The 244,167-nt window shown below is 40.1% G+C and overlaps 12 protein-coding genes across 23 annotated transcripts; 6 read left to right on the forward strand and 6 right to left on the reverse strand.

Annotated features, from left to right (window-relative positions):
• The first annotated feature begins 88,621 nt into the window (after positions 1 to 88,621).
• Positions 88,622 to 101,305, forward strand: paxbp1 (PAX3 and PAX7 binding protein 1). The gene is made up of 18 exons (XM_031320110.2): positions 88,622 to 89,100; positions 89,369 to 89,488; positions 90,149 to 90,361; positions 91,863 to 92,084; positions 92,186 to 92,286; positions 92,480 to 92,703; positions 93,065 to 93,254; positions 94,424 to 94,547; positions 96,004 to 96,106; positions 96,454 to 96,569; positions 96,719 to 96,918; positions 97,008 to 97,155; positions 97,267 to 97,388; positions 97,482 to 97,558; positions 97,665 to 97,731; positions 98,044 to 98,190; positions 99,600 to 99,754; positions 100,501 to 101,305. The coding sequence occupies exons 1-18, from the start codon at positions 88,776 to 88,778 to the stop codon at positions 100,619 to 100,621; spliced, it is 2,775 nt and encodes a 924-aa protein (XP_031175970.1). The 5' UTR covers positions 88,622 to 88,775; the 3' UTR covers positions 100,622 to 101,305.
• Positions 101,306 to 101,587: 282 nt separating this feature from the next.
• slc7a1a (solute carrier family 7 member 1a) lies at positions 101,588 to 119,094 on the forward strand. 2 transcript variants are annotated; one of them, XM_031320302.2, is made up of 13 exons: positions 101,588 to 101,862; positions 109,744 to 110,020; positions 110,113 to 110,295; positions 110,454 to 110,612; positions 110,845 to 111,022; positions 111,347 to 111,480; positions 112,852 to 113,074; positions 114,621 to 114,757; positions 115,635 to 115,737; positions 116,508 to 116,713; positions 116,837 to 116,988; positions 117,096 to 117,204; positions 117,524 to 119,094. In XM_031320302.2, the coding sequence occupies exons 2-13, from the start codon at positions 109,834 to 109,836 to the stop codon at positions 117,703 to 117,705; spliced, it is 1,953 nt and encodes a 650-aa protein (XP_031176162.1). In that variant the 5' UTR covers positions 101,588 to 101,862; positions 109,744 to 109,833; the 3' UTR covers positions 117,706 to 119,094. The 2 variants fall into 2 exon arrangements, with proteins under 2 accessions (XP_031176162.1, XP_031176163.1); XM_031320303.2 differs by lacking the exon at positions 101,588 to 101,862 and adding an exon at positions 105,414 to 105,575 and having other exon boundaries at positions 117,524 to 117,781.
• Positions 119,095 to 122,015: 2,921 nt separating this feature from the next.
• Positions 122,016 to 168,715, forward strand: mtus2a (microtubule associated tumor suppressor candidate 2a). 4 transcript variants are annotated; one of them, XM_031320246.2, is made up of 16 exons: positions 122,016 to 122,216; positions 136,097 to 138,401; positions 139,663 to 139,921; positions 143,382 to 143,636; positions 153,805 to 153,969; positions 157,108 to 157,206; positions 159,504 to 159,691; positions 159,765 to 159,890; positions 162,372 to 162,438; positions 163,551 to 163,765; positions 163,893 to 163,998; positions 164,104 to 164,177; positions 164,346 to 164,444; positions 164,582 to 164,701; positions 164,794 to 164,894; positions 164,982 to 168,715. In XM_031320246.2, exons 2-16 carry the CDS (start codon positions 136,353 to 136,355, stop codon positions 165,412 to 165,414), a joined length of 4,356 nt encoding a protein of 1,451 aa, XP_031176106.1. In that variant the 5' UTR covers positions 122,016 to 122,216; positions 136,097 to 136,352; the 3' UTR covers positions 165,415 to 168,715. The 4 variants fall into 4 exon arrangements, with proteins under 4 accessions (XP_031176106.1, XP_031176107.1, XP_031176108.1 ...); XM_031320247.2 differs by having other exon boundaries at positions 164,797 to 164,894; XM_031320248.2 differs by having other exon boundaries at positions 143,424 to 143,636.
• Positions 168,716 to 172,369: 3,654 nt separating this feature from the next.
• On the reverse strand, positions 172,370 to 176,332 carry stoml3b (stomatin (EPB72)-like 3b). The gene is made up of 7 exons (XM_031320001.2): positions 176,145 to 176,332; positions 174,241 to 174,344; positions 174,052 to 174,124; positions 173,808 to 173,890; positions 173,513 to 173,716; positions 173,107 to 173,241; positions 172,370 to 172,948 (listed from the first exon to the last, which is right to left on the reverse strand). Exons 1-7 carry the CDS (start codon positions 176,206 to 176,208, stop codon positions 172,760 to 172,762), a joined length of 852 nt encoding a protein of 283 aa, XP_031175861.1. The 5' UTR covers positions 176,209 to 176,332; the 3' UTR covers positions 172,370 to 172,759.
• A 1,525-nt stretch (positions 176,333 to 177,857) lies between these two features.
• Positions 177,858 to 186,415, reverse strand: proser1 (proline and serine rich 1). Of its 2 annotated transcripts, XM_031319998.2 has the most exons (12): positions 185,766 to 186,415; positions 185,607 to 185,672; positions 185,037 to 185,105; positions 184,744 to 184,838; positions 184,525 to 184,618; positions 184,076 to 184,186; positions 183,701 to 183,802; positions 182,968 to 183,046; positions 182,587 to 182,679; positions 179,991 to 181,335; positions 179,153 to 179,297; positions 177,858 to 179,018 (listed from the first exon to the last, which is right to left on the reverse strand). In XM_031319998.2, exons 1-12 carry the CDS (start codon positions 185,808 to 185,810, stop codon positions 178,893 to 178,895), a joined length of 2,370 nt encoding a protein of 789 aa, XP_031175858.1. In that variant the 5' UTR covers positions 185,811 to 186,415; the 3' UTR covers positions 177,858 to 178,892. The 2 variants fall into 2 exon arrangements, with proteins under 2 accessions (XP_031175858.1, XP_031175859.1); XM_031319999.2 differs by lacking the exon at positions 182,587 to 182,679.
• A 194-nt stretch (positions 186,416 to 186,609) lies between these two features.
• On the forward strand, positions 186,610 to 191,878 carry vps36 (vacuolar protein sorting 36 homolog). The gene is made up of 14 exons (XM_031320000.2): positions 186,610 to 186,820; positions 187,016 to 187,084; positions 187,174 to 187,244; positions 188,020 to 188,134; positions 188,260 to 188,349; positions 188,877 to 188,963; positions 189,149 to 189,181; positions 189,382 to 189,459; positions 189,683 to 189,817; positions 189,966 to 190,031; positions 190,173 to 190,237; positions 190,620 to 190,704; positions 190,887 to 190,963; positions 191,130 to 191,878. The coding sequence occupies exons 1-14, from the start codon at positions 186,725 to 186,727 to the stop codon at positions 191,209 to 191,211; spliced, it is 1,149 nt and encodes a 382-aa protein (XP_031175860.1). The 5' UTR covers positions 186,610 to 186,724; the 3' UTR covers positions 191,212 to 191,878.
• A 1,764-nt stretch (positions 191,879 to 193,642) lies between these two features.
• On the forward strand, positions 193,643 to 200,484 carry LOC116064979 (thrombospondin type-1 domain-containing protein 1). Of its 2 annotated transcripts, none has more exons than XM_035990941.1 (8): positions 193,643 to 193,863; positions 194,711 to 194,834; positions 195,867 to 196,261; positions 196,360 to 197,020; positions 198,006 to 198,167; positions 198,340 to 198,754; positions 198,858 to 199,386; positions 199,476 to 200,484. In XM_035990941.1, the coding sequence occupies exons 2-8, from the start codon at positions 194,783 to 194,785 to the stop codon at positions 200,112 to 200,114; spliced, it is 2,853 nt and encodes a 950-aa protein (XP_035846834.1). In that variant the 5' UTR covers positions 193,643 to 193,863; positions 194,711 to 194,782; the 3' UTR covers positions 200,115 to 200,484. The 2 variants fall into 2 exon arrangements, with proteins under 2 accessions (XP_035846834.1, XP_031176267.1); XM_031320407.2 differs by having other exon boundaries at positions 193,644 to 193,863; positions 194,718 to 194,834.
• A 95-nt stretch (positions 200,485 to 200,579) lies between these two features.
• tpte (transmembrane phosphatase with tensin homology) lies at positions 200,580 to 212,766 on the forward strand. Of its 3 annotated transcripts, none has more exons than XM_036008932.1 (19): positions 200,580 to 200,596; positions 207,026 to 207,118; positions 207,267 to 207,347; positions 207,447 to 207,494; positions 207,583 to 207,744; positions 208,272 to 208,391; positions 209,218 to 209,317; positions 209,475 to 209,538; positions 209,654 to 209,718; positions 209,865 to 209,925; positions 210,015 to 210,096; positions 210,468 to 210,556; positions 210,695 to 210,756; positions 210,846 to 210,926; positions 211,404 to 211,509; positions 211,775 to 211,872; positions 211,972 to 212,067; positions 212,180 to 212,250; positions 212,363 to 212,766. In XM_036008932.1, the coding sequence occupies exons 2-19, from the start codon at positions 207,072 to 207,074 to the stop codon at positions 212,463 to 212,465; spliced, it is 1,536 nt and encodes a 511-aa protein (XP_035864825.1). In that variant the 5' UTR covers positions 200,580 to 200,596; positions 207,026 to 207,071; the 3' UTR covers positions 212,466 to 212,766. The 3 variants fall into 3 exon arrangements, with proteins under 3 accessions (XP_035864825.1, XP_035864824.1, XP_031175954.1); XM_036008931.1 differs by lacking the exon at positions 200,580 to 200,596 and adding an exon at positions 206,194 to 206,653 and having other exon boundaries at positions 207,028 to 207,118; XM_031320094.2 differs by lacking the exon at positions 200,580 to 200,596 and adding an exon at positions 206,195 to 206,524 and having other exon boundaries at positions 207,028 to 207,118.
• On the reverse strand, positions 201,286 to 205,224 carry fgl1b (fibrinogen like 1B). Its single transcript, XM_031320095.2, has 9 exons — positions 205,075 to 205,224; positions 204,882 to 204,980; positions 204,361 to 204,622; positions 202,813 to 202,972; positions 202,572 to 202,669; positions 202,359 to 202,447; positions 202,146 to 202,271; positions 201,969 to 202,033; positions 201,286 to 201,687 (listed from the first exon to the last, which is right to left on the reverse strand). Exons 1-9 carry the CDS (start codon positions 205,177 to 205,179, stop codon positions 201,507 to 201,509), a joined length of 1,185 nt encoding a protein of 394 aa, XP_031175955.1. The 5' UTR covers positions 205,180 to 205,224; the 3' UTR covers positions 201,286 to 201,506.
• A 2,881-nt stretch (positions 212,767 to 215,647) lies between the features above and the next one.
• smpd1 (sphingomyelin phosphodiesterase 1) lies at positions 215,648 to 223,261 on the reverse strand. Its single transcript, XM_031320093.2, has 9 exons — positions 223,014 to 223,261; positions 222,554 to 222,818; positions 220,137 to 220,457; positions 219,590 to 219,870; positions 218,125 to 218,298; positions 217,618 to 217,789; positions 217,399 to 217,475; positions 216,720 to 216,865; positions 215,648 to 216,631 (listed from the first exon to the last, which is right to left on the reverse strand). Exons 2-9 carry the CDS (start codon positions 222,770 to 222,772, stop codon positions 216,213 to 216,215), a joined length of 1,809 nt encoding a protein of 602 aa, XP_031175953.1. The 5' UTR covers positions 222,773 to 222,818; positions 223,014 to 223,261; the 3' UTR covers positions 215,648 to 216,212.
• A 1,922-nt stretch (positions 223,262 to 225,183) lies between these two features.
• On the reverse strand, positions 225,184 to 232,840 carry ilk (integrin-linked kinase). Of its 4 annotated transcripts, none has more exons than XM_031320444.2 (13): positions 232,693 to 232,840; positions 231,899 to 232,057; positions 229,520 to 229,685; positions 229,310 to 229,405; positions 229,047 to 229,143; positions 228,837 to 228,920; positions 228,605 to 228,690; positions 228,403 to 228,512; positions 226,816 to 226,943; positions 226,507 to 226,628; positions 226,243 to 226,342; positions 225,884 to 226,014; positions 225,184 to 225,722 (listed from the first exon to the last, which is right to left on the reverse strand). In XM_031320444.2, exons 2-13 carry the CDS (start codon positions 231,985 to 231,987, stop codon positions 225,573 to 225,575), a joined length of 1,359 nt encoding a protein of 452 aa, XP_031176304.1. In that variant the 5' UTR covers positions 231,988 to 232,057; positions 232,693 to 232,840; the 3' UTR covers positions 225,184 to 225,572. The 4 variants fall into 4 exon arrangements, with proteins under 4 accessions (XP_031176304.1, XP_031176305.1, XP_031176302.1 ...); XM_031320445.2 differs by having other exon boundaries at positions 231,899 to 232,033; positions 232,693 to 232,839; XM_031320442.2 differs by having other exon boundaries at positions 231,899 to 232,068; positions 232,693 to 232,839.
• A 902-nt stretch (positions 232,841 to 233,742) lies between these two features.
• Positions 233,743 to 236,215, reverse strand: timm10b (translocase of inner mitochondrial membrane 10 homolog B (yeast)). The gene is made up of 3 exons (XM_031320432.2): positions 235,923 to 236,215; positions 235,737 to 235,832; positions 233,743 to 235,194 (listed from the first exon to the last, which is right to left on the reverse strand). Exons 1-3 carry the CDS (start codon positions 235,947 to 235,949, stop codon positions 234,514 to 234,516), a joined length of 804 nt encoding a protein of 267 aa, XP_031176292.1. The 5' UTR covers positions 235,950 to 236,215; the 3' UTR covers positions 233,743 to 234,513.
• Between the last annotated feature and the right edge of the window lie 7,952 nt (positions 236,216 to 244,167).

Genomic DNA, 244,167 nt, shown 5'->3' on the forward strand with positions numbered 1-244,167 from the left:
TTTGGTCGCAAAATGCGACCATTTGTTCGCAGTCTGGAGCCCTGTAAATGTAGTTACTTTTCCCATGTCCCAAAATATGAATCAATTTTTGGAATTCTATGAATTGAACCATTTTTGGAATTCTATGAATCGATTTTTAATCAGTAGAGCTTGAATCGCGATTCGAATGTGAATCGATTTTTTTGCACACCCCTATATATAAGGTTAGCTCTTATTCATTTATAAATCTTATGAACATTTATAGATTTTATTACTTAACGTTTAATTATATTTTTAGCTTTTTTATTTTTATAGTATAATGTTATGTTGTTATCTTATAGTATGTTATTCTAGATAGACTTACAGATTTATTTATATTTATTTAATTGTTCCAGTACTACCGAACATGCATTTTATCACTTATTAGTGACAGTCCAATTAGTGATTGGACTGTCACAAGGTAATCTTGTTGTGCTAATGACAATAAAGTGCTTGATTGATTGATTCTCACGTTGAATGCAACACACAGGGAAAAGGAGACAGGGGGATTAATGTTGCGAGCTAGGCTAGCCTTTAGTAGCTGTGTTCCTTTGTGTTACGAGCCCAGGTTAGCTTCCCTTTGTAACAATATGATTTAAATCTGATCACCTCAACCAACACTAGCTTCATTATGAAGTGCTTTCAAAAATGTTTGAAGTCTATGCTATGTTCCAACACATGCATAACTTTCAAAGCAGATGCACTGTACAAATAAATTGCCATTGTATTTGATTCTACTAAGGATAGAGAAGAAATATAATTTTCAGTCTATCCTCATGTGAAAAGTTCACTTGCAGTAGCTTAGTGTAGTTTTTTTTGTCTTTTGCCTTAGGCTTTTATCAAAGTTTGCTCAACTTTCTTTCTGCTGCCTCTCTCTTTGTATCAGAAACGAAAGCAAGCGCGGACTTGGGTTTTCTCAAAGTATCATGGGAATGTCTGTGCAAGTCTTTCAAGCATCCCTCGTCATCTCCATCTCTCTCTCCTCTAAAAACCCCCTGTGACTTGTGTTCCGACTGTTGTACAGTAGATGTATGTGTGTGTGTGTGTGTGTGTGTGTGTGTGTGTGTGTGTGTGTGTGTGAGTAGGCGACATGGAATTTTCAGCGAGTGCACACTATGTGTCACTGAAATGTGACACAGCAAGAGCACAAGGTCTCATAAACGTCTCATGAAGTTTTCTATCTGGGGTTTCCTCCACACCTTTTCCCCTATCTACTATCACACACTTAAATTCCAATCTAAATGGGCCAAATTAAAAAATACAGATATTAATTACGCTCAAATGAGAAATTACTGTCAATCACTGTCGAATAAATTAGTCATTAAACTTCATCTTTAGCGTAACATTTATTTCTCAATCTCAGCTGAAATGATTGATATAGATATACCACATTCTACTCTGAATGTGGCATGCAATTTCTTTCTCAAAATGCATACAGTATGAAAATATGTTTCTGCTGTATGTTCAGAACCTGCAGAGCCCCACAGGAGTGCAGGATTTTTAGGCTAGCTGGTCTGTCTGTTCTTGAGGCCAGGATGCACTTTAAGGGTATAGTTTTCCTTAGGACCAGATATGTTTTCCCATTTACTTTGGAATTTCATTATTTCACTGGTATTCTCTTTTTTAGGTGGTTTGGTCTGATCAGCCAAGAATTGTCATATGGCTTAATGGAGCTCATTCAATTAAACTGCAGAATGGGCCGGCAGATGGAGTCCTACTTATTGCTCATTTTGAACTGAAGGATTTTGACGATGATAGGAATGGTAGTCTCTCCAATTAATGAGATGAATTCATTTTAATGGCTCATTTTTTGGGTAGTTTGTGGAATAGAAGAAATTATCAATTTCTGTCTCTCTCTGTAAGTCTGTACTGTATGATGATTCAGTAAGAGTTGGTACTGTGGAGGCGGAAGGCAGCTTTGAGCAGGTGTAGAGCTATGTCCAGAGATACCCACACATCACACATGCAAATGCACACACTTGGTGCTGTGAATCCACACACTCACAGCCAACACATGAATATTGGCATCCTGCAGATCACCCACATCATTTAAACTTTATATTTCCTCAAGTATCAGCATCGTGTCGGCATTGTTTCCATAGGAACACATTTACCTTTTGAGCATATTTCCTGGAAAATGGAGGTACCTCACAATGAACTTGAACTTGAACTTACTTCGCAGTAATGACTATCATGTGCATGTCTGTGTGAACTTGTGTGTGTATATGCCAGAATGCTGAGCTAAATAGCTTATAATTAATTGCAGTAAAATGAATCTTAAAGCTACAGTTGGTAACTTTTAGAAAGAAAAAAAAAAACTTTTGTCATATTTGCTCAAACTGTAATTATATACTGACAGTACTACATGAATCAGATAATCTGGTGCTCCTAATGGCATAAAGAAAACAACCAATCAGAACCTAGGAGTCTCTATTGTGTTGTCAATGAATGCAAATATGACAAAAGGTAGGCTATTTTTTTATAAAACTTACATATTGAACCTTTAATAAATGATTCCTGTTGGCACAGGAAATCTGTAAAATGAACAATCAATCACAAATACTTATTTGCTCTGTCCATTGAAATGATCAGACATGAAACACTTTGATTTTGGGGGACAAATAATTCAATTCAATTTCAATTCAATTTTATTTATAGTATCAAATCATAACAAGAGTTATCTCGAGACACTTTACAGATAGAGTAGGTCTAGACCAAACTCTGTACTTTACGAAGCCCCAACTATTACAGTGGTTGCCTCAAGAGCAAGCATTAGCAGTAGCTATTGCGACAGTGGCAAGGAAAAACTCCCTTTTTTTTTGTTAGGAAGAAACCTCGGACAGACCCAGACTCTTGGTAGGCGGTGTCTGACGGCACCAGTTGGGGGAGTGGTGAATGGTGGCAATAATAGTCATAATAAAGATAGTGAAGCAGTGATCACAATGGTAGTCATAGTAGTTCATGTCATAGTAGGGCACAGCAGGGCGTTACGGGGTGTAGTGTGGCACAGCAGCCTGGGTGGACGCGGTTGGACGCGGCAGGACGCAGTCGGACACTGCGGGGAAACGCAGAGCGTAGCAGGGTGTAGTAAGTCCATAGCGTCAGCTGCACCCAGGACCCCGGTGTAGGTGCCACCCAATTCCAAGGCGATGTTCTGGGTGAAGAAGAAGCAAAGGGACTCCGGGGAGAAAACTCCCCAGAGATAGGTTAGTAACAGGCATTTCTGGGACTAAGATGCACACAAAAGGAGACAAGTGAAAAGAGAGAAGAGGGAGCGGCTCATTGTGTCCTTGGAATACAGTACAATAAGCTGAACAAACAATAATATAAATATTTTGTCTGTTAGAAAGAAGACCTATGCTGAGCTCTATATAAAACCAATCAGGATAATTTGAAGCAGGTTGTACGATTGATAAGGATTAATACTAGAGAAGTGGAGAGAAATCTGATTCAAATTCAGTATGACCAGAAAGACTCCAAAAAGATGTCAAAAGGGCAACCTGAAAAGTCAAGATGTATGGAATTGCTTAATGTTTCTCATCAAGAGAGCAAAGAGACAAGGATACAAAAATACAGAAGTGACTAAAGTCAGGGGGATACACAGTGAGTTGGGTTACAGAACAGTTGCTATAGAAGAGAGAAAAGAGAGGAAGTGGGCCTGAGGAGAAAGTTGACTTTTAACAATAGACGGAGAGACACTGGACGTTGGATGATGAAGTGGTGCGCCAGCAGGTCAACAATGTATGAAGTTGTGCTTTGGAGACCATCAGAGTCCCAGAAAATAAATGAGTTTCAAGCTGTTCTTGCAGTTGAAGGTGCTAACCTGCAGTCTAGAAAGTCATAATCTAGTAAGCACTCGTATGTGTAAGTCTTAAAACTTGATGGACATACAGTATCATGACCTGTGACGTTGCACATTCCTGTTTAGTTGCTAACATGACTGCCGTAAAACTAACCAACACCCATGAATTAAAGAATCAGGGCCATTGGTTATTTTTTTATTCTAACAAAATATTCTATAAATGTTTTTCTCTGTTTTACAGGTTTATTATATGCTGTCATGCACAAAACTATATTAACCTATTGAGCGTTTTCTGGCTTTTCCTTTAATTTTCTCTTTATTCAATCAGCTCAAAGTATATACAGTAGTTTCGAAAATAACAGAGCAGCCTCCAAAGGCTCATTTTGCAAAATAATCTGATATTATTTCTAGGGCTGCACGATTAATCTACTCACAATCGCGATGTCAATCTGTGCGATTACATAACCGCAGAAACTGTGCGCTTTAAGTAAACAAAAAGGTGTGCTATGTGTGTGACACTAGTCTCTGTGTGCACTGCAGTCTCCACCCCTCACTTTACTGACAGTATTAACAATAGAAGAAAAAGGAAGAAACTTGGTGTTTTTATTGTTCACTGTTAACTCACTTTACATCGTCTTTGCTGTATCTTTTTCCTCTCCATTTTCCCTCACACAGCCGTGCCGACACCGCTCGCTCTCCTCGCTTGCTTCACCACTCAAACACTGACGTCACTAACTCAACGGACCTGCCATTCTCGCTCTCACTAATGCCAGATTTATGGTTATGTGTTCAATCTACGTTGAAACTGCCCTCTGAATTACGCTACACCATGGATGTATTAAGCGCTACCCACATAACAACGTCCACAAAAGATATGACCTGATTCAGAGTTTCAGAGCATGCAGACTTTAAGAGGTTGTACAAATGTTATTTTGTGGTTGAGCAGAAAAGGCGAAGAGTTGGGGGCCAGATAACACTTAAGGCATCTGCAGGGTGTGGCAGGGAGAAATCCCTGCCATCGCTCTGCCACCAGGAGACGTACTGGGGTTAAAGGAGCGAAACGTCCATGAATGGTGGTCCCTAGCTGACGACCCGTTAAGGTCTGGCAGGTGTTGGATCTGTCTCCCCCAGAAGGCCTCACTTGAGCAGGTCTGTTCTCCAAGGCAGGCAGTAATGCCCTGCAGGTAGACCAACAACCTGTATCTCAAACTTGTAACTTAATCAATAGTTACTATATCACACCCATCTTAAATGTCATTGTTTACAAGGGAAAACAAAATGTATTGTTAATAAGCATTTGTATTTTTCTTATTTATTGTTCTATTTCTTTCATTTGTACTGTTGAGCAAAGCAAAAATTCTCTTTATTCTCTTTAGTCTATTTTGAAAAGATTGTTTTTTGTTATTTTATTTTGTAAAATATTATTTTTAGGGCTGTCAATCGATTAAAAAAATTAATCTAATTAATTACAGACTGTGATTAATTAATCAAAATTAATCGCATACATAATTAACGGTGCCTGAACCGATACTTTTTAAGAAAGTAAAAAAAGAAAAGAAAACAAAGGGTACTAAACAACAGTTGGTGACATTAAAGAACGGCTTGTTTATTGCTAAGGCCATATGGTCAAAATTAAATTATTTAATAATAATGTATAACAATAACAATAACTTATTTCACTAGTAAATTGCTGTTGAACGACAAAAACAACCACCAAGGACATTTACAATAACTTCAAATGCACCACGAAGCTGTAGTTTACCAGTTTCATTGACGCACCGTCTGTGTTGTTTTTCCGACGGCAGCTCGGCAGCTGCAGATTGTTACATCCCGCTGTTGAGTCACAGTCCTCTACAGTAAAACACAGTCAAACTTTACACCGTTCAGCGTTAGCTGTCAGCATTGTAACCGTGTTTAATCCAGCTACTAGCTAGCGGTAGGCTAACGTTAGCTGCTGTCGAGTATAGTGTTAACTAGGTAGCAGTAGGCTAACGTTAGCTGCTGTCGAGTATAGTGTTAACTAGCGTCACATGCAGCGGTGTTTGTGTTGCCTGTATCGTCTTCAGAGCACCAGAGAGAAGAGCAGACATATCAGTGGCACCAGATTTCGGTAGCCAGGGTTGGCAGGAAGAAGATTTTTACAAGTAAATGTTCCAGTTAATGATCCAGGCAGCACATTCTTGTCTCCCTCCTTCATTTTACAGTCGAATGGTGGCTAGAACGGCTCCGGGTCAAACGTCAATATGGAATAGATTAATCTGCGTTAATCTGCGTTATTTTTTCTCAGATTAATTAATCGAAATTAACGCGTTATTTTGACAGCCCTAATTATTTTGTTAAGTATTGCAGATTTCTTGTTCATGTATTTCATCTTATGCTCATTTAACTTTGTAAAAGCACAGCTTGAATGTGCAACATTGTCTATTTCTGACCTGAAGGCCGTACATTTCTCATCAGCGTCCTGGTTTGGCAAGCAGCCAAGACACTAATGACAAAGATATCATAAATAACTAAAATGCCTTACAACAGACTATTACAAAATAACCCCAAAACAAGTTTGGTAATTCTAAATCTGGGATTACTTCTTTCAGGTACATGTTAAGCTTAATTTTCTTTCAAAATAGTAAATGGACACTCCAGAAAATTAACGACAACCAGATGTATTGTTCTTTTGTCACATGCTCCAAAATCAAGTAGTAGACAAATTAGTTTGATGCTCCAAATTTGTGCACTGAAAAAATTGACATGTTGCGAATGTGAGAAAAATACATGTTTATTGGCCTAAGAGTTATTGTGCTAGTTGTTTAAGACAATTGTCATGTACACATCTCAACCAATGGGACCATGAGCCCTGAAATAACAGGAATTCTGTTTCAAGGTGGATTTCTTGTTAAATATTTAATTATTTTGATCAAAGCCAAAGCTTGTCCTTGTTAGAACATTTCTTAGCTCCTCCCTCGAGAACAAAGAAAAATCTTACTTGAGATGAGAGCGAGATACATAAAGAGACTGACAGCCAGACACACACACAGACAGCTTGCAAATCTGTGTATCTGTGTTTGTGTGTATCCACATCTGTGTGTTTATTAAGTGTTGCCAGGTCGATGCCCGGGGCAAGTTATTAAGCAGGAATCCTGGTGCCTCAGGCCACTGTAAGACCTTTACTGTCTCTTAAGGCAGCCAGGGACTGTGTTAGTGTGTGTTTAGATTTTTGTACTGTACATGCGAGCAGTGGCAACTGTGTGTCATTTAATTTGTGTATGGCTGGTATACAGAGGAATGGTCACACAATACGACACTATATGCAGGGGGGAAAAAGAGGAAGGGAGGAAGTTGCGGATAAAGAATAAAAACGAAGGATTCTCTGGAGATGGCCATGTCTTTCCTCTCAGCGTGTTTGTCCTTATCAGGTGGAGAATACTTTCCCCCCCCACTTCACTTTTGCTGAGATTTGTGCATCATTTTTAGGCAAGTTGTGATAAGTCTCCTCTATCAGAATATTTCCGCAATGTGTCAATTGTGTGCCAGACTGCTGCTGGTACATCAAACCTATTCTGGGGGCCTAAAGCTATGTGAACAAGTTTGTAGCAGAACTACAAGTGAATAGGCTTGACGATGGATGTGTGCCTGCATAGAAGAAGATGCACATCCATATGTGTGTGTGTGTGTGTGTGTGTGTGTGTGTGTGTGTGTGTGTGTGCGTGCGTGCGTGCGTGCGTGCGTGCGTGCGTGCGTGCGTGCGATCCACTGGCCTGCAGTTACAGCTGTGAAATTGTTCAGGTCAGAACTATGTACTAGACTACTGTAAATGTGTGTGTGCCCACCACACATCGTTCCATAGCTAAATGTTATTGCTGGAGAGATTACACTCCTCATATCCATATTACAAGCTGCTCTCTAACTTTCTCTGCCTCTCCATCTACCTCATATTCATTTTCGTCTCTCCATCCACCGTCTGCTTTCATATGTCTTCCTCTTTCACCACATATTGCTCTCCCTTTTTAATACTCTGCTTCTCTTGGGAAGCTGAGAGTCAGGGAAGGGCTTAAACATCAGGGTAAATGGGGTGATACTGCATTTTGACACACCACATATTATTTCCCCTTCAATTTCACTGCTTGCTGCGGAATGTGGGACTTTGTACCTCCCTGCATCTCCTCTGCTCACCCTTTTTCTTTATCTTCCTGTCATAATGTGTTGCAGGTGGGAAGGCATAGTGGCTGAACAGATTGCACTACCTTACAATTCCCTCATATTTTTGTATTCTTCAAAATCTAATTGTAAAAATATTTTGTGAAAGCGACCCTACAATATCACCGCAATATCGATACTGAGGTATTGGGTCAACAATATTGTGATATTCGATTTTCTCCGTATTGCCCAGCCCTAGCCTCACAGTTATCTCCTAGGTAGTCTGGCTCAATGGATGTACATTGGGATGAAGCCTAAGATCAGGCACGTGAGAGATGTGTCCGATCGCTCTCCCCTTTTGCTATGTCCGCTGTCAGTGCTTGGCGCCGAAACAGGGCGTTGTGACTGGTTTAAAGAAATAAAAAACAAGCCAAAGCATTTTTTCCTTTCCCAGAATAGATAGGCGGTGTTGCCAGACCCTACTCCATCGCTGACACAATGCTGTGGAGATATGTCTGGCAAGATCTCCTCGGTAATCATAAATACATTGATTTTTGAGAAAATGTTCTAAATAAACTGTTAAACATACCCTCCAATTTATGAGACTGCATTTTGATCTGATAAAAACACCTCATTTTGCATGATCTACCAATGGGATGTAAGCAACAAACCAACATTTAACATAACTACATGCATTAAAAAAATGTTTTGCCCCCGAAGCACCTGCGCCATTTTGGAAGTTAACTGTAAAATTATGATTTGATTACATTTCAGATATTTGATAGCAAACAACTCAGATGACAACCATTTAAAAATGATGGTAAGCAGGTGATTTTGATCACTTTTTGACCACTCTGGCTTGCCTGCCTTCCTCTCGCCGCTGTTCTATCTACCTGCCTCCCTTGACTGTCTGACAGGCAGATGTTTGGGCTGTGAGGTGAGGAGGTGACTCCACTGGGAGTCCTCTCCCCAGTAATTGTCTGTCACACACAGCTTCCCAAAGTTGGCAAACAGATTTTTTGGCATTGGTGAGCATAGGGGGTTAAGGCCAGGGATAATATGGCAAGGTGAAGGCTTTAACTGCAGGTGTAAGTGTGTGTGCTTAACCTCTTACTAGCACTCTCTGTCTCTCTCTTACTTATCTTCCTCTTCGCCTGTCTTTATTTCACTCTCTCACTCTCTAACCTTCTACTGAGCTTGTACTCTGTCTGGCTGTGTACACACGCTCTGTTTTTCTTCCAGTGGTCACGTCATAGTCATCTACTACCTTCATCTTACAATCCTCCTCACCTTTTTTTTAATATTTCCCTGGCACTCGCTTAATCGCACAACAAATTGCTGATCTCAATAAAAATGTTATTGTTGTTTTTTTTATACTTACCTATCAGTGGAGACGCATTGGCAACACGTTGTGTGTTACAAGTATTTCCTCTGCCAAATGACTTCAATACACTGGAGGGAGAGGGCAAAGCAGGGCCAGACAATGCCACCTTCATTTTCAGTCTCACAAAGACTAACTTTCAAACCCCTTTAATTAGTACACAACAGCTTGACCACACAAATAAGTTTGTAATAAGGCAGAGATGTGGCTTTGAGTCCAATTGTATAGGATTTATTTAGAGATCAGCAATTTAAACAAACAAAATTACCAGGTTAAAAGGTTTGTGGAAGGAAATATGTCTACAGTTTATTGTAATTATAAACAAATAAAAATAAAATAACAGCAATTGTCACGCTTTAAAATGTTATGCTGTTTCTGGGTAATAATTATAAAATCAAATAAAAATGATTTCTACATAATCAAAAATATTAGGCTGACAGTAGCAATACTATCCTCTACTATAACCACCCATACACCTAACTATGGCACAGTTTGGTTTCCACCTTAGTGAACATCTCTACTGGTAGGATTTACTCTGTCTCCCTAGTTGCACAGTCATCTATCACTATCCAGCTATCACCTCTTCGGCAAGTTGTACCTCAAATAGGAATATGATTTGCATTCCTATCAACCAGCAACAATGATCAAAAAGGTGACCCATACCCCAAATGACCCCAAAGGTTTCCCGTAGTGTACACTGATTTATTTGTGGTGGCCCGCCATAATATTAACATTGACCTCCACATATTAATTTCCTAATTTTTTTTAATATGTAAAATGGGAAAATCTTATTTCACTGTAGAGCTGGGTACAGAGTAGAGCCCTGCGCTGCGTGTTTTCTTCATCCCGCTCCTGCCGAATTTCTGACCATTACCGCCCGCACCGTGTGTGTTACACTCCCGCCCGCTCCCGCATTGACTCCATCCTGTTGCTAGGCTACATCCCAAGCCCGCAGTGTTTTTTTTAGTCGCCCGTTCCCGTCCGCAGCAAAATTCAAACCACCTGCGAGATTTGCGTTAGGGCCTAATTTTCAGTGAAAAAAGAATTCTTAGAAATGTGGGAACATAGGGCTGTGGGACAATTGGGGTGTGGGAACCCAGGTCTGTGGGAACATAGGGCTGACCCCCTTCGGAGCAGCGGGCTGCGGGCCCAGAAGACTCACATTTTCTCCAGATTACATGTAAATCATGCTTTCCTTGCAAACTCCCCTTAAACCCCCCATCAACAGTGACAGAAATGAAATTTGAAACTGAAAAAAAACTGACACTAAAAAATAGTGAGGTGAAGAAAAAAAACGTGAAGATTGTCATTGAAAAACACATCAGAATGCTAAAATGTGATTATAAAATTATAATATACAAGTAGGCCTAATACTCTACAGACATGAACATCCAACCCTGCAGCTAACCTTACCCTGGGTTAAACTGCAAATGTACCGTATAACACTGTAGTACACTAAGTAGCTAAATTCCTAACCCCCACTCACTTTCCCAATTTATTTTAATCTCCTCTGAAAGTGTCTTCTCCGAACCTCCTTACTGAGGGGTAAATATCTATGATTTCACACAAACTGTACAACACTAATCCGCCACAAGCTCAACCAGTCTTTAACAGTAACTGGATAGTTCACAGCTGCTACCTAAATCCTATTTGTTAGAAGAAACTGAAAAGATTCACCTGAGCAGACAACAATAACGCTGTCCATTCAGGTTGATCTCTAATTAATGTGTGAAATGTCCTGTGACAGCTGCTCATGTTGGTTTTGTATGTTAAATTTAAATTGGAAAATGAACAAGTAAAAGTGGTTGTCAATGTTGGACAGTTACATGTTGCATCCACACATAATGAGAAAAAGCAAGAACCAACCCATAATTAAGAAAGAGAGAGAAAAGCACTGTGGGCGTCTAACCGAAATGTGTGCACTTTGCTTAAAGCATTAACTTGTGACACAGTCTCTTACACAAAATGGGATTTTTCAGTAATAAAGGCTGCTGAGGCTGAGACATGACTCTGAAAAGCATCAAGAATCACATTCAAGTTCCTGTCCCGTGTGGTGCTCTTCAGAGCCCAAGAGACTTATTAAGTACATTGGTTGCTTTAGGCTAAGCTCCACAAACAAGAATCCGTGTTATCATTATTGGGATGCAGAAAATTACAGTTAATTAGTGATCAACCAGGGCTCAAACTATAATATTTAAAGCCATCATCAGCTATCAGCTTGTAGTTTGGGGTGGTAGGTTGACATTTTCATCTTCTAACTAACAAGTGCAGTGTTGTATCTGTGTTACACAAATTTAAAAGCGTAACTACTAGTGGCAGATGAGACAGTCACTATATGGACACTTTTCTACTTCTGCGGAACAGCGTGCGGAACAGTTTGTGCAGAGCTTCCAAGGAGCTGCAGAGATGGTTTTGGGCTTGCAGAGAGCCCCAGAGACAAGGCCCACACCAGCCCACACAGAAAGCATAGGTGCACAGCCAGGGCAATTGTCTTTATCATTAAAAGAAACTAACACTTTCCTTTCAATGGCGCTTTATGAGGCCATCCACCATGACCCCTTCGCTGAGACTTTTTGCGTTCATAGAACAATACATCCTACTTCCTACTTCGCAACAGAACATGTAATTTCATCAAATGTACAGCTTTTAGTTGTTTGAATATATGACCAATGCTGCTGGGAAAGAACAGCCTTTGATATCATATCTTATCCATGAGGAAATTAAAAAACGTTGGAGCTTCCTGGATTTTCAAAGTTTCAAAACAAACTTTTGCACTGATGATAAACATGAATGTTTACTCCTATCAAACTGGAAGCTACAGAGTCTTTCAACTGCATTCCTACTGGTGGCATCACCATGGCGTAGAGATCCCTAGTAGATCCACAAGAGTTTCGGGACTTTCGTAGGCAACAAGAAGCCAGCTGCCGTTAGTTGTGATTGGATTTCATGCAGCTCTGCTCATTCTATTGTGTTGAATTTCTCAGAAAAGGCTCCCCTTTTCCTCACACCTTGGTGTCCAGACAGGAGCAAAATCTCTTTTGATTTTTTACACAGCTCCTGTGTCCAGACTGGCAGGCTGTCTACTGCTTCAGGGCTGTTAAAATAAGGTTTCATGGATAAAGACTAAAGATGATTAGAGGTTGTGTCAATGGGACGGTGTGACAAAAATCTGAAATGGTGTGAAATATGTCTCAGTACCTTTCAGAAACACATCATACACTCATCTCTTCACAAAGATAAGTACAAAAGGACTTTACTGGACTATGTCAAGGGAGACATGGGCCAATAGCAGCAACACAGAACATGTGAGACACTTACCATGAATTACAAAATAATTCATGGTAAGAGGTTAATACTTAATGAGTCCTCTTTTAAGACCTCTTTTATTATTCATTATGGGTACATCCATCAGTGTTTGTGAAAATGAAAAACTCTCTCCTAAAGCCAGAACAAACAGCACTAAAGCTTGAGCCAGTAAATAAATCAAGCTGTTCTAAAGAGAATCAACTGGCAGCTTTACATCTTGAGAACAATACAGGTTCAGGTATTAGTTTTTCAGTAAAGGTGACTGAAAGCACCCAGGACGACTGTCTAGGGTTATGGTTATATTTTCTTGTTCAGAGCAGATAGTACTAAAAATCACTTTGTCTGCAGTAGCCACATATTTTAAGTAATAGTGTTTCGGATTTCAAGATATTTTTTTTCCAAAACTGTTGATTGAAAAGCCCTATAAGGGGTGAAATGAATCACTAATCTTAGTGTGGGAGTGTTACTCCACTTAGTGAAACCAGCCCACTATTAAAGTGTCTATTTTCGTCAAATCTGGCAACACTAATTCCCAGCCGAGCTCTAATTACAATTGTGGCCAAGCTTCCGTTTCCTACTTTGCTTTTTCTACATTTTATGCAGCGTCCTTTTATTTGTCTCCGACGTCGAGCTGCATTCTGTTAAGCACCACAGCAAGAACACATTTTTTTCTGTGATCAAGCAAAGGTTATTTACATGGCTAGATGAAAGGAAGAAATTTGAACTGGTTTGAAAGCAGCAAAGGAGCCAGCAGTAGACTGTATCAATATGAGAATCCTTTAGCCTGAGGGTGTTCTGGAAACATGAATGCACCCAAATGGTAGCGCAGTGTTCAAGTGTGAGATAACCTGATGCAACTTAGCCCACTACGCTCTGCGCTCCGTCTCAATTGCCCATGTATTTTCACAACCTCAGGTTTTACATTTCCCAGAAATGAATGTGGTGTAAGTGAATGCGCAAATCATGTTTACCAGTGTTAAGTAAAGAAATGTTTGGAGGAGAGCACCAAGCACAGGTGTGACTGGAGAATGAGGGGGGGAAAGGGAATATAGAAAAATAACAGGGAGGACGAATTGCGGGAAAATGAGATTGAAGGAGGAAAAATGAGAATGTTTAAAATGAGAATGTAAAAGTGTGATTGTCTTTGATCCCAATATGTATTCTTGGTATAATTGGATGTGAATTCACTTATCTTGGAGAATCACACACACACACACACACACACACACACACACACACACACTGCGTGGCACTATCTTTGTGGGGACCCGTCATTGACATAATGCATTCCCTAGCCCCTTACCCAAACCTTAACCATCATAACTAAATGCCTAACCTTAACCCTTACCCTAACCATAACCTAATGGGGTCCAGTATTTTGGCCCCACAAGTATACTGTATTCCTGGTTTTTGGTCCCCACGAATATAGTTAAACAAGAACACACACACACACACACACACACTAAATGACTTACAGTATTGCCTGTACACACTTTTCCACAGACCGTGCACAATGGAGATTTAACTTTACATCCCTGTAACTTGCATAAACCTTAACATTCAAAAGGTTATAAGTTAATAATGAATACAAGGTATGTGGTAAGTACCCTACCACATGTGGTAATGTGGTAGGGTTTGTGGATCATACTGTAGGTGAGTGTGAGGAGTGCCAGGAGACCCCGACTACACGCAGCTGATAACTCACAAGCACCAAGGCTCCGAGGAATTGTGCCTCTGCCAGAGATATAAACTCTTTTTCTACAGTCTCTCCGCAAAAGAACATCATCCTTAGAAGTTGTTCTGGGTGTGCATGCACAGTGTTGGGAGAGCCGGTCTCATCCCCGAGAGAAAATTAAATGAGTATGCTTTTCATTGTTGCAAAGGAAAGCAAAGTTAAGGAGTGTACATCATCTTTGATAACAATTGTGATTCTTTTCACTCTCTTTCCACCTTCTCCCCAACAAGGACAAGGAAAAGGAAAAAAGAAAGACAGAAAAAATAAGTTTGATTATTTAACTCAAAAAGATGGAGATTCACAGACATTTTGCTTCTTAAAAAGGAAGTGTGTGTAAGTTTACTGACTCCCAAGAAATGGCAAGGACAAGAAATGTAAACAGTGATGAACTAGCAAGAATAAAACATCCAGTATGTGTCAGCTACAAACTCTACATGTGGGAAAGAGACTACAGTGGAGAAGACATCACTGCTTCACCAGATTCTGAATATCCATCCGTATAGTACACGATGATCCCCTGAGTGCCTGCATGGAGTGTCCACAGATCATCCAAGTGGCTGCAGCCAGGTGTGCCCTGAATTGCATAATTCATTTCATGAATTATCAAACTGTGATGTGCTTGTTTTATTCATGTTTGTGAACATTTTATGCATTTTTGTTATGTGTTCATGTTATGTTTCATGTTAAAAACAATTGTGTTATAGTACATATATATAGTACAATAGGTGTTATACAGTTGAGAAAAAGGCTCTAGGAAATAAACATCTAAAATTATATTTACCCCAAAATAACCATTTTGATAAAAAAGGGGTGCTATGATGGTAGATTGAAGCAAATACCAGGAAAATCTATCATATTGATACACTCTGTGTTTTATTGAATTTCTGTCCTCCCAAAACAACAGCATCAGTCATTTCTGCAAAATACCCAATTATGACAAGTGTTCAAGTGCCAAACCCCTATAGCTGCCTATAGAATTATGACTGCCTGCCAGGAGCAAAGGAGGAAATAGTGTGACTTTAAAGAGCCATAAAGTCCACAGAGAGAAGAGGCTGAGGTGGATGGATGAGTCAAGAACATTTGAACACCAGAGATTGCTGTTCGCTTCCTGCTTCCTGTAAACATTGATTGTGTAAACCATGGCCGCAGTCATTTCCTAACCTTAACCAAGAAGTTATTATTTCAACTATTAAGATAAAAGTGTTGTCACTTGGGATGGTGTCACTGATCCTACTTTTTCAGTCCTGATACACCTGGGCTTTGGGTATTGGCCGATACCGACTACTGATCCGATACTTTAACGTTTAATTAATAAGCTGTATGCCTCACTGTTTGGAAGTGATCATACTTTTAAGTGTAAGGCAACATCAGGCTTGACTTAACATTGCTTTCCTAGCTTTGTTAAACAAAAGGAAACAAATAAATGTACATATAAGTCCTGCATCACATATAAAATTGGTCAAAACTTAAGCAGAAATTATAATTACAGTATAAAACAATACAACTGCATACAATGAGAACAGCATGTAAACATTAAATCACTATTAAGTCACAAAGTAGTGCACACAGGGGTCAAAATTATTTGTAAATGTTAAGTGCAAATAGGAATTTAAATTTCAATATAAAATATAGCAGCCGAAACTGAGAAATATAGAAGTTAAATCACAATTCACAAGTTGTATAAACAAGTAGCCTAACTAAAAACAAAACATTCAAAATAAATACTGTGTAAACTTGGTGTGACACTACATTCCAAATAACAAAAAACATTTCTAAGAAGAAAGAATTTCTTCTTAGAAAACATCATTTCTAAGAATTTGAATTCCAATAAAAACGATATAGCAGCAAAAACTGAAAATTAATTAATTAAGACACAAGTCAAACAAACAAGAGAAAGCCACACAGCCCTTTTGTCTTCTACCCAGTAGCAGGTGACACAGTTGACCACTCAGTGACCTATTGTTGCTCAGAATGCACACTGAAGCAGCAATGGGAGGTTCTTTTTCATAAAAACAAGCATTTCTGCTCTCTGCTGTTAGTCTGTTCCTCTTTTCATCAACAATATCTTGCTTTCTACACTAGTGTGGGGGACACAGACGAATTTTGAAGCAGTGGCTGCAAGGCCAGGAAACCAAAGTCTGTTCTGGAATGGGTTGTCTGAGCGAGGAATTGTTTGCTCTATCAAATATGCTTACACTTGGACAAGAGTGCTTGAGCTGCTTGCTGCACCAGGATCCAAATGCTTTTATAAAGCTGCTCTTGCTTTTTGTGCTTCCGCTTGGTGCTAAGCTGCTACCACACAAGGGGCCTTTTCTGCTGGCTCTGATGCTCCAACTGTGGCCCTCCTCAATTATTCCTGGGTCAGTGCATCTTTTGCACGCTTGACAGCATCTACGCTTGTAAAGCAGAGTCACAGTCAAATTTGTCCCGGCACAGTTTCATAAGAAACCAAAAATGTTTTTACACTTCTTATAAAAGCATAAAAGATCTCTGACATGTTTTGGATTGTTCAGTCCTTCCAGGAATTCGTGATGTTGCGATCACAACAATGTACGCAAATTCAACCAACCGATCACCGTGGATTCAGTGCAACTCACAATTTTGACCGATAACCAGATTTTCCCACGACTTCAACCAATCACAGCAGTCCCATGTGCCAGACTTTGCGTCAGTATGGGACGCTGAGAGCCACTGACCAAGCGGGAGTGAGAACAGGTTGACGTAACACACGTATGTCGCCGAATTCATTTCCTTGTTTCTGATATGAAGACGAGACGTGTGTGACTCAAACATCTCACATTTACCAACAAAACGTACTGCAAAAGACTGTGCAAAACATTTCAGACCGTCCTTCCAACTTGTATACATTTTAACATCAAAGTCCACTGTAATGATTTTTCACTGAAAGCTGCTGCTGTTTCAATCCTGTAGGCTCTCTGCAGCGGGCGGGGCTGCTGCTCAGTTCCCCCCGTGACTGACGTGCGCACACACAGAAACCCACACGGTTGATGCAGGAAAAACTGGAGATGAGACGTACACAATGACCTAAATCAGGGGAGACCACACTTTTTCAGCTTGCAAGCTACTTTTGAAATGACCAAGTCAAAATGATCTACCTACTATAAAAATGCTAAATATATATATTTTTAATATATATTTATTTATAAATACTGAAAATTCTTTATATGTACAATATAAGTTGGTGTACCTTGCATAACTGCATGAACCCATATTGCACAATACAACTCTGTAAATTGTTTGGTCATCACCTCATATCACTCTGATGACTTGCACCAGATGGAATCAGCCAGGGATGCATAGTCCGGACAGTAGCTGCTGATAGTCAGCCTCAAGCACATTTCCAAATGATCATCAGTCATGGTGGAACGGTATTTGGACTTAATAATCTTCATGTGGGAAAAGGCTGACTCACATATATAAGTGGAGCCGAATAATGCAGTCAAGTCCTTCCCTTGCATCTCCAGTTCTGATACAAGGTTCTGGAAGTTTGCCAAATCATGGCGCTGCAGCTTTGAGTACAGATGTTGCATTTTTCTTTTGAACACATTAACTGAGCTGATCATATTGACCACAGTTTTGTCTTTTCCTTGCAGCTCAACATTAAGGTCATTCAACATGTTGGTCAGATTGGTTAAAAATACTAAGTCTAGTAGCCACTGATCGTCATTTAGTTGGTTGTATTCTGTGTGTTTAGATACGAGGAAAAACTCTTTTATCTCCGGACAGAGCTCTCGAAATCTTAGCAGGAATTTCCCTCGACTAAGCCATCTTATGTCAGTGTGTAGCAACAATGCAGTGTGGTCGCAGTCCATCTTCTCCAGATGCACACGAAACAGCAGTCTTTGAAGAGATCTGGCGCGAATAGAACAGGCGATCTTCGTTGCCACATCCATTATCTCTTTCATGTTGAGCATTTTTGCTCATAACGCTTGTTGGTGTATTATGCAGTGGCAATTGAGGAAGTCGGGGAAGGCATCATCCTCCCTGCACTTGGCAATAAATCCATTCGACCAATCGCAGGTGCACCGTCCGTGGTGATGGACACCAATTTGCACACTGGGAGCTGAGTTTTCTCAATAAAGTTTTTGAAAGACTGAAAAATGTCCTCTCCCCGTGTGTGTTCTTTCATGGGCAGTACTGTTAACAGCTCCTCTTTTGCAGTCATATCGGTAAACACCTACGAATAAAAATGTACAACTGGGCTGTGTCACTCAAGTCTGTAGACTCGTCCAATTGCAGTGAGAAACACTCGCTGTCCACGATATCCCTCCTACGTTTCTCGGTCACATCCTCAGCCATTTATGAACAGTCCAAAAATGCCGCTCCATATTTCCCTTCTTCAGAATAGCAGTGGTAGATTTGCAGATGAGGCAAACGCACTTCGAATAGGACACTGTGAAAAAAAAGTCCTCCTCCCATTCTATATGGAAGTGGTAGGTTTTTGGCTTCTTACTTGGTCCAGCTCCCCCACTAATTTTTATACCCTTTCTTAAGTTTAGTAGAAATAACTTAGGCTAACTGGGCAACTCGCTAGCTTGCTGGAATTTTGCCGCTGTTGTATGCACATGCGTGCTGACCCGTGTGTCAGAAAAGATCAGACGTTAGACTGGTTGTCCTGTATGTCAATCAAGTGACAAATGTCATAGTGAGGATGGATGATAGGCTGACGTCTATTTCTTTTAATGCCATGCGATCTACCCACACTACCTTTGCAATCGACCGGTAGATCGCGATCGACGTAATGGGCACCCCTGACCTAAACTGAGCTACGCTCGTTATTGTAAGTGCAATGATAAGTTAAAGTCCAATAAGTACTTTATCAAACCGTATGAGTGTGTGTCCCAGCCCAGGGGCGTCATTCATAAACGTGGCGTACGTACAAAAGAAGACGTACGTCGCTCTCTACGCAAGAATTGGGATTTATAAAAAGCAAACTTGATGGGAAAATGTGCGGTCCTCCACGGACACTCTGACCTAGGCGTACGCACAGAAACGGGTGAAATGAGAAACGGCAACACTGACGGCAGATGGATGAAACACGTGAAACTGTGTGAATCTGAGACCATTGTGTAAAACAAATTGAAATATTCCCTTTATTGATGATATGAAGATTTCACAAAGCCATTCTTACAATTAATATCCTGTACAAACACCTCTTTGATCCATCTGCGGTGAAAAACAGACAAAATAAAACAAGATACTGTCGTAAATTCAAACAAAGATATATTTGCAAAGAAAAATCAAATGTTCTGTAATTATATTAGCATGTTATGGAATTTATTCTCATGAATAATACGATAAACAGGACAAACAGACTGATGCTGTTGCTGTTTCCCATGCCTCCGTCTGGCGGAGCACATCGTTTTAATATGGTCATCATATAGCCTACAGTAGCCTATCATAGTGTTTTATACCGTGTTTATTTTTATGGCTTTAGATCATTTTATTTTTGTTTAAAATGTTTGTTTTTATTGTAGGTCTAAAGCCTGTTTTAACCATTGTGAAAGGTACAATAGAACATTTTACTAATTACATGCTCCTTGCGCAGAACTATTTGTCATTTACAATTAGATTAATTCCGACACCTTTAGCTTTTTAGATACAATCCAATGAATTGGTAAAGGCATGTCATGCGTAATGACGCACAATGGCTGGCTTTGCAATGTTGGAAGATGTGGCAAACGGAGACCGACAGCAAGAACAGTTGCTGGCAAACATGAAGAGTGGCCTCAGAGCCAGTTCCGACTTCATCGAGCTGTCCTGTTGGATCTCTGTGCTGTTTTGGGGCCAGCATTACAGAGGAGCACTCGGAGAAACCACGCTGTGCCAGTCCCACTTCAAGAGGGGTCAGCTCCGGCGTCCCATGGCATAAATACTTTTTCGGTGTAGCGCTAAGCGCTAAGCCTAAGGTTTTTTGCATCAACTTTAACATCTGACCATTTCTTTTTAATTTGGGCCATGGTCCGACCACTGAGGCTGTGGAATTAACTGTGTCTACACAGTCAATGCGACAACATATTGTCACTCTACAGCTTTGGCATTAGTAATGCCCACACTGTGCACTCCAAACATATTTTCCTCTTTTCCACCTCTCTAACAAGAACTACAACTTCACATTAAGTAAAATGATTTTGCTTTGTTTTCCTCTGTGCGCATGATGTCGGTATGGATGAATAATAATTTGGGGCGTTTCACTGATATTCTATTTAAACCGCCAAAGCTGCGCCACATTTAGAGTCGATTGTGATTTATAAAGGGAATCCGGCGCACAGTTTAATAAATCCAAATATTTCTGTGCATACTCACATCCTATGTTTTGTCCGTACACGAACTAACAATGAAAAGATCAAGCCATTGACAGAAATGTTCAAATATGATTCATTCAAAAAAAATTTTTTTGTCTTAAATCCACCAGCCTTTTTCATATTATACCAACATTTGCAGCATCTTGAGCCTTTTTGGTAAGGTTACTACTAGGAAAACTCAGCCCAGAGTAGTTTTATTCTCCCTGAAACAAGTATAGCAACAACAAAATAATCACAACTTTTGTAGCTATTTTCACAGTTTCTCGCAATTTCATTGCAACAAAAATACAAAGGACAACTTTTAATCGCAATTTTTTACAAAAGCTGCTGCAAATTCAGGCATTTTGTTGAAATCCTGTTGTTGCATCTCTAGTTGTCACATCATAAAACTGATTTATTTTTCAACAGTGATTTATAATGGATTTTAAAGGCAGGAAGGCATGTTACTCCCACTGGACTTTCAGCATTGCACCAGAGGGCAAAATCACCCTGTTACATCATCGAAAGTAGCAGCAACAACTTACTTTTGCCTGTATGCCCGGAATTGGGCATGCATGTGGGAAAAAAGTAATAATAAAAATGTTTTGTCCATTTTAGCATCAGTAAATCTGTTATCGACCTCGCGGTCTGTTAAGGAAAGCCGTGAACGCACATCTATCCAAATTACTTCAGCCTGGCTTGACCTAGTCGCTCCTCCTCAGCCTGGCTTGGCCTTCGTGAAACGCACCAAGCCAGGCTGCACAGATTAGACTAGGTCAAGCCTCGCTTTATTGGTTATCCTGGATTTATAAATTCTGCTTTTGTGAAACAGCCCCCTGGGATACTGTAGAAACATGGCGATGCAACATGGCGGGCTCCAGGAAAATGACCCACTCTCGATGTAGATTTAAAGTGCTCATTCTAAGCTCACAAAAACACAACAATTCTTGGTTTCATGTGATTATATCCTAATGAAAACATAATTGTGAATATTATATTCCATTTCTGACAATAATCGTACACACTGGTAATGAAATGTTTAAAGAAATTCTGAATGGCTTGGAAAATCATGCCAGTAGACGTTTGGCATTATTCCAAAAACATTGGTGAATTTAAGTTATTGTACTTTTCTGCTTTTTGGGATTGTACAGCAGTAACATTCCTGATTTTGCGTGAGGAACAAAGAAGTAAACTCATGGTGTTGGGAGGCTGATGGACTGAACGATACATGAAGGGGCACCTAGGCTGATGAGTAGATGTATAGAGAGGTTGATAGATGAAGTGTTGACCTTTGTGAATGTCAGTAACAATAGGTCTGTAATCCCAGCTCCCATCTCAGCCCTTCATGATGGAGGCATCGCCTTTAAAAAATGCCTGGAAAGTGTTTACAATGATCAAGATAAATAAGAACCGGAGATATTGCCGTTTCCATTAGAGACCATCTCATGGTTAAGCAAAGTTGCCCTTCCTTGAATCCTTGACTGAAAGTGCTTAGTGCTTTCATTGGGATTTTAGAACACAGGGTTCAATGCATTGACCTTTACACAGCCCAATTTCAAAGCCACAACAACCTATTTGTCAATATAAATGCTCTATATTGGATAATGCACCATCTTGCACACTGTATTTTAGCTAACAGTATTACTTTTGACAGAAGGTAGACATGAAGGCTCAACCTAGTCATAATCAATGATCAATTTTGTACTAAACTTCTATCCGTTTGCTAAAAAATGTATGTGGCTCAGTGTCTACAGGAACAAGCTTTAAACAGGACACATACTAAATAAAGACAATCCTGAGTGTTATTTTGGCTGAAGTACTTGCATAAATTACATAAAAAAGTACAGTTTGTTAATTATTCTGTTCATGTGAGCAGTTTTTTTAGGACTGTGTGTTTGTGTGCTTTTCCTCTTCCACTAATGGCCCTACTGTAACAGTCCTGCACACAGAGATATGGACTCGGAGGCAGAGCAATTGAAAGCAATCAATCGTTTACTAGGTAAGAGTTTGGCAACAGGTAATCAGTCAGCGAGGGCAAACTGATCAGGAAAGGGGCAGGCAGGAGAAACCGGGAACAGGTGGTGGTCAGAAAAAGGCAGGCAAGAATCAGGAACAAAGGCTGGAACGCTAAGAGTAAATTAGACAATCGGGCAAATGACTGGGGAAGGAGGGCTGGTACTGTATATAGTATTTGCAGGGGAGATAATGAGGGAATGGGAAACGGACTGGGATTGGCCGAACACAGGAACAGGAATGGCAGTTATCTGAGGCTATGTTTAGACGGAAACGATCTGAAGAGAAAACGGAAACGTTCTCCCTTTTTATTCTGCGTTTAGACGAGCGTTCTGGGGGGAGGAATCTGTGTGCATATGGTGACGCAAAAGTGTATGCAATTCGATGTAGTATGAACACCATCTCTCCCTCTCCTCTCCCTAGTAGCGCGAAGCAAACAACAAAAGCTGACAATTTTGTCTAGACAGAAGAGGAGGTGGAGTTATTGCCACACACACACACACACACACACACACGACGGTGGAGCGTTTTTAAGATTTCCACTCTGGAGGATGGTTTAAATTTTTTGAGCCCCAAAAACGCCATTACCGTCTAAACAAAAGGCACATCTGATCAAATATTTTACGTTTTCACCTGCGAGCGTATTTGTGTAAACCGGGCCTGAAGTGAGAGGCGATTTTAATGACTGAAAAAAAACAGGAAAAAGAGCAAAAATGACAAAACGGAAGTAGCAGATGTGACACCTACAGCATTGGTCTGCATTGGGAATAGAAAAGAGTCATGTTGACAGTCTATTTCCATGAAAACTGTGAGACATGGTTATCTGTTGTGTACAGAAAAACACCTGAAACTCCCTAACCTATAATAACTGCCAAATTTAGTGAGGGATTTCATGATGTATTTTAAAGCATGGACAAATTTCTACAACTATTATAAATGTCTTTTATTTATGTAGCCTTTTCGCAACATTTAAAATCAAGAATTACCTGCTTGAATACAAGTCACAGTGACTATAATGTTAAGGACGCAATTTCAGTAAATACGCTGCCAATTTGCCCAGTGCCTGAAAAAAAGTCTCCTGGTCTCACGGTTTCTCACCTGGTGATAAACCTGTTATCTGTGCCTCCCTGCTCTGCCTCTGGCCCACTCTCCTTGATACATTGCCTGGCCAATCACACAGGCAGCCACCTCAGAGTTAGCCAGGGACTCCGAGAGCCATGCTGAGGGGACATGGTGACTGTCACTTCAAATCATGAAGTAAAAAGAAACATGCCATTTCTTTTGTAGTGGAAACCTTGGGTAAGAAATGATGAATCATTCCCATGCTGCTTGCAAAATTCTTAAACAATTTCCAACTGGGGCAAATACAGCGAGCTCTTAAAAGCACTAGACGTGACCACAAACTTTTAGCGCCCACTCAGTGCCCACATTAGCAGCGACCATTTAAAATGTGCGAGTAAAGCAAGCAGATGACAGACCCTAATAAGGTTCAATTAATCCATTAGTAAGACAGACTAATGGAGACTAATGGGACTTTACCAACCTAATGAAATTCCCTTCAGTTATTTATTTATATATTTCACTTTTTCATGACATTGTTCATTACATAAACAGAAAAGCCTCTGTCCAGTAGTTACAAGTGCTTTTCTATGTAAATACATTTTTTTTTTTTTTTTACATACATACGATTTACGGGAAAATGGCAAATCTTAACTGAAATTCAAAATAAATAAATGAGTAACTTTGCATATATGTTAACTCTATATAGCCGCTTTGTCTGTTTTGACATTAGGAATACTCAAAGGGCAAAGTACTTCTTTGACTGGAGGCCTGTACTATGAATCAAGATCAACATGCCCTGGATTTATTTCAGTTACCCGGCTTCACCTAACCTAACAACCGCGGTCCTGCATAAGCTGTGTCACGACGGCAGTTAACAACTAGTTCAATCAACCCAGGGTTTCCCAATCCAGATTTCTAATCTCCAACATAACCTACTCCCGAGCAGGTTATGTGTTCAGCCTAAGTTACCACAGCGATTGAACTCGGTAACAAGTGATCCACCGTCTTGATACACAAAACCCTGGGTTGAACCTGAAGTTACCTCGTTAACGCCAAATCTTGCATCGTAGTATAGGCCTCTGCTGTCCTGACCATGCAAGTAGATAACAGTGATGGTACTGACCAGAGTGGGTGAGTCTACGTGTTGTAAATGTTCTCAGTGTAATTGAGTACACAAACAGCAGATTAGACCATTGATGCCTTACTAACACAAAAATACAACTCCCATACTATGACAGATCCCTTTGACTGAACGATCTGATGTTTTTTCTAAGATCTTCTGTGAAAGACTGAATCACTGAGTCTCTGAGTCTCTCTCCATGTTGAACACACAGAGCTGCTCTGTGTCTCTACTAAGGCCAAATATGTTAACAAGGGAGCAGACTCCAACACTCTGGGACCTTCTCCAAACCGTGTTTGGCTGCATATGTACTGTATATGATTGCCTGGGCGTGCAGGTAGCAGAGAGGAGACAGATGTTGGACCTTTGTTTTCCCCTTGTTAAATGTGTCTCGGAGAGCTTATTTTTTTTTCAAAATTCTCTCTCTCTCTCGCTCTCTCTGACATACAGCATATGCACTACTGGTTCTCTTGGTGGCAAATGTGTGGGCACAGACAGGCATGAGTCACCTAATCAGATCAAACAGTGACAAAGATAAAAAACATGATGACATAAGCAGCTTCTTTTGGTTTGTGTTCTTCCTCTGGATGATGTAAAATGCGAAGTTTATTGTGGTGATAATTATGCTTATTTTTAAAAAAGGGAACAGCCACATTTTTCCATTCCAACATTTTTGTTTCTGTAAGGTGTATATACAGTTTTTCTTTATGTAGTATTGATTTCAATGACTCATTTTATTCAAACTTTAACATGCAGTTTGTTAAGAAGAAAGTCCAAGATTTGAAGATACGGAGCGTTATGCAAGAAAGGCCAAGGAGCGTAATCTAGTTCCAAGCACTAGTGCCCTGTTATGGCTAAATACACACATACCTTATAGCTAACCGTATAAGCTAACCACTCATGCTTTCTTCCATCTCTCCCTCTCAGTTTCTCATGGGTCTCCTCTCTTTCGTTCTATCCTTAACTTTTTCCTCCTCAAGCTCTTCTTTGTTAATCCTCAGGCAAACCTCGCTCAGTCCCTTGCACCTAATTTTCTACACACTCTTGCCTAACTTCACCCCTGCTTTACATTGCTTCTCCTCCAGCTAGATAATATTTCCTTGTCTTGCCATTTTCTCTCGAGTCTGACTGATGATGCTGTTCGAATGATGTAAGATTGCTGCAGGTGTGTAACACATTCTCTTGCTGACAAAACAAACAAACAAAAGACATTGGTTCTCTGTACAAATATATCGCAAGGTTGTTCTGCTTAATAGGCCTATGATGGTTTACTGAGGGTAACCTTTTCCATCTCTGCCCTCGTGTTCATGCCTGACTCTCGGCAAACTCTGACTCATGGGTTCTGAAAATTTGAAGGCCTTTCCCACTCTCTCCCCAAAGAATCTTCAATTTTTTCTTCTCTTCCCCCCACCTCCAACTTTCTTAAAAATCATGAGCACACTCATCCAAAGAACCTTCTCTCCTTAGAAGCTCTCTATGAGGCTCACATTGGCATAGCCTCTCCTGAGGCAAAGATTGCCACCTCCAAGAAATTCACCATCAATGTCGTTAAGCATGTGGGTGAGCAGTTGTCTGTGTGTATATGGACCTGAAAGCGGGGGGGCTTTACTGAATATCATTATGTGAAGAGTGATAGGAAAGACACAAACTCCTTATGTGATAAGTAAAGTAGCACACAGTGGTACAGTAGGGTCCATGAATTTCTGTGGTTGTACAAAAGTAATTAGTAAAAGTCTGGAAATGATTAAATTTGGGGTATTTTTTTATTTTACTTTGTTCCAACAACTCACATTTTGGCTACAACTAATTACATATTGTATGGTCTCTGCTGGTAAAACCATATAAGAGAATTATTTATTACACTGGTGAAATATAGTTTATTCTTCTTTAGCCATGCTAGTCTTTATATTGTACACTTTCAATCTGTACCAGAATTATATCAATAAAAAGGAATTATATTATCATGTACCACAGACAAACAGTTATTCTGTCATTGTAACATTTCGGGTGCACTGGCAGCACATCTTACACTGTGCTTTATTTGATTTTTCTTGCAAACTGATACCCCACGAAAAACCGAATCTTGCAAAAACAAGCCTAGTGAGAGCTGTGCAAGCAACTGCAGTGCTACAATTGCCGACACTATATCTTGCAATTTACGCAAGGCGTGAGATTCAAAGGGATTGGAGGAAAGACACTGTATATAGCATTTTCTGCCTAAAGGATTCTACTAGTAGGGACTCTGTGGTTCCAAATAGAACCAAGTGATTTCTAAACTGGATAAATTTGTTTAAAACTGTACGTGCTACGAAAGGAATAAGTGTCTTGTTCAATCAGTCAGCGCTGATAACTGAGAGAATGGAGCCCTTATAGTGTACTGACTTGGACAACAGTTGCAAAGTAATGATGGCAGTTCCACAGCCACCAAATATAATAAAAGAAATACATGAAAAAGAAATAAAGATTATTAAGTACACACTTAAAAGTAGGGCTGCCACCTCTTAGTCGATTAGTCGACTAATCGGTCGTTTTGGTCTTAGTCGACTAAGATTTCTTTAGTTGATGACGCATTTTTTATGCTTATTCATGCTTAATTACTCATTTCCAAGAAACTTATGAGCACATTTCTGGTAAACGCCAGATGTAAAGTGGTGCTTTTGCAGGATTAATTGTGGAGAAAGTCAGTTTTACAGATGGTTCATTAACTACATTTATATTGTGCTTTTCTAGTCTTAACCACCTATAATCGAGAAGCCTCTATGGTGCGTGTGTGTGCAGTGTCCAACATAACTTTTTTCCCACTGGTCCCCCGGGCCAGTAGATCAGGGTTTTACTGGCCCCTTGTATATTTTTACTGGTCCAGAGAAAAGAAAAAAAATTGTTAATTTATTAATTGAATATACATTGCACTGGTTCATACAAACAAAACAACTATTATGCATCTAGAAATATGAGTTCAGTCAATTTAGTCTTAAAATCATAGTTATTATACAGTAATGCTTGTTTTAGTTTAGGTTGAAATGCCAGAGAGAGGCTAGTTTCACTATGTCGAGGTGTGAAACACTGCTGCCTTCACTCGCTCTCTGAAAACTTCCAATGTTGATGATTGTCATCATGAATCAATTTTGTGTATTTTGGTTAAAAAAGAGAAACATTGACAACTTTTGTGATATGGTTTTGTATATAGGTTATTGTTCTTAAATTATGCAACATAGCTAATTTGCCACAATGTTATAAACAAATAACTTAAAACTGAATTGTGACTTTGAGTGGCACAAACAAACAATATCCCTGGCCTGAACGGGCATACTGTTTTACTGGCCCCGGGCCATCGGACCATTGCTTATGTCGAACCCTGGTGTGTTAAATATCTCGGGAACCGTTTATCCAATCTACTTCACACTTGGCATCCTGGGTACTCAATGAACTTGGGGTTTGGAATTTGGAGCAGTTTGGACAACATTAGATATTGGATATTTCCAGTGTTGGGCAAGTTACTTCCACAATGTAATACATTAAAGATTACTAGTTACTGTCATTTAAGAGTAATTATTTTACAATATTGCCGTCTCTTAATTGTAATGCATTACACTACGTTTGCGTTACTTTTGAGTTATTTTCCCCAAAATAACCGCGGTAGTATGACTTGACTTCTGAATTTAGACTTTTGCTTCCTCTAAATCGAAGATAGAAAAGAAGAACGAGCTGCTGCAAGTGAACAAATCAGCACCACAGTGGGACTGGACAGCTCCAGCTCAAGCAAACCTAGGTTCACCATTAGCCCAAGATAAATACAGTCCAACAGCACGTAAAGATAACCCAGAACTAAAAAGTATAGGGTTGTACTTGTGATGATTAAGAACCACAGCTGCACAAAGATAAAATCTGTCTTATCATATTTAAAATGATATGAGACTGCAAAAATGTGGGCTTTATACATTTTTAGACCAGTCAAAAACATTAGCGTTCAGAAAAGCATTATGTATACACCACCAGAGCTCCAAAAAGATAGTTATACAAGAGAATACCAAAAAAGGGTACGTTTCATGAAGAAAAGTTCCCACTTTAGTATTTTGGAGTCTCTTAAACTAAAGCTGACATGCGCATGCACAGAGTGAAGAGTGTAAAACTGAAATGCTGCCTAAACTTGCGAGTCTGTATTACGTTGCTTTTAAGCCTTGTAGGACACAGAGGATGTGGGCCAATAAAATAGCATAGAGACTGATCTTCCCTAAATCCCAGTTTTTCATTTGTCCTTTACAAAGACATGAAATCCCCTCAAACTTTGTGCTCTGTGTCCTGCTGCGCTCTGACCTCTTTGCGTTCCCTGCAAAAATCAATGAAGTATCACCTTGTTTTCACATTGTATTGAATGAGGACAGTGGTCAGGTTACAGCAGGTAGGAGCTGAGGATGGAAGCTACTGCGAAATTCTTGATCAGATAACAAGATCAGAAGAGAGAATTGGAGGAGCCGAAGCAACCATGGATTTGAACTAGGAGCTGTGTAAAGTGCAATCAAGTCTCTGTTGAGGTTACCTGGAGGACACCAGTTTCAAAACCTCGCCTGGAGAGACCAGAGTGAGAGGAGTATAATCAGTGAGGTTACAAAAGTTTGTGGGAGAGTGAAAAAGGGTCGACGAGTGCTTGGGATGTCATCAACCCTCTCCTCAAACTAGCTGACAAAATAAAAGAGGGAGTAAAGGTAGAGAATAGTTTCCTGAAGGTAGAAGCAGAGGATTGGGCATCTTGACTACCCAATTATTGACCACTTCAAAAAGGGTCTTAAACTTTCTGGTTGGTTTTTCCACATTTCCAAATGTGTACATGTACAAATGGTCTGAATGTAAGAAGAAAGAAGAATAAACTATTATTCGTCACATACAAATGTACAGTATTAGTACTTTGTACAAAAGAACCAGGCAACCATATTAAAATTAATATTCAAACAAGACTGTAAAAGTGTGTTTTACACTGCATTTATGTGATGCTGGTGATTCTTTTATTTTGTATGCTTAAGGTTCTCTGTGCCAGTTGGTCTTTGGACTCAGGTGCTTGCAGCTCTACTCTGACCTAAAACATATCGGACTCAGACAAAGCTGAAATATCCATTGAAGATCTTTTTTTTTTTTTTTTTTTTACGTAGTACAATATAAGTCTCCATTTTGTGTTTTCAGAATGAACAATTCTTCAAAACAATTTGTGATTTTGTGGTTTCATCCCATATCTCCCCCCCCCCGCCCAATCAGAGTGATGTAAAACCTGTGGTGGGTTAACTTACTGCTGCAATTTTTTTACGTTCCATCAAGTAAGCAAACACCAGGAAAACACAGAGCAGAGCCAGCCCCTGAACTCAGGACAGCTGCAACGGGGAATTCAAACCAAGTTGTTAAGCTTGCTAGCGAGTTCATTGTTTGGTAATGTTGATGTTAAGTGTTTGTTAGCTTGTTAATGTTACCAGTTAGCTAACGTTACAGTTAACAGCCAACGAGTCAGAAGCCGACGTTTGCATTTACAGTGAGCGAGCTGACCATAGCGTTAAGTTAAGAGGCAAAACTCTGCAACAGCTCAATAGTGTCACTGACTTTACCACTTAACGTCCCCTCCATCCCCTATGGGACATAAGGCTGCAAAGAGATCTCTCCATCGCATTAATTCCTTGGAAACATGCTGCGAATCTCCCTGTGACAGGTGCATCTTGTCCAGCAGCTCCTCCAACTTTTAAACACACCAGCTAGCAGGGCCGTTTCTAGACCAAAAAGGGCCAGCTTCTTCTTCAGAAGGACAGCACTGTCTTTGTTTGTGGTGTGACTGATTCATCTCTAGTCTCTAATTTTTTCAGATGAATTTAAATAAAAAGGTTGATGACCGTGATTATTCTTCAGACTAATTGTACCAACAAAATCTATAATCTTTGCATGCCTAGATCTAATCCATGACTAGGGCTGGGTATCGTTAAAAAATGTTTGATACCAGTATTGATACTGTGACTTGGATACCAGTTCCTAAACAATACTTTTCTTGATAACAATTTTATAAAACAAAAAGAAATTGCAACATTACAGCACAAATCTTTTCATTTTCCAGCTCCTACTTCGTGAGCCCCGTCTCTGTGTATCGTAGAGTTTTTCCTGCGCATCTCTACGACGTGTAACCCTAAACAGCCAATTACAGACATTATTAGATCTTGGTAGAAGCATGCTTCATGCTTATTGGCTCACTGACGCCGATGAGATTTACTCCTTAGGTATTGAAATTGGGTACTGAATGACGTGGCATTTTTCGATTCTCGATACTAAGGAGGCAATTTGATCGGTGCCTAAAAAGTATTGAATTCAGTACCCAGCCCTATCCATGACTGCAAAATTTTGACAGCAAAAAACTTGTGATGATTAATGGTGATTCATTACCATCCATTTTTCACTGTATTAAAGGGGCATTTCAAGGATATTACACGAGACACTATCTCCGCCAGTGTTCACATGGGTCAAAACAGTTTAACAAAGCAGGAATTCTTTTTTTCTTTTTTTTTTTAGGATGAAAATACACTGAAAAATCCTTTCATTTATTAGGGGAGTTTTCAGTGGTAACCGGGGATAGCTGCAATTATATTTACCAGACCTCAGAATTATGAAACTTCTGTGAAATAGCACTCTTTGAAATAAGATACGCTTAGAAATAGCATGACAGTTGAACATTAAGCCTCTCATAATGTCTCACATCTGTAGTAAGTCTACGTTAAGGCGCTGAATATAAAATGCTGCCTTTCTAGTGGGGCTGAAGAGAGCGACTACCTGTTCAGTACATTATTGTGATATCGGTCCAGCATTTACAGTGGCAGCTGCCATAAAGGCCTCTAAAAGGAGAGCTGAGGCATTAAATGTTAAAATAAACAGCAACATTATCATCTCACCCAGATGCCAAAACATGCAGTGGAGCTGATATAGTTACTGTACATTACTGTGCCTGGAAAAGTGTGTGTGTGTCTTTGGTGATAGAAAAGCAGAGATGGACAAAGTAGGCTTCACAGCTACAATGTCCACACTATATAATTTTTATCTCTGACTGGACTAGTGAATTCAGGCTTTAAATTTGGACGTGCCAGCTGTGCTTTTATTGGTGACACAATGTCCATTTTTGGCACAGGCTAAGCTGCAGCTTTTAGCTCGGTTCTCTAAAACATGGTGTTGAGACTGTCCTGAGGGGTCCTCTGACAGTTTGTGGGGAGTAGGGGGAGTGAGGGGAGGGGTTGATAGGAGACTAGACTGACACCAGGAGCTGATAGCAGGACTAAAACCACTGACTCTATACGAGACATACACACAGAAATACACAAATGCACACACAATAGGGGCTGAAAGGAGCACAAAGCCAGAGGCTCTCAGTAGGGAATCCATCCTTGGATAGATGGATTGAAAAGTGGAGGCACCTCGCTCTCTCTACCCTTCCCTCCCTTATCTCCTCCTCTTAGCACTGCAAGGTGGGAAAATGACCTGCTGCAATCAGGAAAAAAATGACACACACACACACACACACACACACACACACACTTTTTTGCTAACCTCTCTAGGGCACAACAGTACTTCGGCAATCACATCATCCAGGTAAAACATGATTTTTTTTTGCAGTTGCTTATATATTTATTCCATTTGTATTTTCCACAGTAATTATTATTCTTCAACCGTTATTACTTTTTAATGTTAGCCTTATGCACAATCTGCATTTGTTCATAATTTTATCTTCAATTAATATTTTATATTAACCATAGTAATCATTCTTGCGCAATTTTTACTTCTGAATTACTTTTTAAATCACCTTATATTAGCAATACGTACAATTTGCACTCCCTCCAGTAGTACATACTCTGTTATAGGGACAGCTCCATGTAGTAGTACTGGTGGCTAGACCACACCTTCACAGCTGTGTTTTCATTCATATGTTTCTATTTTTTAATCCTGTGTGTATTTGTGTTTTATGTGTGTCATATAGGCTACTGGATGTCTAAATTTCCCTTTGATCGATAAAGTATCTATCCATCTATCTAGCTATCGAAGCACAATAAGAAAATAAATGCAGTGTACCTAAATGTGTTCGCTGTTGCCATGACAAAAAAAGATGCACAGATGACAGAAAAAAAAGGATAATTTAAGAAACTAACAGGCCTTCTATATATGAGCATGTCATTGACACAGATCTGGCACAAGCTCAAACATTTGTGTGAGAGAATCCTATTTATAGCCTTTAACAATAATGCTGTCAGCTCTCTAATTGCCAATTAACTCAGGGTCACTGCTGTTATCTCTCAATCACGCCAGCCCCTGTGCTTTGCCCCTTACTCCTCCTCCAGGAAAAGGAGTTTTACTCCATCCCTTGCTCAGTCACCTTATGCGTGCAGACCCAACCGTAAGCAGTGTTTTAATTTTCTTGTAGTTCTTTTGAAAGGCTGTGCAATCGCAAGGGACATGACAATAACTAAATGTTTATCGTTTTGTGTCACCGCTACAGAATTGGCTGAGCTCCTGCTTGCCCTGGCTGGTCTGCATTCTGCTCGACTGCCACTAAATCACCTAAACCCTCTCCCAAGAACAAACACACACACACACACACACACACACACACACACACACACACACACACACACACACACAACAGCCAATTACACACACACACACACACACACACACACACACACACTAAATCACAGAGAGCAAATGTGACAGGATAGCTAATCTAACAGTAAACACATTTGCGGTTAATCCTAAAACAGAAAAGGCCCTTAGAAAATACATAACAGTAATGGGAAGAAAAAATAAAATTCATCTCTGGAGAAACAGAGAGCTTGAGGTAAGAGAATGGATGTTCAGTTTAATTCAAAATAACCCAGACTCACATTTACGCTCGCAAAACACACACATTCACAAACACTCAAAAGTCTGCGCCTTTATCACCACCCTATTTATAGAGTTGTTAGTAAAAGTACGCACGCACACACACACACACACACACACACACACACACACACGCACACACGCACACACGCTACAGTAGGTGCAAGGCTGTTAAAAAAACAAGGCCAACAGTTACAGCAACACAGCAAAACCAAACCACATTTTTTATTTAACCATCAGCAAAGTTTCAATCTAGAATCAATCTTCCTCAGGTAAGCATGGAGCAAAACATTGTCAGAAAATGGTTAAATTAAAAGTGTGTGTGTGTGTGTGTGTGTGTGTGTGTGTGTGTGTGTGTGTGTGTGTGTGTGTGTGTGTGTGTGTGTGTTCCTTTCTTTAAGGAGTAAGAAAGGAAGTATAATGAGTCCGGTCCAAGCCATCATGCAAGAGCCGAAAACATCTTAAGGACTAGGCCTAATAAGGAACATAATGGTAAACGTAGCAAGTATTTCTCTTTTAAGTAGACTGCTTAGTATTTCAGAGGAGTTCTTTAAACGTCTCCCTGAGAAAAGACTGAATAGAGGGCAGGTAGCGGGATGGATGGGGAGACGTGCGACTGAGCAAGTAAACCAGGGAAGGTGGAGGATTGGAGTGGACAGGAAAAAAAAGAGGTATTATGGGAAGTTATATCATGAAATGGCTTCCAGGGTCTTAGCCCTGCAGGGTAATGAGTAAATAGATCTGTCTAAATTAATTTTACTCAACCTGTTTCTTGCAAATGCATAAGCACATGATCTTTTCCTTTGATCAATGTCATTTGCCAGAGATAGGAAAGGTTAAAAGGATCAGTGGTTTTACAGCTAACCTCTCTTTTCCATTCCATAGACTGCATTTACCATCATCTGGACCAGACAAATCATAGCGAATATCAAAGCTGTAATGACAAGGTTTATAAACCGTGATTCACACAGCGTCAAAGTAATATTTACGGATCATTGAAATGGCTTCAGTTAGTCTCTGTGATTAGCCTCCCTGACCTTCACATCAGGTCAACTAAACTAAACAAAGGTCACATGTTTTGTTTAAGTATTTGTTTAACTGTGCACACAGACGAAAAACTCTCTCAGGAAAGAGTGAAATGCTTTGTCAGTAAATATTATGTTTGTCCTTCAAAGCAGAAGGAGACAACTAGACTGTTTTCTCAGTCCTCAATCATCCCAGACTACAAGACCTTTAATGAAATTTGGTTTGACAGCAAGTCCAAAAAAAAATCATAACTATAAAGTGAGATTTTGTTTTATTTCTATCAAACTTGTTAGAACTTGAAGATTGGATTTACAGTGTGGCTCGTTTGTACCATTATATTGTGTAATAGCAAGAAAACAATTTCAGAAGGTTAGAGTATGTTTTCTCATTTTTAAATGCATGCGAGGAGTTAGTGCGAGTATAGAGAGAGCTGGATCAAGTAGCGGTTCAGCATCGTGTCAAAAAAGCCTCAGGAGGAATGAACACAAACCCTTTTTGGGGAATCCAGCCAGTGATATTACAACGAAGGGACACCTCCTCTAATCGCAAACCCCTAACATTTAAATGTATTTACATTAATTTCCCTCTTATTAAAGTGATGTTAGCTTATCATGTAGCCGTGTGGTATTTGGCTCTAGAAAGAAAGACAGACTGAGCCTATTAACTTACTCTTTGTTCCCTCCATTATTTATTCATTTACCTATTTTTTATGTCTGCCTAAAAAACATATTTCTGACTCTGTCATTTATACATTCATTGTATTCAAGTGTTGCACCCTGTTATTGTTGCAGCGCCAGTGGTGGAGGAAGTACTGAATCTCAGTACTTAAGTAAAAGTACAAATAACCAGAGACATATTTACTTTAGTAAAAGTAGAAGTACCACAATGACAACCCTACTTAAGTAAAAAGTACCTGATTTTAAATGTACTTTAAGTATTAAAAGTAAAAGTACTTGCATAACGATTTATTTATTCTCTTAATCTTATTTGCATATTACCATTTTAAATGGTAATATGCAAATAAGAAAAAAAAGTTGGTTAGTTTGTTAGTTTGCACCTTGGTCAGTGAGGGCACTGTGTCTAGCGACATGTGATTTACAAAGGGGTGGTTCAGTTATTTTGATGCTGAGCTTCGACAGTATCCATACTGTCCACTACCACAAACAAGGCCAGCTGGCTTTTTAAAAAAAGTTCCTATCCTAACCAGCATAAAACGGAAATATGTTGTTAGAATCGGAATGCGGTTGGTTTTATTCATGGGTGTATTTTAAGACGGTTTTATTTCTTTTAACCATGTAAGCAAATAAAGTGCGTGAAGCAGCGAACATGGGGAGGAGATGTGAAGAGGTCCACCCAAATAAATAAGATATGAACGCGTCTTACGCAGCCTGGCGGAGAAGTAAATGACGCTGTGGAGAGGCAACTATGATTTAAAAACGGGAATAAAACAAACATTTTCATTTTCACTTTTACCGGAGGCTGTATTACCGAGGGTCAGCGGCGCTGCACCCCCGCTCTGGAGCACTGGAGCCGGCTTGGAAGACGATGAAGGTTTGGCAGTGCCCCATACAGTATCTATGGCAACCAAACTTCACTGGTGAGACAAACGTGTGACGGTCAGGAAGACGTTTTTGCAGGGGGAAAAACTGATCAGAAAATGTAACGAAAATGTAACGGAACGTTGTAGAAATGTAGCGGAGTAGAAAGTATAGATAATTGCTGCAAAATGTAAAGAAGTAAAAGTCAAAAGTATGCACTATTGATTCTACTTAAGTAAAGTACAGCTATGTGAAAAATGTACTTAAGTACAGTAACGAAGTATTTGTACTTTGTTACATTCCACCACTGTGCAGCGCTGCTCTCCATTAACACAGTTGGGGTTTACAGTGAGGACATTCTGCTGCATACGCTAGTGAAAATTTGTGTGTGAATGTAAAAAAGTATTTGAGCACACCTTGAGTGACAGAAGTTGGCAAAATGCATGGATTCGCTGAACTACAATGCCAATTATCATTAGCAAATTTACAGTGGACAAAACATTCAGGTATTAGCTTCTTATTTGATAACAACCAAATTAAACTCGTCTTTTCTCTGGTTAAAGGTTCCTTAATTTTAGACCTCTATTAGTGCTGTGGAGGTGATTTTTTTATGAGTGGGTCCCTGTTTTGTTTGTTTGACTTGTGCACTGCACAAGGACGCACATGTGCATGTGAGTCACGTGATACACAGTCCTACCAATGGTGTCACACTGTTCCACTTATAAGTGGTGGCAATGCACCAACAAAGACAGAAGAATCACGATATTTTTGACCAAATACCTCGATATCAATACCACAACGATATTGTAATGTTGATTATAATATGGTGCTTTCACAAAATATTTACACAATGAGATTTTTGATAAATAATCATCAGTAATGTGGATATAATGACTAAGCGGGTAAAGGCAAATAATAGAACAGTTACAGTTACAGTCTGGTAAGTTCAGAAAATGACATAACTCATTATTCATCTGTACTAATGTCTCATTGACTTCTGTCTGTATATATTAACCTGCTCTAATATCTTGCTGCTTCCTGCTGCTCTGGTCTAAAATCATCTGGCCAAAGGACTACAGTTGAAAATTAGCCAGCTGGCTAACACTGGCACATTTACAGAAATGTTGATTAATGTGTGTTGTCCTTTATAAATAAAGAATCAAACTTTACTGTAATGCAGCCTTTAAAACCAGGAAAAGACAACATTTATGCCATATGACGATATCCAAAATCTAAGACGATATCTAGTCTCATATCACGATATCGATATAATATTGATATATTGCCCAGCTCTAATGTAAACTATGCTCAAGTACTTTTTATGGGGGGGGAAAATCAGCTTTGTAAACGTCTTATGAGAAAGGAAATGCACTCAACTCATTTGTTAGAACTCACATGCTGAGTAACACTTAATGAAAACACAACTTTAGTTTGTGCAAACAAATCCAACACCGCAATATATCTTCTTGTCTTGCTGATCACGTCACGTCAAAGGAGACGCATTCTCCCAGTTGAACTTTCATTCATATCAAATAAATAATGACTTATTTACCTAGAAATTCAATATTCAACTAGTGGCCCAAACTCTCACGAGCACAAACTCACTCTGCAACTCAAGTGTCCATTAAAATAAAATAAAACGATGCAGTAGCTTGGCAACGATGTGGCCAAAAAAACTAATCACTGCTTTGCAATCACGTGTAATGACACTTTGTACTCACAAGTCCATGGAAATGGCCCTGAAGTATGGTGAAGGCACAGGTGGAGAATGTACAAGGGCTGGCTCACAGGATAGGAGTGCTCCTGGTAGTATCTGTCCAATGAGTACTTTGTCCATCTCCTCAGTCACTTTAAACAACCAAAAGCTCAAATATTATCTCATACCGACTTAGTTTTAGTTTCAACAACAGCAGCTAACAACACTAACACATATGTGTTGCATGACTTTTGTATGAAAAGTGCTATACAAATAAAGATTGATAACACACTAACAATATACAGTAACACAGACTGCTACCACAGTAAGAGATGTTGCTAGCATGCTGACGCGCTAATCGCGATTAGCATCACAACTTTTAAATAAACTGCATCGAATGTGGTACACACACATGTATTTACCTTCTGCAGATTGCAATAATCCTCAAACAGATGTTAACCGAAGTTATAGACATGTTCTCACTCTGCAGACACCCACAGTGTTTAAATAGCCTAGATGTTTTAACTCTGACTCGCCTGAGGCTTCCCCTGCAGCGTTACATCTGCAACAAGCCCATCTACCTAGGACAGGTGTCATTTCAATTAACTTTATTAAAAACAATAGCCTACTAAACATACATACTAAACAACATACTGCTTATTTTAACAGTGTCTTGTTTTAAATTCACAATGAACTGCTAAAATGACTGAATTGAACTAGTTTTGATTTTACTATATACTATATGAATATTTTAATACTAAAGATTCATTATTTATCTTTCTCTGCTTATTTATGTCTGTCAACAAATGACTGATACTTAAAGCAACTTTATTCCTCAGCACTTCCCACCAGTTTCACCAGTTATCTACTTTTCCTCCCAGTGTCATTGTTCCAACACATTGCATTAAAGTTCCATAAAGACTTCCATAATATTTGCACAATGTGGACTAGAATATTTGGGTTATAATTTATGCCCACAGTAGTTTCATGTTTATTTATGGATGTATGCTTTTGTGAGTCCTATACACAGATAAGACATCGCTCTCATAGGAAACAAGATCACGAAAGTACAAAACCTCTTCTTTTTTTTCTTTTTTCTTTTTTTTTTTTTTGCTGTTCATTGTTTCTTTATTCTCAAGCGTTGTCAATTCAAATATAGCCTTGGCAAGATAAATGAAAATATCTCATCTATAGATCCTGCATGCATGGATTTACATACAGTAACTGTTTATTTGCTTTAATGATGCTCTAGCACTTATAGCCTAGGACTTCTTCTTGACATAAGTGACATGGAATACACATACAGTACTTGACTTGATACCAGTTTGCCCTTCTGGCTTTTCTAATTTAATTAATACACAGTGGGGTATGGTGATACATAAGAAGACTGACGACGGTTAACATTCTAGAGGACATTAACCAACTGAGAAAGAACTCTGCATCACACATTTAATAAATAAGTAGCATATTATACAAGTAGTTTAGGGAGGCAAACTGTGTATAATGTCTCCAGTCATTATCAGACTACAATATCACAGTCAGGACTTTGTCCAATTTTCAGTCATGAAGTCTGTTTATCTAGTTGAGAAATGTTACCACAAGGTCCATTTGGTAGCTGGAGCGTTCGATCATATCACCCACATGTCACAGTCCATGTCCAAAGTTCTGTTTTTTCTGAGCACCTGCAACTGGTCCTAATCACAATCACTCATTGATCACATTAATGAAGACACTTAAGTGGACTTTTTAATCTGACAAGAGCTCACTGTCACTCATAATTACACTGCTGCCAGTTAATACATTGTTCCTACCTGGAACATGTCACCGTATGGGCTGTGTCAATTTATTTCTCCCTCTGCGCCTTCTTGCCCTATTTTGTACTGCTATACTTGTCAATGGCATCTCTTGCATTGTGCATTTTGTGTACCCCATATCTCAATGAAATGTAATTTTGTTGTGCTGAATCTAGCACTGCTGCTTATCTCTAAATCAGTACAGATAAATACACAATGCTCCTAATTGAAGAATTTCAAGATAAACACGTTATAGGTAACTCCAATTATTCTGTTGAAATGTGGTTCCAAGAATGAGCAAGGTGAATCAGTATGAGTGACCAACTCTTTGGGAGAATTAGTTATGTCACTGTCAGTATTCAAATACCTCAGGGGTTCATTCTGAGTCATTCCCTCAATTCAAGTCAATCCAGCAAGACTATCTGTGAATGTGAGCAGCTCTCTCACTGAGAGGGGGCCAAAAACAGAAGAGTCTAATCTGCAATGTCATATCAAAGCACAGCCTTGAGCGGCTCCATTGAAAATGAATGATTCACTGACTTTGTAGACACGCAATATGCTGGTCTAAACTTCGCTCTATGTCTTCCTGTTTGTTCTTTTATTGCTTCTGTAGTTTATACTTATCTTTTCTATTTTTATTTCTATTTCTATTTCTCTTTCTCTTTCTCTTTCACCACTTCACTGTTCCAAATTGTAACTGGATCTTAGCAATATAGGAAGATTCCTGCATGCTAAAACCTTTCTTTAAAGAAAGTTCTACAAAAATGAAATCTCTGCAGTTTGAAAATTCAAAATATAAAGAGTAGCAATTAATACTGTCGGTTTTGTCTCACTGTTTTAGTTGGAAAAACCGAAAAAGTACAGCCTTGAATCTCATACACAAACACGACTTGACACATACCACAACGTTTTCCCCAATTCTTTGTTCAGTCGTTTTGGCTCTCAGATCTAGATAGATTTATTGAGCTACACTACTTTAAGGGATCACTGTGCTTTTGGACGTGGTCCTCAGTCACGCCTCCAGTAACACTTCTGATGGACTAAATCAATTAGATGCACCAGATACTTGTTATTTCCACCCTGGAATCAGAGGGGCAAAGGGGGGCTTCCATCTCTTCTACTAATCCCATGTTTAAGTATTCTGAGTCCCACAGTTTTTCATTCGATCACCACCCTCCAGCCTGATATGAAAGCTGGAATTGTTTATCGACCAACCTCTAATGAGCTACAAACCGGCAAAAGCAAATCAACACCAAATACCAAAACCTAGCATGGCATACATGCAGATGAGATGGTCACTCATTTACACATGCAAATGTTGGTGAAACACGCTGAACCGGCAGACCACAACAACAGGCCATGGATAAAGGAGACGTGTTCAAAGCCCTGTCGATATTTGTTCATAGATTTAATTTGCTATTCCTGTTCTGATTTATTAATTGCTGCATTCGTTGTGTGCAGAGGCTTTGTTATTGTTGTTGTCCTTTGGCTGTTTGTCTGGACCAATTATGGTTGATCCTCCCGGGAGTAGACTGGACTCTTCAGATGTCTGCTTATAATCTATTGATTCCTTTCATCTCTGGTTGCTGTTGCGTGTGTGCGTTTGTGTGTGTGTCTGTGCTTGTGTGTGTATGAGGGCCTGTTTGTCAAAAACAGATGGGGGTGGGTGGTTGTGTCCATGTGTTGGAAATGAGTCGATCTCATTTACACTGGTCTCTTTGCCCGGCAGGGGGAGGGAGGGCGCCTCACGCTTTTGTTGCCTATCTGTTTTCTTCCTCTTGCTTTTTCTGTTTCCTCACATATGCTCATAGGATTCTGCCGTTATCGTTCTCTGTCTCGTTTGTCGCGTTTGTCTCTCCCTATATCTTCCTTTGCCTCCTATCTTTGCATTATAACCCTCTATCTTAGTCTGTCGATCTTTGGCTGTCTGCCTATTCACTCTCAATTTCTATCTTTGGCTGTTTTCTATTATTCCGTCGTTTTCTATTTCACTAGCATTCACTCAGAATCCATTTTAATCTCTTACTCACTCACTCTTTCTCCATGTACTTACTCTTAGGCTCCATCTCCATTTATTCTTGTTTCTCTCACCGTCTATCACATAGTGTTAATTCCAAATCACACTTGCCAAAATAACGGGATATAGAAGGCAAAGGGTTTCATTTAAGACTTTGTGCAACAGGGACATTTTTGCATATTAATTTATAAAAACACAAGTCGGTTATACTCTCTGACTACCACGGCCTAATAATTAGCTGTTTGAATCTTTCAAACAACACAGCAGCTCCAATGAAAATGAATCCACTGAAAATTAGCTTCAAAGCTTGTACAACCCTCATCGCCGGGTCTTTGTTCATTTGTCACGACGAAGGTCGGCCATAAAACAAGGAGAAATATGTGCATTTGTATCAGCTTATGTGAGGTTTGGATGAATTCTCAATGTCACAAATCTATATTGTACCCAATGTATTGTATAGATTGTAATCATCCTGCCATAGACTGAGATCAAATTTGAACATTGGTCATCGCTGATGTACAGTAATAATACCACCACAAGCATACACATTCTTGTTTCAAACACAGAGATATCACTAGATAATCACAATGTGTGTCCTGGCGTTAAACAAGTGACATGCAGTGTGATATTACTATGCCTAACCATTAGGAAGGATATTAATTAGCCATCACATATGTACACATACACATATATGCAGATGTACTGCCTCTCTCTCTCTCTCTCTCTTTGTCTCTGCCTGTCTGTCTCTCTCTCTCCCTTTCATGTGTCTTTCAGGCTGAGCAGTTCTGATGTGTGTGGATGGATTTTGCTCCTACAGTAGACGATATGACTTGAAGTGATAAGCTCCCAGAGTGGAAAATCAAGCCCTGTCTGGTCTCTTTACCATGATCATGATCCCATCACCTCACACTCATTATACAATTTAGAGCAGCCATTTCGATCAATCAACACCCATTGTAACATCACTGTTGCAACCTTGAAGCTTTCACAGCATTGAGGCTTTCTAAATAGCTGCGTTAGAGAGAGAGAGAGAGAGAGAGAGAGAGAGAGAGAGAGAGAGAGAGAGAGAGAAAGAGAGAGAGAGAGAGAGAGAGAGACAATTAGTCCCTTTCCAACCAGAGGGATTTTTGCACTTCCTAGAACATAACGTTCCTAGAACCCTTTTTTTCTCGTGTTCTGACTGGACCAATTTGGGGATTATTAAGTTCCTGTAACTCTTTCAGCTCCTACTTCAGGGCAGGGTCTTTTCCTTTCCCCTTTTCCGCATAGGAACCCTTAGTGACCTAGCAACTTCTGAAACACAAACAGTACATATTCTTCACTGTCTGTTGCAATTCACCTACGTATACTAACTCATAAGACAAACATCACGCATTCAACCAGCTAATTGTTAATGCTAGTTAAACTTACCTGTTGTTTCGTTTGCCTGTTGCGCTCTGCTCTTCTATCTTCTTCCATCATATTAATTAGGATCATATTACGCTGGAGCCTTTGTCTTCTGTGTTTCTCTGTTAAGTACTCAAGTCTAGTCTTGAAACGCCGCCGTTCAAACTCCGTTATGAGGATCCCGGCAACGCACAACAGGAACATTCCGATGGCCTCCTCCATGCTGGTTTGTTTTTGTATGTGGCGCTAAAGTGCTTGCATCTCTCCCTTACCCCTCTTACCAGATCCTGTGGCCACTTGGCCAGTGCAAATGCAAATGGAAAAACCGGTTTTGGGGGAGAGTAGTTAGTTGAACTGTTTAGAAGTGGACTGTTCCTATAACTACGTTCCTGTAACTACTTGGTCGGAAAGAGGCTTATGACTGTCAAACATTTTCCCTCTACTCCCTTGTATGTCTCTGTGTGATTTGTTGCTTGAATAAAGATGGTTTGACCCCTAATAATTTGTATCTGTATGCATGTATGCATATGTCTATGTGTAATAATTCTGATACTTGGTTGCATCTGTGTCTAAGTACATTGTTTTTGTGCAAAGTCTTGCCATCTTTGTGTGCAGCTAACACAGGTTAGCCTTTCTTAATTCCCTACTTTGTGACAACCACAGAAAATAATAAACCATAATTAGTACATGTTTGCTGTTGCATCTACTTTATTGGCACTTTTCCTTTTGTTTTGACTTCAACTTTCTAACTTTCTACTTCACTTAGAATTTGTCCTTGTTTTGTCAAGAAGTTTTAAATTGCAAGGGAGCTGTCAGCTTAGATTTGGTCTTCTAAAGTTTCATGTTGAGATAAGGTGTTGTTGGAAACAAAACTGCATTAGCAGTAATTGCATTGTTTCACTGAGCTGCCTAAAACAACAGCTTTGTACAACTGTTTTGTTTCATTGTGTGTTAAAGGCAAGCATAAAGAGAGGGGAAATCAAACACCTTGGGGCAGAACTTGCTTCTTCAGCAATAACAGTAAAATGTCTTTGTGGCAAAGGAAAGCACAATTTTTAGAGTGCAATTAGGGAGAATTTAATCACTTCTGACTGCTCACACTGTGTATATATGTGTGCATGTGTGTGCTTTTCTCCACCCTATGAAAAGCAGCAGACAGCATGTTTTTTACCCTTTCACTGCTTCCTCTTATATCTGTGTGTACATGCATGCATGCTATGTATGCTACCTACCTACACATTGTGTGTCCATATGGCCTTATATTTTGCTGAGCTTTAGGATGAATGGTACAAGGATGTTAGGATTTTAATTGGAGCTCTTTACTGAAATGGTTGTAATTTACAAAATATACAAGAGAGGGACTGACACAAAATCAGGCAAGATGAAGAGCCATTGTATGTGGTGACAGTATTGCTCTCATTAAATGGAGTTTGGACTTAATTTCAAGCAAACATAGCATTACAATAAATGTAAGCAACAATGACAAAAAAAGAGTCTCCATGAATCAGGCAATACGATGCCTTATTTGTGACTTACTGAGCTCCTTTCTCTCTGGAGCGTTTCTCCAGCTTCTCTGGTGCTTCATCTAATGACAACCAAAACTTTACCCATGAGGCGTAGGAGGTGGGAGAGAAGCAGAAGTGAGCAGTAGACGAGTGGAAAAGAAGTTTTCTCACACAACTAAAGTTTTTGCATTGTCATGCTATTGTAGACTTTGGGGCACAGATGCCCCCAGCGAGTCCCTCGACTGCCCTACTCGATGAGGTCAGGTTTGCTACTGATTACATTTTCCACATGCCCTGCTGTGGTGGCACAGCACTGGATAGGGACAAAGTCATTTACCTGGATGAGTCAGTCTCTCCTGAGGGTCTGGGCAGTCACTGGAAGCCACTCAGGCTAAATTTGATTGGAAGAAAAAGCATCAGTCCCTACATAGCATCATTCTGAGACAAAATGTGAAGCCCAAGCAGCCCATGAGCGCACATAAGTGTCACCCCACTAACTCCTCCTAAGAGGTCGGTCCCATCTGTGAGTTTCCTGAGGTTCCCTGCCTGTTAGCCAGTACCCCAACCAGTCAATCAACACGCCAGCTGCCCACCACCACAAGGTCCCTGCTGCCAAGAGGAACAAACGTCATTACTCCTAGCTCCAGGAGCGAGCGGAGAGGATCATCTGTTGTCGTCAAAGATACAACTATCAGGTTCAGTTTAGGTGGTCCCATCCCATAGGGTGTTGTTGTCTCCCAAGCACACTCGCAGCTTTCTACTCACAAATACACTTTTGCTTCTCCAGCACAATCTGCGTGCACAGTGGAACGTGGTCATAGCTCCCAGTTTGAGTGTGTTAAAAACATGCATTCTAGGTAACTCCTGCCATTGCCCTTGATGTAGGTTATGGCATTACAATTGGAGTCCCTGGGCGGATATGTCTTGTATGTGTAAAATGTACTTGGCAAATAAAGAAAATACTAATATATTAATTAAATATTTCTCAGATAGCTGTACCGAGTGTTTGTTCTATTTCTTTTCATTTTATCCAATGAGGAAGGCTTTAGTTTACTGTATCCTGTTGTGCTTCGATTAGGACAACACTGCCTTCGCAATGAACAAACACCACATACTGTCCAAGGATCTGATGGAGGGGATGGCTATCTTAATTACAATTTCCTGCCAAATGAACAGGGTCTGTTGACATCGGGGCTGTTATTTTCATGATGCCATATGGCACTTGACAGAGGCTTTGCTGTAGCACGGTATAATCCTCAGCGACATCCATTTGCTGACCATTAAATTGAGCTACACAAAGTCTGAAGAGTGGCACAGTAGGTGTAATCGTGAGTAAAATTATTAAATGTGCCCCTGGGTATCTCTACTAAACGTTTCCAGAATATCATGTTAAAGATCACTGAATTCTTTCATTCAAAAATGACACGACATGTTAAGTGACTGCAGTATGGAGGACATGTTAATGAGTTTGAAGTACCTGTCTCTTTTTTTTTTTACTGATGGTAGTCTTCACATCCTTTACTACTATATGAGTATATCTGTTTTATAGTGACTGACAGACTTCATGATTACCTCTATAACTGCTGAAACATGGTGATCTAACAAAATGTGCAGGTCCTCCATGCTTTTGTGATTGGCTTGGATTGAGTGCAGAATTAATGACACTGCCATTAACTGTCACACATGCTGCTCACGTCATCTATCCGCAGGTAATAAAATTAACACCATGCGGTTGTAGATAAAGCTAGGTTCCTCAACTGATTCACCCTTATTCCTTTCTGTTATGGTAAATTGACATTATGGCCAATATCACCGTTTGGTCTCAGCCTAGCCTTCCTTAGCATTAACAATGTTCCTTTCATTGTCTTTTGTGACCAAGATTGATAAATGTGTATTTTCCTTTTGTTTAGTGTACCCAGTGGTATTTCTTAAATGCTTTAACTGTAAAGTGCCAACTCAAGAGAAAAATGTTAATATCAACATGTAGGTCCTTTTTTAGCTAGAGCAGGCCATCTTCGTCCAATAAATTACCCTCCAACACACAGATACAATCATTTTATTATTATTACATACTTGTCCATCACACTCATCACATTTTGTTTGCAATATCTGTGTTTACAGGGTATGTGTAATAAAAATGCATATCCCCTGTAGAGGAAATTACGTGATCACATCTCTGAGCACTATGTTGCATACATTTCCATATTATGTATTGTGAAAAAAAGTTCATATTAATGCCAATAATTGTGTGAATATTTGTATTTTTACACAGGTGTCTTTGCTAGGTTTGCACAGATTAGCATTAGTTTCTAATTAACCTTAAATAATAATAAGCTTAATGAAGGGAATAAAGGGACTTGTTTAATATCAGGGATTACAGGCAGTATGTCTTACATTCTTGCACGTTGTCACATCTCAACTTCTGTCACTGCCTCCTCCCTTATTCCCTATTCCCTTCACTTCTTCCCAGGCTTTTTTCCTCGTTGTTGTCTTTGATACTTCTTCCTCTCTGTGATTCTTTTGCTCCCTCCATCCCTCCTCTTTCTTAAGACAGCTTCAGCTGAGAAAAACTCTGCTGTATAACTTCATTACAAAGCAACCAGGGGATTCGAGGGAGGTTGAAAGAGAGGAAGAGGGGTGGCGGAGAGATGGGAGAGATAAGCAGCAGTGTTGTTATAAAGCTGTCTTCCTTTTATGCCTTCATTTCATCCCTCTGCTCTTGTCCTTTACTAATAGAGAGATAGTGTGGCATTAAATGAGGAGACACTCACCTTCTCCAGGGTACCACAATAACAGAAATCTCAGTTCACTGCTTTAGATCATGATGTACCAAAGTGATTAATGTTTTTATTGAATCCTTGTTGATTCGGTTTCTTCTTGACTTCCAGCTAGGAAGGAATGCTAATGCTGTGGAGGGTGCAAAGGATTTTTCTGTTCCTAACAATGTGACTGATATGCATTCTTTATAGTTTATTACTCAGAACTATTTTGTTATGGTGTGTATTCACAGTATGTGTGTATAAGAGAGAAAGAAAGAGAGAGAGACACAGAAAGTGACAAGAGAAAGGTGTGAATGTGTATGTACACGTTTTACCTTTTTTCTGCAACAATGACATTCTCAGTTGCCTCAAGGAGTTGCTCATGATACATCCAACAAGCAAGCACTTACTTCAAAGGTTTTTGTTTATGAGCTAGTTAATCATCCTCTCCAATATTCTTTTCCAGCACGTTTCTCCTCTCCTCCACTTTCTGTTTCCATCTACCCTTTGAGCCCCCCCCCACCCCTTAAGGCAATGTGTTGATACTGTAATGAAATATAATAGGGAAGAAGAGGAGATGTGTAAAGCTCAGCCCATTAGGCTATGAAGCCGTTATCCCAGGATCATTTAACTTTTTTTAATTGAATCCCAAAAGGCAGAAGCAAGTCTATGAAGTCAGCCTTTGGTCTCTCTCTCTCTCTCTCTCTCTCTCTCTCTCTCTCTCTCTCTCTCTCTCTCTCTGTATGCATGTGTGTGTGTGTGTGTGTGTTGAGTGGGTCTGTGGGCATGCATGTCAGTGTTGTCTTGCTGCTGCAGTGTAATATTCTTCTCTGGTTGAAAGATATTTCTGTCCCAAAAAAGGTTTAGTAAACAAGAGAAACTTAAAGACACTCTGCCCCAAAGCAGCAAGACTATCATCTCTCTCACTTACACATACACTCATCTTTTGGGGTTTGCAGCGATTCACAACTTCAAGAGTGACAGAGATGGAACGGTAGAATGTGTGATCAGCCCTACATACTGTATACAGAGGATGCAATTGATAAGAATTAATATTCTTGTTAAATTGCCTTCTCACTGTGTCACATTAAGATGACTACTACTGATTTTATCTACACGTGCTGTAAAACTGTTAATTGTGATTAGACCATGCATGAATTAAAAGAAAGATGGAGCAATGACTAACGCTCCACAACTCATAGATTTCTAGAGTTGATTTGGACTGTGATTCTTAATTTAGAGAATGGCTGGAATTGATTTAACATGCTTGGAAATGATTACAACTGGAAAATATATTATACACTGCTGTGTGCAACAACAATAAGGCAAAGTCATGTCGTTCAACTTCTGAGGGAGCTTAGAGCAAGCAAATGCAAACAATTAGCAGTCAATCTGATAGAAACATGGGTGAATTACTTAATGGGCGTACCTGGCACAGACATCATGATACATTTTAAGTTAGTGTTTTGAGTTTAGAGGGGCTAAATATGAGCCCTTCAACTTTGTGGGGAGAAATCCAAAAAGCAAGTGCAAAACCACAGCATCAGAGGCTCTGTTTAAGGGGCCTGGTCATAGACAAGGACCCCCAATCTACAACTGCATGGCCATGCAGTAAATATTTTTGCAGGGCAGGGCAGGATATTTGAGGTTCTGAGAGTGCTACCTGTGAAAAAATGGTCTTCGAAATATTATGCATGCCAGACAACCTACATTGATTAATTAGATTTTTCTCTTTATTTTGTGTGCTGGTGGCTTTAATTGAGTCTACCTGCGGGCCCATTGTCTTAGAGCCCGCCTATGGGTATGTACACATTGTACTTTGTGTCTGTGCTTCCCATCTCAAAGTATCAATCCTGCTACTTTTTAGCTCTATCAAAACAAACTAATCAGTTTGTTGTGTGTATTTGAGGCTCACAGCTAATAAGATGGCGCAATTAAAAAATGAAAATGCTCATCTTTCTAAAATGGACTTTTCACTAAGGAAAGATGGCAAAGCAGGTAAGTTACTACATCATTGTTTTTTAATTATAATACTTGCATAGTTTATTAGTTCATTCTTCTGCCCTTCTGCAGGGCCAACTGCCATTATGGATCGTCAATAAAGCATCCCCTTGGGGGCGGTGGGGATGTAGTGTTTAGCCCAAGGACACTTCAGCAAAGTGAATTCTCCCTGACAAAGTGTAAAGGTAATGCGTGTTCCTTCTGTGTCCTCTTGTCTTTTTTCTTTTCTTTTTTTCGCTGGGAGTTGTGTTTCTTCTTCACCCAGAACATCGCCTCGGATTAGGGTGACACCAAGATCTGGGTCTTGGGTGCAGCTGTGGCTATGGACCTGCTACACCCTGCTACGCTCTACGATTCCCTGCAATGCCCGGCTACGTCCTGCTGTGTCCACAGCGTCCACCCATGCTCTGCTGTGCCATGCTACATCCTGTACCGTCATAACCCCAACCGTCAGACACCGCCCACCAAGAGTCTGGGTCTGCCGAGGTTTCTTCCTAAAAGGGAGTTTTTCCTCGCCACTGTCGCAATAGCCACTGCTAATGCTTGCTCTTGGGGGAACTATTGGAATTGTTGGGGCTTTATAGAGTGTGGTCTAGACCTACTCTATCTGTAAAGTGTCTCGAGATAACTCTTGTTATGATTTGATACTATAAATAAAATTGAATTGAATTGAATTGAATTGTGCTTCCTCCTGTCAAACCTGAACTGGTGTGTGAAAGCATATAGATTTGATAGCCTCAGATTTGAAAGAGTCACCTCTATGCTATATACCCGTTATGGCATGGGTAGGGAACAATAGTACAGAGGAGTATTTCGCTGTAATTCTTTATGGGTGTGCACACGTGTGCTGCTGAACTACGACACACATAGAGTCAGAGGAAGGAAAGCAAACAAGAGAGAATAGTGATGGCATTGTGTACGAGACCTTGAGAGAAGTAATGAAACACAGAAAATGTGAATTGGGATTACAAACATTTCATTAAAGCAAGTGTACTTTTCCAGGTTCTCCCATTACTTGTGTCCTTGTCTCAATCTCCCTGCTGTCACTCTAGAGCTGTAAATGCATTCACCAAATCGCTCATGGCTGCTTAATAAGTGAAAATCAGAATCACATTTTCAATAGTCTTTGTCTCCTTCAGACTTTTCATAGTGCAAAAATGTATATGAGGTTATTTCACGGGAAACAATGAATCTATCATTTACAGTAGATTTTTTTTTTTTTTACCTTTATACTTTTTTTTTACCTCAGCTTCTCCCTATACCTTGCTCTAAGCTCCCTGAGAGCTTAGACAAAACTGAGAGGAGGAAAAAAGCAGGATGAGAGAGGTGGTAATCAAATGCAGGTAATACTTGATAATTGAGGTCTTGTAGCCGAGGCAGATGTCCACAAAGTCCCTGTGCTTTTCTCATTTATCCTCAAAAGTTCTCACATTCAACCTAACACTCTCACCTCTAAAAGAACGACTCCTTTTTCTGTCAAGCTTTCAGGAGGAAAGCCTAATCTCATCCATTACAGCTATTTTTTTTCCTTTTTATGGCAAGGTCCAGCATCATTTCTTTCACTTCTGAACCTCTCTTTAACACTTTCCACAATTTTTTCATTGCCTCTTTCACCTTTCATATAGAGTTCACTCAGTCCTTGGTGGAGGACTCTGGAAAGATAAAGCAATACAGAAAGGATTTATCTGTTTTTTGTCTCTGTCTTTGTTTTGATTGAGATTCTTTTTTTTCTCTCCCAGTTTTTTGTTTGTTATTCCAGGACTGTGTAAGCTCATCAGGAGGAGAGGACTGGTTTTTGACTACCAATGCTTGTATGAAAGAACAAGCTAAATCAGAAGGTAAAGCAGCAAAACACAGTTGTGATTACCAATATTCACACCATACCTTTAGAAATGTTGAACATCAGAAAATGACTTCTTTTTTATTAAACCTATATATGTGTGTCCATTTTCCACATTTCATACGCTTTGCATATACAAAAAGGTAGAGGAAGTAGAGACTTAAGGTTTCTTTGTTTTGTCTTAAAATCTCTACGCAGCATGCCTATCTCGGAACATTTAAGTGCTTCTTCTTCTGTTGCCATGTATAGGCTGCTAAAAGGCACTGGCACTTTTAAACAGACAGGGCCTTAAAGGTGCGTTCATCGTCTCCACAATCATTTTTTGCCTGATGCATATTCAGCTACAGAATAGCAATGACTGGGCTAATTCACTTAAGATAATTAAGTGAAGTGGGTTTGTTTGTTTGTTGTGTCTTCTCCATCCCGCGCTTTTTCTTTTTTTTCTTTTTGGCCTAACCCTCCAGAGGAACAATTAGGCTGGTGATCCATTGAACAAAACAGACAGCATCTGCCCCCTCCTCTCCCCTCCCTACATTAGGAGAAATGTATGTTTTAGTTGCTTTTTGAATACAAGAGGTTACTATGGAGATAAAAGCTGCACAAGCTGCATCTATAGAATCCATATGACCTGTAATCATGAATAGATCGCTTACCATATCACATTCCTGCCTTGCTTAAGAACACCTTGTTATGTAGCCAGGTAAAAAAAAATCCACCCATCCCTTTCTCATTTTTCATCAATGTTTTCTGGACTAATTCTGCCCCCTACTGGGCATAGTCGTTTTTTTATTCATTTGATGTTATTCTAATTTTTCACTTTACAGCACAATGAGCAGCTGTTGAGTATAGCTTTCAATGTGCAACCTTGTCTTTAACAAGATTTCATGCCCTTATTCAGGGAAGCGCATAGCTGCAGAAAGTGATTCTCACGTATATAGTGTCTTTCCTGTGTCATTTTCAGAGAGGAGGACGTAGCAGTAGGAGCCATCTGTTGTGACTTTACATGCAATGTGATTTTACAGGCTGCTTTTACAGCCTGAAACTATCCTGGCCTTCTCAGCCTGTCTTTATGAGACACATCAAGGACAACTAGCTAGTAAAGTGTGTTTGTGAATATGTGTGTGTGCTTGTGTTTGTGAGGGGAGAGATTGTGTGAGAGAGGGAGAGAGAGAGGGCACTATCTATTGCCCTGTTGCAAAAGCTGCTCCTGTTAAATCACCCAGCTGAATACGCATAAACATTGAAATGCATCATTTGCAGAGGTAGGCAGAGGCATGCCATCATTACTCCGTTCCAGCTACTTGACTAGATTTTTCAAATATTTGTCCTCCAAATGCTTTACGGGACTATTGGTTCTGCTTATTCAAGTATGCATTAAAATCGGCAATGAGACACTTCAACTTTGCAATGCATATTGTTTTGCCATTGTAGCATCAATTATGATCATGTCTCATGCATGAGAATGCCACTATTTATTATGTGCTCAATTTAACTAATTTAAGGTAATGATTATATGTTATGGCCTTTTTAAGCACAAACCAAACCAAACCAAAACACTGTCAGTCACTTGTAAATAATTACAAACGATTGTCAGTAGACCCATATCACATAATGTATACTGTATTATGCATACACCATCTAAAAAATATATACTATTTTTACTTTGCATATTATGATGCAAGGAGGAAGTTTTTTTAAAACCCCAGGAGCAGAGGAGCAGACTAAAATGACATCCTTAATTGACATGAGGTATGTCAGTGCTCAAGAATTCTGAAGCAGATTACAGCCTAAAAATCCCATTAAGAACTGAATTGAACAGCACTGAAGGGACCTGGCATACATCTGGCCACTCTTACCATACCACTCTAGCCACATTTACCATAAATATAAGAATCCAACTGGAAAAAAATGGGCATGTAAGTGTCCTAGTGCTAATTAAGCAGGATGTGTAGGAATTTTTGTTTGTCTCCCACTTGGCATTACAAATTACAAAAAGCTTTGACACAGCAACTAACCCACTGATGGTGAGAAATGAACTTTCGATTCCTCTGCATGTCTAGTATATGTGAAGAAAATAACAATAAAGCTGACTTGACAATTTGACTTGATGTCAGTAGTTCAAGGTAATACAAATTAGAATTATCAGTTATAATCACACTAAGAAATGTAATGTAAGTTTGTGCTGGACTTAAATTCAGACATACACTGTGTTAAATGTAGTCAGTCCAAATAGGTCCTTTCAATATGACATGAGCAAGTAGAATGGCCAATGGAAAAACAACAACCTAATTGTCTGCCAGAATTAAAGAAATGGGGCAGTTGTACCTTGGGCATTAGCTATTGATTTGGGTTGAGTTTGCTGCTTGGGGAAATATTGCTCTTTAATTGTTCCCATTACAGAAATGCTCCCTGCTTGCTGATCATATTAATCTACTACACACCAACTTTGCATTAACACAATTGAAGGAAATGAGAAGTTGTCAGTTGTCACCCAATCACACACTCACACCTGACACCACAAACCTCTCAGACACCCTGACACACCTACTTTACACTCTCTATGAAACCGAGTTCCTGGTAATTACTGGGATAACCTTTGAGGCACCGCTAGTGATTTTCACTATTTACACATGCACTACATTCAGGAACAATTCTGCCTTGCGCCTTTTTACACATGCCATGGCATTGCCAGAATAGATGGGGCAAGGGAAAGTCCAGCATATGGCAGTGATGCAACACCTACAGTATGGATGCCAGTCGCCATAAAACTATTCAAGTTTGCAAAAGCGTAAATGCTTATGGCTCCTGCACACTGCCTGCGTGGCGTGAGCGTGGCGTTTCTGTTGCATTTCTGTTGCGTGTCAGTTGCGTGGCGGCTGCGTGGCGTTTTCTATGTCTTTGCACACAGAGACGTGTCTGACGCGGCGCTGCTGCCTTGTTCGACATATGGGGAGAGAGTTGTGGAAATTTACTGCACTCAAGCAGTAGTGTACTTCATGTTAAACATAAATATACACTGATTTGATTACAGCAAAGACAACGTAGGCAGTATTGATGGCAAAATAGGCTACAGCTAGTAGTAGCAGTAGGTTGTTGTTGTTTTTATTTTATTTCATAATGATCATTATGTGAGAAAATAATTGTTATTAATGTGTTTGAATTTCTGTCATTAATAAATATTTCATTTTCTTTTTTGTAATCATAAAAAGAGCAAGAGAGACAGAGAAATCCCCAGACTCCCTGCAGTGATGTTAACTGGCATGTCATTGAACACAATGTTGCTCACCTTCTTCACTGGGACAAGGAGGGGCACAGTTAGGGGGAGACTGGGGTGCTGCTGACTCAGCAGTTGTTAAGTTTGCTAACAGGGGCAGGGTCAATGATTTAATATGAATATCTTTCTAAACGTTTCCCTGCACTGATTAAATGGTGATTAAATGTAGGCTAACACTAGTCTGTAGCTAGCTAGCTTATTTCACTATGGACATTAAGCCAACAGGTTGATACCCCTCACAGACTATAGGCTACCCACCTTTCTTGGTGAAAAACTGGGTTACAGTTTGACACCCTTTCCTTTGTCTTTCCTCTCTCTCTTTTCTCTCTTTCCTTTTTTGAAAACCAGATTTTGATTTAATGTTACTTGGTAACATTGTGGTCACTGTAGTTCTGGCGCATGTACTGACTGCAACTAAACACTGAGTGCGCTAAGGCAGGACCAAACCATTTCATGCAGATACAGGGGTGTGGTCGGTCAATATGGATGTTTACTTTTTGGTCAATGGGGATATTTAACTTTTACTGCCAAAAACAAGTAAAAACAAAGAGATCATTAATTGTATTATTATGTTTGAAATATATATACTGAATGATGATGGTTTAATAATTTTATATTAGTTTTTACCTATTTTTTGGGGCCCCTATCAGCAATTTTGGGTGTAACATGTTACAAAGTAATGTGTTACAGTAACGTAACTACTTTTTCGGGTAAAAAGTAGTGTAACGCGCTACTGCTGAAAATTTGGTAACGAAGCGTAGTTCCTTTTTCAATTCAGCGCAACGTCACTTTTCCCAGGGACAGATTTGACAGCGACACTGCCTTCTCAGCTGCGCGCTCACAAGCTCTACACGGGACGTGGCAGAGGCTTGTAGCAGAGCAATCATGCAAGCGAGAAGCAGCCAAAGCTAACTTTTGAGAGTGTTTTAAGCTTTGTGGCTTTTTGCTGGACAGCGCTCTGAGCCAGGCAGGCACAAAGCTGACCTCACAGATGGATGTGGTGGTGATGGCCTCATACATACACGCAGCGGACTGCTGTGGACTTGTGTCGGTTGCACGGACATGCAAGGATTTCCAGAAAAGAGGCTGCATGTGTCTACGACAATGCACGGACCATCGTGGCTGCGCGATCGGTACAAGTCGATACAGACATTAGTATACACTAACACCGTGTAACACCGACGACCTGCTGATGTGCATTCAACCCACGCTGGACTCGTTCATAATGAATCAGCCGTCACTCTGTGAGTAGAGAATCCAGCCTGCAGTGTAGTTCAGACACTGATAAACCAGAGATTGGCTTTATGGTCAAAGATAGTTTTTGTATAATTAACTTCAGTCTCTGCCAGAGATGCCTGCTTTTAAAAGTAACATAAAAGTAAAAAGTTACTTACCATGGGGGGTAACTAAGTAAAGTAATGGATTACTTTTTTAAGAAGGCAAACATTACTTTTTAAAAGTAATTTCCCCAACACTGCTTGTCAGTCATGGGCCCTTGGAATTGTCCTAACTAACTTTTCCCCCCTATACGGCGCCGCTGCACGCAGGCAGTGTGTAAGCTCTAACCTGTTAACATGGGAGCCGAAATAAAAACGGACACGCCACGCAGCTGACACGCTCACGCCACACACGCAGTGTGCAGGAGCCCTTAACCGTACACAATTTGCGGAATAAAATATGTCATCAGCAGAGTCTTGCAACTGGTTCACTCGCTCCATTTGAAAGCGTCTTTCGTCAGGCAGTTGTAACCCTTTATGTGCTTGTTCCTGCAGTGTTCCTGCTTTTTTTCACAGCACAGCCGTACCAGCATTTTCCCTGAAATAATACTAGGTCTTGAGGTGGGAAATTGGTGGTTCCTGAAAATCGATCCCTGCTGCCATTTACACATGACCCCATGCTCAGGGATAGATGCATGATCACTCTACCTGTCTTTTTAAACAAAACAAAACAAAAATTATTTTCTTCCCGGTCCAATTAAAACAAACACCCAACTACAATTACAAAGTCAAACTTAACTGCACCCTCCAGATCACACTGCCTCGTGGCTCTCAAATGGTTTCAGTGTCCACTGGACGCATTTACCATGCTGCATCTCTTGCAGTACCTCACCCAAGACTAGTCTCGCATTGCCAGACCTTCCTCCACAGTGCTGCAAAGGAGGGTCTGGCTAGTCCACACAGCATTGGGAGAAAAACGTGCTCTGGTTTATTGGCATTTCTTTAAACCAATTAAAATTGTCATGGGCGGCGCTAAGCGCTGGACAGAGCCACGATGCCTCTGCAAAATAGCCTCGGGAAGGATCTTGTTTTGGTGGAAAATGTGTACGTGTGTAAGTTGTTTTAGTCGTGCAACACAAAACTCGGATTGGACGGAGTCTAGCTAGCTGTCTGGATTTACTCTGCAGAGTTCTGAGGAGCAGTTAACCATAGTCCTCATAAATCCACCGGAGTTTAAAATGGCAACACAAAGAAAGCGGAAGGTGATGGACATTCAGGCGAAAAGAGCGTGATCAGGCGGAAAAAACTGGAGATATTTTAACACTTTTCCCTTCATTGTTGTGATATGATGAATCCTCTTCATGAAGGGTGTGTGTTTTCCAGAGGAAATACCAGATGCAGATTAAACATCTTTCTTGTTATTACAATACAAAATTTAATGAAACATCTTGCCATGAAAAATACAGTGAGATCTTGAGGAGATAGTTTACTTTATTTCATCAGGATAATCCACTCTGTATTAATACTATTTTCCAGGGAGTCATGGGTACATATTGAACACAAATCATAATACAATAGGACAATTAAAACAGTCAGTCCTTAAAATCATCTGTTAATTAACTGTACATGTGTCCAGATTTGAGTTTACATTTGAATGCCTGTTCCCTTGTAGACCCGTCAAATCAATTCCAGATAGTTGCATTATAATACTGTAGATTCCACTACTCCATAGCTTTTGCTACTAACCTTGTACTACCATCAAGGGCCATAAGTAAAGCTCTGTTGACCACTTGTTGCATTCCGTTCTGTTACACTGCAGCAGTTTTGGGAGCAAGCCACGGACATTGTCCATAGTAATGGAGGTTCCTGTTGCCTTTTGCTCTGCAGCCCAAAGAGCATAAATTTAGGTTTTAGAGAGGTTAGTGACAGTTTATGAATTCAAACAAAACAACAACCTTTGAGCTAGCAAGCTACATGCTGAAATTGGCAAGTTTTGGCTACAAATTGGCTGATGACATTTTGGATCATGCGTCAAGGCAGGCCTGCTTGGTTCTTTCTGGGAAAGATTTACAATGATTTACAAAGAGTAATGTTAATACATACAGCGTTTATACACATGGTGATACACTGGTAAGAGCAAATTACATTTAACCATGTATCGAGCTAATTTTAATAGCTCACGTTATTATATTGTGTGAACAGTTAACTTCATTTAATATTATATGTGGCGTTTTATTTTGCGGGGTGCAAATGTTCCACCAAAACAAGTTCCTTCCCGAGACTATTTTGCAGAGCCAGCGCCGCCCGAGATGATTGTGAAGGTTTAAAGAAATGCAAACAACCGAGAACGTTTTATCCTCCCAACCTAACCTGGAATGTATGTGTGGTAGAGCCAGACCTTACTCTGCAGTGCTGTAGAGATTTTGGCAATGCAAGACCACAAGACAGCTCTTTCAATCCTCAGTTAGGACTTGCTGGCATTCCGGCTACCATGGAAAGTCTTATCAGGAGCAAATAAATATTCACACGCACACAATTAGGGGTTGCCCAAGGACACTTCAACATGTAGGAACCAGAGATTGAACCACCGACAACTGAACCACCAACCTTCTGATCAGTGGACGGCCGCTCTACCTCCTGAGCCACAGCCCGCAAGCAGGTAATTTATATAAATGCTGAAAAGTAAAGGTCCATGTACACTTCCATGTGGCACACTGAAACGGCATGGGGCAAGGCTAAATGGGGAATTTGAATAAAAAAAAGATGGACTCCTTCCTTGTAGATAGGATCTTAACAGTTTTTTTGTAACAGTCAAAGCTGAGCTGAAAGGAGGAGAGATAGAAGTGGGGGATGACATGCAACAAAGGTACCCAGCTGGACGCGAACCAGGGATGCTGCAATTTATGGCTTTAACTCCTAGCCATTGAGGCACCCACTTTTTATCCCCAGCATAAACAGGTCATTAAATGTCATATAGAGTTTTCAACCAATAGTAGCAATATAAAGCCATGGTAACCCTATGAAATGTTGCAGGAGTGGGCAAAGTGACCAGTTTTTTAACCAAAGGCAACTCACTGTCATACATACATCTTCCTTTAAAACACTGTGTGCTATCTATAATTGTTAAGGATTGCAGTAGAATTAGGTATTTCACTCAAATCCTCAAATCCATCCATTTCCCACCATTGACAATCCCCATCCCTAGCCTGTGCTTAGGTTGTAAAAGGATGCTGTAGTGCTAGGTGGCATAGGTAATGTTGTCTATTTGTTGTATATGTTGTATTTGACCAACAGGAGAAAGGGAAGAGGGAAGCTCACCATTTGCCAGAGCCACACACACACACACACACACACACACACACACACACACACACACACACACACACACACACACACACACACACACACACACACACACTCTCTAAGATTATCTTTACATATGCCTGGATTGATGTACAGTTGTGGCATCAAAAGGTGTTTTCAATAAAGTATTTTTTTAATCAAGTACAATTCTTTGTCAACAGTTGGAGTAAGTTCTGAGTTCATGATTGACGTGCTTGACTGCTGATAGATGTAACCATCACTGAAGGAAATAATAACCCTGATAATGAAATCCCTCATTACATGAATTGTGGTCAATTACAGGAAGAATATAAGCATTTTAGAAGCATAATCATTATAATTAACTCAAAAAATGATCAAATATCATCAAGATAAACATCAGAAATGTTCACTTGTGTAATAAGATTTTAGCCTTTAATTACTGTAACTATATAATTGCCTCATATGAATCCCAGACCTTACTGTAATTCCTATTCATAAAAGATAGTCAACATAGTTTGCAAAAACAAACCAAAGGAAATTTCAATCATCTAGTAAAAGAAGAAGCATTAAGTGTATTTAAACAAAGGAGCATTTTGAGGTCAAAAAATTGTTGCTTTACCTGGAAATCTTGGAACCAATTATTGTGGAGACCCCAGGCTTTTGGTTGACGAATAAGAAATGTACACAAACCGGAGCTGTCTGATCTTACTCGCCTTCTGCCGTTGACTGGAGCCTTCAGCTTCACAAGATGATTCAGCTCAGCACACACACTTCAGGAGGGGGAGGCTACCTCAACACCCATATCAAATGTGTGTGTGTGTGTGTGTGTGTGTGTGTGTGTGTGTGTGTGTGTGTGTGTGTGTGTGTGTGTGCGTGTGTGTGTGTGTGCGTGTGTTTATGTCTGAGGCCTGGTGGGTAAGTATTATTTGTGCTTTTCTTTGTGTGACTACTTTCACCCTTCATCGCTTACAAAAGCACAGACTTAGTGTGTCTGTTTGGATGGCTCTGCTTTGTATTTGTGTGTCTGATCTGTCTGGCTCGCAGGAGTGAAAAGTTTTTTTTGGAAGGTTGTCTTTACTGACGTCTGTTTAAACACACAATACAGGAAACGTCTCTTTGGTTCAAGCTCTCTCTTTCTCTCTATTCCCTTTCCCCCTTTCACTCACACCCCTTTTGTTGGTCTCTGAAAATATCTGTTCAGTCTGACTGTACTTCATGACCTTGTTGGTGAACTCTCCAGCACTGGCTGAGAATCAGAGGTGATTGTGGAAAAAGCAGCTGAATACTGAGTGGCACACATTTAACCAGGGCAAGTGAAGAATTCTTTTTCCAGGCGCTCTTTCTGCAATAATCCAAGCAGCACTTCATACAGCACACAAAGCACAAATAAAACATAAAAAAAGATTTCCTTGGAGGCATTGACAGACAGCTGTGATCTAAAAAAAAAAAAAACTAGGTCTGCTTACTGCCACTGAAAGATAAACCTGGTAAATGACACGAAGGACAAAAACAAATGATTATCAACATGATACCAAGCGTTAATGCTACATTGTGTCAGCTTTGGCCGAGACTCTGAAATACTTGGAGTTAAGCTTTTCTTTGAGAAAAGAACAAAGAACGGCACTGAAGTCATTCTTAAAAAAGGAAGATGTGTTCGGAGTTTTGCCGACCGGATACGGCAAAAGTTTAATCTATCAACTAGCTCTGCTACCTTCTTCATTGCTCTGCCTGGTTGTAGCGCTATCCTATTGCGTGTCGAGAGAATTTGAAAGACAACCGTTTATCCCGCCCCTCGGATTGAGCCCTGTCAATGGTGAGTTCCCAGACCCAACATCTTGATGTGGGTCTGGCTTGTCAGCCTTCTAAAAAGTAGGATGATTAACAAATATAAAAGCGAGGCATGAATGGCAATGTGTATATGAATGGGAATGTATTTTTAGGGCCCGAGCACGAAAGTGCAAGGCCCCAACGGTGCCTTGCACTGAAAATGCTAAGGAACCTATTGTTTTTGGTCACATTATTTTTCCGATACCTTCGTCGCATTTTTGAGGGGGATAGAATGCACGAAAACTCATCAAAATTTGCACACGTCACAACTGGTGAAAATTGCAAAGATTCCAAAAAAATACTCATATGCATCACTAGGTGGCGCTATTGCAGAAAAATACGCGTTTGGCCCTATAATTCCCAAACCGTACATCGCACATTCAAAAACAATATATCTTTGCGTTCCTTGGATCCAGCTGAATCTCCTGATATAGGCCACACCCATTTCCGCCTAGAATTTTATGTGTGAAAAATCGCGATTTATTGAAAACCTACTTTGCCGAACTCCTCCTAAACCGTGCGACCGATGTGCACGAAACTTGGCAGGTAGCATCTCCAGATGGACCTGACAAAAAGTTATCCAAAGAATTTTTATAGGATAAGAATTGCATATATTACGCACAAACAAATTTGTATAGCTAAGTATGAAAACATCAACTTTGCCATATCTCGACCAAAATAATTGCTATCAACGCAAAACGTAAGATTCTTGTTTGCCATGACCCTCTGGAGGTGCGCCACACATTTTACGAAAATTGGCCACTAGGGGGCGCTACAAGTACATAAAGTTTATAGCTCATGAACGGCCCATCGAATTTTTTACAAAATTTGATGGGTACCATCTAGGGCCACTCCTGAGGCCACCCCTACAGTAAGGTACTGATTGGTCAAAGTGGGCGTGGCCTATGGGACCCTAATTGGTTTTAGCCCTTGGGCACATTTTTGACGGCCTCAGTATATACGAAAACTCACAAAAATTGGCGCCCACATAAACACCTGGGAGCTTTGTGAGACTGTACAGCAAATACCTGTAAGCGGGCTCCATAGCGCCCCCTTATGTGTGGAAGGCCTTAACCTGGAGATAATTGCTCCGATCTTCACCAGATTTACACATTTATTTACACATATTGCTCTAATCATTGCGGACATATTTGCCAATAACCTTCATTAGCTCCGCCCAACCGGAAGGCGGCTATTTTTAGGGGCACAAGCCCGAGTCTGCAACAGCAGGGCTGTGGAACCCTATTGTTTTTCTACTGATTATTCTTCACTATTTTTATTATTCTTCTCCGCCTAAAACTCCGACTACAGCCTAAACCGTACATGGTGGGGGGTTGCTGTTTTCAGGACTGGTCTGAAACTCCGCAAGGACCTCAGGCGCAACAATTGACCCACTTCCACCACTAGGTGGCGCTATAGCAGAAAAAACCGTGTTTGGCCCTATAACTCCCACACCGTACACTGCACATTCAAAACCCATATATCCACACGTTCCCTGGATCCAACTGAATCACGTGATATAGGCCATGCCCATTTCTGCCTAAACTTTTATGCGTGATTTATCAAAAATCTACTTTTTCAAACTCCTCCTAGACTGTGTGACCGATCGGCACGAAATTTGGCAGGTAGCATCTCCAGATGGGCCTGACAAAAAGTTATTTTGATAGGATAAAAATTGCGCATATTACGCACAAACAAATTTGTGTAGCTAACTATGAAAACACCAACTTTGCCATATCTCAGCCAAAATAAATGCTATCAATGCAAAACTTTAGATTCTTGTTTGCCGTGACCCTCTGGAGGTCCCTCACGCGTTTTACGAAAATAGGTCACTAGGGGGCGCTACAAGTACAAAAAGTTTATATCTCAAGAACCGCTCATCCGATTTTTACAAAATTTGTTGGGTACCATCTAGGGCCACTCCTGAGGCCAACCCTAGAGTGGGGTACTGAGGGGTCCAAGTGGGTGTGGCCTATGGGATCCACGTCTAAATTTACTACTTACACTAACGTGAACAACTTTAATTTTACAGGGTAGAGAGACAATGGGTCATGGACCACACCTACTAAAAATGATGTTTTTTTGCCTTTAACACTAGAATGGCCATGATGGTCATTTTGACCGTTTTGAAATTTATGTGTAATAACTTTGCTGAATAAAAAAATACAATCCTGCTGCTGCCTGACTTTAAAAAATAGTCTGTATTTTAATTTAAAATTCTTTTTATATACATTACACAAAAGGCAAAGAAAATACAATCACTTTTACCTATTTCGGCCGGATTTTCGCAGTATTGTTTTTAATTTTTCGCACGGTTGAAGATGCATCTTGGTTGCTTAGTAACTACAATAGTTTCTGTCAGAGAAACGTAACTTGCTGTCTCAAGTAACAAGTGTGGGCATCACCGATGGGCCGAAGGCAAAGCCAGAGTCGGTAACGTAGGCTACTACGGCGTGGATGGACTCAGTTCTGAATCAGAAGGCAAACACCGGGCGCTCGCTCTGTGAAAGGCGCGGAACACGTAGATGGCCGGTGGCTGTTTACATTTTCATATAACTTTATACATCCTCGAACTGGCTGGAATCATTGCACACATCCTCTCCAAGGAGTGCACCAGCAGTAAAATTGTCCGGGGGAAGTTCATGCAGCAACTGGAGGAGCTGAGATCGGAGTTTATGGAGGAAAAAAAAACAGCGGCGCACGGTCCGAGCAGCACTGCGCACCGCAGCAGACGCCAAAACGGAGGCAGTGCCAGGTTAGGTTATAGCTAAAAATAAGATACTTTTAATTATTATTTGCCTGTTATGAGTTAAGTTGAATGAATTTCCACACCATATTTTTCGGGATATGAATGATTTACGGTTTACTATGCCATGATATGAATTATTGAAACACATTACTACTCAAATGTATAATTAAATTTGTTAAAATGTACATTTCAGTGTTATTACGTTTTTCTAAAGATATCCTAACACAATACATAATACAATATCGCAATTAGGTATGTATCATGAGAGATTATAGAGTTTAGATTCTGGCGGTCAAAATGACCGCTCACGGCAGTTCTAGTAGTTATGGAATTCCGGCACTTCTAGCTTCACTCCCACATTACACATCGCATCGTTAGAAATCCTTACATCCACGTGTTCCTTGAATCTAGCTGAATCACATAATATAGGCCACGCCCATTTCCGCTTAATTTTTTTTCCGCAATATCGCGCAATACGCAAAACCAACTTTTTCTAACTCGTCCTAGGCCGTGCAACGGATCAGCACGAAACCTGGTAAGTAGCATCTGCAGATGGATATGACCAAAAGTTACTCAAGGAATTTTGCTATGTTAAAGTATGCGCATTTGACGACCAAACAAATTTTCCTAGCTACCACACACGTATCATATCATATCTCGACCAAATTAAATGTTATCAGCAAATAACTTGGGATCGTTGTTCAACATCCCACTACGATGCTCTGTACCAAATTTGGTGAAGATTGGCCTTTAGGGGGCGCTATAAGCAAAGTTTATTTGTTTTGGCCAATAACACAATGCATTTAAATGGGAAATTTGCAATTGCAATATCTCTGCCACAGTAAATGCAATCAACACGAAACTTGCGTTGCTCGTGCAGCATGCCGCTCTGAGGCTCTGTACCAAATTTGACGAAAATCGGCCATTAGGGGGCGCTATAATCAACGTAGACAGGTTTTGGCCCTTTCACTCAATCTATGTTAATGGCATATTTGCAATGGAAATGTACCACAGACCTTGCAGCTCACACTTCTCAATATTTACTGATGTTTCCCTCCTACCGTTTTGCTTTTGCGTGCTCCCCTGGTTCTTTTACAATAAACAAACTTCTTAACCCACTTGACAAAGTTTCTACAACCTTCAGTGGACAAATGCAACTCTTTTCTCTCACTTTTTCAATCCAAAATCAACACCATTCATAGGCGCCGATACCGTGCAATTAAACATTGCAGTTGGTGCTAAGTGGAGCGTCTGTCATAGTGTAATTGGTTATGTTGGTGTCATTGATTCTTAATTTCCCATGAAGCACCCACGGAGGAAAACATAAATCGGCGCCTATGACGCCACTTGCAACAACTTGACCACCTCCCCTGCTCCTTCAACCACCACACCTGCCGCTACGTTTGCAACGGCGACGTACCGCAGACCTCGAGGCTCGTGCCTCTCGATATTTATCAACGTTTGCCTCCCCGCCGCCCGGCTTCGGGTTCTGCTTTCGCGCGCTCCCCGGGGTGTCGGGGGCGACTGGCGTGTGTGGCTTGGGCCCCGTCATAACTGCTTGCAGTTCTAGTTAATTATGCATTTGTCATGTGTTTTACATTCTTTCGAACTCGTCCTAGGCCGTGATTCCAATCTTCTTGAATCTTTGCAGGTAGTATCTGTTGACCCTCATGACGAAAAGTTATCCAAAGAATTTTGATAGTTGAAAAAATGCGCAAGTTATCTGCAAGTTATCTGCGCGTTATCTTGGCAACAATTATTCGGATTGCCCCAAAACTTGACAAGGTTGTTCCTCATGGCCGGTTTAGCATCAGTGGCAAACCTGGCGTCAATCCGCCATTAGATGGCGCTGTTTTAATTTTTTTTAATTAATCAGCAAAATATTGATATATGGGAAACCTACTTTGTCTAACTACTCCTGGGGCGTGAGTCTGATTAGCACGAAAACTTGCGTATAGACTCGGAGGACCCTTGTGACAAAAATGTATCAAAAGAATTTTGATAGCTAAAACAATGCGCAAGTTATGGAGGACCAACTTCCTGTAGGTGGGTGTGGAAACTGGAACGGTTGTATCTTGCCAACGGCTATTCCGATGGACACAAAACTAAAGACAGTTGTTTCTCATGTGCCAATGAGGCAGTGTGCCAAATATGGCGTGAATCAGCTTTATATGGCACTGTTTTCATTTTTTTTATTAATTAGCAAATTCGCTCTGAGCAAAACCTACTTTTTTTAACTCCTCCTAGAGCGTGAGTCCCATCTGCACAAAATGTGTAGGTAGACTCGGTGGACTGTCATGACAAAAAGTTATCAAAAGAATTTTGATAGCTAACACAATGCGCAAGTTACAGAGGACCAACTTCCTGTAGGGGGCTGTCGAAACAGGAAGTTGCTTATCTTACCAAGATTTATTCCGATTGACACCAAACATGACACAGTTGTTCCACATAGGGGCTTGAGCATCCTTGCCAAATTTAGAGTGAATCGGCCATTAGATGGCGCTGTTAGAATTATTTATATTAATTAGCCACATCGCAATATATGGGAAACATACTTTGTCTAACTTCTCCTGGGCCGTGAGTCCAATCTGCACGAAAACTTATATAGACTCGGTGGACCCTCGTGACTAAAAGTTATCAAAAGAATTTTGATAGCTAAAACAATGCGCAAGTTATGGAGGAACAACTTCCTTTAGGTGGCTGTTAAAACATGAACGGTTGTATCTTGGCAAAAGTTATTCCGATTTACATGAAACTTACAATGTGTGGCCTACATGTGATGTTGCGTCTGTCAGTACCCCCGACTGCAAGAAGGCGAGGGCCCGTTCATCGCTGCTTGCAGCTTTAATGTTTTGTTTATTTTTTTATTTTTGCACATATGTGTGATAATATCTATATAAATACAGAAATTAATGATAATACATTTTATATAAATTGATAATATCCTGAGGGACCTAAAAACAAAAAAAGAATAAAATAGAATGTAAAAGGGGTAGGTGTAATAAGCAAATGTTTCAACCTACACCTTTTCGATCAGTATTGATTATAAACGAGTTAAGATGACACTGCATGAACTAAGGTGACACTTTTTTGTGTGTTTTTTTTACCATTTATGTTATGTAAGTGATGTTATGTATGTATGTGATTGATTGATTGAAATAAACTAAACTAAACTAAACTAAACTAAACACTAATTCAACAGTACATGTCTCCTCTCCCAAAACTGTTCCTGACAGTGCTGCAGAAAGTGAATAGTAAAGAAAACACACACACACACACACACACACACACACACACACACACACACACACACACACACACACACACACACACACACACACACACACACACACACACACACACACACACACACACACACACACACACACACAGCTGTCTATGAATCCCTGGGGACCAATTTGCTCCTGCAGCTGGCATACTGTTGGTGGTACAGGCCATGGGGCATTTACCCATTTACCAAAGTAATGAGACTTACTACTATTCATGGTTCTCTTTCTCCTCCACTTAAAAAAAAAGAACCTGAATGCTCCTCCACATTTTCCCACACTCAGTAAAGAAACGTTTTTGGGTGAATTAACATAGCACAAAATCAAACTGGCCTTATATGAAATGAAATAAAAACAGGGCTGTTGCAAGTCAAGAGTAACTATACCATGGCAGTCTTGGTCGCCACACAACCATATCTGTGTGTAACAAAACAGCCCCCATAGAGAAAAATACATTACGTGAAGGAAGCATCAAGGTGTGCCAAAGAAGATTCACAAGCTGTGCAGGCCCAATAAATGAGCATGAAAAGAACAGAGAGGAAGACAATTAGTATTACCTAAAATATTGCAGTCATTTTAGCTCCATTATAGGACTATGGTTTAAAACTTGACAAAACAGCCAATTGCTAAGATACCTGTACTCATCACTTCTCTGACATATCCTGCCAGGATGCTCTTTTTCCATGGCAGCACAGCAACTGACAGTAAACAGAAATCTTTTACTGTTGGGACTGAAAACAATCAACAACAATTGTTTGCATCCATTCTGGAGAGGCCTCCTTCTGTGGAACTGTTGATGAGTCCTTGACAGAAGTGGAGGTGGTGAAGTAGAGGGTCATGGCACCGTGACAGCAAAGAGACAGAAAAGCTTGTGCACATAACCCACGAGTCGACTGGATAGTAATTAAGAGGTGGAGACCAGGCGTGATGAGGAAATTAGAATGATAATTGTCTTCCTGCTTGAACTTCAGCTTCTTCTTTTTTATCTTAGAAAACAATATAAACAAGTTCTTGCAATTTAATTTTTTCCTAAGAGGGTGATTTGAGGTGCAAAAAGGTAGCACATAAAAACATAGAAAATAAAAAAGATTAAAAAAACAACCGATAAAAAACACTGGAACTTGGCACATTAAAAACGTCATGAAGACAATGCCCCAATAACAACAACGAGCAACAGTGGGCACCCACCCATCACAACTGTAGGTCATATTGTGGAAAACACTAACCCACATCCAGCTCCTCATGTTCAGGAGACCAATGGGCATCAGCACAAATTAGTTTCTCTAACTTTTAGTCATAACAGTGGACAGTACATAGCAGCAACCAGTGGGAGTAGTTGAAACTAATGTTGAAGTCAGGAAAAATGTATTATTGTTATATATATATTATATTAGGTGTATGTTAAGACAGCTAAGGGAGAAAGGGAACTAGAGGATTCAAGCAACTTGCAGTCCCTCCAGAGATTGTCAGTAGCAGTCTGAGGCCCGAATCGGAATTACAGTCCAACACTCAGCCCGTCTGTTTACTTGGTAGAGTTGACACTGGTACGAAAGGAATGGTAGATGAGAGCAGAGTACCCTTTACAGATTTGTATGCCACATGTATATGCATTTTGAGATTTGTACACAGGGCCAGAAAGGGCAACCAGTGACTCAGGCTGAAAATGAAAAATGCAAGTTGAAGTCAAAAATATGGAAATTCATTTTACCACTAGAACACTGTTATCAGCTTCTATGTTATAAAGTTAAGCTTAAGGTTTGCTGATACAGAAGATAGATCTTCTTGTCCTATCCGGATTCTTTGACTTTATCTCATTGGTATTTCTTTTTTTTTTTTACTATAATAGGGCTTTTCCCCTTATTTCTAAATATAATAGGACATACCAGGTAAAAGTGATAATAACAAGGCTTTATTGGGACTCTGTTACCTGTTCTGATCATGCTGTAATTCATGACAATTGGCCAATGTACTACAGTTTTTATGAATTCATGTTATGCAAATGCTTACGTATTCTAACTGTGTGCTGAAATAGCTGATAGAACTAAATTTGACATATGATTACATGCAAATCTTCTCACTCCCCAGACTCAAACTAAGCCTTGTTTCGTCCAAGTCCCGGCCACACAACGCAGCGACGCTCCTGTCCCACGGCGATCCGTGTGTCCTGCAGGATTCTGATTTAATGTCAGCCTCTATTGTAGATGATTACAAGTCTGATTGGCATTGATGGTGGAAGTGAAAAACTGGGGCTCTGTTTATCAAAGTGTCTAGGAATTTGTGTGGGCATATGCTTAAAAAACAAAAACAAAAATAGAGAGGATGAAAGTATCTTAAGGGGGAGGTGCCCACTTGACAACACCAATGGTAACAGAAAGCCCCAGCTCTCAATTATCAACCCTCATCCCATCTCCCAACATGAAAGGACCTTTCCTCCTCGTCCTGATAGTTACATCAGATCCATGTGCACTGGCACAAATCATCATCTGTATTCTTCTTCTCTACCCTCTGTCCATGTTGCAAAAATGTCTGGGTGTGAAATGTAAGCAGCATAAATGTCTCCCAACAAAGCAAAGTTCAAGTGAGAGCTGTGGGAGTTAAAGTTCTTCTTCTTTGAGAATTACATTCTAGAGAGTTGTTGGACCATTTTTGTCTTGTGATTCAAGGAGAGAATCCCCCTGAAAGTTACATCTTTTCATGTGGAATTACTAAGTACTAATTTCAAGAAGAAAGTCAGTCTTTACGTTTGAGCCCCAGGAGTAAAGGAGTAAAAGTAGGCTGAGAATGAAGCCATATGTCACATCCATGATATATGTAAACATGTATTAATTATAGAATAATTCATGTTCTCATTTCTACATCTCAACTTACAGCAAATGCTATAGTGGTGGGCTTTAGATAACAACTTGTCGACAGCATTTTTGTTCTCACTAAGGTACAGTAGTTAACTGACAGAAGCTTGACATTTGTTATTACAAGGCACATATCTCTGTTACACTGTCATAATTGTTCAGTAAGAATGTGTGTTATATGCTGCACAGGGGAGGCATTGTGCCTAGCAGGTTGGGTGTGCATTAAATGTGCTTATCTGTGAGCCATTAACACAATTTTATGTAATTCTGCCATGTTTGGATTACTCTTTCATTCTCTGAATACAGGATATTGCTCTCAAACAGTGAGAATTACATGCATACCAGTTTTTATTATTGGCTTTTAGTATGAGAGGGAAAAAAATCTCTCTCTTTCTCAAACTTCCAGCAGTTATGTTGTCAGTGTGTTAACACCATCACAGTGTTTTCCCTTCAGAGACACCATGTTGTGATAGGCTTCCTCTGTTTCATAGTCTTGTGGTTGTCTTCAGAGTACATGGTAAAGAAAGTAATTACACACACACACACACATCGTAGTATTCCTGCGGACTGCTGAAGTCATTGGTACGTAGGCGGTTGTCAGCACCACACCCTGAGGAGCTCACAAGTGGTGGCTTCATCTCTGGCATTAGCTACTGTGGCTCTACCTCATGTTGGCTCAAACAACTTTCTGAGCTGAGAATTCTACGTGGCTTTGCTCTCATTGTCACTAACTCTTGTCTTTTGTCCTTACTGTTTGACAACCTCATTTTTGGTAAGGCCAGGGCATAGCTATTTACTTTTGATTTTATTTTCTGTCTGAGAAATGACGTTGCTTGCTGGGGTACACGGGTAAATTAAAGCAATGAATTTTGTCAAATATGTAATTGTTTTGGTTTAGTAAATACAGATGGCATTTATGTGGCCTTAGCCCTGTGTGTCCTAAGGCCACATAAATGCCATCTACAAACCTCTCAAATTGCATTTATGCCTATGGCCATTAATGTCGTTCTATCCATACTGAGGTTGTTAGGCTGTTCTCATGAACCATTTGCACATATAGCTACAAAAAGTAATGCACTGCCATCCGTATATATAAATACATAATACATATACATTACGTATACATAAAGAGGCAGAAAAACTCTGTCAGAGGAAACATGGTTTGGTAAATGTTTTTAAAGCCATAACTGTAATCCAAAGGTAAACAACCACCAACTAAATTCAACACACAAGGTTTGAGCGAGCTGTAAAATGATTCACACATCTTTTAATACACATGCATTACATGAAAAGAGCAACAGTCTTAGACAATGTCCTCATTTAGGAAGCTTTTATGAAGCTCTTACTAAAAATGACTCAGTCCACAACCCCGACCTTAACCTCCCTCCTCCTCTTTTTCCTAATTCTCCGTACCACAGCATGATGATTATCTATCTTGTATAATACGATGATGATAGAGAGAAAGATAATGCTTTGAAGGCCCCTCATCTGGTAAGTAGCCTAACCTTTCCCTGGTCTTGTTTTCTCATTTTGTGTATGATAGCAGAGAAAGACAGCATGACAGGATACAACATTGTGCACAATATAAGTCAAAAACTTGAGTCATTTTCGAACGTCACTCTTTTTTTAAATAGGACGATTCTTCCTACACCTCACACACCCTCTCTTCCTCCTCTCCTCCTCATCCATCTCTGCTCCGGCTCTCACGCCGCCTGTGGCCCATTGGCAGCAGCAGCGGCAGCAGCAGTTTGTGTTTCCACATACATAGAGAAGGCAGGAGAAACCCACCATGACAGGCAGATAACAATGCTGCAACACCACACTAATTGGCCTGGGGCTTACAGGGAGAGTCTAGTGTTCAGCAGCCTGGTATTTTGGGATGTGAGAGCAGAAGGGGGTAGGTGGGGAAGATGGGGGGGTTGGGTGGAGGCAAGGAGTGTCAGTTTTGATTATGGAGTTGTGAGATAAGGTGAGTTAGGACATGTTTTTGTGAGGTGGAAAGAATTGTGTGTGTATGTGTGCAAGTGTTTATTGGTGTGTGTGTGTGTGTGTGTGTGTGTGTGTGTGTGTGTGTGTGTGTGTGTGTGTGTGTGTGTGCGAGCATGGGTTGTGTGCGCATACACACCATGCATGCACACCTGCCACACAATCAGAGGAGATGGATGATGTTTTAGCACAATTTTTTTTTCATGAGTGATGAAAGAGGGCACTCGTAAAGTATGCTCACATAACCACATTCACCCATGGAAACATTTATTTACATATATACAACTGTCTTTGATGCTATTTCTATACGGCCTTATGTAAAAGCCAGGCTAGAATGTTTCATTAAGATTGTTTTCAACTGGAAAATGTACAAATGTTTTATTGATTTATGCCTTTGACACCACAGAAACAAGCAACAGTACACCCACTCTCAGCATCAATAAGAAGTACATTATACTCTCAAAACTACATTACACAACTACCAGCTATTTATATAGGCTTACTTCACATAATTTCATCCAATACTTTTCAACTTTCTTCCCTGTGAGCTGTTCAGAAAACAACCTGTATCATTAATAATGGGCTAACTGGAAGACCGACCTGTTTGACTTTAAAGCAATCCACTCTGCAGATCTGTAGTTGTATCAGAAATTGTACATTTAATCATATAGTGTGGTGCAATTACAAACAAGAGCTGGGGCTTGTGTCGGAGGCCTCAAGAATGAAAGTACCTCAGTCATCTGGGACTTGTGCCAATAGACTGCACATTATCAAAAAGAAGCGTCATATCTCTCATTCAGTGATAACCGGGTTATATACTCCCACCTCTTCAGTTGTGCTTTTTTCTCACTAATCCCACTGGGACACCACCTGAGATTTTTTCTTGGATCAGGGTGTGTGAGTGGACATGACAGTGTGTACTTAAAGTTCTGAAGCGAAATGGAAAATAAATAAATACAATATTTCCATATACGTGTATTTGGGCATTATATAACAATGACTTCACTTCCTACTTCTAGGAAGAGATGCTACAAAACATCTTGATGCTGTCTGAGGAAGAGCACCAAGATTGGAACATCTTTCTTACTTGTCTGTTTTGTTAATGTAAAACATTTAGAAATACACAACAATACAAGTAATTTCATCTTCAAAAACTAGAATATGAAAATGTTTTCAGTTTCACAACTTAATTTCTTGTTATATCGAAATTCACACAAACACAAAAATACACATTGCACATGCTTAGACACACACACACACACACACACACACACACACACACACACACACACACACACACAAACACACACATCCACAATCATAGGCAGATTAATTGAAACATAATGAGGATAATGGATTGGTGCAAACTGAGTGGGGACTGCAGGAAAGGTAATAATATAGTTTGAATGGACTTACAGCATGTACAGTATGTGTATATGTTCTTCCATTTGCATGCATCGGTGCATTTCAAGTGCATTTGGGAGTATATTACTATACAGTATATATGTTTTGCAAACCCTATTCAATCCAAACCTCTATGTGGGAGGTTGTTGGGTGATAACTGATAAGGAGCTATTGCAGAAAATTATTATTAAAAAAATATACTTAATGAATGTTAGTACTGTACACTTTAAACGTACAATATGTAACTTTCTGCCGCTAGGGGTCTCTCAACCAAAACAATGGTTTGTAAACACAGACGTTTGATGACGTAGGGAAGTTACGTGGAATTATGGGAGTTTTTATTGCTAAACGCTATCGTTGATTAGAATGCATCTGTTCACGGACGAGTCTACCCATTCAAGTTTATTCACATTACGTTTAGTAACGTTTTTTCATGTCATGTTAATAAAATAGCTGCAGTTTCCCCAACATAATTACGTTTTTCTTGATTCAATCTGTATTGGTAGCTGGCTGACCAGTTGGCTAGTGAGCCGGCAAGCTAACATTAGCGGCTAACGTAGCAGGTTTTACCACACTATCACAGTATATTTCACATGCCAATGTCAACTTTTGTATTTTACCGTGCGGACGGGGTTTGTTGTAATGCTAGCTAGCTACTCAACGAGGCTGAGAGACGGGTGTGGGTGGGGATTGCCGGGGGGATCTCCGCGATGGCGCTGATGTTTGATGCTTGTTGTGCAGCAGCACTAGATTATATTATAGAGCATTAGATTAATCGTCTATCTATACAGCTAACGTTAACGTTACTAGTGAACTTATTCGTGGGTTAGCGCAGTGCTGCTTTTATCCATGGTCAAAACAATCATATTACTAATAACTTGATGAGCGTGTTGAACGATGTTGTAACCCTATGATGTTATCCACCAAGCATTAGCTAGCATTAATGTTAGCTACTTGTCAACCAGCACATACATTGTAGTAACATTAAGCTGGATTAATATTGATATGTATCAATAAATAAGGTTCCTGCTGTATTACTGTGTTGCAAAGTGACATGTAATGAATCACAAAATGATGCATTTTGGCAGAAAAAGCAGTGTTACCAGTATTTTTTTCTGTGACATTTTATGATTTACAATTACTCTTGAACGTAGCATCTGGGTGCCCATGTTTTGACGGAAGTTAAGAGTAACTAGATGGTGAAAGGTTATGACGCCACTGACGGGCGACTAAATGAAACGTGACGTGTCTGAATCTGAAAACAGATTTCTCTGGGTTTGCCATTTGATGGAAACATTTGGGATAGTGTAACTACACAACTCAAAAAAATATATAACATAGGTATGGTCGTTTTTAGACATTTTAATGCAGAAAGTTACATATTGTACCTTTAAGAGAAGCAGGACCCAGCATGCTTTTAAGCTTTATCAAAGTGTTGTAATTGAACCTTTCCAACTAAACTATATGCTACTTTACTGTATATGACATAATACAGGTATTTAACTAGGCCTATAAGAAGTCTTCTCTACCAAGACAAACCATAGACAGTTCAAAACCCTCGCTATGCCTCTTACAAAATAAAGTTTCATGACTCTGTCAAAATCTTAAAGGTCTTTTCAGGGGCCACATTTAGCTGCATTATTAAGACTTTTGGTATCATGACATGGCTTTGAAATGAAATGAGCCTTTAATGACTGTAGCCTACATGATTTTCAAATCAGAAGAGATCTACACAGAACTTGAAGAAGCTAGGCCATAAATAGCATAGATACCATAACAAATACCATAGATCAACAGTTGAATCTCAGTGAGTCAGAAATGAAACTACAATTTTTCATATTTTAAATAGAAATGCAACTGTTTTAATTCACAGTTAGGGACTGTACGGAAATTATTAGTGGGGAGGGGTATTGTAAATTTTATTTTTAGCTGAAGGTAGGGATAGTCTGAATTTTTGGGAGACAAGAGTAGGGTTTTCTTCTTGTCCTAAATTCATGTTTTATGTCACCCTTCCTTTGCAACATGCTTACTTTATCAAGACATCAAGACATGTGCCAATTTAACACCATTATATTATCTTGACATGTTGTGGGGAGGATGCTGCATTTTTTGGGGGCCTTGTTTTTTCAAAGTGAAAGATAAGGTTCAGCCATAATCACCCCAATAATGTTTGTACAGTGTCTTATTGGTTAGTATTAAACTTTACAGACAACCCTTTGATATTGCAAATAATATGAAGATGTTTTAGGGGAAACTGTGTTGTCTTACAGTGCCAGTTCTTTATTCTTGTTCATTCCATTGATCTACACTTTTCTAACTATTTCAAATACCATCAAGATTTCAAATAATGTCAAGTGTTTGACAACGTTGGAGAGGAGGGGTTGCTTGAGCATCCGTTTCTCCTTTTACAGTAAAAGTCTCCTTTAGGGAAGTTTGAGCCAATCAATAACCTGTCAGATAAAAAAGCCTTTTCACTTTTTAGCCAGTGCACCCGCTGCTGCTCAACTCAACTCAATCCAGCTTTCTCTTTTTTTTAGCCTTTCTCTCAAACTCGTTTTTATTACGTTGAGTCTGTTGAGTGGGCCTGCCAGCTCAAAGAAACGTTGTCCATTCTTACACTGCTCAGAATCATAATAAAAGAAGGGTCACAGTGTCAGAGATGATCAGCAAATTGGGTTGTGGAAAAACCACACATTACAAAGCATGAAGTTACTCCTGTAAAACCAAACCTCCACCACCTCCTTCTTCCTTCTCAAATGTCGGTAGAAAGTGTGTCACTTCCAAAAAGGCCCAGTGCTGGCATTCCGTGGACTGAAGACATTTTGTCACTTCAAAATGATTATCTGAGCTCTAAAAGGAGTGGCGATGTTTGCAGTAACTCAAAGATATAAAAGTATTTTTTTCAGGGAAAATTGAGGTCATATTTGAAAAAAAGAGTTGTTTTTTTAAAAATATATGCCCTTAAAATTTTTAGTAAACATTTTTCATAAATCTACCTATTAATGCAACAGTAAACGCCAAAGCTAAATTGTGGATTTCATTAACATCTGAAAAAAAATCTATTGATGACTAAAACAAAAATAGTGTAAAACAAAAATATATGTACCTACATTTTCAGTGTTTTTCTATGTTTAAATAAGTTCCAGTTTTGATAGTTTGGCATTTACAATAATATTCATTCATGTTTTAGGTGAAGAAGGTGCAGAACTTTAATAATTTAAATAGAAAGTAACACCTTTTGAGTTGCTTTTCACCCTTTTCACACAACCCTGCTAATATCATTTTAATTGATTTGGCTCTTCAGAAGGATGGATTATGCAGTCATGAAATGTTTCAGAAAGGTTTTCTTACTTCTACATATAGACCTGCATGCTCATTAAGAGTTAACAGTTAAAAATATGATCTAAAAAAGCCACAAATGTTGTTGTTGTTGTTTGAAAATTGTATCTAGTCAACAATGATAGTTGATCATTTTTTGACAGCTGATTTTGATTTATTTAGTGTACATTTATTTCCCTCTCAGTCCATCTCATGTCATCTTGCAATCTGAACCAACAAGCTCAAAGCCCCAGAGAGGTTTACACTTGGGAATAAAAACACCCCTCAGCTCAGGTAATCATCGGTTGTCAATCATCCATCACTCGCAGCCTGTCAGTACGCTCATGGCATCACGTCATTTAGATGATTGATGACCAGCTGGGTTAAAAAAAAAAAAGTAGTCTTGTAATCTATTTCTAACAAATACTGTGGATTTCCACATGCACATTCATTGCAAACATACACACTCAAGCATGGAAATTAACTGGTTACATATGTACCTTTCATTACACACCACTGTGACACAATTAGCCAGTGTTCCGACAGTCTTCTTATCATTTATGTAAGGAGATGGAAGAATTAGAACAAGGGAAGAATGAGCTGCTCAGAAGAGTTTTGTCTGTAATCAGCAAACAGAAGAAAATCTTTTCCAAAGCAGAAAGATGGTCGACCAAGATGCTCACCTTGAAACCCACCCAGTATTCATCAGAAGAACTATTTATCTAACACTAGCCAAACTCAACCTAAGACATAAATCATTGTACTGTATTTGTCTTAATGTCCTAATATGTTTTATCACCGTCCAATTGTCCTATGTCTTCTTGTAATGTTTTGTTGCACCGATTGTCCGATTGTAATGTTATTGCACTCATAAAAAAAGAAAAAAAGAACTCTCCATCTAAAGGCACCTACCTCTATTCTAAGTACTTTCTTATACTCAAGCTCCCTTCAGTCTGTGGTTTTTCTTCAGAGTATCTGTTCATAGCTTGGGCATCTGCTTTTTTTTTTTTTTAACGTCAGTAATTGACACATTAAATGGCATGTTACATCACTCAAAGCAACACAACACAATAATGCAAGTGACTGCCTAACAGCAGAGCCAGCTGATGTAGTCCCAATGAAAGGACCTTGTCTGTTAAGTTGCATAAACACCTGTTCTGCCGATCAGACAGACAAGGACAGTAGTTATCTCACAGCATTGCTGACTTCTATTCAGTTTAAATGCTTTTAAAAGATCAGTCACTGTGAGTTACGGTACCTAATGGTGACATCTGTAAATTGAGTTTCCTGGAAAGGGTTCAGTAATTATTAAGTACCAGTGCCTGTGGTGTGACAAACTAACCCAGATGTAACATTTGATCATTTTGAAGTGAAGTTAAATTAAGTTTTAATTGAGTTTAAATTCAATATTCCTGTAACAACTAAATGAACATACATTAAGTTCACATATCCCAAAACCTGGACTGTCAGAAAGGAGGGAAAGATCAACAGGACCTGACATCTATTTGCCTATTTGTGTGTCTCTATTTGTTTTTATGTCCAAGATTTGCATTTGACTGTTTTTCTTTTCTGTGAACTGCGGTCAAACTGTAAAACTAGGCAGCACTGATCAAATATGAATCAAGATTACGTTACTGCATTGCCTATTTCTTGCCTTAAACGCTTTCAGGAAACATTTTAGTGTACTGTTTAGCTGTAAAATGAGAACGTTTGTGACCAAGTCGAGCCAAAACCAAGCACCGCCCACCGGCTGGAGCATTGTTGACTCATTTGAAGAAGGGTTTGCTATCATTGCTCAAAATATAAAGGCCATTGAAATCAGTGTGGGCTAATAGGTTACATAGCTATTTGTACTGTGTGATGTAGACAGGTTTTCATCACCAATTTATATGACAGAATGAATGCCAAGCACAGCTCTCAATAGACTCAGCATAAAATCATCTAATATATTACAAAAAACAAACACGCATGTATCCCTATAAAGGTGAGTGTTAAGTCAGGCACACTCCTTCATCGACCCATGCAAAATGCCTGAAAGCACATTGACCGTGGTAGCCCAGTGGGACTGCAGAGTCAATATAAACCAACAGGAGCGATTGATTGATTGATCCCTAGCTACCATACTCTCCTTCTCTACTCCGCCTCATCATGCCCTCCTTCCACCCTCCTCCCTGCAACCTCTGTGGACTTGTGCAGACCTAGTATCTTCAGTGCAAATTGGATCAAAATCCAGTAGACATGGACTGAAGTTCACACCTTGCATTAGAATGCATCTAAGACCATGTCCACAATAAACCAGTTCAATCTGAATACATATTTTTCACTCGATTTTGGTCTTCAATCCACACTACACACCTTTTGTGTGTGTTTTCATTAATCTGACTTTGCAATAATAAAACTGTGATCTGACAATCAATATGTTTGTCAATGACAACAACTCTCTGTTTGACTGGATTACTGAGGTAGGAATTGTGATTCATTGTGAACTCCCATCTGGACCCTTTATCAGGGTACACATTTTAATGAGCCAAAAACAGAAAGAGAGACAGGGAGCGAGGTCAGCTTTAAACACAGTGATTAGCAGTTCAAAGAGAACAACCAGGGTTTCATCTACCTCTCCTCCTCTTGGCTGTCCCTCCCCTCACACCCGTTCCTCTCATCTTCAAACGACCCGGTTGGAGGTTGGAGGGTGAGGGATGGCCTCTCCTGGGTCAACCTACAGGGAGCATTGATGGCAGGAGGATGGAAGGCTGGAGGGCAGCTTTGTTGCCTGCTTGGCCTCTCCCCTTGCTGGGCAGTGATTAAATTAAGGCCCTGGTGTGAGGCCTTCTGCTGGGACACCAGTGGGCTTCTACCCCTAGTGATCCTGGATGTGTCCCTGAGAAGAGATGTTACAAAGTGCCTGTTATTTGTTTTCTGGATTCATTGTACATTCCCTCACAGGACTCTTTTTCATACCATGGGCCAAATTCATCACTCACAGATGCCCCACACCTGTTCAGAATCTCAAGTTGTTATTGTTAACCTGCTGGATATCAAACATAAGATCAGGCTGGCTTTTGATGCTCTTCACTGATATACTTCACATAGCCCTTAGACTTCAAGAACAACAGGCACTCTGTAAAGGTGACAGGAATCACAAAAAGGTAATCTCAAGTCAAAGGGCTGGTGTGAAAGCCCTTCAATTGATATTCTTTGGTTGCATACAGCCACACAAACCAGATTTGATTAAGAATGTCTCAGTTATGACGTCCTTTTACCTTGGGAATTATGAAAAGTATTTGAGTACAAGACTCAGGATTGAAACAGAGGAGCAGGTGAAACAATCTGGGTCAGGTGTAAATGAGATGTCCCTCTACAGCTATTATTGAAGTACCTATGAGCAAACCCCAGTTGTTCAGGTGACTGTTCAGTGGCAAACAGCTGAATGCGGTTGCCCTTGGCAACTCCTAGGTGGGAATCTATATAACTGCATGAATGTGACATAGTGGTGCTGAAAAATAGCACACATGCTCAGCTAAAGCCCCTGTGTAAATACAGATTCAAAAAGTCAAACGCTAAGAAAAAAAATTTAATGTGTAAACTTTTGAAAGATTGTAACTCCCTCCTGCAGAGCACTAGCAAGTGATTGCTGTGCCCCAGGTCCTGTTACTGTCAGCTTGACAGAAAGATGGGGGAATGCATTCAGGGAGAGTTATCCGTATGTAATTACTCTAAAAATCAAGAAGAAAAAAAGAAGTATATATATATATATATATATATATATATATATATATATATATATATTTGTCTTTGTAAACTTCATTCAGATTCAAACTCCCTCCTGCAGAGTAGTAGTGAGTGATTGCTGTGCCCCAGGTCCAGTTCCATGGTTTGATAGAACGAGGGGAGAAATGCTTTCAGGGAGAGTCATCATTTATCCCTATGTAATTACTCTGAAATCAAGGTGCTGAAATACCTGTACTCAGGCTAACAGAAGAGAATAGCCCCTGAAAGACTGTCTGAAACACATGCTGCCTGGGAAATGAAGAGATTGAGAAGAGAAGCAATCAGAGAAAGAAATGCAAAATGAAGAGATGAGAGGTGATAAAAGTCGATACAAGGTCAAGCAGTTTTAAAAGAGATGGTCTAATGAGCAGTCAGATGCAATGATTAATCAGCTGACAGTGATGAAGAGTGGAGTGTGGAGAAGTGTAGAGAAAGTGTGTGTACTGGCATACTTTGTGTGAGCGAAGTCAAATAGTTATGATGATTTCCACTAGGCTATTTCAGGTATCATATGCTGTTTTTCTACTGGATACTGCTCAGCTCGACTCTTCCTTGACTCACTCTTTTTTGGTTTTCCATTGGCAAAAGTTGTGAATAGTAACTAGCACCTATTTCTTTGTTGAGGTTCCAAGTGAGCTGAGCCGTAGAAGGAACAACACTGTAGACCGCTGATTGTTCAGAGAGAATTGTAACCAGCGCGACACAGGAACCCACGATTTTGAAATAGCCAAGCTATTGTTAATAGTGATATTCACTTGACCCAGATTTTCAGGTCAGCCTGCAAAACTGCTGATAAAAGGATCCAGCGTGTGTCCCGTCGAAGATGATCTAACGGCAGTTTCACGTGGCATTGTTATGCCGATCAGCTGAGAATCCCGCCTACACTGAGGGGGTGAACGAATAGAGAAAATTGCTGGTTCCAAAAACATGAGCACCAGGCAGTGGAAAACACGGCAATAGACTATCAATCCCAGAACAATGAACTAAATTGAATTTAAATGTATTATCTGCAATCATCAAAGTCATTGCATTTATTTAGTGCTCTGTTTGGCTAGCATCGATTGGGAACATCTGCAGCGGAAAATGTGTATGTTTCTGAATGTGTGTAATTGGGTACAATGACATAGGCCTACTTATTACTTTAGTTTATACTAAAATGTTTTTGAAATTCCTCTTTGAATTAGCTCCCTTTTCATCTTCTAAACATCCGCATTGAAAAAATCTCTCTTTTCATTTTATCCTGCAGTAATTCTCTCAAACAGGAGTCTTGTCACCCTCCCTTTCTGTTAAATGAGAAGTTTAGTTAACACATCCAGCACTAATCTCAGGACCATTATGAGCATTGCAGGGATGAAAGAATAGTAAGAGCGCGGATGAAAAGCACGAAGGGCTTTCGCTTCTTCTCCGCTGTGCTGTCCGCTGATGAGGGGGTTTTGAGGATGTTTGAGTAGATCATTATGAGAAAATAAATCTTGAATTCTTTCTCTTCTCTTCCACTTGCACTCGAAGACAGCAGTTTGTGAGCAACATATCTTAGCGCACCCATCTTTACAATTCAATATGCATCTTTAACACACACTCACTCCAATAAGCTATAGGCCCTACACATACTCAAGTGTTTGTGACTATGACAGGAAATGAATATTTAAGCATTAAGCCGCAGGTGTGAGCCATAGCCATTTCTTGAGTTATCTTGAGCACATTATTTATTTACCAGTTTGAGGCTTCAAAGTGGGATAAGATATCATACTTTTCTCTCTGTGTTCTCTTTAATCAGGCACATCATCTCCTCCACCCCTCTCCTCATCCTTAGCCTCCATCCGCTTTGCTGTAAGGTGCTCTGGGGAAGTAGTCTCGGAAAGCATGTATATGTTTCTGTGGGGTTACGGATCAGGGTGTGCTAGTTTTCTTAAATCCTCAATATGAGTCCAATACCTGCTCCCAGGAAGTGGAGAAATTGTCAGGAGAGGGACAGTTTTTGAGATACATGTAGGCTGTGTTTATGTGTGTTTATGTGTGTGTGTGTGTGTGTGTGTGTGTGTGTGTGTGTGTGTGTGTGTGTGTGTGTGTGTGTGTGTGCGTGTGCGTGTGCGTGTGCGGAAATGTTCATGTGAGCAAAAGTCCTGATAGAGTTTCCTTGCTTGGACAGGTTGTGTAACTATGGCTCCCAGTGATTAGGCTTTGATGTTACCTTGAGTGATAGACAAGAGTGGAGGAGGAGGAGGGTTGGAGGACAGGAAAGGTGATGTTGCTGACATCGCAGTTTGAGACAACTTTCTTCTCCATACTTTTTTAAAAAAAAGCCTTTGCAACTATTCTATCTGCACTCCTACAACTCAGCCCAAAAACCAGCTGCTTCACTTAAAAGATGGGAAGAGTATAAACTGGAAATGGGGGGCGGCAGCCAAAGGGAATTTGAAAAGAAGCATGAAATGGGTAATGTCAACTTTTATTCTAATGCATTAAGGAGGCAGTTGGAGGTCACTGCAGTATTCACAAGTGCGGGTTAACACCTGAGACAAACACATTCCCGCACCGTAATCAAGTCAGATCGTCGCCACATACAGAAAGCTCTGCTATGTGACACAAGCAGCCAGAGGAGAACTACTACTCTCACTGACACACACATAATCAATCACAATCCATACAAAATGGATCATCTTGCATATAGGCCTACACAGAAACACATTAACCAGTATAAGAAAATGGATGGTACAATTTCTCTATACAGTAAATAACTGTCAGACAGTCCACACGTGTTTCAAATGTGTGCTGTTGTTTGTCAGAGCTTTTGGGTCCATTTGTGTTCAAATAGCTTGCGTCCCTTAACAGAGGCAGCTAGTTACTTGATTTCGTCTTAGTGATTGATAGTAAGAATGGTCAGTACAGCCTGGCGCACACACTTGTTATTCTTCTTTTTATTCCTATTATTATTAATGTACTCTGCTCGCACAAAGCATACAGTGTCTAAACAGAAATGACTGTTGGAGATAAGTATAATTAGTTATTCACAGTAGTCATATTTTGTAGATTGGTGCATGCGTGCTTGTATCACAACATTAATCTTCGGACTTCAAAGGACGCTATTACCTGAGAGTATGAAGTGCTAATTCTAAAATAAGATTTCTGTCTCTAAAGAAAATGGACTCCCCCTATTATAAAAACATGATTGCATTCATGAAAGCACATGCTTTTTATGATTCATATAAAAACATGCTTTAAGTGATGAAATGTTTGTTTTAAAAACGGATGAATTTTGACTGCTTAATTCCGTCTAAACTAATATATGTATATATATATAGCCTTGCATTAAAAGAAATCATCAGTGAGAGGTGGAAGGTGTAGATCCTCTTGTCCTTCCATTACAGCACCTCTTTTTTTTCATTGTCATTCCATCTTCATTACCTCTTGACACGCACACTGTGTATTTAATAAGCCGGGTTATTCAACCCTGATGTTTGTTCCATCAGTGCAAATGAAACCTTGGCTTCTATAACTTCCTTTTATAGTTACTGTATCCTGCAGATATAATTTAAAGTGGCACCACTGCTGCTACACTCCTCAAAGAAGAAAGACATACTTTTACCACGGTTCCCTGCACACACACAACAACCAAACAAATAATGGTGTACATCTCACAAAACTAAATTGCTTTTCTTATACAAATAATCACCCGTACTGGCCACATAGCGACAGCCTCCTCTTAGCAATAAGAGGAGTGATTTGATGAGCCTTAGGAACCTTTGAGTAGCAGTATTGATGCCATCTATATTCATGCTGGCTTGTTTCAAATACATTCACTGGATCAGGAAATGTCATTGTATTCCATTAGCATTTATACATGGATGAACTATGAGAGCACCTTGGCCACAAATAATACACAGCGTTTGACTTGCAAAGGGCTATAGTGCCCCCAAGTGGATTTTTTATGAATTGTGTGCCCCTGTTTGGTTGAAACACTAAAGAACAATCAGTCCAAGTGTGTGTGTCTCATTTTAACTTTGAGTGATTAAAGGCCACTTTTATCTTTCCAACTTGGTTTCAACTGATGAGATTGCCTTACTGTTCAGCTACTTTAACACTATCAGCTCACCAGAGCACACGTATTAATGGATTAATGGATCTGAATGTCAGTATTAATAAATGGGAACTACTCACAGTTAGAATAAAAAGTAATGGGGTATTACTTTTTCATAAACAGATATCCAAGAACCAAAGCCATACAAGTTCTTAAATTATCAGGTTATGGGAAGCTCCCGGTTACGAGTGGTTAAATTCCCATAATGGAAAAATGCTATATTAATACCATGGGCGTTGTGACAGGTTGCATTTTGTTCTTTATTTAACATTGTACATATACAAAACTTGTATCAATCATCTAATATGGAAATCAGTGAGTTTTTATACTTATAAGGTTGTAAAGCTATCCTGATTAGTTGAGCACATATAGTACATTCCTTGACTGTACTTGGTCACTACTCGTTTGTTTCAAGCATACTCTGGCCTTTACTGCATTTACAAATAGGTTTCTGAAGTAATCAAGTAAATGTTAACCACCATGGCTTTTTCAGTAGCAATTGATTGGTTCGAGGATAGGCTTCTTGCACTTCTTACTACATTACAATAGGATAAGAATACATGTTCTGCTCTAATGATGAATGTGTGAATGTGTCATGGAGACAAAAAGGGGACTCTGGGACTTTAAAAGTGAAATGCTACCATCAATGTGAAGATATTTATCTCCAATTATTGTTTTAATGGCAAAGGGTCATCTTGATGTTAATTAATCACAACATATCACTCCAGCTTCGTCTTTGGTGACACTTTAATTTCAGCAGTTATTATCACTACCACAGCGCACACGACACTGTGTCAAGTAATGGCTCTGTAATGACCCTCACTAACTGCAGCTCATGTCTGGCATTTATTAAAGGAACTGAGTGCTGTCGCAGTCAAGAATGCATATTATCTGTTCCTATTAGGAGAGACATATGCTCCTCTCAACTCTTCCGTTGTCCATAATGTCTGACCATAATGTGTTCAACATGCCACTATACATAGATATCAGGTGCAATTTCAGAGGTGTGCATTTGGATCTTTCATCTTCTCCAGACTATTTTTCAAAAAGCTTTCATACTAGGTAAGTGAAGGGAATAGCCCAGAGATAATGAGGGGTGAATGAAAGTGAGCTAAAATGAGAGATTATTTTGAGGAAAATACATTTGTAAGAAAAGTGTGGGAAGGTCATACGGCTGGAAGTCTTTCAAAAGTTTCAACTGGTATAATTTCACTTATCAGTCTGTCTATCTTCTTAAACATAAACTGATGACCACATACCTTCCTAAGGACAAGCATAGATAGCCAACTCAACAACATATAATGTGGATGCAAAATGGGTTTTATTCATTTAAGTCAAGTCAATACGTCCATGGCCAAATAGGCAAGCACTTAGCTGTACAAACAGGGCCAACTAGTAAAAAGTAAAAGGTCCAGTGTTACTTAACACCATATGTTAATATAAAGGACAAGACTTAGGGCAAAAGTGTTGTATGAATATTTTTGACAGAATGTCAAGAGTCATTCAGTTGATAATGCCACTTTAGTGCAAAATTGGCATTTCCTGAAGATCTCTGTCATGGCAATTTTATGTTAAACAAGGGGACATGCTGCATAGCCTGACAAACACAAATTAACTTTGAATGTGTTACAATGAGATTACATTAGGCCTACGGAAAACTGTCATATTGGGCTGATTTGACCATGACTGTCAAAGTCAACCCCATAAAAGTGCTTTATAAATAAAGGTAGGCTATTATGCTACAGTGTCACTCTTGAGTACAATAGTTGTGTTCTGAAGGTACATAACAATATAGTGTGTTTTACTGTCAAATCTCAAATATATTATGAGTGTTATGAGTTGTCACAATAATTGCAATAGCTGAGACACAAATGCAGAAAACTGGATTTTTTTTAGTGCTCTTACATGTGGCAAACAAAAGGCAGGATATTAATCATGTTTTACTGTAATCTCAAATAAAGCACTAGTTGACACCATTAAGATTAAGATATATTGAAAGCTTTATAAAGATATGATGGTGAATTGCACTGTCTAGTGTTGAGGGTCCTGTAGCGGTTATTTCAAATGGAGGGGCCAGGCTGGGCACATGCGATTTTAGGGGTACCAAATATATTAAGCACAAGTGTTACCACCTACAACCACCAACCTTTTGTTTCTACAAAAGACCAACTGTACACAACAATAAACACAATAATACTCATTCAGTGTTAACCTACATTTTATTTATCACTGCACATGAATATGGGGTTAGTTGTTGTGCACGTCACTGATGCGCCTCTGTACAAGTACATCTCGCTGCAGTCTGCGGGAAGGCGGGGCTTGACATCAAGCCCCGCCCACATCCAAGTCAGTCTTTTTTTTTTTGCTTACGTCATTCCCCGTACGCTCTAACGGACCAAGACCGTTCTCTTAATACGTCCATAACCAAGACAGCCTGGTAGAATTTTTTTACTATGAAGAAAATTTTATATCTATAAATGTAAATGATCTGAAAGAAAACCGAATAGGCTAGTCACCAATTTAAAAATGACATGAAATTATATTTTAAAACTTTAAAAAAGGACTGACAAATAAGAAAGCCATCCGGACTCTGAACATTTACAATGCCTTACAACCTCTTTAATGTAAATTTCATGCGCCCCTTTTTCGTGTATGTATGTATGCATTTAATGTTTTCAATGTGTTTATGGATCTGTACTTGAATAATAAAGTTTTTTGAAGACAAAAAAAAAAAAAAAAGACAGCCTGGTAGCGAAGCTGATATAGCCTCTTGATTCACATTAGATAGAAACTGATGATGTAGGCTAAACAAACGATATTTCATGCAACAGTGAAGTTTTCATGTAGTTACTACTGATTTCTGATTTTGAAATGATATCCAAATTTGAAAAATGGGTCATTTTAAACCTTGTTAATATTGATGACAATCAATGTGTTCAAACGGAAAACGAGCCATATTTCATTTAATTTAGCCCTCAAAAGTATAATGGTGTGTTGTTTCGTTATGGACTTTCATATTAACAGCAAGAATCCAGTCTCATTACAACCAAATGTACAAAGGGGCGATTTTGCTTTAACAATTAACAGGTGAACCAGAAGCATACAGGTGAAACTCGAAAAATTAGAATATTGTGCAAAAGTTCATTTATTTCAGTAATTCAACTTAAAAGGTTAATTATATAGACTTATTACATGCAAAGCGAGATATTTCAAGCCTGTATTTGTTATCATTTTGATGACTATGGCTTACAGTTTATGAAAACCCTCAGAAAATTTGAATATTGTGAAAAGGTTCAATATTTTAGGTTCAAAGTGTCCCACTCTAATCAGCTAATTAATCCAAAACACCTGCAAAGGGTTCCTGAGCCTTTAAATGGTCTCTCAGTCTGGTTCAGTAGAACTCACAATCATGCGAGATGCTCCTCGGATATTACCTGCACAGTAACACACCTAATATAAGTATTTCAAAAGGTCGAACACACATACAGATGTTTAGATACAGTAAAATCGCTACGTGATTACCGTTATATCCGAGGGTTGAAGTTGCATTTTAACGGGGCAGTGCAAGTTGCTGCTGTGGTTTAGCTGAAGCTAACGCAGCCTGAGCTTTCACGTTACAATATAAAAGGTGTTGACCGTTGACTTAGCTAGCACGCAAACAGTTCATTTACATGTCTACGAGCATGTTAGCAAACTACACCAAAAGACAAATACTGAGGAATATTGATAGAAAGCAGGGGAAACTAGTAGGCTACTTCCATACTTTTTAGCATTGGCTAATTAGCAACCTGCCTTCCATCAGATGTAGCTTCCGAGCTAGCAGCTAGCCCCAGAAGCTCATGAAAACAAGGCTTTCACCGGAGCAGTCTTACGTTATTTCCGAACCACTCTTTTCGTTTCAAAGTCGGAAATCAAATGAACGAAAAAGTACACGGGCCCAATTACAGTTCACTGTTGTTGCATGAAATGTCGTTTGTGTTTAGCTTACATCAGTTTCTAACATCTAATGTGAAACAAGAGGATACGAGGTTTGCTACCGTCTTGGTCCGTTCGAGCCATAGACTGTATGGGGAGACGACGTAGGTTAAAAAAAAAAAGACTGACTTGGATGTGGGCGGGGCTTGATGTCAAGCCCCGCTTCCCGCAGACTGCAGCGAGATGCTCCTCCCTCTGTACCACTTTTGACCAGCTGAGGGCAGAGTTATGCCGGTGATGCATGTGGTCAGCTTCAAATTTTAAAGAGGAAGAAGAAATGCACTATTTGACAGAAAATGGCCGACTGGCAGTGTGGAAATAATTTCCTTCTGCTCCAAGCACAATTTTAAGGTGTCCTACGTTAGATCATGCATTGCTGCATTTAGCAAAAAATACATAATGTTTAAAAAGGCGAAACGAGCTAACTTTCGACGGAGGAATGAGTCCGACGAGGACGAACAGGAGGAGAGTCGGCAGCCGCCGCCAGTGGCGCCGATATCGTTTGGGCCTGCCGTGGAGGAAATCCCGTTTATGGAGACTTCCAATTACAGCGTTACTGGAGCACCTAGCACCACGGATAACTATCATAGCAACGGCTTTCAGCCTAATGCGAACAGTGTAAGAGCTGTCAAAAAAGAAAAGAAAGGTAAAGAAACCGCCATCGTAGCAGCTACGGTTCCTGGACCCACGAAAGCCAGTTTGCTGAGTTTCGTCGATGACGAAGGTAAGCTATTTTAGTAAAACAATGCTAAGTTAGCTTGCCGGTTAGCTTAAGAAAGCGTGTTGTCCTGACAGGTTTAGCTAAGTAGCTAACGTTAACGTTAGACTTTTTGTTTCTGCTTAGGATACATAGCTAATTGTATTTGTAATTGCAACCATTACAGATAGTTAAGTACTTTTCTTGTCCGGGAATGATTTGTATGATCCCCGGATGATGTGCATGGTTAACTTAACTCACCGCTTACTTTATCGCATGACCTGTTTGTAAACAGAAGGATCCGAAGTGTTCAGAGTGAAGAAATCCAACCACAGTAAGAAGATTGTCAAACAGCTGAAGAAGGAATACAAGGAGGATTTGGAGAAGACTGGAGTCAAACAGGAAATCAAATCAGGTGGGATATCCCACTGTCAATGCGATACATCTGCTGTCACATTAGCTAAATGAGAATACTTTAACCTATTTGACTTTGCAGCCGCAACGTTTATCACCAAATATAAGACTGAATCGAGGTATATCATTATAGTTTTGCTAAAATGCACTTAAACAGTGACAATAGACCCTGTCTTAGCAAATACTCAGAACCTTGAGGGTAAAATGTCACATGTAGTTGCACCACAAGATGAGGTTAGATTTCTGACTAAAGTGATCATAATTTAACATAGTCATTAAAGTTAATGCCACTTTCGGTAGAAGTTATGAATTGAACATGTTTGCATCTAGCAAAAACTATCGGAGTATTGCATTACCATCTATAGGGAAGATGGTATATCAGAATTTTTAGCCAGCATTTTTGTCTCCCAAATGAAATCTAATTTCTAAGGTTTAATTTTTGAACTTGAAGACATGTTGATATTATCTGCAGATACAGATATATATTTTTGCTCCTATGTAGCATGGTACAGTACACCGAATCTTGTTGTACATGTACAATGACAATTAAGGTATTCATATCAGCCACACCAAAGTATCAGCTAAATGGCGATAATGTAAATGGACATGGACAAGTCTGTTATCTTCTTGCCTCAACTTTCTCTGCATCTGGTTTTTCTAGATGTTCCACCTCAGCCTGTGGTTTCAATCAAAGAGGAAGTTACTAGCAGAGCGGGTAGTGAACAGGGGGAAGAGGAAATGGAGGTGGATAGTGCTGATGAGCAGGAGGAAGATGCGAAGAGTCAAGGTGGCCAGACACAAGGTCAAGTCTCCAGGAGCAACAACACCGCAGCAACATTCAACACGCTTTCCTCCCTCAGCAGCCTGAGACCAGGTAGCAAACACACATACACAAACACACACATGCACACACACACAAATTTAAATGCTTGCTCATTGTTTGTAAATGTACCCTTCCCACAATTATTGGACCTCTGTTCTGTCATTGAAACCCCTTTGAAAGTGCTTTTACCTCATTGCATTATGCACTATGCCTCCAAACCTGACTGAAACTTTTTGGTATTTGTATTGTCACCAGGGAGACCAGACAGGGTGTAAGCGTAAAATAGGCATTTATTTACTAGGATTCAATTTTTTCACAATACATGGGTGCCGATTCGATTTGTATTGTGAATTTCATTTATTGCGATTCTAGAAGTATTGAGTATTGTGAAAAACAGAAGTTGCATAATACACTTCTAGTTACAATATATCATGAGACATTTCTTAAAAGTAATTGAGTCCCCCCCCCCTCCCCCCTCCATAAAAATAGTTTTCAAAATTCAAAACTGCATAGCCTACAGCAACTCCGGTGCCTTAGAAGCATTTTGGAGTGACAGTACAGATCGAACACTACACAGTGGTACAGCACAACATTTAAGAGCCAGGTGCTCCTGACAATCCATCACATCAACCTGTGGTTTGGGCCATGCAAAGAGTTCAACAGAAGTTATTGGGTTGTGTCTGTATTTCCAGAGAGCTTCAAAATAAGGCCTGGCTCCTCAACACATACGTTGCAGAATAGGAGAAAACACGCTCTGGGTTTTTTCCATTTCTTCAAACCAATAACAATCGAACAACAACTTGGGAACAGTGAGATCTTTTACCATATAAGTGAGATGTTTTGGGGCAGTATGTACACCTAGTGTTACACCTCCCTGCCCAAAATACTGTTATTGTTTAACACATTTAGTACCCGTGTTCAAGTGTCCAACCAAGTGATCTACAGCTAGACAAAAATATTAACCTTCAAAATGCCTTGCCTCTTCATAATTACAGCTACCCAAAGAACACTGAACTGGAATTACACATGCACTTAACCAAGCGTAGCACCCAGATGGTCCCTCCAAACAAAAAGGCTCCCTAGCCAACCACATCTTTCAAAGACGCACAATACAACGAAGACCAAAGCTTCAACAAAACTCATCCAAACAAGGCATGAACTTTTTGCGCCTTCCACCTGAACTGCTACTTAAAGCTGCCTACCAACCAACTTACTGTAATATAATTGTGAAATATAAAGTATACTTGTGCTACATTGGGGGATTAAATAACACAACAGGATGTCACACAAGTGGCCCCCAAAAATCCAAAGGGAATTCGCTGTTAAGCCTAACTGGGACATACAGAAGCACACAATCTGTGCTACAAAATCAAACCAGTTAACAGCTCGGCGACACAAAGACATCCTTCAGAACAAATCAACGAATTGTTAAACGGTACAACAAAATGTTGTTAACAAGCAAAACCAAAAAGACAGCTGCGGTGAGGGAATAATGAACACTCATACAATAACATAAGTACTAGATCACGCCCTGTTTCTCTCTTAACTCTAGGGGAGATTCCCGATGCAGCATTTATCCATGCTGCCAGAAAGCGCCGGCAACTAGCTAGAGAGCTGGGGGGTGAAACCCCTCTGGTTGAGACAGAGACTCCCAAGAAACGAATGGTACGAGAAGACCAAGATGCCAGCGACGATGAAGATGAGGAAGAGAAGAGGATCCGCTTTAGCGGTGTCAAGAACAAAAGCCAGAGACAAAAGATCGCTGAGGAGATAGGTACTATAAGAAAATGGTGCACTGACCGTTTATTCAATATATACTACTACTGTTTTCAATCAGTTGTCTCTAAGACATGAACTTCCCTTTCACATGTGCAGGTATTGAGGGTAGTGATGATGAGGCACTGGATACAGGTCAGGATGAGGAGGTGAGCCGTTGGGAACAGGAGCAGATTAGGAAAGGAATCAGCATACCCCAGGTAAACTGTGCTAAATCTCTGAACAGCTGTAAAATACTGCTAAATAATGCTTTCCTCTGTTATATGTCAATCCCAAAAAATATTGACAATGCAAATAACCATTAGTTGCATCCCTAATTTATTGGTAGTAGACAACAGCAGTTAGTTGTCGTATTTAAAAGCATTATGTGTTTTTCTTGTTTCTAATGACTAGGTCCAAAGCAGCCAGCCAGAGGACAACACGGTCTACTACCAGAACAGCTACGAGAGCCAACCCTATGGCTCTTCCTACAGCATGCCTTTTACCTACAGCACTGTGGCCCCGCAGACTGCCAAGCCAACTAGCCGAGCAGACAATGGCTCTGTTCACTACGGGACCCCTATTAGTGATCTTACCCCGGTATCCATTGATCTGGTAAAGAAACGCCTGCAGGATAGGTAGGTTCACTGAAATGCCGCAACATCTAATATAAGTCTTCAGCTCAGCTGCTGCCAGCCTTGTGTGCTGTGATCCTGAAGACCCAGGAAAGCTATCCCCAGGTCTGAGGGCCAGAGAGGGAGTGTGTGGGTCTGGAGGGGGTTACATTATTCCCCCCTAATTACAACTACAAAGGAGTGCATTATTTTAGCTGTTTGTGTCCTGTTAATCAGTTTTCATGATGCTTCTGTTTATTTGATGGGTGCACTCTTAACGCGATTTCTGCTTAGTTTGTATGTCAATAATTAAGATTAGACTAGCTTTGTCTTCAGCCCCATCTAAGTCATCATTACTATCTTTCCCTGTATGCCATGTCTGTAGGCTCAGCCAAATGTGTGCAGGCCACGACTCAAATGCCAGGCGCTACAAACAGATCAAAGAAGACCTAGCTGCCTCTGAGAGCGCCATACAGCAGCTGGAGGGCTCATCCAATGACAATGCAGAACAATATAAATTCTTGCAAGAGATGCGAGGGTATGTTGGAGACTTGCTTGAGTGTTTCAGTGAAAAGGTAAGGGAGAATTTATCTGCTGTCTGATTTGCTGTTTTCTGTTTTGTGTCTGTGTGATCTCTAACCACTTTATGTATGTATGAGGAGATTAATCTAATAAGAAATTTACATTGGGAAACAATTGAGTCATGAAAAGCCTAGTTTTTAGTTACGTTTTCAGGGACTATTATTGACGCTAATTAACAGTGCTGAAAAGCCAATGTGACTTGGAGCACAATCCATGTATATCCCAGTTGCTTCACAACTGCCCTCATTTTAGTCAGAACTATAACTTCTATTATCTCAGCAACATACTTTTGCAAATGGTTTTAGTATATAGTAGTAACTTCATAATGAATCTGGTTGTGTTCAGCTACTTCATAAAATAATTAATTTATACTGATCATTACATACAAAAGTAAACAAAGTTAGTGTAAGATGAGTTGGAACTGTAAGAGAACCCAGTGTAGTGGCGTAGCCAACTATATACACAAGTGTCCGATCTTAACAAAGCTTATCAGTCCAATTTGTTAAAACATAATTAAATGATGTCTCTGACACAAACTATATTTGTCTTCACCTATAGTTACCTACTAAATCAATCAATCAATTTTATTTGTCACATGAAATTGTATGAGGTACAATTCCAGTGAAATGTAATCTAAATGCATGTCTGAACAGAATAATTCAGTCTTGTTCCTGCAGCAGCAGAGCAGCAACTACATGGAACATGGCCTGCCAGCTAATGCCACACTAATGTCTGTTTTAACCCTATTAGGTAATGGGAACAGGACACTTATCTACCATTATCAGCATGACTTAGTATGGAGTGAATACAGTGTAAACATCAGGACTGGAACTGTATATTGATAATGTTGGGTAAAAACCTTCAACTCTACAATTTTACTACAATTTTGTGGTTTTAATGCATTTAACTATGCATTTAACTAGGTTTGTCAATATTTCAGCTTAAACCATTGGCTAAATAAATGTCCGTAGTGTTCAAGCTTTCCTTCAAGGAAATGGGATATTTTAGAGATATTTACGTTTTCACCCGACACTAGTGATATTTTGGTTCCAGTTTTATATTGCCCATCATGCTCCTCCTGTCCCTCCAGCAAGGCATCCCTGTGACTCGGAGCCCCGCTTTTATTTGGGTCAGAGGTCACAGAAGACATCATATCTTTCAGGTGCCTGCTGTCCTGGAGCTGGAGGCTGCCATGCACCAGTTACTAAGGCAACGGGCCTCACGACTTGTCCAGAGAAGACAGGATGATATTAAAGATGAATCGTCGGAGTTTGCAAGCCTTTCAAGTCAGTCCATCTTGAAGGTTTTTATGATTTATTTGAACGGCCTCGTTAGGTGTGTGTGTGTGTGTGTGTGTGTGTCGGGGTGTGTGTGTGTGTGTGTGTGTGTGTGTGTGTGTGTGTGTCGGGGTGTGTGTGTGTGTGTGTCGGTGTGTGTGTGTGTGTCGGGGTGTGTGTGTGTGTGTGGGCGTGGTTCACATTCTTGTTTCCCACAACCCCATTTATGTTTCCCTCATGAGTGTGGTTATGGTTAATTGAGATGTGATTTTGAGTGAGTGAGCATGTACGTACATGAGAGCTGTTTCGGCTACTCTTTATTGGCCGAGTCTCACAGTCAGCTGAGTGGTTGTAACTCAGCTCAAGCATTGAGTCACTAAGTAAAGATAAAAACCTATCTGTTAGTGACTTGTCATCTGTCACTTTCACTGTAACATGTAGGAAGTTGCAGCCAGGTAAGTCACTAGAAAAATAATTGAAACCAAAATCATTTGTAACAAATAAGATGTTTTATTGCCGGTGGTACCTTTTTGTATATTGTGTGTATATATATATTTATATTAGTGCTGTCAGTTAAACGCGTTATTAACGGCGTTAACGCAAACCCATTTTAACGGCGTCAATTTTTTTATCGCAAGATTAACGTCCTTTTTGGCATAGCAAACTTTGTAGTTTTTTTCACATGCTGTTGCAACAACTAGTAACATTAGAAAAACTACAACACCACACCAGATCTAGCTAGACCGGAAACAAAACAACAGGCACGCCGCACACACTTGTTTGGGCTTGCGAGACGGCCAAAGAGTAGTAGGCTAACGTTACGTTTTGAGTGGATGGCGAGCGCGAGATGCCGAAATGGATGCCAATAAGATTCTGAATGGAAAGTTTACTTTTAAAAAGTTGCCAAATGGTTCCATTGACAAGACCAAAGTGATCTGTGTGTTTTGTCGTTGTGAACTGAGCTAGCATCGCAGCACGTCCAGTCTGAAATACCACTTGATGGCCAAGCACACAGCTGATGCTGATTCTCCGCCCCCTCGTCAAAGCCAGGCGACAAAAACACAAAGCAAGCCGATCCACTTTTCCATGTTGATAAGAGCATTAAAATGAGAAAAAATAATTGGACAAAAAGAAATCAAGGGACATTTAGAATAGATAAAAATGTGTGATTAATTGCGAGTTAACCATGACATTAATGCGATTAATCGCGATTAAATATTTTAATCGTTTGACAGCACTAATTTATATTATTAGATCAATATTGTAATTTTATTCATACGTTTAAAACACTCCTTTTGCCCATCACTTGCCTATCTCATCAAATTTTTTTTAAGCATTTTGGATTATTCTAAATTTGAGTACTTTTTGGGTTGTGTGAGATGTTGAGGGCCCAGAATAAGAATAAGATTATGGGTTGTCTTAGCGTTTTCAATGCCGGTTCTAACATGGCTCCTGTCTCTTTCAGATAAAGCTGTCATGGCTCCTAATCTGGACTCGTTTGGTCGAGACCGCACAGCATACCAAGAGAACAGTCGTCAGAGGAGGATAGCAGAAAGAGAAGCACGACGGTATGAAGCTCACTCGTACTCAGACATGTTTCCAGGATTTGTAGGCTGAATTTATGCTAAATGTTTCCAGGATAATGGTACATGCTCTATTGTCCATGTAGGCTGTGTTTTTGTGCTTGCCTCAGACCACAAATTGCCAAAACTCGCATCTGAGCTTTCTGCACTTTTATTCACAAAAATACAGCCATGATTGTATCTTGGATTGTAAAGCATAGATTTGCCATGCAAGTGATCTGAATTTGAGGGAGTCATTTTAGTGCCAAGGTGATTACAGGTTTTTTTTTTTATATTCAAAAATTCTGTCTGTGGTTTTAATTGTCTGCCTTTGTGCTTGTGGGTGGATGCAGAACTCGGCGGCGACAAGCTAGAGAGCAGAATGGAAAGAGGGCTGAGCATAAAGAAGGCTTATCATCAGATGATGAGGAGACCTCTACTGACATCACCAGCTTCAACATGGAGAGAGGTACATCACTAATTTGCTGTAAAAATTACAGTATCGACCATAATGAGGAGAATTGGCAAATTTGTTGATTTAATGTGATTTATCGCAGACATAACACACATCAGTCATTCTGTATCTCATGCCTAACTAAAGCTTTTCATCCCATCCAGATCGTATCATCAGGGAATGCAAGAAAGTATTTGAAGATGTGGTGGAGGACTTTCATTCTCTTGACTGCATCAAATCCCATTTTGAAGTGTGGAGGAGAGACTATGCCAACTGCTACAGAGATGCTTACATAGGCCTCTGTCTGCCCAAACTCTTTAACCCTTTAGTCCGTCTGCAGCTGATTACATGGAACCCTCTTGAGGTAAGGCATGTGTTTTTACTGTAACATTTTTCATTTCTTTTTTAAATGAGAGGGGTGAATTCTGAAATCCACTTTTTTTCCCTGGCCAGGCTCACTGTGCAAATTTTGAGTACATGCTCTGGTTTGAGTCGCTGTTGTTTTACGGCTTTGAGGAGCACAGCACGTTGCAGAGGGGAGATGGGGACATCGGCTTGCTGCCTGCTATTGTGGAGAAGGTCATCCTCTCCAAACTGACAGGTAGAGTAACCCGCACAGCTGCACCCAGCATACTGAGATTTTCTTGGCATAATAATACAGGCCAGTACCAAATATCTCATGTGTATTTATGTATTGGTTTGTGTGCGTCAGTGTTGGCAGAGCAAGTGTGGGACCCGCTGTCAAACAGTCAGACAGCCATGCTGGTGGGCTTCATTCACAGAATAATGAAAGGTTACCCTACTGTGCTGCATGGGGACAACCGATACACACAGGTACTGTCCACTCTCTTACTACCTACATAAATATATTGTACTACATCTGCAAAATATTTTTAAATAAAATATAATTTTTTTTTTCTCTATTAGGAACTTTTGAAAACTATTGTCTTTAGGACCAGGCGGACTCTGGATGAAGATGTCTTCCTTCCACTCTACCCCAAAAAGTATGTTACACAATTGTTAACTTTAGAGGAATTCCAGTTTGCATTTTTTCAATCAATATGATAAAACTTGACAACTGATTAAACGCATGCTTTTGCTTTTGTTAAGTGTGTTGGAGAACAAGAATAGCGGTCCTTACTTATTCTACCAGAGGCAGTTCTGGTCTTGTGTGAAGGTACGTACAAAAGTGGAGTTAAGACAGTATTTTTAGATTAATGGCTCTGTTTAAATACTAATTACACTGACAGTTACCTTCAAATGAAGGCCCTGAATGATTGTTGGAAGTCACACCACATACAGAAAGGATGTGTGAAAGGTCTGTATACAGTACTTGACAAGTATAAATGCTTTCCGTCTATAACTGTTTGTGTGTGTCCTTGATGTAGTTTGTACACTAACCACTGATTGTAACATTTACTTCTGTGGCAGCTAATGGCACTACTGGGATATTGATGTTATATGCTGTTGTGTTTCTGTTTCTGTCTAGCTGCTGGGCAACATCCTGCAGTGGGAAGGTATTTTATCCAGTTCCTGTCTGAGGGATCTGGCATTAGACAGCACTCTGAATAGATACATCCTCTCTGCACTGCAGTCCACGGATAATGGGGAGGACAATGTTCCAAAGTGCCAGAAGGTATGAGACACACCAGTTTTCTTGTAGTGTTTAGAAAGACACAGCGGAGCTCATACAGTAGGGTCGTTCAAGATGAACCAGGTCTGCGCAGAATCGATCCCCGGCGATCGCCGCCCAATGCATGCCGGTTAGTTTTGTGTCCGACTTGATCCCGACTTGCTCTGACGTCATGCACACGTGGGCAACGATAACCTCACAAGATCAAGGCGGCCGCAGTTCTGAGATGCAGGCAGCGCAGTTGCTTTTCACCGACTGCAACACCCAGGCGGACCCAGGGCATGCTGGGAAACGCCGGCCTCTCAGCTGATCTAACAGCTGATTGGCTTAGAATCGACTCAACATGATGACGTTTTATATAAACTTTTTATTATTATTTTATTTTGAATTGGAAGGATTTTAACTGCTATTTGTCTTATTTAAAGGCTTATTCTGTACAAACCACCTGTTGTGTGGAGAGACTAAATCTGTTCAGATTATGGATCATTACAGTGTGTTGTTAATTAAAATCAGCAACAGATCGCATGTAGAGCATTTTAACAGCTACTCTGTCATAATTAAAACAGCTGGAGACTGTGTGCAAGCTGATATATGGGTCTGATAACATTTTATTAAATCAGAATCGGACCACAGCGTTTCTGTGACTTCCTGTTCAGCCTGAAGGCTGCTGGAATCGGCTGGAAACTGTCCGACTTGACAGCGGATTTTTGTCACCGCCCCCTGCTGCTGCCGCCTGCTCTCGTCCACTTTACAGGCGAGGTGCAGTTCATCTCGAACGAGCCTAGTCAGAATGCTTGTGACTTGTTTTGAAATGATGTACAATGTACAACCATGAGAATACCATACATTTATAGTTATATTTAAAGTTATATCACTCTGTTGAGAGCAACATCATTACGAGCAGGTACATAGTACAAGAACCCCTCAACTTTGTCCCGAGTGGATATTCAGGGGGTCTCATGTTTAATTACAATTTGAAAAGGTATGCACAGATTGCATGAGGTCCGTTTGATTATATAAAGCAGCCCACACTGTTGGCACTTTAAATATTTGATTCGTGATTCCATGGTTTCAAGATTATTCCAGAGACATCTTACTGTATTTAATAGTACATGATGTGCCTATCCAGTCTAAAAATAAAGATGATTGTTTTAGCTGCCTGAGCAATGGAAACTGGCTCTTCTCCTGGATCCGACAATTTGATGAAAGGTGCTTATATTTTAAAATACAAGCCTCTCAGCCCAGGTCAATGTGATTGGCTGCACTCCACTTTCCTGTGCCTTTTTACAGCTTGCAGCCTTAACTTGACAAACACACTTGCTGTGGAGGAGCAGGTGATCAAGCGTTGTTTATGACTCACTAAACAGGGTGACACAGAGCTAGTGTTCAACTCTTTCTTTTACCTTTTTCAGGTGGTGGAGTGTTTGCCTGTGCACTGGTTCTCTGGACTGAAAGGCCAGCAGACGTTGCCTCAGTTGGAGCCGTTCTGTCGCTTCCTCACCCACATGGCCAACTCATTGCACCGCAACAGTTTGGGTGGGTCTGATGTGGAGCGGCGCACTGCCAAGTAAGAGACTCTGCTAGACTCTGCATATACAGTTTACTTGTCTAAATTGGGGAACTTGAATTCTGTCATAGCTTTATCTGCTGTAATTTTATGGAAGGTGCGTTTAGAAGTATACAATAAAAGATTGCACTGTGTTGTGCTGTTTTGTCAAATGACATAATAACAATTTACCAATTAGTGTTCTTAGATGACTCCCTTGATCACTATCTTGTAATGCTATGGGTTTTGTCCATAAAGACAGTCATACTCTGAAAGCCACGCCCACCGGAAGGGAAAACATTCATCGCCACAATATGCAACCATGGACGGAAACACTAACAAAATGCCTCTAGCTAGCTAGGATAGGATAGTTATGATTATTTTAGCACTGTATGTCTACTAGAGGACAAGTTAGCTGTTAGTAAGTTAATGTTGGCTATGTGTTAGCAAGCTAAGACACTTCCGAACATAATACTCCATAGCTTTCTGATTTATCCACATTCCACTATAACACAAGTTGCATACTGTCAAAATGCTTTAGCTTAAGAAATATAGTTAGCTTTGCTTCGTTGGTAGTGCATCCCACCACACAGCAGCTTTTAGGCATTTCTTCTGTTGTTTGCAAGCAGACGGAATTGACAAGGAGGAACCTTCACGCAATACAAAGTCAATGGAGAGCGATGAGTTGTTTTCCCCTCCGGTGTGGGCAGGACTTAAATGTGCTCTGTCTCTATACTGCTTCTTACATAACATATATCTGCCAACAGGGACCAAGTCAAAGAGGTCGTGAAGATGTTGGGCCAGATGAATGCCCTGGACCACATCATCACTGTGGCAGCCGAGCATGGCATTAAAGACATCAAGCCCCTTTTGGAAGCCAAGTCGTAGAGGACATGGCAACAGCAACTTTTCATTCATCTTTTGTCCTGTCAGCACATTTGAAGCCATGGGGGTCACTAAGTTGGAGTCCTAAAAAAAGTGTGCATTAATGGATTTGAAATAAAACTCAACTGTTGCTACCTTGCCTGAAAAGAGAAGGTAAAAAACCTTGGTGTAAATACTGTGAATAATGTATAGAAAGGTGGGCTCATATGCTCAACACAAAAGTGATGCTGACATGAGGCCTTGTATTGTCAGCTCTAAAAGACCTCTCTGTTATACTACATGCTGACAAGATTTTAAATGCATAATTTATTGAGTACAGTTGTTGACATGGGTTACTGGCATATGTTTGGAAATTATCGGATCTCTAAATTAACACCATCTTAAATCTGGCTACCTGTAAAGACTGCATAACCACCTTTATTTCTCTCACATGCTCTACTTTTCTATATGTGCCAAAAGGTAGAAAAAAGGTAGAAATGGCACACTGGCAAAGACTGACAACGAACTTGTCTCCCAGAACTCTGTAGGGCAATTGATATTGTCTTTGTTCTCCCACTTCACCCTACAGTTCTCCTGTGTCACATGTGGACTGCCCTGATGACCCTACTACAGCTGAGAGCTTTGTATTTGTAAGACTTTTGGTTTAGCATTGTATTTGCCTGTGAATAAAATATGCATTTGAATAAATCACTGTCTTGTTGCAATTAAGTGAAAACTGGATCATTAGGTGGCGTTCTTCCATTTTTGTACATATTTTGACCATAAAAGGGGCAATTGAAAATGATGTCCAATAAGGAACATTTTTTAACGGAGCAGCTGTGACGTTGCGTTCAGTCTCAAAGTTCTTCAATATTGCCGATTGCCTGTCTCATGATCAAAACTCTTTAACAAATTAATGAGTGTCATACTCATGAATGTGTTGTTAATTTCAGCCAGTTGCCACTTGTGGCAGTCGGTATCTAGCCTCGCATTGCCAGACCTTCCTGCACAGCGCTGTTGGTCACTAATGCAGTTTGAGACCAATGGCTATTGCACAACTGTAATGGTAATGGGCGGGCGGGGCCGCTTGTTTGCCTCTCCTCCATCTGAACGCGCTAAAACAGAGCAACCCGAAACCCTTTAAACTCCTTACCACCTGAGAGACACTTTACAACTTTGCCGACGACCGTGTGTCGACGCAGTTTTGCGGTGTAGACCTCGAAATCTTGGATCACTGCTTCATGCGCGCCCGGAGGGTCTACAAGGTAATACTCTTATAGCGTTGCATTATGCTACATAGCCACATGCAAATGGATAAACAGTGTTTAATTACTAACTTGAGTATCTGTGCCTCAGGGTAGATTTTAAGGTGATGCACACCAGCTACGGAGCAGTAGAGAAACTAATTTTCCTTGCGTAAAATGGAATGGGTGCGTGAATACACGAAAGCACCCATGCTGTAAACCACATGTTCGTTTTGCTCAGACCCCATTTTTACTGCTTCATAGAAGCCCAAGTGGTTCTGTTTCCTGTAGCATGCCTGTGAATGGTGCTTCACAATCCGAATAAACTAAACTTTGTTGCATAATTTCCTTTTCATGCAACTTGCAACTTAGTTATTAACGATGCAGAACCAGCAGTTTGGGTGATTCTACATTTAAGGGATACTTAAAATGCATTGGCTGTAATCATGTAATATGAGAGCGGTGGCCCCTGGGGTGTTTTAAGGTTAAGACTGGCTTGGGCTGTGTCAGTAGAGCGTAGCCGACCAAAGAGGGCTGGTGATGCATGTGAGGAAGGTGGTGGCTGTGGGATTTGGATTTGGATTTGGAATGCAACTATCCTGGATTCAAAACTGGTCTGAAATCAGCCATGAGAGGTTTGCAACCTTATAGGGGGACGGTGGTGAATATAGTCCAGAGCGCTGGTTACCGAAGTGGGGTCAGGGGACCACCAGGGGTCACTGAGGGGGTCCCCAGCAAAAAGGGGAATCATTTATTTTCACTATAATTCCTAAAGTAACACAGTGACAGAATGTATGAATATGTTGGTCATGTGTTTTTATATACTTTTTGTAATAAAACATCTATAACCAGAAATCCTATCAGAAGGGGGACCCTGGGACGAAATCTTATTAAATGGTACTTGGTTTAATTTGTATCCGTTTAGGGGTCCTTGATGCAAAAAAGTTTGGGAACCACTGGTCTAGAGTGAAAGCAGCAAGTGGCACGTACTGACATGCAAGTAGACGCACTGACATGCAGAGCAAGCCGCAAATTAGAAAATGTACTCACAGTAAAGGAAAAGTAATTAGGCTACGCTGTGGCTTAAGCATTTTTTTTACCGAACACTGTTCGGTAAAAGCGGAATCAGAAGAAAGTGTGACAAAATGAGTGGCATAATTGCTGAATTAACAACTGTATTTTTATATTCTAATATTAACTACATTTTCAGAATGACTCGGTAACAAGAGTTGACCTTTTAGATCTTCGTGGCAAGAGCAGTTTCAGTCGGTCTAACTTTAGCTGGTCTGGATGTGGGTCACTAGCGTGCAAGTTGCTGACTGCAGGGCTGTATGTTGCCTATACAAATGCACTGAAGGGTGTGTGTGTGTGTGTGTGTGTGTGTGTGTGTGTGTGTGTGTGTGTGTGTGCTTTCCAGGTTCCCTGAGCTGCTAGGGCTTCATATTTCCTCTCTGCTGCATCTCCACGCTACATGTTTGGTTGCCTGTATAATTAGTAATACCAGCATAACTTGTAGTTGCTCTGAATAGTGTGTGGATCTTGTTTATACTCACAGTTGGGATGAAACACATTACAATGGATTGGTTTTTGATGTTGACTTGCCAGAGCTGTGTGCAAAATGTAAGCAAATGTAGCTGCATGGATTACAGTGTGTACAAAACATTGATCGGGTGCTTATCACAATATTGGGTAACAGTAATACACACACACACACACACACACACACACACACACACACACACACACACACACAAGGTGTACTCATGATTACAGAAGTGATAAGTTGCTGGAATAGTTCAGTAGATTCTGAAAGTGAATTTGTTTGCAGTGGACAGTGATGCCCCATACCAGCTTTTTAATTCTTGAACGTACAATGACTTACACTGTGTTCTTATGAACAAACGCAATAGAATATACAAAGTATCTGAATACAAATGAACACAAATATGCTATGTTAAAATAGTAGGACTGTTTTATGGCAACAAAAATGTAAATATTCTCAGGGAAATCAGGTACCGAATAAATGTTTTTTTTTTTTCAACTTTTGAATAATATGTAAACATATTGGAGGTTTAAAACGGGATAATTTACCGGTAGATATTCTGATTTGCACATTTTCTTCTGAATATCCCAGATCCCAAATTATCAGCAAATAATCAGCAAAGAGACTCCAGTGTTAAACAGAGATATCAGTACATTTTGCTTTCTTTCATATGCTTTCAAGTCCTCATGTTGTTCACTCATAAAGTAAAGAGCCTTTGTATTTTAGCATAATTGTTAAACTGAATGGAGGTAAAAAGTCTATTTTTTGTTTCCTAAAATATGTGATTAATTCTCTGGTCCGTGTCAGGGAAGAGGATGAGAGTAAGGTTGTTGTTTGTTCAGACAGGTGGAGGGCACTTTGTCTGTCCCTCAGTGTTAGTGTTCTTAGTGTGACTATAAATCATTCTTTTTTATAGTCAAAACTTGGCTGCCTATGTCTTTGCCTTTTACTGTCAAACTATCTGACAGGCATTGTTGAAATCCACCAGCACAAGTACAAGGTGACCCAGTGAGCACATGGTCAGTCAAGCAGCAACACATCACTTTGTTTACACTCAACACTGCTGTTGCATGTCATTCGTTCTCCTTACTGAACCCACCTTCAGAAAGTGATTCCACTCAGCTGGACGCCTATAGTGAATGTGGCATATAGCTGAACTCAATGACCCCAAAACAGGAAAACAATCCACCAACACACATACATAATACGTTTTCATTCCTCCAACATAATGCTGTACAATTTAATAAATGTGTAACCTAGTTATTTTGTAGGTGGTATTGAAAAGGACTTCTAGCCATCCTAAATGTCAAGCAGTGTCATATTTATGGTCGACGTTCATTGGTTCAAAGGATCACACCCCCTTTCCTGTTCATCCACTCCCTCCCACTGATGCTCCCAGGCTCTGCTCTCTACCCACATCTCATCTGCTCTACTCTCTGCCAAAACACTTTTAAAATGACATTGGGTCAGATATATGTGTGCGTGTGTGTGTGTGTGTGTGTGTGTGTGTGTGTGTGTGTGTGTGTGTGTGTGAGTGTACACTGAGATAAGAAGGGACCATGCTTTCTAAAGCCTGATTTTTTTATTGTAACTTTAATCCCTACACTTTTGAAACTTTAATATTTATTCCAGTGGTATTATTATTTCATTACAGGGAATTCAAACAAAGCATGCATGTATGAATTTATGTACATAGATGCATGAGTGACACCAATGAAAAGGCTTGTCTGGATGCAGCCACTGGTTGGAGCTTGCTGGGGTACATTTCATAAAAAAAGCTACTGCTTTTGTAGATACACTGTTATTGTGACTGTTTTCATCCATGTAGCCTCAACTCTAATTATTTAAGAGCTTACAGGTATCCAGAGTCATTATTGTAAAAATACATTATTTATTAAGGTTTTCACGGTCAGCCAGCTTGTGCTAGATTTTTACTGTGTGTGTGTGTGTGTGTGTGTGTGTGTGTGTGTGTGTGTGTGTGTGTGTGTGAGCGCGCACACTGCCTGGAATAGCCAAGCCATGTGATTCCTCCAGATTCTATTTCAGAATGGCTGCCGTCAAACGCTCTGCAGTGTTCACGGCAGCTTGAAGAATAGTTAACAAATACGTCTTTTAATCACTCATCTGTCAGCGTTCTTTAAAACTTTTCACTCAGATCAACAGGTGAAGCACATCTGTAGGTGATTTTCAAGTAAGTACTCTATATATTTTCTCATTCCAACATGTGGGCATAGGTTATTGGCATTTTGACATTGATCTGCAGCATTGACATTGTACATGTATTTCGTTGTGCCTCCTGTTTCAAATGTGATGTTGTATTGAATAGTCAGACTTCCTTCTGTTTGAGGTGTCATTATTTTGTCTGATTGTACTGAACTGTATACCTTCTTATAATACATCCATGCGTGTACCCAGGTCAGTGAGGGGTCATATGGTTCATATAAGTTACTTTCTTCTGCGTTTATGTGCATGTGTGTGTGTGTGTGTGTTTGTTCCTGTAAGATTATGATTACCCCTGGATATTTGAATAGTGTTTTCATTCTAAACTTTTGTTAATGACCTTCCCGGGTTTTACAATAATGTCAGACTGATCTTATGAAGTGGCGTATGTATGACACGCCAATTGGTATGCCGTTATTGGCGTGTTATCAAGACGCACACTCGCTTTTCAGCGTGTTTATCAACGCCGTTTGTCCTCCATTGACTTACATTACCTTGCGTTTGCGTGTGAATTGACGCCATAGCGAGTAGTATGAAAGGGCGAAAATCCGCGTAGGGAAGTTGGTCGGGGTGGTGGATGGGTCAAACACAGGACTTTCACACAGGAGAGCGGGGATTGCGTTTTCCGTGTGTGATGTTTTCTTCGTTTTCCGCGTGTGTTGTTTCCTTAGCAGTTCTTCTTTTCCTAATCCCAACCAGTTTTTATTTTGCCCCGCGTGTGAAGTTAAAACCAATCGTAGCCTCGCGATAACACGTAGCCTCGCGATAACACGCCACGTGGCTTTAGAAAGAGGCGTGTATGTTTACGCAAAGTCATGATGCCACGTTGATAATGTGGCACAGGAGCCGTTGTAATTATCAGCTACTTATTTTCTAATGATATACTGTAAGCATGTCTTACTGCTGTTGGTTTGGTCCAGTAATTTAATGGATTATTTGTGCAACAGCTGTTTTCATTATAGTTTTTTTTACCAACAGATAGACATTTCTCTAGATTTACTGTTAATTTGCTGTATGTTTGCACTTCTTAAGCATGCAATTACATTTACTGAATATGTAAAAAACATATATGGCGCCAATATTGTAGCAAAACTATTTGCAAATGTGTGTGGAGAGTTGTGCAGATGTATCTCAATCCGTGTGTGCATATAATCAAATTCGCAAATGTGTAAAATAATCCCTTAATGCGTACTAAGATTTGTAAATGTGTACAGGAATCCGCATATGTGTATTTAGAATCCATGTATGCATAATCAGATTTGTAAATTTGAAAAAAAAAATCCAAATCTGTATTCAGTGCACTGAGATTTGTAAATGAGTAGATAGATATTATTATATATGAAAACGCTCCAAGAGCTGGAAATACAGTCATCAGTAACAACTCAGAAGGCCTCTCGATTGTCTTTTTACACGCGGCTTTTGCTACACTTCTGCCATGGCAGAGCTCTGCAAATGCATGTGGTGATTTGTCTGTAGCGCTCTGCTTGCACTGTGCTTAAGTAGAAATACAGCCTACATACCTCTAGTCGGTGTGTACGCATCTTTTTCTACACATTTACAGATCTATGTACGCATTTAAAGATTTGTCTATGCATTCACAGATCTATGTATGCATTTACAGATTTCTCTATACATTTACAAATCTCAGGACATTGTAAATCTAAATTAAAAACATACAGAGTTGCAGATTTTTTTTACACATATACAAATCTGATTACGCACACAGATTTTGAATGCACATTTGCAGATTCCTGTATACATTCACAACTCTCAGTTTGCATTTAGAGATTCTTTTACATATTTGCTTATCTGATTACGCACACACGGTTTGAGATACATTTTCACAACTCTCCACACCCATTTGCAAATAGCTTTGCTACAATAATGGCCTCATAAAAGTACTATTTGTATAATGAGTAAATACAACAAACCAACAGTCCAAAACCTCAAAATAGTTTACTATCAGAAGACCCACTTGAGAGGCTGGAACCAGCAAATGTTGCCATTTCTCCTTAAAAACAAAGCACATTTATTCAAGTTCTGTCTACTAATTGATTAATCAATCAGCTCCAAAAGCAACATCGTCATGTTCTAGGCACCTAATCGGGATGTAACAATTACCGGTGTAACGGTAAACCACGATAAAAATGTTGACAATAACAATAACCATTTCCATTTAAAATATAATTATTATCACGATGGATTACCACGGTGTGGAAACCGTATGTTTAATCCTTCCCAGCTTCATCTGAGTCTAATTAGTGGTGTTTCTTTGATTTGTTTACATATTGTTCTTTATGTCTTAGCTTGAATGTTTGGATTTGTATAATTTAAACCTGCACTACTGGAAATGTTCCTGACAAATATGTCGTTTACATGCTGAACCCTTGTTCCTTTGATGTTAAAAGTTGCACTTTTGAAAAGGTTTTGCCTATATTTTTGTAATATAATAAACACTGTTACACTTTTGGAAACTATTCAGCTTGTGTAGGCCTATCAGTGCTTTCTGAACATATTGAACACACTTTTAAAAATACCGCGATAATACCAAAAATCGTGATCATTTTGGTCACTATAAGCGTGAGGTTACATTTTCATACCGTTACATCCCTAGCTCCTAATGGTGGGCAGTACCACGATGGTACATTAGGAGAGCCTGCACCTGTGTAAACCTTTCCACACCATTTCTAAAGAACATTCAGCGAGCCTTACTGCTGACATGCAACATAATTTATTATCAATGACACCGCGCAGACAATAGTGACGTCTGCAACACTAAATAGCAGCTGCAGGTGGGAGTGGCTGAATTTAATGTCTTCTGACTTGTGTAATAATTTCAGCTTGATTATGGTGGACAATTTGGTGCAACAAGAAACAATCGTGTCAGTATCACTGGCAGTATTTTGGGTCAGCGTTTAGAGCGTTTAGACAGCTTCTTAATATAGGAAAGTTTTTTGGAAATGTTTTTTTTTTTTAGATCTCTATAGATTAGATTCAGTAATGTGGCTGGTTGCATGTCAGGCATATCATACTCTAGGAAAGCAATAGTTGTGTTTTGGTTGTGTTTGACGGTTTTCTAGGAAAACTAAACAGTAAACTTTTCCCACTGCAAAATTTTTTTTTTTGCATACAAGTAATTTATATCCCTTAGACATTTTATTTATATATATTTTTTTATGCGTGGTCTAATTCCAGGAAGGAAAGTTGTAGCTGAGCATACTGAATGTTTTCTGGAAGGAAAAAAAGCCCACAAGGTCATCACCTTAGCTTACCCTTATGTGGAAGTTTCCATGAGGTGTGACATGACTGTTGCAATGTCCACATGACATGACTGTTTGGGGTTTATGTCCTCATGTGGAGAGGTGTCATTATCTGGAAAGGGGTCACAGTGTTGTGCCGCTGCATGTCACTCTGGACTTCTATCAGACCGCCACAACTTAACATACTGTAGCTGCAGGACATTGTTTATACCCCTTCCCCTCTTTCTTTTCCCCCCTTTTCATTTCTCCATCTGCCCTCTGTATTTTTTCTCCATCCAAATACCTCGTATTACCTCTCAGTTTGTGAGCTCAGCACTGAGGAATGTGCATGGCATGTTGGACAGACACAGAGTATCTTCTCAGCAACCACTTAGGAAATAAGTCTTTCAGCTGCCTCCAGAGGGTAGAGATAGTTTGAAACTACTGTAGCGCATTGTCCTTGTTTGTACTGTACTACCAGAGCAAAGGTAAATAATAACAGTCTCCGTAGGTTTAGTTTCTGCTGCTATATGTAAGAGTAACGCTATGTGATGATGAGCCTCCGCGGCATGTTTCAAGAAAGTGTTTTCTACGATTCTTTTTGTGTTGAACAGTCGGTTCGAGGGCTTTGCCTCCTCTCCTGTGAGTTGTGTTATGTAACACATGTCAGCAACGTATCCAGCAATAAGATGGATTATCCCTATAGGCCTCTGTTTTTTTGGCTAGTAGTCAAACATTGTGGATTTGGGCTGTGTTATATAACACCCCAGGACCACTGTGTGACCAGTGTTTATTGAAAGACTGAAAATAAAACATTCTGTGCTTATTTTTAAGCAACAGAGTCAACTATAACTGTGGGGAACTTTAAATCACTGTCCCTCATCTTTTCTCTCCCACTAGGGTGTGTGTGACATCTCCCCTTCCCCTCTGTGACCTCTGAACCCCGGTCAACCTTCTCCCCCTCTCCTCCCTGAGGCCAGACTGTGATCCATGGCGCTGGATAAGCTGTTGAGTTTCGGGAAGCAGTTGCTGAGGGTGAAGGTGGTGGACTGTAACACAGAGGACTCCCGCCTGTCCCGATGCCTCAACACTTTTGACCTAGTGGCCCTGGGTGTGGGCAGCACCCTGGGCGCTGGCGTCTACGTGCTAGCCGGTGCTGTTGCACGAGAGAATTCAGGTAAATTAACATTTGCTGCAAATGTAAAGAAGACGTCTTGTGAGACAAATCTTAAACCCTCTGATCATATGATATATTGTCCCGCCCCATAGGTCCTGCTATTGTGCTGTCTTTCCTGATAGCAGCCTTGGCCTCAGTGTTGGCCGGTCTGTGCTATGCTGAGTTTGGAGCCCGTGTTCCAAAGACAGGCTCAGCTTATCTTTACTCCTATGTGACTGTAGGGGAACTCTGGGCCTTCATCACTGGATGGAACCTCATCCTCTCCTATATCATTGGTAAATATCATAGAACTCTGTATTTACTACTATGTTGTTTCCTTTTGTTGTTGTTTGTGTTCACATGCAGATAAAGAAACAGAATGAGAGGGTACAACAAGACAACCAAAAGCACAGACACCACAAAACCTACCTCAACCGGTCTTTCTCCATCTCAGGTACCTCCAGTGTGGCCCGAGCATGGAGCGCTACCTTCGACGAGTTGGTAGGGAAGCGCATAGAGCAGTTCTGCAGAGAGTACATGTCAATGAATGCACCGGGTGTATTGGCAAAGTACCCTGACATGTTTGCTGTTGTCATCATAATCACCCTCACAGGTAGGAAAACTTCTTTCTTCTAGTCCCTCTTTCTTGTGATCCAACTGTTGTACACTTGTAACAGATATTTGACATTGCTGCAGTGGCAGATATTCACTACAGAAACTTGGTTGTCAAATTTGAGTACAAAACTTCTGTAACAAGTTGAATGTATTGCCTCTCCAGTTCAGTCTTCTTCCCCGAAAGAAGTTGTAATTCCCTTTTTCCTTTCCATGTCTTCTCTATTTATTAGGTCTGCTGGCATTTGGGGTCAAAGAGTCAGCAATGGTGAATAAGGTTTTTACGTGTATCAACGTCCTAGTGTTGTTGTTCATGGTGGTGTCTGGTCTGGTCAAAGGTACTTTGAAGAACTGGCAGCTTGACCCTGAAGAGATCCTACATGCCAATAATACCAGTAACTCCAGCCTCAAGTAAGAACTAGGTGTGGGAATCAAGGCCCCACAATACGATATTTTTACGATACTTACATGTATGTCACGATACAATATCATTGCGTTTTTCAACATATTGCGATATTCTGTGATATATTGCAATTTATGCAATTTTAAACTTGAAATACGTTTCTGTGAAACACCCTATGTTATGTTTGATACTTAATGGTTCTCAGTTACTCTGGGTAATCCACAGACCTTACGACTTTGTGTGCAATTTGTGTGAACTGACTCTTTAAATGTCTTTTATCACATACAGGTTATTCTTTGCTGATTTTAATCATTCTTTCCTCCCTTGTTCAGTCTGACAGACATCCTGCCAACCAAAGAAAGTTTAGGAGAGGGCGGCTTCATGCCGTTTGGTTTCACAGGCGTCCTATCGGGTGCTGCTACCTGCTTCTATGCTTTTGTCGGATTTGACTGCATCGCCACCACAGGTCAGTGCTGGAAGAAAGCAGAAAACACTCACTCAGTTGGCCCTATTCTCCTCTTTTTTCACTTATCGTATCCCTTCTACTGCTTCCTGGGTATGTGTCAGTATTTGAGGGGGGTGGGGGTGTGGTAACTCAATCTAGAGTTGGAACCATTTCCACCCTAAGCTTGTCTAAACATCAAGAAGTGTTACATAAGAGGGACAGGGCAGAGTGAAAAAGATGCAGTTTAGTGTGTTTGGCCCAATTTAGCTCTTGGTGGAATGTAAAGCACTGTGACACAGGATAGGGGCAAACATCATGGTACGAAGTTTGAGGAGAATATGTTCCCCATGTTGATTTACACTGTGCAAATCTATACCTGTGGGTGTGTCTTTATGCATGTAGTTCTGTTTAATCGGTTCGAGGCCTCTGGATTGTAAAAAAAAAAAGAAGAAAAAAGGGTTTCTTCCCGTTTGCCTGCTCCCTGCCCCCCCCAGCTTTTCCCACCCCTCTTGTTCCTGAATTCTAATTGGCTAGTTAGAGGTTGACCCTGAGTGGTTGCTTGAGTATGCCTTGTGGGGGCATGTCTCTCACATACACTCTCAGAGAGCACTAAACCATTATATCATGTGTGTGTGTGTGTGTGTGTGTGTGTGTGTGTGTGTGTGTGTGTGTATTCTGGCTACCAACCGTTAAGTTGGCATGAAGCCATTATCCCCTTCCCCTCCACACGCACACACATATGTAGACCCCCGACCTTCCAATAATCTGATCCGATCAATCGCTGTCACCTGTCATGAATAGTGGTATAGAAGAGGATCCAGACAGTGTTATACACACTCCATCATCGCGATGTGATTTCACTGCAGAACAAGTCGTGAGTGTTTGCCTGAGGAGCTCTGTTGCATAATCACCTGCAGCTAAATGGTTGGGTGTTTCAGTCTTGTTGGTGCACAGGGAAAATCCTTGTTCAGTTTGTTGCAAAGTACTGTGCAAAATGTTTCTTTACTACATCTGTTTGCCCAGTTTTCCACATTTACTGGAATTCTTCCAATACAACCATAAAAGAGACTATATACTATTTAAGAAAGTAAAAGTGATAGTCTCCTAAGTGAAATGTAGGAAATAGTTTCTTTGTCCTTTGTGTCTGACAAAAATAAAACGTGCTTTGTCTTTTCTTCCATTTGGTAGCACATATATGTGGCACTGCTCCATGCTATTGAGCAGTTGATAATGTTAATACTGGGAAGGGAGATGTGTGTCTTGAAACTACAAAAGGCAGGATTTCTTTCCTTTTAAAAACCGAATGAAAATGTCAGCACCTGGTGAAGTAATAAATAGGCAAACTTGTACTTTTTGCCCCGTTTAACTGTCTGCTCCTTGTCTACGCCCTAGGTGAAGAGGTGAAGAACCCCCAGAGAGCCATCCCTATCGGCATCGTATCCTCGCTGCTTATCTGCTTTGTAGCGTACTTTGGTGTTTCTGCTGCCCTCACCCTCATGATGCCATACTACCTGCTGGACAACAACAGCCCCCTGCCTGTAGCTTTTAATTATGTGGGCTGGGGAGGAGCCAAATATGCTGTAGCTGTAGGCTCTCTTTGTGCCCTCTCTACTAGGTAAGCAGTTACACACACCTGCATTGGTCTGCCATTAGCTTTAAATGCATGCTTGTGTGCTCTTCATTCATGTGCGTGTGCATGTGTGTGTATATTTAACTTCAGAAGGGATTTGATCCTTTGACTAAAAATAAGAGCACTGCTAAGAATATATTGTACTATCAGTGTGTGATTATGTAACTCATGTCACCAAAGACCACCACAAGTTTCTTTTTAATAATAATCAGTTTTTAATGGTTATGGTGGAGTTATTGTACATACAAACCTTTATTTTGTATGACTGTTGTATTGATAAACAATTATTGATTTGATTCTATTTTTTATTTTAAAAGGTGTGCGTAGTATATTTAATGTTGATTTTAATGGTTAATGGGTGTGAACAGATGTGTGGTTTTATATTAAACATGTTCCTGCATGCCACTATTGTACATGTAAATGTACTGTATGATTTTCCTTGTATCTGTCAGGTCTTTGTCTTAAGACCGGTCTCAAAACCACTTTTTGAAGTTCTAGTGTCAGATAAAGAGGACTCTAGATTTTATTTCAAGACCAGTCAAGACCACAATTGCAGAGATATCACTAAATTGCCTCTGCGTTGTCTAATTGTATGTCTTAACATCATTACTGTGATTGGATGTAAAACTTCCTGCTTCAGATGCAACCAATAACTTGACTAATTTCTCATTTTAAATTTGTTACTGTTAAACCCCTCTCCTCACCTCCTTAACACGCACGCCCAAGAAAGTGAATGCGAGAGACAGGAGAAGCTCTGGCACTGGTCTGGTCTTGGTCTTGACTCGGTCTCAACCCCTCAAAGTCTTGGTCTTGACTTGGTCTCTATACACTCTGGTCTTGGTGATGACTTGGTCTCGCTTTAGGTGGTCTTGACTGAAACGCTGGTGGATACTATATATATCCTGGTCTCCCCCCCTGCTGGGTGCTTTGTTCCCTATCCCCCATGTGATCTGGGCTAGGGCTAACAATGGGCTGCTTTTCAAGTTCATTGCGAGGATCAGCCCCCACACCAAAACCCCGCTAACTGCAACCCTTACCTCTGGCATTGGGGCAGGTGAGACACTAACATGCATGTTTTAAAACAGCATCTATTTTCACCAGGTTATTCTTTGTCATTTTTCTAACATGGGTCAGTGGCTGGACTTTGTTTTTTTGTTGGTGTAAGAAGGAATTTAAACAACAAAACTAAACTGCTTGCTAAAGTAACTAAAGATTTCTACAGTGAACTGAGAGCATGTGGAGCACCATATTTGCTATTTAAGGAGGAGAAAAATTGCATGCTGGCATCAGAATATCCTTGGCCCAACATCATGCCCCTGCTGCTCTACAGTGCAGCAGTCTCGTATCCTGTTGTCCGTTCTCCCACCCTAATCCGCAACTCCCATCTTGCTAACCGTATTCGTCATCTTTTGCAAATTCTTCCCCTTTTTCCCTTATTGACCTCCTTTAATCCTTCCTTTCCCCTTGTTCCTCTACCCTACACCTTCCACTGTCGTCCCAATCTGACGTTTTTCTTCCCACACCTCCCAAGTCTGTTGGGTTCCATGTTCCCCCTACCCCGAATCATCTTTGCCATGGCTCGGGATGGCCTGCTCTTCTCCTTCCTGGCCCACATCAGTGAGAGGAAATCCCCCATAACGTCTACTGTCGCTGCCGGGGTTATGTCTGGTAAGATGGATAGGGAATGTGAAATAGGGACAGATAAGGAAAACAGAGGCCTGTATTTGAGGAGAGGGAAGAAGAGAGGGGGATTAAGAGGGCTGTGGCATACAGAAGAGAAGAAAGGTATGAGATGATGTGAAAGTTTATTTTAAAAAAATCAAGAGAGAAAAAAAGAGTACAACCTGCACAATTGACTTTGACCTCTTTGCCATACACATAGCAACAGAGAAAGTGTGGCATAACCATTACTTGTAACCATTTAAACATTTGGTTACACTTTACTTGAAGATAGCTACATAAGAGTGACATGACACTGTCATGAACGTGTTATAAACATAAACAAGTCATAAACGTTTATGACATGACGCTTCTTTTAGTAAGTGTCATTCGGTTTTTGTCATGACAAGTTATGGTTAGGGTTAGAGTTAGGGTTCATGTGTCATGACTGTGTCATGACTGTGTCATGTGTTCATGACACTGTCATGTCACTCTTATGTAGATACCTTCAAGTAAAGTGTTACCAAACATTTAAACCATTTGTTACTGTCATTTCATTTCTAATTGAAAATGTTTGTGCTGTAGTAGCACACAGCAGTGCTTTAAGCTTGATGCTAATGTTGATAACTCACAATGACAATGACAATGCTAACATGCTGATGTTTAGCCTATATGATGTTAGCATGTTAGCTAGCTAGCGTAGCTAAAAAGTAAAAGTTATCACACAAGACCAAGACATTTAAACTCCATGTTTATGGAATAACAAAGGACCGTTTCTAAAAGTCATTACAGACCTTTCAAATTATTTTGTACAGTAACAAAGCTTCCCAGGATCAAAATAAGTATTATAATCTTTCCAACCATTTCTTTTTTTTTCTCTTTCTAGCTATCATGGCATTTCTGTTCGACCTGAAGGACCTGGTTGACCTGATGTCAATAGGGACGCTGTTGGCCTACACATTAGTGGCTGCCTGTGTTTTGGTTCTCAGGTCAGTGGGGGGACATAAGTATAGACTTTCACCAGGGACACTGGTTTGGGGAAGCAGAGTAATTTTAGAGTTGGTCCAGCTTAAAGCTGAAACACTTAAAGCTTTAGTGAGTAACGTTTTGATATTAATGAACGTCCGTTACATTCAAGCCATTGCCAAATGAGTTTTACAAAGCTAATTAAGACTATCAGCTCCACACAACTCTCTCTGTATTTCTCAGGATGGCTATGTTCAGAAGATTGTGTCGTCCGGTGACTTTCCCACGCAGAAGCTCAAGTGAAGATAATTACCTTTTCTGAAGAGTCCATCATGTTTTTTTAATCCTCCGTGTCGTCTTTGGCTACTAGCAACGTGGAGGAGGCGTGTGCGCGATCACGGAAGGCTGTATCATGTGGACGCGCCGTCAGTGTTGTTGTCATTACTTAGAATTCCTCATGGGGGCGACAGAAACTACGCACTATTGCTTTAACACTTCCATCACCATCTTCCTGCTGCCACATATGTGTATATCTCTTTAGCAAACAGTGAAAGTCAGCCTTGTTAAAAGCAGTTTCCAACTCCGTTAATATAACACCAGACAAATTATGACTGCAGTTGACACTACAATATGATTGATATTACTCATAGACATTGTGCACTAGTGTTGCAATAGGCTATGTGCTCTTTATCACTGCGTTACCGCTGGGACTATTAACTATTTTCAGTGATGTGAATATAGAGTAAAGTCGCAATGCTAAAACTGCTTGGTGTGTGTTTTTTGATTGTGTCAGGTACCAGCCTGAGCAGCCCAATCATGTGTATCAGATGGGAAATACCCACGATGATGTGGACCTGGGCGACGGCATCAGTGTCCCCAGTATGGGTATCCTGCCTGGTGTGGAAGAGAGGTTCAGCTTTAAGAACCTCCTGTTCCCAAATAACCCTGAGCCATCCACACTTTCAGGCTTCGCTGTCAACACCTGTGCCTCTCTCATGGGTAGGTGATCATATATTCAATGGATTCATTTAAAATATATTAACTGAGTCCTGCGTGTTAAGTTAAATGGCACTTACGCAGAATTATACATGAAATGATATACAAACATATGTACTTTTGCAGGAACGTTGATCCTGGTGTTCAGTATAATGGCAGTGCAGGGAGGCGCTGCTGTGTGGAACATCATAGCCCTCAGTGTCATCTTCATGGTGTGTCTTCTCCTCACCATTATCATCTGGAGACAGCCTGAGAGCAAGACAAAACTTTCCTTCAAGGTTTGATTCCAGAAACTTAGTCTGTGTAGATTTTGTATCTATTTCAACACACTTTATGTTTGCTTAACACAAATCGCCATGTCTCCTTTCTATATTTGACTCCTAAGGTTCCACTGCTACCCTTTATTCCAGTGATCAGCATGTTTGTAAATGTTTTCCTGATGATGCAGCTGGACAGAGGCACTTGGATACGGTTTGCTGTCTGGATGGCTATAGGTAGGTAGTCTCTGCAGGGTTTAAAATGACTTACTAGTTCTAGGATTGTTATTGATCCCTTAAAAGGAAACATTCTTTTGACTTAACACCTTTCACTTGATTGTCTCTGGCTAAAAAAAATGTTGGTTTTCCTACTCATACCCTTCACTGTAGAGTCTCTCAGACTAATTACACACAACTGGAACTTTGTTTGCTTTAGTAACTTAAAATAGGCAGTCCAACAAGGTGACCATTCAGTCAGCCTTAATATGTCATCATTATGCAAAACACAGTTGCAAGCAGGAACTGTTTTGAAACATGTCTTGCACTGCTTTTTAAGGTTTTGTGATCTACTTCGGCTATGGGATTCATCACAGCGTTGAGGGCGCTCGTCATCGCTCGCCAGACACAGAGATGAACGGCTTCAAGTGCGACCATGATTCAGGAGCCATGTCAATAGAAAAAGAGGCCTTCCTGCGCAATGGCATCAATGCCAGGGAAGAGGACGATGAAGATTTGTAGGACGCATTAAAACACATTGTGTACATTTCGACCTCCCCTGACGCCAGTCTGTCTGTGTAAGAATATTTTTGACTTGACGACTCCCAGTCCTTCACTGGCAAGTAGTAATCATACATAACTTCGACCTAAAATTCACAAAACTGTGACTTTCCCTAATGACTGCTGGGTAGAAAACTGGTGACAATACTCATGCAAAAATAGAACTTCTTGAGCCATAATTGACATGTTCTATTAATTTAGTATTTTGTAATACACTACGTTACCCTTTTTGCTTGGCTTTGAGCTTCAACTGCTCGTTATCGCTTGGCTGTCTAGGGGGCGGGGCTTGTGTTTGAGACATTTCAGTGTTTCAGGAGGTTGAGTTGAGGTCTGGGTTACATTGCTGGCAGTCGGACTGTGTGCACATGTGTAACAGCTTTCGTCTGGGTACGAAAACATTTTACAAGATTAAATACAGATTGGTTCCAATAGCTATATTCTTTTAAACCTGACAACTCTTATGTAACTGATGTTGAAATGCTGCTCTGACAGTCCTCCTCTGAGAGACAGGGAGACACTGTGAGAGCTTGCACAATACACTGCAACACACTTGTCAATGATATAATTACCCCTGTTCACTAGCAGAAAAGGGTGGTTGGGCCAATGGCTGCACAGTATAAGTGGGCCAGCAGGAAACCGTAGGTTACGGTTACCATGAGTCCAATTTTAGGTCCGAAGGATTGCATTGATACCAGCAATCAAAAGCCTTGGATCTGGCTGAAAATTGTGATGCAGAAATGTCTGTAACAAGACACCAAATAACATATCCTGTTGGACAGTTCCTTAAGCTGGGATACAGAGATACAGAGGAAGTGATTGGTCTAATGCTTTATTGACACCAAATGTGAAAGACACGTGCAAAGACAAGAATAGACGCTAATTGGCGGTCGGCGAAGCGAATGATGTGACACAAAATTTGCGCCATTCACACAAATATTGTAGCCGCCTATGAGCGGTGAAAACCACTGAGCTGTGTGCGGCTCCGAATGATGTTATTAATCCAGACACGACAGCGTTTGGTTTTCTGGCAAATCTGGGTCTTCCACAACAGGTACAAAGCAGCAATATTGGTTATTTTGGCCATGGTTGATGACGGGAAGAAATGGTGGCAAGAAACGTGGTTGGTATCTACATGTAGCCCCTCCTCAGATACCTGATTTTACATCCTCTTCACAATACTAACGACAGTTGTTAAAATACACTATCTTATTTGGTATATTTAATACCCTTGGCAAATATATGGAATCTGGTTTGTGAACCCTCATGCATGTTGAGTATCAGGTGAAGACATTGCGAGTTGCTGAATGTCAGTTAATCCCATGTAGCATTAGATGATAGTTGATTTTCACAGTGCTGGCTGCTGTGTCTTTTTGCATATGTAGCTTGTAACATTTAGCTTCTCATTTCAAAAAATAACACAGGCTGACTTTTTTTCTTCTTAAAATCTTCATTTTGGAAGAGCGTGTTTTTTCTCAATTTATTTGACGCCTTTTCTCTTGTTTATTCATTTTTCTTATTGTATTACCCGCTTCCGAAAACACGGTCATTTCCAGTGTGCTCTTCAGATTATGAATCTGATTCAACTTAATATTTACAGTTAAGTAAAAGCCTATGAAGAATTTGATCAGGTAGGATTTTGTCACACTTGTACATTTATTTACATACATTTTTGTTGTTGTCATTAAAATATCTAATGCTTTTAGATATTTTCTAAAGTAGAGTACTCCACTGACTAAAGTGCTCATATTATGCTTTTTGGCTTTTTCCCTTTCCTTTATTGTGTTATATATCTTTTTTGTGCATGTTATAGGTTTACAAAGTGAAAAAGCCCAAAGTCCACCCCAAAGGAACTCACCATCTCCAACAGAAAACACTGTTCACAAACTGCTCCAAACAGCTGTATTGTAGTCCAGCCTTTACTTCTTTTGTTGTACGCAATGTGCAGTACAACAAAAATATGGTGTTTTTTGAAAATTAAACCATGTAAACCTATTCTGATATAACCTCTAAATACAATTATGAACCTGAAAATTAGCATAATATGAGCACTTTAAGCAACGCACTCATAGCATTCTTCTTCCTTGTCAAAACCTGGCGCCTACATTGCCCACAACGCAACTCGACCTCCAACAGTTCAGTTGGAGATTCGGGTTTGCTTTGCTAGTAGCTGCTAGCATAAAGCCGAGAAGAGGAAGGAGCTACAGAGGTCTGATAATCTCACTTCTTTCTAAATCCACACCCACAGTTTTTTACATTTTCAAACTTGTGGTGTTCAGACCCAACTGACGTTACCTCAAGTAACGTGGCTTGAGGCAATTAATCAGACACAACAAAAGGCGTTTTCACACAAATTTTCATGCAGTAGTACCCCCCCAAGAACTGCAAACAAACTTTGGTGTGTAAAATTGGTGTAGTTCCCCTTTAACGAAAGTTTAATTCATCATTTAAATGCATGACCTATTCATGAACACTTACACATATCATTTTCCCATTAATTTTAACCTTTACTGTAAGTGCATTCTTTGTAGTTCGGGAGTCCTTCACAACACAGTGGCTGTCTATAAAACATGTACAATCAAGATTGTGTATATAAGATTTTGTTTATATTTCTTGTAGTAAATTATTTGTAAATTGGAGAAAAGGCTTATATTATGTTGCCCTGTTTGTGTCTGACATTGTTTTCCTTATATCGTGTTTACTTGATCAGTGCAACTGAAACTTTATCCTCAGGTTTGGCAATATCACTGCCTTCACCTTTTATTGTCATGACTTTAGCCATTATTGCCTTATTAAAAAGTGCAGTTATAACATGATAACTTTGGGATATTGGGATGACTGTGGCAAAAAAAAATGGTATTCACAAATTGTGGTCATGGGCTGTAGTAGAAGTGTAATAATAAATCTGTGACATCACATTACTTCTTCAGTAAGTATATTTTGTCAACAATGCATTTCTGACAGAGGTTTTGGTAATTTGTTTACTCAACACGTTAATATACCTTGTTGAATTGTTAAACAAAGTAATCATACTGCATTTTGATAATTCCTCAACTACAAACTTGCAGTTTCACAAATGGTCAAAGCACATGCAAAATCAAAAAATGGTATGTTTCAAAGAAATCTAACTATGCACAGTATAACAACAATTCAACTGATTCCTGTTTTAACGTTTAGTCTCCTTGTTAGTTGTGAATATACGAAGGGATTCATGTGTATTTGAAAATATATCTTCTGGTGTAATCAGTACTTGTTTTTTTGTTTTTTTTATTTTCTGCCATGCCAAACCTAAGTGTTTACTTTTTTCTGAAATGAGTAGGATTGTATGTCCAAACACATATATTATAAATAAAATATATTAAAGAAGGAACTTCTTGTTTCTATTCTTTGATGCTGCTTTAAACCTACTGACCTATAGCTTTACATAACGTCAGTCACATAATAAGCCTTTTGATGTTTTAAAATCCATCACCAGTGTTGATGGCTTCATGTTTTATGTCGTTTTGATGTGTTCATCTCTCAGACTTTTTCTTTCCTTTTTTTGCTTGCCTTTTCCTTGGTCATTGTTGGCTTTCAGTGTGTTTAAAATGTGTACAATACATGTTGAAAAAGCACAAAAACAGTCAGTATATTTGAGTCACATAAATGGTTTCTCATTTTGTTATTCATTCATAATTCATCATTTAATGGAGCTTTTAGGTATGCACCTGCCTAAGGCCAGAATAAACTGGCTTCCAGATTTTACAATGTTAAACAACTGTCTGACATATCACTGACTAACAAAGAAAAAAGACACATATTGCCCTTTTTGTTATATTTTACATTGAAAGTCAGTGTGTGGGATTTAAAATGTCTTTACTTTGGCGCCATCTGCTGCTAGTATTGGGACCTAACTGACCCAGGGATACTGAAAATGAGGGGCTGAAAGCAGGATTTGTTAGAAACAAAAACTAATGCCCAATCACAAAATCCCACATAGAAACTTAAATACCAGTGTCAACGTGTAGGCTAAATAGCAGGCATTCACTGCTATAAGTTAAAACATTGTTTTTGCTTGTCCTTTTATCCTTGTCCTTTTTGTTACAGTCAGTGTATGTTTTATACATCATTCTTGTCAATAACACGAGCTTTATCAACATCCAGACTCCTTCGGGGAGGATTTTTTATTTTGAAACCCACTGATTTCATCGGCTTTTCATCATACGTCTCACATGAACCAGCAGAGAGCGCAAATGTGTTGAGAGAGAGAGAGAGAAGCCCGGGGGTCTGATAGAAGGATGCTCTGCCAGGTGTCGGCTGCAGCATCAGCACCGCTCCACCTCCTCCTGTCCGCAGCATCTCTCTCTCTCTCTCTCTCTCTCTCTCTCTCTCTCTCTCTCTCTCTGAGAGTGGAAAGACACGCTTGTGTTTCGTTTTGCAACTCAGCTGCATTTGACCGACAGCCTTAAATTTATCAACTCTAGAGAAACCTGAAGGTAAGTCGCATAACTGAAAACAACCTTCCCAGTATTTTTGTTTTGTTTTTTGCAACGATGCTTCGGAGTCGAGCATCGGTTTCTTGAAGAAGTGTCGCACGTATTTTGCCTGTATAGGATTCGGGTCTCGGTGCTGATTCGGTTCGCGCAGCATTCTAAGCTAAATACGGATCTAAATGTTTAGTTTTCGCAGGCTGATGCAGTGTAGCTTGTGGGGGAATTTGTGTTTCTGCATCAACAACAAAAAAGACTGTAATATGGAAGTTGACCCGCAGACAGCTATGTGGAGCAGTAGGAGAGCATAGCGTGCTGTGGTTGGAGAGAGAGTGAGGGCAGACAGGGAAGAGCAGGTTGCTGTGATGGATGGAGCAGGTCAAGTCTGTGGGTGATGCTAATGATCAGACATAGATTATCCAGGCTTTAGACCTGACTCCAGCTATGATCCACTGCACTGCGAGGTGACAACAAAGAGACTTTCAAGGAATTTGTATTTATTTTGTAAGAATTTGTATTTATTAGTTTTGGGCAATGTCTCATCGGATTGTATACTATAATCATTTCTGGCATCAAGAAAAAGAAACAAAAATGGAAGAACAAAAACAAAGCCCAATCCTTAAATGCCAGAACATGCCATTTGTTTTATAGTTGTGTTATAGGCTAGTGTTGTTAGGCTGACTCAGGCTTTAGCCATTTAATGGAAGTGTTCTTTGAATGATGAATATAATAAAGAGAAGCCTTGTTCAGAGACTGAACAAACCATCAAGGAAATCTTTTGCACGATTCAGCACAGATAGTGGTTTCATTTTGTAAAATACTTCCATTTTATTTCAGTTTGATCTTCTCCGCCTTTATTTACCACCAGACCTCACCCCTATTCTTTAGAATCTTCTAACTCCCGTGCAAAGCCCAAGGAGTCAAGTGTACAGTATTTTTTTGTGCTTTAGTTACTTTTGCAACGATTCCCATGTCCTCAGTCTCACCTTTAGGCTACTTAAAGGGGAGGGAGGAGAGGAAAGACACGAATGAATCAAACAAAGGTGAGAAGATTGAGGGCATGTCTTTCACATTCAGCTGTCTCTTGTTTTGATTGATCGGTGTCTGATGATCAGGTTGTCCTTGAGGCTGTGCAGGCAGATGTTTCCCTGTCTTTGTTCGGGTGTATCACTTTTGTTTACTTGACTTAAATTGTTCAGCTTTGCAACTGTGTGAGGGTTCACAGTACACCGTTTAGCATTTGGCTGAACTGCCCAGACATGTGGTCGATAGATTCTACCCTGTGCATAAAATATTCGTGAAAAGTGTGTTTTTTTTTGTTGAGTGAAGTTGTCTGCTGCTATTATCGATCCCAATATCAGAGACTTCCTGCATCTATGGATCTCCCAGTCCATCTTGCTAAATCTTGCCAATCCCTCCCAGTCATGTTAATGTGGAGGTTGACTCTGAATCAAAGCAGGACAGAAGAGCCTGTGGCCTTGGCTGTAGCTGCTGTTCCAGAGGCTGGTGCATGTGTGATTGATTCATTACATCTGACCTCTGCAACGTCTGAACAGCGATCAATTTAGCAGATCTCTGCCAGAAAAACCATCTCGCAGCAGTGTGTGTTTGTGTGTCTGCATGCATGTGTGTGTTTTGTTGAAGTGCTTAGCCTCAGGTGCCTATGTATGTGTGTGTGTGTGTTTCTGCAGGTAAGACAGTGTGTCACAAAGCCTGTGAGTGTAGTACACCAGTGCAACCTGCAAGGTCATTTTATAGGACAGAACAGAGGAGAAGAAGGAGGAGGGAGGTAGAGATGATAAGTGAAGGAGAGAGAGAAGTATGTCAGTATGCCTCTCAATTTTTATGTTATGTGTATTCCCAAGGAGTCTTTTTTTTGAACATGTATTGCTTCTTTTTTTTTTTATTTGGACAAACGTATTGTGCTTTTTGATACCACAGTGGTTTCTATGTTGAAGAATAGTAATGTGTATGGGAATATATTTTGTAGAAGTAGTTAAATGTGTGTTTGTGTGTGTGCATGCGCGCGTGTGTGTGTGTGTGTGTGTGTGTGTGTGTGTGTGCATGTGGGTTAATTCAGTGTGAATGAAGTGTCAACATACATGCAAACACACATTCTCAAATTCACGCTCTTTGTCTGCAAGGTGGCAATGAGGTTGTTGTAGCTCCTCCCCTGCAGTCACAGGCAGGACATCAGAGGGTGAATGGAGAGGCACGCCTCTGCTTATGACACACACACACACACACACACACACACACACACACACACACACACACTTCCCCGTTCTGTGAGGAGTCAACATGAAAGACCTTTATCACTTGTGTGTGTGCATGTGCATCCATTTGCTGAATTTGTGCAGTCAGTTTGACAGAAGTACTTTTTTCTTCACTGTTTTTAAATGTATTTTTGTGTAATTTAAATTATATTTGTCAGCAAGCTACAGCCCTTATTAAGCAAATAAATGCTACCCTATAAATGAAGCTGAAAGTAGTGTGTGTAGCAGTGTTTTTAGGACAGAGCTGTAAAGTGCTATACAGCCTTGACTGTAAAAAGCCACAGAATCATTCATTTTTTATGATACTTCTCCAGACTGTACATCTACATTCTTTTTGAACCTCATCTATGTTCCCAAAAGTAAACGTATATGTCAGAAAGGCAACATACTGTATGTGAATCCAAAAACTGAGCTTATTTCCTCAGGAGTTCTTTGCCCCGTCCTGTACTCTCTCATCTTCCTTTGTCCAATGTATGAAAACAATCTTTTTCATACACACACACACACACTGCCACTTCAAATCATTACCATAATTCTTTTGCACATCATCAACACCCCAAAAAAAACCTCAGCTCGCTCTATTCTTCGCTCACCTCTCACTGATCCTTTGCCAGTTTTCCCTCCCCCATACCCCTGGGGTTTGCCACTTGCACATTACACATGCATACACACACTCACTCATTGCAATACAAACTAAATCCCCCACACCCCCATTCCTCTCTACTCCCTCATCACTCTCTGTAACATCATTTCTTTCTATTATCATATTTTCCTAAAATAAATAGAAGTGACTCAGCCCGTCTAAGTGCACTGTGCTTTTCTTTGTCTGGGCTGCCTCACCTTCCCAGCTTTATGTCTGACTGTGTATGTCTGTGTGTGTTTGTGTGAGCATGTGCCAACTTCCTTACAGTCCCACAGAGAATTCCACTATCGTTGAATTCCTTCTCGGCAACTGCTCTGCATTTGAAGTGAACTCTTTTTCTCTCCTCTTTGTCCCCTCATACAGTTTTACCCACCAGTCATGCAAGAGTTAATTTTTCGCTGCGACAGGAGTGAGGGTAGTGGGTGGAGGGGCTTTGCTAATAACAATGCGGTGCAACCAGCAACCAGCGTGGACAGACACCGTTTTTCTACTCTCCTCCATGCCACCCCTGTCTATGTTTTAACTGTAGGGCTCAATGAACCAATAAACCCAAGTCTAATGTCTTCCTCCTTCTCCTTATTCTCTCCTACTGACTGTAGCAGTCAGTGTATTTCTAATCACATTAATCTCTTTTCCAGCTCCTCATTGCTTTTTGTTCCCAACTCATCTTATTCCCCTTGTCATTTCTCTTTTCATTTCCTGCACATTTGTCTTCCCTTTATCCATCTCAACTACAATTCATTCTCACAGGCTGTGTACCACATCAAAACCTGCAAAAGCAGGACAATATCTGATTTACTGGAGACTTATTCCCAGTACTTGCCAAAAGCAACACTGAAAAAATAAGAATTAAGGAGATTTTTCATCAGGAAGTGTGTTTTTTTTCTCCCAGTGAGAAGCTGTCTCTTTGTCACTGCCTGTGTGTGTAGTTGTGTGTGTAGGTGGTACACGTTTAATACAAAAAGTGACAGTCTTAGTTTAGGCTTTGAATGTTCTTCGTGATGTTCTGTTTTACTTTTTTAGTACAGCTTGTCATCTTTTCAGCTGTGTGAATAACAAAGAGACAAACCTTGTGTGTGAACATGCATTGATGGATGGATGTGTGAACACATGCCTCTATTTTTCATTTCGCTTTAGCTAATAAATCCTATTATTGGCATATTGTGATTTTCCGACAATTACATGCCGACATGCCCGCGCCCAATTCAGAAATAAATCAGCTTTTATTGCAGATGATCTGATTTTCCCATTCTCCTTATTCAGTTAGGTATGACCACCCACTCTGACCTGAGATCCTGCAGAAATCCTGTTACAGTTCCCCCTTGCGATATAGAATGACTCCCCTTGGGGTACAAAAAGGCGTCCGACTGTGTGTATGTGGGAGTGGAGTGGGAGAGAGAGACAGAGAAGGGGAGAGAGGAGGGATTATTTGGGCAGATGTAGTCTGTTGATGTGCCGTATGTAAGGGTGAAAATGGGATTGATCACTTCGCCCTGCCCTCATTAACTCTGTATTATTAAGGTGGAAGAGGAGATGGAGGAGGGAGGGAGAGGAGGAAAAGATAGAAACATTGTGGCTATGGAGCTGCTCTGTTGTTGTTTTCTTGATGCACATCTATACAAAAAGTGCAGAGCAGCCGAAGGATACTGGATATTTCCCAGTTCTTCTTCAGTGTTCTCTGTGATGGTGATAATTTTTGCTATGCATAGTGAGTTATTGCTTGGTTCACACATACAAACACTCAGGCACAGTTTAATGAATCACCACTTGTGAAATTCTGTCTACAGGGTGTCTATTGTGTCTTCTGTGAGTGTTTAGCTTATTTCAGTGCTATTTCTGTCTGTGTTGTGTTGCTGACAGGGATAGGAGGAGAAGAAATGGATGACTAAAGCTTAGCTTTTTTTCTGAATAGACTTTCTCACTAAGCTTTATCCTGCTGGGTGATTGTATGTGAATAGAATACAAAGTACAAGGAGAAGGGAATACTGTACTGCATTTCTTTTTTTCAAAATGGACAAGAGGGTGATTTCGGTGTGTGCAGCATTTGTCGGTTTATTTTCGAATGTACTTTCACACAAAACAACATTTCTAAGACAATACAGGGAAGTGTACAAGGACATGCAATGAGAATGTCATTAGACATTAATTACATGCTTGTAAAGCGCATGTGCTGTATTAAAAGGATTGGAGTTTACGGATAACTGCTACACTGCATTTTAATGTAAATCTTGCACTAAATCTAATTATGTCATGTGCTAACACTCAGGAGTCATAAATTATGGTTATTCACATGTCGCCGCTCTGTCCATTTGTGTTCCCGCCTTCTCTTTTGCTTCTATTTCAGTGTTCTGGAATTCACATCTCTGCAGAAGTAGGTGTGTGTAAATATGGATGAAAGAGAGATGGCACAGGAGAACTGTGTGTGTCGTTGGGGTTCCCCTGGGACCGGGGAGCTATAAAACCTGTCTGCTCTCCAGTGGGGGAGGAGAGGAATAAAGCAAAGTGCCAAAGACAAATGGCTTCTGTAATAGCCACATGTGCTACTGGACCGACAACAAAGACGCTGAGAGTGTGCGTATGCGTGTGTTGAAGTGTGTGTCTGTGCAGGTGAGTGTGTTTGTGAGAGAAACAATGCACTCATATGCACATACAGTCTTTATGTTGTCACATGTCTACACATGCTTTGGAAAATGCAAACCAACTCACTGACTGACACAAGAAAAAGGGGTTGTGTGTTACACTTCCTACCTGGCTTGACTTTACAGGCTCATTGAGATAAAGATGTATGAGATTCTGCTGCAAGTGCTACAACATTTCCTCTGCAATACATCTCTGTGCAGCACTTAACTGATCCACTGAATAAAAATAAGATTGTTGACAATTGAAATCTCCTCATTCTCTCTATTCTGATTCTCAGTCATGAAATGGTTTCAGGGACTGTACAAAAACTACTGGGGTGGGGAGGAGAGTTGAATTTGAAAGCAAGACCCTCCCCATCATTATAAAGATTTTCTTTTATTTATTTCTTTTATTTGTTGTCGCCCCACTGCCTCATTCCACTTAATTAAAACATATATGCATTAGGTCAGACAATGCTGTATCTGAGAAGTCTGAGATCAGATGTCTGATTGTCCCTCAGATCAAGTAAGTGATACATGATTCAAGCAGCTGTCTAAAAAAGCACAGCCTTAAATATCAAAATAAAAGCTATATTTGTAGTGTAAGAATTGTATTGTATTTTATATAATACATCTCAAAAGAAAGAATCTTGAATGAGAAAAAGTTGAGACGGTCCCCTGCTCTCTGGCTACCTTCCCTTCAGCAAAATTAAGAAATACAAATCCTGCCCGTTCTCTGACCCCTTCTCCCCTACCAGTAATTTTCATACAGTCCCTAAGAGAGAACCAAAGATAGGATATGCCACTTATATAGGTACCACTTAGATTCTAGATTACTTCACTCTGCACTCCTGGACTTATATCAGTAAGTCACTTCAGAATGGGGCTTTATAGCTCGTACTATAGAGGTTCAAATTATGTTTTCCCTTCCATCAGCCTAATTATAAAGCAGTAGCTCTGCTGCGTCAACTCTCTTCCTCTTTGTATCCATCTGCATGTCTCATCACTCCCACCTCCTGTCTGTCTCACTTTTCACCCACACAGACCTGTTCACATTCAGAGAAGAAAAAGAGAGGATGGGGAAGGTCTTTCTCTTTTCCATTTCTACTCCATTCTATATTGTGTTTCTCCATTTCCAGTCCCTTCATAATGTTGTATTCTTAGCTCGTCCTTTCCCACCTTCTGAGATGATGCAGCACTTGATAGGTTAGGAACTCTGTGAAAACCACAAATTCCTGTCCTTCACTGAATTTGATCACTGCTGAGATACCGTCTTATCTTGCCCCATCCTCTCATCACTTCAGCGGTCCGTCTATCTACCCTCTTGCAGGAATAGGATTGCTCCTATATGAGCAAGTGGGGGGGAAAACAAACCTGGCTTTCACTCAGCTATTCTACTGTGTGTATTTTGTGTGCACTACATGTTCCCGTGGCTGCACATATCTTTATCCATGGCTGCGCATTCACTGTTATCCTGAATTAGTTGACTTTACTAGACATTTGCGTGGAAACCCGTTGCCTTAAACCGTTTTCACACAAGGTGAAACGTAACAGGTTCAGTTGTATTAACACAGAGCGGTAAGTTTATGCAGTAGACAAATCAAGTTTACATTAGTAGTCATTACTAAAAATAATTATTAAACTTTTTTCTGGAGTCATGTTGTCTAAAATAAGCATGTTAAAGGTGCAATATATGTAATATATTTACTGTATTAAAGGTCCAGTTTGTAACGTGTTTAGTTGTTCATTATCAAAATCTGGTTACCCGTTCACAAACTTGTCCTTTTTCATGAATATTGAATATTCAATGAATATTTACCTCCACCATCAATTCCAATTATTCCTTTTGGCTTGAAATTTTACATTTGCATTCGCATGAACTGGGGTAGACGCTCCATATTCATGCACCATCTTGGAATACGTTTGCCGGTAAGAGACATACAGGACATACTGCTCCGCTTTTCGCGTTTTCGCTGTCACATGATAAACTCACAGGTGCCGCTAATGCTGCTAATGGGTATCGTCGCGTCCCAGCTCCAGCAAGTTTGAAGAAGGAAACATGGAGGACCACACGTATTCAAAATCAAAATTTCAGGAACAGGAGTCTTCTTCTTCGCCCAGAAAAAGAAAAAGGATAGTGAAAAGAGCAAGAGACCGGCTTTTTGAAGCGTGAAGGCTACTATAGCTGTAATACGTACTTTAAACTGCGTGGTGCGAGAGAGTTGATTGCGATATATGATCTCAACGCTAGATAGGAGAAATTACTACACATTGGACCTTTAAATCCAAAAATGACCACAATATGTCATCAGATATTAAGGAAACATGCTAAGTTGAAATACTATCTTTTCTGACAACAATGCTAAATTCAGTATTTTCTCCTTTCAAATTTCTGTGACGGAAAGTCTGTTTGTGTTTTGGCCTGTGTGTTGGTATCAACTGCCCAGTTTGACAGCCAGGCTGGGTTTCTAGATAAACCTTTAAAAACGTAAACCCAGCGCGCTACAGCTGTAACGTTAGTACAGCCATGAAAGCAGCAAACAAATTAACAGGATCAACGGAGATAGATTATACCCGACCTAAAAAAAGTCATTGTTTCTAAACAGTTGCATGACCGGAGACGTAACAAACCCCGGGTAAATATTGGAGATGTATTTGAAAGATGGAAACAGCTTAGAGCCCAAAAGGACACAAAGTTGGCTAATTTCCTCCTGAACAGGTAAGCATTAAGCTTCAGGCTAATTTATCATGGATACTAGGGACGGGCATGTTCAGTCATTTCAACATTTATGTACTCACGTTGAATTATATAGGGTACTCAAGTTGGTTTATAGCAAAAACTATTGAGACAGCCAGTGAACTGATCCCGACTGGTCCTGGCTAACGCCGCCATGCTAACACACCAGAACTGCTAACCAGTACTCTGAATTTGGACTGCAGTAACTATTTTAAACACTAGGTGTAAGTATTACATATTGCACCTTAAAGTTAAACATGCAAAGAAACATAACAAATATTAAACATTAGGTTACTTAAATACTAAAGAATTAAATTGCTTCTATAAATATTGTTTTTTCTTTATGACAATATAACTAAGAATGATATATTCAGCTCATTTCTTTCAAAATAAACAAAAGAGGCATACAGTCAGCACACACCATTGTAAATATTTAATGTATTACAATGTATGGAAACTTTCACCCAGTACATAGAGTCAACAACTTCTAATCTGATTGTCTGACATTTCAAATACAGTCACTGCCCAGATCCCATCAGTCTCCACCCAAGTCTCCGTCATGGTGCAACAATAAATGTAGATAAACATGAACACTAAATCAACCATACAAAACTAAAACCCAGATAATTTAATTGCATACCCAAAACATTAACAGAACATTATTTAAACACACTTTAACTAGGACAGAAACCATTCAGAACATATTTTTTTCTTCCAATGAGCCTTTGCAATTCAAATGACCCCGCCCCTCCCATATATACTTAAGATCCTTAGTTATCTTTGCTTAATATGATCTGTGCACTGCATATTTAAGCTGATTATTACAAACAACTAATGTGGTTTAGTAATGAATGTGTTTTTTAACAAACCTTGAAAGAATAAGTAGAGACCACTAAAAACTTTAATTACAACTAAATCTGGGTTTACAGTGGTGGTGTGAGTTCCCATGTGAAAGCATTGCACAGCAGAATGTATGCATGAGCTGAGAGTGTAAAAGCATGAAGCTGACCTTCTAACGCTGACCCTTTTTTCCTGATGGAAGACGCAGGGGTCAGGACGTGTATTCTCCAAATCCCAGGGATATGGCATTGCCATGACAACAAAAGAAGGGCAGTTTTTTCCTTCTGTTGTTTTCCCAGAGTAGTTCAGACCGAGACGTTACATCAACTCGGTGAAACAAAGGTGAAACAAAGCCTATACCTTCATTACTTATTCCAGCCCAGATCAACTGAGCATGTGCAGAAATAATATCTTCTGTCTTCTTGTCTTGTTCTATCTGGAAATCCATCAAAAAGTCAAAACCAATAGCTCTTTTAAACATTTAAATTCTGGAAAAGAATTTACTATATCATCAGAAGGTAAATATATTTATTACTTATTTATTCATTGTGGATAACTGGTAAAGGAATACATTAGCTACTATATTTGCTTGGAGCACTGTTGGCAACTGTGTATAAACAACTCATGTAGCCAGAAATGGTCCCTGTGTACTTACTCTCTTTAATGCAGTGTCTCCTCTGCTAAAAGAGAAGGGGCTTGGTGATCAAAGATGTTCATATTTGTTACACTTGTAATTGCATAATTCATATTCCAGTTAAAGGAAACATCAGCTCCTCATCAACAGCAGTCCTGCTTCATCCCCTCACTCCCATGTGATCCTTTTTACTTTTCACATCTATGTCACCAACATAAGGCAGTGCGACAGCAGAGAGAACTTCAATTTCTTTTTTTCAAACAAATGTCTTCTGAAGCATCACAAGATGCACCAGATTTTTTATGTTTTTTTATCATCACAACAGGTCATTTTATTCACATAGTCAGGCAGGTTCTTTTGTTCTCTCTCTCTGATTATGTTTAGGGTTTTGCCAGATTGGTTTTGTCTGCCTCTGCTGCGAGGTGATGTGCAGCCTATTGTGGTTCATTCACTGTGACCAAGCTTAGTGCTCAGCCTCCCAAGACTGCTGTCATCAGCACAACCTCTGGTACTACATCAGTGCCGTAATTGATCTGCCACCATGTCCTCTCAGAGAATTCTCTTAACTCTGTCTCTCTCCCTCTCCAATTCCTCTCCTTCCCGCCTCTTTGAATTGTGTTTTATAATTAGCTAATTATTTGATTGTGTGCCCCAGCTAAGGGTAAATATTAGCAGTGTTCACAGTTAATACGGAAGACAGTGTGCGGATTATAATACATGCTGTTTGTCAACCACAATGAATTTTTCCTCTGCCTCTCTGCAGTCACTGATCTCAATCAGAATATTACCAGTAGAGGAAAGAAATGCTTATTTTGACCAATATCAACATCTGATCATATAATACAGTGGCAAGTGAACATGTATGTTAAAGTGTTCAAAGTTGATATTTGGTTAAAATGTTTTTTCGAATTGCGATGCAAAACAACCTTTTAACAGACTCTTCAGGAAAATATGTCCAAATTACTTCTAAGATTACCTTCAGGAACACAAATCATATCCTTGAATGTTTCCCCTGCCAGTGCATTTGGACAAACTGTAGCTCTGCACCCAGTTGGAGCAGCATCAGAAGCGCCGCAGGCATTGAGAGCTTCCTTCCTATCAGTTCACTGCCACTGGACACATGGAGAAGGCACCTGCTAATGAGTACACACTCCCCAACTGCACATATAATTAGAGGGTGGGAGTTCTATTTGAACATTGGAAACTACTCCAATATTCAGCGTAATGGTTTGAAGACATATTTGACTACATAATGAACACCTTGGTCTAAATATACAACATTCACTGCCTACACAGACAAGATGATTGCAAATAACTTTGGTCTATATTAGATCTGTGTATGATGTAGGAAATAGGCTATGTTTTACAAACAAATAAACAAAAGATACTTGCTGTGCAAATGGAGTCCATTAATATTCTGCAGTTTTAATGTGTCTGGTTCAAGGCAGAAGGAGAATTCCTCACAGGACTTTTGTATAATTATGGAGAGAATGAGGTGTTGTCAGAGTCACTAAAGTTTCGTTGATGTGTGTGTTACGGCCTCCATTTAAAAGGAACAAACCAAGGCTCAAAAGGGATTAGAGGATGCAACATATAAAAAGGATGCCAGACACAAAGTTAAGAATTAACCAACAAGCTTTATTAAATAAAGAATATTCCCAAAAGTAACAAACAAGGAAAAACAAAAGGGACTGGAGACCCTGGCCAAAAAGAACAACAAAGATGTGAAGAAGCTGGACCAACCTCGCAGTGGGCCGTCGCTCCCCACGTCTCCCCCTAAACTACCTAAAAAAGGAAAACTAATCCTAGAACAAACAAAAAAGATGAATAAGTGAACTACCGGTAACTTCCAGCCCAAACGAACACAATAAACTAAAATAAGAAAATATCCGGTACCTAGTAAATAAACTCCAGCAAACTCCTTGCTGGGATTGACTCGGTAGGGATGCTATTTATTGCCGGCGAATCACCCAAATCAATTTCATGCTGCAGCACATGGGTTTTAGTTGGCACATCTGAAAACAGAGAGATATGAGAACTTATTAGACTGACCACATCCTTATGCTGAATCTGAGTCAAATGCGGAAAACTCTCATCAAGTTTGGACAAGATTTCTGAATTTGTCAACCGTCCTTGAACAACGGCACTGGACGGACCAACAACATCCTCAACATCAGACATCGTCAGAGCTGTCAGGGCCACTGTGGAATCAGCACCGGACAAGGCCACAGTTGCCTTGGCCTCATCAATCATTTCAGCACTGGACAGCGCCACGACCGCTTTGACCGCACTGACAGAGGACTGAGGGCTAGCTTCCCTGTCCAGATATGGCTTCAACATATTTATGTGACACAACCTACTTCGCCGACGACGTTCCGGACGAGCCCCTAAATATGTTACGGCCTCCATTTAAAGGAATAAACTAAGGCTCAAAAGGGATTGGAGGATGCAACATATAAAAAGGATGCCAGACACAAAGTTAAGAATTAACCAACAAACTTTATTAAATAAAGAATATTCCCAAAAGTAACAAACAAGGAAAAACAAAAGGGACTGGAGACCCCAGCCAAAAAGAACAAAAGATGGGAAGATGTTGGACCAACCTCACAGTGGGCCGTCGCTCCCCACGTCTCCCCCTAAACTACCTAAAAAAAGGAAAACAAACAAAAAAGACGAATAACTGAACTACCTGTAACCTCCAGCCCAAACTAACACAATAAACTAAAATAACAAAACTCCAGCACCTAAATGTGCATGGAGGTTGGGAAAACACAAACCTGCTTGTTGTGGAGAAAAAAAAGATAGGGAGAAAACTTCTCACTGGTGTGCTGCTGGTGCGCTCTCCATGTGCCCCCTGTCCCTTCACTCTCTGCCTTCTTATCACCTCCCCCACTCTACCTGAGCATTGATTACACTCAGGTATGCAACAGGCAGAGGGAGGAGGGCAGAATGAGGAACAGAGAGAGAGACAGACAGAGGGAGAAAACAAGACACACACACACATACACACACACACACACACACACACGAGGCACATGTAACAGTGTGGTTGTTTATTAATTTGTGTTTTTTTTTAATACTGCTGGGATTAAACTAACCTGCGATCGTCATGCTATGACAACGGCTCTTTGCCCTCCCCGCCATCTGCTCATCTATTGACTGTACATGTTTCAATGGAACCACAGACAGTCGGTTACTTTAAAATGGTGTCTACTCAGAGCAACATAACAATCTCAGTTTTCTGTACATCCTGCAGAACGTAGCCTTTAAATGAAGCAGGATGTGCTGTTGCTCTGTACGAGCGAATCGTGGCATTAGCTAAATCAGCCATATGGCATGTTAAAGAGGACATGCTGAGAGAATGTGTTAACCCTCCTACAGTGATCAGACCTACAGTATGGATTTATCCCTCCTGAGCTGGTGTTTTTACACCCACACATAATTTTCACGCTTTTCATGTTGGTAACATGCATACACTTGATATTAGAGACAGCGTTTGTATGTATATTCTATTACTCTTTAATCATACTGTTAGTGCAGATGTTTTCACCCTATCCTCATTCTGCCTTCTATTTTTCATTGTCTCTTGAGGAATAAAGCTCATTACAAAACACTTCCCACCCTTCTCTCTCTTCCTCCTCGCCTGTCTTCATCCGATACCCCAAGGGTTATTCCACTTACATACAAACAGTCTGTAGCCTCTCAGCTATCTGCCACTTCTCTCTTCACTTATATCTTTATATCATGTCATAGTTTGATAATTGCATTCCTATTATGAGTGCTGTACTACTCTTGCTGGTTACAAAACAGACATTATCACTATATAAGATTACTACTACTATTACTAAACGTATAAGATGCAAATGCCTTTAAAATCGAAGGTAGTTCCAAGACTTACCCACTTCCTGTTGTGCTTCCAGTGTCTTTTTGTCCCATGGGCAGCCAGTAAAGAGCACAAGATTGTGGACTGTGCACAGCTGATTTCAGAAATTGCTGTTACCCAGACCAGATTAAATACAAAACACCTTAAGTGGCTCTGTATGGGAAAAAAAGACTGAATGGGTTCTGCAGAACTGGCTGCATTTCAAGGATTCATATTGCCCTTTCTTACAGTTTCCTTTCTTGTCTTTTATTTCAGATTGAACCGTCCTCTATTTCCATGAAGAGCCATCAAAGACAGCTTTGTTAACTCACAGTAAATGCCAGATAAGTGGTGAGTGGAAGTAAAATAGGTTCCATGAGATGACATTTCGTCCTTGGAATAATCACCTGAAGGGCCATCACCACTCAGACCCTGAAGAGGAGAGACAGAGAGAGAATAAACACTTGTAACTCCATAGATGGCCTCAACAGCCTGCAGGTGTCTTTGAGCGCGCCAAAAGAATCGGTCCGACATGAGCATCCCAACTGGTTTTCAGGGACTGAGGGTCAATGTTGATAGAGGAGAAAAGATTGGAAATAAAAGCCAAATTCAGTTCCCCCAATCTGGAGATGATAATGCCAATCGATTATCTTTAATTGGTGATCAAGAAGGGAGAGGATTGATAGAGGACACAGGTTACAGCACAACCTCCATCCCCCCATTGGTTTCACAGAGTGAATCCCCCAACAAGTTAGTGATCTGGGGCTCTGGGCAGCAATGTTTGGAGCCTGAGCTCAGAGAATTTGAGCTTTTGGAGTGTCAGGAGATACATACATTCTTAGGAAACAGGGATCAGGAGGTGGAGGAGGAGGATGACGATGGAGGAAGTATGAGGGATGGAAAGGATGAGGGTCCCATGTCCATATCCTCAAGCTCAACTGCCAGCTCTGCTTCGACGGGTGTGAGGAGAAATGACAATGACAACAACAAAGTGGAGAGCAGGATAGAGAGGGGCAAAGAGGTGCAGAAAAGGATTGCCTGTCATAGCACAGAAGAACTAGACACATGTGTGACAAGCTCAATAGAGAAAAGGGACACCAGGTCAGGCAGAGACAGGGAGAGACGAAGGGGAGGTCTAAAGGAATCCAAGTCTGAGACAAATGTGTTTGTCTCCAGTTTGTCAGCTGTTTCCCTCAGCGGGAGCCTTTCAAGTGCTCTGGATAGCAGCGGAGAAGTGCAGTCTTTCGTCCCTCTGTCCAACTCCAAGACCAACCCTTATCCCAATACAACCAACACTACCTCAGCTCAGACCAGAAGAAGGGCAGCCCCTGTAGATGCCAACCAGAACTCCCCACCACTGCATCCTCAGCAGAAACATGGCAGTCCCCAATACTACAGCCAAGATCAGAGACAGGAGGAGGGAAGTTATCATCGTAACGGATTTTCCTCTGATGGGGGGCTGGGCCAAAGGAGGAAGGCAGGATTTGAGGAGAGGGTGCTGCCACCACGACGGCAACAGCTCGTCAGACCCCTCTGTCAGACAGAGGTGGGAAGAGCGAGGAGCTTAGCAGAGCCCAATGCTCATCAAGCTGAGACAGGGCAACCTTCTTCCCCAAACCCCTCTCCAGATTCACAGAGTAATGGGTCAAACAGAAAGTTTACGAAATCGTCTTTACGTGAACCATCAGATTTCTCCAACCTGTACAAAGCACCTGGAGTCTTACAGCCCAGGCAGCCCAACCAGGCAGCCCAGAGGGAGGCTCTACCTGTGGAAAAACATTTTGCTCCAACTGCATGGTGTAATTCAAGTCCTTCAAATCCTTCCACTTTAGAGAAGAAACCCCAGACTCAGCTCACATACAGAAGGAATTGCTCTAGTCCCAACAGGACGGGGGTTGATTCCAGGTCATCTACCCCTCCCCACTCCCCTCTCAGGACACCCCAGGGTTCACCACGCAAGCAACCTTCCATGTACCTCGTTTCCAGGAATGTCCCTGGAGTGGTTAGACACATCCCGTCAGGATGCAACTCTGCTGTAACGACATCAGCTCAGGGCTATGGCAACAGTTGCATGAGAGCACCAGTCAAAACAAATACAAGCACAAGTGGAATCCCTAAAGCACCTCTTAACAACCAGCAGAGCTCTAACCACAACCCGAGCCCCAAAGAGAGCTCCCCATCACCTAAACTTAAACCTAAAGGAGTTCGGCCCAAAATTATTACATGTGTTCGAAAGAATCCTCAGTTTAAGCCTCAGGCTGCTGACGGACCTTATCAGGTATCCTCTCTACCATCCAGGCTGTCAGCATACACACACGGCCAGACACCCACTTCCTTCAAAGACACCCCTAAAGACCCCTGCAAGCCCGACGCAGAAACCAGAGGAGCCCCAGTACTCAGTGCCTCCAATCTGCTTTATGACAAGTACCGCCAAGAGATGCAGACAAACATCTTCCCATCAGGAATGCTGAGCAGAAGTATCAGGACCCCTGGACACACAAACACCGTCCCCCCTTCACACACACACAGCCACACGGCACCCTCGAAACTGGGTAGCAACTTCTACGGGGCACCATCAGAGGTTAGTATTATGTATAGCCTTTTCTGTAAGTATCTGATTTCAAGGCCTTTATTAAAAATCTTTTTTGTAAGAATGAAGCCTGCATTCCGACTTATATTATGGTTTGGAATTGTGCTTATTCTCATTCAACAAAAGCCTTTCTATCATGTTGAGATTTAGCACAATCCACTATCACAGCACATTCACACAAACGGCAAAAAAAAGGATAGGATTTGATTATGATGTTTCCCATATCAATTAGCAGGAGATAATTACTTTTACTTTATCTTCTGTTAATTGTGTTGATTCTGCATACCAGTTTCACTAGCTGAAGTCCATAATTCTATCCCACAGTAAACTATGTATAATTGATCACAGATCTTCTGCATTTTATACCCACTCTCTCAAGAGCTGCTCATTATCACTTCAAAATGATCCCTTATTGATTCTGATTTAATAGCTTCATTTGGCATTCACATCCATACAGCTTCAAACACCAACATGTGGAAATAAATAGTTAATGTATTTTGAAGTACAAAGCCCACAGTGACAAGAGGATTCGCAGTGCTTTATATGTCACTGCATGCACGTTAGCATTTTGTCCAGTACACAGGCCGTTGAGAGAAAACACAAATTATGCTGGTGATGTTAAACAGCTCATGTTTCTGGTGCTCAGTTTCCCTGCATGATTATTACTTCTACTCACAGCCTACAACATAGCTGTGGAAACACTCCGAGATGGAATCATTCTTGTTATCAATTATTATCTAATGCACATTATATCAGCCCTATTATATCATTATGTTTTTCTTTATTCATACAGAATTTTTGATGACAAACAGACTTACAGTACGTTTATATGGATACAATGATTTATGTCAAATATAATTATGGTTTTGGCTAATTGCAGGGTGCAACATATGTTTTGCTGCTCAATCTGTCCACACTATCACAGGAAAAATATACAATATTTTAACATGTCATGGCAGCCAGACTTTGCTGGTTAACACATTGGCATGTATGCGGACGCCAACAGAAAATCCCAATAGGTGCCCTTTATATGACACACTCTATTTATATCTGTGAAAGCTGAAAGGTATTTTCACAGTCATAGCAAACACATGAATGTATCAAACAAGAATTCTCCCTGTATTATCATTATTCACATTAACTTTGACCCTTTGCTTGACACACTTAATATTTCTTTTCTGTTTCAGGGGCCCAGGGTACATACTATTTGATAATAGTATTTTTAAGTTAATTTCATTATTTTGATCTCTAGGTGGGGCGATCTGCCAGTTTTAAAGGGAGTACTGCTGAGGATGCGCTGTTGTCACGGACGGCCGCTCAGGCCGGAGGGAGTGGCAGCCTCCTGCGCTCCGGCAGAGGTCTGCGTCTGGGCCTCGGAGCTGTCACCAGGACGACTACGGGCTCAGCCAAGGGCAGAGGACCTGGTCAAGTTCAGAGGTCAACACTGATCTTCAGCCAGCCAGTCCAACCTGTCAGCCCAGCAACCAGTCAGAAAACCCAAGATAATACAGGTAAGAGATTTCCCCACATTATGTTTCAGAGCATGTTAACATTTCCTCACAGAAAGAATACCAGACAGAGATGGCCTCTTTTGATTGTGTCAGATTATATTTCAGCAACCAAAAATTTGACACACTAGAGAGCTACTTTATCTCCCTTCTCCTTTGTAGCAACGAGCAGCGGTGGGACTGTTCCCCACCTCATATTGGCCTGAGATGAAGGCAGCTCATTAAAATGCATTCTCTGAGATTCCTTTTGGCTGATCTGATTGGAGGGCTCTAAGAAAGAAATACTCTGAGGGGACTTTTTCTGCTCCAAAAGGCTGCCATCTGCAAAACAAAATAAGTAAATAAATAAAAGCTCGCTCACACTTTCTCTTAACACACAGCAAATTTCTAATTTAAATGATTCAGATACCACCTCTGACTGCTGAATATTCAAGTATGAAATTTGCTCATCGCCCTGCACACTGCTGGAAGGCTCTGCCATTTATCACCTCAAATGCATATTTGAACTGCTCTCTCCTTGAGTGCAATAACCCAGACACACAGTGAAAATTACACAGAGACATACAGAGAGAGACACCCATAACAGAAACTGCACATACAGAATTGATCAGTATAGTGTTATGATGTGCCAGGCTTTCTTATCATAATCCCTATTAATACATATGTTTGGTGTCTCAGTACTGCTTGGGCCTCTGGGAATTACAGGCTTTGAAGTGCACAGCAATTAACGTTTAAGTAACGCCAGTATCTTTCTGCTGGAATCATCTCTCATCCCTGCTGTACCCTGGCCTGCACACACTGCATGGATAAACACCAGCTAAAATATATACTGTTTATGTAGCATGTGTCTACCCTTGTGTTTATAGGTCATGTTATAAAGGGATTTCTGTTGTTTTCATTGTTGTCTTTTCTGTAACCCTTAACAATGTGCCATTAAGCACTTTATTTTTTCTTTGTCATTTTCATCACTGTGAATTACAACTTTTTAGGCTTTTGTGAAGGGAAATCTCTCCATCTTGCATACACATGTTATAGTAATTATACTGTATATAGCAGTCAGAGTACTCTAACTACTCACATAATTACAGAGTAGGTTTTAAACGTTCTATTGTTATGATAATGAGGATCCTCAACTTACAGGACAGGACGTTTGTGATGTATTGTAACTTCTGCGTATTGAAGCTCTCATCCTCTTAAAGTAGCTCTGCAGAGATTACAATGCACTCAAGTATCATATTTAATAACATGCAATTTAACGCTTTGTGGAGGAAACCCATGCAGGTTGACGCAACATACCTTGGGCTGTAATTAAAATCGGTTGGTCATTATAGTGCTCATCCCACCTGTCCCACTGACTTTTCAGAGCCCAGTTTACATAATTCATCTTGTCTCATTGGATGCTCTTTCTTTTAGTGAACATCAATGGATGCAGATGATTTCATTTCTCAGGGGTTGTTGAGACACTGCAGGTAGTGTTTCAGACTTAAGATGAGAGAAAAGTGTTTTTTTTTTTAAATCTTTCGAATGGCTGAAGGGAGAAAACTGTAAGCCGGGAAAACACCCAGAATTTTATGATTCATGATGTGTTTTATGATTCATGATGTATTTTCAAATACACCCTTTCATAAATTGTAGCCCTATTTTTGTACTTTTTGAAAGCCGCTTTACTAGGTAGAGTATATTTTGCAGATGAAATTTGTGGAAAGTGATAAAGGTAGGAAAAGGCTTCAGAAAGAGACCAACATTTTTTTTTTTTTTGCTGGGCTAAAATAATACAGTGAAATACAGAAAGAGAGAAGGACATTCAAAGTCATATTAATAATTCAATCTCGTTCCTATTTCTTTTTAGATTGTTATGAATAATGTGTATCTTCATTTAGCAGGGGCTTATAGCTCCATGATATCTAGGCTGATGATGTTTGTCAGGCTCACTTTTCTCCCTCATCTCTGAGAGGGGATGAATGGAGTGGTGGGGGGGTGGAGGGAAATGAAGACATTTATCTTTAATGAACCTGACCTTCTCACTCTAGAGGAGCGAGCTCCAATCTAATAAACTGATCATGTGGCACACAGGCAGAAATTGAGGAAGGAGGAAAGAGGTGATAAGTGCGAACAGCGGCACTGATGATGCTGGAGGGGAGTTAAACTGGAAACTGTTCTCCCTCTTACTGTCCCATTTTGTCTTTCTCTACCAACAGAGCTTGTATTCCCCCTCTCAGAGTTCTTTCTTTCTTTTATTGATGCAGTGGTTACCCTCTAGCATGTACTGGAGCACAAAGCTGTGCCAAATAGTTGAGGAAAGAAGGCCGGCCTACCTTTTCTTTGCAGCCAGCAGGGGATAATGCTCCTCTTCTGCCCAGGATCTAAACCTTGTACCCCAGGCTTGGTTAGCCCAGATGGGGCTTCTATCCAAGGATTTGCCCACTGCCCACTGTGTGTAAATGTGTGCAGCCTTGGTTGTTCATGCCTGCACATTTCATCTGTCTTGCTGTTGGAAGCCATAGATTACCGAGAAATAGGATTTCTCCCCATTGCTCACTGACAATAGCTGCCACTATGGGGCTATGGTTACTTTTTTATCCTCCCTTTCTCTCTTTGATTCCCTGTCTTTTATTTATCCCCCTCTGTAAATGTGTTATCTCTCTTCTTCATTTTCCTCTCTTTTTATCCACCTTTTATTTTATTTTCTGGTTTAAAGTCCAGAAACCTTAATGATAGACCGATTTTGGGTAACAGCAGTTAGAATGACTGTATTACCTATAATAATGAGACATTACTGATCATGTGAACTCCAAACTCAAATGTATGTATTGAAAAGATATATCATCTGTGTCCTAAATAGTGGGTGTCATATCGAACGTCATTTCAGTGTTGGCATTAGAGAAACTGCTGGCCGCCAGCCTAGTCTGCCATCACGGCCAAAGCCAAAGGCAGCTGTTAGCAGCTTGTTGTGTATATTGTTATTATATTTGCTTGCTGTAGCAGTCAGAGTCATAACACAGAAAACATCCTGGTGCCCAGTGAGAGCTTAGTCAACACGAATGATGAATGATTCACAGGGGAAATAAACATTGCGGCCATGCTGAATGTCCTGCATTTTGTAGGGATGTGAGTCGTGGTTAATGAGTTTACAGTAGTTACTCAAACACACACACTCACGCACTCACACAATTTTACTTCTTTTTCTTATGGTGCTGTCTGTTCAGCACCACATGCTGCAGCTCAAGCAAACTAAGCATGAATGCAATTAATTACCAGATGAGTTGAAATGCAGGGAATGATGAGTTGCTCTGTTAATCATTGTTTGCATACTGTCTGGCTGCTGCTGTAATATTAGTTCAGTTTAATGTGACAGTATCGATGCTACCTCCTAAACAACTTTCTGTTTTCAAAATGTTGTTGAATAATGGATAACAAAAAAAAAAAACATTGAACATGATTCTTTATTGTGCTTTTCTAATAGATGACCAAGTTTTCACCCATAATGCTCCTCCTCCTGCTCCAGCGACAGCAGCAGCCCAGTCCCAGGCCATGGCCTCCAGGTCTCTGCTTCCCAAAGCGAGCCAGTCGGGCCTGCGCCCCCCAGGCTTCAGCTCCAGCCGTCTCCCCACGGGCCGCCTGGCAGCCTTCGGCTTCGTCAGGAGCTCCAGCGTGTCCTCCGTCTCCTCGGCCCACTCTGTCGAAAGCGCACAGAGTGACCCCTGCAGGACAGCTCAGCGTGAGTCCACTCATTGCAAATCTGTTGACACCACTGATACCATTTGTGAGAATGTGATATCATGAGTACACTGTTATCATCACCATACTTTTTTTTCTTCTTCTTTATTGCCTTTCTTTTATGTATTCTTCTCATGAATACAGATTGCATAAACAGCCCCCTCCCACATTCATTATGTTACAGTTTGCTTTCTCTTCCTGTGCTCCACCCCGTATTATTCTTCACTTTGTATTTTCATACACAAGCTCCAGGTCAATAACAACTGTAGAGCTGCAGTTTTGCAAAGCAGAGTAATTCACACATGATTGACCCAAATAGGGGCAATACTATTAGTTAAGTAAAGTCATTATCATTTAGACTAGAGGTGTAGAACACGCTCCACGCCACCTTTTTGTCTTACAGCAAATGTATGTAAAAAATAACAGAGCGCATGATGTCATTCCCTGGACTCATCAGTAATTTAGCAGGCTGATAACAAGGTATGTTCTGCAGAGTCAGTCAGCATTAGCAGAAATAACAGTATAGTATGGATACTTTTAATTTTCCCAGTCATGGAGAACTGGATTTTCCCAGTCATGGAGTACTTACAGTTGTGATTTCAATTATGCTTGGATTGCTGGTTGGTTAGTTGGCTGAGTTTGTGATAGCTGCATGTTTTTTTTAGTGTGACCTACATAGGGAATGCTTGCTCTTCCTCTCCCAGTTACAGTTGACGTAAGCACCTCCATTCTCACGCATGTCAGGCCCCCCTGTTATGTCATCACTTCTTTCCCTCGTTCTCCCTTTTGTACTTTTTTCCCTCTGATATTGGTTGGAAATTGTTACAAACAATGCGGTAATGTTGTGGAGGCAGCTTTTCAGTTACTGAGAAACAGAGAAAAGAGGATTCCCTAGGGTTTCCTCAGCAGAATGTGTTTGTTTAAAAAAAAAGTGTCATAAATGTGGAGATTTTCATAAAAAAAAAAAACTTGTCATATCTTTTTTATACAGGCACAGACATTGATTTTATAATTATTTTCATCAATGGCTTCTTTATGTTTGAATAAAGCCAGTATAGAAGAAAGGATGAATCAGTGAGTAGTGCTCTAATTGCATTGTGAGTATTGACCAAGTGTGTTGGCATGTGTGTGTGTGTGTGTTTGCAATAGGGCTGAAATGAGTAGTCGATGTATCGATTAGCAGAAAGTTAATCGGCACTTATTTTGATAAAATATTATTGGTTGAAGTCATTCTTCACATTTACCAGTTCCTTCTCAAACATGAATATACAAGCCATGTTAAGACGTCAGCTGGGTTAGGGTTAGGGTTAGTTGGGTAGTGTAATCAATTGATTAAGAAAATGATCATTGGTTGCAGCCTTGGTGTGCAACAATCGCAAATATAACGTTCATCTTTTTCTCCTCTTCTCTTTCGTTATTCTTTTTTTTGTTCCCTATATTCTAATACATGAACAGAATCAGCTGCACGAGGACACACATTTCCACCACACTGGATTTTCCACCAACTTGAATTTTCTGTAAAGCATTTTTTTTAAATCTCCTCCCCGATTTTAAACCCTTATCTTAAACACAATTTTAAAAGAATCTTTAAGAAGTTGCAGCACTTGTTCTAGCACTGTGGCAAAACGCGACAAAATGCTGGATTTTGGATTTTCATTTTTCTGTTTCTGTTTTGGTTGAATGCCAGACACAAATGCAACTTAATCAACAGTATTGAATTTACCCTTCCCTTTACTCCAGATAATAGCTTCAATTGTACAGTACTTAAAAAATAAATAAATTACCTTGCACGTATCGATATCAGGAATCAATTAAATGAGATTCTGCTGTAGCATTCTGGCCAAAGATCACAAATTAATTCACAGCAACGTACAGCAGACTTAATGTGACTGGTTATGTTACTGTGACAAGTGCATCAACTAAACCCTAAAGATAAATATACAAAATATAACAGTGCTCTTGTTTGTTAGCATAGTGTCTATTTACTGTAAGCATCTTCCAATATTACTGTAAGGTGCAGATTTACTCCAGTAATGTATCACCTGCAGTCCTCTATATGCATTTTGACCACTCTATAAATATTAAATATGTAAACGCAGACACACACACAAACTCACAAAGCACAGGAGCACCTGCCAGCAGAACGCAAAAGACTAGAAGTTTAAAAAGCAGTGCCTGCAGCACAATGTTCCACTTCCTGCTGTTGAACTGCTGTTGCTCAGAGCATGGTGAGACCAGAATGAAGGATGATAGACATGAGAGGCAAAAGATTAAGGGCCTTTGATGTTCATTTGTGTGTGTGTGTGTGTGTGTGTGTGCGTGCGTGCGTGCGTGCGAGCGTGCGTGCGTGCGTTCGTGCGTGCGTGTGTGTGTGTGAGAGAGAGACAGCGAGAGAGGCAGGAGGGGAGAGCAGGAACATTTACTCACTCTTTTGACTCTGTGTGAGCTGCTTGTGACCTTTAGCTGTAAAGCATTTGAACTCTCTCTATTTGAACCTTCTATACTGAAGTAGGCTTGACTGTAGATCGTCATATGTAGACTGATAGATGTAGTGCTTGTTGAGCTTTAACCAGGAGGTCGTCTGATGTCTTTTTGGGAAATTGAGGAACACTTTTAAAGTTTTTTTTAAAAGCTTGAACAATTTCTAAAATTCTGTCTTGTTGTTGTGTTTTGTCTTTTCTGGACCTGGATTTAGTTGTCATACATTTGACCCACCTACATTTATTCCATGCTAAACCCTTATGAAACGGGCCAGATGTAAAAAACAAATTACCCAGAGCCTTAACCGCAAAGTTTGGGTATTTCATGATGATAAAATGCTGAGGGTTTGTTTTTTTCTTTGTCCTCAGGGCAATTTAGAAAAGCTGAAAAAATAGGGGTGACATTTCGTTCAAAGTTAAGCTATTCCATGATTTGAATTTTAGATATTGTCAATTTTATCCATAATGAATTGCATTTTGAAATCCTTATGTAGCCAGAGGCACTGTTTTAAATATTGGGGCATGTTTCTGAGTCACTGCACACAAACCCATTTATTCACTGATTATTGTGATTTGCAGCAAGATGGTGACAGAAAAGTTAAGTGAGAGTGGGAAACAATCTTCAATTTCAAATTTCCAAGTTTCTGTTTAATCTGCATTTATTTGTGCATGCAATTGAGTGTTTAGAAGTACATGGAGTGTGCATGTGGTGATTGTTTGCGACACCATGATTTTCTTCTACCACTTTGGAGTCTTTTCCTCTTCTGACAGATTGACAGATGAATTCTCACACATGCTTCCATCAAGGATGTTGGGGGAGCTGCAGCAACCCAGTACCTCCTTTTGTAACAGTGAGAAGAAAGACCAGTCTCAGTTGCTCGTTTTCCACATTGATCAGAAAGCAAAACAGACTCCATTAGGGCTCTGTGTGATAGGAGAAATCATTAAGGAATAGAGGATTGGGGAGGAAAGGATTGCTAGGCTCCAGTATAGGAGTGGGTTAGAGGAAGGATCCCTGGAGTTTAAACTCCCCATTGCCGTAGCTCGTCAACCTGCTCTGATCAATGGGTAACATGGGTAACATGCGGATGTGTGTATATGTGTGCATGTGCAATTGTGTGTCTGTGGAGAAGAGAATGGAGAGGCAGAGGAAAACTACTTTGATTGGAAGAATGTGCTATATTTTGCACAATTATTAGTTTAGAATTACAATGTTAAAGGAATGGGTCACCCAAATTACTCCACCCCAATAACACAGCGTTAAATGGAATGGTTTTGTTTGTGGTGCTCACAGCCTTGAAAAATTATATATATATATAAAATAAAACAATTAATAGCATAATCTCATCCCAGACACAATGTCCTGGTTAATCATAACAATCCACTGAACACACAGATAATAGTTTTCATGGGACTATTTCTCTGGTAGAAAGTAGTTCCAATAAAAAGCTTTGACAGCTTGTTCTGTTGATTTCCAATGCTGTAAACATCACAAACAAAATTCCATTCGCTCACCCTGTGTTGGGATAGAGGTAGACATTTAAAAGATGCACTTTTATCTAAAGGAAACTGGTGAAATAAAACCAAAACTATCTGCATGGCTGGATACCACTTGAGGTATGTTAGAATATACTATTTTGGGTGTACCAACCCTTTAATATTGTTGGAGTATTTTATTGTTAAGTAAAAACTATAACCTTCAAGATACACCATATATTATTTGTAGTGAAACAAGTCAAAGGACACTAACATGGAAATTACTTACACACCCTCACATTCAGGTTACCAAGGTGGCATTGAGCTAGCTGGTATGACTTTAATTGATTCGTATCGCCTGTTTGCATAACCTATAGGTTACTCTATATGACATTGATTAGCCATTAACCCAATCCTCCCTGCAGCCCAGTCGCTGACATCCCCTATGGTGTTTCAGGGATGTGTGTATGTGCATGTGCATTAGAAAGAGAGCATCCACGCTTGTAAGAAGCCTATGGGGATACGTTGTTAATTCCACTGTGATTGACAGACTCCATTACATAGCTGAGAGGAGAATCCAGCAGGAGGAAGCCTGTGCCTCTGAGCCACGCTGACTTCATGATGGAAACTCAATCACCAAAACAAACTTTGTATTATTAGAGCATTATCGCTTCTATCCGTCTTCTCTTTTGGTGAAAATCAAATGAACGGAAGGGAAAACTGAGCAGGCAGCTGAAGGAAGATTCGGTGATAAAAGCAAATTCAATGAGAGGAAGGGAGATTGTGGTATAAAAAAAAGAGTGGAAAGAGGCATACATGGAGGGATTGGCACAGGGAGGAGAGTGGATGCCATACCCCAGATGCCATGGCTCAGATCTGGTCTGTGAATCATGCTAGCTCACTGTGAACAGATGGTTTCTATGGTGCATGCACGCACACAGATATGCACAAACGTGTATGTATATGCAGTGTACACACACACACACACACACACACACACACACACACACACACACACACACACACACACACACACACACACACACACACACACGTAGAGCAGCAAATTAGATGGGCCAATTAGATATGGCTGCCATTCTGCGACTGAGGAGAGGAAAACTAACATGGCAGAGGCTTATTGAAGAAGCAGAGCTGTGACAGTGAGGATGGACTCAATGGGCCTGTTCATTAACTGATAAACTCCCAGTATTTTATCCAGCTCCATGTTAATCACTGTTTATGAGCTTAACTGATGGTCCACACTGACAACAACATTGGGAATGTAAAAACCAGACCATCAAAATCAAATAACCATGTAAAAGATACTGATTCTGCACTGTGCTAAAAACAGAGCCTTGGTCTTCTCATTTTTATCAAATAATTTTTACGACAGCATCCCTGTTTCCCATCCTCTCTCCTACTGACAACCCTATTTTCTGTTTACATTGCTAATAAATTACTTGCTGAAATTACTTACTCCCTAGCATCTTTGTTTTCCCTACCAACGTGCAAGTAAATGTTTTCATCCTGTGGTAACCCTGTCACCTAAAAATGTACGTTCTCATGCAACGAAACTGCATTCTCAATTACGTTTTGAAGAAAGACCTTTCCTAACTTTTGTTCTTGTCCTAAACCTGTCCTTGTTAGGGATACTTTATGATTGTGCACAGCTCTAGACTGGATGGACAGAACCTTTAATCTCCTGACATCTGGATCCTGGCAGAAGACAGGAGGCTTGTGGATGCTGCTGTCAGCTCCAGTGTTATCTAATATCGCAGTCTGCAGCCCAGGTCTCAGCATGGCCATTACTTTGTGCTTTATGTATGCAGCTTTAACCTTGACTTTCACACACATCGCTGCAGATGCACAGTTGTGTACTTTGCATTTGCAGACCTTATTGTTAACAGGGGGAGTTAATCAGTCAAAGAACAAGTTATGCACATTTTGACAGCTGTTATTAAGTTTTTTGAGTTAAAATATTGTTTCTTTTAAACGTGTTTTAAAACTTTTAGCTCCAAATCCATGAATCTAATAAACTAGACACATCTTGTTACCCTCAAACTGACACAAATTTGCATGTTATTAAAGTTTTTTTCACAATCAAGTACAATATATATTATATTTATTTGCAAAACATGAGCGTATCATGCATTTTGGCACATGTTCTGGCACAAAATGATTATACTGACTGACACTGATCTGCTTTGTGATACAGTTGTAGACATATTTCCATATTTCTCTTGTGACAGCATGACGGTTTATGCAGATGTGTGCATATATTATGTTTGCATAGCAAAAACATAAAAGATCACAGGATTAATAGGTATTAAAGTGTCCCGTGCTTTATGATTGATGGATGAAGAGTAACAGCTAGACAGTTAAAATCAGCTTCAAACAAATGACAGGAAGCAACGATTATTAAGCAGGACAAATTGTAGGCTTTGATGAAGAAAAACTTCAAGCTTAATTACACACAATGTCTCCTGTATTGAGCAGCACTAAATCAAGCGGACATCTGTCTGTGAGAACACGTAGTCTTATTAAACAGGCACACTTAAAGTTAGAATTCAAATTAACTAAAAATATCAAATCAGTGTGTGAGAATATATCTTTCTTTAAACAACTAAAGATTTCTCTGTGTGGGATTAGATTATTTCAGTTGTTTACCCATGATTTCCATTTCTAGTTGTCAAACCCTCCACCAGCTTATCAGCTATCCCCTAAATATGCCTATGAGTCCATTCATACCAGATGCTGCTGTTTTTTTTAAGCATGCAGTAATTTAAAGTGTTCACATATTGCCCAGGGGCTATATGTTTTTGAAGAATAAGAGCTATTTCTATGGCATGTCAGCACTGCGAGCTGTGCAGTGGCTGCAGCTGACAGTGGTTGTGTATGTGTGTGTTCACCTGGGTGTGTGCCATCTGTGTTGTAAGCAACCTGGACTGACTAGCTTCTTTTGCAAAATGTGAACATGCTGATTTAGCTGACAGGGCGGTTTATTTCACAGTACAGTGAAATGAAACACCTCTGAGGTCTTAATTTTGCTATTTTACAATCAAATTAAAACTGCTAGGCTAATCATGCAGGTGACGTGCAGCTTGGTTCATTTTCCATATACACCAAGGGGGTGTAACACCAAAACTCTGAGGATGCACATGGAAATCTCTGACCTATCTGTTTCCTCTTCAGTCGGTGTATAGGACTGAGGTACAGGAGTCAGCATTATTCTACTGACATTAGTTTTGCTGTGAGGTGCAAGCTGCTTTAATAAAATGGCCTCCCACTGAGCTGGACAAATCTGATGTCTTTGTCCTCAGCTGTATACTTGCTCATGGTCCCTTTTTAATATCTTTGGTATTTTTCATCCATTTTTATATTACGCTAAGCTTGCCACTGGCTCCTCTTTGTTGCTCTTTTTTATATTCTTTTGTTTGCTTCATCCTGATCTCATGCAGCTAGCCTCTACCTTCCCCTTTTTCTATTCCATTCTTGTCTGGCATTTTGCCAATCAGTGATGCATATCAGCTTGCTTTTACCGTTAATGAAATACATCCCTTTTCTCTCTTTCTCTAAGCCCCTGAATTGCACTCTCCTTTTTATCATTCACAGCATTCCTCAATTTGGTTACACCGACTACCCAACTGCATCATTTACTCTTCCTCTCTCCGCTCTGTGCTCTGGGAATTTGTTTTGTACATACTTGACCTATGATTAATAAGCGCATCTCAGTTCATATCAACCAGCCAATTGATCGGTGTCAACTCAAAAAAGCACCAGTGAAAGTATTTGAGGTTAATGCAGAAGATTTGTTGTTGTTATTTAGATTCTAACCACGTCAACAAGTCTTCACGTGGAGGATGTTGACAGAAGTAATTGCAGAGCTCAGTAACAGCAGTGCAGTGTTCTGTCCAAGATCTGGCTTGGACACACTGCCCATGCCCTTGACTGGTTCATGAGGCGGAAATACTGTAAACAGCCTCACTAATCAACTCCTGGAGGAGCTCTGGGTTGACTAACGAAGCTTTCAGGAATGTAACAGGCATCACTAGTATAGGGTGAGATAGCATGTAAACAGCACAGCAGTGAGAAATCATAGATAAAGGCATTCTTGTATGTACTATGTAAGCAATTTTATCTATAGTGTATTTTTCCATTTTTACCAGTCAATTTCAATTTATTTTTACATTGAGGAATATTTAAAGCAACCACTGCTTGTGTTTCATTTTAATCCATGGGAGACACGTCATTTAACTCAGTTTAAGTTACAGATTAAAATAACATTGCTTGTGCAACATAGTATTGACAATAACAACAATCTGTGGTAAAATAGCCTCGGGAAGGAACTTGTTTTGGTGGAAGGTGTACATTCAAACGTTGTTTTAGATGTGCAACAGAAAACTCAGATTATAGTATAGATATAGAATAGTCTAGCTAGCTGTCTGGATTTACCCTGCAGAGATCTGAGGAGCAGTTAACCATAGTCCTCATAAATCAACCGGAGTTTAAAATTCCAACACAAACAAAACGGAAGATAACGGACATCTGGCTGAAAAGAGTGAAATCAGGCGGAATTTCCGATGGCAATGGAGAAACCCGGAAGTGGAACGTCGTAGATAAAAACTATATTAACACAGAGCGGGAAGTTGATGCAATAGACAAATCAAGTTTACATTAGAGTAGTAGTCATTACTAAAAATCATTAGCAAACATAAATATTTTTTTTCTGGAGTCATGTTGTCTAAAATAAGCATTAGCTTTAGTGCGTACGTTTTTTATATTATTGAACGTATATTATTGAACTTTTTTATATTATTGAACGTCAAGCTATTGCCAAATGAGTTGATACAAAGCTAATTACTATCAGCACCACAAAACTACTATAACTACTAAAGAAATAATGTGTTCATATTAATATTGTTTACTTTCCTTATGACAGTATGATTTTAAGAACAATATATTTAATACATTCATTCCATTAAAATAGTATGGAATACCATTGACATCATACATTGTAATCTTCAAATATAATGTACTGTGTGTGTGGACAATTTGACTCAAGAGACAGAGTTACTGATTTTCAATTTGTATGCCTCCGAGCTATTTCTCACTGCCCAGAGGCCATCAGTCCCCACCCGGGTCTCGGCCATTGTGCAACAATAAATGTAGATAAACATGAACACTAAATCAATCATATAAAACTAAAACCCAGATAACATATATGCACACCCAAAACATTAACAGAACATTATTAAAACACACTTTAACTAGGACAGAAACTGTTTAGAACATATATTTTTTTACCATGAGCCTTTGCATCGCTTCAGCGCAGAACAGTTACAATGACCCCGCCCCTCCATACAGAACTTAACATCCTTAGTTATCTTTGCTTAATATGATCTGTGCACTGCATACTTAAGCTGATTATTACAAACAACTAATGTTATTTAGTAATGAATATGGCTTTTAACAAAACATGAAAGAATAAGTAATGACCACTAATAAGTTTAATCACAACTAAATCTGGGTTTACACTCTGTTGTACTAATCTTTGTGGATGTGGAGAGATTGTGCTACATGGCTTATGTAATCACCAATCTCATGTCTTCTTACAAGCAGCATTACATTAAACTGATCATCCCCGCTTGTCACATGAACAAGGTGGAGAAGTGCAGGCAATCTGTTGTGTCATTATTGATTGGGGAGATGAGCAGGAGGCAGTGTGTGCTTGCAAGTGTGTAAACTATCTGCTAGTCATTTAATGGATTATAGCTGCAATACAGGCCAGGATGAGCTATGAATAGTGCGCTTATGTGTGAGTGTGCATTGCATTTTTCTGTGTATGTATGTCCTCAGTGGGAAGCGTTAAAGTGTCCCTATGTAAACATGTGTGCCAAACTGTGTGTGTGTGTGTGTGTGTGTGTGTGTGTGTGTGTGTGTGTGTGTGTGTGTGTAGGATAAGTGCAGAGCTCCAGGTTAACCAAAAGGAAGATTGAGAGCAGCAGCGAGACCCAGAGGTTACAAACCATTTCTCAGTCCAGTGAACCTAAATTCAGACATAACACAACCCCATCAGGCTATAGAAAAACCAATATGTGATTATAAAATGAAGGAACAGACAGCAACTGAGATATAGCAAAAGAGGGAACTCTGAAAATATATATATATATATATTATAAATTAACATATAAAACATATTTATGTGTATTCCAGGTCTGAGTGTAAGCGAGGAGCCTCCTCTTCACAGAGTGATCACTGGCCCTCCGTCGACAGATCACCAGAGAGGGGCACCATGTCGCAGCAACAGCCTCCAGCCGCCCTCTACCCCAGCCCTGCCTCGGCGCTACCTGCCTGCCCAGCCACGAAGCTCCCCTGGAGGTCAGTCAAAGATTTTATAGGAGAACAGAGCATGATTCTTGTTGGATTTTGAGAGAATGTTTTTGTAATTTGGCTCTGCGCAATTTCTACATGGACAGTCAAAGTATGTATTTCAGTATTGTGCAGGATTATTGAAATGTGTTCATAAAGGGAACAAGTAGGGAATCCATGTGCAAATACAGTCTGAGCTTCATGCATTTGAGAGAGAGAGAGAGAGAGAGAAGCAATGTTTCACCAGCAACAGATTGTGTCCTATTGTCACATGCTGCTGTCACATATGCGGTAAACAATTTAATAACCAGCTAACCATACATTATGTATTATGTATGTACTGGTGTTCAGAAGCAGAGGAACATTCCGCTTTCTAAAAAGGCAATAGTAAACAACAGGTTTAATAGTCAGTACTCGGGAATCAAAGAGAAAGTGTGTATGTTCAAGATATAAGCACTTTGCACAAATATTTTCATAAGAAATCCATGGTAGCAGAGAAATACTGTGTTTTCAGTGCATAAACTATACAACTTTTATTTTTCAACTTTCCTCTGCCTCCATATAGCACCTAACTAATCACAAGCTTCTGCTTTCAGGGGTTGTTGAAAGTAATTTTGGGAAATGCTGGAAGCCATTTACTTCACACTTCAACACTTAACTTCACTTACAAGATCAATCACAGAATGTGTCGAGAGAGAGAGAAGTGTTCTTTAGGCCATTTACTCCAGTGTACTCCTGTTCATGACAGCATTTTCTCATGTTTTCAAAGCTTAAAATACACGTTTAGCTTTTAAAGCTATGGTGAAGTATCATGAAACACAAACACCACAGATTTGACATGGTCTACGGCTAATCAATGTTTATGACCTTGTCAACTGTCCTGGTTGACGGTGCCAATCATCTGTTCAGGTGCACAGGCAGTGATGCTTTTCACACACAGTTGTATTTTTCACACATGGAAATTAACACCAGAGGCCCTGTAGTATCACACTTCTCTCACTCACACTTATCTCATGTCTTTACACTTTTGCATTGACTGATTGTCATGAAAGACAGAATTCTTATCTTTGCTGTAGTGTGAGCAGAATATCTAAAAATGACCACAACTTACCAGGACAAAATGCATTTTAGACAGCAAATAAAATGTAGAGATCATTCTTGTGTTGTTGTCAAAAAAGATTTTTCCCAGCCAGTCTGTGTGCTAGGTATGCAGACAGATCAGTGGCTAGGGCTGGGTACCGACTTCAATACTTTTTATGGCACTTTATAGTATTGAGTATTGAAAAATGCCCCATCATTCAATACCAAATTTCAATACCTAAGGAGTACATTTCATCAGTGACAGTAAGCCAATAAGCATGCAGCATGTTTTCTACCAAGATCTAATAATGCTAGTGATTGAACAAATTTTGAACAATACCCAGCCCTAGCAACGGCTGTAAAAAAAAAACTTCTCTAACCAGGTGTTTCTGTAGGCCCAAGCTGGTTTTAAATTGTAATGTATGGATGAAGAAATACCTGAGGAGTCTCTGTCAACCATGCACAGACACTAGCCTACTTTTTACGATATATTGAATGTATGTATGTGCACACACGTTTTATCAGTCAACAGACGTCCTGCTGAGCCCATGCTTCAGACAAAAACACTTTGCACAGAGCCCACAATAAGCTTTCACCTGAGGCTCTCTCTCACATACAAATACACACACACACACACACACACACACACACACACACACTTAATTCAGTAAAATTCCCATCAGCCTTAGCTGTACTTACTTACTACTTTTTAGCAAATGATAGCATGCTAACAGGCTAAACTAACATGGTAAACATTTAAACTTTCATACCTGCATTGTGAGCATGTTAGCATGCTGACATAACATTTAGCTCTAAGCACTGCTGTGGCTATACAGCCTCACAGAGCCACTACCATGCCTGTAGACTAGTCATGTTACATATCCAGCACGAAACCAACTAGACTTCTGTTTACATCGATACTGCAGAATAAATTGTATAATTAGCAAATGGAATGCACATGTCAAAATATATTTTTTATTCCCAGTTTTCTACTACCCAGTAACTGTGAACAAGATCATTTGTGGGTTGCTAGCTAGGCATGTTAATTTATTTTTTTACTTTTGATATATGTTCACCCCTCTTTCCAGTCTTTGTTTTCAGCTAAGCTAAACACCGAACAACTACCTCTTTCCAAAATATATTTGGGAAAATGTTTGTTTAAAGTAGACTTCACATTCCAATTTCAAGTACAAGTTGAACACAGTCTTGCTGCAAAAGTATGGTGGTGTGGCAGCATGTATGTGTGTGTGTGTGTGTGTGTGTGTGTGTGTGTGTGTGTGTGTGTGGGTTCGCTTGGCAGTAATGAGTCACTCTGAGCCACATTTGCATGACCACACCAACATATGCAATATGAACACACACACACTGTCTCTGCAGGCCTGAAGTATCTCTCCAGGGTTATTTGGGGGATTTGTTCAGGATCAGAGGCTTCTCTCCCATTACAGGTCTAATTAGTTTCTTTTCAAGGCCTCTCTCCATCTTTCCTCTCTGCTTCACAACAGATTTCTTGCTAACCTCCTGAAACCTTTCTTATTCACTATCATGTTTTTCATCAACGTTTTTTCTCCTGGGTAAGGCATCTCACATTTATTGTTTCAAATCCAGCTACGTTCTCTACTCCCACACACCTGACCTACTCTGCGACACAGAGTTCTTGATTGCCTTGGCTGGAAAGTGTAATGTCGCAGAGAGCAAGGAGATGATGGGCACATCTCCCCCAGTATGCTTTGCCTCTCTTTGACCCAGAGTCCTTTGGGACATAGTTATAAAACACAGCAGGGGGAGATAGCTGGAGATGAAAGCAGGAGGGTAACAGAAAGATTGAAAAAAGTTAGGAAAGGAGAAAAATCAGCAAAGAAATTTGGGAAAAGAGAGTAAGGATTCTGCTGCAAAGGATGGTTGGTTTGGTGTTTGTGTCTGTATATAGGTTTGATTGACATAATGTTATATAAATATCAGGGAGCTTTTTACTACTTACTGCTGCATTTACTTTGTCATATATTATATAAATGTCATTGTGTACTTTTCTGACTAAAGTAATCCCCAATGATCCTTGTTGATTGACAGTTGGCAGGAAGGAGTTTCAGCGGAGTTCAGAGGTCACTCGTTCTCTCCCGTCGTCCCCAAAGAGGCTGGCGGTGGTTCCTCCCAAACCTCAGTCCCCGGGTGAGTCTTTTCCCTCATAATCAAAACACATCATGTATGTATGCATGTATGTATCATCAACAAAATACATAACATACATGCACATACATTAACTGTGGCTTTAGGTAGGCTTTAAGCCCACCTACTGTAATCGTCTACCTTCCCAAACCTTTCCAAAAATTGTCCTTACATTTATAACCTCTTCTTAATCCACACACACTCAGAAGCAGCAGCTTGCATCCTTTTCGAATATCATGATTTGATCCATGCAGTCTGTACCTTTCTTTGTCTTGGCTCTGCGGTGGTAAAATATTTTTTTTACAGAATTGCAGAGGGCCTCCCCATCTTTCCTTGCAGAGTTGACACACATCTCCTCAGGCTACACCTCTCTCTTAGCTGACTTTACCAAAGTGCTGCTGTTACTGTTCACCTTTCTCTTTGCTGCATCTTGTGCCTGACCTTGTCTCCTCCCACACAATCGCAAAATAAAAACATTTTCTTTCTCTCTGATTTTCAGCATTGTAGCTTGCCTGTTGTTTACTGCTTTGGAGAGTGTACCAGCAAAATGTTAGCGTGTTGAAATGGAAATCAAATGTACCTCATGAATTACGCTTTAACCACACCCTGGCAGGAACACACACACACACACACACACACACACACACACACACACACACACACACACACATATACACACACTACTCTCTGCACCCCACAAGCACAAGGTCTGCCATCACCTTTTCTCATTGTTTCTTGCATCATTAATCCTCTTCCATCAACCCCTCTGCTATCATCTGCATGCTGACTTCACACTCAATCAGATAAACTCATTTAGTATTCACTCAACTCTCCCTTACCTTGCAGGTAGAACCTACACTGTGTGTGCGTGTGTGTGTGTGTGTGTGTGCGTGTGTGTGTGCGTGTGTGTGTGTGTGTGTGTGTGTGTGTGTGTGTGTGTGTGTGTGTGTGTGTGTGTGTGTGTGTGTATGTGAAGAGGGAGACATTTTCACAAGATTTCTAGTCTTTTTCAAAGACGGGGAATCCTAATGTGCCTTCAAGGCAAAAACACAGATGAAGTAATATTGCAACACTTGCTGATAGTTGCAGTTTCACACATTTTTAGAAGCAAAGCATTGATTATTAGATTCCATAGAAATAAATCTTGTTTTACCTTTTAATGTTTATTTCTTACAAGAAAAATTCCCCTATTTTAGGTTTTACTTGCACACATACACTTGATTTATTAAACTAAATTAGCCTCAAACGTCTATCACCATTACAATCATACCATACCTTCAGGTACCTTCCCCCCTTCTTACTGAATTATTTGTCTCTCCACTCTCTTCTCTCGTTTACCCGTGGCCCATAGCACTCCCCTCATTTCCTACCCCCACCTCCTTCTAACCGATCTTTCACTCATTACCTGGGACCCTGCACCCCAAGCCCAGCCTCACGTTGTCATGGAGACCGCGCCTCATCCTTCAGTAGGCCTAAATGACATGGTTTAGGCAGGTGATGTGGAGCTACAGTGATTTTGTTATTGTGTGTGTGTGTGTGTGTGTGTGTGTGTGTGTGTGTGTGTGTGTGTGTGTGTGTGTGACACTTACACACACAGGCTTGTCTGTGAGTCTGTATGAGCGTGTAGAGACGGTACATTTTAAAAGAATTCTGTCTGGGTAAAGCTGTGTGTATCTCCACAGGCTAAATGTGCTCACACTACATGACAAGGTGACTCACACAGAGGTTAATCGGCCCGCCTGTATGTTAATGCCTGTGCCCCCTCCAAGGGAAAATGGCTTTCACATGTTTGTGTTTGACTGGCCTTTAAATTAGCTCCATCATTAATGGCCTTTACTTTATGTGCCAAATGTTTTCACACAAACACAATACACATGATACACTCATATACTCAAGTATACAGTAACAATGTCCATACATTATTGCATGCTGCTGCTCAATCATTTCTTGATAATGATCACATTCATCATGAGATTAGATGGTCCATCATGAAGAACACCAGACTGGGAATTATCCCAAAGGAATCCTCTGTAGGAAAGATTCAATTAACTTGCTATCATTTATCATGTGAGGCCAGTCATTAGCAATAGGTCAGGTCAAATCTCCTCTGATTTAATACTCATATATTACATTACTATAGATATGTGTGTCCTGGTTAAATTTAAGAATTGGTACATGACTAATTAATGACAAGTGGGATATATCATATTCTATATGTATCATTTAAATATCTGTATTATATGTATTTACAGTGTTTTTTCTAGGTGAATACGCAGACTCTTTTTTTTCTCTCCCTGCAGTCCAGTGTGGGCAGCGGCCTGCAGTAGCAGTGCGAGGGTCATTTCCCCCGGGGTCCCCTCGCCGCGTGGCCCCCCTGAGGCTGCAGCAGGAACAGCAGGAGAGCCTGCAGAGGGAGAAAGAGGAGGCTCAACAGAAAGAGAGAGAAAGGCAAACAGAGGAAAGAGAAAAAGAAGAACAAAGAGAAGAGGTGAGTTGCTGAGAAACTGCAGCATCACTTGGTGTTTGCACTGTTGTATATAATGTTATTCTTCACCACTTAGGTTCAGAGGCTGCAGGGACGCTGTGAGCAGCAGGAGAGGCAGCTGGGAGCTCTTAGAGAAGAACTGAGGAAGACTTCCTTGGGTCTGGAAGCCTTTATTATCACCACTCAGCATTACTGCCTCAAGGTAGCCAGCTTGAATAATACACTACACTCAATAAAATATTGTCTTTCATCATAATATGTACTAGGACACCTGCCCATATAGAGTTGTAGTGTTATTTTGTACTAACCATAGGTTTCCTTTAATTAAATATTTACAAGGTCTAAAATGGCAAAATAGCCTACTCCTTGGTGGACAATACAAATCATAATTATGTCTATTCCCCCCACAATCAAACCTCTGACAAATGAACTTACTACTGGGTAAATCAATGATCCTATGTACAGTGCTAAGTATAAGTGAATACACCCATGCTAAAGTTGACTAAAAAGAGGAATAAAAAAATCATCTTTTGGAAATTGATCGTAATGCCTTACTTAAAAAATGAGGAAAAATCCAACCTTTAAAGGTCCAGTGTGTAACTTGTTTAGTTGTTCATTATCTAAATCTGTGTTGCCCTTTTTCATGAATATTTACCACCACCATCAATTCCAAGTATTCCTATTGGCTTGAAATTTTACATTTGCATGAACTGGGGTAGACGCTCCATATTCATACGCCATCTATAAATACGTTAGCTGGTAAGGGACATACAGGACATACTGCTCCGCCTTTCGCGTTTTCGCTGTCACATGATAAACTCACAGGTGCCGCTAATGGATATCATTGCTTCCCAGCCCCGGCAAGTTTGAAAAAGGAAACACGGAGGACCACACGTATTCAAAATCCAAATGTCAGGAACAGGAGTCTTCTTCTTCGCCCAGAAAAAGAAAAAGGATATTGAAAAGTGCAAGAGACCGGTGTCATCAGAAAAAAGCGTGAAGGCTACGTAGCTGTAATATGTACTTTGAACTGCATGGTGTGAGAGAGTTGATTGCGATATATGATCTCAACGCTATTCCCACACAGTGGCCTTTAAGGACACCAATTTTCTTTGTGAATGAATAATGTATCGTAAATAAATAAATGTTCTTCCTTTTATTTCAGTTAGCCTAATAGCTGGTTTGATTTCCATTGAGAGATGATTTTATGGAAAGTACCCCATGCCAACCTCTAGTTATGGTGATGGGTATGTGATGATGTGCGGTTATTTTAATTCCAAAGGCCAAGGGAACTTTATCAGGATGCATAGTATCCTGGATCCATGAAATAACTGGCCTATAAAAATAAAAATCTGCCTGCCTCTATGGGAATTTAACATAGGGGTGTACTTACTTATGCCCCCTGTATTTTAAGGAGGAACATTTATTTATTTACGATGCATTATTCATTCACAAAGAAAATTGATGTCCTTAAAGGCTGGATTTTTCCTCATTTTTTAAATTGAAGTATTAAGATCAATTTCCAAAAGATGATTTTTTATTCCTCTTTTTAGTCAACTTTAGCGTGGGTGCATTCACTTATGCTTAGCACTGTAAATAGACAACAATGACTCAACCTTTCCATTTACTCAGAGCCTGGATTGTAGAAAACACATGCTCACACGAACATGAACACATAGTTTTTCACATCAAGAGTTGAGATTCACAGCATGGTCCACGAGCAGCACGATGAGCAAGAGTGATTGTGACTGTAGGTAGGGTCCTCGCAAGTTCAGTATGTCACTGATCTGGTGTCATCCAGCTCTCTGTGTCTGATGGAATGATTTAGCCTCGGAGGTGCGATAGCTGTAATACTGCTGCCAGACTGTTGAGGGACTGTCTGATTTTCTTTATGTCTGAGTGCTGCAATCACAAAGCCCACAATGCACATACTGTATAAGACAGGAAAGGCTTAAGTGCAGATCTATTTGAGTATGTTTGAGCTCCCTCTGCTGGAATTAGTCAGACACAGCAGTGACTGTATAGTTGTGGACAACTGGCTACTGTATGTGTTAATTCATATCAATAAGCAATCAACAATGACAGTATTTTCCTGAGCAGCTCATACAGGTTAAATTCAGTTAAACCACTTGGTCTATACAGTCACCAGGTAGGCCAGTGGTTCCCAAACTTTTTCTGCAGGGCCCCCCTTTTGTAGATAGGCTTACAGATATGATCAAGCCATCTGTTTCCCATGCCAATAAAGCCCCTTTGAACTGAATCGAGCACATGGCTCTAAAAGCTTGTCCAACAGTTCTACTTTGGTTTATGACCAAGAAACTAAACACCACTTTACCTTTGTGCTAATTAGCACATGTTAGCATATTAGCATGCTATCACTCTAAACTGATGAACATGGTCAACATTTACATGATCTGCTAAACATCAACATGTTAGCATTGTTGTCATTGTGAGTATGTTAGCATGCTGATGTTCATGTTTAGCTCAAAGCACCACTGTCCAAAAGTTTAAATCTCACAAACCTGCTAGCATGGCTGTAGGGTCGTAGTCTTGTTACATTATACAACAGTTACGTTAACTAGCTGTTTCACTGTTAGCATCCATACTCCAGAATTAATTGTAGGTACTTATGGTACTTGGAACCAGCACTTTGTCAAACTGTTTTTTTCCCTCCAATTTTCAGAATAAAACTACAGAAGAAGATCAAAGGAAATTGTTCTTGGAAATGCAACAGATTAGAGAGGAAATGGGTGAGTGAGAACCATAGACTACCAAATAAATGAAATACCTTATCAATCAAATTATGTGGGATTTTTTCAGATACTAGTCATAAGCCTCTTTCCGACCAAGTACTTACAGGAACGTAGTTATAGGAACAGTCCACTTCTAAACAGTCCTACTAACTACTCTCCCCCAAAATTGTTTTTACATTTGCATTCGCACTGGCCAAGTGGCCATAGGATCTGGTAAGAGGGGTATGGGAGTTCAGACAAAGTTGTCTGAATGCCAGTGTAGACCTTTTGTGATGATAACACAAAAATGTCACAAGAATGTCAACAGGTGTGATTAGATGGCTGTGTGAACACAAAATACATTTTGTTGTTATAACACAGCCATCTAACCACCACAATATATTGTTATGATACCACAGCCATGTAACCTGCTGCTGCTGCTCTTTTTAATCAAGCAGGTAGGCCTACCTTCATGTGTGCATGTACAAATAACTGTAGTAACCCACTTTTCTATTAAATATTTTATTTATATCAAAGTAAAACACAACACAGCAAACTTTAGAGTGCAAAAAAAAAAAACGTAAGACCTATTTACAAAAGTAGAAGGCATGCTAAACAGTGAAGTCAATACAATATTAAAAAAGATGCAGAAAAGGGAAAGGCCCTGCCCTGAAGTAGGAGCTGAAAGAGTTACAGGAACTTAATAATCCCCAAATTGGTCCAGTCGGAACAAGAGAAAAAAAGGGTTCTAGGAACGTTATGTTCTAGGAACTGCAAAAATCCCTCCGGTCGGAAAGGGAGTAATTGTAGGAAAAGCACAGGTGTTACCAACACTGGCTCGTTAGTGATTTGAACATGTAATTTGTTCTGAGAGTTTGAAAGATTGAGACAGCACCTGTTGAATTCTTTGTTTTTTAAAAGAGATTTATTAATTTATTATTATTATTTAATTATTTAATTATACTCTGAATAAAAAACATAAAATTAATTACATATTGACTTATTTAGCTAAAATATAAGTGAATTAACCCTGATCCCAGTTTGTATAGTCATGAATATAAAGTAAAACATTATTATTCTGCACTCTCTCATAAGATGACATCATAAGATACACTCTGTTTCATACACAGCATCCAACGCAGCGCGATGGGAGAAACTCCATCGGGAGAAGACAGCACTGGAGGTGGCGTTTAAGCGAGAGCTGCAGGAGCTGCAGCTGCAGCAGGAGGCGGAGCTGGCTGCTGTGGAGGAGGGGCTCAGAAAGTGTCACTCAGCAGAGGCAGAACACCTGAAGGAGGAGCATCGGTCAGAGATGGAGGAGCTGAGGACTCAGCATCAGGAACAGGTGAAAGAAAGAAAGGCATCATGGGAGATGTGTCAAAATTATGTTCACTTTGAAGTGATCTTTGACATCACATGAAATCTGATCAGTCATTAATGTGTGTGTGTGTGTGTGTGTGTGTGAGTGTTAGATGGAGGAGATGACAGTCAACCATGAGGCAGCCATTCAGGAGCTCAGAGACATGCATAACATCACCATGGCAACACTGCATGAGGAGCATGCCCGTACCATGAGAGGTGTGGTTTTAGACCTCTTTTAAAAATAAAAATAAATATGACACCAGTACTGCTAGAAACAACATCAACTCTCTTTTTCTATTGTGCTTCTGAATTTGTGTGTAGACTTGAGAAAAGCTCATGAGCAACAGAAGATGCTTCTCGAGGAGGATTTTGAGAAACTCCGGCTTTCTCTACAGGTATGTTGCCATAAAAATTATACATAAGGGTTTATTGTTTGGTTGATGCGCACTGATATGTACTGAGGCGATGTATGGCACTAATATGTACTGAGGCGATGTATGGTATTGTGTGTGTGTGTGTGTGTGTGTGTGTGTGTGTGTGTGTGTGTGTGGATGGTTTTTCAGGACCAAGTGGATACCCTCACAATTCAAAACCAGAGTCTGAAGAACAAAGCCAAACGTTTTGAGGAGGCTTTAAGGAGGAGTACAGATGAACAGATAGTTGTGAGTTCTCCTATTCTATTAGAAAATACACAGACACTGCTATCCTTCCAACCCCCATCAATCACACTCTATCTTTCTTTTCTCTTGTTCTTGTTCTCTTTTTTTCGTTTGCGCATGTGCGCACGTGTCTGTAACAGGATGCTTTGGCACCATACCAGCACATTGAGCAAGATCTGAAGAGCTTGAAGGAGGTTGTGGAAATGAAGAACCAGCAGATACACCAGCAAGAGAAGAAGATCTCCGATCTGGAGAAAGTGGTAGGCTCAAATAAGCTATCTCAACAAACACACACATGCACACACGTGTCTGGTGCATTAAGATTACACTGTGGTTGTATTTTACTTTTGAGCAGGCCCAAAAGAACGTGTTCCTTGAGGAGAAGGTCCAGGTTCTGCAGCAGCAGAATGAAGATCTGATGGCCCGTATTGAAAATAACCTAGTCCTGTCTAGGTAAGGCACACTCAGTCATAATCATTGATCCTGTTTTCTTCACTTCACTTCACTTTCTTCCTTTGTGCTGTTTTGTTTTACGTGCAGGCAACTGTCCGAGGAGAACGCCAACCTCCATGATTCGGTTGAGAAGGAAAGCTGTGAAAAGAAGCGGCTGAGTCGGAACAACGAGGAGCTTCTGTGGCGTCTCCAGACCAGCCCCCTCATGTCCCCCGCCTCCTCCCCGCTGCACCGCTCCTTCTCCACCTCCCCTGTCCCTTCATCCCCATTCTTCTCCTCCTCCTCAGCTGTTGCAGGGTGCGACTCTCCAACCCACTGCCACGGCTGTCCCCAGCAGGCTCAATACTGCTCCCCCTCCCACAGAGCCGCCACCAATAAAAATCTCTCCCCTGGACCAGCCACACCCACTCACAGGGCAGCGAGCAATCTGAATTACTCACCTGGCCCGGCCACGCCCACTCACAGAGGGCCAGCTAATCGCTGTAACACAGCCGCTTCTCTCAGCTCATTGCAGAGATAAGCTCACATTTCTCTCTCGCTTCAATTTTCATAACTGGCTCCTTGTCTTTTAAATTCATCGTTATCCTCCTCCCTTTTTAAATGCAAATGGCATTGAAGTACATGTTGGGGAAAAACGACTGTGGCCTGCAGTCATCAAAGGATAAACTAGGCAGACGGTCAGTTTCAAAGTACCGAGGTTACAGCGTCCTAAACTTGTCAAGCCCCTACAGCCGGTGGTGTCCATTATGTGGAACATATAAATATTGTAATGGAAAATGGATGCAGATGACTGCGGCTCAGTTCTCTGTCCCCAATGAGTCTTGAAACGCAGACTGTACATACTGTATGATAGTGACACAGATAGTGTCGACATGTAGTGAAGCCTCCCTGCATGGGTAGTCATGAGTCCCGCACAGACAGAAACTGTACAGATGGAAACTGGACCCTCTTGCCACCAGAACAAATTTCTCTGGTGTGTTAAAAACACGCTCATGTCTTTGATAAAATAAGCTATATACTCGCTCTCTCTCTCTGTCTCTCTCTGTGTCTCTCTCTCTCTCTCTCTCTCTCTCTCTCTCTCTCTCTCTCTCTCTCTCTCTCACTCATTGGGATTAGTTTCTCATTGTCAATTTTTGTTTGTTTTTGTTTTTCGTCTGAAAAAATCCCCAACAAAGCGCCTTATACTCAGTCTTGCCGTCTCACCAGCAGAGGATGACCAACATTTTATTTCATGAAGGACTTTGGATAAAGAATTGGTTTCTTTATCAAAGTGGATCATGTTCTTCAGCCTCCTCAAGGTGTATTTAACATGTTTTTAATTAGTTCAACAATGGTAGTTTTACTCGTGTGGGACAACCCTACCTGGAACCCCAGCCATTTTACCTGCAAAATCCAGACAACCTAATGTTCAAACTTTTGCCAGGTCTTCCTGCAGCGTCTCGCCATCGAGCTACTCTTCACTTTGGGATCCCTCAGGTCTACTTGCAAAAACTACGTCTGCCATTTTGTATTTACCTCATCGGGAATGTGCAGTCTGTTGTGTCTGTATAGCTCAACAGCAACAACAAAAACACACAGCTACCAGGGAGCTCAACGCTACAGGGGGGTGGGAAACCTAACACAGGAATCACTATTTTAAATGTTGTGGATTTTTCTTTTTTTTTTAAATCTTTATATTTAATTTATTTGTTACATGTATTTTGCTAATTAATTAAGCAAGCATGTACTGTGAAAGTCTTCCAGTCGTAATGTGAAACTTATTATTGCTGTGGTCTGTCTATTTATTAAGTTTGAGGTGTGAAGGAAATGAATGGTGTTTGTAACTTTGAAAATACCACCTATAAGACACAAGTGGAATATGTGATGTTCCCTTAGGAGAAAGGAGCTATACTTGCTGTCATTACACATACATAGGTAGTGTTCAGGGGACTGTCTTATGATATTATAATGGGACTATAAGCTATGTAGGTTAAACAAAATAGAATAACCCCCTGTTTACCCCTTTGTGACTTGTGTTGCAAAGATGAGTGTCGCCCTTTCTAATCCTGTGTTAACCTCTTCATAACCTTTTTCTGATGCTTCTTGTTTCTTTATCTGAATGACACTTTTTATCCTTTAGGATTATCTACAGCTACACTGAATTCTCCGTGTGCAAGAATATATCGTTCAGGGAATTATTTTCTAAATTTAGATTAGAAATTCTTTTGTATAGCTTCTCTACAGAACATTATACACTCAAGATATTTCCCAGGATCATTTTCCACTTATATAAAATACAATAGAGAAACCAACCTTCGGTATATAAAAATGAGAATTATTTTACAGTATACAGTTTGTCATAGCTGCCTCCTGTACTGTACTCTACTGACTAACTTACCCTCAGGGTCCTATTCTTTCATCTGGCTTTTTCATTGAAAAGTACAGTATAATACAGTGTAATCTCAGTGATTTACTCGCACATGAACAAACAAAGCCGTTCAGACTACACATGGAAATGAGCCGCTGTAAATAAACAAGGCCAGTGAGAAGGGATGAGAGTAAATCTGTGTTGGCTGTTGGCAGTCACAGCAACATTGCTAATGGGAGCATGTGTTAGGGTTTTCTGTTAAGGTACAGGTTGAGTAAATGTAACCTTTTACCAGCATGTGAAGAATGGCATTTCTGGGTTGCCGGTTTTTCAGTAAAGTAATAGACTTTTAAGTAGATCTTTAATTGCTATACCAGCACTTGTGATGGCTGTGAAAAAGTAAAAAAAAAAAATCTTTTCATGGATTTTCAAGATTTTTTGTATGACACACACAGGTTTAAATGCTCTTAAACAAAAGAATGTCAAATACAGCAAAGGAATTTGAGAAATGTATCTCAATTTTCACTGATTTTATACCTACACTGATGGTTTTAGAGAATGTCTTTGCATAACGATCAATTGTAAGAATATACCAGTCAGAGTGTCACTGTGTTTTCGAATGTAGGATTGCAGTTCACCTACGTCATTGAATGGTTCTTCAGGGTCCCCCTAAAGGTCACTTCAGGTGCAAAATCATACAAGTCTACAAAGATGCAACAAAAACTATTGTTTACAAATGGCAACGTAAAATCACATATTTCATCTTCAATTAATATTTCACCTTTGAATGGACAGTGATTTCTAAACAATGAACTGGTATTGTAATGACCCTTCAATGTGTCCTGTGGACATTTGTGTCTCACCATGCGCTGAATGTCAAAGATGTAATGACTGCATTTTATAGAAGTTATTCATGTGATTTTGTTTGATATAATAAGACCTCTTGTCTGACCACTATGTAGCAGCTATTTCATATGTAGCACTTGGTTGAGCCTCCCCACAAGAAACATGGGTAATTTATCTAACCCGTTAGGGACTGAAACATCCATGTTCATGTTTAAATGCTGTTGTAGCAAATGTTTCCATGGCTTAGCAACTTTCAGCAGTAGAATTTGAATTTGAGGAGGTAAGCTGTATAATTACCCTGTGTGGATTTGGTCCAGAGACAAAGTTTACTCAATTTGTTTGTTCTGGCATTGATTGTACGTTTGAATGTAAATACATTTACAACATGAGTTGTGTCTTAGTGCACCAACAAAATAATAGAAGCATGTTTTTCTGTCCTTGCTGTTTCTCGCTCTCCCTTTCTCTTCTTTTACCTCTCTGCATTTGTGATGGTCAAAATGTAACTGTAGCGTAGGAAGCCTAGAGGACGAGGAATGAGATAGCTCAACATGTAATGTATACAAAATATGTTGATGCTTTTATTTGTACTTTTTGGGGAGAACATAGTATTAAAAGATATTCAAGAAAAGTCATGTGATGTCCATGTTTTATTTATGGATAAGTCGTGCTGTCCATTCAAGAGTTCCAAGTGTGTTTACCTGCTACATGTATTCTGGATACAAGTGCTTGTCTTAGTTAACACATAATACTGTAAATACTCAGGATTGGTTTGGATCAAAAGCATATTGGACAGAACTACTAGGTTTAGAGTTTTCTGGTACTGCATTGACCTTTTTGACATCATATCCTGTTGTTTTTCTTTCGTGTTCCATTCATATCCAGCAACAACTCTCTAAGGTGTTAGGACCACCTAACACATAAAATACTATTTACTCATTTTTTTATTTTTAACTTTAACTTTCATTTTCTAACTTTTCATTTCTAAAATCTAAATTAATCTTAGTAGACTGAAAAGTAAGTTTGTACTTTTTGCCACAGAGACTACAGTAACACTTTGACTAATAATAACCACCACTAATAAATGGTAAATTGATTTAAAGCTATAGTGCGTAGTTTCTGTCGCCCCCATGAGGAATTCTAAGTAATGACAACAAAACTGTTGGCACGTCTATACGATACAAGTCTTACGTGATCACGCACGCGCCTACTTGCTAGTAGCCAAGGAGGACACGGAGGATTAAAAAACATGATGGCCTCTTCAGAAGAGGTAATTATCTTCACTCAAGCCTCTGCGTGGGAAAGTCACCGGACCACACAATCTTCTGAACATAGTCATACTGAGAAATACAGAGAGAGTTGTGTGGAGCTGATAGTTTTAATTAGCTTTGTAGCAACTCATTTGGCAATGGCTTGAATGTAACGGACGTTCAATATCAAAAAGTTACTCACTAAAGCTTTAAGTTAGTTAATTACACTTAAGTTAATAGTTACTGTATATCAAACAATGAAATTATGATTAATAGTGTTTTCTACAGTAACGTGGTGGTGATGGCGCAGTGGATATGACACATGCCTTTGGTGTGGGAGATCTGAGTTCAATTCCCACTGTAATACATCAACCAATGTGTCCCTGAGCAAGATGCTTAACCACTAGTTGCTCCAGAGGTGTGCGACCTCTGATATATAGCAATTGTAAGTCGCTTTGGATAAAAGCGTCAGCTAAATGACATATAATGTGATACTAATATTATTAATGTTACTCACAGAGGGCCAGCGAATCACTGTAACATAGCCACTTGTCTCAGCTCATTGCAGAGGTAAGCTGACATTTCTCTCTCTCTCTTTCATTGTCATAACTGGCTCCTTATCTTTTATTGTCATCGTTATCCTCCTCCCTTTTTAAATGCAAATGGCATTGAAGTACATGTTGGGGAAAAACGACTGTGGCCTGCAGTCATCAAAGGATAAACTAGGCAGACGGTCAGTTTCAAAGTACCGAGGTTACAGCGTCCTAAACTTGTCAAGCCCCTACAGCCGGTGGTGTCCATTATGTGGAACATATAAATATTGTAATGGAAAATGGATGCAGATGACTGCGGCTCAGTTCTCTGTCCCCAATGAGTCTTGAAACGCAGACTGTACATACTGTATGATAGTGACACAGATAGTGTCGACATGTAGTGAAGCCTCCCTGCATGGGTAGTCATGAGTCCCGCACAGACAGAAACTGTACAGATGGAAACTGGACCCTCTTGCCACCAAAACAAATTTCTCTGGTGTGTTAAAAACACGCTCATGTCTTTGATAAAATAAGCTATATACTCGCTCTCTCTCTCTGTCTCTCTCTGTCTCTCTCTGTCTCTCTCTGTGTCTCTCTCTGTGTCTCTCTCTCTCTCTCTCTCTCTCTCTCTCTCTCTCTCTCTCTCTCTCTCTCTCTCATTGGGATTAGTTTCTCATTGTCAATTTTTGTTTGTTTTTGTTTTTCGTCTGAAAAAATCCCCAACAAAGCGCCTTATACTCAGTCTTGCCGTCTCACCAGCAGAGGATGACCAACATTTTATTTCATGAAGGACTTTGGATAAAGAATTGGTTTCTTTATCAAAGTGGATCATGTTCTTCAGCCTCCTCAAGGTGTATTTAACATGTTTTTAATTAGTTCAACAATGGTAGTTTTACTCGTGTGGGACAACCCTACCTGGAACCCCAGCCATTTTACCTGCAAAATCCAGACAACCTAATGTTCAAACTTTTGCCAGGTCTTCCTGCAGCGTCTCGCCATCGAGCTACTCTTCACTTTGGGATCCCTCAGGTCTACTTGCAAAAACTACGTCTGCCATTTTGTATTTACCTCATCGGGAATGTGCAGTCTGTTGTGTCTGTATAGCTCAACAGCAACAACAAAAACACACAGCTACCAGGGAGCTCAACGCTACAGGGGGGTGGGAAACCTAACACAGGAATCACTATTTTAAATGTTGTGGATTTTTTTTTTTTTTAAATCTTTATATTTAATTTATTTGTTACATGTATTTTGCTAATTAAGCAAGCATGTACTGTGAAAGTCTTCTTAACCCCCTGTTTACCCCTTTGTGACTTGTGTTGCAAAGATGAGTGTCGCCCTTTCTAATCCTGTGTTAACCTCTTCATAACCTTTTTCTGATGCTTCTTGTTTCTTTATCTGAATGACACTTTTTATCCTTTAGGATTATCTACAGCTACACTGAATTCTCCGTGTGCAAGAATATATCGTTCAGGGAATTATTTTCTAAATTTAGATTAGAAATTCTTTTGTATAGCTTCTCTACAGAACATTATACACTCAAGATATTTCCCAGGATCATTTTCCACTTATATAAAATACAATAGAGAAACCAACCTTCGGTATATAAAAATGAGAATTATTTTATAGCATACAGTTTGTCATAGCTGCCTCCTGTACTGTACTCTACTGACTAACTTACCCTCAGGGTCCTATTCTTTCATCTGGCTTTTTCATTGAAAAGTACAGTATAATACAGTGTAATCTCAGTGATTTACTCGCACATGAACAAACAAAGCCGTTCAGACTACACATGGAAATGAGCCGCTGTAAATAAACAAGGCCAGTGAGAAGGGATGAGAGTAAATCTGTGTTGGCTGTTGGCAGTCACAGCAACATTGCTAATGGGAGCATGTGTTAGGGTTTTCTGTTAAGGTACAGGTTGAGTAAATGTAACCTTTTACCTACATCTTTACATGTGAAGAATCGCATTTCTGGGTTGCCGGTTTTTCAGTAAAGTAATAGACTTTTAAGTAGATCTTTAATTGCTATACCAGCACTTGTGATGGCTGTGAAAAAGTAAAAAAAAAAAATCTTTTCATGGATTTTCAAGATTTTTTGTATGACACACACAGGGTTAATTGAGCCCCTACAGCTGCTGGTGTCCATTATGTGAAACATATAAATATTGTAATGGTAAATGGATGCAGATGACTGATTTGATTGAGTTTATTGTTGCACAGATTATAACATGTTGTATAGTATATTAAGAATTTGTTAATGATTACCAATTTAAAATGTATTAATGACGGTTATTATAAAGTGTTACAGAGTATGCTTATTTCAAAGGAGAAGCACAGGTTTTTTTTATGAATACTGTTCAATGGTGAACAGATTACATCTTTAACACATTCTATGCCAGCGAAGTGACAAAAACATAAACCAATATTGAATATGAGGGATTCAAGAGTCAATGCAACAGAAGCTTTGTAAGCTGTATGACTGAGAATAAGACTTCAAGAGTTTGTTTTAAACATTTTACATTTATTTCAGTATCAAAATATGTAACTGGTCAAAATTACATCATATAATAGCCTATTATGAATGAGACACTATCTATTTTATAGTTTTAACAACATACCATGGTAGTTTCATAATACATTTTGCCAAGGAAATGTAAACCATGCTGACTACTATGGCTTAAATCAAAATCCCATTGGTTAGCAGGCCTGGCCTGGTCACAGCGTGACTAACCATTTCCATGATCAGTCTGAAAAAATGGCGACCATACAACAATAGCATTATCTTGCACCCTAACAGTTTATTTTCCAAGGAGCCATAGGCATGTATCCTGATCCCATCCAATTAATGTTTCATTAAGCAGTGACTTTAGAGGATGAGCAAACTGAGGTATCACTTCTTCATGAAGTGAGATATGATATCCATGGGCAGGGGGAAAATGATGGTGGAGTTCTTCTCTGCTGCTATGGTGCTGAGAGTCTGCAGGTAGCGAAGCTGCAGGCCTGACGGAGACTCTGCGATCACGAGGGACGCCTCCTTCAGGGCACGAGATGCATTCATCTCACCCTCTGCTGCAATCACCTATACGCACATCAGGAAAGACAGATTAGGATGGCACACAATTTAATTAATTAGCCTAAAATAATACACCTGAAAATAACGCACATTGTGTGTTACAGTAAATTATTGTATGACACTGTATATGCATGTGTTGTATGTGTCATGCTACATGGCCTGACCTTGGCTCTGGCCTCTCGTGTAGCCTCTGCTTCGGCAGCCATGGCTCTCTGCAGCTGATGTGGCAGCTTCACATCTTTAATCTCCACACGCTCCACCTTGATGCCCCAGTTGTCTGTGGCTTCATCCAGGTTGGACTGGAAGAGACAGGAAGAGGGAGAGCTCACACCTGTAGCTTACAGTGTAATTGATTGTTTATAGCATACCATCCACAGATGAAATTCACCTATAAAGCTGTCCATTAGGAATACAAATTCAAAGAAAAATGATTTATCCAAATGTCTCACAATTTTTGAAAATGAGGTGGTGCCCTCCACTGAGAGAAACCTTCAGCAACCATCAAACACCTATGAACAGGACGGATATGATATCTGGGTTCAGATATGCCCGCCTGATAGTTTCCAGTACCTGCATGTTGTGAGCGATGCCCTCACGGTCAGATAAGAGCTCAGCCAGGTTCTTAGTCCCCAGGACATTTCTCAGGGTGGTTTGAGCCAGCAGACGGGTGGAGAAGTCAGCATTAGACACGTTGGCCACAGAGGCAATGGGGTCACTGACCCGGAAGTACACCACTCCGTCCACAGAAACTGTAACTGAGTCTTTGGTCAGGATCTAGAGTAGAAATACATGTGTGTGTCCACAGATTTTAATTAAAATAATTTCCCCTCAGACAGTTTGGTGTTGTTCTTTGTGCCACCCCTACCTCTTGCGGTGGGATGTCAAATGAAACTGTTCGCAGATCCACTTTCACAAAGGAATCGGTACACGGCATAACAAAGAAAATTCCTATGGACAAACAGGAGAAAGCCTGAATTTTCAGTTCCAAAAAATAAAACATTACATTACTATCTTGCATCAAAGATTTAAAATTACGCATTTCTTAAACCACAAATTATACAGTTGATAAAAAAAAAAAAAAATCAAATAGAAATTGTGAGTGTTTCTACCTGGTCCTTTAGCCTTCCTGTCTGTAATGCGGCCCAGTCTGAAGATAACTGCGCGCTCATACTCCTGAACAATCTGCAATAACAACAGGATGACCACAGCACAAGCTCAATTCACATTCAGATGTGCAATAAAGGAAATATCAGTTTCTGCACTCTAACCTGCTGTGCTGACTTTTTGAGTTCACTCACCTTCAGACAAAACCAGATGGTGATGGGGAAGAGAAGAGCTGTGAAGATGCCAGAGAGTATGACTAGGATCCAACCAACGCATCCCAAAGACCCTGTCCGTTCAGCTAGAGAGAGGGACAACAGTGTGTGTTTGAATCTGTTTGGCACACTGTGAAATCCCTCAAAGAAATATGAAATAGAGAGGAAAGCCTCCTTGTTATAGCAAAGTAAGAGATGTGAACAGGTTTGCAAGGAGAAACAAGATCTGATTCACTGGGGCATAATGAGGGGTAATATAAACATCGGTCCAGAAGCTCACAGATCAGAGTGTGAAATTACTTTGGATCCCTTTGTAAGTGGATCATAAGTGGAGGATATCTTTAGGCCCTCTTTCAACCCTTAACTGCTAAAAAAAGGCCAACACACTACACATAATGGTATTCATTTTGTCCTCAAAATCATAATAGAACATTATTTATTAACACTGATACTAGCAGTTCACACGCAGATAAACTCACAGTTAACACTATGAGAAACTCTCACACCATAAGTGCAAAAAGTTAAATGTTTACCCATGCAACATTATCTCTGGAGTGCTGCTTTGGTAATAACATGAGTCTTTAAGTGAGGGAAAGGTTGTACCATGTCATAGTTTTCAGCTTAAATGACTGTAGTTCAGTTTCTATTTGTGTATGTTTTGGAACAAAGTCATTCAATTTCACACTGAATCCCTGGTGGTCACAGTGTTTACCTTGTGGTTATAGACAAAACAGCTTTCAATTGAATGTATACACACATATCAAGGGCACATTTAGACTCAATGGTTTATACCTCAGCACCATGCAGTATCATATGCGGATTATATTTTAATATACTTTGTACTTTATGGTCTTTGTACTGCTTTGGTTATGATTTCCGTTGTGCTATAAGCAACATTACTCTTTCTAGGTCAAACCACATAAAATGTGGTTTCCTGTTTTTGAACTAAAGGACATTTTACCACTGCAATAAACTGCAATGGAGCACTGTTGCACATTAGAGAACCTTGCAACTTTGCTTCCCTTGTTCCACATAATCTATGGTAGATACTGGAAAAACCCTTGCGTAGTTTATGAGGATTGCTGAAACATAATCCTAGTTTACACTGTACCAATCTTCATTATAAATATGTGTATTTGTTTTCAATTAAATAGGTTTTAATAGCACCAAAACCTGTGGGTTTCTTTGGATGGAAGAATTATAATTGGAACTGTACACAAATCTTCACATGTGCACCCAATGATGTTTGTTGATTTGTGCCTCGTCACTAACAAACACCTGAGTGAACGTGTTCGCATGTAAAGGATGTGTACACACAGCCTTCTATGTTACGTGATCCTGTCCAACAGGTTGGTGATAACAAATATTTGGAAAGTACTGTAATTATGCTTCAACATGATGTGATATGAAAAGGAGCCATTATCAGCAACCAAATTAGGCACATTTACACCCAAGCCAAACCCAACATGTGTGACATGGCAGCTCCTTGTTCACCTGACTTCACAGAGCAACACACATATAAAGGGAGACGCACACAAACACTTAGAGTCACATGCTTTCAGGACTCTTATCTCAGTGACTCATGCGATTTCTGTCTCTATGACGATGGAGTTCTACTTTGCCCCAGCCTCTCTGGCTGCTTTCCTGCTACACAGGTGAGCTCCTACGTATACATCATACATAATACATAATACACTCTCGCTCACATAACTGACAATGTCATGGTAACATTCAACATGGAACTTGTGTTTCAGGGAAGAGTAAACAACTCCATTGTTGATCTAAGCCTTACACCAAGTCTGGTGTTGGTAATATTTAACACAAGTAGTGAAGTAACATTAAAGCTCAGAAGCAAAGACAGACAAAAGAAATGTGGTTTATCTTACATATTAAATCCTCTTTGCTTATTCCTCTTCTCTTCTGGCTTTCCATTTGGTCCTCCATTTCCATGTGCTGGTTACAACTGAGAGAGGAAGCGTGTGGAGAGAGTTTGTTGAAGTGTATCTGATGAGGAGGGAGTCACCCAGCCTTTTAAAGCTGTAATGCTGCAATATAATGTCGCTCAGAAGTGTAGGTGTGGTTCCGACGCTGAGTTGATCATCAACAAATACAATTATCATGATGCTAACAGGAATCTATAATCTCAATGTTTATCAAATACTGACTTTTCATGAAAGAAAAAGAAATCCTATTTTTTGCATATAAATGGAGGTAATTTAAAATACTGGTAACATAGAATAATATAGGATATTAAATGAATGGTTTTTTTTTTTTCATAATGCAGCTGTCATTGCCAAATAGGGTCTTTGCATAGTCAATCTTACCAGTCCCAACCCAAAATATTAAGAAATAATGTACTGATGGCATTTCTTTGTAGAAAGTAGAGATGCAGAATACAATGCTGCACTTTCCCTTATTTCACTTCAACATCTGTGGATATCCAAAAACGAGCTCATTTGTCTCTGTAAAACTGGATTCAATTCTATTGTTTGAATACAGCTCTTTTTGTAGAGAACCAATCATGGTTATCAATGCTTTATGGTGTCTGTAAAAATGAGTTAAATTGAATGAATAAATACAGATAGGGAAAACTCAAAACACAGAGGCCATCATTTGTTGATTGGGGTGAACAAAATGTCTTGTACACTTGCTGTAGTACATGGGACCATGTTTGTTACATTAACATTATTTTCCTTTAGAATAAATAGCAAGGTAAAGGACTAATTCGTAACATTACTTAAATAAAAGAAATTAAATAAATATAAGCATTTATATTGCAATTCTGCTGCTGACGAAATAGACACATTCTTACAAATAGCAAAGTTATATAAAGAACAATTATAAAGATCAGATAATATGCCTTGAAATAAATGAAGTAACTGAAAAACCTTTTTATATGCATAATTAATAAAATGATATTCACTAATAATAGGTTTGGTTAAGGAGATAACGAATGGAAATGGAAAATTCTGAATGATGGGAAAAAGAAATTGCTCCATTGAGATCCCATGACTGGTGTTTAAGTCTCATGACTAATTGACAAATGACTGATTGCATCACCTGTGTGTTTAGCAATATTACAGACGCTCATGATAAGTAAGATGTGCCCTAAATGACTATAAGCAGGCTGTAAAACTGTTGGGTTGGATAAAATAACAGAAAATAAAACAATAATTGCCTATCAATTAAGGTATATGTTTACCACAGCCTTCAGTACAGATTATATTATCTGGTCACTGTTGAGGCTGTACTTTGTAATATTTAACAATTATCCTGTTAATTAAGTCTTTCTTTGACCATGAACCTTTACTTTAACCTTTTGAACTTTGCTGGTACAATAAAGTATGTCCATTTGCCACATTAATTAGCATTTTTAACCTAGTGCACTCGCAATTTATCAGACTTTTCAGCCTCTTTTGATTGTGACATAAATATGTGATGATTGTTACTTCTTTAACATCTGGCCTTCAACTATAGGATAGCATGTCTAGCTGTCAATATTTATCTTTATATTATTTTGAATAATAATAATTAATAATAATGTAAATGTATATTTCCTGATAGGCATGGCATCGCACAGAATAGAAAACAGCAACAGCTAAAGCAACCAGCAGTTTACTGACAAATAATAAAACAGGTGCAAATACAAAAAAAGGGCAAAACAGACAAAAGAACCAAGGGCAACCAACAATGTGTCTATTACTCTCAACTGTCTCTTAGCGGACTGAGGTGTACAGTAAATGAGGTAAAATGACAGTTTTCACTATGTTGCAAAGCATTGCTGAAGAACACAGACATTTTTTTTATCTCAAGTCCATATATCAATCAACAAATGCTTGTTCTCAGAAACATCTGCATACAGTATATATGGTCAAATACTGTAATAATAGCATAAGCAGGGCGGCATCGTTTCAAAGAAATTTGTAAACATATGAAATGTGAATCACAGTAAACTGCTGACAGCCACAAGTGTGTGTTCACTGAAACACAGACATGAACTGCACTCCCACCCTTGACACAGCACGAGGATTACAAATATTTATGGGGTGCCCACTTCAAAATATGACCGCGCCATACAGCTCACCTAACAATGTCATGTCATAATACAATATTCAATTCAGGACAATCAATCAATCAGTATCATGTCTCATCACGCATGTCTGTTTCACTGAGACTGGACATGAAATACTACACGAGGATAGTGTCAATTCATTACATGATATCATGTACATTTTTCAATTTCATTTCTATAATTCATTATTCACTAATAAATGTCGATAAACTTGATTAAAAACAGCCAAGTCCAGCTAACATTGAAACCAGTAACGGTCTACTTGTAAAACCTAACAACTTTGACAACTGATATTTACAACTGTTCACTATGAATAATATAGGAAATATGCTATCTCCCCCACACACTATTTCACTGTATTCACAATAGTGTTTCTTGTAGTAGTAAGTCATTCTCCTGGCTGTAACATAATACATTACTGAAACTCTCCAACCCGTTCTGTGCCCTTCAGGGTTCAAGGCGAAATTAAAATTAAACGTCTCAACTGCTGAAGGGTAGGGCAGGGTGTATGATAAGGGTCGTTGTGTAAGTGTACTCAATGTTTCAAAGTGTATTGTGGGTTTCACTGCCAACCCAGCTGTGGGTGCAGGCCTGGTTGGAGGGGAAAGGGGTTTCCTGGGCCTGGAGGGTAGTTGGTGAAACTGTTGGGCTGAGGAGGAAAGCTCTCCAAAGCAGATGTGGGATGAGCCTGGAACAAGACAAAGAAAAGCAGTGTTTTTGTAGCAGAGAGGCTTTATCAAACTGACATTTAAATGATTTTACTCTGCCAGAGTACAGTGTGTATATGTGTGTGTGTGTGTGTGTGTGTGTGTGTGTCTCTACCTGCAGCAGAGCAGACTGCATGGTTGGGTTGTGGAGGCCACCGAGGGTAGCAGGGGAAGCAGAGGGAGAGAAGCCTGGTACCCCAGGGAAGGACAGCAAGCCAGGGAACCCACTACTTCCTGGAGGCTGGAGTCCACTGCTCAACCTTTAACACACAGAATACACATGCTATTTGAATTATAATAATGTTTATATTTTTTCATACTTTACTATACTATGTTGCCATTCCCCAGGTATAAATATTAAAAAAGTATAACTTGCTTGCTCAGTTAATAGCTCTTGCAAGAAAGACGTCACCCACCTCTTGAGTGTGTAAAATGTCAGCAAAAGGTGAGTATTGTGCTTGTTCAACACTTCACTGACAAGATAACTTACTAAATATATGGCTGACAATAATCACCTAGTAGCCAACTGCCAAAGAACAACACAAACCAAAGTATAGGCCCGACACTCCAGAGTAGAAATACAAGTGGACTTTGCACTTGTAGGTGCAGTGTTTCCACTTATAAAACCCAAAGTGGAAAATCAATGTACATGATTTATGACGCCCTTTTTTCAGCCATTTTACAAGCAAGTGTAAATCAATGTCATATGTTCAAATTACTAACTACTGTGGTTACTAGAAATGGAAGACAAAATAGAATTACTGTAACAGCCAGCAAAATTGGCATACACACACCTACAGTACATTAAAATAGAGTAGCTGCTATGGTATTTTCATGTAGGCTAAATTAAATAATATCAGGAGATCAATATAAAATCAACAGGTTAATTTTAGATTATCCATATAACATGGCTTCTGTATACTGGCCAGTAAAAATGTTGAAAGCTCACATACCCAGGCTGGAAGTTGGAGCTGAAAGCAGACGCAAAGCCTGGCAAAACTGGCGATGATGATGGAACTCCAGCTGCGGCTGCTGCTGCCGCTGCTGCTGCCTGCAGTGGTGCCACTGATGCTACTGAGGATGAAGAGGCTACTGGCAGTCCCAGGAATGAAGACAACACAGGGCTCCCAGCACCGTGCCCTCCTGAAACTCCCAACCCTGCGAAGGCAGCGGGGCTAGGACCAGGCGCAAGGCCTTGGAATATGGAGGGGGCAGAGGTGAGGCCCAGACCGAAAGGGGAGGCTCCACCTGGGGCAGCGTTGGGAGCCAGGCCTGGGTAGATTGAGGTTGGTGGATGGTTAGAAATGTTAGTAGTGGGAGGCATTGCGGGCATGGACGAAGCCATGGAGGAAGGAGGGAGAGAGGAAGAAAGGGAGGAAAAGGGGGATAGGCAAGGATAATGAGAGGCTGCTGGGCTGGAGGACAGAGCTTGGAAGCCGCTGATAGCAACAGGACTAGAGAGAGAGACTTGAGGAGAACCTGAGGGGTGTGACAGACCCAAAGAACGAGCCAAGGCAGCCTGGGCAGAACCTGGAACCACAAGAGAGCTAAGAGAGGGTGTGCCAGAGCGAGAGGTGCCCTTGAAAGCAGAGGGCACAGGGCTGTTACTGCCACTGTTGCTACCCCCAGTGTGTCTGTTGAGGACTCCAGCTGCCATGGCAGCCTGAATCTGTGCAGAATGAGCTGGGGAGAGTTTGGGACTGGGGCCCGGGGTGGAACAACTCGGAATAACTGGAGTGGATGGTCCACAGGGGGTGTAACTTCGGATCACTGACCCAGAGGGGTTACCTGCTTGTGGGTGTATGCCAGGGTGAGTGAGACCTGACTGGTGGTCTGTGGACTGGGAAAAAACCCTCTGCTGAGTTGAGCCCATGGAGTTCGTCTGAGATAAGGGGTCTGGGCCGCTGCGGGAGGTGGCAGGGGTGCCTGGTCGGGAAACGGCATGGAAGGGGGAAGGGGAGAAACCCCCGCTGCCGGGGACAGGAGTTCCACAAGGGGTGCCTGAAGGGGTGTGGGCTTTAATGACAGATGAGGGTGTCGGTGTAGCATGGCCACTGGAGGTCTGTGGACCTGCTTTAATCACAGATGGGGATGGAGCAGGGGAGGGAGAGGGGGCATTTGGGTTGTGAGACGGAACCATGCCAGGGAAAACTGGTGTTATAGGGGTTGTGGGAGGCGGCTGAGCAGGAGAAGTCTGGGGTGGGACAGGAGTAGAAGGTGTGGATCCATGAGGAATGAAGAGGGGCCCGCTGTTGACTCCAGGTGTGGTGTTCTGCAGATTGCCTGGCCTGGCATAACCTGGAGGGAGAAAAAGATCAGAGTTGGTGAAAAAGGTAATCTAAAAATGAAGACTGCTATTACATGACATGATGTTACAATCAACTACGAAAAGAAGAAACATTTTTTTATTTAAAAAGTACCACATAGTTGCATATTTTCTGATCACTAGTTTTTTTTGAAAACATTTTTCAATCCAGGAAACAGACAGAATAGGTTAAAACCCAACACCCCAAACTATTGTAAAAGAAGCAATACACTCACATTTATTAAAAAAAAAAGAGAGAGAGAGGAGAGACACAGCAAGGAGGAATAGTCAGAGAGCATCCCTGCGAGCAACTTTTTACATGGAAATTCTAAACATTTTCAAGATTGGAATATGTCTTCTTTTTACCTTTGGGGAAATGTTTAAATAACTCATTTTGCTTGGTAACCTTAAATTCACTTTCATCACACAGTGTGCTTATCTCACATTTGTCAATTTAATACACCTTGAGACATTTTATGCGTATGACCACATATCTCCCCAAAGGCCCTAAAAGATGTATTTCAACTGTGAAAACTGATGAGACAGTGCGTTTAAAAAAAACAATACGTTAACCCAAGCAATGCATGTTAAATGCTAGCACACAGCATGATTCCAGAAAGAAAAACATTAATGACATTAGTTTGAAGCTATTTCCAGTCCAGGCAACCACAGACCTGTCCTCACAATTCACCAAAGCATAGGCCTACTTCTACACCGACTGACCAGAAAACTGACACCTGCAATGCAATACAACAGCCTTGCAAAAGAAATATGTTTATGACCACTGTTTTAGTTGTTTGTGTGTTGATACCATTCTGGGGTGTTGTATTGCATTGTATAATATTGACAAGTATTGAAATAGAATTTTTCCATTTTGTCTACTTCACCTACATATTTGGAGAAGAACAAATTCTGGATTATATCAAATATAACAGAAATGTGGTTGCATTGGATGTAATCTAATACGGCAACACCCCCCGAAAATGATTGCAGAATTAAATCGACATCTCTCTAACACTTATAAATTAAGGAATCCAATACACAGCTGTATTGGATTGCATTAAAATATAAGGGGGATGTATTTTTCTGGTCACTCAGTGCATTCCAGAAGTAAGAAGCACATTCTTCACCTGATAAAGGCCTTAAACTTGAGAAGCGCAGGTAAGCAGCATGCCAGGTAGTTAGGCAGCAAGCTTCAAAGTGTCTATTTGCTGTCACACACACAAGCTTCCATCGAATCATACCTGCTACTTTGTGGGTGGAGTTGTAGGGGGGAGGGGGCACACTGGTTGTAATAACCCCTCCCACAGAAACAAGGCCTGCGTTGTTGTACGCACCTGAGTAGCAGTTGCAAATATTAACAGCGTCCACCACACACATAAACACACACAAATGTAAGAATCACACACAACGCATCCCACTACTAACTACACCTCAAACAATCCCAGATGGCAGTAAAAAAAAAAAAATCCTAATTGTACCTGAAACTAAATTCCTCAATTGTCTGAGAACCTTCCATCTTCCATATCTGTTTTCTTATTATTGGCAAGTTGTAAACAGTGTGGGATTACAGGGTAGGGCGGGGGAAGGTAGGAATAAGTATGTGTAAGTGGTTTGTTTCTTACTTGGTGCGATGGTGGCATGGGGTCGGCACGGTGGTATAGGGTAGGGCACAGGCCGATGAGGGTTGTAGGTTGAGGGAAACTAGAAAAGGATAATAAAAAATAAAAAAAACTTATACATACCTACACACCAAAAACACTTAACTGATGAGCACATTCTGTCTAATTCTGAGAATCTGTAATGCAAGTGTTTTCAAAAGGTAATATAAGGCAACTAACAGGTTAATTACATCAAGGATAAGACCAAAAAGAAAAATATGGAAGATCAAACCACTGCTCTGGATGGTCACTTAAAAGCCCAACAAATGAGACATTTTTATGCAGCAGATGGTGGTAATTTTTTCCAAGATGGTTATTAATAAATAGCAAAAGTCAAACATATTTCATAGCCTCATCAGACATCAGAACATTTACATTATATAGAAATAGCTGGAGGACAGTGAAAGTCCATTTCTATGCTTTGCATCTAAATGTGAAGGATGACCGTTGTGTGTGTTCTTACTCATATCTGACTAATTTGTTTCTGTATGTGTATGCCTTTACTCCAGTCAGTTCAGTAATCTAACCACAGTCAATAATTAACTTATATACCATGGCTTGTCATGTAGGTTGAAGTTTTTAATCACGCTTAATGTAATTAGCCATGTAAGGCCTCGTCACTCTGTTATCAGGTTTTTCTGGGGCAACCTGGAACTGTTACATTATCCTAGTCAGTGATTCCCATTCTAGTGCTTACAGGTTTGAATGGTCCAATAATACGAGCAGAAATTCCTTTCCCATCAAGATTGTTAGAAGTGTCATCTTTCTTCTCGCCTTCTTTCTTCACTGGAGGGATTCCCTGTGATCATAAAGAAAATACATTTTTACATGATCAGGCTTATTTAGGCAGAAAAAAAAAAAGTGCCATCTTCCAATTTTTTGCTGTCTACTTCAATTAAAATCACAAGACAAAGAAATACACCTTTTGTTCTGTTCATTAATACCCTGAGACATGGAGGTGGACCAAGTAGGGACCTACATACAAAAATAAATAATACAATCTACATCTTTATGTCTATCCTTAGTTGGTGATGGTTCAGGAAAGCTCAACACAAACCATGTACATACTTACAGGGAATGTGCCACTGACCAGACTGGGTCTGCCTTTAGGGTATGGATTTCCTGGTATCATACCACAGGAGGAGATCATGGCTACAGGAGCCTTGCAGCCAACCTTACATACCTAGTGACACAGAAGTAGTATTAGTTTAGAAATTGTGTGTGTGTGTTTGCTTGTGTTTACAGTATGCATTAAAAATATTATAATTATTAGGTTTGTCAACATAAACACCGCTGTTCTAAAAGCTAATTTTCGATCGCATTATTATCTTTTAGGTACATCTATCGCTTAGTCCCTCTACATCTCGCAAAGCGACAGTTGTTTCCTGGGGCTATGGCTCCTAAAGTGATTCCACAAGGTCTTTTGATACCAAGACATAAGAGTAGCAGATATGGTTCCTATGCTAACCTACCTAGAACACAAACAACACCATGAAGTTGAACTTGTAAAGGTGAACTTACTTGCTCTAGTATCCTGCGAGCACGCTTCTTCTCAGACAAGTGTATGCGGAACAGATCCTCCACAGGACGATAATTTTGAGCATCTGAAATGTTCCTGTATGGGAACAGAAATCAAACAAGTAACCAATTAGCTGAACCAAAAATGCTGATATTACAACATTTGGTATAGTGTTAAAAGTACATTCAGGGTGCTTCAATGCATTTTCAAAATGTACTCACAAAGCTATTAGTTCCAGGACAACCAGTCTGTCCTTTGAGAAGGTAAAGCAATTCAGGATATTTGCAACTTTGGTTGTAGGGATTGCAACCATTTTCTAAAGGCAACAGAAGGAGAAACATATTTAACTAACACTTTAAAACATACCAATGACAGAGAGAGGTGGCAATTTGAGACAAAATGATAACTTTTTAAAGCTTCACTAATGTTGATGTTGTAGTTTTTACACATTTAATTATATCCATTTTTGAAAACATATTTATGTTGCCGATGACTTAAAACACATATTACTCACATGCTGCAGAGCTTTAACTGCTTTGATCTGTGGCTCTGCCCATGAGAAATACTTCAGTATCTCCATCACCTGCAGATGTTCGAGACAGTGTTACAACTTGCAATAACGTACAATGCATGTAATAACAACATAACACAAGATGGACGGCTCTAGTATGGAATTAGTATAAAAGACCATGACAATTTTGACTACCAACTTTATTTGTTTCGCATGACAACAATTGCAAATACACATTTATCCTCAGTAAGAATTAATCTAACTAAATATAACACACAAAATCCATGTAATTAAGAATTCAATTCTAACCATATGCAGCATTGGTTATAAGGTATGTCAATAACTAGCAGTACTATCAAATTCTAACATGAGGCATATGGATGCATTTGGGGACTAAGTTTTCAATTAATGACCGTTTAAGAGCTTTGTGACATGCACAAGGTGTGGGAACCCTGTCTATCTAGTGTGGTAAAATACAGCACGTGGTGAGCTAGAGATTCTGGGACTTTCTCACAGCGGACCAACTGAGAGGTAAACTAAATAAAATGACAGTGGTGCTGTTTGGACAGTTACCTGTTCACTGGAGAAATATCCATGCACCTGCTCTATGGCTTTGATCCGCTGATCGGTCAGGACGCACTGAAACACAGAATAAAGAATTACTACACCCAGAAGTTTAGACGATTTCAAATCTTAAATCGGACAAAACATTTGGGATTAGGCATTCATTACCTTTCTTATCTCATCCAAGACAATATCAAATGATTTCTTGTCCATGTTTGTTAATTTAAACAAACGTCCCGCCTCTTGTCAATGAAAACAGTTATTATACCACGAAGTTGGTAAGTACACTTTTAACAATACAGATAAGGTGATTTAAGATAAAAATGCATTCGGATGACTAAGTCTAAATACTATGTTACTGAGCCAACGTTACTAATTGAAATTCATAATGCTGCGAAAGCATAATTTAAAGTATTGCATATTCGCAGTAAATCATTGGCTCTGTAATAAAGTTGCATGGTCTTTACAGTCCTTGAATACAATACAACTTTCCGCCCATGAACAATGACTTCCAAACAAGAGAAGCTGTGTCTGCAGTGCAAAACCTGTCTGCACCAGATTTGTCCGCAGCTAACAACAAGCTAGCCAGCTACAGCTACGCTTAATTCTGAGCACAGCTTAACAAAAAGACACTAGAAAATGCAAAGAAAATATGTGTACATCGGTTCATTAAATTTAAGATTAAATCCAGTCATGGCTAAAATTACGATAGAGACTGGAAAATGTAAAAAAAAAAATCATACAGAATCTTAAAATAACGCGCTGGGAAAGATAGCAGTCTTGCTAGCTTCCACTGACAGCTAGCGCTAGGAACGTCAACACCGGAAAGGACCCCTCTGAGGAAGCCTGTCAGAAAACCCTGTAAAACATAATATAATTACAGCTAGTTTAAGTAACAATATTATTTAAAAGAGTTGATCTATACTCAACATAATTATAAATAAAACTGGCTGTATAAGTTATATAATTTGTATGTTCTTTTTTAGTGTTTCTCTGCATACAGTTTCAGGCCAATTATGGACAGCGTACAGGAAGTAAACATAAAATGGGTCTGGTTTGCGGAGTAGTATCACATCCATGAGTAGAATTAGTAGAATAAGGAATAGTAGTTTGTTGTAATAGTAAAAATGGATCGTTTTTCGTGGTCAAATGGGCTATTAGAAATAAACGAAACTTTAGTGATCCAGCAACGAGGTGTCAGACTTTATGACGGCGATGATAAGGTAGAGTTTTTTCCTGATAGCTAAGTTTGTAGCCCGTCACAACAACACAGCAGCTAAAACATACATGCAACAATGTGCTGCGTTATTCAACTATCGTAGTTGAATAACGCAGCATTTTTTACGGTGCACATGAGGTACTGATAAAGTTCAGGTACATGGTTTAATAAAATATAAGAAAATTTGTCATTGTACCAGGCTAAGCTGGACGTTGGAGTTGTCTTGTTGAGCACCCATCGGTTGATCTGGAGGGACGTTAAAAATCATGTAAGACAGCATGTGATTGAGTGAGTATTGGTGAGATTATTGTTCACATACTGTGTGCTGACGCCCATTATGACTTGTGTCACCTGTAGGAATGCTGCATAGCCATGCCCCTGTCACAGATCATCCTCTTTGAGGAGCAGGCTGCAGGAATAGGAAAGAGGTAAGTAATTGGGTTCTTACAACAGAAATGAGAAGTAGGATTTAGGGCTGTAACTAACGATTATTTTCATAGTCGATTAATCTGTTGATTATTTTCTCAATTAATCGATTAGTTGTTTGGTCTATAAAATGTCAGAAAACGGTGAAAAATGTGGATCAGTGTTTCCCAAACGCCCAAGATGACGTCTTCAAATGTCTTGTTTTGTCCACAACTCAAAGATATTCAGTTTACTGTCACACAGGAGAGAAGAAACTAGAAAATATTCACATTTAACAAGCTGGAATCAAAGAATTTTTACTTTTGTCTTTAAAAAAATTACTCAAACCGACTAATCGATTATCAAAATAGTTGGCGATTAATTTAAAAGTTGACACCTAATCGATTAATCGTTGCAGCTCTAGTAGGATTTCAGTATTACATTAAAAAAAAGAGCAAGCAATAATATTTTTGTTTTATACCTATATATTTGACCAATAACAATTAATCCACAAGGTCCACTTCATTTTTTTTCTTTCTTTCTGGCGGTTAGAACTACATCTTATTGTCTTCATCAGTAGATGGAGTTTGTTCAGTTGTCATTATGGGAATTAAGTATATAACTTTGATCTTGTGATAACTGGTGGTTGTATTTAGGGAGAATATCATAGCCCCCTGCATTTGAAAGCTCTGGGGAAAACGAAAAGGTGGAACAATATGTTTTTTTCACCCTGTTGATAACAACAATACTTCCAATTTACAAGAAGAAAATTAACTGTTGGCATCTTTTATCCTGTAGTGCAAAAATAGTTATCCACCTGCATGCAACACCTGCCAACAAGGAGCCTGGTCCCTACCAACACAGCAAGTACTCCTTCATCAAGCTGTCCTTCAAAGAACACGGGCAGATTGAGGTAGTCCCGCTTATACAAGTAGCTGTTTGAAATGTTTGTACTGTTTACCCCATAATGAGCCTTCTTAAGAGAGACTCTGTGGTTGATTATTTATCTGAAAATGACATGGTGTCATATACTTATAGTTTTACAGGAGGCTAACAGAGGAAATGACTCAGAAGAGATGGGAAAATACACCAGTTTCACAACCCATCTCCACAGGAACCGGCTCTCAGGTTAGAAACTGAAAAGATGCTTATCCTATTTTCCTTTTCACTGTAATTGTCCTTGATATCTTTTTTATTCAGATCCCAGAAGCATATGTGATTTGTTACCACACCACATGTATAGGGATGACACACCTGTCAATTCACATTTTGTTCCACAGGATGGCAGTGTTGTCTTTAATGGGCTTGACAGTTAAAATAATCAGAACTTCTGCCTCTGACTATCGACTGAGATGTGATACTGCCACTTATTGCTCAATTGGTAGAAATTGGCAAGTATAGTATCTCACAGCAGGACTTCAGTCTGTCATTTCACTTACATTAGGTCATGTATCTCCAAATAAGATTACATTAAACTAATACATTTTTTTTATATAAACACTATACATCAAAGTCACTAAAATGTATTTATGTAACAGTAGTGAAGCACAGTGTGTTCCCTCCTCACTGTTGGTCTTTCCTTGTCCTTTGAGGACTTTTTTTTTAATTACCTGTGTGTTTCACTTTGTGTTTTTCTTTCCTTTGTGGTCATGTAGGCAGGAAGAACACGTGCTGTGGGGATTGTTGGCATTGAGAGAAAGATAGAGGAGAAGAGGAAAGAAACAGACAAAAACATTTCTGAGGTACTGTAACGCAAAAATACTTAAAGACTGAGAAATGTGTCTCCTCAAAGCTCCAAGCTGAAGTTTTGTAGTAAGCCATATTTTGATGAAAATGACTGTGAACCCACTGATAATACAGTTTGTAATTTTTATTTAAATTGTGAACATTTATTAGCCCTGTTACCCATTTGGTCTTTTGTTTTCAGGCCTTCGAAGATCTCAGTAAGCTGATGGTGAAGGTAAAGAATGCTTTCCTTTTGTATGTTCACATACAGTTGATTTATCACATAATTATTTTTCTTTTTGAAGACCTCTTATATTTTATCCATTATACTGTATGATTGTTCAAACATCATATCTATGGATATCAAACCTGTGTCAAGCTCATATACTGCTATGCGGTGGGATTTGCTGAATGATTATCTACTCTAACTAACAGGCCAAAGAGATGGTGGAGCTGTCCAGATCTATAGCCAACAAGATCAAAGACAAGCAGGGAGACATTACAGAAGATGAGGTAAGAAACTGACCAGCAAAATCCGACACAGAAACAAGAGGACAATTACTGTACATGCAGCAATAGTTACCTTTTTAATCATAAAAACCTCTAAGTAATACTCTCTAACCCCACTGGACCATGATACACACAACTGATAGGGTTATTACATGATGCCGCTACGCCATGCAGTTTGGCTTTCAAGTAGTTTGCTTTTTATTAACAGTTATGTTCTGCTTTATAGACAATTCGGTTTAAGTCCTACCTACTGAGCATGGGTATTGCTAACCCTGTTACCAGGGATACGTATGGATCGGGCACACATTACCATATGCAGCTGGCTAAGCAGCTGGGAGATATGCTACAGGCTCCTCTAGAGGTAGGTGTTCATTTTTGTGTGTCATGTGTTTCACATCTACACAGGCTAAGATTAAACACTAATTTCAGTTATGTTCTTACTGTCTTTTCAATTTCTATCTCTTTCTGACTCTATTTCTCTCGTTCTACCACTCCCTACTCTCTCTCAGGAGCGTGGGGGTATGATGGCTCTCACTGAAGTGTACTGTCTTGTCAACCGTGCTAGAGGGATGGAGGTAATGCTCACAGAAAAACAACTGAAGAATTTGTATAGCTCATACAGTACTTGAGTGGGCATGTTATAACTTTGCGTCTATACATTCATGCTTCACACAAATCAAAGTGTCAGATACTGAGGTTACTTTCTCTTTTCACAGCTTTTATCTCCAGAAGATTTGGTAAACGCGTGTAAGATGTTTGAGTCGTTGAAGCTCCCGTTGAGGTGAGTTTAACTTTTGTTTGCCTTTGTATTGTTTTGTTTAGCTTATATTCACACTTTCATGCATTCATTTATATAGAAACTAGGATATTTATTAAAAGAATATAGGACAGGGTTTGTGGCTGCTTCAGAAAGAGGCCAGGCTCTTCCTGCCTGGCTTCCTGTTGTTGGAAGTATTGTCCAGCCCTCTGCGACTGTCATTTCCTGTCACTTCCCAGAGTTTCAAAAGAATCACTGGTCTGTTTCCCTACCATGCTACTCCTAGTACCCCCAAACTGGTTGCTGTTCTTTACCTAACTCCCTACTTTAGCTTCATAAAACATTCAGCATGAATCTGTCTATCTCTCACACACTCTTTTCTTCATCCATCTTGTCCTCTTTGCAGGCTGCGTGTGTTTGACAGCGGTGTGATGGTGGTCCAGCTGCAGTCTCACAGCGAAGAGGAAATGATAGCCTCAGCATTGGACAATGTAAGCTTTACCGTTACAAACATACAGTATACTGACATTGACATGCTTTAGACTGATCAAACAGCATGCTATCTTGGATATGTATCTTTGAAAAATATTGATATAAGTCACAGTCGCAAACCCTTAGGTTGGAGGCTTTAATTTTATTCCCTGTCTTGTCTCATCATCTTCCTCTTGTACAGGTGTTAGACAAAGGCTCTTTGACAGCAGAGGAGTTTGCAAAGCTCTTGGGTCTCTCTGTTCTTCTGTGTAAAGAACGGTAAGTTAACTTATAGATACAGTCTGTTTGTTTTACTACACAGTATTGTTTAAGAATGAGACTATTTACAGTTGTCTTTGTTCCTCATTTCATTGTTCTTTATTGATGCATTCAGTCATTTCTTCATTTATTTGTGTCCTCTTTTCTATTCCCTCCTCATCTCCAGGTTGTTGCTGGCTGAGAAGATGGGCCACCTGTGTAGAGACGACTCTGTTGAGGGTTTGAGATTCTACCCAAACCGCTTTTGACCTGTTTACAGTCATTATTGTTGTGACAGAAAAAATAACTTAAACTGTGCTGCACTGTCTATGCTGATAGACTGATGCATTGCCACTACATGTACCTACTGGGGTACAGCAGCAGAGTGCCTGCTGTATTTTAAGCGCAATAATGTACCTACCCAGTCTGGTGATGATTTTTGAAAGGTTGGTGTTCTATTAGTGGGAGATCTCTGCAATCCACTTTACGTACTACCAGCTATTTTCTATCTAGGTCTAAAGCTAGACTCTGTCTATAAAGTTTATCAAGGAGATGCTTTTCCAGAAACTGCTCAAATAAATGCGCAAATACTGTACATGCAATGTTACTAGATTTGCTCTGCTTGATGGAGTGATCATCATGAGCGTTTAGTAATAAATGGGTTTGGGAAAATTGACTCAATGGAAAACACGGTGTACATTTTTTCACACATTCTTGTGTTGCAGAGCTTATACCTTTTACAAGTAGTGTGGATTGTTATGAAGCGTGTCATGCCATCATATCTTCTACGGAGGCAGAGAATATGCCCAGGTGTCAAGGTTTCAGTGAATCTAAAAACCCTACATCACCTTTCATCATGTGTGTTGTAAAGCACTTTGGCACAAACCTGGTTTGTTTTCAGTGCGCGCTTTAAATAAATGTGACCTTTGATCTTGATTTTTTTTTTTGTCTATTCTCCAGTTAAATTGTCATTGAATAACTTTTAAAATACATTCAACAAAAAAAACGTGTCTGATCTGCTGTCAGTTTCATTCACAGCTAATTAAATGTAGGGCAGAATAATAATGTAGGGCTGAATAATGACATTTGGCAAATGTTACCAAATGTCATTATTCAGCCAATGAATCCCTTCATTGCAGACGTTGGGTTTTAAAAAATGTTTTTTAAAGCCAAACTGAAAGGTGAGCACTCTATAAATTGGCACAGTGAAGCTTTCAAAACAAGTGTGTGTAAAATTACATTACCATATCTACTCACAGTATATCATATATATTTCGAGTAACTATGGAAGTAATGTAGTAACATATGCTTGAGATATGAGCATATTGTAATAAATCCCAACTGGTATAAGTAGCTTCATGTCTAAACTTTATACTTTCTGCTGGGAGTGTTGCCACTGTACTTTTATTTTTAATAAATGTGCGTCCCTGCAGGGCTTCTTACGCACAGAGTAGAACACTTCTTTGTTCCCATTGTGAACTGAGCTGAGCAGTAATGGGTGTTTCTTCTCCAGAGAAGCTTCCTGTTTTTGGCCGGCTCTCTGGATAAAAAAAAAAAAAACAACGGTCTGCAGAACCTACAGCTGATTAGATTACCATGCCATATGGTTCACTTATGATGGTAGATAAACCTAATTGTATTCAAAGAATCTTGAGAGCTGGACTGAAAGCAGGTCTGATCATAATAATTAGGGATTCATGCATGACATTGAACTTTTGGGACATGTTTTCCTAGACAAAATAGGTCCTGCTTTTGCATGCTGAGATGGATTTACTCAATGGTGCATTTTAAGTTAAACCTTATCCTGAACGGCTGAATGTCATCTGTTCAAATCTCAGTAATGTGTTCTTTCATCAATGGCTTATAGAAGGATGACTTGTCAGTCATTTTATATGGAGGAAGGAAATCTGATTGTGTGAGATGAATAGTTCTGCTGTTTACAATTTAGTTACCCTGCCTCCTGGTCCAATTGGGATACACAATGCTATCCTGTCAGGATTTCCGTATGACTAAATCATGAGTTTCTTTTTAGATCTAATCTTTTAACAACACATTTACATAAAAAAAAGATGAATGTGTGACTGCCTCTTGAATGAATAAATTATAGATCCATCTGTGAAATCTCAAATATATGTAGTCACTTTTTTAATTGACCCAGGGGCCTGTTGTTTAAACTGATAACAGTGTATTGATTTATTCCTTTTATACACTACAGTGCACTTTTTAAACTGTGAGGAGAGGAGATGGTGTTCCATCTGTGCTTTGTTTTGTATAATGCCCTTTATCATCTTGTATTTAAAAGAACCTGCATGTGAAGGTGCTGCACGGGCACTTCTAGGCTGCTTGAGAAACAATATTTAGAAAATGAATACATTTTATCACAGAAGTTCAGAACTCAATGAACCACTTCCAAATCAGTGAAAACGGTTCTGCTTCCATGCAAGAATATAAAGGGTAAATCATCAAAACTGAGTTTAAAAGGCATTTGAGAACATACTATGTATCTATTAAAGGAGATTGATGATAAAAAAAAAAAATATATATATATATATATTAATCTCTTAACTGAGTTTTGAAAGAAAGTAGCCTATTGGTTTGTTTACCACTACACAGTTGTCTTTACTGTGCCTGGTCAGGGACGAAACAAATAGTGAGTTGCGCATATTCAGGCTAATGTTCAATACGCCCTGCTGTTGACCGTGAAGTGACTGTCGGCGGATCTCTCTCACGCGCTTTAAACACGGTCGCGCGCATTCGGAGAACTCGGTTGGGTCTGTGATGCTTGTTTCGCCGACTGTCGCTAAAAAAATATTCAGGTTATCCACCACAAGAAATGTATTACCAGCACATGGAGGGAACGCTGATGCCGGTTGCAGTGTTGGAAAATTGGAGAGGGGTAATGCTGTGCTGAGTCAAGAAATGTGAGTACAACAGCTTTACTTTCCACCCAAAAACAATGACGGGTATGACCAATACATGTGCCAAAGGCATGTTAAACTTCAGGTCTAAGCACTAACGTTAGGTATGCCAAAACCCAGGTTTAGAATCATAACTTTCATACTTAAGAGGTGTTTCATGATAGAAAATATTTCAAACGTGACATATTCTGACATATAGCCTATTCAGCCTTCCTGTTGGCTATTTGAGTAGAGTATTTCGTTAAAGGAGAAACATATTCAGGCTAGGTAAAGGTAAACTACTTGGTTGGGAGTTGAATCTATTAAACTCTTCACCTTAGAATACATATTAGGCAAACATTTGTTCCAACTACAGTGCATTAAGTAGCCTAATGTATTGATTTTTTTAATTGGAACCTTATGTAATTAGTCCATGGCTGGTCCAAAGCAGACCCCAATAGTCCAAATTTGAATAGGAGTGTAAAATGCAAGTCTCAGGAAAGTCTGGGAAAGTCAGGAGTCTATTGTGTGTCTAAGGAAACAGTAGAAAAATAATCAGTGAAAACCTTTGCAAGCAACCAAACAACACATTGGCCCTACCTTATAAATATTTGTTATGGGCAACAACTACCACACTTGTGTGCTCTCCATACCCATTGTAAAGATGAAAGGAAGAGGAAGACGCCACTGTAAATCCAGACAACTGGTCACAGCTCCATGCTCGAGCCTTCCTGTTTTTCATACCTAAGATTAGTGCACTACATCTTCCATGCCTTCTGCTGTCTGATAACACCCACGAGCACAATTTGTTATTGCCTGCTGCCTTCTTGTGGATTCTTTGTTTTTTGTTCATTTTGGGATTTGCCTCTGGTTTGTAGAGGTCAGGGATGGTGGAAGAGGACGGTCATGTGGTGAAGGAGAAAACAGAGGCACGGACATCGGAATGCAACGGGCTGTCTCACTGCTGCCCTTCCTGCTTGCGCTCATGGGATATGGTAAGTGTCACTACACCATCTTAATAACATGACTACGTGTTTAAAAAGGCTGGATTATTTATTTTTTATTCATTTGGTCAAGCAAACACATGTTAACTTAAATGAGTTGTACCACCCTGGAGGAAAGTGCAGAGGAATGAAGGAGGTAATGGTCAGCCTCTTCCTCTTCCCACACCCTCTTTGCTTTGTGAGGATGTGTGGTTTACACAACAGGATTTACCTATTACACAGCACAATAGCTCTTGAAATAATATGCTACTGTGCTACAACATTTTTACTTTTCCCCTGGGTACTAATATTGTAATAAGATACTCAGAGGTGCTGCTCAGCCGTTAACTACTAAATGCTTAATTTATTGTGTCGAATTGTGTGAAATATGTAGCTTACTACTACTGATGATTATCAGTTGTTTATTTGGATCCACAGCGTCTGTGCTGAAAACTGAGCTCATTATTTAGTTTTAATGAGCAAATTACATCACTTGTGGCTGCTGTGTGGTCATTATAATTGAACTTGACATGGGAAATACATCAATAGGCCTATACATAATTTATTTTTATATAATTGTGGATAATTGGAATATTTTGAATGATGATGCACAATTATGTTGTCAGAAGTGAAGCAATTAAGTCACATTTCTTCCAAGTAAAAATGCCAGTTCCCATTTGACTTCCACTTTCCATACAGTCCAAACATTAACTAGTCAACTTTACCTATACTATTCCACATCCTAAACAGATGTTAGGATATATCAATTCTAGAAAATGTCATGTCGTTGAATTACTGCAGTAAACTGAGCCAGAAACAGACCCTATGTGTATCATAACAGAAAGCTTGCAAAGTCACATCAAGAAAATTGAAAAACAGATATACAAACCGCATACTGTATATAAAATTTAAAATTTTAAATCTGTGTGACCACATTTTACCCATATTAAACATACTCAGAAATGTGTGTGCAAGAAGCATAAACAATAGGTAAAATAGTCTTTCTCTTTGCCCTTTCTGACTTCTGTGCATCCTTTCCTGTAGCTTTTGCAGGGCTCAGTATCTGGCCCTCCTTCCACGTTGCTCTTAGCAACGCCAGTGTATTTGTGGAATTCAGCACTAGATCCAACAGCAGCACCATCCGCAACACAAGCCTCTCTCTGGTCAACACGGAAACCAACACCACCCTTCTCACAAGGACTCTCCCCAACAACCAATCGGCCGGTAGGGTGGAGTTCAACTGTTCTTGCTTCCTGTATGCAGGAACTTTCCGATTCCTGCTGAGGCAGACCAGCATCTCTACTTTTTCTCGTGCTAATGGCACCCACGACAGTAGCACAGAGAGCACTTCCTGGTGGTGGAGTTCCGAACTGCAGGTGCAATGGCCCACCTTTCACATCGCTGTGGACAGGGCTGGAAACCACTCAGGATCTTTTCAGGCAAGACAAACAAAATATTAAACTTTACACACTAAGTTGGTTTATTGTGCTGCAGAATGGTGATCAGAGTGATTTATATTCTCTTCTTCTGTCTCCAGGTTGGGATATCCACTAACGAACACTTTCAGCCTTGCTCCAGCGGCATTGACTCGGCTCTCTTTCTAGAAGTCAGCTACATGGAGTACAACCAGATTGGGCGAAACAGCATCGACAAGGTCCAAGCCCGCACCCGACACCCAATCAAACCCCTCCGTTCCCAGAGTGTTGAGCTGTCCTGTGCTTTCCCCTTCACAGAAAGAGACTTCATACGAGTGGCTCTACGGTCTCCTCATTCAGAACAGGATGTGAAGAGCTCTGGACCTCTCTACCTGTCCCGTATCTTCTCCTATAAGCTGCTGGTGGAAAACACCCATGCTTACAGGAGTGCTTGTGAAGGGACTATGACTGTTAAACTGATAACCCCACCTTGTGCTCACATCAATGGCAAAGTAATGCTGTATAAGGATGCGGGTGTTGGAAGAGGGGTTGCTGTTTCCTCTGGGATGGAAGCAGGTGGAACAGCAGTGATGGAGTTTGGACCAGATGAGCCCTCTTCACCTCTGTTGGCCTTTAACTGGCTGACTCAGGGAGAGAATGAGACAGAATTCAACTGTTCTGTGTTTTACCCAGGAAGGAATAAGTACTGCTTTCGCTTTGTTTTCAACTTCAGTCGCTCCCCTAGTCCAGCACAGACCTGTTTGGTGGTTCACAGGAGTATAGGTAAGATTTAATAGGTCCACACATTCACATTTGGCAGCTGCCAGGAATACATTTACACTGTGATATTGTGAGTAAAACCTGGATTTTAAGGAAGGGAAAGAGTTGCTTTGCTTAATTCATCCACATTTTCCCAGATTGACAAAATCTGTTGGTGAATAAAACTCAATCACTAGTTTAGGAATGGCCTCATTATGGAGTAGTCAATAAGCCTTTTTCAAGAAAACATTTTGACTTGTCACAGTAGGAAAAGCACAGGTGGTAAAATGAAAATGAAAGAATTCCACTTAGCAGTTTTGTTTTCCGTTGTCTGCTTGCTCATTGTCACACTGTCATTCCATATTTATAAATAGCAATATCCTGTTGAGATTGAACTAGTAATTGAAATTGAAATAGTCAACTTTTTTTATATTGAGGTCGAGGGTGACCTATGTTGACATGAAAAGATCACACATTATCTGTGTAGTGAGATATTGCCAATGCAACATATCAAATAAATAAATAAAATAAGCGTCATACTGAAATGTCAACCTCAGCACAGTGTACAGATACACAACTGAGTCATTCATAAGAAATTATAATGTTCAACACCAATATATATATATATATATATATATATATATATATATATATATATATATATAGGTCCCACTAAATTTAAGGCCACTTTAAATAGATATCCATTGAAGTGTCACATTCTCATTATAGAAAGTTGCTTCTGTCACTGTGTCCTCGCTTTGTCTATTTTGGGAATAAATCATGCTGGGTGATGTCATGTGATATAATGGTTGAGCTCATAGATATGGTTGAGCATTTTTCAGCTCCATGTAGTAGGGTCCAATTTGTTAAAACTTCTACTGGCTTTTTATTTCCCTCAAAATGATCCCAGCATTGCCTGAAATTGACATTAACAAAACAGAGTTAATGCTTGTACACTTACTAATTTATCTGCAATTCAACATTTTTTTGCCAATCTGTTTTTCTGCAGAGTCATGGGGCCCGTGGCTGCCATGGAGTGTGTGCAGTGTGAGCTGTGGAGAGGGGATGAGGGAAAGAGTGCGTGAGTGTTTGCTGCCCTCAGGTGTGGGAGGGATGCAGTGCACCGGCATGGTGAAGGAACAGTCTCTCTGCTCACTGGAGGACTGTGCCGGTCAGTCTCTTCATTTTATCTCCTTTGTTTTCACTATCTCTGTCCCTTCATTTTATATGGAATTTAACTTTCTCATATTTCCTCACATTTCTAGACTAGAAAATAAAAAAAAACTAGATGCCCTGTGGAGCATACTTCACATATTAAGATAAGTGTCTCCCTTTCTTCCCAGTGTTGCCTGTTCCTTCTCCATCCCTCCCCCCTGTGGCTGTCAGAGTTGTGCCCCTAGGTGGTAACATGGTTGTGGTGGCTGGTATCTCCCTTTGCCTAGCTGTGATTCTGGCTACTGTTGTGGTGACTTTGTGGAGAAAGCTTTGCAAGACCCCTCAGTGCAGCTCTGTCCGCAGAGGCTCCATGCATTCCCCTGGAGGACGCAAGCTTTCCGATGAGGCATCCATTTGTGGCCACAGCCTCCAAAGACCCAGCCTGTCTGACGGCCACGGCCCCCCAGGTGGCGTGGGTGTAGCCCAGAAAGACAGGCCTTTCCTGGGCAGTCAGCCTCTCTCACAGACCCTGTTGATACCTCTCTCACAGGACCCAGAAAGACTGTCCCCCACAGGTCAGAAGATGTTGCCACCAATATTTGGGTATGTTTAGAATATTGTTTTCTTTCTTCACACATGGAACATTTTTGTCAAACTTATCCTGTCACTTCCCAATCTCAGAAATATCAATTTAATTGTCCTCCAGGTACCGATTGGCTCAGCAGCAGTTGAAAGAAATGAAGAAGAAGGGGTTAAAGGAGGCAACACAGCTGTACCACGTCTCTTCAAGCCCAGTTCATGACACTGTGGTGGAGACATCAGCTTCCCCCACAAACTCCCCCATCCCTGCACCAACTGGATTCGCTCATCTCACACTCCCTTTGGGCCTCCAGGACGACGCTAACCACAATCATTTTTGTATTGCAGAGCCTCCATCGCAGACTTCTAGGGTCACGCCGGACAGACTGAGTCCCAGAGTGGAGCTGGTCTTAGGTCCTTCTGTCTCTGCTCATGCTAGTGGGGGCAGCTCAAAATGGCGTGACCGCACTGCTGACTGGGTGGAGATGGTAGAGAGGAGTGGGTTAGCAGGTTTCAGAGGAGGAGGAGATGCAGGGATGGAAAACTCCTATCATAAGAATCCAAATTTCCGCAGGACCTCCAGTTTTAATGACACCAAACCCCAGCCTCTATCCTCTGTACACTCCAGACAGTTCAGAGAAAGGAGCATGACTCAGGTTACCTATCCACCTCTATTTATGTGTTCTGTGTAGTTATTATGTCAAAGCCTTTTCAATTAACAAAGATCATACATTGTCCTTTTCAGGTGGGATCTCGGACCCTTCCTGAAGGAAGTTGTTGGACTAAAGCAGGACGGGAGAGGCAGCCATACAGCTCTTGCCCCATTCCAGAGTACGGGGCCCCAGAGTGGGCTAAATCCAGACCACAGAGAAATGACCAGAGGAAGCCCTGGATAGAGAAAGCTGCTCCTTCTCACAACAATGAACTCAAACACACAGGAACCAACACAAACAGCATATCAGCATCTGAGAAACATGTTAAAGCAAACCTCAGTGGCACTGGGGAAAGGCAAAGGAGTGATGAGACAGGAGGTGTTGAGGGAATCTCAGGGATTGGGGGTCCAGCCACGGGGCCTGCCAGCCTGAGTGTGGATCGCGCACAGCGAGCTGAGCAGAACTGGAACCGTCGCGGCCCATCGCCTATTCAGAGGAACATCCTGGCCCGGAAATTAAAGGAGGCTCAGTCGTGCTCTGGGGTCAAAGGGCGGCAGCGCAGCTCCACCTTTAGTGTATCGCCCCTGGAGCAGAGGAAAAGTCTCTGCCACTCTCTGCCAATGTCTGGAGGCTGCAGCAGCAGTGGGGGCTCACCCTACAGGCTGAGTGAGGCAGAGCAGAGGATGTTGGACCTAGATCTGTCCTCAGCATATGTAGGGGAAGAGGAGTAGAGGTATGTAGTACTATACAGCAGGAATTGCTATCGCTATTAGCATTTATTCCTAACATAAATCCTCTCCGCTACATCTGTGACCTAATCTTAAAGTGCTCATATTATGCTTTTTGGCTTTTCCCCTTTCCTTTATTGTGTTATATACCTTTTTGTGCACATTATAGGTTTACAAAGTGAAAACGCCTAAAGTCCATCCTTCCAGACCTCCACCTCTTCCAGAGAAAACACTCTTCACAAACACGCCAAACAGCTCTAATATAGTCCTGCCTTCATTTCCTTGACAAACGTGCGTCACTTTGTAACACACGTTATAATGCTCACCTAGCTGCTAGTGTGGCACTTCCTCATACTCTGCAACTGACAAGCTAGCAGTACTTACTGCGCATGTACAACTCCCAACAAAGATGGTACAGAAGTGAGATGTCTCACTCTGTAGCTAAAACAGAGAGCTCAACACACAGGGTGAAAAGAGGAGCTGCAGCAATGTGCAGTACAACAAATATGTGGTGTTTTCTGAAAATTAATCACATAAACCTATTCTGGTACAACCCGAGCATAAATGGAGAAAAAAATGAGCATAATATGAGCACTTTAATCTTAACGCAGACATATCATTGGATATTGTATTGTATGTTAGAGAATGATGTTTGCTCATCTATAAGGAGAGCAAAACATTATTTTTTTCGGAATATGTATTTAAAGTTCTGTTTGAAAAAAAAGTTTTTCTATTGTTTTTTTTAAATTGAAATTGTTCACAATTTGATATGCATTAATAATACTGTGTATGAATGTTTGTCTTCATAATGTCTCCGAAGGTTTCTTTGTATATCAACTACTGGTTCAGTATTTACCATAAGTCATATTTAACATGGCCTTGTACCTACTGTACCGTCTGTATGCTCTGTTTAATATCAATAACAGTATTCAAAACATTACAGAAGACAGGTTAGTCTTGTTCTACACTGCTAAATGTGCTGTTATCATGCTGTGAAGACCCACTGTACAAAACTGCTGTTGTGAGAACCACTCACTACACTTTAGTTTACTGTTTAGGGACAATTTTCTATGTGTGACATAAGCAATGTAAACAAAATACACATGGTAGAGCAACAGTATGCAGTTGTAACTATTGTTTGAGGACAGTAAAAATGAACATCATTGAGGCATTGTGGCTAAGATGCTGTTTGGTTTATTGTTTGAGTAATATACACTTCATAGAAAGCATTGCTTACTGGAAAATAGAAGATAATGTACTATCAATAGTAGATAATAGTTTCAAATGATGAAGCAAAGGCAGAAATTTTAATACAAAGAATTTAAAACATGATATCAGTCTTTGCCCGCATCTTTTCACTCTGAATCACACACGGGAATGTGGAGCCTGGTGTTTTTAGATTTCCCCTGCTCCACTGCCCATGATGTCCAAGAAAACCAGAGGCCGCACCTTCATAGTGGTGTGTCTAAGGGAATACCAAAGGCCTTTCCAGGTCCCCCACACCACACCATTGTCGTGCTGGCCCTTGTACTTCCCTGTGCGGTAATACTTCCCATTTAGGTTGGCTGCATGACATCTGTAGATAAAAGGTTAATATACAATGTCTAGGATGTTACATTTCCCAAAAGACAAATTCAAGTGATTAAACCTTTGTGTATTTTTAAAGCATTTGTGTTCTAAACTCATCTTTCTTTTACAATATATTGGAAAGAACTGTCCTTAGCTTGACCAGTATGAGTCTTCCCAGGGTTCAATAAGCAAAACAAAACCCAGTACAGAAACTCAAACAGTATTTCCAGAGAAGTAGTTTGTGCAAAATCAAGCAGAAGAAAGATACATTTATTTGAAAGGTCTCACCTGTTGAACCACCAACCTGCCTTATTTTCCTGAGCACAGTTGCCCTGAAGATAGCGGTCATTGTCCTGTCAATGACCACCATCAGTGTTATCACAGTCATCATTTGCACATACTGAATAATCCTGCAGTTATTAGCATCATAAATCGTATAATGGTAAAAAGGGATAGATGACTAACATGATCTCTGGTGCTGAACTGCATTCCGCTGAGGCAAGCAGACCACTGCTCTACCATCCCACCTCCACCAGTCAGAGCATCTCCAGCTCGCCCACTATACAGCCCATACTGGAGACGGTACTTGTTCTGAAATAGACAATTGAGCAAGTGATGCTTCTTGAGAATCCCAATGACTTCTGAGACCCCAGAAACAGAATGGTAAAATTGTCTTACGGCCTCATCAGTGATCCTGAAGTTCTCGTAAAATGAATAACTTCTCTGGCCATCCCAGTCCATTAGATCTATCTTCACCAGGTTCTTACCTTCAGGGCAAAGATATATAGGCAACAAATGAGAGAAAAGCAGCCAACCAACCAGACAATTTAGATAGCCTACTGTAAGAAAAGACCATTTTAAAAAATAAAACTGATTTTAACCATTTCTGACCTTCTGAAAGAAGTGAATACATGTGCTCATTCCCCAACCAAAACTCATCATTCCACAGTTTGAAGTCACCAAAGCCATCTCTGTAGTCCACCCAGTCTCTAAAAAGAGAATTGTGCAGATCTTTTACCTCACATAAACAGCTGTAAGCTCGATCAACACCTACACTGTCACGCAATGCTGGGTTTTGCGATGATTTTGGGACTTCATTTTCTCATGTGGGCTGCTTTCTCTGCTCAAATACCTGTTGAAGTCAACTTTTCCATGCCGACGTTTCTGAAACACTGTCCATCCTCCTCCATCCTCCATGTCACAGTAAACCAAAAAGGGCTCCTGGTGTAATTTGGGCCTGATGCGGTAGAAACCGCTTGGTGATCTCAGTCTGTCAAACAGCTCAGAACAGTCTGTGAAAATAGCATTAAAAAGGCCGTAAAGAATGATGATTATCATCCTTACCATTGTCAGCCTGTTATCGTGAACATATGTCAGAAAAGTTAAGCACTGTAATTCGTATGATTTACACGTTGTTGTTTTTTTCCTGCTGCGTGTGCACCATTGACTGCTGCTGTAAGAACGCGGCTGGGCACTTAAAAGCCAGGGAGCAGAATTCGCTTCCCGGGGAAAACAATTTAAAGGCATACTATGTACGCGAGCTGTAGTTCCAATGAGACAACCTGTAGGGGGACCGAAGAGGGAAAAGTTGCATAGTATGCCTTTAAGACTTTTCCCCCGGGAAATGCGTGTTCCTTGGGAGGGTAACAATACAAACCACGATCTTTTCCTAAACTTAACTAGTCGTTTTGGTGCAAAACTAAACTTTTGTCGACGCATAACGCTCTCTTTTTCTTGCCTAAACTTAACCGTAATCTTCGCCGAAATGACAGGTGTCGTTCCAAGGTAGGATACTTATCCCGGGAGCTCGCGTGCACTCAGAGAAGCAGAGTTTAACTGCTGCACTTCGAATTCACCTCTTAAATGGAACAAATAGCGACGTGGAAGACTTGACAGGGTTTTCCATAGTACCGGTAATAAGAGACTAATTTATCTACATAAATACGTGTATTTGTCTGTTACATTAAGGCGATGTGTGAATTGTTTAATGCGTCGCTTAGTATTGTGGATTAATTGACAGTGTTTTCCAAAGTTCCATATTGACATGCACCTTAGCTACATGTAGGCCGACTGATAGGCCTATCTATGTAACTTGACATCACATGCAGGTTTATGAACAATAGCTTTTCCTTTAATCTAGGCTACCTCCATCTGTCCATTCTCTGCGGGTGTGGTCTGACAAGGATGCCTCGTCTTTGCTAACCCGTCCCTCCCTGCCCTCTAACATGATTTCTGTTTTAATTTAATTTAGTTTAATATGGTCACCTGTCTACCATATAAGTTACAGAGGGGATACACATTATATCAGGCCGTTTTTTTCACCTGATATAATGTGTATCCCCTCCCCTGACATGCAAAGGGTCTGTCCTATCATGTGTGTTATTTTCTGTTTACCAGGTCACAATAAACAACATGAGATAATATGGAGATGTCTGCTTTTTTTACTAACAAAAGTTACATATGTTAGGGGAGGGTATACACATTATATCAGGTGAAAAACAGCCTGATATAATGTGTATCCCCTCTGTAACTATTGCTAGAAAACAGCAGACATCTCCATATTATCTGAGGTTGTTCACTGTGACCTGGTAAACACAGAAATCTTAGTTATTGCACATCCCAAACTGTAATTCGACTTAAAATAAACACACAGATATGACATGATGTAAGCTTTTCTTACCTCTGTCATGGACAATCAAACTGCCTGCTGGTGGAAGTGGTTTCATCAGTGTCAGATCATGACTGTCTAATGTCCCACTGCTGTTGTGGTTTACACTGGGGGGTGCATCAGTTTCAGGTTTAGTATTAGATAAAGCAGGTTGAAATGGCCGGAAGTGCATTTGCAAGTGCTCAACCTGCCAAGTCCCGATCAAAAGTTTATTCTCCAGTTTTCTTATGCTGCGTTTGAGAGCTGCAACCTCTGGCCCGCATGATTCCTCTGCCTTCAATGAGGAAAACCAATGTTATACATGAAATGTCTACCCATTGTAGTACTATGCCGGTACACAGATAGGGGCCAGCCAAAGGATAGCTGGCCGCATCTGCAGGCATCTAAACAGATTTTCACTCTGGACACTCTAGGAATGACAGTTATTTAAAAGCCTGACTCTGATTTGTGCTTTTTGAACCATATGTTTTACATTTTCAATGATACAATAACTAAGATCCTGAAGCCCTTAAAGAGTAGGATAAGGTACTTACTGACACCGGTGTAGAAGAGGCCATGGTTGGGCACACCAGAGCCAGCAACAGCAACACTGGCATGACTTCTAGGAAGAAGTCTCTTGCTGCAATATCAGTCTGAAATTATAAACACAATATAATTAAGATTAAAGAATAAACAGATACTACAATTCTTCAAACTTTCTTCAAAATCTCTGCACCACCAGCCTACCTTCATTTCACGGTGCTTCTGCTTGTTTTTGCCAGGTGCAGTGTTCTTTTCCTCTGAAAATGTGTCAGTATTATTTATAGACTGGGCTGGTTCTGCATGGTCCATATTAGAGGATCCAGACTCGACAACCTTGCCAAACAATGAACGTTTGAGCCAGTTTGATGTACTGACAAAGTAATGTCCTTCTTATTTTTTTCTCCTTTTTTGGTAAATAAAATCATTCTAAAATGTGCATATTATTTTCCTTAAATTAATGGTTTATGTTCATTGTACTCCCAAAGGACATATGGTGTCTTCAATAAACAGAAATCAATTTGACCCTTCAGTTGAACATGTGGGTAAACAACCCTTCAAAATTCAACCATGAAGTGATAACTGAGAAAGTGGACGTTCTTGTAGTTAACACTATAAATTTAGTAGTTGCTTATATGATAGAACAGAGATAATCACTGTATGGAAAGAGAATGCAAATGCAAAACAATCCAGGGGTTGCCCTTGCAGTAGTTACAGCAAAGTTAGAGTAGCCTGCACGGAAAAGGGATTTGGGAAAGGATGTTGATTAAACATGTCTTTAAATGTATCCAACCAACAGCCAAAATCCACAATGATTTGAAACAAAGCAGCAAATCCACTTTGTGCTGTGGATATAGCTCCCTCTTGTGTTAGTTTGTAGTCGGTGGTAAAAAACTGTTTTAAACAACACGGTTTAAATATTTTTTATTGAAAAGACACACATATCAAATCTACATTTTTACTGCGTCATTAAAAAACGAAATTAATGACTGTGATAGTCTAATGATATGTCTTCAACCATGACTTTAGGCAATTAAAAAAAAAAAAACGTTTTAATAAACAATATTTATTGTTATTATATATTGATCTACTTTGGTCTTCAGCATCTTTTATACTTTAATTCAGCCTTTCCCTTTGTTTTGCCAAACGTTTTATAATGGCATGCATTTAACTAAATACAATATAATTTACACACGTTAGTTAAACATTTTACAACAAAAAAGCACTTTCTGTCAATTTTTTTGCCATTATACCATTATACCTTGTAACAGAATAGGGCTTTTTGAGAATGCGCAACAATTAAAAACAGATGTTACAGAGAGGAGGGAGATGGGAGAGAGCAGTAGAAGCCGGTTGGCTGACATTTTAATGCGACTACTAGCACTGTTTAAAAAAAGCTTTCTACAGACTAAGTCAGTTTTCGTGTGAAGTGGTTCTGATAAGAAAGATGAGTAAAGAGTAGCGAGGAAAAAGAGGGCAGAGTTTTTTTCACTGAGCTCCAGGAAGTCCGAAACTCCTACGCTTGCAAAAAACGAAGAGGAATAGTGAATGAAAAAAAAAATCTACCCGGTTAACCTTTGAACCGTCTTCCTTTGTCCTCACAAGAAGAAGTCACAAGACAAACTCCCGTATAATTTCACGAATGACAGTCCTAACGGTAAGCAGGCGCTGAGAGTTTAGATTAGAGTTTTTGGGGCTAATTTGGTTTCAACGGGGAAACAACCAGTCCAAGGAGAGGAAGAGACTGCGGGAAGGTGCTTGGCCCAGAGGAGCTGAAAAGCGGGTGGTTTGTGTTGTTGAATCTAGCTGGTTGTTTTCATTTTTCCTATAGGCAATAATGCATTCTGGATACTTTTCTTAAGCAACTTGCTAACTACTTCTTGCTTGTTATGCACCAAAGGCAGGAATCAGGAATGCTGTAAACAACTGGATGCTATGGGATAAGTTTTAGGAAGCACTAATGCACCCAGGATGTTGATCATGATTTGTTTGTCTTTCAAAAGGGGGATTTATGTGAAAGAGATGCAGTATTTAATTTCAGTACAGGACACAACGTTTTTGTCCTCTAGCTTGCCTTTCCATTTTTTTACATTGTAACTTTGGAGCAACATGCTGAACAAGGGAGTTTTAATCTTTTCACACTCTTGTTTTTAAATGCAGACACTACACGTTAAGAACAAAGCAAGAAGGAAGACACATATATCATGTCCTCTGTCTATTTCAGTCCAGGGTCGGATTCAGGTGTAAATGGGTGAGGAATGTTTCATGTTTGAACTGCTGTTTTATTTGACATGTGAGTGTGGTGGTGTTGTTTTGGAGGGCAGTGGGTCTTTTTAGTCAGCTGTTTTTGTGAAGATCTTATATCGTTTATGTTATCTATCTTGCTATCCTTCTATTAGAAACATTGCAAAAATGGAGGATGCTAAAGTGGAGATTGACGATGGAAAGGATGAGAGTGTGGTACCAGACACTATGTATCAGTAAGTTTATACAGCTTGCACTCCAAACAGTTTTGTGTGCAACACTTTTATTCAGAAGCATATTTACTGGCAGGCATTACTTTCTTTTCTCCTTTGCAGCAATATCCGGAAGAAGATAGCACCTTTTGTTATGTCCTTTGGATTTCGGTGAGTGTGTTAATCTTTTGGAGGACAATGATGGTTAATGGCCTGGTAGTGTTTGACGAGGCTGAAGTTTATCTGTCTTCTCTTCTAGTATATTTGGAGTGATATTGATCCTAGTGGACTTTGTGCTTGTCATTGTGGACTTATCCCTGCCAGCCAAGAGCAGAGAGGTTGGAGATGCCTTAGAGGCCGTGTCCCTCACTATCTCCTTCTTCTTTCTTGCTGACGTTCTCTTGCGGGTCTATGTGGAAGGGTGAGTGAGAAAGGAAGGCCTTGCATGCAGTTGGGTAGTAGTATAGCCACTTTTAAATCTTACCTTTGTGAAGCTTATGTTAATTATTTGCTGAAACTGTGTCAGAAGGGGGTTCATTCAGGCACTAGTTTGTGGTTTTGCTGTAGTAGATTGCAAAATATTGTAAACTGTACCCAATATTTACATGTAGTCCTAGTTTACCCACACCTTTAGCTTGCTAGTGAATGAAAGAGGACCAGAAATCTTTGAAAGAGTGACACAAACATTCCCGGAGTCCGCTGTCAGCAGAAACCAAAAGTGATTAGCTGTTAAACAGGAAGTTATGAGAGGAAACTGGACAGGAAATGTATGGCATGTATGGGGCTTCTCCTTGGGAAACATAATGACTCAGAGTACTAGCAGTGTCACTGAATAAATACTTTCTACTATAGTAATGTTAGATTTAGGCACATACGTTGCATGATATGGGCAGTTTTTTCAACAGCATGGAAATTCTCTCATGTTGTGTTCAATTAACCACATTTTAGGTTCAAAGTTTACTTCAGCTCCAAGCTGAACATCGTAGATGCCTGTGTTGTGGTTATCACGCTGGTGGTGACCATGATCTACACCTTCACTGACCTGTCAGGAGCCAATCTCATCCCCAGGTACCTGCTTTCCCCAGCTAACGGACATGTAATATCACTAGAAATGGCTCAGACTGTTGTGTTGGACATTTGGTCTCTTTGTAAAGTGGATAAAGAATCATAAAAGTACATGGAAGCTTCAAGGACAATTTGAATTTGGGTATAAAGGTTTATGTTATAATAATCCACAAATTGTTGTTCAGTTTAGCCTTCACACACTCATAGTCCACCCACACAGGAGTTTTCACTTATGTTGCCTGATTAGATGTCTTCTCAGGACTGTGAATAATCTGTGCTCAATTTAACTCTTTAATCAACAATTTAACCTCCCTCACTCTCCTGTTAGTTTAGCTGCACCTGTGAGGTGGGACCGTTTACACCTCTGTCCATAGAGTTTGGTGACATCACGTAATTCCCAGCTTTCACCTGGCTGTCTAATCAGCCAGAGTAATTAAAACACCTGTGTGGGCGTGCAGGGCCTTTTAAGACTATTATTACAGTAGTACTTTCACATTTTGGGAATCCTTTAAATACTGCAAAAACAAAGATAATTTGTCCTTTGGGAGCTCTGTTACTATAAATATGTTGCAAGGATTTAGGCAATACAAATGCTATTGCTTCAGTGAATTTTTTTATTTATTCGTTTTGTTTAACCCAGACTGAACAATCAAACTTTGCATTTTGAATATACTTAAAAATATCTTTTAAAATACTGATTAATACCATATTATTGTTTTATACTTTTTAATAAATACCTTTTTATAATACTACATTATACCCAATGCCATTACGATGTTTACATTTGTTAATTGATTCATAAGTGCAAATTAATTTTTTCTTTCATCAGGGTGGTGACATTTCTCCGTTTCCTGAGAATAATAATCCTGGTGAGAGTTTTCAGACTGGCAGCTCAGAGGAAAGAGCTGGAGAAGGTCACCAGGAGGATGGTAAGCTCATCACCATGGATGCATTGAAAACGGTGAATAACTAATGTAGTGGTCCACTGGAGTCTCCTGGAGGATTGCAGCTTTGTAGAATTAGGGTTGGCATCAAGAGAGAAGATGTCTTACTACTTCCTAATCATTGACCTGCTATTTTTCTCAGGTTTCTGAGAACAAGCGGCGTTATCAGAAGGATGGATTTGATCTTGACCTTACCTATGTCACAGGTAGTTGTTACATGCTGTGTAATGCAAAACACCCACCATAAATGCATGTCAGAAAATGCATGACTAAAAAATGACACCCTTTAAGAAGTGGAACATTTGTTTACATCTTCTGTAGACCGTGTCATCGCCATGTCTTTCCCCTCCTCCGGGAAGCAGTCATTCTACAGGAATCCAATCAGGGTAAGTCTGACACAACCAGGGTACATGCATTACTAACTTTTGATGGTTTTAATCTAAATACGCTCACCAATTTTACAATTAATCTACACACACACACACACACACAGACAGGTGTTTTAACCTATTCCTGCTCTCTTGCTGTACAGGAAGTGGCGAGATTCCTGGACACTAAACACCAAGACCACTATAAAGTTTACAACCTGTGCAGTAAGTTGGCACCTCCTCTTGTCATGTGCACTGCATTCCTTTTTATGTAGAACCACACAAACCATGTCAATGTTATCTTTTGTTTCCAGGTGAGAAAGGCTACGACCCCCAGTTTTTCCACTACAAGGTTGAGCGGGTGTTTATTGATGACCACAACGTCCCCTCGTTGGAGTGAGTAACATTTTCTGTGTAATGTTTTGTTTCACCTCCCCCTTTTGTTCGTAATTATACTGAAGCACTTTGGATTACAGCTACACACCTTTTTTTATTCTAGTAATGGTATCGAAGCATTAGGTTGACATTATTGACACAACCATTAATGCTTGCAAATTACACTTAAAATTCCCTCTGTGCTGTCAACAAAGTTTATCTTATCTAGCGTGTTTGCACAGTTTTTTTTCTAGGTGTGTGTAATATTTCCATAAAGTATTATGAACACATACAGAAACAGGATGTATCACTAACTACCATTATGTGTTGTACAGTAGTGTGTCAGGTTATCTCAATGTCTTTATCATTGTGTGTTCTACTATGTGTCTCAGGGACATGCTGAAATACACCGCAAACGTGAGGGAGTGGATGTCCGCTGATCCCAAAAACATCATCGCTATTCACTGTAAAGGAGGGAAAGGTGATGCCCAAGATCCTGACTTGTTTCATTATCATTTAGGGAATTATTTGAGTTGAACAAAGACATTAGTTTAGTGTACAGTTGCTGAATGTGTGTAACTTTCACTCTTAGTTTACCCTCTACTGCTCTCTTTCACAGGACGCACAGGTACTATGGTGTGCACCTGGTTTATTGACAGCGACCAGTTTGAGAGCGCACAGGTACATATGAGATTTGGTCAAGGAAGGGTTAATAAATTAGCAAAACATTTTCAAACACTTCCTTACATTGATTTCTGTTTGTCCACCAGGACAGTCTGGAGTATTTTGGTGAGAGGAGGACAGACAAGAGTCGGAGCTCCAAATTTCAGGGAGTGGAGACTCCCTCTCAGGTAAGAACAAGTCACTCAGGGGCCAAACTGACTGACTATTTTTTGAATAGAGGCATTTATTTAGAACTTATTTTTTTTCCCATCTTAGGACTTTGTGTAGAATTTGAAAAAAGTCTGACTGGCACCTTCCAGTGGTAGTATGACAAATTAAACAATGGCAGACAAGGGGTTTAAGCAACACATAGACAAGACTCACTTTTTTTTTTTCAAACAAGAAGTTATGCCATCAACATCAAAGTAGTTTAAGAAGATTCTACAATTCCTAGCAGTCTCATCATTTACCATATATAGTGTATATCATATTTATTTGTATTATGTACAGCACGTACAGTGTACACACTTGCTATACGCTCATGATTACTCTGGAGAGTTTAAGTTTGAATAGGTTGTCAATATAGAAAAGTTTACCTAATAAAACCTGGGACACTGAGTCACTGGGTAAAGATGTTTTAGCTCTGCTGTGTGTGTGATCCACAGAGCCGGTATGTGGGGTACTACGAGATCATGAAGGACAAGTTCAATAGACAGCTGCCTCCACCTCAAAGCCTCCGGATCAAGAGCATCCGCATCCACTCCATAGCAGGTAGAACCCATCTAACCAGCTGGGCACTCCCAACACATAACTTCATCCTTTACATATCTCTTGTGCCTGTGGTATTATGTATATCTGCTTCCCCCCTATCCCATTATTATTTCATGTATATCGTATCCTATTATTTCATGTATATTCTGTATGTGTGCTGTGCGTCTGATATTTTGCTCTCTCTCTCTCTCTCTCTCTCTCTCTCTCTCTCTCTCTCTCTCTCTCTCTCTCTCTCTCTCTCTCTCTCTCTCTCTCTCCCTCCCAGGTGTGGGTAAAGGTGATGGTAGTGATCTCAAGGTGAAGATAATTATGAAGAAAGAGCTGGTATTTCAATGTGTGTGTGCCAAACAGGAGAACTGTACAGTAAGTCTCACTCACACACTCGGCACAGCATGCACTCATTAGGTCATACGGATTCATTGGTTGAATGTGTGATTGTGTTTTTTTTGTTGTTTTTTTTAGCTGTTTCCGGATGTGGGTGCTAATGCAGCAGTCATCAGCCTACAGAATGGGCCTGTGGTCGAAGGGGATGTGAAGGTCATGTTTGAATCAAGTGCAGTGAGTGTTTGCATTTACACCTTCAAACTGCATATGTACAGTAAGTAAAGCTGGTGTTTAGCTGGAGTGTCCTATGATTCACTTTATCTTTTGGTTTAATCATTCCCCTCAGGGTCTTCCAAAAGGATACGAAGATGTTCCGTTCTATTTCTGGTTCAATACCTCCTTCATAGAGGACAACAAGTATGTTTCCGATGCAATCATTTATTTAGCTCCTGATTCAAACTGTTCATATTTTGTGTTGCCGACTGTGAACTCATTCAAACTCAACACATTCCCTCTTAACTCTCAACAGGCTGTTTCTACCCAGAGAGGAGCTGGACAACCCACACAAACCAAAGACCTGGGACCTGTACAAGGAGGACTTTGGTGTCACTATGTTCTTCTCAGAACCATAATAAAAGTCGTTTAGAAAGATGAAGAGGATCAAATGGCTTGTTACAGTTGTGCTTTTAATGGTGAGCAGAAATCAGTAGATTGAACACACTCAAGAAATGAATGAGAGTGCAGTGTTAAAATTGAAGAGAGGCATAAAATGACTTATGTTTAAAATGTATGATCTAAAGGGCAGTAGAGTCCTCCACTGAGTCAAATCATGTGGACTGCAGTTTTGCTCTAAAGAGTCGTGTGGGACTCCAACTGAAATTTATAATGGAGATTTAGAGATTACCATTAAACAATGTTATGTCTTCCAGTGAATTAGTGATCTGTATGCATGTGGGGACTCTTTTGGGTGTCTTAAAATTGAATTTAAAGATCTGAAATGGAGTCAGAAAAAAAACATTTGCACCTGATGAAATTATAATGCTGAAAGCTTGGACTCCATTTGTCTTTGATAGTCCATTTCTTGGGTCTCACTAAAGAGGCGTTTTCATCCGAGAGACGCTGTGATTGGTGTATAGGATATGGAGCAGGGGACTGACAGCGACATAACCAATCGCACTATGACAGACGCTCCACTTAGCACCAACTGCAATGTTTAATTTTAAATGAATGTAGCCTACTGGCAGTCTGGCACACATGGGTGCTCGAGCTCCGGAGCACCCACGGTATCGGCGCCTATGCATGTGCCATGTCTAGCTACTACTAAATGCAGTGGTGAAGGGAATCAGATGGAAATGTCATCAGTGAGGCAACAGTGGAAACCACAGAACAGTTAATAGAATACAGGACAAAACAAATACCTACAAATTTTTCATTTTCTGCGAGGAGAGAAGGATCCCTTTGATGAGATTGGTGCTTAAGGGATTATTCATCTACAGTGTTGGGAGTAACGTGTTACAAAAGTAACGCAATTACAGTAATGTATTCCTTTTTGCTGTAACGCAGTAATATAACGCATTACTAATTAAATTTCGGTAATATTATACTCGTTACAATCTCAGTAACGCGAGTTACAACGCATTTTAACGCAACATTTAGTGGTGCATTGGTTTCTTTAAGAATTCACCAACACCGCGACACATTTCTTCACATGCAAAAAAAAAAAAGCCGTATTATTTTCCTGTCACTGTATTCGATGGTTGAGATGACTGCAGAGACAAATACATTTGCGAGATGGATATTATTTTCAGGAGTTATTACGCTGCGTTGAAGTGAGCTGTCCTGTTTCTGTTCCCGTGGTCAGAGACAGAACCAGAGACGGTACAGACAGCATGTATGTCCCAACAGGTGACGGTACATCAGCGGCTGACAGATATAAACATGTCGGGAATTAATGTTGAGGCTTGCTACACGTAAATATCATTGCATTTTTATCAGCCGTGGAGAGTAACTATGCCTGTAGTGGAATGGCTTCGAATGACGACCAAAAACGCTTGTCTTTTACTGTGACCATTTACTGTTCAATATGTTGCAGTTTTACAAACAAGAAAGTGAACAACTTGAGCCTGACGGACATGTTGCATCTCAGTAAGCTAGCAAGAGTAGGCTACACAACAGACAACTTCCGTGTAGCCTACTTCAAAATAAAAGCACTTCCTGTGACGGTTCGCAGTAAAACTAAATTACTGTTAAATAAGGTTGTGTGGGCTACCTTTTCACAAATCAGCTGTAAACCAAGTACTGTAAATAATGTTAATAGGGAGTTTTAATCACACTATAATTGAACATTTCCTTTAGTGTTTTAACCTAAACAACATGAATTTCTTATTGAAGTGCTATAAACAAACATTACAACAATGCCGTACTTTTAATTGAGTATTTCATTTTCTCCTACTTGCCTATTATACGTTTTACTTATCTATTTTGTATAGCTTTAGTTACTTTGCATATTTATATTAATTATACAAAATATGAATAATCTATGATGTATTAAAGTGGATAAAGAGGAGACTTTATTGATCCGGTGGTGAAATTCACAAGCTAGCTGCCAAATCAAACTTCCCGTTATTTTGGTGAAAGTAACTCAAAAGTAATGCAAAAGTAGTGTAACGCATTACAGTTCAGAGACAGTAATATTGTAATATAACTAATTACTCTCAAATGACAGTAACTAGTAATCTATAATGTATTACATTTTGGAAGTAACTTGCCCAACACTGTTCATCTAGTCTATATAGATGACCTTTCATTTACGAGATTGCTCCGGTTCCACCGGATGTCCTTCACCTTCTGCTTTCTTTGTGTTGGCATTCTAAACTCTGGTGGATTTGAGGACTATGGTTAACTGCTCCTCAGATCTCTGCAGGGTAAATCCAGACAGCTAGCTAGACTCTGTCCAATCGGAGTTTTCTGTTACACGACTAAAACAACCTTTGAACGTACACGTTCCACCAAAACAAGTTCCTTCCCGAGGCTATTTTGCAGAGGCATCGTTGCTCCTTCCAGCACTTAGCACCGCCCAAGACGATTGGTTTAAAGAAATGCCAATAAACCAGAGCACGTTTTTCTGTCAACCCGGACTGCTGTGTGGACTAGCCAGACCCTCCTCCGCAGCATTGTGAAAGAAGGTCTGGCAATGCGAGACTATTGTTCATCTGATGTGACTTGTATTTGCCATTTCAGAAAAAGGCTAGGCTGGGCTGCAGATAAACTTATTTATATTACAGTATAAAAAGCAGTTTAAAGTACACTTTGTTTTGAGAAATTTCACCAATGTATTGCCACAAAACAACTTTTTAGTTTGTATTCTGTGTATTCCTTCACAGCAAGCCAAACAAGTAGAAGAGTATTAGATTGCATCTTTCATAATATACATTTTATTCATAATTTATACAATCTCTTTAAAGGTTTGCTCATTTTACAAGTTGTATTACTTGTCATGTTACACCACAGGTTGCATATACCAAGAGCTGAGAGCCTTCCCATTCTTGTCACACTTTGGGTCTATCAAACCTAACCATAACATTTTTTTTTTAAAGTGCAGAAGGACGTAAACCTTCATGAGAAATACTATTCGTTAAGGGTTGAAGACGTCTTTGCTGAGGCAGGTGGTGTTAAGAATTAGGATGAATACTTTACTGACTTAAAGCTCCAAAAAAAAAAAAAAAAAAAAAAAAAGGTGCTGCTGAAGAAAGTCAAAATGATTGAGTGAAAATACTGTGTGCTGCGTAGCAACTCTGCAAAGCTTTTAACTGATGGCTGAGATTCACCACATTCAATGAAGTGGCCTATTAATTTGCTTTACAACCTTTAAATCCCAGCAAATATGTTAACACCGCATTGTGGAATTCCACGAAAAGGACAGAAAGCATTTTGATGTTTCAAGAATGCTGTTAAGGATAGATATTGCTACCATAATTTTCCTGATACAAGGCACCCAGTACAATAGAACTGCCAAATTCATGAAAATATTGATCAAACAACCTAACTCCTGCAATTCTGTGCATTTCAAATAAACACCTTTCAGGACAATTTCAAGCAGTTTTCACGAAATTGCATTGCAGAACAGCACCTGACAAACCCTAGGCATGTTACAATCACAATCAGATGTCTTTGTAAAAACATTACTGATAACACCAGGCATAACTCTTCAGAAATAATGTCGGGATCACAAAATCTAAAATTCAGAGAAATGAGTAATGGCTCATGTGGCTTCAAACAAATACAATCCTTGTTGACCAACCAGCAACAAGAAAAATACACTTCAGCTACATTTCATATTTGGTCATATTGCTTTTTCTCTCAGTGCAAACATCCTAAGGTCAACAGAGGGTTTTTCTGGCAGCCCGGGCCAACTTTCCTCCAAAACCATTGAAGAGGTCACACTGCTCCAGCTCATCGTACCTCCCACTTCGCAGGAAGCAGAGCAATGAAGTTTTGCATGTCTCCTTGCAGGGCTCTGACACATGTCCTTTATGTCTCAAGTACCAGAACTTCTGGAAGACCCGGTCATCATTGATAAAGGTCTGCATCATTCCGTCGTAGTCTGAAGGAAACAGACTAGTCAGACCATAGGCCTCAGTGGCACGGTACAGCAGTGTCCATTTGGGGTTCTGTTCTGGGCTACTTGGCGCTCCGGGCCTGTGGTTTACCTCTGTGAGGTTGAGGATGTAGGTTTCATGGTCAAGCACCAGCCGAGAGCTACCTTGGTAATTCCCATCAACATAGTAGACACGGAAACCTGGAAAGAGAAAAATAAAAAAAAAATTTTTTAGCTGTGTGTTGCTTCTGAAATGTTGGGAGATCACTCAAGTAGTTTATAACCTCACCTGGGTTAAGATTAATGTAAGTAGTGACACTGGGAGCGATGAATGCAACTCCCAATGGGCGAGTCATGGTTGCCTCATCATAAAACATTTGGAACTCATCCAGGTGTGTATGGCCAAAAAACTGTCCAGTAACTGTACTTTCATATCTGAAAAAATAAATAAGAGGGTGTTAAACAAGAGAGAGACACCTGTACAACTTCTCTCAAAAAGCTGCATGCAGCTGCTTAAACCGTGCATATTAGCCATGCAAACCGAGAGGATGTAAAACAAGTGTCACCAGTAATACGTTAACCATGTTTGACTATAATCATCTTCACATCTGCCAATTATCCCAAGAGCTGCAGAGTACTCATAATCTGGATTTATATACCATATACTGGCAGCTACTACAGACAGCAGCTATAAATTTCCATTTCACTAGTCTGAAACGGCTACCGCCAGTCACATCGTACATTAACAAGAAACCCCCGTTTAGTGTTGAGAACTTCATGTCCCCTTCTCAGTGAGAACAGCAAGTAAACACGACCCCAAAAAACTGCTAAGGGTTGAGAACAACATGTCCCCTTCTCATTGACAACAGCAAGTAAACAAGGATACAAAATGGTGTACTCTTAACTGCAATTGTCTTTACGGCACAACAACTTCAGCATCTTTCGGTTTAAATGGTCTATGTAGCTACCTGTTGACAATGTGATAGTAGTTCCAGCTCCAGCTGCCAAGACACAGGCCAGGTGGGATGTGACCAATGATATGTACCTAAATAAAAAAGGAAGCACATGGCAAAAGTGGGACATGGGCCTGAGCCTCATTAATAAAGCACAGTGTTTGATCAGCTTTACAAAGTGACCAAACAGACCCAACGTCTTCGGTCATCTTCTGTTTTTGCTGCTCCACTCACCTTCTCGCCCTTGTCCTCACTGGCCTGGAGAATATGAACCAGCCACTGCAGCTGGTTAGCAGGATCTGTAGAGTTCACCATCAGCCAGAAGTTTTCTCGAGCACAAAAGTTCATGTTGAGAGAGACCAACCTCAGACCAGGCTGAATCTCCGCCGTGTAGAATCCCCCATATCTAAAATTACACCCAAAAACATAGCTGAAGGACTCAGAACGTCAAATTCAGCTCTGTGGGCACCCATCAAAATTCCAAATCCTCTATAGGGGAGAATATTCTGTAAATGTGACCACTTCTGTTTGGTTGTAGTTCACATCCCACTGTTTAGCAAAGTGAAACTGCAAGTACAAAGATCTGACATAAACAAAAAATAAATAAAAAAAAAATACATTTGATTTTACTTTGTATTTAACAACAGCACTACCATCTTATCTGCATGGTGGCCTGACCTGCACAACAATGTCAACATACAATATACGTTAAGATATAATAAAAACATAAATATCAAAAACCTCAAAGTCTTCAAAGCCTGCTCTGGTAACCATGGTGCCCAATCCTCTGCCATTGTATCGTAGAGCCAGGCGCATGATCTGTTGCCATGAACGAAGGGTGGTGGGAAGCTGTTCACTGGTGTACTCTCATGGTTCCCTACAGCAGGATAAACGGTCACATTAGGTCCCAGGTGTCTGGAAAGAAGATGGGAGGAAGAGGCGAGAGTCAATAGCTGTTTGGATCTATTCAAGGTAACACATGACAAATATCCCAAATGTAAACATGTTTGGAGTCAGAGTACAAGGCCACTTTGAGGTTAAAGGTCCCATGGCATGAAAATTTCACTTTGAGGTATTTTTAACATTAATGTGAGTTCCCCCAGCCTGCCTATGGTCCCCCAGTGGCTAGAAATGGCGATAGATGTAAACCGAGCCCTGGGTATCCTGCTCTGCCTTTGAGAAAATGAAAGCTCAGGTGGGCCGATGCGGAATCTTCCCTTTATGACGACATAAGGAGGAAGGTTATCTCCCCTGTCTCTGCTTTGCCCACCCAGAGAATTTGGCCCGCCCATGAGAAAGAGAGAGACATCATGGCTTAAACAAACGAAGCATAGCAGTTGGTCAAGACCACACCCCCACACTCCACCTTGCCCCCCCCCCCCCCCTCTCCTCCTCAATAGCATTTAAAGCTACAGACACAGAAATGGCACATCCTAAGTAAAGCTCATTGTGGGACTGGCTCTAGTAGCTGTAATTCTGCACCAAGACTGAATTTCAGGAAAGAGACTTCAGATACAGTATTAGGGGACCACTAAGGCCTATATAAAAGCATCCAAAGAGCAGCATGTCATAGGACCTTTGAATTAGAGAAACTGGTTTATCCAGAAATTCTGGATACTATGTACTACTATGAATCAAGATCAACATGCCCTGGATTTCTTTCAGTTACCCGGCTTCACCAAACCTAACAACCGCGGTCCCACATAAGCTGTGTCATCACGGTGGTTATCAACTAGTTCAATCAACCCAGGGTTTCCCAATCCAGCGGCGCGCGTGTTCACATAAAAGAGGCGGGGTTTGCACAGCACGACCAATTCCAAACATCTACCAGAGCTGCATATTTTACATACGAAGAGCAAACTACAATTCTACATAAATATGAAGAACACAGACACTGTTGTGTTGTGTTGTGTGTTCCCAGGAAGGAAAGCTGGCAAAAAATAGCCGACACTGTACATGCGTAAATCGCAACACTTATTAATATCACTTCCCCATCAGTCAGGCACGAGATCTGACCACAATTACACTTGTGCTTTCCATAGCACTGACATTTCAACATGTTTTACAAGTTATTTTATTTAATAGCTACTCTTACAGCTAAGTGGCAAAGTTATCTGCAGTCCTACACATCCATTATGTTATGTGTGAAAGGAGAAATCATGCATCTCTTGTGTCAAAAAAACAGTTAATCCTATAGAAACATTACTTGTGGATGAGCCTGGAGATGACTGTAAGTTCTGACAGCTGCTGTTTCCTGGTCTGGGACCAAACATTGTGCGCTGGTATGTCTCCTGTCCAGTACACCCAGTCCCAGGGTCCGTCTCTGGCAGCATTTTCCAGGAGGTTCTCCACCGTCCATAGAGGGAGGTCACACTTACTGTAGGTCCCCCAGTACCCAGCCTCCCTTCGCCTCCAGCTGGGATAGCCAGAGTCTTTACGACAACACAGAGGGTCCTTGCAGTCTGCAGCGCTGCCAGCTACATACTCCTGTCAGTGGAGAGGATTATTTTTAGAAGCAGGGCTTGATCCAAAGCAAAGTCAGGTGCCCACAATCCTACCATTTTCTGGTTAGTCATTCAAAATGTCCTGGTAAAACGGTAACATTTATTTCAAGTAAATCAGTAACTTTAACTTAGTAGATTGTGGTGCTTGAATTTGTACTGCAGTATAACTGAATCTGGTATACCAGCAATTGCCGTGGGGTGATTATTTCAGTTCTCTTCTGCTTTGGCTCATCTCTCAACAACACTCACCTGGTCCCAGTGGACGTCAGTTAGAAACAGGACCCTGCTCTGTGGAGAACCAGGTTTGGGAGGAGAGGGTGGTGTAACAGGGGGTTTAGGGACCTTTGGCAGGGTGATGTTCCAGGAGGAATATATGTCAAATTTGCCACAGGAAGGGCCCACCAGCAGGGAGCACGCTTCAGTGGGCCACAGCAAGGACTGCTGCAGAGCCCGGATGAAGTCATCCCGGAACAACTCCGTTATTTCTCGACACACACGCTCATCAGCCAGATGTAAACGGATACACGCCTCACCTACTGCACGGGCCACTCGCTCTTCATTGGAGTCACTCTAGGAGACAAAGGCAGAGAAGGATGAGATTAGAGGTGTGAAAATATAATTTAATGTAAAGATTCATCTGAACTTGGACATGATGCTTCACTGACTGATGACAAAACCACAAACTTCCCGAAAAACAAGCCAAGCTAAATCAATCCAAAATCCCCATTTAGACCACATAACGCTTGACATTATGCACAAGTCACTCTTGCATGGGTGCAGTATTTAAATGTACTATACACTTATGATTATTTTTTTGGGGCTTTTCCCTTTATTAGGGACTCAGCCAACATGGGGCGAACGCTATTACTGGGTGAGCTAGAGGTCGCCCCCACTATATACACTTTTGATTTGAATAAAAATGAATCTGGACAGTTTAGAAAGCATGTTTTTGGAGGTCAACAGCTGTTGCAATTGGACAACAGGAGCACTTGAGGTCAAGATGTCTCAAGGATGTTTTTGTGCTAAAATCAGCTATAAACACCAGGGCATATAATAGGAAATTAGGTTTTCAAGGGGCAGAACAGGAAACAGACCTTCTCCATATGTAGGCCTTAGTGTCACATGCTGCATTTGTTTGCAAACTTGAGTAACCCTGTATTAGTTAAATCACAGTATACTGTAATTGGTTTTAACTTAGTAGTATGTTTGCATTAAGCAACATGATGTTAGTCACATTATCATCTTACCAACCTAACTGTACTCATATCCCAATTTTCAATAAATAAATTATCTTGATATTAACATTTTCAAACTGAGATATGCTACAACAATCAGTGACATCTAACCAGGAGTTAAAGGTCCAGTGTGTAACATGTTTAGTTGTTACTTAACAAAATCCGGGTTGCCCGTTCACAAACTTGTCCTTTTTCATGAATATTTACCACCACCATCAATTCCAAGTATTCCTATTGGCTTGAAATTTTACATTTGCATTCACATGAACTGGGGTAGACGCTCCATATCCATGCGCCATCTTGAAATACGTTAGCCGATAAGGGACATACAAGATATACTGCTCCGCCTTTCGCGTTCACATGATAAACTCACAGGTGCTGCTAATGGGTATCGTAGCTTCCCAGCCCCGGCAAGTTTGAAGAAGGAAACATGGACCACACGTATTCAAAATCCAAATGTCAGGAACAGGAGTCTTCTTCTCTTTTTTTGGGCATTTCTGCCTTTTATTAGAGAGGAAAGCTGAGATATGAAAGGGGAGAGCGAGGGGGAAAGACATGCAGGAAAACAGTCACAGGTCGGACTCTAACCCTGAACCTTCTGCGTCGAGGAACAAACCTCTGCACATGTGCACCGGCGCTACCAACTGAGCTAGCCAGCCATAAGAGACCAGCTTTTTGAAGCGTGAAGGCTACCGTAGCTGTAATACATACTTTGAACTGCGTGGCGCGAGAGAGTTGATTGCGATCTATGATGGAGAAATTCCTACACATTGGACCTTTAAATCAACCTTTTAGCCCACATCAGACATCTTTGCACTGACTGGTTATACAACGAACAAAAAGAAGCAAGCAAACAGAAGACAGGATCAATAAGAAGACAGGAACAACGCATAGATGCATTAAAAAAAGAACATCTCTCTTTCATTAATCGTTATCTGGGTCATTTTGACAAGAGTATATCTTAATCTTGACTCCAACCTTCGTTAAGGTTACACTGTTCAGTTTTTGTTGGGGGGGTGGGGTGTTGACACCAACTGCATTAGTTTCAGCTAGAGGTACCTACTAAACCAGCAACTGAGTCTACAGGATAATATGAAAATGACATTGCTAATGATACATGTGTAATGGTAACCGTTTTTAAATATATTGCATATTTCCTCTGTTTCTGTTTGCCCATTACTTACCAATATTTGTTTTGCTTATGGACAGTTAAAGATTTGACTTCCTGGACTGAACTGTGGGCCACTTGGTTGGCTAAAAAACTGTTATGGCTTTCCTCAACTTAATTTTATGGAATTTAAGATAATGTAGTTTTTTTTTTAAAAGATATTTTTCGCTCCTATAGGATTTCCCATTCTCTAAAGTGCACTAGCATCATCTGTAGTATAGTGTCGTAACGTTAGTAGAGTAAGAAACACCTTCAAACATTACCATAAGGGCGATATCAAGGATGGTGAAGACTGTTTTGCACAAGAAGCAGGTGACATTTCTCCAGTTAAATCCGACCTTTACGAAGTTTAACTGATTTATGAACACCAGCCTTGGCTGTTCTGAGGTCGGTGCTGGATGACATGATCCAAACAGCGGCAACATTAAAACCAGCGTGCAGGTTATCAGCCCGAAAGAGGACAGCAGCGATGGGAGCCTCATTGTCCTGACTGACAGCAGGTGCAGTGAGTGTCCTCTTCGGCAGCCTCTGTGGGGACATGACGAAAGGCGGCTAGCGTAAAGGAAGTAACGTTAACACTCAGCGGCAGTTTAACACCTCAATTTGAGAATACATGACTAATGCAAACCCACAAACACATTGAAGGGGCTATGACACAAACCCGGTAGAACCGCCTGCTAACAAAGTAGCTAGCTAGCTACTCTTCTGGCACTGTAACGTTACCTATCAAAAAGTGCAGCAAGTGGAGGGTCGTCGACGTCTTCCCGGGAGCGGTGAACACAGGCAGGTCAGGAGATTCAAGACAGTCCCGCTCCAACTTGCACAAATTGTGGGCTACCTGAGACAATTTGGGCAAGCCCTGCTGTGTGCTTGTCGGTCGGAAGCACACTGACTTGTTATGGTCTCTGCTGCTGCTCAGTCTTGTGAAAGGCACAGAATGTCAGCTGACTCATCACGTGCCAAACCTTTTTTCTTTCACCGTTCTTCCGAGCAAATTGTAACAAACTGCAGGTGGTTGATTATTTGTCATCGAGAATTCAAAAGGCTTGTAAAGGGATTCCGTTCAGTTAATTAAAAGTGTCTTAATGTATGCAAATGTTAAGGCAATATTACCAAATTTAGTTTTTGAACAGTAATCTATAGGAAATGTAAGTTCATTAGTAATGTTTTGAAATCTAGGTTGTTTTACTATTACAGAGGGGTACATACAGATCCCAGAGTCAATAAACGTACCTAAACAGTAAATTTATCAAGTGGCCCATTTCACCAAATGTTAAAGAAACTAATTTTAAGATAATTAATAGAATGTATCCAACAGCTATATTCCTTAGAAAAGGGTTTAAATTTGAAGTGGACCCTAAGTACTTTTTGTGGTGAGAATGACGAAACCTTAGACCACATGTTTTTTCTATCTCCTTTTTCTCAAAGATTTTGGTGTGATGTAAAAAATTGGTTATTGCTGAAGATAGAGGACATCCCAACGTTTGTTATCTCTCACATTCTCTATTATAAGGATAATTTAAATACATCTGTTTCTGACATTATAAATATTATTTTACTATTGGGTAAATATCTTCACTGTAGCAAATGGAGAAATAGTAAACCCTCCTTTAACTGGTTTATACATGACTTTAAGTCGTTTTTCTGTTCACTAAGAAAGATGCAGTCCAGCAGGATTGCAAAAAAGAGAAGTGTAGATTTTTGTAATTTATTGTTGTTTTGAATTTGGTCTTTAAGTTTTGGATCATAATGTCTTTGCTTCCTTTTTTGAGATTTTGTATGTGTTTGGTGTTTAATTTATGAGTTCGTTTTTCATAAATTTAATTTAATTTGTGCATAAATCCCCACTAGTCCTTATTTTTGGTTACTTATTTGTATTTATCTGATATTCCCTTGTCTTCAAGGTTGAATATTATATTCTTTTGTTTATATTTGATTGAATGTACATCCTCTACAATATTTTGTATGCTTATGTTTGTAATTCATTTTTTCCAATGTTCAATAAAAAAAATTTAAAAAAAGAAATGCTTGAAACTTAGCCCCCCCATTATTGACCACCGTGCTTTATGTTTATGCTGCTGTGAAAGCATGGACATACAACTAACTTAATGCTGCACCAGTTACACAGTAGCCTAGTAGCATACTCCGTTTTATTAACTATAAATCCCCATCATAAACTCCAGTTACACCCACTCCCACAGACCCCTTATAAGATACTGCATCCCAAGAAAGTCAATTATATTTAATTTGCTGTTATATTGTACAGGGCTGACCCCTATCCTGCATAAAAAAGGGCAATTCATCTTACAAAGTTATGAAATTACATATGTTCTTTGAGATATCTGCAACCATGGCTTGTGAGCTGAGCTTGAAGGTTCGATTGACCTTAGAAATCACAATTTGACGAAAAGAATTCTGAGCACAGGGTCCACAGGGTTTCCTGGAGCTTTCAGCCCCATCTTGTGGCCTTCATTAGTGGAGAGTTTGCTCAGTGGACAACTGAACTAATAGAATACCAGGGCATGTGCAATATTTTACATATCCTTTTACATATCATGTGCAATATCTTACATATCCTTGGTGTATGTAACTTATTTACTGTGTCTTTTGTGTGCCACTGTTCTGCCTTGTGGCTATGTATTGTTTTAAGATGATTGCAGCTGTGTTGCCCTATTGCCCAAGCAAAATATCCCCTTGGGGACAATACAGTATATATCATCTTATCATTTCCATGAAGACTAGCAAACTCCATCCAGTGCAGAAAGTCACAAGATTTAGCTGAAAACTTTCCAGCAAGCGGACCTTGTGCTAAGAATTCTTTTTTGGAAAACTGATGTGAGCATTATGTGTTCCAGGAAGGAAGATGTTGTCTCAAAATAAAAGAACAAGGATGTGTCATAAATATAAAACATTTATTGCATTGGATTCGCTAATGTGTATAAAAGCATTCTCTTCTTCTTCTTTCTTTACATATTTCTTTGGATCTGTTTTTGTCTGACTTATCACTGAATATGATCCACACTGGATTCAAAAGTTTGCCAATATTTCAGTGAACATGTTTCAGGCATAATAAAGGAGCACATGGGCTAAAGAACATTTATACCTCAAATTTAAATTATACAAGCAATATAATATATATAATAGTGTTTGAATTGTGTAGTGAAAGTGGTCTCTGGCATTATTTACAGTGGCTTAGCAGATACATGGTTGAAGTGAAGATAAAGAGTGGCTTGATGATACAAACATATAGTAACAGGAGTGTACAGATTGCTGCGAAGGCATTCACTTGTCTTGCATCTTCTCCAGGATGGGGACAATCATGTCAAACTTGGGTCTCTTGGCTGGGTCTTCGTTCATGCAGAGCCTCATCAGCTTACAGATATGAGGGGAAATCCCCGGTGGAATAGTTGGCCGAAGACCTTCGAGAGCCACCTGAGGAAGGGGGGGAGGCGAGATACAAAGTTAGAAATCTGTAAAAGCCTTGGGATATTTTGAAGGTATGGTGTTTTGTGCAGTATCTCCAAGTGATACAGAGATGCGGATGTGAACATACAGTACAAGCCTCTGGGTGGATAAATACTGCACCCACTTACCTTCATGCCTATCTCCATGTGTGAGAGGTCAGCAAAGGGGACCTCTCTGGTAACCAGCTCCCACAGTAACACCGCAAAGCTCCACATGTCAGCAGATCTTCTGTTGATGTCTTCAGGCCTCTTCTGCAGGGCTGAAAACAAGAGGGACGAAGAAAACCGCAAACTCAAAAGGGTTTGTTTTTATTCCGTAACAGGGCCAAAACACCAGATGCACAGTATGACTACCACTGAACTGGGACTAAATTATAAGGTACAGTATGTTCCTTACTTAATGACTCATAAAGTCTGAGAAGGCATTATGGGAGGGGGGGGGGTAAGCGGAAGGGAGGAGAACAAAGAAGGAAAAAAGGGATGAATACCTTCAGGGGCCATCCATGCTGGAGAGTACATACGACCAGGACACTGGAAGGAGAATTTAGCATCTGCCATGCTTATTCTGGCTGTCATGTCCTCATCAATCTGCAAATTAACCCCATCAGCTTGTTACTCATCAAATATCTGGCTAGTCAACTACTCACAGGAACACCTTAATTGTGTGTTAGCGTGGTGGCAGAAAATCTTTTAGTTGATAATTGTGGTTCCTTATACGCCAGTGGGTCAAAGACAGTCGAATGATGTCTTACCATGATTTGCTTACTGTTGAGGTAAAGCCGTGAAACCATTGGTTCTAAGGTATGGAGGAAAGCCATGCCACTGGCAATGTCCAATGCAAACTTCACTGCTTGGCTTTGGTCGACCACCAGAGCTGAGAAAAAGGAAGAAGAAGACAAAGAGAGAAAAGTAAAAAAAAAATACGGTTGGTAGAAGATGGGTGTGTGATGTCCTTCATCTGCAGTAGCAATCCTCAGTCATAGTGCTTTGGAGCTAGAATAAACTTACATGCAAATATTAGCCATTTCTATTTTATATGTACATAAACACAAATTACTTACTAGTGCCCTGGTGCAGTATATTGAAGAGGGATCCATATGGCATGTAGTGGGTAATGATGATGGGGTGAGGGGATGGAGGTGACTGACAGGCCCCAAGAACAGGCAGAATGTTTGGATGAGAAAAGATCCTAGTAAGACAAGATAGAAAGAAAGAGAAAGTGTGTGAAAATGTTGAGAGTACTTCATTATATATTCTTAGAACACAGAGGTATTTCTCAGATCATAAGGAATTAACAACTTCAAGGTTGGGAGGAAACCCCATTAAGAAAAAAACATCAAGACAAGAAATAACCTAAAGCTTGTTCTGCAGAAAGAAACCTATGCACCACATTTGAATCATCTGTGGCCCTTTAAAGTTATACTGATGTTCTTTCATTTTTGCAATACATGTCAGATTATATGCGGCCTCTGAATTTTTCAGCATACTCATCCCAAATACTTTTATGTGTGCTTGAGGGCAAGAACTGAAGCCAACATGAGAGTTCTTCCAATGCCACACTCAGCCTTAGTGCTGAGGGTTCATTATTTGAATTGGCCTGGTTTCTTTATTTTTGTCCTATTAAGGTTTTGTTGTGAGTTTTCTCCGTCACTTTATGAGGGGCTGAAGTTGGTGGGCACTGATTAAGCTGGGCCAGTTTAGGTAATATGCTAATATGCTTTCCTTTATGTTGTGTTTTGCTTGTTTGATTTACACTGTTCTTTATTGTGTCATTTTATTCTGTGATTTAGGTGTATTAATTAGTAGGCTAATTCTGTGTTAATACATGTGACACATGCCTGTGAGCTGCTCCTTTAGAATACGTGCACAACCCCGCCATAATCATGTCAATAGTGATTCGGGAGTTCCTTTCGGGGGCCCTGCTAAACCTGTCTTAACATGCCTGTATGAGTTGACATTTGGCTCACTACTACAACTTAAGAAAGGTACACATTTTTGCCTTTTGGGCAATAATATGGTGCAACAGCCACTAAAACATAATGCTCAAACTGACACATCAACATGGCTAATGTTAAAAATGACAAACTGGATTCAAAATAAGGTTTTATTTCTACTATGATGGTTTTAATTCTATGTTATACTCGGTTTCATGTTTACTGTGATCGAGGGTTTGTGGAATTTGTTTTTCACATTGTAGAACAACACATCACACAGTAAACAGTTGCCAGCAACTGCGTCATCACAAAACCATCCACAACCCATTTCCTTGACTTATAACAGTAAAAACCCCTCTCCTAGTTGCAAAAGAATCCTGCACTAGATCCTAAATTCTCTTTGACCACAGCAACCTCAATGGCCACCAATCTGTCACATCAATGCTCACATTAGCACTATGTTTAACAGCATGTACTAGTCAGTCCAAATGCCTATAGACTGTGTATGGCTCTCTGAAGAGACTCAAACAGAACCAAATGCATTAATCTTAGTTTATGAATGCAAACAGATTGACAGCATGTGATTGTGTGATGCCCATAAATGAACCCTGGTAAATCTACTCTGTGTGCAGACACCACAGGAAATACGGCTAAGCGCCAACCAAAGCCGCCACCAATACTCTTTCATTATTAGGACACTGACGTGTGAATTACCTGAGTTTCGGATGCTCCTCATTGAAGTCTCTGCTCTTCCTGGTGGTCCAGTCTCTCACCTGAAGCACTTTCACTACAATCTCATCCCCTTGCCACCGACCCTGCCATAACTGCAGACAGAGCACATTGTCGAGTAAACAACTGGGGGGCTGAAAAGAAATTAAAAATACTGACACAGCAGTAAACACAGAGTGCAATAGACCTCTCCAGACTGGTTTTCATTGATCTTTGCCAGGAGCGAAAGCTGCTTATAGTCAATACCAGCCTGCTTGTTGAGGGTACCGTTACCTGAAAGAGCCAAATAATGAATGATTAAACAATTATCCTGACTTATATATAATATATATATATATATATATATATATATATATATATATATATATATATATTATATTATATGATTTGGTCCTTTATATGAAGTCAATGTTACTCACGTGGTCGTGTTCGCATAGTGCCCTTCCAGAAAGTTTCCTTATATGGGACTTTGGTCATACTCTGGCCCATTTTCTCTGCCTTTTCTACATAAAAGAAATGACAATACTAAAAGGAAAGTAATAATACTTTTTTATTTTGCTAATATATCATTTACTTTTCCTAAGATATAACCTGTTAGGGTGTTAAAATGTCCATAAATGACCTCTGACCTTCAAGTAGCTGTCTTAGGTGAGGCTTTCCCTTGTCCAGAGGTGTCTGTCCATACCTGTTACATACACACACCTGGGCACCACTCGTCACCAAGTCCTAAAAAAGAGGGATTTTACTGTGTTATGCATTCAATTTTAAGCATAGGATTAAAAGCAAAGACACTGACAACAAAGCATTGTAGTGTCCATTTCTCCCCAGAAGAGGGCCTTTTCAGCCAACAGATTGTGTCAAAAGAAGTGTCTGTGAGTGTACTGTAATGTACCTCTGCCACTTCATCTTGGCCCCAGAAGCAGGCGTAGTGGAGTGGTGTGTTTCCATGTTCGTTGACTGTATTGGGGTCGGCTTTGCACTGAATCAGCTGGCATTGCACGGGTCATAAAGTGAGAAAATTGAACAACAAAGCAAGACTTCTCTCCTCAAAGACAGTGTTAACAATGCATGAATGGTCCAGTTGTAACCATAGTGTGTTTACCTTTGCCACAATGTCTCTATGTCCATGACTGGCGGCGAGATGTAATGGGGTATCATCTCCACGGTTCATCACATTAATACGAGCACCTCGCATAATGAGCATGTCGACAACTCCGCTCCTCCCTTCCCTGCATGCCCAGTGGAGGGGGCTGAAGCCATGGTCATCACTAAAACACAAGAATGAAGAGCAAAATGAAAAATTAGTTAGCCCATCAATCTTGATAAACTTGCTTTAAAACAATTTAAAGTCTAATTAAAATGTTCTTATAAGATGACAACATTTGGAGGGTACTTGTTCCCAGGAAACATGCATAGGAGGATGCTCTCTTAACAACTCTGAACATATACCAGCTAACAAAATCCTATCTGTGTGGTTCTCTCTTTGACACACAGCCACACAGGTTCTCACACCCACTACCTACCAATCTTTATTTAGACTTAAGCACATGCTTCCTTGTGCTGCCGGCAGCCTTTACCCATCTGACGACTGGCCTAGTGATAAATATGTCTGTGCAAGCTCAAGCTGGAATGCCTGCTAACATATGCAAAAACACAAACACACAGACAGCGTACATAGCACTGCTGCAGTCTAGAAGGAGCCAAGCTATCACCTACTTGTGACTGGCCCCTTCACCCAAGTGACTCCTGTACATTAGCTGACCCCAAGGCAGCTGCTGGGGCTTCTCGCAGCTCCCCGCAAAGCCACAAACTCTACACTCTGTTTGACAATAAACCTCAAGAGGGCTTCTATAACCTGTAGGAAATAGCTGCAGTACTAGCTCACACTAAAATGAAATAGCAGTTTGTCACATTCTTTGTTAATACTGATACAGCACTGTGGACATGGTCTGACCAACCCTGTGTGCTATAAAAAGTAACGGGCAAAAAAACTCAGGAATGACAGAGCGGTAAATACACAGCGGAATCCTCAGCTACGCATTCTCTGTGAGTCTCCCTGTCTCTTCTTCCTTGTCTTTCTGTGTCACTGACTCAAAAAAACACACACACACACACACACACACACACACACACACACACACACACACACACACACACACAGAGCTCCCGGGGGAGATCTGAAATGCCATTTAATGTTTGTCTCAGTGGACTCACTATCCAGTTCCTTCTTTCTGCAAAATAAATAACACTTGTTACACATTGGATATTCTGAAGGGAAAAAAGGGCCGGTTCTCACACACACGCACACACACACACACACACACACACACACACACACACACACACGGATGAGCCTCTTAAGATGAACAGACAAAGCAGGCCTCCAGCATAATGACTGGTCTCTTAGATGTTTATGTGGGACTGCAGCTAGCTGCCTGAGATACTCTGTCAGCAAGGGCCTGGCCCTGTATGGAATTGAACAGAGGAAATGGCCTTAGCTGTTGCGTGGTTGGCTAGCAGCTATGCAGCCCTCAAAGTCAACGTCATCAAACTGCACATATAAGGCCTGGCCCAAGAATGAGATGGCCAAGGTCTTTAGCAGTGAGGTCTTGTAGCGCCTTTCTAGCAAGGAAATAAGGTAAACAAAGTGCTCTGCCTATCCTAAACAATTTTTTTTTTTATCTAACAGGGGTACAACTTGTGACCATTATAAGTTCTTCTACTGCTTATATTTTAGATAAATTCATTTGTTTTATGTATAACTTTGTCACAACTTGTGAAAAATCACTTGTTCCCAGAGAACAGGGTGACATCAAACCACTTCAAAGTGGTTGTTTTATGTGATCAGCAGACCCCAAATATTCAATTTAAAATGATTCTGTGATTATCAGTTGTGCGATACATTTTGTGTAAATCAACTAAATAATTTCAGGACTTTAATCTAAAGTCTGTATGTGCTTTTCAGTCTCGCGTTTGATGAGTTTTAAATTTGTCTGAGTCATTTACGTCACCGCGAAACCTCCATAAATCACCCACTGCTTTTTATACACACACACAGTTTTTGGGGATGACATCATAAGGAGAGAAATCCAAGAAGAAAAGGGGAAGAAAACTGGACTGGAATTACTAAAGCTGGGTGACGTTCAGCAGTGTGTGGAGTTGAAGGGTGAGCACAATATGGAAACTATTTGACCACCTCTAATGTGCCAAGGATTGCTTTGTATGCACACGCACACACACACACACACACACACACACACACACACACACACACACACCAGCATAGAATCATTCAACCACCATACCAAATGTGGTGCGTTTGCTATAAAGTCAACTCCATTCATCAGAGGACCGTACTTACACGCACACGTCTTTACACACTAGACCTAGATTCTAACATCCAAGAGAAGATAAAGGCAGTCATCTTTAAAGATGTATGTATTTGAGGGATGTGTGTGTGTGCATAGTTATATCCACTTACCCCAAGTTGAGGTCATTCTCTGTGTTGTCCAACCACAGGCGAACAGCCACAGAGTTCCCTTCTCGACACTGTGTGAAGATGTCATCCATGGTTATGCTGCGGGTTGCCTCTCTTGACTGTTTGTTCTTTCAATCTCTTTTGGGATCAGGAACATGTAGCCTGCAAAAGCTGTTAAAGAAAGACTCCTTGTATAAGAGTCAAAGTTGTGTTTTTGCTCCTGTAAAAAACAAAGTAAATATAAAGGTTTGTACTAATTGTTTTTCCATGCACTGTACATCTTCCAGGGGGCTGATATGGGCAGGTAAACAGACATTACGCACTGTCGTTTGAGACTAAGTGGACTTGTATTAGGTGCACGTCCATAATGTGAAATTAATGTGTGTATCCCTTCAGGTGTGACTGTGTGTTCGAAGCCTGTCTGTACTTTTTTTGTGTCTTTTATGGTATCAGTGTATTCCTAAATATTCATTTTAGTAGTAGATCTTTAAGTTATTAGCCTATAGCTACTGGTTGTTAAATGCAACATTGACATTATCTGCTGCAAAAAGAAACATAAACCAACCAGAGTCCATCGAAATTAAATTATGAAGTATTATAAATAGCCTAGCTGTACATTCCCACATTTCCCCTTGGCTCTATCCTCCTCCATGAAAATCGCATGGGCTGGCCTATTGGATCACTTTGAAATCTATTGTTAAAAAGTCAAAGTGAAGTTGGACTTCCACAACAAAACTTCTAAACGCCACAATGTAAACAAAGACATTAAACATACAAAAACATCTACAAATTCTTACCAGGTACGAATCGATCGATTTCTTGTCAGTTTCTATTTTTTCCCGAAAGTCGGTCGCCTCAAATTTAAGAGCAGAGAATAGTCGGTCTGAGTCCACGCCCCGCTCCTCCGAGTTGATGTGGGCTACTGGCGAGCAAGAACAGAGAACCTCTGCTACTGGCAGCCCATGTCCCCGGGACACTACACAGCAGCGCTCCCTGCTGGAGGCAATGCAATGATGCTACATCCAGCGGCATAACTACACGGGGCCGAAAATACCAAGGTCAGATATGGTGGCGGAGGGTTGTGGGCCCTTTTTGTTTAATTAAATGTAGGCTTATTAGTCATTCATCTTTAGTAGTCATTTGTCAACAACAAAATATTTTAAATAATTTAAATATTGTTTCATATCCGTAATTGAAAGTGAAAAATCCAATGACAATGTATTTTTTGTTTCATTTTATATATATATATATATATATACACACACAATAACAATTGGTCATTGATGATTCCTAAAGAGACATTACAAATTGGTGACAGGGTTGGTTCAGTGGGTAGAGCAGGCGCACATAAATATTTAGAGGTTTATGCCTCAACGCAGAGGTCCAGGGTTCGACTCCGACCTGTGACGATTTCCTGCATGTCTTCCCCCTTTCTCACCTGTTCTGTCCATTAAAAGCAGAAAAGCCCCAGAAAGTAATATATATATATATATATATATATATATATATATATATATATATATATACACACACAAATTGTGTTTTTGGAAAATGTTACATATTCCATGTGCCACTATGAAATTATTAAATTTACTACTACTTAGCCTAAATTTCTTCTACCATCCTTACTGTCACAGCTGTTGGCTGACAATGCTGAAGAACACCACTAACTTTGTGGTTGAGGAATGACGCCACTGTAAATGCCGTTTTAAGATCGCTTATCATTGTTTTACATAGCGTGTTAAGTGCAAAAACAGGAAATGAAGGGAGGAGAGAGGTGACATGTGACGAAGGTATGAACCAGATTCACACTCACAACCGTGAGAGGATGTGACAAATGCCCCAACTCACTGGTGCGTTAGGCCATCGCAGTAGGAGGGCCTTTAATGTTTTCAAACAACAAATACAAGCGTTTGTCAATGGGGCATTTAAAATAAAGAACACGTGAAAAAAAGTAAGGAATACTCTCATTTTTATTAATGAACATTATCCAATGTGTGCATTTACTGTGTCACATTTCAAAACAAATAGCAGGAGTGTGTTCAGTGGGTCATTAGATTGAGCACTCTGGGATGCTCCAAATATGTTTTTTGTTATTACCATTTTTGACACTTCACAATACTGTCAGAAATATATATTTTTGTCTGTATGGACAGTTTTCAACTTTAACTTGTCTTCAAGTCTTTTACTAGTGTCTATGTATAGTTAAGTAATGACTTTCTATTTTTGATATATTGTGTTGCCTGTTGTACTTGAATGGATATAGAATTTACACACTATCTATCTATATATATATATCTAAAGCTGCAAGTTAAGTTTTTTTCATTATCAATTGTTTGATTTATAAAAAAAAAAAAGAAATAATGACAATACCTGCACAAGTCAACAGAGTCTAATGTGAAGTCTTCAAGTTGCTGGTTTTGTCAAACCTCAAAACATTTTTAATTTACAATATGAAAACAGAAAAGCATCAAATGCTCACATTTGAGAGACTGTAGCCAGAAAACGTTATTCATCAAGTATTCTTTTCAGAAATACGGAGAATCTCACATTTGAGTTACTCATCAGACGTGGGTTGTTTGTGGTGGGAGTCAGGGCCAGACCCAGAATGGCCGTCATTACTGGCCTGACGGCGGGGGAACCTCTGGGGCTCTCTCTTGGCCCGACAGGCTTTCAATGGATTTGGACACTGTAGGTGCAGCTACTGTTGACACAGGCACATCTCCTGATAAAGACATTGGTTTAGATGTCATAAACACAGGCGCTGAGATCTCAGACTCAATTTGGGCACCAGCTATCGGCGGCTGAGCAAAGCTTGCTTTATAAGATGGTCCATTGCCAGCTTCATTAAGCATTGAGAGATTCACGGTTTCAATCGCAGGTGTGAGTGGGGAGGCAGCTGATAATTTAACTTCTGGGCCTGTTGTGTATTTGGAAACGGCAGTGTCTAACTCAACTGGAATATCTGATCCTGCTGACTTTAAGACTGAGCCATGGGCCTCTGGTCCGACTCCGACATCATCAATCGTCATTGAGGTAAAAGGTTGATCTAGCAGTGGAGGTACTTGTGGGGGTGGCGATAAGGTGATGGGGGTCTGAGATGCTGGTGAGGCCTCTGTGGCAGGGGGCTCCACATATGCAGAAGCAGCTGCCTCTGCTGCCTTGGCATTTTCTGCAGCCTTGCTCTCTATCTCCTCCATCCGACGCTGCACCATCCGAGGCATCAGCTGCACATAGGTGCTCATCAGGCGGTGGTTAGAGCGGATCAGTTTCCCCGCACAGCTGTCCACGCATCGCTCCTGGACAGACAACAGCAATCACAGGTGATGAGTGGATAACTACAGTAAAAAAGTGCTGTTTAAATAAAGTTGATTATGTGTTCATAAAACACTATATGGCCTAACATATGTGGCCAAAAGTATGTGAACAGGGCAGTCCTTTCCTTTTTCAATATGATGCACAGTGAGGTCACTGACCTTTACAAAACCATGAACCCAACTTCATACAAAACCCTATGGGATGATTTGAAATGAAATGATGACAACAAGCCAGGCCATAACGCCAAACATGAAGCGTCGCCCTAACTTTATTATGCTCATTTGGCTGAATGGGACAATCTTGCTGCATCCAGGTTCCAAAATCGTGCAGACGGCCTTCCCAGAAGAGTGAGGCTGTTATAAGAGCTTATAAATGCCAATGCTTTTGGAGATATCAACACTCACACATACGTGGGTGTAATGTTTGTCTACATACACAGTACATACTTCTTGCCATGTTCTTTAAGGACACAAATAGCAGTTAATGAAAGGTGATGAGTTAAATATGCTGTCAGTATTCTTACCTCGTCCATGGTAAGGTTTCTGTAGTTGAAGTTGCTGCTGCATCGCTGGAAGCAAGTTTCAGTCATGCGGTTGTAAACCAAAAGGAAATCCCGCAGCTGCAAGAGACACAAAATCACTATCAAACTGTTCATTTGCAATTTCACCCAACGTAACGTTAGCTGACAGTGCATTTGAATGTGACTTACATTTCTCAGTTGTTGGTCAGGATCCATCGTAGAGATGACTGCTAATTAGCTAGTTGCTAAAATGCTAACATTGAGAGCTGGTCAGCTAATGAATCAAATAGCTAAGTTACGGCTTAGCTGTCCGAGGTGAATCAAACCACAATTCTGCAAGATGTAACTTACGCGTCAGCTTTAACGTAAGCATGCCCAAACATTCATTCGAATCAGGGAATAGATTAAAATGGCATGACATTCACATGCGCGCTGCCATGTTTGTAACAAAGATCGTCTACGTCTGTGTGACGCTTCACTTGGCAATAAAAAAAAAAAAAAGAAAAAAAGCTTCCATTTCCGGGGTCCAACCATAGTCTTTCGAATGCGTTAAATGTTACTTTTAGTTGCATTGGATAGTAACTGACGATTCCCTTTTTCCCATAGACTGTAAATATATAAAATATCCTTAAAGATATACAATATTAATATGTTAGGTTTTGAAAAACCAAAAGGATAAGTCGTTTGACAACTCGACAAATAAGTCACGATAGCCGAAGTTTGGACTCTTGCAGCCAAACAAAGATAGTAGCCGACCGGGTAGCTCATCATTGTATACATTTTATTAACTGTAATTGATTTTCGTAATACGTCCATATTATTATTAACGTTAATAGTTTTTATTCTTAGTAAAAAAAGAGCTCGGAGTTGTTACTGGAGTCCCACCCCTCCTTCACCAAACTAGCATAGTAACGTTATGAGAGAGTATAAGTGGTGAGCTTCTTTCACTCAAATATGCGAGTTTGATTGATGACAGCCAGGTCAAGAGGTCACGACCTGTCAAAATTTTGATTGATGTTCGACAGGTGTTTCTGACGCAATCCTTCCGGAACCTTCTAGAAAGAGGGCGTGCCTCAGACCGAGGAGGAGTCCGGAAACTGCATATTAATGCATCGAGCCAGGAAATGCGTTTTTCAAATGAGCCAATGAGAAATGAGGGTGACAGGAAATACGTAGATGATGGTTTTGAATGAGTTAAATATCTTTATCAGTATTTGTTATACTATTAGTTTATGTTTAAGATTGTTAAATCCGATTGTTAATGCATTCAATGTCTTTTAATAATATAGGAATGAACGCAAACAAAAAATATTAAAGCTATTAAACTATTTAAGCTGACATCCCACAAAAATATTGTCCAACGGTTACATTGTCATACTTGGTCCAACAAAGCGTGTTATCATTATATGAAATGGAGCATCTTAATAACTAATAACATGGGTCAAATTAGGTTTTACATTTTGTAGAAAATCTGTGCATGCATCGCTCTGGTTCGTATTTTTGGTTCCCAGTGTCCTCTGCTGCTCCAAGTACATTACAATATTACAATATTGCAAAGGAGAAATTATTAAGGACTTGTTTCTGCAGCTCTTTCTGTATAAACTGAGTGCTCACCAAAAGCAGCTGTCTCCCGCGAGCCGGAGGAAAGCGTCTTATTTCAGGGGCAACTGTTTCTGTGTCTACTGGGTCAGGGGTCAACCTCTGCTCTGATGAGCATACAGTAACACACACACACACACACACACACACACACACACACACACACACACACACACACACACACACTGTCCTCTGCCCTCCTGCGTCCTCCGCTGCTCCGTACTCATCTGGCTGTGCCTGCATCGTTCTGGCCCGGGGATCTGTGTTCACTCCCCTTTTCCCTCCACACCTATTTGTCCCCATGCCCAAACACTCTACCGGAAATTACGTTTTCAGTTCAAATGAGCTAACCAGTGAGAAGTCAAAAAAAAACATTTCACATCAACATTCACTGTACCATAAATGTGGTATTTTTCATCAGATCACACAAAATCACACATGGCATTTGAACACTTAACATACATAAGATTACTTTCTTTGCATGTTGAGTGATTTATTCAACTTAGTCACACTTTTTTTTGTTTACGGTCAAAATGTAGGAAATTAATGGGAAAGATACACACACTCCTACAACTTTCTTGTACTTGTGTACCATTATACACATGAAACACACACACACACACACACACACACACACACCCACCCACACACAAACAGACACGAAAAACAGACATACACACACACACACACACACACACACACACACACACACACACACACACTCGCCCCTCACTTCCTCTCTCTCTGTTCACCCCTCCCTCTCTCTCTCTCTCACACACACACACACACACACACACACACACACACACACACACACACACACACACAGACACAGTACATGTTGTCATGTTGCCACTTGTGCATGTGAACCACTAATGTTCGCCCACACATGCATATGAATTTTAACTTGTGAATACAAAACTTATTTTGTATCATTTTAATGTAACTAGCAAAACAGATTTGTAGTGATTGACAATTCACAATGACAAACATTGACATTGACTTAAAAGATTGGTTGTGTTTGATGTGGTGAAAGATGTCAATTTAAAAAAGATAACGTAGTAGCAAATAGTTAAGCTTGTATTAAATACACAAACGTTAAAAAATATGTGCTTGTGACATTTTTGTATTAATACAGCTGTTAAAATTATATTTTATTCTCCTTGATGTACACAATGCTTATAATAGCTGTAAAAATGTAAGATAAGATTCAACTTTGCACCCTGAACCCAATTTATTTCTTTGTAAAACGCCAACGTTAAAAGTAAGTAGTACCTTGAAGTTATATGACTTCATCAGATGCATTTATGTTTTAGCGACATTGCGTCGTAATTTCCCAATTCAGAATTAACACGTTGTCAAAATTTAAGTCTCACAGACAAGATATGGTATGTTCAACATGAATTTTAACTTGTGAATACAAAACTTATTTTGTATCATTTTAATGTAACTAGCATAACCACATACGTTTAAAAGATTGTTTGTGTTTAATGTGGTGAAAGATGCCGATTTAAAAAAGATAACATAGCAGCAAGTAGTTTAGCTAATTATATTAAAAACATTACAAACATTTTTAAACCTTATGTGATCAGTGTTAAAAAAGAAAAGAAAAGTAAGATGAGATTCAACTTTGCACCCCGACCCAAATTTGTTTCTTTGTAAAACACCAACGTTAAAAGTAAGTAGTACTACCTTGCATTTTACTCTGGTCTCATGTTATCTGCATTTCAACCTGAGCTCAATTATTTATAATAATTAATTATACAACACAATATGCAACTGACAACTATGTATGTATGCATTTGAATGACCGACAAATGATATATCACTTAAGAGCAGAAACTAAGAATTTAAGACCACAGTTTTTTATCCTGTAAAAGTATCACTGAAAAGACCCTGAAGGGTGTTGGAACGGCAACTATGATTACATCAAAACTCTGACTCAAACAAGGTTCCTGTTATTTACTAGAAAAGAGAGGATTTAAGAAAACTATAAGAGATAGTTAAAAAAGAAAAAGATATAGGAAGCTTGGCCCTCTAAGCAAACTGCTATTTTATTTACGAATTCGTATATCCAAATGTGATATTGTTCGACTTTGTATTTCTAATATTGTTATACAATGTTCTGTCTTTTTCATATCTACAACATCTATCAATGTTGGAAGATCTCTCTTGGAGTAGACTAGTCTCTCCCTTTGACAGAGCAAGGGCCTCTAGCATGCAGTTGTCAGCTAAGGTCAAAGGTCGACCTCAGCTCTGCAGCGCTTACACACACACACACACACACACACACACACACACACACACAGTTTTATTTTCTGTTTTTCTGTTTCCTTGGCCCATTTTTTAGTCTTAAGTACTTAATACAAGAAACAAATTAACAACATCAGTTAGTTGCAAGGAGGTATAATACAAATTACTGCAATGATTATCTCTCCCTTATATTGAGTAGTCAGGTCAGTCTTTACCTAAACACCTTTATGCTTTGTACAACTTGACATTAATGTAACTTTAAATAAAAGCCCCATACTACTACTTTATGCGAAATGTTCAAATAGTTAGGAGACAAACTGCTGATTCTAGTTTTAGTGCTATATAATTCAGACCTGGGTAGCTTAAGTTGACTGACATTCGATAAAATTACCAACCAGTTGTTGATGGAATGCCCAATGCAACAGGCAACTTTCCCTTCTGTCACATGCTGCCAGAGTGATATAGAGCCAGCGGACGGGTTGTCTAGCTTTCACTGTTTATTTTACACAAGTGTAGACGGTGGTTTGCATTCTTAACAGGCCCAGATTCATAAGCATCAGTTCTGCTGTATGAAACGAGCAGCTGTCATGCGAGCCAGAGGATGACGCCTATAGGTAACAGTTGCTGCAACTAAGTTCAAAGGTCAACCTCTGCTCTACATACATGTATGGTGTTTTATTTTCTGTTTTTCTGTTTCCTAGTCTCATTTTTTAGTCTTAAGTACTTAATACAAGAAACAAATTAACAGTTAATTATGCAACATTAGTCAGTTGCAAGGATGTATAATACAAATTACTGCAATGATTATCTCTCTCCTATATTGAGTAGTCAGCTCAGTCTTTACCTAAACACCTTTATGCTATGTACAACTTGACATTAATGCGTAACAACTACGTTTTAACCAGCTTTATCTTATTATCTTTTAGAAATAGTATCATATCATATATGCTGCATGAAAACGCGAGCCATAGCAAGGGGCCTCTAGGCTAACCTCTGCTCTGTTGAACATACACACACACACACACACACACACACACACACACAAAGACATCAGTGGCATGTCAACAGCTATACATTTATGTCCACATACGTTCTCGCTTAGTAGTTATCATTTGTCATTAGATTAAATGTCCGTAGGAAAATAATTTCCAAACACAACCAGAACCACTCAAGCTAAAAAGCATTGAGGGGTAAAAGCCACATGTCCCACTGTAGCCTTTCATCTCACTATATACACACTTTGGTTTTATTTGTTAGCCCTGTGTTAACCTTGTTAAGCTGTAAATGTAGCAATTCTTCTCTCACTTTCATAAGGAAAATTGTAGGGTATATCTATCCAATTACAAATGCAAAGTACCGCTTATTAAACAAGAACAAGAAAATATATGAATGGATTTAAACACCAGTGCAGCCAAACACTATGAACAATCTTCATTTAGACAACACACACCGGCACTCAGAACATACTGAAAGTAAAAACACTAGCACCAAACACCAATACAGAAACTAGAAACTTTTAATATTTACAGTTGGGATAATTTGACTGATTTCACACAAATCAATTTTTTCTTTAAAGAAAAAATATTTCACCTTAATTCATTTTATTTTATAACATACTCGTTTTTTAGGTAAACAAGAAGGAATGAAAATCATCTGTTTGCGTCAATAGATAGATTTTTTTTTTTTTTTTTTTTAGTAATGTATGTACATACTGGAAAAACAAGAATTGATTATTTTGGAGGTGGTGCTTCCGATTCCGGTGATATGGCAACAGCTTGATTGAGCTCGCTTATTCCTACCCCCAAAAGTAATTTTGTACTTTGTTTATCCTACATCTAAAGAGGAAAATATGCCAGGCAACAAAAACTAGTTATGAACGAGTTATAACGCATAAGGAGACTAATAAGTTTTAGCCAAAGAAGAAAATGGCAAACAAACAAATTGCCGGGGGCGCAAGCAGCATGGCTGACTTAAGTGAAATATACAAATTGTTTGCTGAGTTAAAAAATTCCTTAAGCAATGAGTACAAAGAACTAAAAGATTTTCGTCAAATCGCCTAGACAAAAATCTAAGACACGTGTCTTTCTTACCGACAAACAACAGCGAGGATGATATTGCATTGATTCAGTGGACTCACAATGAACGTACCGGCGTACCTCCCGGGCGAACCAATAACATTTTCATTGCGGCGTTTACTACAGCTTATGGGCGTCTAAAACTGTACAGTTATTTAGAAAAGTTGCAGCAGAACGTTCTGTATACAGATACAGACAGTCTGATATATGTGACAAAAGAGGGCGAGGCCCCTCTGGAGCTGGGTAATCTTCTCGGGGATCTTACCGATGAGTTGGACGGGGACACAATTCAGGAATTTGTAGCAGCGGGACCAAAGAGCTATGCCTACCAGACCAAAAATCAGAAAAAAGTGGTTATGAAGGTGAAAGGCATAACGCAAACTCGTGAGTGCTGCGAACAAATCAACTTTGATAGTGTGTCAGAGTTGGTGGAGGGCTATCTCAGGGGTTCTAAAGAAATGTCCCTTGAGACACCTCAACAGAATATTAAACGCGATAAAAAAGGGTTTCTGTTGAAAAACGCGTCATTCCGGAAAAAATTTAGAGTCATTTATGACAAGAGGAGGTTATGTCCTGACGGTACAACTCTACCTTTTGGTTACTAACGACGCATGATGGAAGAGGTTGATTTTGATCCGAGGTTAAAGGGTCCATTTTCGTGTCTGATAGTTGGCCCCAGTGGATGTGGCAAGACGTATTTTCTGAAATCTGTACTGGAAAAATGTGAACGTGTGATGGATATTGTACCTCAAAATATTGTTTGGATTTATACAAGTTATCAACCCATGTATGACGAAATGAAGAAAATGAATAAAAAAATCAAGTTTGTCCAAGGTCTACCTGATTCTTTTGAAGATGCAAGTATGTTTCCTCCTGAGCAATCACATCTGGTCATACTAGACGACGTCATATTTCAGGCATCTGATCATCCTGAGGTGGTGAAAATCTTCACACAATACAGACATCATCGAAATATGAGTGTTTTTATGTTAACCCAAAATGTATTCCAGAAAGGCAGACACAGTCGTACCATAAGTTTAAACAGTAATTATCTGGTGCTATTTAAAAATCCCAGAGATCAGCTTCAGATTAGGATACTAGCGCATCAGATGTTTCCCTCACAAAAACAGTTTTTCCTGGAAAGTTTTGAAGATGCTACGAGAGAACCACACGGTTATATAATCCTGGATCTCACGCCTTCATGCCCAGAACGTTACAGGGTGCGTACAGGGTTACTTCCCCACCAGCAAACGACGATTTACATATCAAAAACAAAGTAGGACGTCATTATGTCAGAGCGTATAAAAAGGAATGCTCTGTTGCTGAAAGCACTGTACCACGCCACGCCTTCGAAACGTAAAGACATTTTGAAACACTGTTCACCCGATTTTCTCCAAGCCTTGTGTGAGGTGGCTCTAAATCTGTTAAAAGGGAATCTGCCTGTATCGTCTTCTCAATACAAACAACTGAAACGTCAAAAGAAGATTATCAGACTGCTGGCCGATAAAAAAACCAGTTTAAAGCGTAAACATCAGGCTCTGAAAAAACAGACGGGGGGCTTTATCCTACCATTACTGTCGGCCGCCATTCCAATATTGGGAAATTTGTTAGGAGGTCTGCTTCCAAAAAAATAAAAGATGTCTCTGAGGGCTGCCAAGAAAATGTATTTGATTTCACCTCAACAGTTGAGCAAAATAACTAGACCAGAGCCGTCCATCAGACAGACGGCTGAAGATGTTTTGAATGAGAAAATGAGCGCGGTACTAAATGATCCAGGATTAAATTCATATGAAAAAGCTAAAAGGTACGAAGCTTTACTGCTACGATATCTCACTTTGCTTAAACAAAGTAAGAATGATGTTCACAACGTTACACTCAGCCTGCAACAGGGTGCATCAGAAACTGAACACTCAGCATCAGCACCATCAGCAGCTGCAGATGCAGTAGATGCAGTAGCAGCTGCTAGTCCCCATACCACATTGGATGACGCTGCAGACGAGGTGATAAAAAACCTACCCCCACGTGATCGTAAAAATGCCCTCTACATTTTGCAGAAATTAGCCGCAAGTGACGAGGGTTGGACATCGAGAGGTGAATTTATATATAAGGGAGATGTAGTTAAAGGATCTCATATGCTTGACTTAATAAAAAACCTCTCACTGACCAATAAAAGAAGAACCCAATCAATCCCAAAAGGTTGGGTTAGTTTCTTAAATACGTTGGATGGGTTAAATATCCCTGTGGCCATGTTTAAAAATCCCCAAGCACGCGCTCAGTACAGGCAGCTCAAAATGGCCGGTGATGCTTTTGAAGAAAAATCACCGCGGGAAAAAAGAAAAAAAACGTACATATTATCACCGCGATGGACAACTTCTGAAGAAAAATCACCGCGGGAAAAAAGAAAAAAAACGTACATATTATCACCGCGATGGACAACTTCTGAAGAAAAATCACCGCGGGAAAAAAGAAGAAAAACATTCCTATTATCCCCGCGATGGTCAACTTTG

The sequence above is a fragment of the Sander lucioperca genome, chromosome 13 (assembly GCF_008315115.2).
Source record: "Sander lucioperca isolate FBNREF2018 chromosome 13, SLUC_FBN_1.2, whole genome shotgun sequence".
Classification (NCBI taxonomy): domain Eukaryota; kingdom Metazoa; phylum Chordata; class Actinopteri; order Perciformes; family Percidae; genus Sander; species Sander lucioperca.

Coding starts and splice junctions, on each gene's coding strand:
- paxbp1 (XM_031320110.2), top strand. CDS start 88,776: ATGTTTAAAAAGGCGAAACGAGCTAACTTTCGACGGAGGAATGAGTCC. Junction 92,287..92,479: donor AAGGAATCAGCATACCCCAG/GTAAACTGTGCT, acceptor TCTAATGACTAG/GTCCAAAGCAGCCAGCCAGA. Junction 97,389..97,481: donor GGGACAACCGATACACACAG/GTACTGTCCACT, acceptor TTTCTCTATTAG/GAACTTTTGAAAACTATTGT.
- slc7a1a (XM_031320302.2), top strand. CDS start 109,834: ATGGCGCTGGATAAGCTGTTGAGTTTCGGGAAGCAGTTGCTGAGGGTG. Junction 110,613..110,844: donor CATCATAATCACCCTCACAG/GTAGGAAAACTT, acceptor TCTATTTATTAG/GTCTGCTGGCATTTGGGGTC. Junction 111,481..112,851: donor TGACTGCATCGCCACCACAG/GTCAGTGCTGGA, acceptor TCTACGCCCTAG/GTGAAGAGGTGAAGAACCCC.
- mtus2a (XM_031320246.2), top strand. CDS start 136,353: ATGAGCATCCCAACTGGTTTTCAGGGACTGAGGGTCAATGTTGATAGA. Junction 138,402..139,662: donor TCTACGGGGCACCATCAGAG/GTTAGTATTATG, acceptor TTTGATCTCTAG/GTGGGGCGATCTGCCAGTTT. Junction 164,702..164,793: donor TCTCCGATCTGGAGAAAGTG/GTAGGCTCAAAT, acceptor TTTACTTTTGAG/CAGGCCCAAAAGAACGTGTT.
- stoml3b (XM_031320001.2), bottom strand. CDS start 176,208: ATGGAAATGGAGGACCAAATGGAAAGCCAGAAGAGAAGAGGAATAAGC. Junction 174,345..176,144: donor AAGCAAAGAGGATTTAATAT/GTAAGATAAACC, acceptor CCCTCTCTCTAG/CTGAACGGACAGGGTCTTTG. Junction 172,949..173,106: donor CACGAGAGGCCAGAGCCAAG/GTCAGGCCATGT, acceptor ATGTGCGTATAG/GTGATTGCAGCAGAGGGTGA.
- proser1 (XM_031319998.2), bottom strand. CDS start 185,810: ATGGACAAGAAATCATTTGATATTGTCTTGGATGAGATAAGAAAG. Junction 183,803..184,075: donor TGGTCAGTGGCACATTCCCT/GTAAGTATGTAC, acceptor TTATGATCACAG/GGAATCCCTCCAGTGAAGAA. Junction 183,047..183,700: donor TTATTGGACCATTCAAACCT/GTAAGCACTAGA, acceptor ATCCTTTTCTAG/TTTCCCTCAACCTACAACCC.
- vps36 (XM_031320000.2), top strand. CDS start 186,725: ATGGATCGTTTTTCGTGGTCAAATGGGCTATTAGAAATAAACGAAACT. Junction 187,245..188,019: donor GCTGCAGGAATAGGAAAGAG/GTAAGTAATTGG, acceptor TTTATCCTGTAG/TGCAAAAATAGTTATCCACC. Junction 190,238..190,619: donor TCGTTGAAGCTCCCGTTGAG/GTGAGTTTAACT, acceptor TCCTCTTTGCAG/GCTGCGTGTGTTTGACAGCG.
- LOC116064979 (XM_035990941.1), top strand. CDS start 194,783: ATGCAACGGGCTGTCTCACTGCTGCCCTTCCTGCTTGCGCTCATGGGA. Junction 197,021..198,005: donor GGTGGTTCACAGGAGTATAG/GTAAGATTTAAT, acceptor GTTTTTCTGCAG/AGTCATGGGGCCCGTGGCTG. Junction 198,168..198,339: donor CTCACTGGAGGACTGTGCCG/GTCAGTCTCTTC, acceptor CTTTCTTCCCAG/TGTTGCCTGTTCCTTCTCCA.
- fgl1b (XM_031320095.2), bottom strand. CDS start 205,179: ATGGACCATGCAGAACCAGCCCAGTCTATAAATAATACTGACACATTT. Junction 202,973..204,360: donor TTTGATTGTCCATGACAGAG/GTAAGAAAAGCT, acceptor CTATTTTCACAG/ACTGTTCTGAGCTGTTTGAC. Junction 202,034..202,145: donor AGTTCAGCACCAGAGATCAT/GTTAGTCATCTA, acceptor GGTCATTGACAG/GACAATGACCGCTATCTTCA.
- tpte (XM_036008932.1), top strand. CDS start 207,072: ATGTCCTCTGTCTATTTCAGTCCAGGGTCGGATTCAGGTGTAAATGG. Junction 209,926..210,014: donor TAAAGTTTACAACCTGTGCA/GTAAGTTGGCAC, acceptor TTTTGTTTCCAG/GTGAGAAAGGCTACGACCCC. Junction 212,068..212,179: donor TCATGTTTGAATCAAGTGCA/GTGAGTGTTTGC, acceptor CATTCCCCTCAG/GGTCTTCCAAAAGGATACGA.
- smpd1 (XM_031320093.2), bottom strand. CDS start 222,772: ATGAGGCTCCCATCGCTGCTGTCCTCTTTCGGGCTGATAACCTGCACG. Junction 220,458..222,553: donor TCCTTGATATCGCCCTTATG/GTAATGTTTGAA, acceptor TTTGTCTCCTAG/AGTGACTCCAATGAAGAGCG. Junction 217,790..218,124: donor CAGGCTTTGAAGACTTTGAG/GTTTTTGATATT, acceptor GTGTAATTTTAG/ATATGGGGGATTCTACACGG.
- ilk (XM_031320444.2), bottom strand. CDS start 231,987: ATGGATGACATCTTCACACAGTGTCGAGAAGGGAACTCTGTGGCTGTT. Junction 228,691..228,836: donor CACTATGCGAACACGACCAC/GTGAGTAACATT, acceptor TGGCTCTTTCAG/GTAACGGTACCCTCAACAAG. Junction 226,015..226,242: donor AGCATGGATGGCCCCTGAAG/GTATTCATCCCT, acceptor TCTTGTTTTCAG/CCCTGCAGAAGAGGCCTGAA.
- timm10b (XM_031320432.2), bottom strand. CDS start 235,949: ATGGATCCTGACCAACAACTGAGAAAT. Junction 235,833..235,922: donor CTGACCAACAACTGAGAAAT/GTAAGTCACATT, acceptor TGTCTCTTGCAG/CTGCGGGATTTCCTTTTGGT. Junction 235,195..235,736: donor GAAACCTTACCATGGACGAG/GTAAGAATACTG, acceptor TTGTCTGTCCAG/GAGCGATGCGTGGACAGCTG.